Source organism: Chanodichthys erythropterus, chromosome 7, assembly GCF_024489055.1.
Source record: "Chanodichthys erythropterus isolate Z2021 chromosome 7, ASM2448905v1, whole genome shotgun sequence".
NCBI classification, from domain to species: Eukaryota; Metazoa; Chordata; class Actinopteri; order Cypriniformes; family Xenocyprididae; genus Chanodichthys; species Chanodichthys erythropterus.
In genome coordinates, this window is record NC_090227.1 from 7,750,426 (window position 1) to 8,038,783 (window position 288,358).

Consider the following 288,358-nt stretch of genomic DNA (forward strand, 5'->3'; position numbering starts at 1 on the left):
GCCCATCTCGCTCATTAACAACTGATTCTTCCATTCTTTTTACCTTTACTGCTGATGCTGCGACCCTTCTTGTTTGCATGTGTTCCTTCATTTTATGTTTCACATTTAGTTTTTTTTTTTTCTTTAATAACAAATTTGACCATTTTGAGGCTTAAATTTACAAAATGAATGGCTACTGTTTGAATTCTTCCAAAGTGTGCACTTGTGTTTGTTTCGTTAACTGAGTGATTGCGTCATTAGCCTACATTGCCTGATGTCTGAAAATAATAAATACTCACCAAAATTATTTTATATGACAAATAAAGCATTATAGCTCATTTATATTTATTTAATTCACTTTAATTTAAATTTTAAAACAAAAATAAATTGTATGTTTTTTTTTTTTGTTTGTTTTTTTAAATTGTGGTCGGCATATCGCTCCGCATTTACATTTGTGACGGGCCGCAGGTTGAGAACCACTGCTCCACACCCATTCAAACGCTTAACAGTTACTGCAGTGAAGTGTCGCGTCGCGCGACTCACTGGATGTCATGGCAACTGAATCATGGAGGAAAACCCATGTGTTAATATTTCTTCAGTGGAACACAAAATGAAATGTTTTGCTGCATGTCCATGCTGCTCTTTTCCATAGCAAAAGTATATGTTGACCAGAGGATGTCAAGCCCTCGAAAAGGATTAACGAACAAAAATACAGTTAAAGTGGTCAAAATGACCCTGTTATTTTAAACATCTTCTGAAACCTTACAATAGCTTTATGTAAGGAATAGACCAAACTTAACATTCACTGTATATGCTTTCTGTCGTTCCTCACACAAAACTATCATATGACATATGGACAACTTTTATGGTTAAAACTATTTATTTAGTAGATGCAACATAGGATAGGCTATATGCGTGTCTCTTTTTCTTTTTTTTTTTTTTTTTTCTTGCAAAAACTTAACTATACATACAATTCACTGCAGTTTCCAGATATTTTTACTTTATTCCTTTTCACACAAATTATGATTGCTCAGGCAGATTATAGATTAATAGAGACAAATTTTCACACAGTTAACCGCATGAACTGCATGGTGGGGAAAAAAACAAATTTTACATAATAAGTTGTTATTTTGAGATATTAAATCGTTCTTTAAGCATAATATCTCATTATAGTCTATTTACACTTTTAGTACATTATTTTTAATTAAATTAAATGGCTTTTTGATGTGATATGTGATGGGAAAATAGAGAAGAGCAAGCTCAGGAAAAAGGCAGATTCAAACCCACAGCGATTGCGGTAAAAGCCAGGACTGGGAGCTGACACACTACTGCTGCGCCACTGAATACAATGAATTTTGTGCGTCTGTTATTAAACTTATTATATAATAACAAATTATTATGTCGAAATAATGACTTAATATGTCGAAGTAATGAGATATTATGTCGAACTAATGACTTATGTTGAAATAGTGACTTAATATCTCAAAATAATGACTTATGTTGATCTTTTTTATCTTCCCCACCATAAGTTTTCTTCTTTTTTTTCCCCACCATGCAGTTCACAGCTGCCATAACAATACTATTTATTTATTTATTTATTTTTTTATTTTTTTAATGAGGCTAACGATATGGCTTCTCTGACTTGCTCAGCAGCTCACCTGGAACAGCATTGCACTGATGTTGAGCACCCGGGTACGAGTCCCTTGAAACATAAGTCGTGTTTAGAAGCAAGCTAAAATATTATGGTTGCTCCAGAAAATGTGACTTTATCTCATGTTTATCTCTGTTAACACTATCGGCTAGGTTTAGAGAAGGGTTTAGTGTACACTGTAAGAAAGAAAAAAAAGTTGAAAAACATGAAAAGGTACTGGTAATTTTCTTCCAGGACATTATCCATTAAGTTTATGGAAATTTCCTTTAACCCTATAACACAATACAATGCAAAGCTAATTCAAAATACAGGTAAAACACCAGTGAAAATCAATACGGAAAATTCATTCATGTCAACGGAATACATCTGGTTCTTTTTTTTTTTCTTTTTTTTTTTGGACTTTTCTTAAAGAGTAGGTGGTATGTTGTTTTCCTTTTAATGCCATTCAGCAGACATTCATTTCTGAATTGTTGTTATACGTACAACAACCAATGCAATAAAATATTTGCATAAATGTCGCCACAAGCATGATTTTTTTTTTTTTCTTCACTCCATTGAACCTGAGTTGAGTATGTGTGAATGTGTATGAGTTCATATTGTTAGCCATGAGGTGCTGACTTCATCTCTATATGTGTATTTGCTGTTTTCTCAACGGATTTGAGTTGTTTTATCAAGTTTACAAAGAGTGTCTGAATGGCTGGTACAGTTAATTTGTTTTTGCTGAGTCCATTTTTTCTCCATTGATTTTTGATCTGGCCAGGCCGTTGCATGGAGAGATAGTTGTTTAAAGCTGACAGCACTGATTGTTTGTTGCACTGGGCTTGGCCTGCCCTCTCTTTCTTTCTCTCTCTCTCTCTCCCTCTTTCTCACATGCATTCTTGTAGGGCTGCACGATTAATCGCATGCTATTCTCACGCGCATTTCGTCAGTAAAGCCGGTTCCCTGATTATCGCTAAATCGCCATCACCTGCTTTCAAATGAAGCGGCATTTAATAGACAGAGCCGTAGATCACTGAAAAGCCACGCAATATCGCGTTCATATCGCAGATGAATCGCCTGCGATAATGAACGCGATATTGCGTGGCTTGTCTGTGAACTACGGCTCTGTCTATTAAAAGGCGCTCCGTTTAAAAACAGGTGATGGCGATTTAGCGGTAATCAGGGAACCGGCTTTACTGACGAAATGCGCGTGAGAATAGCATGCGATTAATCGTGCAGCCCTACATTCTTGTATATTTCCCCATTCAGTTTCAATCACACTATTAGTCCCATGCATTCGATTTTTATAAATGTGTCGTTGCTACACTACACAAGGACAATCAAGTGTGTTGGTATGCTTTGAAGAGTCTGCCCACTAGATCTCAACCTTTCAATAACATTTAACACTATTTTCACAAGTAGGATTTAATTTAGGGTGAACCTAAAAACTTTTTAAGCACGTTCCATACACACACTCCAGCATGTTTGGCCAACCGTACTAGAAATGTACCCAACCTGCGGTGGTCCAGTTACCCAGGGTCCGGCCACTAACTCAAATGGTATACATCTGTCTGACACCCCCTCTCTTGCTGCAGTGTGATCTCCAGCTCTGATAGCATCAGTCAGTGACCGCGGCTTCAATAAAAGGCACTCTTAAGAGCCTGATAGAGAGGTCTCCGCAGAGGAGCCAGACCTGCGTCAGCATTTCGCTATAATAGCCCAGCTGTCTTCAAACACTCACTACCTGTTAGGACCCGCTATTGTTCTGACTCTCTGCTTTATAAACTTTGACCTAGCTCATTACATACTGCGCTGAGTGTACAAAAAGTCAGTGTTGCTTTAGTAACCCACTTCTGTCCTGCAATGCTTGATACATTTCTGATGTTAATGGGTTGTACTACAACCCACGTGTGTGTGTTCTTATGTGTGCTGAGTACATGCACATACATTTGTTCTTATCCTAATCTTAAAAATTGATAAATCTAGATGATTATAAATGTGCTTAGTTAATTAGCAATTTCAGAAATCATTCAAATATGTTGATTTGGTGATCAGGAAACATTTCTTATTTTTATCAATGTTAAAAACAATCATGCTGCTTCATGTTTCTGTGGATACCATTACACTACCATTCAAAAGTTTGGGGTAAATAAGAAAAATAATGAGGATTTTTTTATGCAGCAAGGACTCATTAAATTGAGCTGAAAAAATACAGTCTCGGATCAGGATAAGACTAATAATATAAAACATTTTTTGGCTTTTTACCGTTTTCATAGTTCAATGTACCCTATTGACATTTCTGTCATTAACACTTCAGGTTTTGTTAATAAGTAAAAAATATAGTTGCCAACATTCGTGAGGTTCATAGCATTGTTTCATAATAAAAGTATTTTTCAAATATTTTGGCTTGCATCTTAAAGTTAGCCAACTTTATATATATTTTATAAAGCACACCTGCATAGTCTGCGTTTTCAGGGTTATATCTGAGTATTCTGTCCCATATGCTGAGTGTTTGTTTTGGATTAAAGTCACACTGATTTAGCTTGATGCAACAGTGTTTTTTCTCTGCTTTGCCTGTTTAAAGTTTAGTCTGTGTCATTTGAAGAGGTCAATGAATTATGCCTTTTTTTTTTTATCTTACTGTAAGTAAAAGGATCGTTCTTCTTATTGAAGGGGACTGCTTGCCATTTAGTTGCATGGGAAATTACAATTCATTACTGTCTGTTATGCATAAAATAATATCCTAATCTGACTTTATTAGATCATAATTCAAATTTCACCCTGATCTTTCTTAGGACATGAGAGGAGAGTATGAATGACTTGCCAGATACAGCTCCCACATTCATCAGTTTCTGGCACTTAACTGAGTGTGGTAATTGGAGGCTAATTTCTACATGGCTATGCTAATGCTGAAATGAATTAGATTGTCAATCACGCATTTTGGATTAGCTTAATGTGGACCCCTAAAGTCACACCGTGTCTTTCACCATGTGCATGTACAATGACACTTGTAATCAGAATGGAACTGGATTACCGTTGCGGTCATTTAAAGCAAATGTAATTCGGTCCTGCCCTATAGACTGATGACCTTGTGTCAGTTGCCACTTTGCTGTATTTTTGAGTATCTCAAGATAGTGTCCAATCAGAAGTAAGAAACACTTGCCCTCTCATGTTTTTGAGCAAGTGGATTTAGAAAATTTTGACAAATCTGTTATCATCTATCTACCCTCAATTAACCATATGATTTATTGAATGAATTATAAACTGAAACAAATGACTGCCTTTATGAATGAGTCATTGAATCATTCCCTCAACCAATTACTTCCAATAACTTTTAGAAATGGCCCACACCGTCACTGCTAGTTCTAATATGATGTTTTTGAATTAGTAACAGAGATTTGGACATGGCAGATCCTGAATATTTGGCGTAAGAAAGTAGTTCTACACACAAAAGAGCGCATGTGTACTGTACGTAGATACCATGGTTGGGCAGATTCATATATGCTATACTGTTAAGAATGTGTTGTTTGTAAAATACTATAATAAACTACTGAATGTTTTTTTATTGACAACACACATTTGAATAATTGTATCTTTATTGAAAATGCATGATGTGAATGTTTTTTATTATTAATTATGTATTTTGATGGCTAATTGACTGTATGATTTTTCTCTGGTTCACAAATAATCAGTAGCTTTGATTTGAACCTGAGAGCAATAATATTTGTAGGGTTTCCTGATGATCAGTAATATGTATAAAAGCTTCAACCAATATCCTTTATTTACCATATCCACAATTATCTAACATCAATGTCGGATAGTTACTCAACCTCAAGTTGTTCCAAACCTGTATGCAATTCTTTATTCTGCTGAGCACAGAAGAAGAAATTCTGAAGAATGTGGGTAACCAAACAGTTGAGGTAGCCATTGACTTCCATATTGTAAAACTCGATAAGCGACGGTAACTCAAACCCCTTTAATGCGCTATTTAGATATCTATGCAATAGAGTCTTTTCATCTACAGTCAAAATGAGACATACTGTATCTGTCAAGCGTTCCCTTCCGAATCTGGCTATTGAGACAAGACTGACTGTCAGGTTCTCTCCACGCATGGCTTCATCATCACTGCGGTTTGGGATAATCACACGTAACCTTGGGTACTTGTGGGTAATTTTAGAAAGGAAGCTTCGGCCAGCTGGCTTTATTAGATCACTGAATTGGTTTCGATTTCCCTGCCATCAGTCAAACATCAACAATTTCATGCTACATTATTAATATGGAAAGGTCCAAATTAAATGTCAAATCCTACTTGGGGTTGGATGCATGTTTGCATTAGATTTTAATGAGTGTGTGTCCATAGAAAATTATTTCACACATACACATTTGGCCTATTCGGCCCCTGGAGACAGAGAATCTATGATTCTGTGCTATCGTGGAGTCTGTCCTACAGCATAAGACATTGAGTAGGTTTTCAATCTATTGATTGTTGCCTGGGGAGTATATCTAAATAAAGTACTAATACTTTAACAATAATTATACATAGAATCACCACATTCTCACCACCTCTTCACGCTCGTTTGGCAGTTTTACAACTAGGTCTATATTGCACCCTGAAATCTGAAATGAAAGTGTGATATCTCAATGTACGTGTTTGGCAGATCGTTAGGGAAGGGTGTTGATCCTTTGCTTGTATAATTAAGGAATTGTGATTTTTGCCACCTTCAAAGTATTATTGCCATATGACATTACTGTTTAAATCATACAAAGTTGTGGAAACCGACTATTTGGGAAACACTTCCTGGTATGAAAACTAAGTTAAAAAAAGGATGGCAAGGACACCAAGTTTTTCTCAGTCCACACCAAGAACTTTGAGAAATCATTTTTACAGCATGGGTTCTCTTGGCCTTGAGATCCAACTCTGATCAAACTTACCTGTCTCTAGCTTTCTATTAATCCTGAAGAGCTAAACTGCAGTGTTTAGAACGCTTGTTTTACAGTGTGTCATCCACCCTGCTGAAAAGTCCAACATAAACCAGCATGAATTCTTTTTCCAGGTTTATGCTCATTAAAGCTGGCAGTGCTGGTCTAGCTGGTGGACCAGCGTAGTCATGCTGTTCTCAAGCAAAACTGTAGCTGCTCCACCAGCGCTCCCACTTCCCATGCTGGGGACCGGCAAACCAGCAATGGTCTCAGCATGCAAAACATACTGTACCGAATGCTGGTAACCAGCAATGCTGGATTTTGTTCATGTAAGTGCAATCCATGTGAATCTGTCAAAGAAGATGAATAAAATTTCTCACATTGCACAGATGGTCTTTCTACTCGTTCTCTGTCAGTGTAGCATTGGACTTGCCAGAATCAGCAGCTGAAGCTGCTGAGGCTGCACCTTTTTTTCTCATATTACTAAAAGATTCCACTTAGTAGCACACTGTAAACCCCCTAATAAGTTTGGCTCAAAAAATTTAAGGTAATCAGTTACATACATTTTTTGAGTTATGATATTCCCAATTTTAAGTAAGCAGAACTAATTTTGAGTTTGTAGTACTCATGCATGTTAATTGCTCCTAACTTTAAGTACTGAGTAGCTTACTAATACATTTTGATAGCAATTAACATAAAAGATTTAGTTAATTAACTTTTTTATTTTGAGTTCATGCAAATCAAATGAGTTATATTTTATTTGTATCTAGTACTACTACGGTTCTTGTTGTTTTAATGTTAGCATTTTCTGCATTTTGTATTGCTAAAATTATTTAGATTTTTGATGTTTTGGTCTTGAGACAAGCATGGCCTTGGTCTTGTTTTGAGTGCCATTAGTTAGACCGCATTTACATTAAATGGTACAAAATTCTTATTTTTTTGTCCTCCCATGTGGCACAGATCGGATATGACCCACGAATGTGTGAGCAGTAAAAAATCACCTGGATTCCGATATTCTCAGATTAGTTTCAGGCCTCATTCATGTGTGGAAATAAATCTGATATGAATCGGATATGTGCATTTGCATCTGTTATGTAAGTGGACAGATCGGATATTTCCCTGTCAATGCGAGTCTCACGTCATTAAAAAAAAGTGACGATGGCGAATAGCGTCAACTAAGGTGAACACCAAACGTGATCACATGACTCATTTAGCAGTGCAATGGAGGATGAAGGTTCAACCCAATGTTTTGCTGACCTTTAAAGATGGTGCAGAAAGTAAAAACTTTGATTTTCATTTAATCTGCGTGCCATTTTTACTTCCTTTTCGGACTAAGCTTTTCCGGGTCAGTGCATCTACCTTGGGTTGTTTCATCGGATATGGGACACTTTTAAAAGAAGATGAAAATTGGATATGGTCATCAAATCTGAATTGGGCATGAAGTATAAATGCTGTTGTTGTTGTTGTTGTTGTTTTTCTGGATTTGGGTCTCATGCAATTGACAGTTTGGTTCTTGGTCTAGATCTCAGCCTCAAGGGTCTTAAAAGGTCTGGGTCTTATGAGATCTAGTAAGATCTGATTATTTAGGGGTTTGGTATTTGCCTGGTGTTGACTCCAACGCTGATTACCAGTATCCATTGCCGATCACTGATGTAATCAGTGTTATGTATGTAATATATGTATTTTACAGTGCATGCAACCATTTCAGTATGCTGGAATAGACGTAGCATAAAAAAAGTTTTTATTCAACAGTATAAATAGCTATTGAAATGCAAATGCAATCAAGGATAGATGGTGACAGTGTATCCGGGCCTGCTGATGATACTCCAAGCCGTAGCACTGTGAGCTTTCATTCAGATTGTGCCATCCATTGGGAACGCTGTCGTTTATTTTGTTGTGCCCCCTGAAGATCCCAGAATTGACGAGATGCTGTTTCATTTAATGTCATTTACAGACACCGTTGAGGAATTCCCAAGATTTGCACATATTAAATTATGGATGCACATGTAAGAATGCTGCCTTTGCACTGAGAAGGGCAAGATAAACCCTAAATATAATCACAAATCATAAACAGATCAAATAAAGGTTCCAGCTGAAAGAAAGAAAGAAAGAAAGAAAGAAAGAAAGAAAGAAAGAAAGAAAGAAAGAAAGAAAGAAAGAAAGAAAGAAAGAAAGAAAGAAAGAAAGAAAGAAAGAAAGAAAGAAAGAAAGAAAGAAAATAATAATAATAATAATAATAATTTTGACTTTTCCCAAGCAAAATTTGAGGTTACGGTGAGGAACTTACAAAGGAAGGGAATGGAGCATTTAAATGCAGAAATGTGCCCATAATTTTATAAAAGCACTTACATCAATTGTTCTGTGAAATCAAGCTATTTGAGCTTGTAAAGCTGTTTAGAACATAAATTTATCAAATGCTTTAGGGTTTATGCCATCACATTGTCATGGCAACAATATATTTAGAATATAATTTAAAATATAATTGGTTATACTGGAACTTTACACAGAAAATGTTAGTAAGTATTTTTTTTTCCACTCTGAAATTCTTTTAAAGGTGCCCTAGAATTAAAAATTGAATTTATCTTGGCATAGTTAAATAACAAGAGTTCAGTACATGGAAAAGACATACATTGAGTTTCAAACCCCATTGTTTCCTACTTCTTATATAAATCTCATTTGTTTAAAAGGCCTCCGGAAAACAGGCGAATCTCAAGATAACAAAGACTGTTACGTAACAGTCGGGGTATACACCCCCAATATTTGCATATGCCAGCCCATGATTGAGGCATTACACAAGGGCAGTTAGTATTACACAAGAGCAGAACGTCTGATGTGCACAGCTGAATAATCAGACTAGGTAAGCAAGCAAGGAAAACAGCGAAAAATGGCAGATGGAGCAATAATAACTGACATGATCCATGATAAAATGATATTTTTAGTGATATGTGTAAACTGTCTTTCTAAATGTTTCATTAGCATGTTGCTAATGTACTGTTAAATGTGGTTAAAGTTACCATCTTTTCTTACTGTATTCTTACTGGAGACAAGAGCCGTTGTTATTTTCATTACTTGCAGTCTGTATAATGCATAAACACAAATTCATTCTTTATAAATCTCTCCAACAGTGTAGTGTTAGCCAGTTAGCCACAGAGCATAGCCTCAAACTCATTCAATATCAAATGTAAACACCCAGATAAATACAATACTCACACAATCCGACACATGCATTCAGTATGCATGACGAACACTTTGTAAGGGTTATATTAGCTGTGTGAACTTTGTTTATGCTGTGATAGAGTCGAGAGCTCGGGAGGGGTGGAGAGCACGTGATTTAAAGGGGCCGCAACCTGAAATCGGCTCGTTTCTAATTATGCCTTAAAATAGGCAGTTAAAAAAATTAATTAAAAAAAAAAATCTATGGGGTATTTTGAGCTGAAACTTCACAGACACATTCAGGGGACACCTTAGACTTATATTACATCTTTTTTAAAAAAGTTCTAGGGCACCTTTAACAGTCTTTATGACCCCATTTACATCCATTTTAAGTTCGTTGTTATTGTTGTTGTTGTTTTCCCCAAAGAAGTGGAAATTATTATTATTATTATTATTTGTTTTTTTTAATTAATGCTAAATGCTGTTGATATAGCTTAACTTGAACATAGAATATTTCATTAAAAATATCTAGCACATTTACACTTTTGTTTATTTGTAAAGACACTGAAACATAAAATATCAGGTTATGAAATAAAGGTTGGTTTTTATTGTATTTGTATTAAAGGTTGTCAATACATTGATATTGTAAGTTTCATTATCCAAATGTACAAAAATAGTAGAAATACCTATGAATACAAATGAGTTCACCCTGCAAAAGATCACTGATGCATGTTATCGCATGTTCATACACATTATTCACTTGAAAGGAAGAGAGTTTGTGTTTGCTTTCGCCATTTTGCTTGCGTAGGCGTGCGGTCTTTCTGATGATAATAACTTGTGTTTGTGATCAAAGCTTAAATTGTTTTGAGAAATTAGAGTAAAGCTGCTGTGCGCTCAACATCAGGGCAAAGATGGAGGCAGCCATCTGTTGCTGCACATCCACACCAATCTTTTCGTCTCATTTGCAGTTTTAGCAATTACATTTATGTGCGCTATAGATAACGTTCCTTTCTTTTTATTTGAGCATCTTTGCATGTGAAATTGAGGCAGCAAAACAGCCTGATTTCCACATCTTACTGAAGTAATACAATTTGTCTTGTTTTGTTCCTCATCCAATTACATATTTTACTGTCAGATTGTCAATGGGGCTCAAAGTACTCAAACCCAGGCACAGTAAACATCTGAGCACCACTCATTCGCTCTATATTGTGGTTTAAATATTAAATACCGGCTAGATGGAATATAGATGTGTGGAGTGCTTTAAGTGATGTATGAAATCATTTCCACCAAGGGCAAAAGAGTCACGGGCCCAGAAACAGAGTTTATTGTACATACATTTTTTAGTCAAGACAAGAATAAAATATTAGCATGCTAAGCACACCAGGCCTGGCTGTGAATGAGCAGCGTATAGAAAGCCAAAGATTCGAGATGTCATTTGGCCACCACATACAGCTGCATAAGCCTCCCAAAAATGCTTTGACAAAGCATGAAGTGCCAACATGGATCTTTCGCTTAGGGATTGATTTGGTTATGTTGATTATGAGCGAAGTAAAACTCTGCTGGAATCAATCTAAGATTTCTCATTTCTAGTTTCACAGTAAATGATTCACAGAACACCTTGTAAAAATGAAATAGATTATTCTGTTTCTGGATTTCGGTCAGTCAGTACAGCAACATGTGTGTCAATTTTTTAGGTTGGTTTTGTGGGCGCTTGACTACTGTTGTCATTATGAAGTGTTGCATTTTGCTTTGAAAAGATCTTACAAAGATGTATATAACAAAAAAAAAAAAAAAAAAAGAATCATCAGAAAGGTTTATATTAAAAAAAAATCTGTCTTTTGGACAGGTAAACCACATATGATACATTTTCATTTGGTAAGATCGGGCCGGTTATGAATTCATATGCATGCTTTGAGGCTCAGGACAAAGGCTGGGTTTAGTGAGATATCAGCCCTGTGAGGGGGGTTTGCATATGATCTATGGATTCCTTTATTCATAATGATACGCCACTGAATAAACGGTCTCCAGTATAATCAGGCTCAGTCAATATAATCTCTCTCAGAAGGTCTTCATTAATCTCGCCTACTATGGCTAATCATGTCCCTGTACTTGAGCTCCCACCAACGTCTCACCTGCTTATGTTTTTTTAATTAATTTGGCACACTGCAGCCCACGGGCGGCTGGCTGAGCGGAAACAAAATGGAGTCCATCAAACCCTCTTTAAGCATGAGTACATGACACCCAAAATTTGGGGGGGGGGGGGGGGGGGGAAAAAAAAAAAAAAAAAAAAAAAAAAAAAATATATATATATATATATATATATATATATATATATATATATATATATATACATATATATATAATATATTATAATATAATATTTTTATTATTATTATTATTTATTTTTTTATTTTTTTGCTTGACAATTAAGTTCATTTGCCCCCATATATATATATATATATATATATATATTAGTGGTGGGCCGTTAACGGCGTTAACGTGCTGCGTTAACGCGAGACTCTTATCGGGCGATAAAAAAAATAATCTATTCTCAAAGTTGGGTTGGGAGCTGGGTCTATTCTACGCAAGCTATGATGACTTTCACCTTGATAGTTTAGCGTGGATGTATACCTAGCCGAACTGACCCTTCTCAAAGACCCGCCCCCCTTATTAGTTACTGTTGCTTTGGTCGACTGGTGCTGTCAGGCCCGTCACGTCACACAGTGATAAATGCATCACGGAGCAAAGAGGACACTGACAAGACAAAGCAGGTAACTTATGATATTTAACAAAGTCCCAGTTTTAAAACTGTAGTTTTTTAAGAAATTCAAACAATAAAACCCGTTTTCTTTAATGTGTCGTGACCATGGTCGTGACAGGTTGCTGTAGCGCCTCAGCTCAAGAGGCTCGTAAACTGATCATCTCTTACTACGAGTCCATTTATAGCATCAAATAAACATGAATGAACATGAGAATCAGTGTTGTTTCAAACGCGGAAAGATGTCAATATACAAAATATAATATACAAAAGTTTAACTCCACTGAGGTTAATCTTCTAACTCCTATCTGCTTTGTCGGACAAAATGGTGGACTACTTTTTAGTCATTTGCTGCGTTCCAATTCGCCTACTTATAGTACTATGCCCTAATATATGTACTCTTTCTGTGAACAAAAAGTACTTACTTTTGAGTGTGTAGCAAAAGACTAGACAAGCTTTGGGACATACTATCACGTCATACAGTTGAGTCTTTGCTCTCTGTCGCATCCAGTCACCGTAAACTTCCCTGTCAATCATCTTACATCCTCCACATTTTATTTAGCTAATTTCCTACCGTATCGGAGAGAAATGCAGCACGTCGATCTGCAGTCGCGAGTCTTTCATGTGGAGAACTCTCCTCATATTAATGCATAAAGATGCATTTAAAACTTAATGGCCAATCAGATCTTTATAAAAGTCCACATTGGTATTTGCAGATGAAAAACGGATCCACACTTCGAAAATCTACCGGAAATAGTAGACCATCCGGGGACTTTTGGCATACTCTTTTCAACATACTATGCTTTGGCACACACTTATTTTAATCTCACATACTATTTAGGATGGATAGTATGGACATTGGGACGCAGGGACAATTTGGGTATCTCACATATTCTGAATGTCTTCGGCAGAATTCAAATGAGCCATTTTAATCTAGATTAATCTAGATTAATTCCAAAATTAATCTAGATTAATCTAGATTAAAAAAAATTAATCTATGCCCACCTCTAATATATATATATATATATATATATATATATATATATATATATATATATATATATATATATATATATATATATATATATATATATTTTTTTTTTTTATTTTTATTTTTATTATTATTATTATTGCTTGACAATTAAGTTCATTTGCCCCCAAATTCCCTTTACTGTAATGCATTTATTTCTTTATTTACTTATTTATTTGGGTTGTATTTAGTTTTTCTTTCTTATTATTCTTTATGAATGTCATCATTATTATATAATGCAGTATGTCTATGCAGGGGCGGACTGGGGCAAAAATTCAGCCCTGGCACTGTAGCCACACCAGCCCACACCAGACTAGGCCTAGGCCTATATTGCAAGTAGCGAAGCGTACAGCAGTCTGTTTACCCTAAATCCCATCCTATCTGCTGATATTTCAGTCATGTAATTTAGTAACAGGCCAGCAAACACGTGTAACCAATTATCAAGAAGCAATGACATTTTAAAATATACAAGGGTTGTATGCTACAACTGTTTAATACAAAAACAAAAAACACTGGAGCACAGAAGTAGCGTGAATTGCGTAGCTGTATTTTCTGTTTTGTTTTTTTTGGTTTTTTTTTTTTCTGACCTCTACGGCACTGTTCTCTGCTGCAACAGCTGAATTTAAACCCTTTGAAAAGAGTTAAAGGTTAATCATTTGGCAGTGTTGGACTTAAGAGCCCTTTTTTTTTTTTTGCTTTCTCAAACCTTTTCTGCACCGCCTTTCCTTTTTTTCTTACTTTTACTGAAATTTACTCGTGTAGCGCTCTCTCTCTGATGATGTGCTTGAGTTTGACTGAGTTTGATTGGCAGGCAATCTAACCAGTCATAACGCCATATCCACATTTATGTCCGACAAAGCAGTTAGATTAACGTCGTGGACTTTAATTTGAAAAATGTGTAGTGTCACGGGCTGCTTGAACTGAGGTGCTACAGCAATCTGTCAAGACACATTAAAGAGCCACAAAACAGTATTTATTGTTTAAATTTCTCTTCTGTTGACGCATTGCCAGTGTCCTCTTTGCTCCATTATATTTTTCACTCTGAGAGAACATGATTTGTGGCGTGAGAGCGGCATGGCATGTCATACATAGCAACAGTAACAAATGGGGGTGGGTCGGTCGGCCCATTTGGGACCGGGCCGGTCGTTGCCGACTGGGCCAAATGCCTTTATTATTAATAATATTATTATAATCATAGTGAAATCGTGATAACAATAAAAACCCGTCCTATGTGCTGTCAGACTGTAAAAGCTATTTATTTATATATATTAAAAATAAAACTGACCAGCCCACATAAAAAAAAAAAATTGTCTTTGAAGTTTAACTGACATAGCCTGACAACATATCATCTGACCGCAGTTCACTGTTGTTCAACTGAAGGTCCCCCATCCTTACTGCGCTCGTTTGACTTGCGCCTGGCGCTGAGGTGAAGTTGGAATGCACGTCTGAAAAGTGTCCCCTTTGTTATGGTTGTAGAGAGTCATTTCTTTTTAAACGCAGCGCTTTACTTGGCGATGTTTTAAAACATATTTTTATTTTTGGTATTTTTTCATTTTTTTTTTTTTTTTATCCCAGCGGTATAAAAATAATTTAGCAAAGGCAGGGATACATAGACTAAAGGGGGGAAATCCCGCCCACCCCCCTACAAATAGCACCCTAGATAGATATATAGATAGATAGATAGATAGATAGATAGATAGATAGATAGATAGATAGATAGATAGATAGATAGATAGATAGATAGATAGATAGATAGATAGATAGATAGATAGATAGATAGCAAACTGTAGCCTATCTATCTATCTATCTATCTATCTATCTATCTATCTATCTATCTATCTATCTATCTATCTATCTATCTAAATATCTATCTATCTATCTATCTATCTATCTATCTATCTATCTATCTATCTATCTATCTATCTATCTATCTATCTATCTATCTATCTATCTATCTATCTATCTATCTATCTATCTATCTATCTATCTATCTATCTATCTTCCGCACAAGATGTTGCACTGATAAGTGAAACTGAATACTGGCGTGTGGGAAATGCTACGAACTGACATGCTAAAGAAGAGGAAAAACCAGAATGGCCTAACTTTTTATAGCCTAAGTTATAACTAATAATAATAATTATAATAATAAATAAATAATAATTTTGTTTCTACGACTAATTAATTCCCTCGTCCCTCCTTAATTTAAAATAGTAATCGGCTTATGTGTCTGTAATTTCAGTAAAATAAGGGAACAAATTATAAATTTGTGGCCATGATCACTCTGTGAAAATATAGGGCAAAACGGTAATGATTTGGGGAAAAGAATCAAGAGATTGCATATTCAGAGGAATACCTCACCAATTATAAGGCTAAGTGTCTGTGACTGTGACCCATTAACATAGTCTGTTATACTGTACAACACGATATACATGTGCTAATACTGTCAAATAAACACAAGGCTTACAAAACATAGTTGGTTATGTCTAATTAAGTGACTGACATGCTCTGAAAAATGAACAGACAAATGCTGAATTAGAAACGGTAAAGTGAGTGGGTCCAATATCATTGGTCTAAAAAAGTGGGTGGGTCTTGTCCCACCCACATACAATGGTTCGGACACCCATGTGTATATATATATATATTACATTTTAATATATTTTAATCACAGATAAAATGGCTGTATTGGCCTTTGGACTGTTAAACGCTATTACCTTTTGACATATCAAAATCTTTAAAATAAAATACCATAAATACTACAAAATACTACAATATATATATATATATATATATATATATATATATATATATATATATATATATATATATATATATATATATATATATATATATATATTTTTTTTTTTTTTTTTATCAGAAAACATTTCAGCTGGTTTAATTAAGATCTTATGTTCCCAATCATGAGCACAGTTTACAAAAAATATTGTAAAAGTGAAATGTAATTATTTTTAATTTGTTTTTCTTCCCCATACATTTCTATTTCAGTATGTTGAGCAGAAATAGGATTTCAAATATAAAGAGACTCATACTATACTTTGTTTTGCTTATATAATTTGAATGGCTTGTTGCACACACAGCCACTCTGTAACCCAGCAGCTGTGCGGCTTCAATTTCTGTTTGTTTTAGCCCTAAAAAGTCAGCTGCTTGTTGGGGTTGTCAGGGGTTATTGCCTTATCAGGTAAAGCTGAATCTTGACAAGTGTTTGCACTTGTCAGCTGCAGCAGCAGAATCAAAAAAAAAAAAAAAAAAAATCATCACAATGGACTGTATTCATTATTGTGAGCCCCACTGTAAACCCTCAGATACCCTTTCAACAACTGTGCCTGTGTCTATTCCTTAAACGGGACCGAAAAGTCATAATTAAATCGTAGAGTATCTTTTTCACCATTGTGACGTTGACTAATGCGTCTTGTCCTTTCAAACCCTATAAACGCATTTGCATTATTAAATTCAACGTGGCTGGCATACATTAAAGTCACTGCATTTTGTGTCTGAAATTTATATCTCCAAGGACGTGATATGAAATGAGAAAGCCGTAGAGAGCAGTCAGGCTTTTCAAAGCCAGCACACTGTGATTACTGAAGAGCATTTCATAACCTTTGAAAAGAAAAGTGGTGGAACAGTTGAGAGAATAGAAGAAAACCTTCGGAAATTTGAAGTTAATAGCTTAAATGGAAAACATTAATAACCCAACTGTTATCACTGAGTGGCCATCATTTTATTCTTAAATCAACCAGTTTCAGCATTTCAGCATGTTCTTTGAGTGGTGATAAAATTAAAAGGGACAAATAATTCTGAGAGGATTTTTTGGACAAAACATTGACATAATATGTTATAAGAAGGAAGATGCAGGGTTCCTGGGTGTGCAGGAATATAAGAATATATAAGACTTATATAAGAATATAGTCTTTTTAACAACTTTTTAAAAGGTTTTATGGTAGGTTTGTGTACTTTTGAAGCTTAAAAGAAGCTAAACCAGCTAAAAACTAGCTAAACCAAGTTATACTTCCAGCACTAATTCCTGAGCAAGCTACATCGAATAAACTGCTCACTTTTGGCTGAATGCACAGACTGAGAACAGTTTCTTAAACTTAATTCAGCACTTTTTGCATTTCTTCATTCATTGTTCTGCAGACTTTTTTTTTTTTTGTGTGTGTGTGTGTGTGTGTGTGTGTGTGTGTGTGTGTGTGTGTGTGTGTGTGTGTGTGTGTGTGTGTGTGTGTGTGTGTGTGTGTGTGTGTGTGTGTGTGTGTGTGTGTGTGTGTGTGTGTGTGTGTCTGTATAAATCCCCAAACACCAACATCTTTGAAGTCTTGACAGTCTGTGTGGTTGCATCATGCTCATTCGGTTTTTTTTTTTTTTTTTTTTTTTTTTTTTTAATGCAGTCTGATACTGTCACCAGCAACATGTGGACACTGTGTATGTCAACAGACAGAAGACCTTGCCATCCCTCTTTCTCTCCATGGCATTTTTTTTTACATACATTTAATCAATTCTTTCATCAAACTTTTGGTTGGTGTGCAAATGCATAGAATATCAACCTATTATATTAACAAAACCTATTTAATGTCTAATTAACTGTGTTTAAGCTGCATTAACAGCTAATTAAGCATTAATCAAAACACATTTTAAATATCAGTAATGTTGTATCTTACCAGTAGTTTGCAATTAAAAGTGATGTAATTGATTGAAGAGTTTTAGGTTACAATTTATTTCAATAGTCCACTTTAGACATTCTACTAATCAGGGCTTAAAAAAAAAAAAATCAGTTCACTCCAAGCAGAATCAGTAATCTGTTCATGCATCCCCTCCGTGTCATTAATGTTCTAAAAACAATAAAACAATAAAAAAAAAAAACACCAGTTAATATAATTATTTATTTTTTGCTTTTTTGCCTATACTTTATACAAGAGCTTGAACTGAACTTGACCTGTAATGCCCCTTTTCACAAGATGTAATATACGTTTCAGCTCAAAATACCCCACAGATCATTTATTATAGCTTGTTAAATTTACCTCTATTTGGGTGTGAGAAAAAACGTGCTGTTTTTGTGTGTGTCCCTTTAAATGCAAATGAGCTGCTGCTCCCAGCCCTCTTTCCAAAAGAGGGTGGAGTTTTACCGCTTCAGTTGCGCAACGACAACAAAGCTGGAGAATCTCACGCAGCCAAAATGACAATTGTCAGTGTTCATCCTTACATTGTTCAAACCAGAGTCGGTCACTGATGAAGAGACTCAGGAAGAAGTTATAACTTTTGGAATGCAACTGGGCGTTTCTGAATGATTAGTGGATACATTTATGTAGTTGCTATGTGGAGTTGATTCAATTGTATTTTGTGCAAAACCTGTATGGAAGCCCACTATATATAGCATACCTGTTTGCCAAACAGAGCCATACATGCTAACTTTTCTGATTGCTATCAAATGCTGTGAATGGTCTGATATCTTTTTTTTTTTTTTTTTTCCAAAATATTGCTCGGACAGAAACGCACCTTTTTTAGCAATCAAGCTTACCAGGGTCAACTTCAAGGCTATCCAAACTAACAAGACTCTCTTCTGTGCTCATCTGTGCAGCCAACCACAGATCAGTTAGCTTGCTTTGCACCGTTTTCGCTTGTGAAAACAAAATGGCGGCGCCGAGGGTGGAAACGTGCAGATTATGGGGCAGAAATATTATAATAAGATCCACTTCCTATGTCACAAGGGAAGTGAAATCTGAGCAGCTCGTTTTTCCACACGCTTGCAGAGAAAGGCTTACCAAAACAAAGTTACTGGGTTGCCCCTTTTCACGTTTTCTGGGTTGGTAGATGCACCGGGGACCTGATCATGTAACGATCAGCCAAATTTGTTGAGTCACAACTTAAACACTGAGAAAGTCAGATTTACATTATATGTCCCCTTTAAACCTCGTAACTCCAGTGGATCCTTAACCCTAACAATGGCAAGACCAGAGAAATCAGAAAATTAATTTATTGCTATTTTCCATCTTCTTAGACCACAAATAATACATTTTTTTAAAAACATGACTTTTATTTTTTTATTTTAATGTTTTAACATCGCCATTTTGGGGGTTATAAATTCATTGAAAAAAAGATTGCTTGTTTGGCAATGCATGTTGCAACATTTTAGCCACATTTTTAAAACATTTATGCTCTCATAACTTAAACTGCAATCAAAAGGTAATACGATAGCTTCACTCGCCTCCATTTAGAATGAAGTGCTGCACACGTTTTAGACATGGTCTCTGCTTTGGTAAATAAAGAACTGGTGGTTTGAATAAGTATAGCAATTTCTTTACTCAAAAGCCATGATTTGTAAAGGCTAATGTGTTATGTAAAGAGAAGAGAGTTGTAGTCTGGTATTTGCCGTCTAGACATGCCAATACAGCCTATGCATAGCACTTCATCTTTTATAATACAGGATTTTGACCAAATGTATTAAACAACAGGAAAAACTAAGCACCCAATCAACATACAATAAACTTTGTAACCTGTAAGTTGATGAAAACATAATGAAATGCATTTATTGCCTCAGATGCAGCCGTTCTAGTGACGGACAAACACAAACCTCCAGCTTTCTTGAACCGGGTCAGAGCCCTGCTAACTATAAGTAACTTTGCAACTTAATGTCAGATAACTCTCATTAATTTGCAACTACGTCAACTAACTCTCATTAAAATATTAGTTGGCTGTTACGTTTTTGCATTTTTATGCACTTTTGCATTTTTATGAGTCCGCATTTTACAACAAAATACCGCTTGACTGTTGGGTAGAAGTTTGGAGCTCGCTTCAGTGCGGGATCGGCAAAAGTGTGCATCGAAGGTACATGTTGACCACCTTTTGAAACCTTAATTGAGACACCCTGTGGTCTCGTGGACTTCACGATCATGCGTACACAGCAGTCAATGTGAGTCCACAAGACCATAAGTGCATATAAAGTGTGCCATTTGGGACAAGGGCCTATGTTTTATGTTTCAGAAATTGCACACTTTACCTGTAGGTGCCATTACTATTTATTGCACAGCAAATGGGGCAAATAGATAAAAACAGAGAAGAATAACAACTCTAAAAAAGTTAAGTATAAACATGGTAGTGAAGCCATCTAATTTCCCCCTGCTGTGAACCTATTTGCACCACTATATACAATTCATAATATAATTAGTCATTATGTAATTGTCATAATTTAATAACTCTTAAGTAGTCATTTTACTTCACAAGAGCATTTTTTTTTTTTTTTTTTTTTTTTTTTGGTTTTATTAATTTTAAAATGTTTTAATGACATGAGGGTGAGTAAATGATGGAAGATTTATTTATTTATTTATTTTTCTGTGTGTGTGCAAACTATACATTTAAATAGCCAGTAGTGGGATTAGAAGTTTCTTTTTCTTGTATGCTGTATATTACATCAGTAAGATTTCACATTGAGCCAATTTTGCAGCTAAGTTTCATTAGATCTTGTTGGACTGGTGAAGGATTTTTGAGTTCTGAGAGCTACAGTTTGTTTTCATAATACATCAAACTCTTTTATTACAAAAGATAAGGGGATGTTTGGATATTTTATGATATGACCCTATAGACAGTATATACAGACAGATGCAGTAAGAAACATGTCAATTGTCACACGTGGAGTATTGCAGTCAATAGGAGAGAGTCAAAAATGTGTTTCTTACAATCTCAAGGATATCTTGAATCCTCAAATTGAACTTGAATCAACCGCATGCATATTCATCAGCAGAATATCATGTATTCCAGCTATGGAGGCACAGCATCTGTCTGTAACTCCCCAAGTAACTTTATTCTTTAATGCGACTGCAAATATATTTTCCAAAGGAAAATGATCAAAAGTAGCAAACGTATTTAGAGAGAAAGTGGGAGAGTTACAAGTTTGTAAAATATTCATACTTGTAGTTATATAAGCAAAAAATATTAATGAATCGAGCAAGACTACACTAAAGAATAAAAGGAAACTGCTTATTATAATTACAATTAGCAATCAGTGGGGATTCAGACATAAAGAGAAAAGTTGTGTCTAACCAGTCAATCAAATCAAATTAAATTATTATTTAATTCAATAATTTACCTCAGACATGATCAAAGCTTTATTAAAATGAAAGCTTTCTTCAACAACAGCAAAAAAAAAAATCTGTTTAGAATGCATGATTTAGTTTATATATATATATATATATATATATATATATATATATATATATATATATATATATATATATATATATATGAGAGAGAGAGAGAGAGAGAGAGAGAGAGAGAGAGTTGTGCTAAAAAGTTTGCATACCCCTTGCCAGTGTGTGTGTTCTCAACTTTAAATTTTCTGTTTCTTCTTCGGACTGGGCAGGTAGTCACATTTACCTAGCGTATTTATTATTAAACATATTTCTTACCTATAAAACCTGTTTATGAAATGCATGATGAAAATGTGCGTAATATATCACAACAAAACAATTTGAATTATTCTGTCTGTACGTTAACTTATAACGTTCCGCCATCTAGCTTTAAAATGAATCACAAGGACTCGACACCCTGGCTCACATGAGTATAATGATAAAATTCCCTTCAAGGGATCAAAAACACAATTTGGAATTTGCCCACAGATGCTATTTCATGAAAGATGTCAACAAAATAATCAATCACATTGTCAGAAATAAAATAAAAGTCAGCTGGTATTATTGGGACCTTGGAAAGACATACGGTACAGTAAAGTTTCCAAAGGCCTTAAAAGATTTTTCTAGTGCTGTTGATAACCACAGACAATTCAACTCATCTCATCTCATTAACAATTAGTCTTCATAATTGGCAGAGTGAGCAGTGGGGTTTAGGATGAGATTTTCAGCTTTTATTTTTGTAAATTCACTTACATGTATTCTTAAGTTAATAAACCTTTATTTGTATCTTACCAGTAATAATTCAGATAACCCTGCTGAAAAATCATCAGCATAACATATGTTTTGCTTGCTGGTGACCAGTAAGGGATGGTGGGTGCTGGTTTGCTGTTCATCAGCATGGGAAGTGGGACCTTTGGAGAACCATGATAATGATAATGCTAACCAGCCTTGACCAATATGGAATTCATACTGAGTTATGCTGGATTTTTCAGCAGGGAAGGTATCTATCTAGAAGCAACACTATGGTTGGTTGGTTGGTTGGTTGGTAGGAGAAGGATCTTGGGGTTATGCATTACTGTCTGTCTTTGCTAACTGATTTAATCAATTTGTGGTCTGAAGTAGTAGCAGTCACATTGTTAATAAAGTTTGCTGTAAACATTGACAATGCAGTGTGGTATCTGAGTTGACTGGCAGTGGGATGTAATCTTTGAGAAGAGTTTTGGCTGTGGACTGACTGACTGTTGTACTCTTAGCAGGAACAGCTTCCACCCATCTAAAAAAAGCTGTCAGCAATCATCAAGACTGTCATGTACCCTTGGCACCTTGGAAGTAATTCACCAGTAGCTGTGAAAAGGAGGTGCAAGTGTCTGAGGAAGTGGCAGTCATTCTAGATTTCCCACATTCACTCTTCAGAAGGCCAGGAATTTTACAGTGTTTGTAAGTCAGCACCATATTGATGTTCCTGAGATACTCTGTTTATGATCTAAACCTCTAACCATGTGTTGGGGGTAACTTGAGTTCCATAATCAGATGACCTTTTTCAAGTAACTGGTAAAGTAACACATAACTTTTTTTTAAGTTACTTTTTCAAATAAGTAACACAAGTTACTTTTTTCACATTTATTGACTGACAGCTCTCCTGTCCCCAATTTGAGATAAATAAAGTACAGAGGTGTTGTGTGCGCTGTGTGAACATGATGGTTATTGTAGTTCTAGACTAAATGTGAACATGCGTTTACTCATCTCACACATGAAAACATTCTGTGTTCCTCAAAATAAATAAAAACAATGAAATGCAATCTCAGAATTCTATGGAAACTGGTAATGATTAAGTATGCATAAATATACTTTATGGATTTAATCTCACTTTAATCTCACGTACAAAATGAATGTTTATAAAAATCAGTAATGATTTCACAGTAAAAAGATATGAGCACCATGACCTGAACGGGGACATTTTTAGAATTATACTAAAAGGCCTTTTACTTGCTAAATGTTTAAACTATCAATCATATTATTACAGAATGTTGTAGATTGTGTGCAACAGGTTTTCAGCAAAGCTTTGCAAATTATCATGCTGATAGTTTAAAGGCCTTTGAAATCAATCAATATATTGTCAAAAATGCCATACAGTAAGCTTTATAAGGATACATTGTTTTAGCACAAACCCCTAAATGTATAAACTTATCAATATCAATTGATTAAATAAAACTAAAAATTGATCACATGTAAATTATTACTGTTATTTTCATTTTTTTTTTTTTTTTTTTTTTTTTTTTTTTTTTAATAATTGGGTAGGGTATATGGGGTAGCCCACCTGTATTTGGTAAGGAAAAAGACTGACATGACATGAGCCCATGACTTCTTCCAAATGTGCTTGAAATATCATCTTATAATGTCATACCATTTCCAATCCAGGGTGCCTGTTCCTCAGGTGAGCACTTGATTTACGTCTCTTTGATGTCTGTGCCAATGAACGTCTGTCTGTGTCAACACAGTTATGTCAGTTACAGCTTGACTGGTTTTCATCCTTGCAGCTTTTTGCATTGATTTGCCAGCCTATGTGTTTCCACAGCTTTCAGTAGTGTTAACTTCGAGATGAGCTTTGGATATAAAACTGCTGTGTACTTTTTTAGATGTCAAAATTAGCTGTCAGTTTAGTTAATTAAGTATATTAAAAACAATGTTAAAATAGTATGATTATTCATACCCCCTGACCAGTAAACAAGCATTTCAAGCTTGAAATATCACACATCATATTTTTATTTTAATTTATTCCTTCAACAACTGTCTTTTTTCTGGGTTAACTTGGCCTCAACAAACAACTGGAAAACAAAGTAATCTAAAGAGTGTGAAACCCGAAGAACATCCAGATTTTGTTTTTAATTAATTAATTATTTAATTAATTAATTATTTTAATATATTGTCACTTCTAGACTGGTGGGTCTTCAAATATTGTCTTTGACAATGGGGTGCCTTGGATTTAAAAAGGTTGAAAATCTCTGGCATAAACCGTAGTGCATGTGTAGACCAAAACAAAAAGAATACTTTATTTAGCAAGGATGCATTAAAATCAAAAGTGGCAGTAAAGTCTTTCTGTAAATATTAATTGAATAATAAAATAAAAATAAACTTTGTCAAATAAATTCTGTTCTATTAAAAAAAAAAAACATTAAAAAACAACTGTTTTCAACATTAATAATAATAATAATAATAATAATTGTGAAATATTAAAACATACATATAAAATATAATTGTTTTGTTGTATTGATAATCATAGGAGGGGGAAAAAAAAACATTACCAAACCCATTAATTATAATAATATGATGTTTTTAATTGGTTCAGTCCTACTTTAAAAATAAATAAATAAATAAATAAATAAATAAATAAATAAATAAATAAATAAATAAATAAATAAATAAATAAATAAATAAAGACCCAGTTTATTGACACTCATATGGCTAAATTCACCAAGCCAGTTTTTGCATTCCTCATTTGAAAGTCATTTTGGATAAAAGTGTCTAATAAATGTAATATAATATAAATTTATTTTACTAACAGGTCCTGTTTATATCAGACTATACTTGTGTTGCTTGAATTCTGTTCTTTATGAATGATTTCTTGTGACAATCATGAATAACACTGAACGTTTGTATCACAACTGACAAAACATTATTTAGTAAACATGTCCAATGAAGGTGCGAATCCTTTTGTCAAATCTTAATTAACCAACAGTTGCTTCGAAATAACTGAAAAAAGTCTGAGATGAGTTGAGATGTTTGCTGCTTCAATCAACCAGCTTACCTGCTTCAATGAGACCTTTCAGCTCAGTTAGTTGTGCCATTTTATTTTCAATGGAAGTGTAAAGGGCAGTTTTCAGTGACTGAAAAGGTTTCTGTTGTTCAGTAGATTATTTAGATCTATTTCTGTCTCCTCAAATCCTTCTCTTTGTGTTTCTCAGTGTGTTCTTGTTCATTGAAATATATTGTGGAAAATACTTTTCAGCTGGTGTTTTCATGTCATGAAAACAAATTCTTGAGCTTTTGTAATGAGGTACTGTAATATACAGCCAGGTGACAAATGAAACTTAAATCTGGAGGTCCAGTAGCTCTATTATGCTGTGGAAGGCATTTTGCTGGCATGGTTTTGGTCCACATGTCCCCTAAAGGGAAGGGTCACTGCAAACCAATGCACAGCTGCTGTGATCATCTTTATCCTATGATGATGAAGCATTTTAATCCTGATGGGAGTGAACAATGCCTTCATCCATAAGGCATAAAAGGTCACTAAATGGTTTGATGAGTATGAAAATGAGGTGAATCATAGGCTATGGCATTTGCAGTCATCAGCTCTCACCCAGTTGAACACCTATGGGAGATTTTGGAACATCTAGCAACTAATTAAGTTAATTGATATAAGGTCTGTAACATGATTAACTATAAAAGGGATGTCTTAGAAAGGCAGAGTCTCTCAGAAGTAAAGATGGGCAGAGCTGTGAAAGAGAGTGTGAAAAGATTGTGGAATACTTTCAAAACAATGTTCCTCAATGTCAAATTGCAAAGGCTTTGCAAACTCACGGTTTCTCAATCAGAACCAATGATTGTTTGGAGCCATAAGCCATGCTTAGTCCCTCCATTACTAGTGATGGCCGATTTCGAAACACTGCTTTATGAAGCTCCGAAGCTTCATGAATCTTTTTGTTTCGAATCAGTGATTCGGAGCGTGTATCAAACTGCCAAAGTCACGTGATTTTAGTGAACGAGGCTTCATTACGTCACCACTGTTTCAAAACAGTTCGAAATTTCAATGGTTCACCGATAGAGGGCGATGATAAAGTGAGCCCATGAATCATGCAGATTCACAGAACTATTGAACAAGTGTCTAGGGCTTTACCCTATGGTATTACCTGATCTCCGATCAGTTTTATACAGTTGTAGATGTTTTAATTATACATTAGAATAATTAAAATTAATAGTGGTAGTTATTAATATCTTATTTGCCTGTTTAGCTTGAGTCATGGAACAGAGAAACAAGCCTTTAAAATTGATAAAAGAACAAATATTATACAGACACTCTATATTTAATCTTATTAGATGATTAGTTAATTCCATTTAATTGATTTTACTTTAAATAAAACTTTTGCAATACATTTGTTAAAGTGTATTTTTAATGCATGTTTGGCCTGAGTTTTGTTGCATTTGAACTGCTCTGACCGCTAGGGGTCAGCGTGGAGACGGGTGTCAGATTGTTTCGAAGCCTCGAATCATTACGGCACATTTGATTCAGCTGCTTCAGTGTTTCATGAAGCCTCGATCTGCCCATCACTATCCATTACGAATCTGACTTCTTCTACTCTTTACACTCATTTTATACCTGAGATTATAGCTCATTGTTGCCCCCTCATGGAGAGTAGTACAATTACACACACACAAAAAAAAAAAAAAAACATGTTAACAGGTTTATAACTGTTACATCATCATCTACAGTGCATAACATCATCAAAAGACTCAGAGAAACTGGAGAAATCTCTGTGCATAAGGGACAAGGCCGAAGACCTTTATTGGATGCCTGTCGTCTTCGGGGCCCTTAGATGACACTGCATCACTCATCGGCATGATTGCGTCAATGACATTACTAAATGGGCCCAGGAATACTTCCAGAAACCACTGTCGGTAAACACAATCCGCCGTGCCATCTGCAGATGCCAACTAAAGCTCTATCATGCAAAAAGGAAGCCATATGTGAACATGGTCCAGAAGTGCCGTCATGTCCTGTGGGCTAAGCCTCATTTAAAATGGACAGTTTCAAAGTAGAAAAGTGTTCTATGGTACAGCATGTGAAAAGTACAGCATGTGGAAGATTGGTACACAAACGGGAAGTCAAAAATCACTTGAAATTTTTACTGAAGGTGTGTGAGAAAAACACAGACTTGGCAGAGTCAGACGGGATTAAAATTGCAAAGTATGTCTGTTAAACCAAATTTTCTCTAACATCCTCCAGGAATGCTAGTCTCGTCCAAATAAGGCTTTTGAGTTATGCCTTTAGCAGTTTGCTATAGTGAAAATGCTTAATTATCTTTTTTTTTTTTTTTTTTTTTTTTTTTCAGTTTCTTCTACATTCCCTCAATACTTACAACAGGAGTGACTATGCTACAATGCCATAAGCTCGCTCTCTGTGCTTAGTTCGTTCAAATCCCTCAGCAAGATTTTTTTTTTTTTTTTGCTCTTTTCCTAGTCATCCCAAAGCAGTTTATTTAGCCCAGACGTCTCTCCATAATTAAAAAAATGTCTTTGACTTCAAAGAATAATTCCACAAATTTAAGCAGAACTTAAAATGTTCAAATAACAAACCACCTCAGAAACAGTAAAACGGAATGTCTTACATAATGCTACATGCAAGTTATTTCCAAAGCTATCCCATGAATATTTAATCATGTACATTTCATATGCTCCGATTTAAAGCTCCCAACATAGTAACATGCCCATGAGATCCTCTTTCACTTGGATGTAAAGAGCTGGATCTGTCTGTCTGGATTTCTCTACTCCTCCCTCTCCCACCCGTCTCTTTCACACAATTCTCGCCGCTTGCCTCTTCGTTCCCGCTCATCTGTCCATCAAGCATTCACCCAGCCATCCATCTGCTCATCTTTCCATCCATCAAATTCACTAACTGCCTATATTTATTTCTATATGTATGGTTTTCTGTTGATTTCTGTGTAGGCAGCTGTCTAGACACCTGTCTTCCATTTTTGGATCAGTTTCCTCTCTCTCTTCTTTAAGCATCTGAAAGCTGAGAGCAACATTTCTTTGCAGGCTTTTCAGCCTGAATGGGAATGCATGCACATTTGAGACTAATATTTTTTTTCTTTTCTATGGAAGAAAAGGAGCCCTCAGTGTAGTTCTCATTCTCCACAGCAGTCAAAACAGTCTCCAGTTTTGAAGGTATATTCTGAAGGCTCAAGACAGCAAAGGTCACATTCTGCAAGTATTAAAAGGGCTGTCTTTAATTAGGACCTCATAAATGTCAGCTCACTTTTTCCTCGAGTGCCTCTCAAATACAGATCCACCTTTTGGGAGGCTTTAATTTCTAGAGGTTACTTCCCCTCTCTCCAGGCGAGACGATCTTTAAATGATTCCGTGCCATGGAAGAATGAAGCATTTAAGTTGTCATTTGTTGGGTTGTCCTCATTACCGAGCGTCGCATCTGTGAGTTCAGTCAGATGGCTTGATGCGCTGGAGCTTAGTCACTTTGTTAAAGTTCTAATTGCCAACAGCAAAAAAGGGAGATTTCAGCAGGTGTATAATGACTCTTTAATTAAGATATTCAATAAGTCCTTCCTCTTTTGGCACCGTTTTAAACACAAATGGGCAATTTAGAATCATTTGTAGCTATTGTAAATCCAGAGCAATGACTGACATGATATAACATAAATATAATTAGCTCTGTGTTTCCACTGGGTGAATAATAATCAAGGGTTTGCTATATAAATTAATTTCTCTCTGTGTGAGTGGCATTTGCAATAGAACAGGTTAACATGTTCGTTCATGGCACAATAATTTGCAACTCTAATTTTCTTATTTTGAGAGAAAAAAAAAATCACTTGTGTATCACATTGAGATTTTACCTTTTTTTTTTATCCTCCAGTGTATTACCATTCAAAAGTTCAGGGTCAATAAGATTTATATATATATATATATATATATATATATATATATATATATATATATATATATATATATATATATATATATATATATATATATATATATATACTTTATACTTTTATTCAGCAAGGATGCATTCAGTAGATCTAAAGCGACAGTAAAGACATTTATGACGTTACAAAATATTTAAAATACATACTTTTATTTTAAACAAAAATGTATCAGTTTCCACAAAAATATTAAACAGCAGAACTATTTTCAACATTATTAATAATAAGAAATGTGTACTGTATATAGACTTGTTTCTGAAGGATCATGTGACACTGAAGACGGAAGTAATGGCTGTGAAAATTCAGCTTTATATCCACAGAGATAAATTACATATATATATATATATATATATATATATATATATATATATATATATATATATATATATATATATATATACATGCCTAAACTTTTGAACGGTAGTGTACTTGTAGTGTACAATAACACAGTGTCAAACTTTTAAAGGGGTCGTGAGTTGAGAAATCAACTTTTCCTTGAGCTTTTGATATATAAGAGGTCATCGTACTATTAGAATATCCTGTAAGTCTCAGAACTGAAAACTTTTTTGTTAGTCAAAAGCCTTTATTGACACCATGCACATTGAACGACTAATCCTGGGATGTGCCTATCATAGACAGGTGAAACCCCGCCTCCGCAGAAGAAATCATTGCCTACTTCAACATTGCAATGTTAGCTCCGTCCACTGGCATGTTAGTGAGATGAGGAGAGGATAACGATATAGGACTAAAAATAACATTACCTTTCAAAGGATCCTTATGCTAGGAATATGGTTAATTTTTTGGTTAACAATGTGAATGTCTCAGTTGAGCTTAATTTATTACTATTTAGTATTTCACTGTGAATTCTTTGGTAAATCAATTGCATTTCGGCGCAGGCTTTGCAAACATACTTTTACAATATGGACTCAGTAATGACAGCATGTAAGTAACTGTGTTTATTTCTAATGCCTGATCTGATATGTAAATGATTCTCAGTAACTGAGTTCTGGACACACGTCAAAACTCCTGTTTTATTCAACGAATGTCTTAGTTATATCGCGTTTGCACTGTTGGTGATGAAGAAAGCATTCATTAGTGTACAGAAATTGAGTTGCAATGATGAGATCTCTGCTTTCATGTGCTCAACAACATGTCTGTGATCGGCTACAATCTTTATTACGGCAACCTTTCATGCCACTGTCTAAATAAAATGCCATAGATCTAAATGTAATGCAGCACTTTTCACAATGTTAACCTTGAGAGCTTTAATAGTAAATACGTACTAAAAGAGAGAGTAATTATTTGGCTATTTCAAATGGAAAGATGTTAGCCAATCACAGCAGCGGGTGTTTACACTGAAGTCTCACACCCCTTAAAACAGAGCGTTCAAATAAGAGGGCTAAAATCAGGGTAGGAAAAATGCCTTTTATTTCTAAATTATGACAATTTTGGATGTAGAAAGCATACTAACTTCATAAGTGCACCCCAGGAAACATTATAAAACAATAAAACAGTGCAGTTCATGACCCCTTTAAAATGACTGGTAATTTTATTTGTACTTGACAGCAGTTTGTTTCGTACGATTAGATGAGTTATTAATGTAAGTCTGATATACGCATCATTGAAGGGTTTGTTCAAATCCTTAACTCTAAACATGAGCAGTAGTAATAGTGATCCTTGCAAGTGCAATATATCTTAGGGCCTGGTATTATGAATCTGAATTGTTAGGTGTAACAGCTCTCTCTGTTTTATTTTCAGAATTTGCTAGAGCCGTTGCCGGGAGCCCCGTGTCATATGCTGCAGTGCTGAGGATGAAAGCAGACAGTTCGTCATCCTCTTCGCTGAGCTCCAGGTTGAGGTTAAGAAACAACTACGGAATGGGATTGCCTAGCCAAGACTGGCCTCCGTTCTCCAGACACAGATTCTCAGCCCTCAGCTCACAGGAGGACTACAGGAGTGAAGGTGAAAATGAGGCTGAATCATACAATCCCATGCCAATTCGCCGACTCTCACGCTGAGCACTTACAAACTCTCTCTGATCTGTGTTCTCGTCACACTGGGGCAAATGAGTTCTGCGTTTACCTCTTACTGACTTCAGAAGTTTGACCTCGTAGAGAGTGGTTCAAATACTAATAGGAGTTGAGCACTGACTTGAATATGCCTTTTCTGTTTAGTGCTTTGGAAAACGTTTCAGTCCAAAAAGCCAGACTTAAAGAGGCCACGTTATGCCCTTTTCATATATATTACTGTAGTTTCAAACAGAAATGAACACTAGAGGCAGTAAAACAGCAAGCACTTTTAATCGTTTTAAAGGTGCCCTAGAATTAAAAATTTAACATATCTTGGCATAGTTAAATAACAAGAGTTCAGTACATGGAAATGACATACAGTGAGTCTCAAACTCCATTGTTTCCTCCTTCTTATATAAATCTCATTTGTTTAAAAGACCTCAGACGAACAGGCGAATCTCAACATAACACCGACTGTTACGTAACAGTTGGGGTGTACGCCCCCAATATTTGCATATGCCAGCTCATGTTGAAGCATTAGACAAGGGCAGGACATCTGGGTGTGCACAGCTGAATAATCAGACTAGGTAAGCAAGCAAGAATAACAGCGAAAAATGGCAGATGGCGCGATAATAACTGACATGATCCATGATAACATGATATTTTTAGTGATATTTGTAAATTGTCTTTCTAAATGTTTCGTTATCATGTTGCTAATGTACTGTTAAATGTGGTTAAAGTTACCATTGTTTCTTACTGTATTCACGGAGACAAGACTGTCGTTATTTTCATTTTTTAAACACTTGCAGTCTGTATAATTCATAAACACAACTTCATTCTTTATAAATCTCTCCAACAGTGTGTAATGTTAGCTTTAGCCACGGAGCACTATCAAACTCATTCAGAATCAAATGTAAACATCCAAATAAATACCATACTTGCGCGATTAGACATGCTGCATGACAAACACTTTGTAAAGAACAATTTTGAGGGTTATATTAGCTGTGTGAACTTTGTTTAGGCACTGTTTAAGGCAAGCTCGAGCTCCGTGGGCGGGGAGCGTGAGCATTTAAAGGGGCCGCAGCCTAAATCGGCTCATATTTAATGATGCCCCAAAATAAGCATTTAAAAAAAAATAAAATAAAAAAAATCTATGGGGTATTTTGAGCTGAATCTTCACAGACACATTCAGGGGACACCTTAGACTTATATTACATCTTTTAAAAAGATGTTCTATGGCATCTTTAACACACATTTATGATTACAAGGTCAGATTATGGATTAATAAAGACTTGTTTTTACGCAGCTCCTTGCACAAAGATGTTATGACCTCAAAACTTTTTTTTTTTTACCATAGTGCTTAATTTGTAAACAAATATATTTTGGAGTTTGCATCACTTACCCAGCTCCAGATGTTCAGTTGTATTAACGTAATAAGCTTGCTTGGTAGCTCAGCTGGTACAGAATTGTACTTGCGATGCATAGAGGTCGGGTACGAATCCCATAAAAGATGAGTCAAGGTAAAGGAGCTCAAATAGTTCAAGCTAAAATGCCATGTTTGCAATTGCGTTTTTATGTCACATTTGCTTTTGTTAACATTATCGGGTAGGTTCAGGAGTTATTGTAGGTGGACGTTATTAAACGTGATGGAGCATTAAGCTTTTAGCGCCACTCACTGGTCATTTCAATTCAGAACAGCGGTGAAACATACAAACTCTAACATAATAAAACATTGCCATATTCACGTTCATATGTTCCGGAAAAAACTAAACATGTTTTTAGCGCCACTTACTGGACATTTCACTTTGAAACTGTCACAGAATGTGAACGATGCAACGTATTTTGCATTTTGCAAAACTGTTGACCCAGGTGCGTTTTTCTAATGAGCCTGGGCTGGCCCTTTTTCAAAGTCTTGGTTTTGATTTCAGGGTCTACTGGAATAGTTTTTCATGTTTCAGGTTGAAAAAAAAACAAACAAAAAAAAAACCACATAATTTTTCACATTTTACATTGTTGGAGCACCTCTCTTCCCAGCCTGTCCATAGCTTTTAGTTCCTGAAGCACAATGTGCTCTGATTGGTTAGCTTGATCGTGTTGTGATTGGTCAACCACTTTGAGTGTGTTTCTGTAATGTCACGCCCCTTACCATGACTGCGAGTTTCAACACACTACTAACACAACTCAACCAGGCCTCATCTCTCTTTTTGTGTGTGTGTGTGTGTGTGTGTGTGTGTGTGTATGCCTTGGGCGGGAATTATTTAATAGTGGGAATATTGTAAATGACATGTCTCTCATTTGAACTTTTATGTTTAGATTGTATTCGGTGTATTTCCTGTCTCTAGCCTTTTGGTTCCCCTCATTACTCCCCTCATCACTTGTACCTGTGTCTTGTTATCTAGTTTTCTCTGTGCACATGAGCCCTATTGCTGTGTTCAAAATCCCCCCCTATACCCTCATTCACTATTCCCTACATTAGTCCACTAATATAGTTCATCGTGAGCTCTGTCATAAACAAGCATATACATAAACCTTAATTAAATAATTTAATTATCAAGTTAAAATAAATTAATACCTGTATGTTATTACGCTGTAGCCACATTGGGAAGTGGATGATTCAGCTGCGGGCGCCATCCTCTGGTCAGACGTGGTAATTAATCTGGCGCGTGACATGACTCTCCCAGTGCATTATGAGTATTTTCTAGCCGTTGAGTGTACATCGGTTGTACACTCGTTATTGCGGTGCATTGTGGGATTGAATGAGTGCACTTGGTAATGTCCACTATGATTTCGGACACCACTACAAATGGCTGTCCCATTAAATAGTGCCCTGTTTTAAGGTTTAAGGGGTGATTTCGGACACAACTTTTTCTGTGTTACTTTGTCAGTTGTTTCTCATATTTCAGTATTCTTGTGTGTTTGTGTATTTTGTTTTCTTGTTCTCCTGCTCGTTGCGTTCCTTGGTTCTTGTTTTGCTTTTATTATTAAATACGCCTGCAATTAGTTCCACACCTCGACCTACCTTCCTTGCCCTCTCCATGTTATAATGACATGTATGTTCCCAGAGGAATACTCAAGACTACCATGCTTACTGATATAGAGAATAACTCCCTTTGTAGTGGAGCTTGTCCTTTGTAATTTTGCAGACCTTTTTCATGCTCAAACAGTAACATTAAACACTCACACACAAAGTGGAAAACATAAAAAAGCATAATTTATCTGCTTTAAATATGCAATACCAATTGAGCTCTGCTGGCACTCAACAGACATAGTTCTTACCTTGCAGTAAAGACCATTGCTAGTCAACAGAATAAGTTGTGTTTTCGGATGCTGACATTGACTCCTGCAGGACTACTTTTGTTAACCAGCTTTACCAGCTGGGTTTTGCTTGTCAAACAGCTAGATCTGCCCCAGACCACCACTAACCAGCAAGGCTTTTAGGATTTGATTTGAGTTGTCAGAGCCTAACAGACACGGGTTGTGTGTTGGAGTCTTGTCTAACATTGAACGTGACCTTGACATCTCACCAATGAATCATGTCTGTTCAGTTAGAGTTGATGGAGACCCCGGCCAGACGGAAATTGAACAGGGATCATTGAAACATCTCAGCGCTTCCCAAACTCCCAGCCTTCCGTCAGCCTGACAACTGATGGATGCTGTTGTCACTGGGAGAAATAAATATTTTCACAAGAGAATGAGAAAGCTGCATTATGAAAGAGACCTTTACAAATAAAATAAGATCTGTCAAGGTTCCTGTTGGTTTGTGGTGTATGAATCTCTTTGTTGTAACCTCAGAAACACATTATTTTGCTGCTGTTTAGGTTATTTGAAGGACATCTGTTAGCATAGTGGGTCAAGTGTTTTTGACACTGAACAAGTTAACCGCTGTGGGAAATTCAGCTAAAGCCATTTTAAGGTGGTTGCTAGGCTTGTTTTACATGGTTGGTTAAACCTGCGCTAGTGTATGGAGTGTGATGTCTGATCCCCGGGTGTCGTGGCACGTCAGCGCCGGGTTGGGGTCTGTGTGATGGCTTATTATTCTGGCTGTTGTTTCCATTAAAGCAAGTGTTAATCACCCTCTCGAGTCGGTGATTCAATGTATCTCATCTACACACTGGCGGTGATAATTAGCTATTCTGACATAGTTAGGGTTTTGACCTGAAATCATTTTGCTTTGACACATTTTTCCCCCAAAAAGTAGTTGTCAAAAGTACAGACTTCGGTACCAAGTCGGTATTGAAATTTAAAAAAAATGTGACGATACCAGTATGTGATGATTTCCCCTTATAGCATTTTAAGAGCTGTTGAGCGGATTCTTAAACAGGGTTTTTCCTTCATTTAAAATAGATTGGCGGCCGCCAAAATTAATTTTTGTCCCACCAAATCTTTATTTGGTCATCTAATGTGATATATGAGATAACTGCTGTACTTTTGATGGCAGCATGGCACACTTTATTTATAAGCTTAAGGCAATTAAAATAGTGTGAATGAAAATGCCTTATTTCTTTGATTAAACATCTAACTTCACTAATGCATTCTTTGCATTAGAATCAAATACACCTCAAAAGACGAAACATTATAGTAATATTAGGTGGAAAGATCACTCCTGGCAACAGGTGCTTATGGGCTAGCTAATATGTTATCTTTTAACTTATGTTATCTATTTATGACATTAATATCATGTTGTTGTTCCAAACCCACTATATAACATCAGTTGAGTGTTTACTTCTGTGATCTGCTGTGGTTCTTTATCAAAGAATGATGCAAAAATATCAATTTATAGTATTCTTAATAGTATTCTATATTCATATTCTTATGAAAATACCTGAGATAGCTTGAAGAATACACATTAACCATATATTTTCACAATCGTGTTCATACAGTTAAATCATTTCTTTCTGCGTGTAATTCAGCTGCAGCGAAAGCTGTATGCCTCTGTCCATATAAGGGATTTCCCGGAACATCATATGTTTTACTTCTTTGAGTCTCACTTGTTGTCTTTCTGCACAAGGGCGCCCTCTAGCTTCAAGTATGAATAGAGCACATTACATGAGTGTGTTTAACGCTCCATAATGCACAAAAAAAAACAAATTATAAATATATATATATATAATAATTGTTTTTCCTCATTAATGTACACACAGCACCCCATATTGACAGAAAAGCCACACACCTGTCTATATAAGACCTTAAAGCTCACAGTGCATGTCAGAGCAAATGAGAATCATGCGGTCAAATGAACTACCTGAAGAGCTCAGAGACAGAATTGTGGCAAGGCACAGATCTGGCCAAGGTTACAAAAAAAAAAAAAATCTGCTGCACTTAAGGTTCCTAAGAGCACAGTGTCCACACATAATCCTTAAATGGAAGACGTTTGGGATGACCAGAACCCTTCCTAGAGCTGGCCGTCCGGCCAAACTGAGCTATCGGGGGAGAAGAGCCTTGGTGAGAGAGGTAAAGAAGAACCCAAAGATCACTGTGGCTGAGCTCCAGAGATGCAGTCGGGAGATGGGAGAAAGTTGTAGAAAGTCAACCATCACTGCAGCCCTCTACCAGTCGGGGCTTTATGGCAGAGTGGCCCAACGGAAGATTCTCTGGTCTGATGAGACCAAGATAGAACTTTTTGGCCTTAATTCTAAGCGGTATGTGTGGAGAAAACCAGGCACTGCTCATCACCTGTCCAATACAGTGCCAACAGTGAAGCATGGTGGTGGCAGCATCATGCTGTGGGGGTGTTTTTCAGCTGCAGGGACAGGACGACTGGTTGCAATCGAGGGAAAGATGAATGCAGCCAAGTACAGGGATATCCTGGATGAAAATCTTCCCCAGAGTGCTCAGGACCTCAGACTGGGCCGAAGGTTTACCTTCCAACAAGACAATGACCCTAAGCACACAGCTAAAATAATGAAGGAGTGGCTTCACAACAACTCTGTGACTGTTCTTGAATGGCCCAGCCAGAGCCCTGACTTAAACCCAATTGAGCATCTCTGGAGACACCTAAAAATGGCTGTCCACCAATGTTTACCATCCAACCTGACAGAACTGGAGAGGACCTGCAAGGAGGAATGGCAGAGGATCCCCAAATCCAGGTGTGAAAAACTTGTTGCATCTTTCCCAAAAAGACTCATGGCTGTAATGGATCAAAAGGGTGCTTCTACTAAATACTGAGCAAAGGGTCTGAATACTTAGGACCATGAGATATTTCAGTTTTTCTTTTTTAATAAATCTGCAAAAATGTCAACAATTCTGTGTTTTTCTGTCAATATGGGATGCTGTGTGTACATTAATGAGGAAAAAAATTAACTTAAATGATTTTAGCAAATGGCTGCAATATAACAAAGAATGAACAATTTTAAGGGGGTATGAATACTTTGCGTACCCACTTTATATATATATATATATATATATATTTATATATATATATATATTTTTTTTTTTTTTTTTTTTTTTGAGTAAAAATAGAAAAAGTAATAATAATCCTCTGTAAAGAAATTTGAAATGAGCACAGTTATGGACTGAAAGCCCTGATGTATAGAGTTTAGTAAGGAACTTTGATGAGAAGTGTACAGTTTGTCCCTCAGTGGAGTTTTTATTTTTTTATTTTGCATACCTTGTGACAAAAATTCTGAAATTACTGTCACTATAAGATATTTAATATAAGATAAATGGGAATCTTCAACCTTTCTAATGATGTGTAGTTTGTATAAATTTAGTATAAATTGTGTACTCTGTGTGTGGATGACCATGTTCGTCAGCCACCACTGGGTCTTCATTTCTGAGTCAGGAAAAACCCTGTTAAACACCTCTGATTGGCCATTGTGTTCACATGATCAACAGATATGATTGTGATTGGATCAAATCTTCAAAAACATTTTGTAAATAGACATCTTTGATGCTCTTCATTGAGCACTTACTCAGATACACACGGGAGTGTTTGAAAGCAGGCGTCTATCAGCGGATCCTAATATGTCCACTGATCAATGGATCCGCTGATAGATGGATCCCCTGATAGACACCTGCTTTCAAACGCTTCCATGTGTATCTGTGTAAGTGCTCGGTGAAGAGCGTCAAAGATCCACTGAACAGCACTCAAAATGCTAGGGGGAAATGTTGGTAAAATGTTTTAAATTTCAGTACCGACTCGGTACTGAAGTCAGTACGTTTGACAACACTACCCAGAAGAATCACTTTTGACAAAACTACCCACAAGAATCACCCAGAAGAATCACTTTTTTGCATTACCAGCCCATAGATTATCAGATTCAAAGTCACCAAACAGCTGAAGACGTTATAGAGTTTGTGTAATACTCAGTTACTGAGAAGTGAGTTCGTGGTTCAGTAGGAACAGATGAAGTAGTATGATCAGGGTCAGATCGGGGTCACAGGAACTGTCTCATTCGAGATGATGCACTCAGTACCGCCAACTTCTCCGGATCACCACACTCCAACAGTTTAGGGGTCACCCAGGAGACGACAGGGGAGCCGGAACAGAGCCGTCACATAAATGAGGTATGTGCCTCTTCCTTCGCACACTGTGAGGATGCAGTAATTGTCAGCAAGATGTCTCCTCTCTGTGTAACCCGCGCTCTTCAGGTTGTCGTTGAATTGTAATGCTGAAAAGCTCACGGGGGGTACGTAGGGCTGCTGCTTTCCCGGTGAGGCTGACGGATCACAGAGTGCCTCTCAGATGACTGATTTCTCTGACATTATCAAGCTGCTAAATCATAAAACACTCACCGTTGCCCCATACTGAGACTACAAGCTGCCTTAGACAAGCTGCACAGCACCGCAGACAGATAGATACAACATCCTCTTCACATACTCTACATTACCTCTCAGCTGGTACTATTTAAAACTCACAACTTTTGTTCACTGCTTAAATTTGAAGTTGCTAATACACAGCTTAGTGTGATCCCACAGCTGATACAAAAGCGGCCTCACAAAAGTTTAAAGATGAATATTATGAAAGCATATAAAAGTCATGAAAGTGTGTGGGCAGCAGTAATTATTCATTCCTACATCTAACACACTTTTTTTCTCATCTATGGAGTGCAGAATAAATAACAGCCTACTGTACAGTAATTTAAATACCTGTATGTTTTTTTTGTTTTTTTTCTTGACATACTTTGTGCTTTAGATGTTTTATATTAGTCCCCAGTACTATATTTGTAAGTGCAGAAAATAACACTGTTGATATGCATAAATGGCTTTTGATAATGATAAATTGTGATTAATCAGTCAAGTGGGTTTGCAAATCTTCTTGAATAGAAAAGAGGAGTTGGCAGTCAGATCATTTTCTCAAAAAATAACTAATTGAATTAGCCAAAGTGATTCCAGAGCCAACAACTCATTCATTGGCTACGTTTAGTTGCACCAATTTTCACCAATCCAAATGAATTGAATCCGATTGCAGATCTGCATATCCATTTATACAGGTGCTGGTCATATAATTAGAATATCATCAAAAAGTTGATTTATTTCACTAATTCCATTCAAAAAGTGAAACTTGTATATTATATTCATTCATTCCACACAGACTGATATATTTCAAATGTTTATTTATTTTAATTTTGATGATTATAACTGACAACTAAGGAAAATCCCAAATTCAGTATCTCAGAAAATTAGAATACTGTGAAAAGGTTCAATATTGAAGACACCTGGTGCCACACTCTAATCAGCTAATTAACTCAAAACACCTGCAAAGGCCTTTAAATGGTCTCTCAGTCTAGTTCTGTAGACTACACAATCATGGGGAAGACTGCTGACTTGACAGTTGTCCAAAAGACGACCATTGACACATTGCACAAGGAGGGCAAGACACAAAAGGTCATTGCAAAAGAGGCTGGCTGTTCACAGAGCTCTGTGTCCAAGCACATTAATAGAGAGGCGAAGGAAAGGAAAAGATGTGGTAGAAAAAAATTGTGTAACAAAACCCATTCAAAAATGTGGGGGAGATTCACAAAGAGTGGACTGCAGCTGGAGTCAGTGCTTCAAGAACCACTACGCACAGGCTTATGCAAGACAAGGGTTTCAGCTGTCGCATCCCTTGTGTCAAGCCACTCTTGAACAACAGACATCATCAGAAGCGTCTAAAGACAAAAAGGACTGAACTGCTGCCCAGTGGTCCAAAGTTATGTTCTCTGATGAAAGTAAATTTTGCATTTCCTTTAGAAATCAGGGTCCCAGAGTCTGGAGGAAGAGAGGTGAGGCACACAATCCACGTTGCTTGAGGTCCAGTGTAAAGTTTCCACAGTCAGTGATGGTTTGGGGTGCCATGTCAACTGCTGGTGTTTGTCCACTGTGTTTTCTGAGGCCCAAGGTCAAAGTAGCCGTATACCAGGAAGTTTTAGAGCACTTCATGCTTCCTGCTGCTGACCAACTTTATGGAGATGCAGATTTCATTTTCCAACAGGACTTGGCACCTGCACACAGTGCCAAAGCTACCAGTACCTGGTTTAAGGACCATGGTATCCCTGTTCTTAATTGGCCAGCAAACTCGCCTGACCTTAACCCCATAGAAAATCTATGGGGTATTGTGAAGAGGAAGATGCGATATGCCAGACCCAACAATGCAGAAGAGCTGAAGGCCACTATCAGAGCAACCTGGGCTCTCATAACACCTGAGCAGTGCCACAGACTGATCGACTCCATGCCACGCCGCATTGCTACATTAATTCAGGCAAAAGGAGCTCCAACTAAGTATTGAGTGCTGTACGTGCTCATACTTTTCATGTTCATACTTTTCAGTTGGCCAAGATTTCTAAAAATCTTTTCTTTGTATTGGTCTTAAGTAATATTCTAATTTTCTGAGATACTGAATTTGGGATTTTCCTCAGTTGTCAGTTATAATCATCAAAATGAAAAGAGTAAACATTTGAAATATATCAGATGCAAAAGCATCAAATATCGGCAATATTAAGAGAATTTGGTGTTTCCAATTAATTTAGGCCTGTTACATTCTTCTAGTTTATTATTATTACTATTAGGTTAGGCTTCATTTATTATTAAATTAATATTATAATAAATTTGCCCTGCAATAAATTCATAGTGTATCACCGCATAACTGATGTGCTGTGAGGATAATAAAATATTAGGCTGTTAGCTATCTTTGAAAATGTTTTAAACACTTTCGGATCGATTAAGGTGTTTATGTGACGTTTTTCAATCCGATTGAGCTGTCAATCCAATTACAAATGGATTATTTGGGTGCATGTAAGCGTAGCCATTGACTGAATCGATGGAAGTTCTTGAATGAGTTAATGAGTGAACAACTCACGGAGTTAGTCAAAACGATTCTTGAGTAAACTCACCTAACTTAGTGAGTCAACTACATGCTGAATTAGTCAAAACGATTTTCAAGTAAACAATGCTAAATTGGTTGAAGCAGTTTTTGCGTCAAGAACTTGAATTCACTCATTGAATCGATTGGAGTATTTGACTATTATTCTCAGGTATGGTGAGTAGGGACAATGTCTAGAGAACAATCGGCCACTGTCAATCACTCAGCAATCAATACAATCCATGCTTGGATTGTTCAAATTGATTGACCAAATTGACAGTTCTTGCATTTACAATGTGCCATAGAATAGGAGCGTACAAATCTGAGAGCACTGGAAGATCATCTGCTCATTGACCATAATTGTATTACTTTTTACTTATTTTATGTAATTATGCTTTTTTTCTGATTTATTGTAGCATTTACACAAGCAGTTAGTTCTTATGCTCAGTAAAACACTTGTTTGGAGAAGTTTTGGGACTCTTTTATTGCTACCATGATTCCAAACACCATAACTTTTGATTGCTTTGAGATGTCAACACAACATTTTACTCAAATACAGTTGACATGATTGTGAAGAAAACCTGCTGTTTTGTCATGCCATTTAGGCATGAAATCACTCTCCATAACTGTATCTGTCTTTCACTTGGGTATAAACATTGGGTAAAACTCTGCCCATCAGACAGGCACCAGTATTTAGCCCAGTGTGAAGAGTGTGTATTTAGCCCTTTTGCCGCTGAGTTCAAATTGCTTATTTGCCAAACCCCTGTCACTGTCCTCACATAAACTGTCAGGACCTGGTTTTCTTCCTGTTCTCAGATACCACACCACAGTATGCTCATTATAATTACAGTGTGGGCCAGTGGAGAAACCTTGTTTGAGGTGATACCTGAACAGGCTTTACCTGCTCAAACCGAGCTGAACAATAGAAGAGAGTGAACCGCGGCACTTTACTATAATTGCTTTTCAACTGTTAGACATATACAAAGGCTCCATGATGTGCACTCAAACATGTCATAGCCTATCTGTGAAATTGTGTACTGCCATGAGCACTCCCTGTTTAATAGTGAGAGAAGAACGGTTGATTAAACTCTCAAAGGCGTTCACTAGGCAGGAAATCTGACGCCTTAGGCGAGGTTTTTCTCGCTTGAAGAAATGGCCCTTGTTATTGAGGATTTTGTTTAATTCGAAAGGATGCTTTTGATGGTTGGTAATCCCTGTGTCACACAGCCAACAAGGAGGTTTCCTGCCTCCTACTGCCTTGTCCCCTCCCAAACACACTTATTTTTGACTAATGGGGGAATAAAAACACTGTGAAGTGTGCGGTCTCCCCTGCCTATTTATTTTAAAGAAAGAGCTAACCCAAAAATTAAAGCTCTGTCATCATTGTTCCAAACCTATGGGAAAAAAACAAAAAACAAAACAAAAAAAAAATCAAATTTGTACTAAGGCTTTTTTAAGCACCAAAAATCAAAAACGCACAAAAAAAAATGACTACACAAGATATATTACAAATCTTCTGAAGCCATGTGTTTTTTGTAAGAAACAAAGTCATACAGGTTTGAAAAGAATGGTTGATTAAAGAGGATGTATTATTCTTTTTTTTTTTTTTTTACATTTTCAACTTTCTTTTGTGTGTAATGTTGCTGTTTGAGCTTTGCGTTTTCCTCCTTGAAAATACACACCACAATATCCCTCATTTAATTACCTTTTTTTTAAAAAAAAAAAAGAGACCTGGTTGAGTTGCATTAGTATTGTTTTGAAACTCACAATTATGGTAATGAGCGTGAAATTTCTGAAACGCTCGAAGCGATTGAACAATCACAACACACTGGTCCATCTGACCAATCAGAGCACATTGAGCATTTTGGAAGGAAGGGCTTCATAGTGACAGTAATTAAAAGTTACAGACAGACTGGAAAGAGAGGTGCTGTAATAGTGTAAAATATGTGAAAAAAAGTGTTTTTTGAACATTCAAGCATGAAAACCTATTCTAGTAGACCCCAAAAACAAAATCAAGACTTTATAAAAGAGGATCATATGGTCTCTTTAAATGATGATTGTATTTTTATTTTCTGTGAACTGTCCCTTTAAGAATGTGATGTTAAAGAACGAGTCTGTTAACTTTGATGGGTGAAACTACAGTAGGAAGTTATTTGATGCTTCTGTCCAACAAAAAATTACGTTATAGTTTTTTCCAAAACATTTCAGGAGAGAGATCACCAGTCCTGTCCTCAGGCTCTGCTGTTCCTCTGATTTATGTATAATTCCAAAGAGTGTTTTATTTCCCACTGGAGACTGAGTCTGCTGACAGGAGACTGCACAGATTACTGTTTCCTCTCTTCCCGAGGAACAAAGGCCTTTTCCAGCCACTTGATAATTTCTAAATGGTGAGAAATATCATGCAGTCTCAGCTCCCAAAACTAGGTTAAAGGCCTGTATTTCTGTTATATGGTGGAGTTGAGCTAGTAACAAAAATGTTTTTTTAGACATGGTAGTAATGTGGTATTTTTTGAAGTACATGAATGCCTTTCTGTGTCATTGTGTATATCAAGTAGTATTATAATGTGATAGACTGTAAATAATGATATGATCAAGTCATGGCAACATATGTTTTTACATTACTTTAACCAATTTTAACTTCATGTTTAGTTATACAAGATTCAATTAGACAAGATAAAGAGCTGAACTGACTTCTCAGCAGCGACTAAACATAACGTATAAATTGAATTAGGTACAAGGACTGTAAGGGGCTTTTTATTTCTTTTTATATGTTTATGATGATTATTCAATACAGCTGGCATACGTGAAACCGTCCATAAGAGATGTACTTAAATTAATTGGAGCTGTTTTACACTTCACAAACTCATCTGAGCTGTAAATATGAATGTTTACACAGACATACAGATAAGGCATAAATCCTATTGACACAGATTCATATATATAGTATTTCTTCTCTTGTAATTGTATCACCAAAATGTCTTCTTTAAAATTTCCTGCGATTGTTAAACCCTGCAAAATTGCTGAAGCAGTTATGAAATGTAGTTACACTAGCAGTAAAAAGCAGTCTGTAGCAGTAAAAAACATTGTGCCTGAGGGCTGGCATATACACAGAGAGACTGAATCCATTGTGCCGGGTGATGGCTTGTATCGTCAGAGAAAGGGCAAGATATATATGAACACGGATGGTGAGAGGGTAATGCAGCAGTGAGGTACAATATGTTGCTAGAATGGCAAAGACTGATATGCTGCAACACTTTGACCTATCAACAAGGGTGTTGTGACGAGCAGGGCGGGCGAGAGCCGTGAGGGAACGGCGCGAGGCCGGTGACGCGAGTGATAATGAGTGTCACCTGCGAGGCGTGCCGGCCTCGAGTCTCTCACGGAGGAGCTCCGGGAGCATAAAAGGAGGAGCGACATCAGTGAAGGACGAGAGAGGACCAGGCCTGGACTTTATTTTATGTTTTATTATGTTTGTGTGGCCGGCAGACGTCCGTGAGGGTCTGCCGGCATTACTTTCGTTTTGTTATTTGTTTATTTTGGAATTAAACTTTGTTTGAACGTCCGCCGGTTCCCTCCTTCTTCCCATATTTACGAACTTCGTTACAGGTGTATAACCACTTCACATCACAAAATGTGATCAATGTGTTGCTATGTGTATGTAAACTACCTATAGTTTGGGGGGACAAAATGCGAGTGAAATATTATTGTTATTATGTTTTTGTTCACTTAAGTTAGTAGATATGACATCCAAAGTATGCAAGGTAGTAGTAGATCTCTTTTATTGAATGCAAAAGGTTTTAATTATATTTCGCTACATATAAAAGTATTTTAAAGATTTTGAAGAGTCAAAAGGTCATTCGGTTTAACTGTCCAAAGGCCAATACAGTAATTTCATTTGTGATTAAAGTATTTTAAAATGTAATATATATATATATATATATATTATTCTGGCATGTTCTTATAACATCATGTATTAACATAATGCAAATGGTGTTAAAATGATGTGTAGAAGTCATTACTTTGTTATGAGAAAGAATGTCCGGAAAAATTTATTTCATTAATGTATTTCGTTGTAACCAATGGGACCATTTTGGATCAAGTCATGCGGCCAATATCATGTGACAGGATGTGACATCATTCAGACACCTGCAAAGGACATAATGGTCGTGAAGCAAAGTAACTAACTCTCTTAACTTTTTGAAAAAATTCATGTTTTCACTTGCTCATACACATGTCCCGAAACATTAGGTCATTCGGTATAACCGCTGTAAAACATGGAAAATGTTGTAATATTTTAAAAACTTGTACTAAATATATAATGTTTAATTGTCCTTTTGCTAGCTAGCTAGATATCAGCCTGTTAGCATTGTTTGAAAAGATTGTTATTCGGTATATCCAAAATTTTGGTTAAACCGAATGACTTTTTTTTAACAAATTTCATCCATCCTGAAAAAAATGACAAAAGCAGTGTTAATTGATTTTAAAAACTACATAACCTGATTTGTTAACACTTAATAAAACTTCAAAATGAATTATATCTCCATTATGTTTTTTTTTTTTTTTTTTTTACACTTTTAAAACCCTTATTTGTCAATGACCCAATTACATACAGTTCATTTACATCCCATTCAGATCTTGGTTAAATGTTGAATAGCAAATAACATGCTATCATGACTATCAAAAGACTCAATCAACTCAATCATATTAAGTTCAGCTTACAATGAAATTTTGTTCACACAACTTTTTTCTACTAAGTACAATGAATTTTCATTATTATTTGAGTGGAACAAACTCTTTTCATTTAATTAATTTCACTGTTCAGTTTTACAGTGTTTTACAGTGTACACAGCAGAGTGCGATGCACTGTGTTTTGACATAACAGAAACAGAACTCTTTTTTTTAATAATTTAAAAAACGTACCGACCTAGCCTGACTTCGTCATACTCATATTCTAGATAGAATGTGAGTCTGATACTGCTCCATTGCACTTGAATTATGGGGCGTGTCTTAACCAAACCAGTAAAAAAACAAAAACAAAAAAAAACTCTGCACTCAATTGGATAGACCTACAACCAATCAGAGCAACGCAGTAAGTGACGTATGTTGAACTTGTACTTAAACTTTTGCCGAATCCCGTTGGAAGGACGGCAAACACTTCTTTCCCATCGACAAATGCCTTGATTGCGGTTCTTTGTTCGTCTTTTAAAATGAATGCGCTGTCGATTTCTTTTATTACAGACGTGATAGCGGAATCTAAACATCTTACTTCTCCAGCTGCAGTCATCGTTGGTGAAAACCAATTCAACCCAAGTGCTCTTTGATGACGTGGGTGGTTACGTAACCGCAGATAGCCTGTCCATCATCGATTAAAGCCCGCCCTGGCAATTTGATTGGCTCTGCCTTCTGGGAGCCGAGCATAATTACTCCACAATGGATCGAGTCCAGACCGAACTTCCCGTCCAAAAAATGTTGTGGGCGGGGTTCGGGCTGGCACCCAGGCTAGTACTGACCCCAAACTTTGAATGTAAATGCAAGTGTATATATAATTAATATTGATGTGTGTCTGTATGTGTGTGTGTGCCTTCATGTCAGACATGACTTCATCTATAGCATGACAAAAACATGTCGCTTTGTAACCATGCAAAAATCCCTTATTATAATGTCAGAGACATTTGAGTTTCTCTGTCAGAGAATGATCCCCAAATACACAAAGCTTGTCCAAGCTACACAGATCTGTAAATAATTCAAAGAGACGGAGAATGACTGGTGACTAGAGGTGTTGAGGAGACGGAAGCGAGCCAGGGAGCATATGGGCCGAGTGGGAGTGTTTGTGCGGGGGAGCGCTCTTTAATCTCAGAGGCCCACAGTCAGCCGAGAGGCAGCCAGAGGACAGAGTGTTAGAGTGAATCAAGTACTGCTTTACATAAAGATGCTCCATTGTTGTCAGCACAGATGCACTGCAAACACAGCTGATTACCAAATTGGTTGAATTCAATTTTGCACTTAGCAGCATGGACTAAATGAGAGTCTCTTCTCTCACAATGTTGAGGGTTTGTCTTGAAGGTAGATGTGAAATCATATTCGCTTGTTTGAAGACACTTGCATGTTGGATGTTTTTTAACATTTTACAGAAAAATTATGTTTTGTCCTGTAAACTCTAATATAACTTTAGTATAGTTTTATTTCATTGTATGGTAAGGTAACTTACAGTTAACATGTTTTTACTGTAGCATGTTTGTATTCCTTTACTGTTAAAATGACGTTTATTACAGTGTATTGTTATTGCTCATATTTAGATATGTGTGTAATTGAAGACATCATACTGCAACTTAGACATCATTTACGTAGAAGAGTATTGTGAGAAAGAGATAGACAGAGCGAGATTATTACCTGCATTCATATTTATCATTTTTCTTCAGGTCAGTCTTATGTTCATAATAAAAAATCTGTTTAAATGTCCGATGTAATATCTTGTCCTTTTAACAGTTAAGGGGTTTTCCCGTGACTGACAGCACTAGTCAAAGCATTTGTCAGTTGCGTCTTGTTCCGTGTTCAGAACAATTCAGACTTTTCAAAATAAAAGTCTTCACTACTGACTGACACACTCATAAAGACAGTCTTTGCCGCCATCTGATGGCGTGAAAATGTAACTTCTGTTGCTGTTCACAGTCAGGGACTATTTTTTCCGGTGGAAGGAAGGCTTTTAGAAAAAGTTTACTTCATGAAAGTTGCACTGATACATATGTCTGGCTTAAATATTGGTATTGTGTGGTAACCGTTTTATAAAAGCAATAAGGTACTCGAGGCTGGTGCTTTGTCGTGAATAATATTGCCGTATCGCTTCGCGTTGTGCCTAACAACGCCCTTCAGCGTGACACAGCACAGCCTCTTGTTGCTTACATATAACATCAAAAGTTATTTTCTTGGACTTTTACCTGGATTGTATGTTGTTAACACTGAATTCAATTCCTTCTCTGATGTCCTCCCCTCTTGTAGGGATGTGACACTTTTCTGGGCAACACGGAAACAGACTGTGATGTATAAGAAATGTGTTTTTTGTCCTGGCAATGATGCAGGTTGTACTGGAGACCTTCAACAGTTCTGGGAAGCGTCTGGCTACACAGATCATAGATATGAGGCTGGTGTGCTGACACCCGGGCAGAGACCTGCTCGAGACAGTGACGATGTTGCAGCCTGTACACACTGGGATTTATTATGCATGCAGCACAGAGCATAAATAATAGAGCCAGAGCTTAGATAGCTCACTCCCAAGCCGCTGCAAATGACTAGGTTATGCGTGAACTCTGCGCCCACAGGTCCTTCATCTCTTCTCTCTCCCTGTTGTCTAATTCTGTTCCTGCACAAAAAACATTTGCCAGATTTAGCCATCGCATAGCGGATGTCGAACAGGGGGTGGAGAGATGTTCATGCAGCCCTGATAATTTCATGAGCAACATTATCCTTACAAAAAAGTATTGTGGCGGTACCCTGGTACAATGATGGCATAAGATGGAACGAACATGATGCTTTGATATACCATGAATGATATTCATATGCATGTAGCATAGCATTTACAAAACAATTCCACAGACCTAGCATGGCCAAAACATCATTATCAAAACAACATTATCTTGGTAAATGTCCAAAACATTGTGATGATGGATATGTGCAAAAAATATGGTAGAGCCAAGGTATGTGTAACAAACATGGTGTTACCATGCTATGTCCAATTGATTTCCCATGGAAAATGCATTAGCATGACACATATTGAAGAAAAAAAAAAAGTGGTATTAGCATGATACACATCCAAAAAACAGCAATATTGTATTAGCATGGTACATATCCAAAAAGCATGTAATTAATGTGGTTCATGTACAAAAAATCAGCACATGTCCAAAAAAAACATGGTATTAATATGATACATGTTAAAAAAAAAAAATTATATATATATATATATATTAAAAACAACAACAAACAAACATGGTATTAGTATGGCACATATCTAAAATTGTTTTAGCATGAAACATTTCCCAAAAAAAAAAAAAAAAAAAAATGGTATTATGGTTTATGTCCAAAGAAATTATATTATCATAGTACATATCCAAAATGGCATTAACATGGTACATTGTATTAAAACATGGTGTTAGCATAAAAAAAAAACAGTATCATACATATGCAAAAACAGGGTATTAGCATGGTACATGCCCAAAAGATGCTATTAAGATAATGTCCAAAAATGGTTTTAGCATGGAACATATATATATCATATTAGCATGATATAGGCCTAAATCCAAAAAGCACACATTGTACATGTCCCAAAAAAAGTTAATTTGTTTGTTATACAATTTGAGATTTAAGATTGGTCCCACTGTTCAGCATAAAGTCACTGAGCACCGACGGAGTAGATCTCCTGAGTGTTTCTAATTGGAAGGACTCTTGGTTATTCTACTGAGATATGTTATCGAGTTCACCCTGGGGGCTGAATATATGAGACAGTTAACAGGATTCCTAATGTAGACCGTCTGCTGTGTATATCCAACTGGTAGAATGAGCTAAAACTGTTTTGCATTGTTAAAACATCATTTTGTATGTGACTTACATAACCTATATAAGGAAGCTTGATTCCCCCATGGAATTAAAAATAAATAAATAAAATAAAATAAAATAAAATATTAAAATAAAATAAAATAAAATAAAATAAATTAAAAGGTATTTGTGACTTTTTATCTCACAATTCTGACTGTGAGATATAAACTTGCAATTGTGAGTTATAAAGTCTGAATTTTAGTATATAAAGTCAACAATTGCAAGAAATAAAGTCAAAATTGTGATATATAAACAATCTTTAAACAAGACTTTATAGCACACAATTTTGGTTTTATATTATAACTCGCAATTGCGAGTTTATATCATGCTATTCTGAGAAAAAAAAAAGTCAGAATAGTGAGATAAAGTTCCAATTACCTTTTTTATTCAGTGGTGGAAACAAACTTATATACCTATATTTAGACTACATATCAAATTCATTTCCCTACATGTGTGTCATATAAATGTGTAGTACCCAACACAACTATGGCATTATTTCCATTGAGAAGCATAGATTTTTATTTATTAATTTAATTTTATTTTATTTTATTTTATTTTATTTTATTTTATTTATTTATTTATTTTCATTTAATGGTATGTCAATTAATAAATTATGGCGTACGCAAATTGATTGCTGTAAATGTGTGTATGGCATATTTTAGTTTGTATGTGTTTATGTACTTTTTGTTGTGTACTTGTATGTACTTCACTAGCGCAGTTACTTTGTTTGCACGGTTTCCGTGGTAACCGCTGCACGCTGCTGTTCCATCAGCGCCCTCTGCTGTCAGAGAGTGAACGCGCACTTTCATTCAGCTCGTCTCCTTCACTGGTTCCTCCATGTGCTTTTCGCGCACGTTGGGATTGTTTACATCGGAGCGCGTGTCCTTTTGACGCAGAATACAGCGGTGTTGAGCATTTTATATGATTGATGGGTAAAGTATTCTTAATTGCCTTATAAAAAATTAATCATTGGTAATAAATTATTATTTACGGTATTCTGAAGTGCCGACGATTGCAATATCGTGCATATTCATTATCACGATTTATCGCATTACCGAATATCGGCACAAGTCTACTAGTGTATAAGACAGCAGGTTTGTGTGACAAGACTACATTTCCCATCATTCTATGTGATAACACAATCATGATAAAACACAGATTAAAGCATCATTTACACCCATAATTACTCACTCTTTTCCCTTCTTCAATTTGTTCTACTAGCTCTAAAGAAGCCTTCTGTCTTTGTCTGGAAGTAAAAAAGAGAGAAAGAAATATGAACTTGCCCAGCAAGTTGTTATGATTATACGGCTGCAATTTTATATTGAGTTAATACAATTTCTGAACTCATAAGTTGGAACTTCCCAGGAGGACTTGAAGGCAGCATAAGTGTCTTTCTCAAGGGTACAGTAGTGATAGCTCATGCATCACTGCTTGCAATGTTTGCACCCACAACCTAGACTACTCACATATCTTGTCCTTGTACTACTTATGTCAAAACAAATACTTTTTTGTGCGAATAAATAATAATATGTCTGTCAAAAATAACATTCATTTATTTGAATAATATTTCTGTTTAATCGTTAAACATATGTCACAAAGCAATCGTTGGCTTTGGGTAGCCTTACAGGTTATGATCATGCTATCTGGGTTCTGCTCTGTGGAAAGCATGTAGGCCATTTGAAAGCAGGTGATGGCGATTTAGCGGTAATCAGGGAACCTGCTTTACTGACGAATTGCGCGTGACAAAAGCATTAGATATATCGCCCAGCCCTAGTGTTCACATAGAGTGACTTCACAGACAGCGTGCCAGTGCCGAATTGAGTTCTCTTTTGAGTCTTATTGCGCTTGATCAAATAAAAACACACAATTATAAAATTCCTGTTTTCGACGAGTATCATTGTTAGTGTGGTTAAAAGTACCAACCGCGATACCAAGTCGGTACTGAAATTTTATAAATATGACACTGAACGCTGTTGAGCGGATTCGTAAACACCTCTGATTGGCCTTTGTGTTCACATGCTCAGATATGTCTGTGATTGGCTAAAATGATCAACACTTCAAAAACATCAGTGACGCTCTTTACTGAGCACTTACACAGATACACACAAGCGTCTACTAGCGGACTGGTCTGTTGATAGACGCCTGCTTTCAAAATGCTCCCGTGCGTTGAACATTGTAGCCAATCACAGACATACCTGATGAGTGTGTGAACACAAAGGCCAATCAGAGGTGTTTTTACGAATCTGCTTAACAGTGTTCAAATTGTCATATTTTTAAAATTTCAGTACTGACTTGATATCATGGTTGGTACTTTTGACAACACTAAATGAGTTTAACTAATTTTACTTACAGTGAGTCTTAAATTAACAAAGATTTGGGGGAAAAAAATATATGTGTGTCAGACCGATGTCATGTATATTATTATCATCATTATTATGTCAGATTAATTTTGTTTATATGCATGCAATAAAACCACGTTTTTGCCTTTCTTCTTTCATCTGACCGCAGAGAGTGAGGAGTTTGGTCCAGTGTTCATTCAAGAGCCAGATGATGCAATCTTCTCCCTGGATACAGATGATAAGAAAGTGATAATGAATTGTGAAGCCAGAGGAAACCCTGTTCCGACCTACAGGTACGGTTTACTAATTTCATTAACATGGATAAGGTTATATTAAATGGATAATAAATGACATTTAATTTCTCTGGAGCTTTACTGTGAATCCTTATTATCCTGTCTGAGTGGCATTTCTGTTAGACTAATGCTAATGATGCAAATGTTGGACTTTCCTCTGTGGATTCCTAATCAGAACTGATATAATGTGCTAGAATCAAAATATGACTCACTAAACTGTACGCTCCTGTGATTCAATGTGTGCTACAGTCTCACGAAAGTTCTAACCTTTGGGAAACGGTCAGCAATTCATCAGTGTATCTGTTTCCCGCCTGGAGGATTCGCTGAACGTCTATAAGCATAAATAAATACGGGTGTTTGTGAGGTTGAATAATCCACTCGGTACGACTGAGTTCTCAGACACTGATGTGGTTTTGAGTTCTCGGTCGTAATTTAGATCGATATTACTGCCTAAGTTATAAAGACACATCAGAATCTATACTAACAAGCTCTTCAGTAGTTATAATGTGATGTCTATATTCCATCAAATCCTAATAATAATAATAATAAAATACAAAAAATGTGTCCAAAAGGGGACAAAATAATCATTGGAATATTTAACTTAATGACTAACGCTTATAATATAGTTTGTAAAGAAAAAAGTTGCATTAAATTACAAAATAAGTGCTAAAGTGGAATCATTTTCACTAATGGTCTTCGATTAGTTACCTCAGTGTATAAATCTTTATTTAATTGTTTATCCCTCAGAATCCAATAATTTATCTTTTTTTTTTCTTTTTCTAATTGAGTCATTGCTTTTGCAGCTGGCTGATCAATGGAACGAATGTGGACGCAGAAGCAGATTTCCGCTACAGTTTGATTGATGGGAACTTAATAATAAACAATGCAAGTGAGGCCATTGATTATGGAAGATACCAGTGCAGAGCTGAAAACAGCATTGGCATCATCCTGAGTCGAGATGCCCTCCTGCAGTTTGCCTGTGAGTAACTGAACACATTTTGAATGCTGATATTTAGTGTTATTTTAGTATCAATGAGAAACTACACTGCCCAGCCAGAAAAAAAAAAAAAAAAAATTTGGATTTTAATTTGCAGATACTTAAGAATCTATTAATGGATCATTATTCAGTGATTATTATGTTTCTAGCATGTTATATATTTGGCAATGGTTCTTTTAACCCTTGTATAGCTTTTCATTCCTTAAACAACCATGTAGAAAGACACATCATGGCCATATTCCAGGATGACAATGTCAAGATTCACCAGGGTTAAAATTGTGAAAGAATGGTTCAGAGAGCACGGAGAATCATTTTCACACATGATTTGGCACCTCTGAGTCCAGACCTTAATTTCATTGAAAGTCTTTGGGATGTGCTGGAATAGACTTTAGAGAGTGTTCACCTCTTGCATTGTCAATACAAGATCTTGACTAAAAAATTGATGCATCTCTTGATGGAAATAACATCACAACATATATTTTCATTGAGAGGTGCATCATTTTTTGGTCAAGATCTTGTATTGACAATGCAAAAGGTGAGCACTCTGTAAGGTCTACTCCAGCACATCCCAAAAACTTACACTGAGGTTTAGGTCAGTGCCAGTTCATGTGTGAAAATGATTCTTCATGCTCCCTCCCGACAATTTTTTTCACAATTTGAGCCTGATAAATCTTAACATTGTCATCTGGAATATGGCTATGATGCATCTTAATACATGGTTGTTTAGGAAATGAAAAGCTACACACTCCATATTGTAGGGTTAAAAGAACCGTTGTCAAACATATAACATGCTTGAAAAATAATAATCACTGTAATAATGATCCATCCATAGACTTTTAAAGGGATACTCCACCGTTTTTTCATATTAAACTATGTTATTCCCTTAACTAAGACGAGTTGATACATACCTCTCTCGTCTCAGTGCATGCACTAAATCGCTCTGTCTTGCGGCGAAACTTTGTTAGCACTTAGCTTAGTCCAGTTCATTCAATAGGGGCCAAGCAGAGAAGCTACCAAACACCTCCACGTTTTCCCTATTTAAATACAGTTACTCGAGTAGTGTAACTCGACCTAGGACGGTGACACAAAACAAAACGTTGCGCTTTTCTAAGCGTGTAAAATGGATACTTTGACTTGGCACAGTAATCCTCCTCCCATCCTGCCGCTCCCTCTCCTCCTCTCTCTCATTTCCGTCAATAGAACCAACGTGACTTTTACAGGAGAGGGAGCGGGGGCCGGTTAGAGGACTTTTCACGAGTGAAGATATTACTGCGCCAAGTCAAAGTGCTCCCGAGCACTTGCTATGGTATTCCGCCATACAATATAGTTATCCATTTTACACGCTTAGAAAAGCGCAACGTTTTGTTTTGTGTCACCGTCCTAGGTCGAGTTACACTACTCGAGTAACTGTATTTAAATAGGGAAAACGTGGAGGTGTTTGGTAGCTTCTCTGCTTGGCCCCTATTGAATGAACTGGGCTAAGCTAAGTGCTAACAAAGTTTCGCCGCAAGCAATTTAGTGCACGCAATGAGACGAGAGAGGTATGTATCAACTCGTCTTAGTTAAGGGAATAACATAGTTTAATATGAAAAAACGGTGGAGTATCCCTTTAAGTATTTGCCTGTTTTAGTCATTTTAGTACATCATGTTAAATAAAAATGAGAAATGTTTATATTTTATATTACATTTAATTTCAGTTAACTTATTCAAGTAATGCTGTTTTAATGGTTTTAGTTTTAACTAATAGCCCTGCAGAAATTAGTTGGGTTGATTTAAATGGAGCCACCACTTTCCTTCTATTTGATTCTGCATTGATCTGGTGTGCATTTACTGTACAACAGTGTAACTCAATTGGTAACCACCATAGTATGAGGCATCACTGTGGAAACATTGGGAATTAGAGTAAAAAGTTTATTTGATTTCTTATTTCTATATTTTTTATTGATATTATGCCCAGCTGGCATACCCAAATGCCCACCCTAAGACTGCCTCCTACTAATGCTACTGATTAAAAGTAAATGCAATTAAAGGTATTCCCCTGATGCTTTGCTCCTTTCCTTAAAATGTAGCCCCAAAGTTGTCTCCATCACATGGAAAAGTGCCCTTAACGCTTTGCTTCACAAAACAAGAGCAAAAACGCATTTCCTTCCCTAGTAATCCCTTGGCTTCCCTCCAAAATATCATCACAAGCCACGGAAGCATGCAGCATAGAGCTAGAGGCGCAATTGCTTGCTGGAAAACACATTGTTAGTTTTGCTTACAGTTTCCCCAAGAGCGATGGCCATAATAGCCTTATTGGTGTACCCGACGGGATTGTGTACTTCACTATTCACTGCCCATGCTGTTTTTTTTTTTTTTTGTAGAAAAACGAACACTTAGTGTATATGTGATGTAGCATTCTTACGGGCAGTAAATGTATTACAGCTGTGGTTAGGAAGCCTGTTTTTCGCTTCCCAAACTGTAGTATTGAAGAGGTGTTCGCTCGTGTTCTCTCGCCTACATGAAGAATGGATTCTGCCTTGCATTTTCTGCTCTCCTTCCATCAAAAAGAACACTGCAAACAAGATCCTAAAGTCATCCGGTCTTTTCTTTGAGTCTCTATATTAGATGCCAACCCACATGAACACACTGTTCTGTTCGTTTTTTTTTCTTTTTCTGTCGTCCTTGTCCATCACCTGGCTGTAACCTTGCTCCGCTCATTGTGTGCCCATTCTGAAGGCCTGTCGGAGAGACAAAAGAAAGCTCTTGGCAGCAGACATTGGGATGCAGAGCTTTTCCCAGGCCTCCACATAACAAATGGCCACCATTCATCACCCTGTTGGACACCCAAGGATCTTTCACTCTTATTGGCAGGGGGCGATCTCATGAGTCTGACATGGTGCTGCGTCCATGCGCAATGAGGTTACGATAAAATGCATTAACCATTATTGCACCTTGCCACCAAAGCCAATTTGAAACGCTGTTCACAACCTATTTTACTTCCACTTGCTGATGTATTAGAGAGTGAAACAGGACATTCAATGAGGAAAGGGGTGGGACTTGATTTTCTCAAAGCTCAAAGATTTGGTGTTTCCCGAACCCATAGTTCCAACAAACATTCGCAAACAGCATTGCAAAGTTTTATGGTTAGAACTACAGTGCTCAACCTGTTATTAGAAGCATAGTTTCTTCTTAGTATAACATGTAGGGTTAAAAAGATCATGCTTTGAGCAAAATAAGCAAACATGCAGTGCACTGGAAACATCTGGAAATAAAGAAAAACAACTGAGATCAAAATATCAAGGTATTCCTCAGATACTGTTCATTATTTACAGCAATTATCTGACATTAAAGGATTGGTTCACCCAAAAATGTAAATTACCCCATGATTTACTCAACCCCAAGCCATCCTAGGTGTATATGACTTTCTTCTTTCAGGATGAGATTTGAATCCCCAAAAAGTGTACCCATCCATCATAAAAGATATCCGCACGGTTCCGGTGGGTTAATAAAGGCCTTTTGAAGCAAAACAATGTATTTGTGTAAGAAAAATATCCATATTTAAAACTTTAAAAACTAAAATAACTAGACAGCGTATGCATCGATTTACGGCGAAAGAGTGAATTCTGACCCGAAGCATGATGTATTGACATTGAAGCGCAGAAGAGAGAGCAAAACAAAACACCCCTTGTTTACACTTCACGCGTGTGCGGCGCATTATGGCTCCGGCAAGGTTTTGTTCCGTCCTCTACATGGTGTCAACCAGAAGCATTTCAGAATCGAAGTGGATGGATTTGCAAGACCACTAAATTTGTCTGTCCGGCGTTGTTTTCCTTGATTTTTCACGTTTTTAATGGCTACATGGTTACATTTTGTCTGGTTTAACCCTTAAATGCATGACTGTTTCGCCAATCATTCTTACATATTCGGGTCTTTATCGACCCGGAACTATATCTAACATGGAAGGATCTCTACCTGTCGCGATAATATAAAACTCCTCTGATATTAGAGTAACAATTACAGAAGAATAAAATAAAGCATATTTTGTTACCTTTTGTTACCAGTGTTGTCACCACTGTCCTCGTCAGAGCTCATTTCGCCGTACATTCAGCAAATAATAGGCTAGTTTTATGTTTCAGGTCACGAATATAAGCCCATTCGCTATTTCAAACGTATTCTCAAAACTATTTAATTTTAAACATCTTCAAAATCAATATTTCCATCACTAACAGCTTTACCAGATCCATCCAGTAACAGTTACAGTCCTATTTCATTGTGTTCAGTACTTACTCTGCAGTAAATCACTGAGCCATTTCATGTTGTTATTATTATTTTGTTTTCTGTCTGAATGAGTCGTCCCTTCAGCATTGTGTATCAGACATTGCCACCTTGTGGAATAAAGGTGAATTGCACTTATTCCATCATCTAAGATTCAATTATTGTTGTGCAGAAAAATATATGTACACTTATACACACCTCGGGTCGTTTGCGACCCTATACAATTTTTACAAAAAATGAATACAAAAATAGGCATCCTTTTATAATTTTATGATTTTTTTTCTTGTTATATTCTTTATAATGAATTGATTGAGGAATACCAAGAAGGTTGATGTCTAACTTTAAAAAATGAATGAGGAGGAGGGTAGTGAATGATGTCCCGGGTCACAAAAGACCCGAGGTATGCATTTAAGGGTTAATTGTGCTATGCCATACTTTATTTTGCTGCAGCCTACAGACGAAGTCCAGTTATGGATGACAAGGACAAAAAATTTCAAGTTTTTCAACTTCAAATCTCTTGTCATGAATTTCTGGCCTCTTAGTGATGTGAAATATGAGCAGGAGTCTTCACAGGGTGATTATTTTGACTTTATTTTGTATTTGAGCTGCACAGCTTGGACGCTGCATCGGTCAAAAATAGACTTGGCGGCTATCTTCAGCGAAGCAGCGTGGCGTACTGCTTCTGGGACGCTTCTGGTGGCACGGCTGGTGCAAACACAAGCATTGACTTGAGTGGCCACGGTAGCCACGTCGCAGCCGTAACACGCTGCAGACGCATGCAGTGTGGATAAGGGGACACTGGTCGTGAATTAGAAGTCTAAAATGAGAATTTTTAAAGAGAAATTTTGAAGGATGTCGATATAAGAGAAGAGGGGCTTGAGTTTGCTGACCAGCCCTATTTGTTTAAATAGCGAGAGGCATCAAAGCTTTCGTAAGTAAGTCGTCGTGCATATGACCGTCTGCCAGAAACTAGTTTTTTTTTTTAGTTTTTGAAGTTTTAAATATGGATATTTTTCTTCAACAAACGCATCGTTTGATGGATGGTTGCACTTTTTTGGGCTTCAAAATCTCATCCTCTATTCACTGCCATTATAAAGCTTGGAAGAGCGAGGACATTATTTAATGTAACTCTGATTGTATTCATCTGAAAGAAGAAAGTCATATACACCTAGGATGGCTTGAGGGTGAGTAAATCATGGGGTAATTTTCATTTTTGGGTGAACTATCACCCAAACTTTAAGTCAATCTTGAAACGATAAATTGGCAAGTCATCACTCACAACCTGCATGACGTCAAGAGTCCTAACCAACATGTTGTGAATGACAGATGTGTAACACTTTCAGGAAGCTAGCTAGTTTAGTTAGCCAGTTAGTTTTTTCAGCGATGCAGCATACCATTGTAGTTAAGTAGCAGGTTACGTGCTTGTTTGGGAAACACATCCCTGATCAGGATTCACTCTAATTCTTTTAGACTTTCTTTTAGATATTCAAGAACAGGGCAATCTGAAGTGCACTTAAAAGCCGCAAGAGCTGATTTCTGCTGGCAGCTACTGCTGTGCAATTTTAAAATGATTAAAGGCAATGATTCCCTGTGTGGAGTGCATCGGTTGAGGTCTCGGTTCATGAAATGCAAACAGCTCTACTGGCCAGCCAGCAGTAGGGGAACATTTAGCTTGGATCTCTTTGTTTGCTTTCTTTGATTGAGGAAGCCGGGCATGAGTTTCCCAGAGATGGTCAACTCGGCCGTTTGGAGAGGGGCCTAGTCTTTGAGCCTGGCCACTGATGTCAAAGCCCTCCCTTGGTAAGAGACCTCTCACAACTCTTGCCAGGGAAACCGGTTGGTGTGCACAGACTATCCACAGCTCCCCTGGAGATTCAGAAATGTATTTTTCTATAAAAAAGAGGGAGAGAAAGAAAACCACTAGTCTGTATTCCTTTCACAGTTTGTGTTGTGCCCCCAAAGCATTCCCTGTTGGGCCTTTTTTCTGTCTCTTTGTTTTGAGAAGCAGAACTCCCTGGTTCAAGCTAGTTACCAGACCACGCTTTGAAGGCTGCAGGCAGAAGGAGTGTCTCTGATCTCACTCGCTTCTGAGATCCAACCCTCTCACAGCAGACCCCTCCAAAGTGGAAGGATGTGGCTTAGGTATCGTGGCTTGAAAGAACAAGCCTGTGGATATGTACATAGGGCGGTTCTGTTCAGAACTCCACTCTGTTTGACCACAGAAAGCAGGGCCATCAGGAACTGGATTCTCTGAACTAAAAAAAGTGCCTAAATTTGAGGGAGTTAGGCCTATGCTTTCTGTTTAAAGGCTCCGATGCATTAAAGGTGCATGAGCACCTCATGAGCACCATTCTGAATCCTACAGTAAAATCACACTAGGTATCATGAACTTGTGGATTTGAGGGGGTTGCCGCAAGTCCACAAAGTTGTAAGAACACATAAAGCCATTTGGAACAAATGTTTTTTATGATACAACTAACCAGAGATGGAACGTTATGAAAATTTCATGTCACAGTTAGAGTTGCAGAATTAGAGTGATTACAGTAATGTTCAAAAAAAGTTTTGACCATTTATATATATATATATATATATATATATATATATATATATATATATATATATATATATATATATATATATATATATAATATATATAGCTATGGAAAAAATTAAGAGACCACTTAACATTGATTTCTTAACTTGGAGTGGTCTCTTAATTTTTTCCATAGCTGTATATATATATATATATATATATATATATATATATATATATATATATATATATATATATATATATATATATATATATATATATATATATATATATATATATATATAATGGTGAACCTCATGTTTAAATCATTTTTAATTAAAAATAATTATTGATTTTAAGTATTTGATCTGCTCTCTGAATAATTCTAGATACCTTATTATCCGAATTTATATTTTTAGAATGCATCTTAGATTATTTTACAAAATTGTGCATAAAACATAAAACAAATAAAATGAATAAAATAGTGGATAAAAATTTGGTCAGATTTTCTTATTGGTTTGAACAAAAAATGGCAGACAGGCTGAATGAAAATGAAAACTTCATGCCCATAAATTTATTAACAGGCGATGATGTCTCATGTTTTGATTTTAGTTGACTTAAATAACTTGACCTCAGAGCAGAAATGAACGAGCATTTCCTGTAAACCTAATCAGGCACATACTGTAGTAGTGCTGTTAACTTTGCCTAAAAATACATTCAGTCCCATTCATTAAATGCTTCACTAAACTGCGTGTGGCACAGTTGTGCATATTTAGACATTTCTGATGGAAAATCAGCTTTGAATCACTAATGGCTTTAAATTGGTAGGTTGGATAAAGGAAAAAAAAAAAAAACATGTTCAGGACAATAAATGGGCAGAATTTTATTTTTCTGTATATATATTTTCCCCTTATTTAATGGAACAGAACAGGACCTTGAGTTTATTTATAAACATTTTTTTTTTCTTTTTTTAACCCTGACCATTTACTAAATCTGAGTCTATTTTGAAAATATGGCCAAATTTACATGCACTTTTACTGAGGTTATATCTATTTGGTCATGAAAATCCCAAGTGTACATGTCATTCAAGATACATCTGAGACTTTGCTTAAGCTTTTATCACAGTATACAGTACATACATTATCACGGTATTGAGTTACATTATACAAATAATGTACATTCATTTACATTAACTTTTTTTTTGTCAAATAACAAAAAGAACATATTAAACAATAATACATTTTTCAAGTACCAGAGAACACAAGTATAAAGAACAATCATAAAGAATCAGAACATTTTCAACCATATTTATTTATTTATTTTTATTTATTTTTATTTTATTTTTTTTTTCTGGGCTGGCATGTTTTAGTCCAAATAAAAATGTGAAAATGTGCATGTGTAAAAAAACTTTGAAAATAAATATTAAATCTAAATATTAAATATCTAAATATTAAAGTATTTAAGTAGTTTGTGTTATTTTATAAAAAATAATATGCTCTAAAAATTGAAACCTTTCATATAATAACGTTTCTAGAATTATTCACAATAGCAATACAGTGTATGTTAATCACCACAATATACTTGAATACCAGCACATGTCTGTGTCTTCTATTGTGTTTGGTTTGAGATGCAAGATATGAGTCGGCCAAGTGCAAATGCATCTGATACCAGGACAAAAAGATCCATACTCAGACTCTGGCCCTGAAAACTTGCTGTTCTCAAATGGAGCCGGAGAGTGGGTGGTAGAGAAATGCTGCCACTGTCCCATTGAGCAATCTAATAACATTGCACTATATTGCTCTTTATATCTAAATATATAAAACTATGCACGCAAGAGAAACCCAGTGTGCGAGAGAGTGAGTGATTCAACGGTTTCAGTTTCTGATTTATCTCTGAAAAGGACAGATGAGATTACTGGCAGTTTATGCAAGCTGCCAGTTCATTAGAATCGCATAGCAGCATTCTGACAACATTTGTTCCTCAAATCTATGGAAACACATGGCCGGTTCACAATAGGCTCCAGTTCGCCTGGCCGAGAACAGGCTCTGGCTCCAGAAGGCGAACCATTTTGTACTTGTACATAAACATTACCCCTCGAAACTACATCAGTAGGTGGAGGTTTGTGAGGTCACTTACTGTTTTCAGTTTTTTTATTTGCATATCACACATGAAGACTAGACTTTATGGCCACTTGAACCACTTGAATGGCAGTCCAAGCAATGATGACGCATGAAGCTTAAATACCTCTTAAAAAGGTCATGTATTGTCTTAGACTGGCACACAATTATTGAAATGAGTGCATCAGTTCTTGCAGATTCTTATCTTATCTCCCATCCTGCCTTATAGTTGAGAACAGATGAATATCGATTTACCCTACAAAGGTCTCATTTTACCATGCAAGATGAAGGGTCAGGAAAATACGAGATGAAAAAGAAGAAAGAAACCCAGTCAACAGATTTTTATCTTCTATCAAAGGGGTCCATTATCTTTATGTGGCCCTTTTTTTATGACACTCATCACGAGAATCCATTGCATAGTAGTTTTTGACAGTCCTGTAAACGATGCCAATTTCAGCAGGACTGACTGCCCTCATAATTTACCACCCGTTACATTAGAGAGCACATGTCGTTACATGTCACCCCACTTTCATGTTTCATGACCCTGGGTGTCTAAAGATATGTCATTTATCACATCTTTTCCTTTGACCATGTAGGAACAACAAAAGAAAATCTATTTTTCCATTTAGACTACAGTGGAGAGCATTGATTAGTTATAATTCATATGTCTACAGTAAATTGACGAGGGCCAGGGATAACACGCTGATATGGAGAACAAGAAGGCGGTAGTGACAGCGCCTGATAAATCAATAATCTGCTCTGTTACAATGGGATTCCCAGCCTCTCCATCCCAGCTCTCTCATGACAGTTTGTTGGAGGAGATCACTTTTCCAAGGCCATACATTACACAGTTCATACCAATCCTTCTTTCCTGCCATGGAGCCGGGGAGAACCGACAGACGTTTGCTGCATTCCAACAGCACGGCCTGTCAGCCGCCCGATTCACATAAATAAGATATAAAATATTGAATTGTTCTCTCTTAAACTTTATTTCTTTCTTTCTCCAGTTCCAGAGAGGTATCTTGTCTTTTTGCACCAGATGCTTTCGTTTCTCATGGAAAAAAGAAACTTTGATCTTATTCATTTTCATTTTGCGCAGCCTCCTGTAGGTTCGAGCATTTAACACAGGTGTTGTGTCTGTTGATGGCTCTTTGTGCTTTTGCTGCAATGGAGCGGTGCAAGAAATCCCTGTTGATCACAAACAAACCGGAATTGAGGTCGACCGATAATGGATTTTGATATTGATAACTAAGGTGGAAAATCGTTTAATTGGCTGGTAGATTCTAAAATCATTGACAGGAATGAAAATATTCAACTCAATTAAACTTAGTGCTGAACTTTGACTTAAGAATTTTTTTTAAATAAATAAAATCAAATAAAAACGGATTATTTTCTTTTGTTGTATTGTCCTATGAAATATAAACATTATGTGAAGTAAGGCAGAGGAAAAAAGGATAAAAATAATAAAATCAACTCAACACTACAATTAAAGGATTTTACAAGAAAATACTATTTCAGGCTTTCTACTTCAAAATTCCATGTTTAATTCAGTGTGTTACTTGGTGTTTCTTTGCAATTGCTTGCTAGCAATTAGTTACTACTCTGTAAAAAATTATTTTCATGATTTATCATATTTTTTTTTCTTTTGTCAAATCAGCTTAGATAATTCATGTAGACTTCATATTTTGAGTTTCTGTTGATTAAACCAATCGCCTTAAATGTATTAACTCAAATGTTTAATTTCAATTAACTCCATTTATAGGCTGTATTATACACATGCCCTCATTTGAGCATTATGCCATGTTCACATTTTACATGTGTTTATATTTTACCTCGCTATTGCTTTTCGTTTGCGCATAAGAACTTTAAATTGTTTATTTTGTAAGAACAGAAAAAGAAAAAAAGAGTTCATTTATTTATTTAGTTTAGATATTTTTGTGCTTGAACACATTTAATTGATATGGAAGCTTGTTTCTGCCATGGAATAAAAACGTTTTTGTTTTTTTGTTTTCTAACAACTGATTTTTTATCACATAGCGAGTTTATATCTTGCATTTCTGATTGAATTTGTCACAATTGTAAGTATATAACACTTTGTTTTCAGAATTGTGAGATATAAACTCACAATTGTGAGAAAAAGCTCAGGATTGCGAGTCAAGAACACGCAATTGTGAGAAATAAAGTCAGAACTGTGAGAAATAAATTTGTGATTATGAGAAAAAGTCAGAATTGTGAACTCGGAACTGTGAGAAATAAAGAATTTTGAAGTTATAAAGAATTTTATAGCTTACAATTCTGATAAAGTCAGAATTGCAAACTCGTAATTGACCATTCGCAAAGGCCACACATCATGTTCTCATGCAGTGAAAAATAGATTGCGGCGCAAAGAGGACACTGACAATGTGTCGATAGACAAGACAGAGGTTACTTTTGATATGAAACAAAGTCTCAAATTTCAAATTTTGTCATTTTTAAAGAAATTTAAACAATAAATACCATTTTGTGGCTCTTTAATATGTCGTGACAGATCGCCTCAGTTCAAGCGGCTCGTGAACCAATCATCTCTTCCTACTAGATCATTCATAGCATCAAATAAACACAATTAAACATCATAAGGAATGTTGTTTCAATCGCGGAAAGACGTCAGTACACACCATTTTTCAAGTTAAAATGCACCTACAAAATGGCAGATTCTGCATTATGTTTGGTTAGATCGCCTGTCAATCAAACTCCTGGCGAAAGGTCAATTGCAAGTTATCAAGTGCGAAAATTACCTCGAAATTGGAAAGAAATAAAAGTCGGAATTTTGAGGTAGTCACAGTAATTTTATTTTATTCCATAGTGAAAGCTCCATAGATTGGTGATTTGTGCTGCAGTGACACTTTGAAGGCAAGAAAAAGTAATCACAGCTGTCAGGCTTTTTACAAATGAAGAACTTTAGTGAACAAAAATTAGCGGTCTGTGCATAGAAGTGAAAAAGACCAATTAATTATTTTGAAAGACTCATTCTAATACACTGGGATACCACTAACAGCTCACTTGCACTTGAGAGCACTCTCGAAAGCCATGCAGTGCATGCAATGTGGCAGATTAACAACTTCTCAGTAATGGGGAGTGTTAAACATTACAGTTTAAAGGTTGGCTTATCTTCTGCAGGTCGGCTGTATTCATGCAGGAGTGTTTTGGTGAATCAAAAGAATGGCAGACTATGAGTTAATGTTCAAAGACGCTATGTGACCAATTGATGGAACACAGTGGCCAAACACAAGCTGTTCGACATAAATGGCAAAATAAAATAAAAAAAAAAACAGACTGCATTCAACAAAGTATGTTCCGCTTCCTTGCGATGCTAGCAGAAATGTTGAATGTCTGTTATTATGCAAGTCTGAACGTGTCTATTGATGTCAATTTTCATGGTTACACATTGTAATGATGAATAAAAATGCATGCAGCTTCACAATAATTTCTGAGCCAGCATATGTGTTAGCAGCATTGTTAAATAATTTACTTTTCTTTCTTTATTTTCATATTTCACAAAAGAAACTTCAATCTGGCAGTGAATAAATGACATGAAATAACATGCACGGTTGAATCATACAGCTAAAATCTAAGGGAAAGTGAATGGGATAAAATATGATTTAATATTTAAAGGCTGAAAATTAAATCAAATTAAATCCAAACACATTAACTATGCTTACAAGTGCACCGATAATGTGATTATTTCTCATAATCAGAGTAAAATCTTAATCCCAGTAAGATGTTTACATGACACAAGCAAAACAGTTTACGTGCAATTTTCATTACTTATTTGCTAATAAGGATGGTTCTGCCACACTCAGATAGGCATACAGTAAGCATGTTACCGATCATTGTTTTAATCCACTCGCATCAAATTCAAAATACATTTTTTACGGACATACTGGATATTATCCGGCACCGTGATGAACGTAGCAATGCCATGTTTACCTATGTTGTGTCTTGTTCTTTGTGCCGTCTGGATGAAGATACAGAGCAGAGACTGCGCAGCGAGTTGTGTTGACAGTAGTTAGCGATTTGGTGAGGAGAAAATTACTGAATAATATCACAGAGTTCATTTATGAAGTTGTGTAAACAAAACACGGCATACGTCTGAGCACATTACAATCGGTGTACACCTCCTAGTAATGTGATTATGGTGGTTACTATGATTAAAAGCCTAATCGCATTCATTTGATCGAAGTATTGTGTAGGTAAAGTTAAAGGTAAAGTTTAATCGCAATATTGCCAAAATCCCATTATAATCGCATTATGAGGGTGCATGTAAACACACTCAATGTATTCAAACACTTAATGTTTCCTATTAGGGCAGAAAGTCAGGGTGACCGAGCAGTTGTTATTTTTTGGTCCTACTTCAACTACTTTTGTCAAAAATAAAAGGTAACACTTTATTATACATGTTACATGCAATTACTATAATAATAACTATAAACTAGAATGCACATTTCCTGAAGAAAATGTGAATGGTGCTTGCAGTGGCAAAACTCGGCACTCTTGATTAGCATTATGCTAACATAATTACCGTCCTGCTAGGATGTTTTTCGCAAGATGATTAGCATGTTTGCTAACATAATGATAACATGGTTAGCATTTTGCTAGCATGAAGCTAACACCATTAACATACTGCTAGCATGTTTTTAGCAATATGCAAAGATGAGTAGCATTTTGCTAGCATTATAATAGCATCATGCTAGCATGAATACCATGTTTGCTAGCATGTTTTTAGCAAAATGCTAACATGATTAGCATGTTTGCTAGCTTTATGCTAACCAAAGACTATAGAATAGCACAAGACATGTCACTCATATTGTTTTGAATGGGAGAAAGTGTAACGCGCAATATGGCGGAATAAGTCCCGCCTTCTAAATAAGAGCCAATCGCCGACTGGTAAAGTCATCGCGTCACTGCAGCAGCCGTTAGAAGCACCGGTTTCTATAGAAACAGTCAGACGCGCGCCTCTGAAACATGGCAGAAGAGACGCGCATTTAGGTCTGCGCATGCACATTAGCTTGATCCTGCCTAAAAAATACAGTTTTTTGTCATGATTCGAGTGTTTGGATAAAACATTTATAAGACAGCTGTTGTCAGATTTCATTGGTGATTTCAAATATGAAATGTAATCGTAAGGTTGGCGAACAGTTTTGGAGAATTTGATGTTTCCCCATTCAAAGAGATAGGGTATGATGCCCAGGATGCCCGAGAGGCATTTCAAAGATGGCCGCCGAGTGAAATGACTTGTCTTGAAGGGACTTTTACTAACATGATTAGCATGTTGCTAGCATCATGCTAGCATGATTACCATGTTGCTAGCATGTTTTTAGAATGATGGTAATACGATTAGCATGCTACTAGCATGATACTAACACATTTTTACTTGTTTGTGTCATAAAACCTAAGCTAATTGGTTTTAGCATGTAGCTATTCACTGCTAGCATGTGTAACATTTTGCAAGTACAGCTTGCTAGCATGAGTCAAAAAAGCCAACCCCAATGTCTCTAAGATGTTCTTGCTAAATGGTTGCTAGGGTACTCTGTTTGGTTGCTAGGGAGTGCCTTGGAAGCTGCCAATGACGATACTCCAAAGGCTACTTGCCAATAGAAACCAACCCCCATGTCTGTACGATGCTCTGATGCAGAGATATAGGTCTTGCAAAGGGTACTAGGGTACTGTGTTTGGTTGCTAGGGAATGGCTTGGCAGCTACCAATGATGATACTGTGATTTGTGATTGGCCATTTTCTGCCCCGAGTCAAATGAGGCCACCCTCATGTTTCTATGACACTTCTATCCAAAGATATTCATTTGATCTATGGAGCTTGTTACTAAGGTGCACTATATGGTTGCTAGGGCGTGGCTTGATAGCTTCACAGGGATCCTGAGAGACTGATTGGTTGCCTGAGTAAAATGAGCCCACCCGCTTGTCTCTATGACGTTTGATCCAAAGTTATGACTTGTCAAAATTTGTCCCAATGTTAAGTCTATGGGATTTTTTCAGCTACTTTTTCATCCACTGAGCAAACATCGTACACCAGATCGCTTATAAAAGTCATAGCACACCATTCCTTAATAATCTGGATGATTTGACACCTCATTCGTGGGTCTATAACAAATGGTGCGGGACAAGTTGCACGCCGAAATTTTGTGTGGAAGAAGAATAATAAGAAGAAGTATTATTTAGGATAACAACAATGATGCTTCGCCTTTGGCAAGCACCATTAATTGTGCATAATTGCATGTAGCTGTCCCTAAACCAAACCAAATTCTAACTCTATAGTAAGTACATGTAATAAAGTGTAATAAAGACACATTAAAATAAACAAAATAAAAATAAGTTAATAAATGTCAGGTACAATGTACTGGTTCAAATTATATTACTGCCATTGAGGTGTAATATGAGTGATGTTAGGGACAGGTTTGGTGGTATGGGTCGGTTTGAGGGTGGGTTAAGGGGTAAAAGAAGGGTCAACAGTTTAAATATAGATGTAATTACAAATTAATTATAGCCGTAATTACATGCAGGTATATTTTTAAATGTAATAACATGTATGTACACAATAAGTGTATGGTCCATGTTTTGTTTGGTTGAAATCATCAGGACTTTTTTAGTGTTTGATTTAAGTATATTCAATAATTAAAATTTAATTAAAAAAAATAAAATTAAATAAAATTTCAGCAGTATTTCCCAATATTTATTTTTATAATGATTTAGTAGTTTTGTAGTGACCTTGAGTTTTATTGACATCCAACAATTTCCGAATACATTTTACTATCTGTAATATTAAGTTATCTAAGGTATCTCAGTTATTTGTTCATTTTATCATCTGCCCACGTGAAAAGTCTTGGTCGTGAAATCAGAAGATTCATTTGAAGTTAATGACCTTCGTTTGGCACCTTGTCCGCTTTGCCATGTCTGCCATGTAAAGCACTGATAAAGTGTAATATTTGCTGCAGTATTTGTGAAACCTTTACTCTTTACTCTTTAATCTTTACTCTTTCCATTAATGCATTTCTTTCGCTCTCTCTCATTGTCATTGGGTTTCTTGTTGACCTTTGAGCTTTATTCTGCAATGCTGTACACATCTATATATTATGGTAGGGCACATGCTTTTCAAATCATACGTTCCACCGAGAATATAGCGGTCTGTCAGATGTTATAACAAACAGGGGCAAAGATCAGCTTTTGTTCAGTGTAAGTGATTTTCCGCATTGTTGTGTCATGTTAACCCATTTTAAGGCCTTCAGTGAGGACAGACCTGCTGCATTCGCCTTTATACTCAAACGTTAAATATGACTTTTGTTTTCAGAGCTGATTAGTAGAGGGTAGATGAGTAGATAGGGTTGTGAATGTAGTTTTATGTTTGCATAAATTATGTTGTTTGGTATGCAGAAATCAACCTCGGCTGGTAGTTTCTTATGGGCCCCCGACGTCTGACATTGATGCTGTGTGAAATTAAAACTGTCTTGTTTCAGTCTGAAAGGGGCTAATCAACACCACCCACGACTGGGGCTGATGAAACGTCTTGTCTCCTGTCCCACAAGCTTATGTCTTCTGTTCTGTCTCAACCCACAATGAAAAAAAAAAAAAAGATTAATTACCCTCCCTAAGCTTGCTGGAACTCTTTCACATAGTGCATACAATTAAATGCAAAAATAAATGAACAGCCATTCTTAGCCAAATTTGCCACTGCTCTTAGGAAGAAATCATGACAAGTGAAATCTCTATATTATCTAAGTTGTTTCTCCTATTCATCAGTGAGAGAATGGAGAATGATAATTTTGCTTGTCAACATAGGTTCAAAATTGACCTGTTTTCTGTTTTTACCCTTCTGAAAAAGAGTTTAAATATACATGAAGATGTACTAAAGTCCTACTTTTTTGGGCCAAAAAGTGCTATTGAGTTTAACTAATTGCATTTAATATTAATTTAAATTGTAATACATTTCCCTTTCGATTGTATTGAATGTGTAATTGCAGTGTGTGTGTGGATGTGTGTGTGTGTATATATATATATTTATTTTTATTTTTATTTTTTCACTCTTTGTTATATTGTGGCCATTTGCTAAAATCATTTAAGTTCATTTTTTTTCCCTCATTAATGTACACACAGCACCCCATATTGACAGAAAAACACAGAATTGTTGACATTTTTGCAGATTTATTAAAAAAGAAAAACTGAAATATCACATGGTCCTAAGTATTCAGACCCTTTGCTCAGTATTTAGTAGAAGCAACCTTTTGATCCATTACAGCCATGAGTCTTTTTGGGAAAGATGCAACAAGTTTTTCACACCTGGGTTTGGGGATCCTCTGCCATTCTTCTTTGCAGATCCTCTCCAGTTCTGTCAGGTTGGATGTAAACGTTGGTGGACAGCCATTTTTAGGTCTCTCCAGAGATGCTCAATTGGGTTTAAGTCAGGGCTCTGGCTGGGCCATTCAAGAACAGTCACAGAGTTGTTGTGAAGCCACTCCTTCATTATTTTAGCTATGTGCTTAGGGTCATTGTCTTGTTGGAAGATAAATCTTCGGCCCAGTCTGAGGTCCTGAGCACTCTGGAGAAGGTTTTCGTCCAGGATATCCCTGTACTTGGCCGCATTCATCTTTCCCTCGATTGCAACCAGTCGTCCTGTCCCTGCAGCTGAAAAACACCCCCACAGCATGATGCTGCCACCACCATGCTTCACTGTTGGCACTGTATTGGACAGGTGATGAGCAGTGCCTGGTTTTCTCCACACATACCGCTTAGAATTAAGGCCAAAAAGTTCTATACTGGTCTCATCAGACCAGAGAATCTTATTTCTCACCATCTTGGCAAACTCCATGCGGGCTTTCATGTGTCTTGCACTGAGGAGAGACTTCCGTCGGGCCACTCTTCCATAAAGCCCCAACTGGTGGAGGGCTGCAGTGATGGTTGACTTTCTAGAACTTTCTCCCATCTCCCGACTGCATCCCTGGAGCTCAGCCACAGTGATCTTTGGGTTCTTCTTTACCTCTCTCACCAAGGCTCTTCTCCCCTGATAGCTCAGTTTGGCCGGACGGCCAGCTCTAGGAATCAAACACAGCTGGACTCAAATGAAGGTGTAGAACCATCTCAAGGATGATCAGAAGAAATGGACAGCACCTGAGTTAAATATGAGTGTCACAGCAAAGGGTCTGAATACTTAGGACCATGTGATATTTCAGTTTTTCTTTTTTAATAAATCTGCAAAAATGTCAACAATTCTGTGTTTTTCTGTCAATATGGGGTGCTGTGTGTACATTAATGAGGATGTCATGTAGCGTGTTGTAGAGCAGCCAGGGAAGTAGAAGCACACAAGTTTTTACTAACGCCAGCCATGATTTATTTTATACTCCTTTCACCAGCAGGTGCAGCCAACCAAAATACACACAAAAAAAAAATAAAAAATAAACAAATAAATTCAACACAAATACAAAAGAAAATGCTGGGAGCAGCAAAACCAGACACTAACATTTTTTTGTAATACAAAAATGAACATCTCACATCAGACAAACATGTTCCCGTACTCGCATCGTTCACCCTCTTCCCAAACTTACACAGAGCATGGATTAACTAGACCAGTTTCCCGCCACGCTAATGGGTCAAACCATCGTTACAGGGAAAGATTTCACAAGTAACGCTTCACTCCAGATTCATTAAATAACACATACATAAGCAATTTCTTACCTTTCAATAACAATACCGGCCAGCAAAAACATACAAATACAAAAGAAAAATCTAGCACATCAATCATAGTATTCACACATCTCTCCCCACTTTAGAAAATTGTATAACCACTCAAGAGTAATTGGAGAAATTCACTTCCCAAATACAAGACCAGCCAGGAAATTAGAAATGCAAGACTATGACATGTAAATACAATAAACATATGCAAACCCATGTCAAAACATAACTAAATAAATAAATAATAATACAGTGAACTAATGTTCACGTGATGATGACCTATGCATTCATCATCACAGAGGAAAAAAATGAACTTAAATGATTTTAGCAAATGGCTGCAATATAACAAAGAGTGAAAAATTGAAGGGGGTCTGAATACTTTCCGTACCCACTGTATATATAAAATAGTTTTTTGTTGTTGTTGTTTGTTTGTTTGTTTTTTTGTTTACTGGAATCTAGTTAGTTTCAATTAACAAAAACTGTTTATCACTTGCTTTTGTTCTCAGGAGCCTGGAAATGTTATTATTTAGTTCCATGCATGAATGTGGCTGCTAAGCCAAATTAGGTGTCATTCCAGTCGAAGTCTGCTTGTGCTATTATATTTGTTGATATGTCAGCACAGCAATGCTTAACTGGGACACTTATTGATTTGCTGACCTTCGTAAATGCTGCTAATGTTCCATTTCCATTTGCACCTTGTTACTGAGAGTTTTGAGAAGTGGAAGTTCATATGTGTAAGCTCAAACTGAGCCAAAATGACCTTTACAACAGTGTAATCTAGAATTTAAGAGTTGAATTTCAGCAGATTTAAGAGCCGCAGGGCTGAGAATGTGTCCTTGAATGCTCATACTGTATGTAAATCTGAAGCTAAGGAATTTTTTTTTTTTTTTTTTTTTTTTTTTCGTAAGTTCTCTGCACTGTGTGCATATAAATTAATCTTGTTTCCATTGAAGTGTACAGATAGGCTGGAATAGTTGATGCTCTCACTGTACACTTTTTTTTTTTTTTTTTTTTTAAATGGAAGTGAGATCTCTTTAATGTCCCATTTTTTTTTCTCCTAGATGGCTTTGAGATTAAATTGAGATGGTTGCTTGAGTCCCATGCTTCTTGAATGTTTCTCCTGAGAAAAGATCCTGTTTTCTCACATTTCTTCTCTAGTTTCAGAATTTCAGAAGAGATCTCAACAATGTCTCAAACTGTTCTTGTCCAAAAAAATAAAAAAATAAAATGTGCAATCAAATGTGAAATCTCTTTCTTAATTTCTTTCTTTTTTTCATTTCCGTATTCATTTCCCCAGACAGACGTCTTGACAGGGACCTGTCCTTTTTTTTTTTTTTCAGCAAACGTCATTTGGGGTCAAAAAGTATGGAAGAGGATTAGGGCCAAGCAATTATTAAAAAATAAAACCATCTTGAGATTAAAGTTGTTAAATTTCCAGAAAAAACTTCGTTAAATTTCAAGGAAAAAGTCGAGATAAAATTTTGAGAATAAAGTTATTAAATTACGAGAAAAAAGTTGTTAGATTATGAGAAAAAATTCGTTAAATGATGAGAAAAAAAGTCGTTAAATTTTGAGGAAAAATAGTCGAGATAAAATGTTGAGAATAAAGTCATTAAATTATGAGAAAAAGTCGTTAAAAACGTTATGAGACTTGAACGACATTTTTCTCATAATTTAACAAATTTTGATCTCGTAATTTAATGACTTTATTCACAAGTTTTTTTCTCGTAATTTAACGAGTTTATTCTCAACATTTTATTTAGACTTTTTTATCAAAATTTAACGAGTTTTTTCTCGAAATTTAACAACTTTAATCTTGAGATGGTTTTATTTTTTTTATTATTGCTTGACCCTAATCCTCTTCCGTAAAAAAGTCCCTGAATAACTTACAAGGATTTAATAAAGTTCTCAAAATGTTAGCCCAAAAACATTAGTTGTACAGTGTTAAAGTTTGTAAATGCTATTTACACTAAATGAAAATAGCAATAGATTTCTATTTACACCATGTAAATGTTTCAGTTCTTTGCAATAAGAATAAATAGTAATTAGATGCTATCTATACTTTATATTGGCAGATATTAGTTGCACCTCAGTATTTTTGTACATTAACAGTATACAATAATATCATAGAGTGTAAATGATTATATTTATTAAAATTATTAAATGGATGCTGCCGTATTGAATGAATAAAAACCCTCCCTACACCTTCCCCTAACCCTACCCAATAAACACTTTTAATATTATTAAATACTTGTTCGCAGTTTATTTCCACTTTTAGAACATTATTGTCATTTTTATTGAAAATAAATGCGAGCTCGGCAAACCGTGGATCCGAACCCGCGTCGATTTCGTTAAAAGCCAGGTTTGCGCCAAACTTGACACTCCGTTTTTGTTCCGCCCGGAAACATTTCAGCATCCGTCTGATGTTCGTCAGTATGTAATATTGACCAACATTTGAAATGGGTACTGCAGTCCAAATTCAAAATATTGGAGAAGGTTTTTCCCAAGCGGCAACCTCCCCCTGTATCTCGTGAAGCCAATACGGAAGTGAATTAAACTGCAATTCATCGACTGGCCGCTAGGGACAGGCTGCAGAAGTGAGCAGAATCTCATTGACCATCATGTTAAATTAGCCAAGCTTACAGCAGAAAAAAACATGTTTACATTCTGGTTCATATTGTTGTTTTGGTCTATACTGCGAATTTTGCCCTTCATGACAACTCTGAGGGGGGTGAATTTTTTTATAGCTCATTTGTTTAAATTATATTAAGCCTTAAAGTTCTGCATAATTAAGGGCGTGGTCACTTGAGTGACAGGTATGCCGCTGCTGTCTGTGAGCCGTCATGTTACCTCAGCAGCTCATTTCAGCCACTGAATTTGGCATCTCAGCCGTATTTGTGCCTTTTTTTCTGGATTATTTTATACAATATATGGCTTGCTGCATACTCGAGACAGATGTCAGTCTGTGTACATGTGCTCCCATGCGGAACACACGTTGTTGGATCGTCGTGGCATTGGCTAAAAGTGTTGTTCCTGAGATTTACTAAAATGACAGTACCAGGAGGATATACAACTCTGACATCACTGCTTGGATATAACTAAAACTGCTGCACTATTTTGAAAAATTATACATTGTGCTCATTAGTTTGAGAGAACATTTGAGAGATATACATCTGGTACATTATATATATATATATATATATATATATATATATATATATATATATATATATAATATATATTTTACCCAAGTGCCACGGATTGGATTCATCTCGCAATCTCTTTTTCATTAAGGTATGAAATCCCATTTGATTTGTGTTATTTGCACACCCCTGGTGTTGGAGCATCTATAACGTTATCGTAAAAAAAGCACCGCAGATTGACAGTAATCCTTTAGTACTTTCTAATGATATTGTTATCTTTATTAATATTTTAGATAGTATCTAAGATAGATAGCTAGAGCGGGCGTGGGCTCCAACTTCGTCCCGCCTCTTTGCCCATTTTCAGTTATCCATGAGTGACGTGCGGTCACGTGCAGCTAAGATGGCCGCGGCCTCATTTACGCGTCAAAACTGCTGTTCAGAAATCTATGGGTGATGTCACGGACACTACGTCCATATTTTTTTACAGTCTATGGTTTTTCCTCCCAAACCCTCCTCCTCAGACTCGATGCTCACACGGGTTTGGGTCTGGCAGGTTTCATGCCAGATTGAGGACACACAACAGGAGCGAGAGCACAATTGACAATGGAAGGCAACAAGCCTTCCAAGTTGATGAGTTGATTTATCTCCCATTCATGGTGCTTTTTACATGGATGCCGAGGCTTTTTAGGTCAGGTAGAATCTGGATCTCTGACCTAGCTTGTTTGCTGGCCTCCGTGGCTACAATATGCATTGTTTTCCGCCAACTAGGTAAATTGGCAGTGGGCAGGATCACACTGTCCAAAACAAAAAACAGACATTCCAACATGAAACACACATGTCAAAGTTGAATTAACCGCTGTAGCATAGTTTTTTAAGAGAAACAAGTATGTGAACTTGATATGTTTCCTAAAACTCTGGAAACATATTATGGAATTGTTGTGATTTAGTACAGTCAAAATTACATACAGCACCTTTTAAACATTACTAATTACTTGTTTCAGGCCAATCAGAGAACATTCAACATGATTGTTCCTATACTGTCTGCATAATGATCAAATGGACTGTTCACGTAATGTTTTCTCTAACGTTCTCATAACATTTATCTTTAATAACATTCTCAAAATCTTAGCACAATAAAATGATTTATGGAACTAAAATAAAAAATTGACTGTTCACTTAATGTTTTCTCTAATGTTCACATAACCAATAACACATTCTTTAAATGTTTAAAAAACTGGATGTTTTGACTATTCAGAGCACATTTAGAAATGAATGGTAATGTTAGCAAAATGTTCTTAGAGCATATTTTTTATAAGTTAGGTACTTAAGGTAATGTAACTGATATTTACAGCAACCTCTGAACAATGATAATGTTGTTCTTATCCAAATTTGTAATTACTTCACAATACTCTGATAGCACTACATCCCCCACCTCTATTCTCGCTGAAAAGGGCAGTCAGCCAGTGGCATGGTGATGTGCTGAGAGTTTGCAGATTAATTATGGTAATTTATGCAAATGCAATTTGTTTCAACAGATTAACTGTAGTAGCTCCACCTGTCCAGAGCGCTGCTACATGTGGAAACCTTCACCTCAGCATTCCAACTCAAATTACATTTTAAAAATACCATCCGACGACTGTCCTCAGACATGGCTTGAAACTGTAATGATTGCTCTGCTTTTTGTGAACTAAAATGATTTCCCACGTCTCTTCGGTATTTTAAAAGTATTCACAAGATTGAAGGCTTCGAGCAAGGTTACCTGTTTTAATTACCACTTGGCCGATGTGTCCGGAGGGAAACAGGAAGTGAGATTTAAGTGGCAGGTTTGGGGTGTAGAGCAGGTTAAAGTGAAATCTCACACGGAGGTCACACCTCAGGTGACAGATACTAAATCTAGCCGAGCCGCGAGCGCTTATCCGATTTTCAGGCACTCATATGCAATCTCTGACCCTTAATCTGCAGGTTAACAGCTGCCTCTGTGCCACCGTGTGTCACTCTGTCACTGGCTAAAACCACGCCTGTGTGTGTGTGTGTGTGTGTTTGCAGATCTCGGGGCGTTCAGCGGACGGACTAGAGGAGCCGTTTCAGTGAGGGAAGGCCAGGGGGTTGTGCTAATGTGTGCCCCCCCTCCTCATTCGCCAGGTGGGTATGCTCTCTCTCTGCTCTCTCTGTCTCCCTCTCTATACACTGTTGAAAAGAGCAGCATAAAGGTCACCAGCATGCATTTTGTTTGTTGTTTTTTGATGCTGGCTGCATATGAAAAACAATCTTATATACAAGAATCTTATGAGATGGATATTACAAGTCATATAGATTTATCTTCTATGCCAGTAGTAGATTTGTTCTGCCATATTTCATAGCTCTGCTCTGTAACATTTATCAGTGAACATAAAAGAAGCTCAACCGTACTTGATTGACGCGCAAGAACAAACCTCATTCTTGTGGAAGTTCAAACGTGCCGCGTAACACATGAGAACGAACCTCATTGGTTCTCATGATTGAGCTTCTGTTTGCCATATTTGATGTGGGAGTTGTCAGTGATGATGGTCAATTTTACCTTTCTTGATTACAATCCACCATCAAAATGACAAGCCTAATTATCCCAGCTGCTGTGAAAAGTGGCTACAAATGACCGCCACCTGCAGCATCAAGGACTCCATCTTTATGTATACACACGTGACATAATGTGGCAAAGGCAAACTCATTTTTCCTGTGGAAACCAACCAGTACCACTCAAATTAAAAAAATAAATAAATAAAAAGAACACATTGCTACAAGCTTACCGTTGTAAATCGGGCTAAAGTAAGGTGGACTGCAGCTTTAAAGAGTCTATGAGTTAAGTTCAAGCTAGACTAGCCACAAACCAGCCTGGACTATTGCTGAACTAAATTAGTCTTTTCAATAGTTTAATCTCACCTTTCTCACTTCAATCGTTTTTCAGTCCCTGCTTGTCTTGTTCCAGTTCCTGTAATTGCAGGTTAAATGAAGTTGAACGCAGGAGGACAAAGATAATGGGAAGAGAAGGATACAGACAGGGCAGTTGAACTAGCACTATCAGATGAAAGGCTTGTGGTGAGATGTCCATTTTTAGAACATTTAGTGCTCCTAGAAACCCAGAGTAACCTCATACAGCTTCCTATCTTCCTGTCTGCCCAGTCCTCAACAAAGCAAACCGTTTTTAAAGGGATAGTTCAGCCAGAAATGAATAGTCTCGGCTTGTTCTAAATCTGTATGCTATTGAAGCTAAAAAATAAGCTAAAAAATGAAGCTAAAATGAAAAATAAAAAAGGTAATTGCGACTTTTTATCTCTCAATTTTTTCTCAGAATTGTGAGATGGAAACTCACAATTGCGAGTTATAAACTCACAATTGCGAGAACAAAGTCAAAATTGCAAGTTTATATCTCACAATTCTGACTTTATTACACAATTCTGACTTTATATCATGCAATACTGACTTTATAACTAGCAAATACGAGTTTAAATCTCGCAATTCTGACTTTTTCAGAATTGTGAGATATAAACTCCCAATTGTGTGTTATAATGTCCAATTGTGAGGGGAAAAAGACTGATGTTTTAACTCAGAATTGCGAGATTATATCACAATTCTGACTTTATAACATGCAATTGTGAGTTATAAAGTCAGAATTGTGATATAAACTCGCAATTCCAAATAAAAACGTCAGAATTGCGTGTTATAAAGTCAGAATTGTGTGATATAAAGTCAGAATTGTGAGTTATAAAGTCAGAATTGTGTGATATAAAGTCAGAATTGTGAGTTATAAAGTCAAAATTGCAAGTTTATATCTCAAAATTCTGACTTTATAACACAATTCTGACTATATCATGCAATTCTGACTTTTTCTCAGAATTGTGAGATATAAACTCCCAATTGCGTGTTATAATGTCCAATTGTGAGGGAAAAAGACTGACGTTTTTAATCAGAATTGTGAGTTTATATCACAATTCTGACTTTATAACATGCAATTGTGAGTTATAAAGTCAGAATTGTGATATAAACTCACAATTCCGAGTAAAAACATCAGAATTGCGTGGTATAAAGTCAGAATTGTGTAATATAAAGTCAGAATTGTGTGATATAAAGTCAGAATTGTGAGTTATAAAGTCAGAATTGTGTGTTATAAAGTCAGAATTGTGTGATATAAAGACAGAATTGTGTGATATAGTCAGAATTGTGAGTTATAAAGTCAGAATTGTGTGTTATAAAGTCAGAATTGTGTGATATAAAGTCAGAATTGTGTGTTATAAAGTCAGAATTGTGTGTTATAAAGTCAGAATTGTGTGATATAAAGTCAGAATTGTGTGATATAAAGTCAGAATTGTAAGTTATAAAGTCAGAATTGTGTGATATAAAGTCAGAATTGTGTGTTATAAAGTCAGAATTGTGTGATATAAAGTCAGAATTGTGTGATATAAAGTCAGAATTGTAAGTTATAAAGTCAGAATTGTGTGTTATAAAGTCAGAATTTTGTGATATAAAGTCAGAATTGTAAGTTATAAAGTCAGAATTGTGTGATATAAAGTCAGAATTGTAAGTTATAAAGTCAGAATTGTGTGATATAAAGTCAGAATTGTGTGATATAAAGTCAGAATTGTGTGTTATAAAGTCAGAATTGTGTGATATAAAGTCAGAATTGTAAGTTATAAAGTCAGAATTGTGTGATATAAAGTCAGAATTGTGTGATATAAAGTCAGAATTGTGTGATATAAAGTCAGAATTGTAAGTTATAAAGTCAGAATTGTGTGATATAAAGTCAGAATTGTAAGTTATAAAGTCAGAATTGTGTGTTATAAAGTCAGAATTGTGTGATATAAAGTCAGAATTGTGTGATATAAAGTCAGAATTGTATGATATAAAGTCAGAATTGTGAGTTATAAAGTCAGAATTGTGTGATATAAAGTCAGAATTGTGAGTTATAAAGTCAGAATTGTGTGATATAAAGTCAGAATTGTGTGATATAAAGTCAGAATTGTGTGATATAAAGTCAGAATTGTGTGATATGAAGTCAGAATTGTGTGATATAAAGTCAGAATTGTATGATATAAAGTCAGAATTGTGAGTTATAAAGTCAGAATTGTCTGATATAAAGTCAGAATTGTATGATATAAAGTCAGAATTGTGAGTTATAAAGTCAGAATTGTGTGATATAAAGTCAGAATTGTGTGATATAAAGTCAGAATTGTGTTATATAAAGTCAGAATTGTGTGATATAAAGTCAGAATTGTATGATATAAAGTCAGAATTGTGAGTTATAAAGTCAGAATTGTGTGATATAAAGTCAGAATTGTGTGTTATAAAGTCAGAATTGTGTGATATAAAGTCAGAATTGTGTGATATAAAGTCAGAATTGTGTGATATAAAGTCAGAATTGTGAGTTATAAAGTAAGAATTGTGTGATATAAAGTCAGAATTGTGTGATATAAAGTCAGAATTGTGTGATATAAAGTCAGAATTGTGTGATATAAAGTCAGAATTGTGTGATATAAAGTCAGAATTGTGTGATATAAAGTCAGAATTGTGTGATATAAAGTCAGAATTGTGTGATATAAAGTCAGAATTGTGAGTTATAAAGTCAGAATTGTGTGATATAAAGTCTGAATTGTGTGATATAAAGTCAGAATTGTGTGATATAAAGTCAGAATTGTGAGTTATAAAGTCAGAATTGTGTGATATAAAGTCAGAATTGTGTGATATAAAGTCAGAATTGTGTGATATAAAGTCAGAATTGTGTGATATAAAGTCAGAATTATGTGATATAAAGTCAGAATTGTGTGATATAAAGTCAGAATTGTGTGATATAAAGTCAGAATTGTGTGATATAAAGTCAGAATTGTGTGATATAAAGTCAGAATTGTGAGTTATAAAGTCAGAATTGTGTGATATAAAGTCAGAATTGTGTGATATAAAGTCAGAATTGTGTGATATAAAGTCAGAATTGTGTGATATAAAGTCAGAATTGTGAGTTATAAAGTAAGAATTGTGTGATATAAAGTCAGAATTGTGTGATATAAAGTCAGAATTGTGTGATATAAAGTCAGAATTGTGAGTTATAAAGTCAGAATTTTGTGATATAAAGTCAGAATTGTGTGATATAAAGTCAGAATTGTGTGATATAAAGTCAGAATTGTGAGTTATAAAGTCAGAATTATGTGATATAAAGTCAGAATTGTGAGTTATAAAGTCAGAATTGTGTGATATAAAGTCAGAATTCTGTGATATAAAGTCAGAATTGTGTGATATAAAGTCAGAATTCTGTGATATAAAGTCAGAATTGTGTGTTATAAAGTAAGAATTGCACGATAACTCGCAACTGCGAGAAAAAAAAACAGAACTGCGACTTTATATCTCGCAATTCTGACTCTTCACGAATTTTCTCTACAGTTCATGGTAACTAAGGGACGTCAAGTTCAAAAAAAGGATGATATTGCACTAAAATATGACTTTTCATAACCCTTTCATAACAGAAACAGAGATCTCATCCTCTTTCCATTAGAGGACAACTGAGCAGTGAGATTTGAGACAGGCCACTAAAACGCTCCCCCATGCTGCCAGTGTCTGCGTGAAATAATTGTCTGAGTGCGATTCCTTTTCATTTCTAATGATCCGGTAAATTTGAGCCTTGATGCTGATGCTTGTCTGGAAACACTACATCGACCAGTTAGAGACGGATAGGTTGACACAAAAGGACCGATATGGAACAGGAAGCCTAGTCAGTTATGATACAAATCAATCTGGCAAAGTCTCTTTATGTTATTCACTGTCCTGAACAGAACAAACAGCATTGTAGTACGGGGTTTGGACGGATGCATCAACAGTGTTCCTTCACAAAATCAATCACACTTTACATTTGAGAGTTGCAGAGTAATAAAATAATGGCTTATGATTATCCGGTGACGCGTTAAGTAGAGCCGGGCAGAACTGTCGATGATATCCACCGAACGTATTATATCCAATAAGGAAAGGGGTTGGAGCAGATAAGGATTAAGCCGAAGGTGGCGGTGTCAGCACAGGCCGGGATTTATTTAGCTCAGAGTGGAGTTTTTGGTGAATTTACACCTGCGTTAATACTGCTGAAGCTCTTTCTCGGCTCCTTATCGTGGTGTAAACAGTAATGGTCATGCTCATGCCTGTATGGCGCAATAATGACCTCTGTCTGTTTGAAATCGCACATCTGGACATGGTCCAATGTGGTTTGGCAAGATGAGATAGTCAAGTTGCCAAAAGCATTTTGAAGTTACATCAGACTGCTTTACTGCGGGGAATAAATGGACCCAGATTGTGTGTGACCAATTTTAAATTAATATATTTATGTGACCCTGGACCACAAAACCAGTCACAAGTTGCACAGGTATATTTGTATTAATAGCCAACAATACATTGTATAGGTCAAATTTATTGATTTTTTTTTATGCCAAAAAATCATCACAATATTAAGTAAAGATCAGGAGCGAAGGCTACTGTATTTGAGCTACTGTAGCTCAAATTGCTCAGGAGGTTAATGCTGGTTCTGACAGAAAGGTGTCAGAAAAACAGTGCATTGCAGTTTGTTGCTTATGGGGCTGCAAAGTGCCAACAGTGGGCATGTGAGCATCAGAACTGGACCATGGAGCAATGGAAGAAGGTGGAATCACGAATCACGTTTTCTTTTACATCACGTGGATGGCTGGATGTGTTGCGTCGCTTACCTGGGGAACACATGGCACCAGGATGCACTATGGGAAGAAGGCAAGCCGGAGGAGGCTGTGCGATGTGATATATATATATATATATATATATATATATATATATATATATATATATATATATATATATATATATATATATATATATATATATATATATATATATATATATATATATATATATATATATATATATATATATATATATATATATATATATATATATATATATATATATATATATATATATATATATATATATATATATATATATATATATATATATATATATATATATATATATATATATATCACATCGCATATATATATATATATATATATATATATATATATATATATATATATATATATTCCTCCAGCTCCTGCAGAATCATCAGTTTTCAAGCATTTTTGCATATTTGAACCCTTTCCAGCAGTGGCTGTATGATTTTGAGATTCATCTTTTCACACTATTAAACACAACTATTAAAAAAGGTTCAAACATTCACTGATGCTTCAGAAGGAAACACGATGCATTAAGAGCTGAGGGGTGAAAACTTTTGAATTCAAATATCAAGATAAATTGTACTTAATTTTTCTGCAAGTATCTTCTGTTGGTTCTGAAGGGCAGTACTAAATGAAAAACAATGATATTTAAACAAAATAAGACAAATTGTGACATCTTCATCCTGTTCAAAAGTTTTCACCCTCCGACTCTTAATGCATCGTGTTTCCTTCTGGAGCATCAGTGAATGTTTGAACCTTTTTTAATAGTTGTGTTTGAGTCCCTCAATTGTCCTCAGTATGAAAACACAGATCTCAAAATCCTACAGTCACTGCTGGAAAGGGTTCAAATGTGCAAAAATGCTTGAAAACTGATGAATCTGCAGGAGCTGGAGGATTTTTCTGAAGAAAAGAGCTCAGTTTAACTGCTCAGAACAAACAAGAGACTCATGAACAACCATCACAAAACATAAACAGTTGTGGATCATCAGGTAACCACACACAGTATTGAGAATCAATGGTTCACATACTTATGAATGGGGTTATTTTAATAAATTCAGCTATTGTTTTGTCTTCTGAAGTAAATGCAAACATCTTTTATGTCAAATATCTTACTCAGGACAGTACTAAACAAAAAATAACATGCATTTTTTATTATCCCTCTTATTTTATTAAAATAATTCTCATTTTCACAGATTCTGCAAGGGGTTCACATACTTTTTCATGCAAAGATATAATTTCAGTCCAGTGTGTCCAAACTTTTTACTGCTACAATATGTCTGTTGTGGCACATCATTTCCCGGCCTTCAAGAGTGAACATAGGAGGTATAGCCATAGCATTGTACCAGTTGCAAACTCCAGGAAAGAAAAAAGAAACCGAGCAACCAATTTACTTGAGACAAGGCTGTTTTTAGTCGATCGATTTTCTGTAATTGTTTGGCTAGCAAGGAAAGCTGATATGAAGAAAATTAACATCATTCATTGGCTACCAGGTCAGAGAATGATTTGTCTTTAAATGTCAATACTAATTTTCCATCAGGGTTAGAGCTGCAAACCTTCTGAGTGGCAGTGAGCTTTAAGAATCTGATTAGATCAAAATACAATAATATAAGCAAGCATTTAGCAATAGCAAGCAATTTATTGTGAAATATAATGTAAATGCTTTATGCTCTGATCAAAATTTTGGACTGAATAGATGTTCCTCTGAACTGAAATGCTTGACATTCATTTTGCAGATAAATTGTGCATATACATGGATTTTTTTTTTTTTTTTTTAATGAAACTAACATCCAATATAATATACTATTTAATAACTGTCTGGAACATAGACCGTAGGACCTGTGAGAACATCATGTGGTAATAAGCTGGAACTATTAACAGCTCTTTGAATATGATACGTGTGGAATGAGAAGAACTGCAGGGAATTTATTTTAAGACTCGTAGGATGGTTTTGAGGTTAATTTGTCTTTCATTTGTCTGAATTGCTCGTAGGAGGTTTCATCTATATTAATATGGGTATTGACATTAAAGCTGAAAGTAAATGAAAATAAATTGAGATCACTGAGATGTAAACAGGATATTACTCTCAATATGATCACTTTTGCTTTACCACTCAAAGTGTAGAGGAGGCGTTGTTGGTTCCTGACCTTGATGAATGTGTGGAGCGTTGTTCACACAAAAAATAAAATTGACTGTATACTCTTATCTTTGCTCGATGTAACTTCTTCTGGAAATTTCCGACAGTATGTGGTCGGAAAGCATATTTATGATGAAATGTGATATGCGATTTTGGCTGGAATAAAATAAACACACTGGCCAAATTCTTTTTCGCATTCTGACTGTTATAACAGAGACACCGGAGGCAGGAATAAAAGCAGTTAAGATGTTTATTGAGCAAACAGCAGGGCAAAACGGGTGGTGAATGAAGTGGTGGAAGATCTCAGAGGTGGAATGAGAGATAATACTGTCCTTGTTGTTGTTGCAGATGAATGAAGAGGGAGACGCTGGAGAAGGCAGATGGAAACACTCACACACACTGGTAGGTAGGCACACGAGGAGACTGGAGACAATGGAGACGAAGGAGATGATGAGGCTGGGTAAGTATCGCCTTGGGAGTCCTTGAGGTAAGTTTACAACTGGTGTAACACAAACGAGACCGGACAGTGAGTGTGTGTGAGTGTGGGGTTTAAGTGCTGGTGTTGATGACTGATGTGATGAGCTTCAGGTGGCGGTGATTAGTACGCTGGTGATTGGGTGCGCGGGTACTGAAGTGAGGTGGAACCTGACGTGTCTGTGACAGTACCCCCCCTCCCACGGCCCGCTCCTGAGGGCCGAGGACCCCGACGTCGTGGTGGTCGACCTCGAGGTCGTGGGGCAGGCCTGTCTGGGTGGTTGGTGTGGAAAGCCTGTAACAGAGCAGGATCAAGGATATCATTCTTGGGGACCCATGAGCGTTCTTCGGGGCCGTAGCCTTCCCAGTCCACCAGGTATTCCAAGAGACCACCACGGCGCCGGGAGTCCAGGATCTCTCGTACCACGTAAGCAGTTCCATCGTCCAGGATGAGTGGAAGGGGGGGCTCGACGGCTGCCACGTCAGGTTCTGTGGAGGGAAGAACAGAAGGGTGGTGAGGTTTTAATAGTGACACGTGGAAGGTGGGATGAATTCTTTTGTACTGTGCAGGGAGTTGTAACCGGTAGGTGACGGGGTTGATCTGTCGCAGGATGGTGAATGGGCCAATGAAGCGGGGACTCAGCTTCTTGCAGGGCAGGCGCATCCTGATGTCCCTGGTGGACAGCCAGACCTTCTGCCCCGGTTGGTAGGTTGGAGCGTGGGAGCGCCGAAGGTCGGCTGTCATCTTGCGCCTGCGCAGGGCTCTCTGCAACTGGTGGTGAGCTGAGTCCCATACCCTCTCGCTCTCCCGAAACCAGTAGTCGACGGCAGGAACGTTGGAGGGTTCCCCGTTCCAGGGGAACAGTGGGGGTTGGAAACCGAGTACGCATTGGAAAGGTGTTAATCCAGTGGTGGCTTGACGGAGGGAGTTCTGGGCGTACTCGGCCCAACCCAGGTACTGGTTCCAGGAGTTCTGGTGGCCGTGACAGAAGGTACGCAGGAAGCGGCCGATCTCCTGGATCTTCCGTTCCGTCTGCCCGTTCGACTGAGGATGGTATCCAGACGATAGGCTGACGGTCACACCCAGGAGCGAGAAGAAAGCCTTCCAGACTCGGGAGATAAATTGAGGTCCTCTATCAGAGACAATGTCCTCGGGGATTCCATAATGACGGAAGACATGGTTGAACATTAACTCGGCTGTGGTCATGGCTGTGGGTAGACCCTCCAGGGGAATGAGGCGGCAGGCCTTGGAGAAACGGTCTACGACGACTAGAATGCATGTGTTACCCTCAGACTCTGGGAGGTCGGTGACGAAGTCGACCCCCAGGTGTGACCAGGGCCTCTCAGGAACGGGCAGAGGATGGAGCTTGCCGGTGGGAAGATGGCGTGGGCTCTTGGAGATGGCGCACTCCCTGCAGCCCTGCACGTACCTTCTGACGTCGTTGGCCATGTTTGGCCACCAGAAGCGCTGTTTGAGCAGCGAGAGGGTCTCATTGACCCCCGGGTGACCAGTGCCAAGTGAAGAGTGAACGGAGTGCAGGAGTGGAGTGCGTCGTGTCCGGGTGATGTAACGCAAGCCCTGGGGGCAACCCGGCGGAGTTCGTGAGGAGGCATTGGAGGAGGGGAGTGTCTCTTCTGACCACTCGATGGGGCTCATAAATATGGATTCGGGCAGGATGGTGTCGGGGTTTTCGTTCTTTTCCTCGGGTGCATGGAGACGTGAGAGAGCGTCAGCTTTGAGATTTTTGGAGCCTGGACGGTAGGATATTGTAAAGTTGAATCTTGAAAAGAACATCGCCCATCTGGCTTGGCGAGGGTTGAGTCGTTTGGCAGCCTTTAGGTACTCGAGGTTTTTGTGGTCAGTGAGTACCTGGAACGGATGGTTAGCTCCCTCCAACCAATGCCTCCACTCTTCAAGGGCGAGCTTGACAGCCAGGAGTTCCCGGTCCCCGATGTCGTAATTGACCTCCGCCGGGTTGAGCTTGCGGGAGAAGAAGGCACATGGATGGAGCCTACTTGGATTCCCCTGCTGCTGTGATAGGACCGCTCCCACTCCGGTGGTGGAGGCGTCCACCTCAACGACGAATGGCAGGTCTGGATTGGGGTGGACGAGGAGGGGAGCGGTGGTGAAGGCTTTCTTGAGGTGTTCAAAAGCTTCGTTGGCAGGTTGGGACCAGGACAGAGACTTGGGCTGATGACGGAGTAGGTTGGTGAGTGGACTGACGATGGTGCTGTAGTTCTTGATGAAACGGCGGTAAAAGTTGGAGAAACCTAGGAAGCGTTGGAGTTCTTTTATGGTGCTTGGGGTTGGCCAGTTCTGGATGGCGGACACCTTCCCCTCGTCCATCCGGATGCCACTGTGATCTATCACGTATCCCAGGAAGTGGACAGAGGGCTGATGGAATGAGCACTTCTCTGCTTTCAGGAATAGATGGAACTGCCGTAAGCGTTGGAGGACCTCCGCAACGTGGTGGCGATGTTCGGCCAGGCTCCGGGAGTAAATAAGGATGTCATCTATATACACTAGGACGGACTTGTGGAGAAACTCCCGGAGCACCTCATGGATGAAGTCCTGGAATACGGAGGGGCGTTGACCAGGCCATACGGCATAACGAGGTACTCGTAGTGGCCGGTGGGCGTGACGAAGGCGGTCTTCCACTCGTCCCCCTCGCGTATCCGGATGAGGTTATACGCGCTGCGGAGGTCCAGCTTCGTGAACACAGTGGCACCACGGAGGTGTTCCAGGGCCGCTGGGACGAGGGGAAGTGGGTACCTGAACTTGACGGTTATCTTGTTTAAGGAGCGGTAATCGATGCAGGGCCGCAAGCCTCCGTCCTTCTTGGCCACAAAGAAGAAGCTTGAAGCAGCAGGGGAAGTAGACGGGCGGATGTATCCTTGGTTTAGGGCCTCTTTGATATATTCCTCCATGGCCTTCTCCTCCGGTACTGATAGGGGGTATATGCGTCCCCTAGGCACTGGTTCACCCGGCAACAGATCGATGGCGCAGTCCCATGGCCGGTGTGGAGGAAGCTTGGAGGCGCGTTGCGGGCAGAAGACGTCACTGAAGTGGGCATAATCGGGTGGAATGTCGACGGAGCGCTTATCCACAGGACTTTCGATGGAGGTTGCGTTAATGGAGATGTCTTTGGAGAGAGGAGATCTTGGAGTAGGAAGGTCTGGGAAGCAGCTGTAGAAGCAGTGGTCGCCCCACTTCAGGACTTCGCCCGTGCGCCAGGAGATGGTGGGGTTGTGTTGTTCCAACCATGGACGCCCTAGAACCACGTCAGCGGTGGATTCCTCCAGAACCAGCAGATGGATGTTCTCAGTGTGGAAGATACCCACTTGCAGCTGAAGTGGTCCAGTCATCCGTCGGATCATTCTTCGGCTCAGGGGTTTGCCCGTGATGGAGTGGACCTTGTAAACCTTCGGAGAAGGCGAGGTCTTGAGCCCGAGGTGTCGACAGAGGGCGCCGGAGATGAAATTTCCTGCTGACCCTGAATCGAGGAGCGCCACCACTGAAATAGAAGCATCAGCAGCAGTAAGGTTTACTACAGTAGTGAGTGGTTTCATTTTTTGGATTGAGGGAATGATGGCACTCACCACGGGTCGAGGAGGACGAATTGGGCATGTGGAGATTACATGCCCAGGGGAACCACAATATAGACATAGATTCAGGGTCAGCCGTCTCTGTCTTTCTGTAGAAGATAAGCGGGAGTTATCCACTTGCATTGGTTCACTTGCTGGTTCTGGGGAGCTGACGGGTTCGAACCGACGGAGGAGTGTGGTGGTTGGTGGCTGGCTCTGGTGCTCTAGGAGGCACGACTGCATACGAGAACCCACGCGGATGGCGAGTTGGATGAAGCGTTCGAGTCCTAGGGAGTCCTCGTATGCAGCGAGATGCAACCGCACGTTGGGCTCCAGCCCTTGTCGAAAGGTGGTGATGAGGGCTTGTTCGTTCCAACCACTGGTTGCGGCTAGCGTTCGAAACTGCAAGGCATAATCATTAACACTCTTATTTCCTTGTTTAAGGTTGTACAATTTCTCACCAGTAGACGAGTCGGTCAGGGGTTTTCCGAAGACTTCTCTGAAGTGAGAGACGAATGCAGGGTATGATTTAACGACAGAGCTTCTTTGAGTCCAGAGAGAATCCGCCCATAGAAGGGCCTTACCTTGCAGTTGTGATATTATAAACGCTATTTTAGCCGTGTCGGTGGGGTAGAGGTGCGGTTGCATCTCCAGAACCAACTCACACTGCAGAAGGAATCCGCTGCATTCCTCCGCCGATCCAGAGTAGGGCGCCGGTTTGGCCATGGGACTGGCGGTGAAGACTGGAGAAGCAGCCGTGGCGGTGGATGCGGAAGCGGCAGCAGCGGTGGGTGCTGGTGATGGTGATGGTGGTTGTGAGGTGAGTGCTCGACGTAAAACGTCCACGAGCTCCTGAAAGGGGTCCTGATGGCTCATGCTGATGCTTAGCTGTTACGTTCCGGTCTTCTGTTATAACAGAGACACCGGAGGCAGGAATAAAAGCAGTTAAGATGTTTATTGAGCAAACAGCAGGGCAAAACGGGTGGTGAATGAAGTGGTGGAAGATCTCAGAGGTGGAATGAGAGATAATACTGTCCTTGTTGTTGTTGCAGATGAATGAAGAGGGAGACGCTGGAGAAGGCAGATGGAAACACTCACACACACTGGTAGGTAGGCACACGAGGAGACTGGAGACAATGGAGACGAAGGAGATGATGAGGCTGGGTAAGTATCGCCTTGGGAGTCCTTGAGGTAAGTTTACAACTGGTGTAACACAAACGAGACCGGACAGTGAGTGTGTGTGAGTGTGGGGTTTAAGTGCTGGTGTTGATGACTGATGTGATGAGCTTCAGGTGGCGGTGATTAGTACGCTGGTGATTGGGTGCGCGGGTACTGAAGTGAGGTGGAACCTGACGTGTCTGTGACACTGACAAAGACAGCAAGCGTTTATACAGCTATTAAAAACAAAAGAAGTGCAAATGAAGCTTATTATGTGTGTAACTGATTTATCTGTGTATGTGGAATAGATAATTATGGGAAATCTAGTTTTGTCGCACAAGAACGTCGCCTCATAAACAGGCAAAATTAATTGAATTTTCTGGCAAGCTTGATCACTGTTCAATACACTAACAGTACACAAACTGCTCACAGTCAATTTTATAGTCAACATTGACAATGAAAACTTAATTATGATCAATACCAGTAAGCATTCACAATGATTATTTAAAAGTCACACTCTTGGAAAGTTGAAGCTTAAAGGGAAAGTTCACTCACACTCATGCCATCCCCTATGTATATAACTTTCTTACTTCAGACAAACAGAAATAACGATTTTTAGGAATATAATCTATATCTCTCGACCTGTTTACACCTGCTATTAGTTTTGGTCGATGGGGTCCAGGGGCGGTACTAGGGGTGGGCTAAGGGAGCTGGAGCCCCGAATGTTTTTCCAAAAGCCCTGAATCTTTCAAGTGTACTTGGCTCATGCGATCAGATGGTGATCAAAATAAAAGCTCAATGATTTATCTTTTGAAAGTGTAGAAAATAGTACAAAAGTACTGTGATTTCCCTATACTGTTGTGTAAAGTAACTACTTATAAAAATTCTCATTTATTTATTTATTTATTTACAGTGCATTTGTTACAATATATGGATATTACTGTCATATGACTAATTATATAGACCTAAATCATTATTATATCATTGTAATAATTGTTTGGAATCCTAAAACACTATATCACAACTAAAAAGATGTTTGAACCCTCTTTCATGTCCAGGTACAATGCTGTTTCTTTGGTCAATTTTTCCTAGAGGAGGTACACCCAACATAGTTTTACAAATTCCAGTGGGAAATAATGTACTTTTTTATCAACTTTTCTCAAGCATACTACAACAAAGCTCCTTTCATGTCAGTAAAGCTGTTAACAGAAAATTAAAATGACATTGGACAAAATGGATTGGGCTAAGCCCCGAATGTTTACAATGTCTGGCTCCACCCCTGATGGGGTCACAAGTAGATGAGGGAGACACATTCCCGTTTACACCCCAACTTTTAATCTGACTCTTTTGTTGACTTTCAACCACTTCTGTCCTGATTTCTTTGAGGAGAGGGTCTATGGGTGGGTAAATGTATGGGCTTTTTCAGATCTTTCAATCTGATGGATGAAATAAGCTCACACAATTTATATACAAATGTGAAAGTAGACGATGGAAAAACATACTGAGAGCAGCAGCTTTCTCTACTGCTCTGACTATGAAATAAATGTGTGTTAGAAATCAGGTATGAGATCATGTCATATGTATTACCTCTGGAAGTGGTCGAAAGTGGACAAGCTCAGAATATTTTAGATCCCGTTTACACCTGTATTTAGCATTGGACACTTGTGATCCGACCAACCAAAACGTATCTTATTACCAGGTGCACAGGGCCTGTGAGTCCATATATTGCAAGTGAATGGCCGCTGCTCGGTTGACGCTTAGAAAACCACACACACTAATATTTTAAACTCTTTTAACTATAAATCAATACTTCCAGTCTACTGTCATATGAACGCTTCAGAAGACATTGATTCATTCGGTGGGGTCATATGGATTACCGTCACAATCGCTGTGTGTGGTTTTACAAGCGTCAACCGAGTGACACCCATTTACTTGCATTATATGGACTCACTCAGATTGATTATTTTCCTAAACATCTTTGTTTGTGTTTGTCTAAAGAAAGAAAGAAAGTCACAGGGATTTTATTTATTTATTTATTTATGGTTTATTTGATAGGGACAGATAACACCAACATAGATCATTATAGCAAAACAATATGATGTCTGTATCACAGTGTATATAGCCGTAGCTAATTTGCAACACCTGTCCCTAGAAGGGCTTTTAACAGTCATAAATAAATAAATAAATTTTAAAAAAAGAAACAACAGTAAATACAATAAAATATCCAGAAACCAGTTCATGCAATAATATAATGCTCAAATAATAAAACTCTTTATCTTCCAAGCATACACATTATAGTTACAGTATTAAAAATGAGTACAGTTCTGGTTTGTCTTTAACCAAGTCTTAAGTCTGGAAGAAAACATTTTAAAGTCAGGGATAGTTTTAATGTCAGATGGTAATAAGTTCCAGAGCTTAGAGCTCCTAACAGAGAAGGCTGTCTGGCCAAAGCTAGTCCTGCAGTATGGAATTTTACAGTCGTGGTATGTAGTGCTTCTCGTGACTCTACTGCTGTTCTGTCTCTCAACAAATTTACTTAAAGGTGGCCTAGATCGTTTTTTTAAAAGATGTAATATAAGTCTAAGGTGTCCCCTGAATGTGTCTGTGAAATGTCAGCTCAAAATAGATCCCATAGATTTTTTTTTATTTATTTTTATAACTACCTATTTTGGGGCATCATTATAAATGAGCCGATTCAGGGTACGCGGCCCCTTTAAATCTGGTGCTCCACGCCCCAAGAGCTCGCACTTGCCTTAAACAACATAAAAAAAAAAAAAAAACAATATTCAAATCCGTCAGTTACAACCCCCCCAATATTTCGAAATGAAAATCACAGTAGATCTATACTAACATATGTATAATTTATTTATTTTGTAACAATAATTTTGTTTCTAATCGAATATGAGTTTGTCATAATAAATTAGTCAAAAAAAAAATGCCCCCCTTCCATTGAACCGATTGGTAACGCCCAACCAATGCGCGTCGCATTTTCACCAAAACAACGCGAGTGGAGCTCTAATGTTTGAATGAGAGAGAGAGAGCGGGTAGCACCAAAAAATGAAGAGAACCGTTGCCCAGCCGACTATATTAAACTTATGTTCAAAGAGGGACGTTAAAAAGAATAAAGCATGTACTGAGAAGGAGGTATGAAAACATTGTAATAGCTAAGTACACTCCACATATATTTTAACTAGCTAATCCATTGCAATTAAGCCATAACTATCAGTGCAACTGTAACCAGTTAAACAGCTGTCTGTTTTGTTACTTCATTTTTAAATAGTATCTTATCAATAACAAAAGTATTCACATTGGAATGTAATTTCTAATTCATTTAAAACAATTAAGATTCCTTTGTATTGTTTTTGAAATTTTCTTTATATGTTTATCAAATTTAAGTTGAGAATCTAGGACCAATCCAAGATATTTAAATTCTGTAACAGAGTGATTTTTTTTTTTCATTTTGTAAATTAATATTGAAATTTCCTTTTAAATCGTGTTTCCTAATAGAAAAACACATAGAAACTGTTTTTGACAAATTTAAAACTAACTGAATTTTAATGAGCCATTGTTGGATGTGAGACATACAAACAGACAATGCCTCTGCAGCCTGTTCAGGTGACGTAGCAGAGGTATAAAGAACTGCGTCATCCGCATAAAGCTGACAACTGGCCCCTGAGCAGCGCAGAGGTAAGTAATTTATAAAGAGACTGAACAGCAAAGGTCCAAGTATAGAGCCTTGTGGAATGCCCATTTTGATATTTGAAAATGCAGATATGTCTTGATCTATTTTAACACCCTGTGCTCTAGACTGGAGGTAAGAAGTAAACCACTCAACTGCCTCAGCAGAGAAATTAAAACCTAACATTTTAGATAAAAGTAAACTATGATTGACCGTATCAAAGGCCTTTTTAAGGTCAATAAAGACAGCTCCCACCACCTTGCCCTTATCCTTTTTAACATTTTCAATTAAACAACAGTTTGCCATTTCAGTTAAGTACCCTGGTCTGAATCCAAACTGCTGTGGCTCTGGCTTCTAAGTAGTCAATCAATTGTGCTGCTACAACTTTTTCGATAACTTTAGATAAAACTGGTAAAATTGATACAGGACGATAGGTACACACAGAGTCCTGACTTCCTGTTTTGAATACTGGGATGATTACTGCTTTTTTCCAAGAACTAGGGAATGTACAGGTTATTATGGATAGAATAACAAGATGTGACAAGAACATCTCTATATTTTTTAAGAAAACAACTATTCATATTATAAATGTCAGATTTGGAATTTTAAAGTTTATTTCTTGAATCTCTTTAATACAAAAACAATCTGCTGAAACAATTCTCGCAGAAGAAATTTGACTATCTACAGGTTGAAAGCTTTGTGTCAATTCTTCAACTGATTGTAAAAAAATATATGAATTAAATTCATTTGCCATAGTGGCACTAGTTATTGTATTGCCATTGATGATAAGTTCTGTGATCCTTTTATGTTTATTAGATTTGTTAGTCATATTATGTAGATGCTTCCATAGTAAATTACTGTTACCATTAGCAATTAGTTGAGTGTAATATGTAGCTTTTGCTTTGCGCAGCTCAAGTACAACTTTATTTCATAGGCTTTTATAATTCAAAAGATCACTATTAAGTTTTGAACGTAATGATATTTTAGAGCCAAATCTCGCTTTTTCATAAGTTTATGTATTTCATTATTAATCCAAGGTACAGTTGATTTTTCTTGTCTTGATTTTATTTGCTTTGTAAATGTATGTGTTAATCCTGTAATAGCTGTTGTCATGACATTACAGCACTCCTCTACATCATCTAGAGCCGTAATCTGTTCCCAGTTTATGTTATGAAATTCCCTTTCAAATTGTACAATTTTAGATTTTGGAATAATGCATTTTATTTTTTCACTGTCAGGTTGACCAAAACACTGCAAGCATTTTCTAGTCAATTTCCTAACAGTCAGGGTCATGTTATGGTCCGAAAGTCCTGTAATAAGATTATAAGTCCGTGTTATACGTTCAGGCTTGTTAGTAAATGTGAGGTCAATAAAGGTCTTAGTCTGTCTAGTTATCCTTGTAGGTCCTACAATCATTAGTTGATAGTTGAATTTTGTAAAAGATGCTTTTAAGTTTTTGTTTTTGTCTCTCTATAAGAGTCTAATTGTTTCACTACATGGCTTAATTCATCATAAAAAGTACTATGAGAAGATGGATTATAGAGGACAACAATATTAAAATACATAGTAGGTGATAAAGCTACATGCAAGGCTAGACATTCTAAGGGGGTGTTCAATTTAATTACATTACACTTAAATTTGTCTTTGATGTATATTAATACTCCTCCCCTCTTACCAATGTTTCTGTCCTTTCTAAAGCATTGATACCCAGCAATATTTAATATGGTAGTTGGTATATTACAGTGAAGCCAGGATTCTGTCAAACAGAGGTAATCTAATTTCAAGTTCAAAAGAAGTGCAGAGACCTGATATCGTCTGGAATGGCTTGAGGTTGAGTAAATGATGAGAGAATTTTCATTCTTGGGTGAACTATCCCTTTAAAGCTTATTTATATCATCCCATCATGACTTGGCAGCAAAAGTGTAGGTGACCAACTCAGTTGTGCATTTAAAGGGGACCTATTATGCAAAATTCACTTTTGCCTGGTGTAGGCATGTGACGGTATCAAATTTTCATGTTGCGATTAATTGATGAAGCTTTTATCACGGTATACGGTATTATCGCGATATTAAAATAAGTTGCAAAACCATTTTTGTCATAGTTTAACAGGTTTAAGAACTCTTTTTGTAATAAAACAAAAACAACTCTGACTGAAATTTTTAAACAGATTAAAATGCAAAAGAATTAGGCTATAAAGAACAACAGATAACACTTTACTCTATTTAATGCATTAACTAAGATTGAGCAATAGCTACATTTGTTACAGAAAGTGTTTTATTTTTGTTAATGTTAGTTTAGAAACACAACTGATCATTGTTAGTTTTATCTCAGGGCCATTAAATAAGTTATTTTGATTTTAGTAATGTTATTAAACAGTAACTAAGAAATTAACATTAATTAATAATAATTAATACTTTATAAGTATTTTTATTGTCAGTTTAGTGATAATGAATTAACATGTTAACTAATGAAGCTGTATGTTTTCAAAGTTTTACTGAACAATAACAAATAATCAGAACATTTCTAATCATTAGGGCATGTTGTAGTCCAGATTAAAATATAAAAATGTTTAGGTTTGAAAATAAATATCCTTTTAAGTCGTTTTTAAGTATTCAGTATTTGGTGCTGTGATGAACAACACTGAGATTACCAAAAAATGAATGAAATTACTTTGTTTGCACGGTTTCTGTGGTAACCGCTGCACGCTGCTGTTCCATCAGCGCCCTCTGCTGTCAGAGAGTGAACGCGCACTTTCATTCAGCTCGTCTCCTTCACTGGTTCCGCCATGTGCTTCTCGTGCACGTTGGGATTGTTTACATCGGAGCGCGTGTCCTTTTGACGCAGAATACAGCGGTGTTGTGCATTTTATACGATTGAAGGGTAAAGTATTCTTAATTGCCATTAAAAAATTAATAATTGGTAATAAATTATTATTTACGGTATTCTGAAGTGCCGAAGATTACAATATCGCGCATATTCATTATCACGATTTATCGCATTACCGAATATCGGCATAAGTCTAGCCTGGTGTTTGGACATACATGTGTGTTGGCAGTGTGTGTACACAACCACCCTATAATGATAAAAATCCACCCACTCCTTTTTTTTTTTTTTATCCCCATAAATCATAAGCAGTGTCTCAGAACAAGCCGTTTCCAGATCCCTGGCAGTGTGAGGTCACAAAAGCCACAGGCTCCGCCCACAGTGTTGACTGACACTGACGTTTGAACATAGACCCGCCCTGAGCGAGTTCACGGCGAGTCCTCCGTTGCTGCACTGTCTCCCAAGCGTTGTAGGTGTTCTGTAGATGGATGGATTAATCCACATAGCTCTCTTCATTTACTACCTAAATCTGAGCTGCTGAAAACGAGTTGGTTTTCTAGGAAAATGCTCCCTCAGTTCTGTCGAAATTAGTTTATGTCTGCGCGAATCATTTCACTCAGTGAACGAATTTCAATACAAAGGAACAATACAAAACAGAGACTGTGCTGAAATGTGCTACTCAAGGATATACAAGAAAAACTGTTTGTGATCCAGCTTAGTCTCCAGAGTGATACTATACGGCTGTAATGAAGGTGAGGGCACTTTATTACAGTTCATCTGAGTTTATTTACGGGTATAAAGTTTATTAAGCACCACCCGAAAGGCATAAGGTCTTTATATATTTGTTTACTGTTAGTTTTAACGAGAGTTTCTGTGTAATTCGCAATGTTTGTTGGTGATAATACAAGGATAAGAGAGAGAGAGTTTATGGATAATATTTTAATGCACATTTGCAGTGTTTTATTAAGCTCTTACAGTGATTTTCTAGTGTGAAAACAGACGCTTCATCTTTTGTGTTAAGTAAGTTACAATAAACATCATAAAACTCATCTGTATAGTTTTGGCCATCATTCGGACGGTACAACAGGCCTGTACTAATATAGTAGACTAAAAACAAGAAGACAGTATAAGTTATAGCCGTAACTGAACTAAACTATACCTGTTCTATCTCCATGCAGCATATATTCGCACAGTTTCTGACATTATAGCGCGTCCTGACTGACTCCTGTCACCAGAGAATCAGCTGGTGAAGCTCCGCCCTCTTAGGCTGAGCGCAGCAGCTCATTTGCATTTAAAGGGACCGCGCGAAAGGTTCGTTTTTGCTCAACCACTAAAAGTAGCAATTTTAACATGCTATAAAAAATTATCTGTGGGGTATTTTGAGCCAAAACTTCACATACACACTCTGGGAACATCAGAGACTAATTTTACATCTTGTTAAATAGGGCATAATAGGTCCCCTTTAAGTATGAACATTCATTCTATTCCAATACAGTGACTCTTTGGGGCCATTTACATGACACCAATTTCAACTAAAAGGGGCCAGAATGTGCAAAACTTAAAAAAAAAAAAAACGGTTTTCAAAGAGCACATTTTTGAAAACAATACCATTATTGTTTCCATGTAAACTACAGAAACGCAAATTTGTGAAACCTGTGAAGTCATGTGCATACGTATTATGTGTTCAGTCTATAGGCGCAAAGTTTTTCTCTAAAAAGTGACGTCGCCAACCACTGGCCTGGCATGATACAAGTTTTTAATCATTTTTCGCGGATCCATGTGAACGGGGATCGTTATGACTGTCTGTACGCAAAAAAACGCAAATTAAAAACTTTTCCATTTTTAGTACATTGTTGTCATATAAACATACCCTTTGACAATAACTTCATCTTTCCTCAGTTGCTGACAGTCGTAACTCTTTGTGTAAACCTAGGGCATGAGCTCAAAAACCAGTATCACAAGCCTCAGGCACTGAGGCCGTCAGCTAGAAATATTGTGATTTATATTGTTTGGCGCTTTATGAGAACGCCTTTCATGAGAGTCCTTTTGAATTTTATTTATGAGATAAATATTCATTGTTTACTCAGGTGACATTAGCGCTTGTGTATGAAAAATTGAACTGGAATCTCTTTAAAGAGTGGCAATCCTTCAGTGATTAATCAGCGGGAGCACGGCACCTGTATTTACTATGCAAAAGAAATCAATGGTCTATGAAATTCATACTTTAATTATTTGGTGAATAAATTGGTCTTGGGGAAATTCATTTGGACCATGAGGAAGTTTGTCTCTCTCTCTTTCTTTTCTCCTTTTCCACTGCGAGAAAGTCTGTGTGACTGCGATATAGCGACATAAGGCAAACAGCATGAGATCAGAGAAGTAATCCGCTCTCTCATATCTCCTGGATTTATATGGCATAATATGACTGCTTCAGAGTTACAGAAAAACACACATAATTTTGTTCTGTTGACAGCCTGTCTTTTGTCATTTGGTTTCTAGCTCAATGTGACATGATAAAGAATACTTCATTCCTCTGCATATCTATGCAGAATAAGAAATGTGCCCGAGTACTCGGAAGTGACAGTAATGATTGATCACAAACGTGCAATGATTGTGTGTCTTGACTTTTGTTTCGCAACTTCAGAACCACAATCTTTAATAATCTCATAATCTTAATCTTTAATATAGTGATTAGATACAGAGATATTGTGGGTGATGCATTCAAATGATGTAATATAATGGAAGAGAAAGCAAGGTCTTTAGGCAGTTTTTCATTTTAGTTTAACAGTCTGTGAAATTACAAACTTTAAAAAGAAAATTGTATGTTGAAATTTAACAAAAAAACAAACAAAAAAAATCCTGTTTTTAATTATCAGCTGTTTACACAAAATTATGGTAACAGGGTTGACATTTTAAAAATCACCCCCTACTGACTAATAAGATGAAAAGTTTGCTTCAAAATAATAAGATGAAGAGTTTGCTTTGTGGAATATGATAATAACATCAACATGACAGCATTTATTATTATTATTATTATTATTATTATTATTTATAGAACAAAAAAATATGGTGGTAACAGGGTTGACATAACCTTTGGGCACAACTTCAATACTTTTTTTTTTCAATACTTTTTAATTAATTATGTCAACTTATATATATATATATATATATATATATATATATATATATATATATATATATATATATATATATATATATATATATATATATATATATATATATATTTCTGAAGGATCATGACATTAGACTGAAGTTATGGCTGCTGTAAATTCAGCTTTCCCATCACAAGAATAAATTACATTTTAAAATATATTAAAATAGAAAATTATTCTTTTAAATTGTAATATTTCACAATTTTTACTGTATTTTTTAACAAATAAGAGACTTGGGTACCTCTAACACTGCTGGGTAGGATAAAAAAAAATAGTGTGGAAGAGATGTGTTTTCCAATTTATTGTGTTGAACCTGGTGTGGACACAAGGTTACTTACCTCATTATAATGCAGTTCAGTATAGTATGCAAACACAAAACCATATCTTTGTACATTTTTCGAACATGCAAGTTATGATTACCCTGAACCCTGTAGTCGAGAGCACTGAATTAATCCATATCACCTACACATCAGCTCCCAGACTCCCTCTCCTATGAGCCCTCGCTCTGACAAGGTCAGCGCACTACAATGCAGATTTAGACAGGAATTTCCTTAGGGACATGTGCGCTGTTCTTTCAGCTCATCTGCTTGCTCTCCTTCTTGCCCCAGCAGAGATCATCTACAGCTGGGTGTTCAATGAGCTCCCCTCGTTCGTGGCAGAGGACAGCCGGCGATTCATCTCGCAAGAAACGGGAAATCTGTATATCTCCAAGGTGCAGCCCTCGGACGTGGGCAGCTACGTGTGCCAAGTGAAGAACACTGTGACCAACGCCAGGGTCCTGAGCCCACCGACGCCCCTGACTCTCAAAACAGATGGTGAGATATTACACGCGATTCACACACACACACATGTTTGTTTTTGTGAATTGTGGGGACTTTCCATAGACTTCAATGCATTTTACACTGAACAAACTGTACATTCTATCCCCCTACCCTGCCCCTACCCCTAAACCTAACCCTCACAGGAAACTGTGCAAACTTTTACTTTTTCACAAAAACTCATTCTATATGATTTATAAACCCATTTACATTGTGGGGACCGCTGGCTGGTCCCCACGATGTAGGTGAACTCAGGTTTATATTACATCATGGGGACATTTGGTCCCCACAATGTAATATAAACAAAAGCACACACACACACACACACACACACACACACACACACACACACACACACACACACACACACACACACACACACACACACACACACACACACACACACACACACACACACACACACACACACACACACACATGCCTGCTCCCTAAACCCCCTTCACCTGCACAGCAGAACTAGGCTGGATGCCAAGCGGCCTCTCTAGGTGAACAAAATTGATGAATCAATACCATGACATGAAGTCTCTTTGCTAATAAATTAAATTGAGACATTATTTTACCATTTTAGCCCATGCCTTCAAAGAAAAAAAAAAAAAATGACTGTGCAGCTTCAGCTGGCACAAGGGGTGATATAAATGAAAACATAGGTCAGAATATTTTAAAGATTTTGTGAGATAGCACTATATATTATAACATATAGTACACATTTTACATGTAACCCAGTGATCTAGTATTCAGATGTGCTGTTACTTTTCAGGTGCAATCAGGTGTATAATTTTGGCCTTGTGCATAATAAAATAGGGGGTAAAATCAATGGACTTATATTGAAGTTTGGATCCGAGTCATATTCACAGACTATCATGGAAACTTGGGCTGGGCTGTTTTGATTTTAACCACCTATTACACTGTTGCAACTGCATAGCAGTGTGCTAGCTAAAAGTCCATAAATATTATTTAACTTTATTACTTTTGACTTTATTTTTTAAAATAACTTCGATTAAAAACAAATTTAGATGTAAATACTGAAAATACTGTTTCTGTATTTTCTACCTCAACATGCCATGTTTAATTCAATGTGTTATGTGGCATTTCTTTGTCATTATGTGTGACATTTACATTGTATATATGGTAACACTTTAGTTTAGGGTCCAATTCTCACTATTTACTAGTTGCGTTTTAGCGTGCATTTTACTATGATATTGGCTGTTTATTAAGAACATATTAATGCCTTATTCTGCATGACCATATTCTACATCCCTTAATCCTACCCAATACCTAAACTTAAAGGTGCAATAGGCGATTCTCTACAGAAACATTTTTTTTTTGTTATTCTGGTTGAAAGTCTCCTCATATCCTGATAGCAATCACTATGTTAAATGGTCTAAATGTTTTTTGTTTTTTTTTAAATGCATATCTTCTGTGTAAGTTGTAAGACCATAAAATGTTCATTCAATCATTTTATTTGGTCCGAATGAAATAATACCTGCCTGTCAACATATACCCTCACGCACCCTGTTCATGCAGACATCATATATCATCAGTTCATTTCATGCTATGCCGAGTTTATGTAGACCAGAGGTGTCCAAACTCGGTCCTCAAGGGTTGCTGTCCTGCAGCGTTTAGCTCCAACCAGCTCTAAAACACCTGCCTGGATGTTTCTTTGGGCAAATTCCAAACGGAAGGGAAATGGAGACTTTGGAGGGAGCAGAGCACTTGTGTGCCATTATGTCGCCGTTTGGAATAAACTTGGCAAAGGGAGCAATGAAAGACATGTAATTTCCTCATTATCTTCACTGGGATGTTCCCATGACAATGCAGCACGGTGTCAGCTGATTAGAAAATTGGAGAAAATTACAGAAAATTTCTTGTTATTGCTGTTAACATAGCTTCTGCAAATAAAGATACATTTTTATATACATTTTTAAAATATGTGTTATATGCCTATGTATGTGTGAGTATTTCTCTGTTCTCAACTTTAAAACTTGCTGTCTCATCTTTAGACACTGCATTACTTAACACATTTCTACCATATGAAACGTATTTAAACATAAAATGACAAAAATGTGTGAAATATGTCACCAAAAAAACAAAACAACATGAATTGCTTTGTTTGTAAGTTAACTCAAACTCTCCCGCCATCTGGCTTTAAAATGAATCACAAGTATTCGCTAGGTCACATGACATAAATAATAAAAAGACTTCCTAGAAGTGATCATCGCATATAGCCTTCACTAACAGCATTGTGGAAGGGCCCTTCGTGAAGGGGTTCACTTGTTCACTTTCATTTGGAACACTCCTACAAATGGTGTCCCCTTCTCGAAGTGCCCTTCAAGGGAGCAAAATGTCATTTGGAATTTGCCCTAGTTAGATCTTGATTAGCTGGTTTAGATGTGTTTAATTGTGGCTGGAGCTAAACTCTGCAGGACAACGGCCCTCCAGGACCGAGTTTGGACACCCCTGATGTAGACAGACGTTAGTCACGGAGCACCGCAAACAAACAACAGCCACATTTTACAGTTCCTACCTAATTAAAACAACAAGCTTACGTTGCATTCACACCATAACTACCGTGATTAAGAGTTGGCAACCTGTGATGTTCTAACCAAAGCTGTTCACATCCTTAGACTAAGAATTATGTGTTTATCAACACTGAAATTAATCTGCAGCAGTCAGGTTTACGTTCATTATTATTGTAATGCTATGTGCTTTGAGACATGAGGTAGTTTAATGCTGTCTCTTGTGATGCTTTGCCTTCATGCATTTTGGAGGAGGTGTGGCTTTGGAGATGCTCCGAAGGAAGGGTGGGATGTTATGATTTGAAAGCTAGCTTGCTAATGCTAGCTTTTCCGAAAATGTCCTATTGCACCTTTAACAACTACTATTAATAAGCAGCAATTAGGAGTTTATTAAAGCAAAAGTCATAGTTGTTAGTTAGTTAATAGTGAGGTTAATAGTGAGAATATATACAGTAAAATTTGTTTCAAAGTAAATTTTATACCAAATCATGTTCAGTGTACAGACAGACAGCATAGTAAAGATGCTAAATGTGCTGAGGCACAAGACAGCTGGACTTGTGAGATTTTTTTTGAAGCTCTGGATCACAATCCAGGAAAAAGTCCATCAATATCTCAGAAGGCTACAAATAATGAATGTGCCTGCAAATCAGGCTTGAAAGGAAATGTGGCAGTTTTTCAGCTGTTTGACAAGCCGGGTCAGTTGTCTACATTAATGCTTTAATGCCATGTGAAGCCGATTTAATGAGATGCCTGACTTATATATGTAGTTTATGTGTCTCATTCTCTGTTCTTCATTCTCGTTGCACGAAGGGCCTTTAGGGCCAAACGAAAGTGTCATGAATTCCAAACATCCACATTAAACAGAGAGCATGAGTGCTTTATCTTTTGCTTCAGAGCACTTTTTCCACAGACAATGCGTTCTGGTGAAACTGGCCATAGGGGAAATCATTTTCCAGCATAAAATTAACCGAATCAATGGTCCTCTTCCAGAATGGGCTGTAGCTGAGCTTTAATAGCAGATTCCCATGGGCCAAGCATGGGAGCCAAACACCCGACTGTCACTTCAGGCATTTTTCCATACCACACAGATCACCTGCCGTCGGTACACGTCAATGTCAGCCGCCCTGGAAACGCAATCCCAGAGCAGCCAGGCTAAAAGGACTACAGTGCCCTGAAAGCTTGTTTTTGCCTACGTTGCTTAATGTTGCACGTCCTTTGTGAGGGCGCCACGTCCCCTTCGGCATGCTCTTCGGCATTTGCATAACCTTGTTGTTGAGAAACGCTCCTCGGAGACATAACGCATCTAAGCGCATTAGCATACTAAATTGGATTTGCGCCTCTCGTTAGCACAGATTGCAAATGCAAGTAGCGTCACATTCTCCAGTCGCACTTGGAAGTGAAAGAAAGAGCAGAGACGGGTAGCTAAAGGCTAGAGAGGAAAAGAAAAGTCTCGAGAGATTTCTCAGAACCACAGGTGGTAGAGGCAGGATGAATTGCTTTGTGGCAGCTGCATTTGACAATTACCGTACAGTCAGGGTCTCGTAGAAGGCTGTGTGGAATGAGAGCCGGTTCAGCGAGAGGTTAGTCACCCGTAACACAAGCACGGATGATGGGAATCTTTATTCATTCCACGCCTGACGTACGCAGTGTTCGCTTGGCAGGCGTTGTGTGGGAAGCATCATGCGTTCGGCAGTTAAACGACTCGGCGGGCTGCGCCTAAAAGCCTGAAAATGATTTTGGCACCCGCGGCCAAGCTCAAACTGCCACACTTTCAACCGTTCTTCCAGTCCTCTGAAAGCTTACCAATCCACGGCCCGTAATTTGTGCTCTCTGCTGTGACAGGATGATAATTAACTGCACGAGAGGCTCCGTGCCGGAATGCGCAGGTGAAGCGCTTCACCTATGTCCTTCCCTTGGCTAAGACGCTCTTAATCAAAACTGCCCAACTGCATCTGCGCTCGACTGCACCTTCAGGGCAAGTCATGCATCTTCCCCACCCACTCCCTTTTGGAGAAACAGCAAAGGCAGCGGAGGCCTTCTGTACTTATGTGATGAATCGCACCTTAATAGATGCGACTCAGATGGAACAATAACTCTCACAGAGCTGGAGAGCCCACAAAACACTCGGTGGTGCTGGGATTACTCGTCCTTCCCGCTTGGCCTTGGACATTGAACGGGGCAGCATTTTTAAGTAGAGGGTCAAGCATTTCTGAGGCCTTCATCATTGTCATTCATTTATAGGAGAGACACATTTCAGTGTCCTTGGATTCGAAGAGCAAAAGTACAATTGTTGAGCTACAAATGTTGGGTCACGTTTTAAATAAGATTTTAAATGTCAACAAGAGTCTTGAAAAATGCATACTGATAGTGTTGATGTTTCATTTTCTAATAATGTCATGTGTACATGCTTTTCTAATCACAAAATGCATGCATGTTGTGCAAAATCCTTGTCTTGTTTTCAATCATGACTACTATGTTTACTGTGCCAGTGGATCTCAACCTTTTTGATTTAGGCCCCCAAACCTGAAAACTGATCAAATATTTTATAGCTTGGCAAAACTAGAAAGACGTATATTTGTTATAAAATAAACAAATAATAATAAATATCTTGAATTTTAGTTGTTTTAGCTTTTTTTTCCAACATGAACATATGAAAATATGTGTGTATTTTTACGTAAAGTGTGGTTCTACCACACATACATTTACTTACATTTTCATACACACAAAAATGTACAATATTGACATATTTATAACGTAAAAAACTTGACGTAACAGACAGTAGAACACCTGATTCTATTTATTTTATTTTTTTAAATTAACATATTTCATCCAGTAAAGTAAATTCAAAAAAATATACCTCAATAGCATAAAAAACAATCATGTACACTAACCTTCACATAAATCCGTAAGTATACCAGACTACATAAAAAAATACTATTACAAAAATTATTATTCAAAATATAAATGCACAACATTATCCAAAAACAGCCAAATTATATCAAACATCATAATGATTGTAAGGAATAAATACAACAAAATAGAAATACAAAACCACGAAAAATTTCCCAAACATGTTCTCTGTTTTGTCTTATTTAAGACAAAACAGATGACTTATTTAAGACAAAACAGATGACTCAAGATGACTTAAATTATTTTAAGTCATCTTGAGGCCCCCTTAGAAGCTTTTTAAGGCCCCATAGTGGGCCCTTGCCCCCTGGTTGATAAACCACTGCTGTATGTCGATGGAATGCCCAGAAATTAGAGTTTGCTGTAAAAATGGACCCTTCACCAGGAGTTTGATTGACAAACGATCTAACCAATCATAACCCCGAATCCGCCATTTTGTCTGACAAAGCAGTCAGGAGTTAGAAGATTAACCTCGGTGGACTTGAACTTGAAAAATGTTGTGTGTTTATGTCTTTCTGCGTTTGAAACAACATTCCTTCTCATGTTCATTCATGTTTATTTGGTGCTATAAATTAACTAGTAGGAAGAGATGATCGGTTCACGAGCCGCTTGAGCTGACGCAATACAGCGATCTGTCACAACACATAAAAGAGCCACAAAACAGTTTTTATTGTTCGAATTTCTTAACAAATTACACAACTTGAAAGCTGGGACTTTGTTTAATATCATAAGTAACCTGCTCTGTCTTGTCTGTCGACATGTTGTCAGTGTCCTCTTTGCTCCGCAATTTATTTTTCACTGTGTGTGGCATGACAGTGCCATGGCTTGTCGGACAAAGCAACAGTAACTAAGGGGGGCGTGTCTTTGCGAAGGGATGATTGATGAACAGAAATGAATAAACAGGTATTCCACTTTAGAATACAGCATCTCATTAGCTAAACACCTAATGTCAATCTTGATCACTATTGCCAAGTTCTTATATCAAGTAGATATGGCAGAATAATATATATTGTACATTTAAAGAATATAGTCCTTTATTCTTGTTTTTTTGTGAAAGAGTCAAGACAAGTACGTCTGTTTCTATTATTTTTCTATCTCAGACAAGCTGTCAGTGTCCATATGAGGGTAACACAAACATCTAGTGGTTTAGTAAGGGTCTAAACACATTATGTGGATTTTATATAAATGCCGTTGTCACTAGATGATATTTTCCTTGAGTTAATTTAGTTGTAGAATTCAGTTGTCACTCTTGTAAATAACCGTACATGATGTGATTGAGTGCTCAAAATGTGACTGGTGTAGCACTGTGGCAGTCATATTTAAATAAAGCCAGTGTCATTCTTTTTTAAACAGACCTCTTTTCTATGCAAATTAGGCTTAGTATAGCCACAAGTCACAAATGTTGCACTTAGGCTATGTTCAGACTGCCAGCAAAAATCGGATTTTTTGCATGCCCAGGGGTGCGTTTCCCAAACAACGATGTAACTCGCTGCTGAACTACCATAGTGCGATGCATCGTTGAACAAATCAACTAGCTAGTCACGACTGTTTCCCGAAACCCTATTGTCGCAAACTTGTCGGTCAACCACGTTGGTGAATGACGTCACGCAGGTGGTGGAGTAATAACTAAATTTAAATGAATCAGTTTGAGATTGATTTAATGCTAGCATTTCTGCTATAAATTACGGACATGGCATTAGATGACTAATTCTCATTTTCCTCAGTTATTTTGCTTTTATTTGCAGATTGAATCAAATGTTTCTGACGTACTAGAGCACGTACGCACATGTGCACTCTTCAAAAACGGTGCTTTAGCTCTCTTGACAAACTAAAATATATAAATGACATTTGTATATATATTCGAAATAAAAGATATACATTGTACTTAATGTCAGCTTGCTTATTTTGCTCAAGATACGATTTATTAAATCCACATGCCATAAAAACAAGAAACTATGCTTCTAACCACAGCTTGAGAGCTGTCGTTCCAACCACACAAGTCTGGGATGCAGTTTGCAAATGTTCTTTTGAACTATGCTTTCGGGAAACACCAAATCGCTGAACTATGTAAGTAACGACGGAACTTGCGATGTTAGTTGGCTAACGATGCTTTTGGGAAACGCACCCCAAGTCGGTTTTTGAAAGTCTGGACACGAAAATAAACACAAAATCAGATTTTTTTATTTTTTATTTTTTATTTATTTATTTTTTTTTTTATCTGATTCAAACCACGTTTGGAGGTGGTTTGAAATGCGGTTCCAATCAGAGTTTTACAGATGCATCTCAGTCTGGATACTCTGGCTGCTCAAATCAAATTTCAAATAGTTTTTTGTGTCACGATGATAATGTCAAAACTGATGATGGAAATGCCGGAAGCATTCATACGGTATTTAAACGAAATGTTCAAAGATTTTGGCAGTGTATAATAGTATAATAGTTAAGTTGCTGCAGGTAAATTATTGTTTTTGGCATTAAAAAGTTTGAAAACCCCTGCATTAGATTATTTACCAGTACACCATATACATGTTCTAGAAGCTCTATCCACATTAAGCAAGAAATCAGCATGACCTTAAATAACGGGCATTTCCCTCAAACTGCTGTTTCATTTCACATCATGATGTCACAGTTAACATTTATTGGGCCTTCAGGAATACCTTTTTAAAAAGGTCTTATGAGTTATGCCTCAGTGATGTGCTCAGACATTGAGTGGACATGTGCTAAGCATGTATATAAATGCTTCAATAGGTGCACTGTGGACTGCAGAATGAATCGTCACATGACACATCTCATAATTGTGATTTTAATGGGAAGTGAAATGATGTGATGACTCACATGATCATACATTCTAACCTTTCTTCAGTTACAAATGACGAGGGCCCTAACAGTCATTTGTTTCCAACACTGTCCACTTCTGTCTTGAAGGAGTTTTTTACTCACCCTCATGTTGTTGCAAACCCAAATTACTTTCAATATTTTATGGAACATAAAAATTTATCAGAATGTTCACACTGCTCTTTTCCATAAAATAAAAGTAAATGGTAGCCAGGGGCTGTCAAGCTTCAAAAACACCTAAATTCATCATAAAAGTAGCCTCTGTTATTCATGCACTATTCAAGTCTATTGCATGGCTTCAGGTGACTTAGAATACATAACGGAAAATATGTATGAACCACTTTTTGGCAACTTTATGCCACCTTTTGGCCAGTTTTCATTTTGATATGGAAAAGAGCAGTGTGAACATACCCATTTATAGACCTGTTTTATTAGGGGGGAAACTACATGAGAGTGAGTAAATGATGAAAACTTGATTTGCACCAGAATTAATCAGCATTTTTCAACAAATCGGCTGAGTGAATTATTCATAGAGACAATAGCTTGTTTTGTTCCTTAATGAATCAGTGTCATTCAGCATCAGAGTCAGATATCCCCTCTCCTTCTGCTATATAATAAAAACTGTGACAGATGAGTCTCTGAAGTGTGAAACATTCAACGATTATTTATATTCACACTACTTATTCTACAAAATGGCATAGAATAATGCATAAGTAAACACATTGGGAAACACATGTTGAAAACCTGAATGAATTAGCATTTTTGAACGAATTTATTGAATGGATGATTCAAAGGATTCACTTATTGGTTTTCACATACCAATGTAACCTGCAGAAAGATTCTCTGAAATATCCCCATGACTGATACACAGACTGACAAAGAGTTAAGAAATAGTGAAGGCTGCTTTTAAATGGTCATCAATGAAGAATGATGCGTTTTGCCCACAGAATGCTGTAGGCACAGCATCTACCAGGCCATCAGGGACTAACTGCCAAAACTAACCAGCCAATCTCTGACCCCTCGCCTACAGCTGTAATCTACAGCACATTTATAGCCTATTTTATGATAGCAGTTTTTTTCCCCAAACAACTTTTCAATTTCAATCTCAATCTCCTTACTTGTTACACATTTATGATTCCAAAGCAATCCCATGTATATAATGAATTTGCAATATTTCATTGGTTTATGCCGCAATGCATTTTCTGCGTATCCTATTTAGCGTCTAGAAGGGCTGAAATTGATATGACTGAATTCTAGGCCAGCTGTGCTGAAACAAATACGTGAGACCTTTTTGTGTTGCGATGCCTATTTTCAAATCACAATTTAATCCATTTATTAACATGGAATGAGGTAGTTTTGTGCAATGCAATTTTCCCTTTCTTTTGTTGTGCCATACAGAACAATCACCTGATGAAAGTCTGGGTATCCATCAGATGTTTAAAGCTTTTACATCCAACTGCTAATGAAAAACCCATTATCCCAATGCTGGGCTTCACATCTATTTTCTAATGACTAAACCAAAGCAAACGTGCAAATTGAAAGCTAAATGAGAGAGATTTACATACCTCCATGAGAAACCCTACATGGTGGTGCAAAAACTGTTTAGTTTGGGGATAGTTTGACAAAAAGTGTATTTTTTTTTCATGAGTAAGTCATTGAATCATTTATTCAACTCAGTTTATTCAACATTTATTCTTTTAACAACACTTATTCATTCAGGAATGAAAACCGACTAGCATTATGAGACTGTCATTGGATCATTCATACAACAGATTCATTAAAAAAAAAAAAGCCTGATTAATTCAGGTATGAATGAATAATGAATAATGTGACCTGTCTTTATAAGTGAGTCATTGAATTATTTATTCAACTAATTCATTTAGTAATGCTGATTCCTCTAGGCACGAAACAAGTGACTCTCTTTATGATTGAATCATGTGAATCATTTATTCAACTGATTTGTTCAAAAAAACTGATTCATTTAGGCACAAAACAAATAACGCAAATGCTGATTCAGGAAGTTTTGGACATCTTTTGAACTAGCAATAGCAGATCATGTATCCTGTAAAGTCTTTGGAACACTCCTTGGATTTTCTTACACTTTTATAAACTTGTAGACTGGAATGTTGTAAAAAATAATGAGTGCATGAGTGTGTAATGGTTCCGTATCAGCACAGTTGTGATATATCGCCATAACACATGCTTGCTTGTGTGATATTGCTTTAATATAGTAGATGATTTGCTATGGCCAGTTTTGTTTTGTTTTGTTTTGTTTTGTTTTGTTTTGTTTTGTTTTGTTTTGTTTTGTTTTGTTTTGTTTTGTTTTGTTTTGTTTTGTTTTGTTTTGTTTTGTTTTGTTTTGTTTGCAGGGGTCTTAAAAACATCAAAACAGCATTAAATGGATCTTGTTTCTGAACTGGATCCCTTTTTTCATAGTCTTTGGCATTCACTGAAGGTGGTCGAAACATGTTCTAGATTATGGCACAATTGCAATATTTGTTATATTCTTCAAAGTGCTAAAAGGAAAGAAATACTTTCTCATGTAAAATTCATACACCAGTTTCCCATTTAATAAGACTGATAATGATAATTAGGCCCCTGAATGGGAGTGTTTCCTTTCGTAATTGCAGACTTACTCAATGCCAGCTGACATATCTCTCAGCAAATGGATATAGATGGGCCCTCACAACATCCGCCTGAATAAACAAAGGATCTGTGCCCTCCGGCTATGACTGCAGAAGTGAAATGCAGCCATTCAAGATTCCACTGCATTCCACGGAATTCTGCTCATCAATTAGGCTCCAGCATGGTGCTCTATTTTGAGGACAAATTCTCTCGCCCCGTTTCCCAGTGGCCTCTGTAGTGTACTTGCAAAATAATTTAGTTTAGCAGCTTGTCATGCGAGCTACTGTGGAGAATTCCCTCTCTTTGTCACTGGCAGCTACTGGGTTTGCCTTACCGTGGCACCTGTTTGCTGTGATCCCTCGAGCTTTGTTGTGCTGAATTGTAAATCCAGGAGATTGTTTACTGTTGTACAATAGATGAAATTTATGAATGCATTATGAATCATGCTCATCCTTTAACCCTATAAAGCCTGACATATGAAATAATAGTCAGATTTTCAATAGTCAGATAATAGTCAGATAGATATATAATAGTCAATTTTTTTTTTATAAGATATATATAATTATGGCTCTTATATGATATAGGAGAATATGGAGTTCATTATTGAGGAGGAAAAAAAAAACATTTATTTTTATTCAGAGGCCCGAACTGAGCAAAAGTATTATTATTTGCTAAATATTTGGTGCAGTTGCTGATATTTATACAGCCAAAAATAAGATAAAATTCTAATAGCTTATGTAATTTAAATCTATGAGATTTCTATAATAGTACAGTAGACTATTTACATAAAATAAATATTTTGTTGTCAATCTATATTTGCCAATAACATTTCTTAGTAAGATGATATTTAAATGCTTAGTCTTATGTTCAAATATCTGTAGTTTTTATTGTGGGGAACAAAATATATAATGCAATGCAATAAAATGATGATTAAGAGACGAACAAATAAATGTTCCTCAAAAGCCTGATGTATTATAATTGATAGTCATGTTTTAACATTTTTCCTAAGAATCATGTATGAATAATCAGGATTTATTTTTTTTTTTTTGTTCTTTTCAGTCCAGAAAGTGTTGAACTATTACTACCGATATAAAATGTGAAGAGTTTGGTTCCAAAACGCTATAAATCTCTGAGTTTTTGGTTTCAGAACAGCTGAATTGAGTTAGTTCAATCGACTCTGAGTAGGTTGACTCGGAGTTAAGCACGTGCACCACGACTATGAAAAGCCATTATCAATGGAGCTCCAATACCACGATTCGCCATGGCAACAGCACGTGACAAAATGACGTCAATGCAAGTTTAATTCTTTTCACTGTTATAATATCAAAGGTGAAAACTAGCAGAACGGTAAGTTATTGAACAAATATTAATTTTCATGGTATCCCACATGCAAAAAAAGAAAAAGAAAAAAAATAATAATTTAAGTGAATTTTTTTATTTTGCAAATTATGTTCTATTTATCATGTAGGCTAAAAGTAGCAGTTCTCTGCTATAAGTGTAAATAGTAATTAGATGCTATTTATATCTTATAGTGGCAGATACATACTATTTGCACCTCAGTGTTGTTGTACATTAACAGGATGCAATAATAACAGAGTGTAAATTATTTTATCATTATTAAACACTCGTTAGGCAATTTACTTCCACTTTTAGAACATTTTCTAAAAAGAAAACAAGACTAAATATCTTATATCATTGTTTTAAATAGAAAATCCATCTTGATTTAAGAATATTTAGATATTTGTACTTGAAATAGGACAAAAAATACTCAGTAAGAAAAGCATTTTTGCAGCGTGAATGAATGAATGAACTATTTACACATCACTTGCACTTTAAAAAGTGAGAGGAGACCGAAAGAAACTCTGAAGAAAACCTGCTTTTGACCAGGTTAGGTTCACAGAGTAATTTACCATGGTAACTGACTCTGAGTTACCTCTTTTTCAGAAACGGTCTTGACTTACCCTGCTTTCTCAGGTTTGACATACCTGCCATTATGAAACGGAAAACCCAGAGTTTCCCTCATTTCAGAGTTAACATACTCAGAGTTTTCACTTAACCTCTTTTCTGAAACGGGCCCCAGGTGTATTCAGAGCGCCGCCATTACTGTTTACAATGCGTGGAATGGTGCACTGTGATTGGTTGAGCGGATGTATCATATTCTGCAGAGAAGGGAGATTGGCGTTTGTCGCAGTTTGGAAAGAAAGGGAGAAAACATGACAGAATACCACAGCGGATATCGCATTTTGAGTCAAATTAAAATTTGACTTTTCAATACCGACCAGATACAATACAGATTTTGGTGGAAACTCATTAAAAAAAATAAAAAAAAATAAATGGTGCTTATTGCGTTTTGGAACCATACTCTTCATGTATTCTTACATTTACTTTTACAGCAAAAAGACACATATATACCATGACCTTAAAGGAGATATTTTTTTAGAAAAGTCTAAAAAAAAAAGAAAAAAGCTGTGCGTGGGCAGAAGGAATATTGAAGATTGTGTACAACACGTTTTTTAGCAGTTTTGATCAAGCTGATAACCCACCCCACCCCCCTCTCCTTTTTTTCTTTTTCTTTTTTTTTTTTGCGTATCAAATATGATACTGCAGGCTTTAAAGGGTTTAAAATGCATATTTCTATAGCACATAATTATGATTTTAGCCCATATATCTTGATAGTTATGAATACTGTATGAGGATGAACTTTCATTTAACATTTAGAGTGGCCCTTAAAAAATATCAGGATGCTTAAGACATACTTCATTGAGTTGCAGACCTTAGATATCTTAAATCTTAAATGTCTTGAACTTAAATACCAAAATCATATACATCATAATCATATAAATATCAGAAGATGCATGTGAGGTTATTATATTATATTATATTATATTATATTATATTATATTATATTATATTATATTATATTATATTATATTATATTATATTATATTATATTATATTATATTATATTATATTATATTATATTATATCATATCATATATCATATATCATATCATAATATCATATATCATAATATAATATATAATATAATATAATATAATATAATATAATATAATATAATATAATATAATATAATATAATATAATATAATATAATATAATATTATCCATATATATGTATTTGATATTTTGTAATCTAATGCAAAGACATCCGTTTAAGTCTGGCTAATAAGTCCAAGGATCTTTTGGTGCTGCTGTATGTGCAGTTGTCACATTTATAAAATGTCTTGGGCTGTTGCACTATTGATTGTGAGGTCAATGTTCTAGAGCAGCTGCTCTGGATATTTCAGGCGATAGAGTTCATGTGAGCAATGCAATCCATCATATAATAGCACCTCAGGCCTCTGCTAAACCTACAAAGTACCTACATGAACCGAAAGAAAAAATAAAACATAGGCCGAGTGCAGAGGAAGCACAAGCTTCCTGTCACAAGCTTTTATTAATGAGTTCAGGCTTCCAAAAAGCAACCGGGAAGATGCCAAGGTGGAATTTCATGTGAGAGGGGCAAAAGTTGTGAGTAATGTGCTGATCCAACACCTACAAACTGAGATATTTAGAGGTGTGCTGCCCCGTAGAATTTTATGTTGCAGAGCTAACTGATTGCAGTATAAAATCACTCAGTAGCACTTTATTTTAATAGTCCACCTTCTGAGATTCTGCTAAGTAACTTTGCAACTACCAGTCATTAGAATATCGGTAGACTGGCTGCTTAATGTCTGCTAATGCTTTATTTTGAATGTCCACCAAAAGACTTTCTACTCACTATAAGTAACTTTGCTAATAGATGTCAACATCAACTTCTACAAATTCTACTAACCCTAACCCCAACCTAACAGTCTACTAATACTCTTGAGAGTTAGCTGACAGTTACTTATAATTAGTAGAATGTCTAAAGTGGCTTTACTCTCCACAACACTGCTGTAGTTATCAGATGGGCTTCTTTTGTAATTTTGTCTGGCTACAATAAGACGGAGGGTGGAGTTAGTAAATAGCCTCTGTCAACAAGGCAGACTATTTGCACTTAGTGCAAAAAGCCAGATGTAAGTGCAGCCAGGACACACTGTAAATTTTCTGTAGTATCGATACATTGATACTGCAGTGTGTTGTAATTCATATACATTACATGTTACATTTTATTTTCAGAATTTCATATATTTTTGTTGATTTGTAATTAGAAGTATTTCGGTAACACTTTATTTTAGGGTCTATTAACTAGTTGCTCATTAGCATGCATATTACTAGAATATTGGCTATTTATTAGTACTTATTAAGCACATATTAATGCCTTATTCTACATGATCTTATTCTACATTCTTAATCCTATCCCATAACTAAACTCAACAACTACCTTAATAACTACTAATAAGCAGTAAATTAGGAGTCTATTGAGGGGAAAGTTGTAGTTAATAGTTTATTTGTGTTCCCTATAATAAAGTGTTACCAGTATTTGTAACCCTGTTGATACAAAAACTTAAAAAGCTTCCCTGCAGTTTTCGACACAATAAAAGCTTGAGTGTTCAGTTCTTGCAAATGACAATATTTCATTAAGATAAGATATATTAAGACATAAATATTGCAATTTTACTATTGAAGTGTAAAGTAAAATAATTTACTTATGATTTTTAATGCAACATGGTCATCCGCCATGTTGTCATGTAACCTACACTTGCATTTCTTACCTATCATCCACCTCATGGGATACCTCGTGGGATAGTAAATGCATCAAATGCATAATACTATACTTTTACTATAGTGCATGCTTTGTAAAATAATACATTTGGGTGTTTGCATCATATAACTTGCTCCTTATTTATGGGTTTTCTGACATACTGTAGTAAACTTGATCGGTAGCTTACATGCTATAGCATTACACTTGTGATGCGGTCACGATAAAAGAGATTAAACACAAAGCTAAAATGGCATGGAAAATGTGTTTTTATCTCATATTTACTTTTGTTAATAACACTATTGGTTAGGTTTAGAGTAATGTTTAGAATGCGACAGAGCATTAAGATTTTAACACCACTTACCAGATATTTAATTTCGGAACATCTGCAATACATACAACAACCATTGAAATTATGTTTTTGATGAAACTGAACAACATAATACAAACCCGATTCCAAAAAAGTTGGGACACTGTAAAAATTGTGAATAAAAACAGAATTCAATGATGTGGAAGTTTCAAATTTCAATATTTTATTCAGAATACAACATAGATGACATATCAAATGTTTAAACTGAGAAAATGTATCATTTTAAGGGAAAAATTTAAATTCCATGGCATCAACACATCTCAAAAAAGTTGGGACAAGGCCATGTTTACCACTGTGTGGCATCCCCTTTTCTTTTTATAATGGTATGCAAACGTCTGGGGACTGAGGAGACAAGTTGCTCAAGTTTAGGAATAGGAATGTTGTCCCATTCTTGTCTAATACAGGCTTCTAGTTGCTCAACTGTCTTAGGTCTTCTTTGTCGCATCTTCCTCTTTATGATGCGCCAAATGTTTTCTATGGGTGAAAGATCTGGACTGCAGGCTGGCCATTTCAATACCCGGATCCTTCTTCTACGCAGCCATGATGTTGTAATTGATGCAGTATGTGGTCTGGCATTGTCATGTTGGAAAATGCAAGGTCTTCCCTGAAAGAGACGACGTCTGGATGGGAGCATATGTTGTTCTAGAACTTGGATATACCTTTCAGCATTGATGGTGCCTTTCCAGATGTGTAAGCTGCCCATGCCACACGCACTCATGCAACCCCATACCATCAGAGATGCAGGCTTCTGAACTGAGCGCTGATAACAACTTGGGTTGTCCTTGTCCTCTTTAGTCCGGAAGACATGGCGTCCCATTTTTCCAAAAAGAACTTCAAATTTTGATTTGTCTGACCACAGAACAGTTTTCCACTTTGCCACAGTCCATTTTAAATGAGCCTTGGCCCAGAGAAAACGCCTGCGCTTCTGGATCATGTTTAGATATGGCTTCTTTTTTGACCTATAGAGTTTCAGCAGGCAATGGCGAATGGCACGGTGGATTGTGTTCACCAAAAATGTTTTCGGGAAGTATTCCTGAGCCCATGTTGTGATTTCCATTACAGTAGCATTCCTGTATGTGATGCAGTGCCATCTAAGGGCCCGAAGATCATGGGTATCCAGTATGGTTTTCCGGCCTGGTTGGTTTTCTTTGGATGATATTATGCACTGTAGATGATGATAACTTCAAACTCTTTGCAATTTTTCTCTGAGAAACTCCTTTCTGATATTGCTCCACAATTTTTTGCCACAGCATTGGGGGAATTGGTGATCCTCTGCCCATCTTGACTTCTGAGAGACACTGCCACTCTGAGAGGCTCTTTTTATACCCACTCATGTTGCCAATTGACCTAATAAGTTGCAAATTGGTCCTCCAGCTGTTCCTTATATGTACATTTAACTTTTCCGGCCTCTTATTACTACCTGTTGAAATCCAAAAAGAGCCAATATTTGGCATGACATTTCAAATTGTCTCACTTTCAACATTTGATATATTATCTATATTCTACTGTGAATAAAATATAAGTTTATGAGATTTGTAAATTATTGCATTCCTTTTTTTTTATTCACAATTTGTACAGTGTCCCAACTTTTTTGGAATTGGTTTGTATGATTCTGCATATTTTGTCGGTACTACTGGCATACACACTGTTTTGCACACTGAAGTATCACATGCAGTAAAAATCTGACATAAGTTAGCAAGATGGCTAACATTCCTTATATGAGCTCTAGGTTATTGAATTTTAAGGTAATGGTTTTAGCTGGATGCTAACGCTTACATGCAAACACAAACAGGTTCCTGCATTTTTCAAAACATTATGCTGCCACAGAGAATTACGGTAAAATGTAACCTGTCACCTCATAAACCAGCTAAATGAGTCATATTTTCTGGTAAACTTTATTGCTATACTTCATCAGCAGTAAACCAAGAAGCTAACTTGTAGAGTAAACACTGACAATGAAAACCTGATAATGAATGCCAATTAGTTTCCGTCATGACTGAAACACCCTGAACTTGGAAAGTCAGAGCCTGCGTCCCAGTATGCATACTATCCATCCTAAATAATATGTTACATTAGTAATTTTCAGTACTATTTAGGGCAGATAGGGTGGATAGTGTGCACATTGGGATGCAGGGAGATTTTTCCCACTGGGGTTTAGAACAAAAGTATGTACTTTTCCATCGCAAGCAAAGTGTACACTTTTTGTAGTGTGTCATTTAAATATGTGCATCAAGACTTCTAAATGCTTAGCTCCCATTTAGTGTTGTGACATCATATATGGTGTAGTCTATATGTAGACTTAACTTTGTGTATCTTTTTTTTATTTTTCTTCTTTTTTTTTTTAGGTGTGATGGGGGAGTATGAGCCCAAAATTGAAGCGCATTTTCCCCAGACGGTGCTGGCAGCCAAAGGCGTCACAGTGAGGCTGGAGTGCTTTGCCCTTGGGAAGTAAGTACACTGGCATAATCCCCCACCCCCACCCAAACTGCTTCCCGACGTGTGCCACCTGAAGGTGCCTTTCTGTTGCACAAAGACAGAACATTCACCGCCGCCCCCTTGAAACACCTCTTTTGCTGTTGCAATCATTAATAATCATAATTACGACCAATTTAACCAGTCAAACCACTTTCTTTTCAGAGTAGAGAGCAGAATGCGTCCTCCAGAGAAGAGATGGGATAGCTATTTTTACTCAGCTTTGCTGTTAAATGAGCTCTCCAGAAGTATTGAACTCTGCGCCATAACTGATATAGTGGCAATTTCACTGTGATTGGTGTAGAAACAGCGCCAGGATTCGGCCCCTGGGAGCTGTATATTGTCGTAATAGTTTGAACGTGCGGCAGAGGTTGCAGGCCAGGGGTCATGAGGGAGGAGAGCGATTTGAGAGTCTGTACATGCCATTGTTTGGAGGATGCTTTTAATATCTGCTCTTTTCACATATGGTCAAGGATTGCACTGTGAGAAATGAAAGTGTCCAATATAGGCCTACAGCCGGAAGGCAGAAAAGCACTCTGACATTCAGTCAGAGCAGCGCATTGCCTGTAAATGATGGACTGAGGAGGCTTTTCCCCATACATACTTAAGATGTACCTTGCCATGGCCAGTGTTTTACTGAGCAGAAATATCTGGCATAACTTGGGGTTGTTTTTAGCTAAAAGCAAATATATGAGTGCTACTGTATATAAAGCTGGCTATCTGACATGCTAACCTTATATTCCTTTAAAATGATTTGGTAACACGCTATAAAGCATTAGTTAAGCATTAGGAAATAGTTAATTAATCATTTATAAAGCATAAATAGACATTAATAAGCAGTTTATAAATACACCTATCAATGCTTTGTTCTTGATTTATAAGCATATAATGTGTTTAATATTTGTATGTTCATACTTTATTAATGATCAATTTATCATTTTTAAATTATGCATTACTTTATTTACAAACCAGTTATTTAGGAGTTGTCAGTGGTTCATAAGATCATTTATAAAGTGTAAGTAAATGATTAATAAACAATTTAAATGTACATGTATGCATCTTATTATTTAGACATATAGTAATAGTTGCTCAGTGTGTTAATAAATGCTTTATTAACACATATTCCTACTGTAATTCATGATTAATTCAGGTTGTTATAAAACATTTTGTAGTGTTCAGTTAACTATTTTTGCGAGCTCATCTAAAGTGAGGACTATTGATGCCTTGTAAAGCTTTTAATAAAGGGGGAAAAAATTAAACTCTACAACGGGTAACTTGATTAAAAATTAAAAAAAAAAATAAACCTCTGCTATTTCACAGAAAATAAAAGAAAACATAAATGTGCAGTAAAATGAAACTAAGCCTATATGCAATCTGATATAAAAATAAATTTCTGTAAAGTGTAAACATTGCTTAATAAAAAATTACCAGTGCCAGCAGGAGTGTCAAAATACAACAAATAATGTTTTTATAAAACAATGATAATGTAATAAAATATTTCACAATATCAAAACGACCTCAGAACAGCAGTGCAGAATATACCTGAGCCTTTAAATCTCTTTTGCAAAGCTTTACGTGGCATAAATAGTCCTCACTTTAGATGAGCTCACAAAAATAGTTAGCTGACAACTTCTAAATGTTTTATAACTACCTTAATTAATCACGAATTACAGTAGGAATATGTATTAATAAAGCATTTATTACCACACTGAGTAACTATTACTATATGTCTAAATAATAAGATGCATAAATGTATGTTTAAATAGTAATTTACTTACATTTCCTAAATGATCTTATGAACCACTGACAACTCTGGTTTGTAAATAATGTAATACTTCAGATTTAGATATGATAAATTGATCATTCATAAAGTATGAAAATACAGTTATTAAACACATTATAGATATGCTTATAAATCAAGAACAAAACATTTATAGGTGTATTTATAAACTGCTTATTGATGTCTATTAATGCTTTATAAATGATGAATTGATAGTTTACTAATGCTTAACTAATGCTTCATAGTGTGCAGTTTTTATAAGGTGTTGCCAACACCTTTTTTTTTTTCTGCAATTAAATAAGAAAATAAAACAGATATTGAGATACTACTTAGATATTGTAGAGATAGATGCACACATCAACCCAGGAAAATATCAACCCAAGAGATATTTAATTTGATAAAAAAGATAGTACTAGGCACACTTTTCAAGCTAAACATTTCACATAAGGAAATCAGTTTCTTAGATGTAAAATGAAACAATAGGTTTTTGATTCTTTCTTGTCTTGACGTGTCACATTATTCCCTTTCCCCCATTACTTGCTGTTCTGTTTTGACTGTCTTATAAACAATAAAAAGGCTGAAATTAAAAATATATCATTATATAATGTAAAGAGAAGTTACATGATTTATTAGCACTTAATTCTTTAACACAAATTATTAATTAATTTATTCAATCATTCATTCATTCACTCACTCACTCACTCACTCACTCACTCACTCACCCATTCACTCACTCACTCACTCACTCACTCACTCACTCACTCACTCACTCATCTACTCTCTCATTAATTCACTCATTGCTTCAGTCATTCACTCATTCAGAAATTCACTCACTCATTTATTCACTCATTTGATATTTTGTTTATTAATTTTAGCTTTGTGTTTATTTTCTGCTTTATTTTTATTCATCATTGTCAGGTTACATTCAGTAGCACTTTCTTTGGGATCCTCAGATTGGAGCTTAACAGAACCGATATGGCATTTTGCATAAATGGAATGCATTTCTGCATTTTAAATACATAATCCAGTGTCATCGTGCTGTAATTCTGTTTGCGTTTGTTATTTGTAATGAATAATTCAAATGCAAAGCCTATCAAGCGCAAACACCTTCTAAGCCAAACTGCTCTAAGGGCCCAATAATTGTTTACAGTGTCTTCAAGGACCCCTTTGTGAGGAAATGCCGTTTACAATTAATTATCCACATTAGAATAATAAGTCATTACTTAAACCTAGACATTAATCTATGTATTCTTGGTGGCTTCTCTCTCTCAGTACAATTAAACTTTACAGACTCTTAACTCGCTGCTCAGCGAATGAAGAAATCACTGAGATCTCACCAATGGTCTTTTCCTTCACTCGCAGCTCATTTAGGTCTGATAGTGAATCCTTCAGTGAACTTTAGGCCTTGTCTACCTTACCCACAAATAAAATATTTATCAGTGCATGTTATTAGAAAATGCCACTCTTTATAATGAACCAAACTGAACTAAGAATTACTTTTAGCCTCACGCTGTCAGTCAGTATGTATGACAACCTAAGAGTCAGGGCGACTGAGGGCTTGACATTGTGTGCGGGGAAAAGGCTAGAGCGTATATTGTCAATAGCGCGGGCGGTCTGCCCGAAATGTCTGCAGGGATGCTTTTCAGAGGCGGCATTGTACCGTACACTTTCAAAGGCAAACTGCCAGCTTATAATGGTGAATGGGTCTGGTGCCGAAAATGTTACCGGGGCTACAAAAGGGGCCGCTTTCATGCATGCTGGCATTTTGTTGAAGGTACTGTATAACCTTTCTGGAAGGTTCTCACATCACTTAAGAAATAATGGTCACATATTTTGTTATGAAATCTTCTATTCAAATGATTTGCTCTCTAACATTTTCAGGGTTATGCAAACAATATGATTAGTAATATACTTCAATTTTTAGTCATAAGAATTTATTGGAGTGTAATTTTGGCACGTTTTAGTTGGAAAATAATAATTACATTATTTCAAATTATTTAATTTATTTTAAGGTTAGGTTTTTGTATACTCTACCATTCAAAGTTTGGGGTCAGTAAGTCATACAACATTGTGGAGATAATAAATATTAACCATATAAAGCATACTGTATCATCTTTGATACAGGCTTTCAGGGAATGGTTATTTGTACATCTCTCAATCATTACTGCTGTATGATGTTATTCACATATTATCAAATATTATCCACACCTACCAATGCACTTGATCTCTAAAGTGACACTTTAAGATTCAATCACTGCAGACAAAACGTTTGTTCTACAACCCTGCAAGTTTTATCACAGACCCATCATGATTTAAACTGACAGGTCAGAAACTTTATCCTGTGTGGATAAATGTCCTTGTACAATTTAAGCGGATGTAGAGGGACAGAAGGACTCAGAAATGTGACGTTTTTATCGTTGGGCCTGTGGATGATTGATGTCGGTGCTGGGGTTTTCCTCGGCGTCACATTTCCATCGTTGGAAAGCTGTGAAATGGAGCTGTCACTATGTAGCAGTGCTGATTGTGTCTGATAGAGCGGGTTATCTACGCGCGGGCGGCACACCTAGGAGGTCATATCACACGCCCGCTGCAGCCACAAATAGGGATGGATGGCAGTGTACAAATACTGCTTATCTGCACAGCTATCTAGACGTTTATTGTGTTACCCAGTACACAGCCACTTACAGAGTGCTGCCATATCAGATTGTCCTGTTCGTACTTTCAAAAAAGACCACGTTATCAGCTCTACAAATTAGCGCAGATACACGTTTTGGCCAGAGATAAAAGAATTGCTTTTAGAAAGTGCTTTTTTAAGATGAAGTAAATACTTTTTGCACTGCTAGCATTGCCAGACGCAAAAGTTGGGTTTCGTAAGGTTGTTATGTGATGATTTATGCCTCAAGTCACATTGATTTCAACTTTTTTTTTTTTTTTTTTTTTTTTATAAATTGTGTGTAAAAGCCAAAAAGCCAAGGAAATACTCTACTTCCTGAAGAGCTCATCAACCATTCAGAGATGTTGCTGTTTCCTTTCAAACCTTGCCAATACATTGGAATTGTTTGCGACTCAGCAGTGATGTCCACTCCCATGTAGTATTGCGAATGAATCAAATCACTTCCGCTACAGTGTAAATTATACTACTTTAATATTTAGGGGGGAAAAAAGTATATAATATATATAATAATAATAATAATAATATATAATATTATATATATATATATATATATATATATATATATATATATACAGTACAGTGCTAAAGTCTTAGGCACGTCAGTATTTTCACCCCCCAAAAAAGATTTTAAGCCAGTTATTTTTATCTTTTGCTGTAGTGTGTCAATAGGAAATATCCGTTCACATTTACAAACATTCATTTTGCCATTAATTGTAATAATCCAGTGAGATTTTTGAATACACAAGGAGTCTGACAACAGCCGGTGCTCCACATAGAGATCTGATCTCACCATCATCGAATCCGTCTGTGATTACATGAAGAAACAGATGAAACTGAGACAAACTAAATCGAGGAGAACTGTGGCCGTGTCTCTAAGATGCTTGAAGAAACCTGCCTGCAAAGATACGGTACTGTGAAGAGTATTTTGTGTGAAACAATAGTTTGTGTGACCAACCTTTGCATTTAAAACAGCTCTTGTCCAGGTACACTTGGGCATAATTTTTCAGGTAGCTTTGGAGGCAGGTTTCTTAAAATCTCTTGGAGACACGGCCACAGTTATTCCGGATTTGATTTGTCTCAGTTTCTTATGTTTCTTCATGTAATCACAGACGGATTCGATGATGGTGAGATCAGATCTCTGTGTGGAGCACCGACTGTTATCAGTCTTATTGTATATTCAAAAATCTCACTGGATTATTACAATTAATGGCAAAATGAATGTTTGGAAATGTGAACGGATATTTCCTATTGACACACTACAGCAAAATATATAAATAACTGGCTTAAAACATTTTTTGGGGATGAAAATACTGACGTGCCTAAGACTTTTGCACAGTACTGTGTACAGGATATATATATATATATATATATATATATATATATATATATATATATATATATATATATATATATATATATATATATATATATATATACTTTATTGATATAAAGATGATAATAATTTGTAGTGTAACCCACCACAAGTGGGTGAATAACTGGCCACAGGCTGTAGTAAGAATGTATTGCTTGTACAAGCTTTTATTCACAATAATAAATACCAAATTTTGTATAAAAACAATTAGATGTTTAAAACACGAGTACACATCATTCAGCAAGGAGAAAGAAACAAAAACAAAACAAATTTATGACAAACCACAGGGCTCCAATCAGGGCACAACTATACGTGTGTAGGAAAATATAGCCACTACTTGCAATGCACACTCCAAATGCAGTACAAAAATCCACGGCACTCAAAAGGATAAATAAATCACCAGGAACCACAGAAGAATGCCCACCACCTCACCAGTGCCAGTCACACCCTTGGAGGAGACCCTGCAGCTGCCATGGAAGATGAAAAACTAAAAAGAAAAAGAAAACAGTATCAATTGAAAGCATACAATAATATAAATACACAACATCCAAAGAAAAATGAGGGTAATTCACCAAAATAGAAGAAATCAAATAGTAACAATAGTCGTGCTAGTCCTTTAAATTAACTGGATTAAAGAAAAAAAAGGAATACATCAACCACACGGTTCTTCTTTAAAAGGAACCTAATTCGCTCTCACTCATTCAACACTCTGAAGGCTGCATCACCAAGCCAATCACCATCAACACACAAGGACTTCTTGATAAAACAAATACATACGACTGCCTTATGCCCCACGTTCAAAAATCACATAAAGGTGACCTGATGCAAGTTCACGCTTATTTCCGAGTGAATGAATGAAACGAGGACGCGCAGTACTTTCGTGCGTCTATTTATAGCACGCCAACTACGTAATGACACAATTCTTAAAATTGTCCCAAAGACTATTGGGAGTTGTAGTCCCCAACCCATACGTCAACCGGTTACAGTAGCATAAACACACATTTTTAAGTTGATTACTCCAAAAAAAAAAAAAGTTGTTCCAACTACCAGAGTTTTAGCCCTGGAACCAATTAGGCTAATTTTATCTATTTCAGTTTAAAACAACAGGTATCATAGCACATGCTAGCATATGGAAGTAAATTAATGCCAAATGTTTTTGAAATAAAAAGCTTGTTGAATTGCTCTAACTGAAAAAAAATATGCATTACATTAGCTGTACTTGCATTTAGATGCACTGTATTTTTAAGGCTTGCATTTTTATGGGATGAAATTCAACACAGTCGTATATTTAAGCTGTGAATATTTCAATTAAAAATATTTCACACACATTTTCATTATCAAAAATTAAATAATTCATATTCACATTTCAAATTTCACTTCCAAGATATTTATTCTGTTTAAAAATACAACCTATAAAATTCGACTAGCAATTTTCAGTCCATTTTATTTCACTTTACAAATTCGCTTCCACAAATTCAGTGGCTCAAATTCGGCAGAAAATTCAACATTTCACATCCGGGAACTGCAGGAAGAGCAGTAGAGTGCCGATGCATCATCTCTATCTGCTGTTAGTCTTCTTCACCAGCAGGTGCCGCTAGCGGCTGTTTAGGAAGACCAAAGCAACGCTAGTAAGTCATTCATTCATAAAAACGGATTTACAGAATTAGAGCAAGCGGTAAGTGAATGTGTGATGATTATCAGGGCCAGTATAAATGCAGAAAAGCTGATAAAGACAGAAAAGCTGCATTTATGTTTAATTCAGTGTCTTTACGCTTACTTTCCCTGTGTAGCTACAGTTTTCTCTACAGTGAACAAGATAACGTTATTGCCCGATGCTGGTGTACAGATCAAACGTTAAATCTGAGATAGACATATATTTCTCTCTGTTGTTTAGTTTCCTTAACTTTGTATCGCAGCGCTGTGTTGTAATACTAGGGCTTCCCTCATCCGTCATAGCTGCCATCAGGACATATAAACTCTTAACACAGCTTAATGGACTCGTACAGTGATATAAAAGACCAAACTCGCACCTCATTTGTGATGTAGGTTAGACTATATAGGCTCCAAGAAAGCAGATACTGACATAAAGTTGATTTGACGCTGAACGTTTGATTATGATATTCGCAAATTTAGGGACCGTCTCTAAAGTTACGACATTCTGTATTCACGTTTCTACCTTCTACCAAACTCTTGTAGACACACATGCACATATACATATTCAAACACACCCCACTCAAAGTACATGCATATATACTATTTCTTTTTTTTTTTTTTTACACGTTCATCACACAATTTTTTTTTTACTTTGTTCATTTTTTATTTTACCTGATCATAGATTATCCTGCTTATACAAATAAATTAAATTAAATTTAGAAATAAAATTAACTAAGTAGAACTAATTGTGTGATGAATGTGTAAAAAAAAGAAAAAGTATATGTGCATGTACTTTGAGTTGAGTGTGTTTGAATATGTGTGTGTGTGTGTGTGTGTGTGTGTGTGTGTGTGTGTGTGTGTGTGTGTGTGTGTGTGTGTGAGAGAGAGAGAGAGAGAGAGAGAGAGAGAGAGAGAAGGGTGCATCACTCTTCGACCTGGCACCTATAGATGAACACTTCACAGGTAGTTTTGGTGATTGTAAATCATTCTCATCAAATGCTATTGAGCTTTAAATTATGGCATTTTTTTGTATGATCCAATACAGTAGTGAAATACATAGCAATCTTTACATATTACTTGACAGTTTATTTGGAAACACTTTACAGTAAGGTTCATAATGTATTAACTAATGTGAACTATCCATGAGCAACACATTTGTTGTTGTATTTGTTAATCTTTGTTAACGTTAATAAAAATACAGCAGTTCATTGTTCATGTTACTTCACTGTGCATTAACTAAAGTTGACAAATACAACTCTTGATTTTAATAATGTATTAGTAAATGCTGGAATTAACTTTAACAAAGATTAGTAAGTGCTGTAGAAGTGCAGTTCATTGTTCGTTCATATCAACTATTTAATATAAAGTGTTACCTTTTATTTTAATAAACATCAAAAATCTAAAAGGTTTGCATTATACCTGACAGCTAGATAAACACTTTAGAGTTGGTTTTGTGACTAAGTCATTCTCTTTAAATGCTATTGAAGGTAGAAACGTGAATACATAATGTTGTAACTTTAGAGACAGTCCCTAAATTTGCGAATATCATAATCAAACGTTCAGCGTCAAATCAACTTAATGCCAGTATCTGCTTTCTTGGAGCCTATATAGTCTAACCTACATCACAAATGAGGTGCGAGTTTGGTCTTTTATATCACTGTACGAGTCCATTAAGCTGTGTTAAGAGTTTATATGTCCTGATGGCAGCTATGACGGATGAGGGAAGCCCTAGTATTACAACACAGCGCTGCGATATAAAGTTAAGGAAACTAAACAACAGAGAGAAATATATGTCTATCTCAGATTTAACGTTTGATCTATACACCAGCATCGGGCAATAACGTTATCTTGTTCACTGGAGAGAAAGCTGTAGCTACACTGGGAAAGTAAGCGTAAATACACTGAATTAAACATAAATGCAGCTTTTCTGTCTTTATCAGCTTTTCTGCATTTATACTGGCCCTGATAATCATCACACATTCACTTACCGCTTGCTCCATTTCTGTAAATCTGTTTTTATGAATGAATGATGACTTACTAGCCGTGATCTCGTCTTAAACAGCCGCTAGCGGCACCTGCTGGTGAAGAAGACTAACAGCAGATAGAGATGATGCATCGGCACTCTACTGCTCTTCCTGCAGTTCCCGGATGTGAAATGTTGAATTTTCTGCCGAATTTGAGCCACTGAATTTGTGGAAGCGAATTTGTAAAGCGAAATAAAATGGACTGAAAATTGCTAGTTGAATTTTATAGGTTGTATTTTTAAACATGAATGAATATTTTGGAAGTGAAATCTAAAAGGTGAATATGAATTATTGAATTTTTAATAATGAAAATGTGTGTGAAATATTTTTAATTGAAATATTCACAGCTTAAATATACGACCATGTTGAATTTCAGCCCATAAAAATGCAAGCCTTAAAAATACAGTGCATCTAAATGCAAGTACAGCTAATGTAATGCATATTTTTTTCAAATAGTGCAATTCAACAAGCTTTTTATTTCAAAAACATTTGGCATTATTTTACTTCCATACTAGCATAACTTATTTAACATGTATATTTAATGAACAAGTAAAATATTACTTGACACTGGCATTAGCGCAGTTAATGCTTATAGAGTCTATGTTCATGTATCTACTCTTCAGCACAATGGTAACCACAAAAACTTCAACATTACAGATACTCTTAAATGTCAAACATATCCGCATTAAATGATTAGTTCACTTTCATATGAAAATTACCCCAAGCTTTACACACCCTCAAGCCAACCTAGGTGTATATGACTTTCTTGTTTCTGACGAAGACAATCTGAGAAATATTAATAAATATCTTGATGCATCCAAGCTTTATAACGGCACTATGCGTTACCAAACAAGCATGAGCTGAAGAAAGTGTCTCCATCCACATCTATCCTTCATAAACATATTCCACACGGCTCCAGAGGGTTAATAAAGGCCTTCTGAAGCGAAGTGATGCATTTGTGTAGAAAAAAAAATATCCATATTTAACAAGTTATGAAGTAAAATATCTAGCTTCTGCCAGACCGCCTTCCATATTCGAATTACGCAAAAAACAGAACTGCCGTCGCGTTAGTTACATAAGTTGCATAGGGAATATGTAAGGCGGTCTGGTGGAAGCTAGATATTTTACTTATAATATAAGATTGCTTCGCTTCAGAAGGCCTTTATCAACCCTCTGGAGCCGTGTGGAATATGTTTATGATGGATGGATGTGGATGAAGACACTTTACTTAGCTCATACTCATTTGGTATGCTTATGAGCTGAAGAAAGTGACCTTCAGAAAGCCTTTATTACCCCAAGATTTACTCAAGCCATCCTAGGTTTATATCACTTTCTTGTTTCTGACGAACACAATCGTAGATTGTTGCTAGATTGTTGTTAGATTGTAGCTTTATAAATGTGTATTTCTACGATTGTGTTCATCAGAAACAAGAAAGTCATATACACCTATGATGGATTGAGGGTGAGTAAAGCTTGGGCTAATTTTCATATAAAAGTGAACTAATCCTTTAAACACTAACAGGTCTTTACCTTCACAAAAACACAAATAAATTAACACTTAATTTCAACATTTATTCTCCTTATCCAGTCCCTATGCAAAGCATGCTGTGAACTAGAAATCCACTGCCTAATTTTTGACATTATCAAGACAATTTAATTAAGTTACTACAACCTATGTTTTTTTTTTTTTAGAAATTTGAGTTTAAATTACAGATGCTATTAAGTTAATGTAAACATTATTATGTCAACAGAACTAAAAAAAAAATAATAATGTTTGCAACTTAAAATGTTTAATTAATACAATAAATTAGAATTTTTAACTTGCAACCATGCAATTATTTAAGTTACAAATTCATATGAAATTGCCACCTCATATTTTTCTGTGAGATCAGGTTGTGAATTGTACCTTTTTTCTGAGTTTCAAAAACTGTTTTGCTTTAAATCAAAGGTTGTAATGTTGTGATTCATCTCAAACCTTAGAACTCTTTGGCACTCACTGGCTTAGAACTTCTTTTTTTTTTTCCCAGTGTAGAAATGAAAACTACAAATACCAACCAAGGCCACAAAAAATAAAATAAATAAATAAATAAATAAAAAATAAATAAATAAATAAAAATAGCTTCCACTGTTGCACTCTATTGCAAAAATAATACCTGACAGGTTTTCAAAAAGGTTTTCTGAACACTCCCCCCATCTGCAGTTGGACAGAGAAAGATTAGTCCTGTCATTAATTCATGCTATTGATTGAGCCAATATTTCTAAGTTGGTTTGGTTGAGATTCTCAAACAAACTTGCTTTTATACAAACAGTTTTTACATCGTGTTTTCTGCATATTGAGCTAGGATAGGAGAAACTATTTCAGTATCAAAAAAAAAGACATTTTCCTCTTTAGATATTTGTTATATTTTTTTATGTTCTCACAGCCCTGTCCCTACTATCACCTGGAGAAAGATGAGTGGGAACATCCCCAAAAAAGCCCGTCTGCGCAAATCACAGGCTGTTCTTGAGATCCCCAACATCCAGCTAGAGGATTCTGGGAGTTATGAGTGTAAAGCTGAGAACACCAGAGGAGGCACCGCCTTCAGAGGACATCTCCAGGTCTACAGTGAGTACAGCTCTGCTTCTAAAAAAAAAAAAAAAAAAAAACACTGCAATAAAATCATTAACAATGAAAGTTCTTTATGGTTTATGTTTGCAATATAATAAGAGAAATAAAATGAGCAGGATTGTTGTAATCGCACATTTGTAAAAGAATCTGCTAAATGAATAGATTTAAATGAGCAAGAAGGGGATTGTGGTGAAAACCAAGGATTGTCCTACAGACATGAATGATTCCTCAAATCATGTGGCTTGTTTAGGAGAGATGTGTTTATGCTTTCTGATTGTGAGTGGAATAATGATTTATGCCTGGTGGATGAAAAACTGCAAGGACTTACGTTGAAGAAGGGACCTTGTAACACAATCTCATGTCAATTTGTAGCTATTTTACATTTTGACGAATTGGTGGATAATTGAATGAATTCGTACAATCTCATGTGTACGTTTTTTGTACGACCTACTTACGCCCCAGTGATGGGTATGTTTAGGGGTGGACCTTCATGCTAACTTTTTTCTAAAAATTTTCGTTTAATTTACATTGTGCGAATTCATGCGAAATCGCCACTTTGTTACATAGTTAGGTTTTCCCATGAAATCAGGTTGGACCTTAACCATATCTAGAGATGAGCATATGATGGAAACTTGAGGGTTTTACTTCTATTGTAACTTTCATCCACATCCAATGCTCTTGCAACTGCCAAGAACACCCTAGTTTTGTGTGTATGAGCACTGCTCGTATTGTCTCCTGTAAATGTAAAAATCTGATTTTATAAGCATTATTTGTAAAAAAAAAAGGGTTTGAAGTAATGTGCCGCAGTAGTGTGGGAACAGGATCCGTTGGGTCCTTTCCTGATTAGATTCCTTCATAAATTATTCCTCTGGGCATACTCTCTCTGTCTCTTTGGCATAATTCTGACTGGCCTTTATGACAGAAGGTATAAATTTAAGCAAAGTTGGCCAGCTTACATTTTTGTCAAAGTTTTGCAGGGACAAAATGGCTCCGTCCTCAGAAGACTTTTGTCCAATTAAATTTTAGGGGCTATTTTATGATTATTCTTGCTTGCGTAGCTGAAAATGCTATAGTTTTTGACCCACATATTTCCCCTGACCCACTGTAGCTTTGATGGGTCCCTAATACGGGGATCTGGGACCTCCATTCATCTTTCCCAGACTCCTCTCTCCTTATCCGTTCAATAGGGTTTGTGACTTAGATGAAGTGTGCTATGTCATAAAAGTAAGTGTATCAGCGGGCCACAAGATGAATGCAGTGTCCTAGTGATTTTATGAAAACCTGGTTTTAAGAGGTTTATGACTGTCACTGGGATCTATGATTCATCACACAGTCTGGATGAACAAAGCATGACAAAACAACAGCTGTTTGTCTTATCCGTCGCAACAATGTCCAAATATACTTTTATTGTGTTCTCTACGTTGTCAGTAGTTCAGTACCAGTGTGTGATGAACAGTCCTGCCACTCTTCATGAATCTTAAAGTATTTCAAAGGAGAACTGTTAAGGCACGTTCACACCGAGAACAATAACTATAATGATAACTGTAATGTTTTAATAGTCATTCTAATTCTATGAGAATAGTAGATCCACACCAGAGCTATAACGATAATGACACAGAGGAACAATGTTGTTGTGAGAACTTTTGGAACAATTTTTCTAAGGTAAGTTTGTCAGAGCCAACCTGCAGATTTTGGGCAGTCAGATTATAGTTTATGATGGCCACAGACTTTAGCTTCAGATTATGCTTGCATCCAGTTTTAGGATATCAAACGTGTGATATTTTGAATTGATTTCAGAATACATACTGTATTGTTTTCATTTGTCATATGTCTCCTAGAAACAAAATGCATGTCTCTCTGTGAGTTTTCTGTATTCGGAACGACTTGAAAGTCAGCAAATGTTTAAATTTAAGATTTTAAGATTTTAGTCTTTTAGTCTGTTTGACCATATTTACTATTGTAATACATGTCCCTTATCTTATCATGAACAAATTATCAGTAGATTTTATTCCAATGAAAAAAAAAAAAGTTTGCCTTCGTAATCTTTTGTTAAAATGTAACAACTTGGCCATTGGAAAAAACGTCTCGGGTTACAGATGTAACCCTGGTTCCCTGAGTAGGGAACGAGACGCTGCGTGACAACGCATTGGGAACCTTCTGCGTGATGTCGTCACTGAAGCACTCATGTATCTAACCAATCGCGTAGCGAGACGTCAGAGACGGGTGACGTCACGGACCAGGAAACTATAAAGCACACCCGGATGCAGAGCACGGTAGCTTCTGGATAAGTCTGAAGCAAGCACTCACAAGTGTGCAGGGGTACGGCAAGAGACGCAGCGTCTCGTTCCCTACTCATCTGTAACCCGAGACGTTCCCTTTCGTGGGAACTATCGACGCTGCGTGACAACGCATTGGGAACGCAATCCCAACTGAGCCGTAGCTCAAACACTTGTCAAAGTTATCTTGACAACCCGGAGGACCCTAGGGTGGAGCCGATATCAAAGTTATAATACTTAATAAATGTGTGCTGGTATGACCATCCAGCTGCATCACATATATCACCCATGGAAACTCCTGACATCAAAGCTTTTGATGCCGCCATACCCCTAGTTGAATGGGTGCGAACATTCAAAGGAGAAGGCTGTCCGGCCGCTTCATAGGCAAGTGAGATGGCCTCGACCACCCACTTGCTCATTCTCTGCTTCGATGCTGGGCCGCCTTTTTTTAGGGGACCAATAACAGACAAACAATTGATCTGACTTACGCCACAGGGCAGCTCTGTGGACATAAGCATCCAAAGCCCTTACTGGGCACAGCAGATTACATTTTTCCTGATCCGCAGATTCAAATGGAGGAGGATAGAAGGCCTGAAGCACAATGGGGCCTGGGACATTGGTAGGGACCTTTGGGACATAACCCGGTCTAGGATACGGGAATGCTTTCACCATTCCCGGAGCAAATTCAAGAAAAGAAGGAGCAACAGAAAGTGCTTGTAAGTCTCCTATCCGCTTCAGAGAAGTGATAGCCAAAAAAAGAATTGTTTTAAGAGTGAGGAACCTCTCAGGAACCTCCTCTAGTGGTTCAAAGGGAGCCTCAGCTAACCCCTGTAAGACCACGGCCAAGTCCCAGGCCGGAACCCTTGTGCGCACTGGAGGCCTCAACCTCAATGTGCCACGGAGGAAGCATGTGACGAGGGGGTCTCGACCTACCGAGATATTCCCCTCAAGAGGAGCATGTTATGCTGAAATTGCTGCAATGTAAACCTTCAAGGTTGAGTGAGATAGGCCCTCCGAGAATTTTTCCTGGAGGAATTTTAGCACACAGCTAATAGAAGAAAGGACAGGGTCCGTATTATTGTTTCTACACCAGGTAGAAAACAAATTCCATTTGTAGGCATGCAACTTCCTCGTGGCGGCAGCATGGGTCCCTGGGACAGGAATCAAGGCTTTTTCCACATGACCCGAGCACGAAGGCATCGCTGCGTGACTTCGATCATGCGAAAAGGGTTTCCCCTCAGGGAAAACCCCTTGGTCCTGTGCCACCACTGTAAGGGTCTCATGTGCAGAAGGCCAATAGTAATCACGTTGGACGCAGCTGCCATCAGACCCAACAGTCTCTGAAACTGTTTTAAAGTGAGAGTGGTTCGAAGGGAGCCTCAGCTAACCCTTGTAATACCACAGCCAGGTCCCAGGCTGGCCTCAACCTCAGTGTGCCACAGAGGAAGCGAGTAACGAGGGGGTCTCGACCCACCGAGAAGCCACCCTCAAGAGAAGCATGAAAGGCTGAGATAGCCGCAACGTAAACCTTCAAGCTGATAGGAGGGTGGACAGAGTCCATATTATTCTGTCTGCACCAAGCAGAAAATAAATTCCGTTTATAGGAATAAAGCTTCCTCGTGGCGGGAGCTCTGGAGTTAAGGATGGTCTCCACAACCTCAGTTGGAAGACCAGCATCTATGAGCCTGGCCCCCTCAGAGGCTAGGCCCATAGCTTCCACAGTTCTGGGCGGGGATGTATTATCGAGCCGCCCGCTTGCGACAGAAGGTCCTGTCTAAGGGAAAGCTCCATTGGGGAGCCGTCTAGTAAGGACACTAGGTCCGAGAACCATACTCTGGTTGGCCAGAAGGGGGCTACCAGTATTAGGCTGACCCCTTCCCGGTGTACTTTCTCCAGAACTCCCGGGAGCAAGGTGATCGGGGGAAATGCATACAGACTTAGCTTCGGCCACGTCTGTACCATGGTATCCAGACCCAGAGGTGCTGGATGTGTTCGGGAGTACCAGAGTGGTCACTGGGTTGACTCTCCCAAAGCAAATAGGTCGACTTCCGCTCGACCGAAATTTTTCCATAGGAGATCCACCACTTCTGGGTGGAGTCTCCACTCCCCGGGCCTCGGCCCCTGCCTCGACAGGGCGTCTGCTCCCTTTATACCCCAGGATGAAAGCTGGCTTCAGAGAGAGCAGCTTCCCTAGGGACCATCGGAGGATCCGACGGGCCAAGTAGTAAAGTTGGCAAGACCGCAGACCCCCCTGATGGTTTATATATAAGACCACTGCCGTGTTGTCCGTGCGGACCAACACGTGATGGCCTCTCTGGTCTGGGAGAAAGTGTTTTAATGCTAGAAACACCACCATCATCTCCAACCGATTTATGTGCCGGCCTGGTATGCAGAAAGGCTTTCACCATACCAGGTGCAAACTGCTGACAGCGCTTTTAAATCACCAATTCTCTTCAAAGAAGAGACGGCCAGGAGAAAGATAGTTTTAGGTGTCAAGAACTTGTCTGACACCTTCCAGGACCTCCCATAGACCCTGAGCTGAGCGACCACTCATGATCGCCCCCCAGCCCGTGAGGGAGGCATCTGTCGTAAGCATTACATGACGACCAGAAATCCCCAGCACGGGTACCTGGGACAGGAACCAGGGATCTTTCCACATGGCCAGAGCACGAAGGCATTGCCGCGCGACTTTTGATCATGCGAAAAGGATTTCCCCTCGGAGAAAATCCCCTGGTCCTGAGTCACCACTGTAAGAGTCATATGTGCAGAAGGCCAAAAAGGTATGACGTTGGACGCAGCTGCCATAAGACCCAACAGTTTCTGGAACTGTTTTACAGTGAGTGACTGGCCTAACTTCACCCCTTTCACGGCTGCGAGAATGGAACTCACACGAGCAGGAAACAAATGTGCCTGCATCATGGTGGAGTCCCAAACTACACCTAGATAAGTGGTAGTCTGAGCCGGAACTAGCACACTCTTTTTTTTTTTTTTTTTTTTGGCATTGAGCCTCAGCCCGAGCCTTTTCATGTGGTACAGAGCAGCATCCATTTTGATATATTCGGTAGAAGTTTCCATTCTACCATAAAATCTACTAAGGGAACCAGTCTCTCGAGACTGACCTCTGGTGTTTTTGAGCACTCGATTCAACGTTCTGGAGCGGCGCACCAGCAGAAAACAGACGAATCAAGTCATAACCGGCTCTCCTCGGAGAGTCGGTGGAGACCGTTGTGCCCTGACGCACACTGGGTGGCAGGGTTAGCATAACGGCCCCCTGAGGGCGCCAAAGGGGGACGGGTGTCAGATATTCTAACACAGGACCCCCTCCGGAGGGGGCTGCCCTCATGGATCCTGGCCCACAGATGTCAGGACCTCTTTGAAGCCTTCTTGGTGGTAATAACAGTCCGCAGATCTGTCCTACTTCACAAGGACTTCCGCTGTGTCACCTGTCCCGGTCCCCAAGCTTTCTGCGGGGGAGCAAGGGTGGTGACACCCTTTTCCTTTAAATTCCTCAGAATTGAATGTATTCAATATTTAATTTAATCCTTAAATTAAATGCAGCCCAAAACAGTCAAAAATGACAGGCTGAATATATTAGAATACAAAGAGAATTATAGCTCGTAATAGTTTGCAAGGTATTATAGGGAAAGAGAGAAAGGGAAACTCCCGTCTGCTCAGTTCCCTCCAGATATATATATTATGTATAAACATTATATACAATATATACTACGTGCACGCAATCTATGCGCAGCCTTGGCAAACGCAAGATCCGAGCGAGCCGTATATTTTTTGTTGCACACTTAATCTACGCGCTGCCTCGGCAAACGCGAGATTCGAGCTATATATTCCTTATTGCAGGCTTAATCCACGCGCTGCCTCGGCAAACGCGAGATCTAAGCCTCGTGTTAGACTTTTATTCCCTCGAGAATAAAGCCAACAGGAGTGGAGATAAAAACTCCCGCTAGTTCATTTCCGCTCCGGGACATTTTTATGAATGAACCGTCAGCTGCTTTATTTTTGAACTGACGTGCATGCTCCACTCCCTAACACGATGTGTGTGAGGTGGCGAGTCCTCAGATCGATATCACAATATCCACCTCCTCAGAGCTGGCATGTGAAATACCGGTGCCTCAACCCGGGGAAGAAACCGCAGAGCGTGCTTCCACCTGGGAGACGGCACTAAACCTGGCAGGTAAGGGCAGAGAAAGGGCAACGCCCGTCTCTAACCCCTCTGTCAGATCCATTTGTGAACCCCACAAATGGCTTCTTTTCCGCGATCCGCGGGGAACACTGGAACACAGTATTCTGAGAGCGAGTTTCTTTTTTTTTTTTTTTTATAGTGCACACAGACGGCTCCCTCGAGAGCTGCCCAGGCTTACTCAACTCCCATTCAACTGCTGTTTCTCGCCATAATACGTGTCTTTTTTATATATATATATATATATATATATATATATATATATGGATTGGTGTGAGATACTCTTGTCCTCAGACAAAGATATCGTGACTTGTTTATATGAAATAAGACAAACAACACCAAATAAGACACACGATAACATAGAGCGCTTGCTGAAGACACAGAAGCTACCGTGCTCTGCATCCGGGTGTGCTTTATAGTTTCCTGGTCCGTGACGTCACCCGTCTCTGACGTCTCGCTACGCGATTGGTTAGATACATGAGTGCTTCAGTGACGACATCACGCAGAAGGTTCCCAATGCGTTGTCACGCAGCGTCGATAGTTCCCACGAAAGGGAACTTCCCTTTCATGTGACATCACCTGGGCTGTAAAATAGTGCTAACCAATATAGCCATATAGCTAATTAGGCATCATTTTAGCAAAGCATACAGAACCCAAGAGGCAAAATGCTGATGCTTTTTGGGTAACAGCCACTAGGTGGCGCTTTGGTAGCGCGGCAGCCATTTTTGGATGAAAATGCCAACTGGACAATAGAATCCATCACATCTTGCGCACCCCAAATCGGCAAATCTCACAGCCAAATCAGAAACGCAATAGAAAATTTCTTAAATTCAGTACATTTTATGACACCTACAGTAAATGTTGTATTGTCTTAGCCTATATATGTTTTATGTTATCAGTTGTGGAATCCAACCATTAACGTACACATATAAGGTAACGTAGTTAGCCTACTTCATTGAGTATTTCCATTTTATGCAACTTTACATATTTACTATTAATAGTAAATTAATAAATTAATAATTAATACATTTAAGATCATCATGTTTGTAGCATGATCCAGGGGATTAAATGTGCCGTAGAACGTCTTTTCAAAAGATGTAATATAAGTCTAAGGTGTCCCCTGAATGTGTCTGTGAAGTTTCAGCTCAAAATACCCCATAGCTTTTTTTAATTAATTTTTTTAGCTGCCTATTTTGGGGCATCATTAACTATGCACTGATTCAGGCTGCGGCCCCTTTAAATATCTCGCTCCCTGCCCTCCTGAGCTCTCACTTGGGTAAAGTTGGTTTTATATTCGCACATTCAGACTTCTGATAAATTCAGACTTTCCAATAAATGTGCAATAAATTAATGTTTGCGAATTTTAAGCAGCAACATGATATTGACAACCAACGATTGTCAACTTACAACATTTTTCGCAGTCGATCAAAATAGGCAAGTATTGTTTTAATGGCATATTTACTTGTGAATGTCCACTGAATGTCCAATGTAGTGTGATTAACAAGGCTATTGAATACGGATGTCCGAATGTGCGAATATGAAACCAACTTTACCCAAGTCGAGCTCTCGACTATAAGTGCAGTTATACAGTGCATAAACAAAGTTCACACAGCTAATGTAACCCTCAAATGGATATTACAAGATGTTCATCATTCATGCTGCTTGCATGCATCGATTCCTGTGAGTATAGTATTTATTTGGATGTTTACATTTGATTCTGTGTGAGTTTGAGGCTATATGCTCTGTGGCTAACGGGCTAATGCTACACTGAGATTTACAAAGAATGAAGTTGTGTTTATGAATTATACAGACTTGCAAGTGTTTAAACCTAGTAATAATAGTAAATTACTCCACTAGGTCTGAAATATATACATTTTAATCCCCTGGATCACTCTACAATAATGACCTTTTAGAACATGATGCATTGTGGTGTCTGTTATCCCGTAGCTCCCATTTTTGGACACAGTGGCTGTGTTTTTTTGTTTACATAACTTTAACAGGCATTAATATAAGACAACACTGCAAAAGTTGTTTTATTCTGTTATATATTTATTGTCCAACATTCCCAAATTTTTAATTTAATTTCATATGTTGGTATTAATTCAGTGTTTATAATGCTAATACTTGAACTTCGAATAATTTTAACCCAAACTGACTGGGTTTCTAGAGAGCAAATGTTTTGTGAAAAAAGTGGAAGACTTAAACACAAAGTGTGTAAAATAAACTGTTAAAAGGATTTGATGATCACTGATAGTATTTTATTCTGTGTTGTCATCATTTAGCTTTAATGTACTACTTTTCTTTTTTTTTTTTTTTCTTTCTTTTTTTTTTTTTTTAACAAAGCAGCTGATATTGCCATAGAAACTAGCGGACTGCCGAGTCACTTTCACCCCAAAATGGAGGAAGTGAAGGGATGCTACTGGGCGCTGGTGTTGCAATGGAACATTCTATTGAGTTTCACTTCTTGTCAGTATAAGTTCTTTGATTTTAGGCTTGGTTCTGGATGGTTCATACAGACCCTTAATGGAAACTGAAACGCAAAAAAAAAAAAAAAAAAAAAAAAACTGGCCATTCAGAAATTATGACATCACAACCATGAGTAAAATTAACATATGACCACCCGCATCATCACCTGTTAGGTATTGAGCTTGTCTGTCATGATGAATGACATTCGGAATTACTGGTATGTGGGGATCAGCAGGAAAAGTCCTTTGGTGCAAGAAACTTTGACTATATTGGTGAAAGAAAAATGTTACAAAAATTCAGTATATTTCACTGTACACTGTTTGTGTCACGATTCCTGTCACTTCCCGGACTCCAATTCCCATAATCCTCCCTGCCATTCACCTGCACACACTCCACACTAATCACTAATCACCACACCCAGCTTCAGCACATTTACCGGACTATAAAAGACTCTCATTCACCACGCATCATTGCGAAGTCTTGTTTCACCTTGTGTACAACTCTGAGCGTTATTAGCCTGTCTGTCTGTCTGTCTGTCTGTCTGCCTGCCTGTCTGTCTGTCTGCCTGCCTGTCTGTCTGTCTGCCACTGATCCTCTCTGTTATCCGTTACGATTCTCTGCTGCATACCTTTGGCCTGTATATTGTTACCTGGACTGTGAATGATATCTGCCTGCCTTGACTTCTGCCTGTACTGTGACCACGATTCTGCCTGTCCCTTGCTGTTCCTGTCTGCCCCTGTTTTGACCTGGACTGTATGACTACGCTCTTATCTAATAAAAGCTGCATTTGGATGCGAACCTGTTTCCCGCTTCGTTACAGTTTGCTATTAAAAATCATTTTATAATAATTTTCTTTTTTTTTTTACTTTTACTTTTTTTTTTTTTTTTTTCTTTTGACCAATCCACTGTCAAACTTCAAAATGCTCTTGGATGAAGGTGCACAGCTACTGCCTGCCTTACCTGCAAACTGTATTCCAGACACACGTCTACTCATACAATTTGCATACACCCAATTCAGTCTGCAAGCCCTTTTTTCTTGACAGAGTGATTGAAGGCTTGCCTTCAGCGAGGTTTTCTCTCAGAGCGGGTTAGCCGTCTGTCGCAGCTCGTGTGAATATGTCACCACGGATCGGTATGTGACCTGGGTGCGCAATGAGTCAGAACCCATTGACGGGCAAGGGTGTGCATCCTCCTCGAGGCTGCGGCCTGCCGTTATTGTCCCGCCTGTGGATCTGGAGTGAGGAATGGTGGTGTGGATGGAGGAAGGCAGTAAGTTTTATCACCATGTCCAAGAGCTGTAACTCAAGGAGCCCATGTCTTTGCCAGAGGTTACCTGCACCTTTTCTCTATCACTTTCTCTATTTCGCTCAACTTCGAGAAAATGGACACAACATGATTTGTAAATTATACAAAGCAGCTAGATACCTCACTGAGAGTAAGATGACCTGCTGCCATGTGTTGGCGAATTTTTTTAATTTATTTATTCATTTTTAATCGCTACTGAACGAATTCTGGGCGAATTTACTGACTCGTCCACTAATTTAGTTCACTTGAGGGATTGAAAGAAAACTAGTAAACATGCTCTGTCATGGAAACAATGTATAAACCTTAATTAAACAATTTAATAATCAATTAAAAAGCATTTTATACCTGTGTGATATTACGCTGTAGCCACAATGGACCAGCGGTTTGGAAAATGGATGAATTGAAGATTCGGCTGAGAGTGCCATCCTCTGGTCAGATGCAGGAATTGACATATGCAACCTTCGAATGCGACCTCTGGAGGATTCAGCCTTCAAAATGAGACACAGCTAGAGTGTTTTTTTTGTTTTTTTTTAGCATGTTAGCATATGATTACTACTTTAATGTAAGTTTATGAGATTATTTCTATAACCACAAGGTCTAAATCTTAAGTGATTGCTTCAAAAAGTAATGATACATATCTCCTTAAAAAGCCACTTGATTTGAGGTACAGTATCAATCACATTGTCAATTCATGTACATTCATAGCATAACCCAAAATATTGTTACATTTCACACTAAAAATTATAATTTAGAATTAGGGATTTCTTCCATAAATAATTAATATGCTTCCAGATATGTGGTTTCATAGTTTTAATGACTATTATTATTCTAAAATATGGAAAATAAAAATGTTAAGGAATAAGTAAGTGTGTTTAAACTTTTGACTGGTAGTTTATTTTTGCTCAAATGAAATGCAAAGTCTTTTCCGTGCATGCTGGGTACTAAAGGTCCACTGCTTTCAGAACTTTGCTGCTCATCATTCCTAATGAAAACACTCCCCACTGTTCCTCTCATACATATTCATTCTGCAAAAGGACAATGCGACACAGGCTACCTACAAACTGCAGCTGCGTTTCATGTTAACAAAGTTTTATAGTGTAGGAACAGTTGGAGCAACAGTTGGATATTAGGACTTTTTTTATTAAACATAAAAGTCAGTTCACAAATGTATTATCAATTATAACATTTTAGCAGCCGGGGAGCATTTTATGTTATGATTTAGTTATCTGTATTGGTTTCTAGCAGGTAAGGAGACATTTTGTATAGGCAGAGTGCTTCACAAAGTACAGAGAAAAGCTCAGAAAAAGTTACCTACTAGGTCACAGTTCATTTTCAATGAGAAGGGTCGGTGGTGACCGTGATTTCACCAAGTGCATCATGTTCCTGGACCAATATCTTTGTTGATCCTGGAACAACATTCCAATCAACCAACCAGTTTACAGTCTGTGTCAAGTTTAGGCTTACAACCAATGTTAGGAGCTTCTACTTCAGTGTCATTCAACATTTCTCTCTGATTTTAGATATAACTTATGGGTAGGGGTAGGGATAGGGGTAGGGCAACATTTTCAGACAGGCATGTTGTTCCAGGATCAACAAAATAGTTTGGCTAAATTGGCTATGCCAGGAAAAACAAGTTAATATTTTTTTATGTATTGTCAAATATACTTTTGAATTACTTATTTTTTGTTAAACATCAATGTTGGAAATTTCAGCAGGACAAGTACAAATCTAAAGGGGAAAAACTGCTTATTGTAAAGCCCTGATCTTGCATATGTTCCTCGTCTTCTCCGTTTTCCTGGCACAGCTCTGCCGCAGTGGATCAGCATGATAAATGACACTCAACTGGACAGCGGAGAGCAGCTCCATTGGGAGTGTCGAGCCACAGGAAAGCCCAGACCCACGTATCGCTGGCTGCGCAACGGAGAACCACTCAGCACACAGGTACACACACACACACACACACACAGAGACAGCTAAATCATAGGAAAGAGACATCTCTGAGATCTGTTTAATTTTTCAATTGTTTCTCAAATGGAAACTTTTGCTTAAGGCCAGAAACATACCTTACACAAGCACTCACAAATGCTTGGCCAACACATTGTGTGCATGTGGTTCCGTTGAACATATTTACACACACTCTTGCATTGCATAGACTACCGGTCAAAAGTTTGGAATAAGTAAGATTTTTGTTTTAATGTTTTAGAAAGAAGTCTCTTCTGCTCACCAATGCTGCATTTATTTGATCAAAAAAAAAAAAAACAAGTAAAAACAGTAATACTGTGAAATATCATTACAATTTAAAATAACTGTTTTCTATATTAATATATTTAAATTTCTTCCTGTTTTTGAAAAGCTTACGTTACTCCAGTCTTCAGTGTCACATGATCCTTCAGATATCATTCTCATATGCTGATTTGTTGCTCAAGAAACATTTTATTATCAATGTTGAAAACAGTTGTGCTGTTTAAAATTTTTTTAATACACTACCATTCAAGATTTTGGGGTAAGTATGTTTAAAATAATAATAATAATAATACTTGTATTCAACATGGATGCATTAAAATACATTTATAATGTTACAAAAGATATCTATTTCAAATAAATTCTGTTCTTTTGATATTTCTATACATCAAAGTATCCTTTGATGTATAGAAATAAACTGCAAAAAGAGCAAAAACTGTTTTCAACATTGATTATAAGTCTAGTCAAATTGTATTTATATAGCACAAATTTAACACAACTGTAGTTGATTCAAAGTGCTTTACAGTAAATCAGAAATTAAAATACGAAAGGAGGGAATAAATTGAGATAAAAGTCAAATATCAAACTCAATCAAACAAATTGTATATATATATAATATAATATACATGCACAGCATCACTTGAATGCTAAAGAGTAAAAATAAGTCTTTAAATTGGTTTTATTTTTAAAAACATCCAGTGATGGAGAAGCCCTGATACTCAAAGGTAGACTATTCCAGAGCTTTGGGGTGGCTACAGAAAAATCTCAATCACCCTTTGATTTGCAACGAGACTGAGGGACAGATAAAAGTAACTGATCACAAGATCTCAATGACCTAACAGCTGTGTATGGCTTAATAAGATCAGAAATATAATCCAAGGGGCCAAGATGTGCAATGCTTTGTATGAGAAAAGAAGGATCTTAAAGTCGGCTCTAAATTTTATGGGGAGCCAATGCAATAAGGCAAGGACAGGGGAGATATGATCCCTTTTTCTAGTTCCTGTCAGCAATCTGGCTGCCGAGTTCTGAACCATCTGTAACCGAGACAGTGTAGATTGAGGTAGGCCAACATAAAAAGAGTTGCAGTAGTCCAGTCGAGAAGAAATTAGTGCATGGATCACAATTTCAAGGTCTTTACTAGAAAGAAAGTGTTTCACTTTTGCACTTTTTTTAAGTTGAATAAAGCTACTCTTTACAACTGCATTTATGTGCTTGTCAAACTGGAAAAAGAGTCAAAATAGACACCAAGATTTTTTGCATGCGAGTTGTTGGTAGCAGCAGGACCGTTTTATTCGGTTTTATTTTCATTCAGTTGCAGTGAGTTTTTTGTCATCCAGGTCTTCATTGAGGCATGAGAAGAGATGATCTAATGAAAAGTCATTTCCTTGTTTGATAACAACCATTATTAATAATTTATCACCAATAATAGCTGATAGTAATTGAGCACTAAATCAGAATATTAGAATAATTTCTGAAAGATCATTTGACTCTGAAGACTAGGGCTGGGACAATGCATTGATTCTCGATTGGCAATACAATGAATTGGATCGATCCTGATATTTTCTTTCTCGAATCGATTCTGAGCTTAGTTTGAACAGCAGATGGCGCTCTAGGCTAGTTTTTAACCACACACTCAAATGCTCATGAAGAAGACTGCTGGAGAGCACTCGAGTCATGTAAGTGGTTAAATATACCTGTACCTTGGATCAGCATGCTTTTAGCGAGATTAATGTAAACAGCCCACTGCGAACACCCTTGTAATTCACTTCAAACTTTTCCAACTTTATGAATGATTATTTTAGGTTTAAGTGTTGTGTGTAAAGGAACTGGAAGCAAGCAGTGAACTGTTGTTTCTAAAGCACATAGTGCCATCTGCTGCTAAAAACTAAGCTCAGAATCGATTCGAGAGAGGATTGCGATACATTGGAAAATATCAGAATCGCTCCAGATTCTTTGTATTGCAAATCGAGAATCGATGTATTGTCCCAGCCCTACTGAAAACTGAAGTTACGGCTGCTGAAAATTCAGCTTTGCCATCACAGCAATAGATAGAAAACAGTTATTTTAAAATGTAATAATATTTAAAGATATTATTGTATTTATCAAATAAATTCAGCCTTGGTAAGCAGAAGAGACTTTTTCAAAATCATTACAAATTCTGAATTATTTTGACCGCCAATGTAGGTAAACACTCACACATTTTATTTTATTTATTTATTTATTTTTTTTAAAGCTCCTTGCTCAAAATCACACAACTTATCTCTGTATCCACTCCACACCACTCACATACTCCAGCCTGGAACGCTGGGAGCACAGACAAGCGAATTAATACAAACTGTGAATCTTCCCAGTGCTGTTGGACTGTTATAATAGCACTCTTGGAATGCTGCTCAATTAGATTTGAGAACCAGAACTATCTGTTGTTTAATGCATTATATCACTAAGTGGTTCTATAATGACAACTCACTTGTGACTTATGAAGGTCTCATGCTGGAGTCACTTTGGCAGATACTGTATGTAATTGACAATAAGTGTGCTTTGAGGAGCAGCCTGACAGGTGAACACACGGTTCTAAAGCGATTCTTGTCTCCCCACAGAGCAGAGTGGAAATGGTGAATGGGGAGCTTATCATTCACAGACTACAACAGGCTGATTCTGGAATGTACCAGTGCATCGCCGAGAACAAATATGGAGCCATCTACTCCAGCGCAGAGCTCAAAATACTGGGTAAATGTTTATACCTATTTCTAGCAGCTCATTATTTCAGGTTAGAATATAAACTGTATCCCAGTTGTGTACTTATGCACTTTTATGCCATTTTTAGTATAAGTAGTATGAGTAGCGTTCACACTGAATTTCCAAAAAGAAAAAGTACACTTCAAATACCTATGATGCACTTATTTAACTGACAAAATGTGTGTAATGATGGATAAATCATGCTCTTATCTGTCACAGCTTGCCTTTCACAATCATTATGTAGCGAAGTGGGAGGGGCATCAGACGCCGATGTCCGATGACACAATAACCTTATAAAATTCATTCACTAGATGGTTGGGAAATAATATGGAGTAGAGCTGGTGATGATTTAATTGAGTAAAAAATGGACTATTATTATTATTACTACTACTACTACTACTATTTTTCTCACCCACAAGGCCTTTTTTACATGAGCAGAAAATTGTTGTTGCAGACTAAGAAAGTTTTGCTTATTTGATTCAGGAATGCAAATTTGTCACCTTTCTAGAAAAATTTTATTTAAAAAAATTGTAATTTGTAAGATTAATAAATTCATAAAGCTTTGGAATGACTTGAGGGAGAGTCCCTTTAAGGTTTTCCTTGAAAATCTTTATGGTTTAACTCAGTGGTTCACAGCCTAATGCTATTATAATGCTATTAGCAGTTAATATTATGAATATTATGATACCTGGACAATTACATTTAAACAACTACATTTAGCAAAATGCTACTCACCATTAATGTTGTCGGAAGCTGGCCAATTTGGCGGAGTCACAGCACAATGTAGTGTGACTGTAGGTTGCAAAGATGTGTGAAAATGGGCATTTGCATATGTATGTTGATCCAAATATGGAAAGCACTTTTGAACAAAATCTACCCATAATAACCCATGGGTAAAACTGATAACCCATGGTTTAATAATTAATGGTTTCATTTCATTTTTTATGATTTAATAAAACAAAATTTAATAAAATAAATGTAATAACATAAGTATAGTAATATTAATTTAAAGGATTAGTTCACCCAAACATGAAAATTATCTAATAATTTACTCACCCTTAAGCCATCTTAGGTGTTTATGAGGTGTATATTTTTTCTTTCTGCCAAACAAAATTGGAGTTATATTAAAAAATATCCTGGCTCATCGTAGCTTTAAATTGGCAGTGATTGGAGGATGAGTTTTTGAAGTCCAAAAAAGTGCATCCATAGATCATAAAATCATGTAAGACAAATATCATCATTTAAAACTTTATGAAGTAAAATAATGAGCTTCTGGCACTCATTTGACATATGTCCAAAAAGTGTTAAAGGTGCCCTCGGATGAAAAATTAAATTTATCTTGGCATAGTCAAATGACAAGAGTTCAGTACATGGAAATGACATACAGTGAGTCTCAAACACCATTTTTTCCTCCTTCTTGTATAAATCTCATTTTTGTAAAAGACCTCCGAAGAACAGGCGAATCTCAACATAACACCGACTGTTGTGTAACAGTCGGGGTGTACGCCCCCAATATTGGCATATAATATAAGCACACTTGCAGTCTGTATAATTCATAAACACAACTTCATTCTTTATAAATCTCTCCAACAGCGTAGCATTAGCCGTTAGCCACGGAGCACCATCAAACTCAAGCAGAATCAAATGTAAACAATATAACAGTATACAATACTCACATAATCTGACGCATGCATGACGAACACTTTGTAAAGATCCATTTGAGGGTTATATTAGCTGTGTGAACTTTGTTTAGGCACTGTTCAAGGCAAGCACGAGCTCCGTGGGCGTGGAGCAGGAGAATTAAAGGGCCAGTAGCCCTGAATCGGCTCATTTATAATGATGCCCCAAAATAGGCAGTTAAAAAAATGAATAAAAAAAAAATCTATGGGGTATTTTGAGCTGAAACTTCACAGACACATTCAGGAGACACCTTAGACTTATATTACATCTTTTTTAAAAAAGTTCTAGGGCACCTTTAACTTCCGCAATGTAGTACACGATGTACTACACGCTATAACGTAGGACATAACGAAGTACGTCAAGGCATTTTGTACTATGTCGCGGAAGTTAACACTTTTTGGATGTAAGTCTGAATCATGGAATAATTTTCATTTTTGGGTGAACTATCCCTTTAATGGGTTTCATGAAGTGAAGAAAGTATTTTTTTTCCTTATTAAAAATATGCCCCCAGTTTCACAGACAAGGCTTACGCTAGTCCCAGACTAAAATGCATGTTTGAGCTGTTTAAACTGAAAGCAACTTGTATTGACATCTAAAAATATATCAGTGCCATTGTTTTGTCTGAAGATGCACAGCAGTAAAGTTTTTTTTTTTCTTTTTTTCTTCTTCTTCTTCTCTCTAGGGTACATTTATAAAAGCTACTTAAATGCCCTAATTGAACTATAAAGCCTAATCCTTAATCCTGGTCTGTGAAACCAGCCCATAGTGTTTAAAAAACACTATATAGAGTCTAGAATGAGGTTTCCACATATCCTCATGTCGACTATAAATTTATATTATACTCTCAAAACTTCTAGGGGTTCCCATCTTTGTCGCTTTTTCACCCCTGATGCATTTGCATCCCTGTTGAATATTCCTTCTGTCACATATAGTGGTGGTAACCAACGCGTGTGAAGAAGGCCATCTATATAAACAGTCTTTAATAAACAAACAGAACACACAAGAGAATTCCAGGAGCGTAAACGCTAATCCACACATTAAACAAAGACTTGAACCGACAAGGGACAATTCAAACTCAGGGCTATAGCCTAAATACATGGCAACTAAAAAGGGTTAATCAAGAAACCGAAATCAAGAACAAAACTAAACATAACTCTGACACCTTCAAGATATTAAGGCCAGTATCATATTACTAACAAAGACATTTTTATATATTTGTACTTATTTCCTAATCATGAAAAGTGGCCGGCACACATGGTGAAAGCAGTTAAAAGCAGATGCAAGTATAAGTAAAAGTAATGGGTATATTGAGTAGAGTTTAGTCTGGGTGAACAATGTTAAAAAGACCATTTAACCCCACAGGTAAAGCTTGCCACTCTCTTTCTCTCTGTGAGCGTTGAGCATACTGGCTATTGACAGGTGACTTTCAATCACACACAATGAATAATCCTGAAGTCATTGCAGAATGACAACGAAGACAAAACAAGGCCAAGAAGCAATCAATTGCTACTTTCTTTGAACTGAAAAAGTCTGTTTCAGAGACTGAAAAGTCTGCTGGCAGCCCATTTGAGGAAGAAAGAAACCGGTGATATCGAGATAGGTGTCCACAAGGATTGGCTAAACTGAAGACTGCACAGACAAAGCTGTCACAAACAGCCCCGCACTATGACAGAGGAAGGCCGGCAAGAGGAAAAAAGAGAAAAAGAATGGGGTTGAGGAGAAAAAAAAAGTTATGTTGGATCAGTTTTAGCTTGTTTGTCAGTCTCGGTGCAATCAGAACAAGAAATGTTAGAGTCGTTTATGAAAATGCCAGGGCTCTCCCTGTCTGGATGCTCAGGACGAAACAAAGGAGAGATGCAGACTGGGATTGCGTGTTTACTGGAGACACCCTCATTTTCTCCCTGTCAGCTTTGATTGTCCCACACATTCCAAGATGCATGCAGTCGTCTTTTCGTCACTTTCCTGGGGGTCATTTTCATTTACATTCCTCATTATGCTCTTTTGTTTGTCCACAGAGCTCTCATCATTCTAAGACAAGATGAACACAAACAAATGACTCTTTCTTTTGACAGCATTCATGTTTGATTTATTGTTGAAGCCTAATGACTCAATGTAGGAGAAAAAGAAAAATATATTAATGTTCAATGCTCAGTGTAGGAGATACGTATACATAAATCACTGCATTTCAGCTTAAAAGGGTTAGTTCACCCAAAAATGAAAATTCTGTCAATTATTACTTACCCTAATGCCGTTTCATACCCATAAGACCTTCATTAATCTTCAGAACACAAATTAAGATATTTTAGTTGAAATCCGTGAGGCCTTCACAATGACATTTCCTCTCTCAAGATCCATAAAGGTACTAAAAACATATTTAAATCAGTTCATGTGAGTACAGTGGTTCAATATTGATATTATAAAGCGGTATTTTTGGTGCGCCAATGTAATATTTTATATTTTTGGTGTGCCAAAAATGTGATGAAAAAAGTGATGGCCGATTTCAAAACATTGCTTCAGGAAGCATCGGAGCACAAATGAATCAGCGTATCGAATCATGATTTGGATCGCTTGTCAAACTGCCAGTGGCTGAATTTGATACACTGATTCATTTACTGAAGGTGAGTAATAAATGAGGGAATTTTCATTTTTGGGTGAACTAACCCTTTAATTACTCACTCTCATGTCGTTCCACACCCGTAAGACCTTCGTTCATCTTTGGAACACAAATTAAGATATTTTTGATAAAATCCGATGACTCAGTGAGGCCTGCATTGCCGGCAAGATATTTAACAATTTCAGATGTCCAGAAAGCTACTAAAGATGTATTTAAAACAGTTCATGTGACTACAGTGGTTCAACCTTAATGTTATGAAGCAACGAGAATACTTTTTGTGCAGCAAAAAAAACTAAATAATTACTTTATTCAACAATATGTAGTGATGGGAGATTTCAAAACACTGCTTCATGAACTGCTTTGTTTCAATTCAGTGGTTCGGAGCAGTGTTAATTTTGGCAGCCATTTTTGATTTAGTCTTAGTCTTTATCTTCAGACGAAAATGCTCTTTAGTCTAAGTCACATTTTAGTCATTCATATTTTAATCTAGTTTTAGTCTTAGTCATTACTTTTAGTCAAACTACGGTTACCAACATTAATTTTGATAGCTATTTTATATGTAGTCTTTAGACAAAATAGTCATAATTACTTACTAAATAATTACTTTATTCAACAATATGTAGTGATGGGAGATTTCAAAACACTGCTTCATGAACTGCTTTGTTTCAATTCAGTGGTTCGGAGCAGTGTTAATTTTGGCAGCCATTTTTGATTTAGTCTTAGTCTTTATCTTCAGACGAAAATGCTCTTTAGTCTAAGTCACATTTTAGTCATTCATATTTTAATCTAGTTTTAGTCTTAGTCATTACTTTTAGTCAAACTACGGTTACCAACATTAATTTTGATAGCTATTTTATATGTAGTCTTTAGACAAAATAGTCATTATAATTTTTTCTCTTTAGACCAATTCATTTAAGCTCATGAAAAATATGAATCAAGCAAGGTAAGAGACTGTACTGACATTGCACTCTTAGCAGTGGCACTTGTGCAATTGTACATATCCTCTTTCAGTGGTTCTCAAACTTTCTAGAGTGTCGCACATCCTTCTGTGTACCCTCTCTTTTCCACTTAGACTGCAGTTACACATTTCCATTAAGGGACAATATTTGCCTTCTTAAATCGATTTTTCTAGTGTATTTTTTTACCTTTATAAATACCCTTGGCCTTGTAAAATAAATAATGCCTTAATGATAAAACGAAGTGATACTTTTAAATCTTACATTAAAACCGCCAGTAGGTGGTGGTTAGTCACTGTTTTTATGTGTGAATCACCGAGTCATTCATTCTTTCAGTATCAAAGCAAGCGGCTGAATTTATGAATGAATCATTGAATCATTGACGATTCAAGGGTATGTTTTTGTCTCGAAGAGAGTTTTAATCTTAAATCTACATGCAGTCTGTGTCTATATTTGTTCTTCATTCTAATAAGTGCTAAATCCCCACTTTCACAAAGGTAACATTAGCCTATATTGTCGAGAACATACTAATGTAGCGCTAGCCTGGGTGCCAGCCCGAACCCCGCCCACAACATTTTTTGGACGGGAAGTTCGGTCTGGACTCGATCCATTGTGGAGTAATTATGCTCGGCTCCCTGAAGGCCGAGCCAATCAAATTGCCAGGGCGGGCTTTAATCGATGATGGACAGCCTATCTGCGGTTACGTAACCACCCACGTCATCAAAGAGCGCTTGGGTTGAATTGGTTTTCACCAACGATGACTGCAACTGGAGAAGTAAGATGTTTAGATTCCGCTATCACGTCTGTAATAAAAGAAATCGACAGCGCATTAATTTTAAAAGACGAACAAAGAACCGCAAACAAGGCATTTGTCGATGGGAAAGATGTGTTTGCCGTCCTTCCAACGGGATTCGGCAAAAGTTTAAGTACAAGTTCAACATACGTCACTTACTGCGTTGCTCTGATTGGTTGTAGGTCTATCCAATTGAGTGCAGAGTTTTTTTTTTACTGGTTCGGTTAAGACACGCCCCATAATTCAAGTGCAATGGAGCAGTATCAGACTCACATTCTGTCTAGAATATGAGTATGACGAAGTCAGGCTAATGTAGCGCGATGCTGGCTTGTGTTTAGACCGCGAAAGATTAGGTAATCTGATCGAATATCGTGTATATACAACATTTTACATTTTAAGGTGGAGTGGAATAAAATGAGCGGCACTTTTCGCATACGCCAGTTTGAGAACCACTGCTGGATATCAGCCTGCACTTTGGTCCCAGATTTAATCAGTAAACGAGCAGCGCAATATAGACACTTTAATTTAAGTAGAAAATCTCAAATTAAGAGCGCTGAACTCCAGCTTACTTGTGTTTTCAGATCATCCGCGCTTCAGTGTAGAGACGGCTTGTGTGTGGGGTTGCCAGATTGCAAAGATTAAGTATAATGTGTTCTTTTAACAGAAAAGCTCTGATAGTGGGATTAAATTCTGGGAATCTGGCAACCGTAAGCGTGGCCGCTCGTAAAGACAGTCTGTAATGTTTTGTCTCCTTTATTCGACAAAAACAAAAAGTAATTTCAAAGAGTGATTTTGGTCAAGTGTTTAGTCTTTTAGCCACATTTCAGTCTCGTCTTTTTTTTGTCAAATTAACACTGGTTCGGAGCATGTATCAAACTGCCAAAGTCACATGATTTCAGTAAACAAGGCTTTGCTACATCTTAAGTGTTTCGAAATTTCAGTGGTTCATGTGACTTTTGATATCAGTTTGATACATGCTCCGAACCACTGATTCGAAACAAAAGATCCGTAAAGCTTCAAATGTCTCTGTCTTTAGTAGCTTTCTGGGCATCTGAAAGTGTAAATTATCTTGCTGGCAATGGAGGCCTCAATGAGCCGTCAGATTTTATCAAAAATATCTCAATTTGTGTTCTGAAGATGAACAAAGGTCTTACGGGTGTGGAACAACATGAGGGTGAGTACTTAATGACAGAATTTTCATTTTTGGGTGAACTAACCCTTTAAAAAAAAGGTTAAACATACAGAAAAAAACATGGGTGAAATGCGTATTTGTCACAGATGTTTCTGGTGTTATTGCCACATGGGGACAATTGGTAAAAAAAATGAACAATATTAAATGCTAGACTTAGAACATGCAATTTTCAGAGAGAATGTGACTCACTGAATATCCCCCCTCAATGGTCCATTTCCCTCCTGTCGCAAAGTGCTTGTTTAGTTCTCTGGAGTGACAGTCAGAAGGAATGCTTTTTTTTTTTGGGTGTATTTGTGACAAATCCTCCTGTTACTCAGCGCCTATGGGGAGAGCTGTCGTCCATGACTTAGTCTATTCTCTGTTATAAATGTGAGCACATATTGCAGTGACATATTACACGGCTAACAGCAGCCTTCATTCAGATGAGCCATAGCTGCAGGCTGACTCGGGTGCCGCCATATCCGCATGCGTGCCATTGCCATGCCGCTCGTACCCTCGAGGCCAGTGGAGTGGGCGGCCCAGAGTGAACCGTGGGACGTCGAGTATGAAAGACCTCTTAGTATTCACAATGAGAGATGCATGTCAAAACTCCCACTTAAAATCATACACTAAGACTGTCTTAAATGTATGTCACACACAGAGTATGCACACATATATTTGTTACCACAAAGACATGCACATGCCCCACTCCTGGCTTAAGAAAGTCATTCATTGGTCCAGACTCTCTCAGCATGTTCTGAGGGTGGTGGATTGTGGGGCCCTTTGGCAATTCCAGAGATTAAAATGTCATCTTTTCTAATGTCACCCGTAAAAAACATGGTGCAACCTTTGACTAAACACTCCTGACGAGGCCTGTCAGCATGTAGCTACAGGCCCCAGAAGGCTCCAGCAGCTCTGCAGACATCATCACTTTTAGCCCATATGTGTTTAGCTCTGCTCACTAGAAAACCATCACACAATGTTCTCCCCAGCCACTGGAGTACATGTCCTTGAAAAGCTCAGGCCTCTAATGCAGTCTCTTCAAACATGAGCATCAGTATGCAGGATTGACCATCTCATAAGTCATGGGATATAGTGCTGCAGATATTTTTGTAGGCCAACAAATGAGTTAGCATTGTAGCGCTTTTGGTTCCATCGTCCTTAAAGGATTAGTTCACTTTCATATGAAAATTAGCCCAAGCATTACTCACCCTCAAGCCATCATAGGTGTATATGACTTTCTTCTTTCTGATGAACACAAACAGAGATATATTAATAAATATCCTGACGCATCCGAGCTTTATAATGGCAGTGAGCGGGATCAAAGCGTATGAGCTGAAGAAAGTGCTTCCATCTACATTCATCCATCATAAACTTACTCCACATGGCTCCGGGGGGTTAATTAAGGCCTTCTGATGTGAAGTGATGCATTTGTGTAAAAAAAAATCCATATTGAAGTAAAATATCTAGCCTTCTGTATTCTACTTATGAAGAAAGTGTAAAACTCTCATAGTTCAAAAAACTTACGCTACGTCCTACGCCTTCCCTATTTAACTTACGAAAAAACTTAACTGACGCGACACCATTTATTTTTGATCAAAGTGCATACTACATATACAAACTTTCACTGTCAAAGTGCGCACAATTGTAGAAATACACGTTTACCTCAGATTTCATTAGATAGAATTTATATAACATGTACACAGAGTTTCATAATTACAGAGGTCATAAAATGTAGTTTGCTAGGGGGGTTTGGGTGCATGCTCCCCCGAGAAAATTTAGATTTCCTTGGTGTACATATGTGCATTTTTAAGACGTTTAGACCAACAAATTGGATAACAACAGCTTTAATCGCATGTTTGGCAATTTCATTTTCAAACGACAGTCATTGCTCGTAGTATTGCGCTTTATTTAAACTATAATAAAGTAATTATGCAGCACGCGCCGGCGCATTTGCGCATGCAATTCTTGAGTGCGCTCCACGAGCACAGTATAATGACTGATTTGACAGTCGTGTTAATTTTTAGTGAGTTTTACCGACATAGCCTGACAACATCTCATCTGACCGCAGTTCACTGTTGTTCAAGTGAAGCTCCCTCGTCATCACCTGCACCTTTTCCGCGCTTGTTTGACTTGCGCCAGGCACTGAGGTGAAGTCGGAATGCGTCTCTGAAAAGTGTCCCGTTTGTTGTGTTGTAAAGAGACAGTTCTATATAAACGCAGCGTTTTATTTGGCGATGTTTTAAAAAAACTATTTTTATTTTTGGTATTTTATATGCTCTGTTGGTGGTTTGTGAAGTAGCATCACCCGGGAGGGATATTTTTTTTTTTTTTATCCCCACCAGGGATAAAAATAATTCAGCAGAGGCAGGGATACATAGACCAGACCATAAACCATTTATACATTAATTTTAAACAATAAAACGTTTTGTAATAACCTAAAGTAAATTACCCCTACATATTGTTTTGTTTGATTGTGTAATTTGCTTTTTGAATCGTGGAAAAACCGTTATTTCTATTCTAAAAAAATATTATCCAGAGTCATGACCATTTGGATTACACTCATGCTGATATTGTACTATTTGATGATCAGTAGTGGTTCGCTAAATATAATAATTCAATAAGCTTTCAGGCTACAATAAGCACTTAACTTTAAATAACTTTAAAAATATATATTAAATAGATAATAAAAATATCTAGATAGCTGGCTGACTAAAGTAGGCTAAGTTTGAAAATGATAGAATTTGTACATGGAGTTATTATATAAAAAGATACTTAATTTCTTTACAATTTATAGGTGTTATTATAACAGTCAGTTATGTAAGTTTTATGATTAATAGCTTCTAGCAACATTAAATCCAGGAGAGAAGACAGTTCTAAAGAAAAAGCATGTTTGATTTACATATAACAAAGTTTGAGCGCACACAGCCACACACGCAATATCTGCGCGAGAGCGTATAACGCCACGGAAACTGTCTCAAATTAACTATAATGACGAGAAGAAAGCTGTGTGCGCTGCAGTCAGAAGTTCTTGATTCTCTAATGACTTTTATTGGTTAAAACGAATGGAGAGTTAGGAGCCCGAGCACCCACCGGATTTCACTGCATTGAGATGCGCGTCCTGGAAACGGGAAGCCTCGGGTGCCGCTTCACATCGTCACCGCATAATAACGAACTCTCACACGCAAAGATAATAACAGCAGAGGCTACGTGCAACACGTGAAATAATCAAACCAATAAGTCTAAAAACAGCTGTTGCATTTTACCGTGCAGCATATGCATCAGTGTAACAAATAAACATAAAAATCGCTCAGAAATCTGGGGCTACGCCACTGCTTTATGTATTCTCATTCTCTCTTTCTCTCTTAATATGTTGAGTGCACGCAGATAGATTTTAATAATCAATTTAAATATTATGTAAAAAAAATAAAAACGCCATTAATTAGCGCCCTCTCAATGTACGCACAGTGCGTACAGCCGTACAGCTGGAGACGCCACTGGTTCTGGATGATCCGCTTGTTCTTCTACATTTCTACACTACATCTGACTTGGGCTCTACTTGATAAGGCAAAACTAACGTTCAGGTTTTTATACCTGAGAAGCTGAAACTTGTGGTTATGGTAAGGGCCGTGACATTTCCAAAACACTCTGTTGACCAATCACAACACAATGGTCCAGCCAACCATTCAGAGCACAGAAGGAGGGGGTTCATAGAGACCGTATATGGAGTGTTACAGAGCATTACAGACAGATAGACAGACAGAGAAGAGCTGTAACAATGTAAATTTAGCAAAGTTTAAAGTTCAAGGAAGGAGGAGGCGGGAACTGGCGAACATTCAACATAAAGTTTTAATCATACAATAAACAAATAACAAATGAAAGTAAAGCTGCAGGATAACTGCTTCATATAAACATAATAAAACACAACACAAAGTCCAGGCTAGTGTTGTCAACAGTACCGACTTTGATACCAAGTTGATAATGAAATTTTAAAAATTTGATAACTTTTGACACTAGTCCAGGCCTGGTCCTCTCTCATCCTTCATTGTGATTGCTCCTCCTTTTATCCTTCTGAAGCTCACTCCATTCCCATGGCTCTCAGCCCCTGTTTGCCACAGTAAAATATGTGAAAAATAATGTTTTTTGAACATTTAAGCATGAAAACTGAAAAAGTTGTGGGAGGCTTAAAGGGTTAGTTCACCCAAAAATGAAAATTCTGTCATTTATTACTTACCCTCATGCCGTTCCACACCCGTAAGACCTTCATCAGAACACAAATTAAGATATTTTAGTTGAAATCCGATGGCTCCGTGAGGCCTTCATATGGAGTAATGTCACTTCCTCTGTCAAGATCCATAAAGGTACTAAAAACATATTTAAATCGGTTCATGTGAGTACAGTGGTTCAATATTAATATTATAAAGCGACGAGAATATTTTTGGAGCGCCAAAAAAACAAAATAACAACTTATTTAGTGATGGCCGATTTCAAAACACTGCTTCAGGAAGATTCGGAGCATAAATGAATCAGTGTATCGAATCATGATTCAGATCGTGTGTCAAACTGCCAACGGCTGAAATCACGTGACTTTGGCGCTCCGAACAGCAGATTCGATACACTGATTCATCTGTGCTCTGATGCTTCCTGAAGCAGTGTTTTGAAATCGGCCATCACTAAATAAGTCGTTACTTAGTTTTTTTTGGCGCTCCAAAAATATTCTTGTCGCTTTATAATATTAATATTGAACCACTGTACTCATATGAACTGATTTAAATATGTTTTTAGTACCTTTATGGATCTTGAGAGAGGAAGTGTCCATTGCTCCCTATGGAGGCCTCACGGAGCCATCGGATTTCAACAAAAATATCTTAATTTGTGTTCTGAAGATTAACAAAGGTCTTATGGGTGTGGAACGGCATGAGGGTGAGTAATAAATGACAGAATTTTCTTTTCTGGGTGAACTAACCCTTTCATGTTGGTGATGTTAAAGAAAAGTGACTCTGGTGTTGTTAGTTTTTTCTTATGCCGATTGAATTTAGTAATTGAAATTCAAAAAAAGTTGTATTCATAACTGAAGATTATCATAATGAACAAATCATAAACTTAAGTTGATCAAAAGCTTTTTTTCTGCAATAATCTGAAAGCCAATGGGAAGATTGTAATGTTTTTTTTTTTTTGTTTTTGTTTTTTTTTTTAGGGATTCAGGTTGATGTTATATATATTTTGTTAAAATTATTATCATTTAACAGATTCTACAAGGTGCATGCAAATGCAAGACCATGAGTCTACTTGTTTGCATCATCTTTGCAAGAATCTCCCCACAGACAGATTAGACATTTAACAGTAATTATCTTCAAATGCGCTTGTCGTGGTCTGAATTATTTTTTTTATCATTTAGCCTGGAAATGTTTTACTTCTAGTAGACCGTCACTCATAACAATGAAGCTACTAATTATGAACCCATCATACACAACGACAGCAATGCCATCATTACAATCATTCCAGAAACCTTTATCTCCCTTTAGAGTCTCACAAATCCCCTGTCTCTGAAAGCAGACCTTTTATTATTTTTATTCTTAAAAAAACACTCATTTGTTCATCTCCTACTGCTCTTGTGGGCTCAGTACTTCCACGAATTGTACAAAGAGGCAAGATAAATGGTGTCACATGTGAATATTTACAAAAGCATGCGCATGTCATTAGTTAGCAATTGAACAGTGCCAACATAATTACATTGTTGAGTAAGTGTGTGAACAAATTAGATTGTAGTTTATAAGCTTTATTTCTTATAGGAATTTAAAAAGTCAGCTTAATCTTGTTTTAAACCATTATGGATTACTTCCTCTATGGAACACAACAGTTTTTTTTTTTTTTTCCTCTTTTTTAAATAATGAAAATGAATGATGACTGAATAACAACAACTAACAAAGCACAGTAAGGGTACGTTTACACAACAGTGTTGTACTAAAAATGGAAATGTTTTTCCTTTTCCATTTTCCATGTGCAGACGGCAGCATTGTCAAAACAGTCCTTGTTCTCACAGATCTGCAAAAATGACTAAAAATGCTGTATTATGCATGCCAGGCCAGTAGTTGGCGATATCACTTTGTAAAGAAACACTACACTCCTACAGAGTAAACACGTAATACACATGCTCATGACGTCACCATTTTCATAAATTCGCATTTTTGTATTTTAGACAATAATGGTATCGTTTTCAAAAACTTGCACTTTGAAAGCAGTTTTCAAAAGTTTGCATTTTCAGGCCCCCAAAATACCGTTGTTGTGTAAATGAATGGCCAAAATGCATAAAAAGTGTTCTGTTTTTAGTTGAAAACTGTCGTATTGCATGGAAAAGAATGACCTGAACCTTCATCAAAATTTCTCTTTTTGTGTTGGATGCAAGAAAGAAATTCATAAGAGTTGATGGCATGATTTTTCTTTTTCATTAAACAAATCATTTAAAGTAGATATGTGTTTGTTTTTAAACAGCATCAGCTCCCGTGTTCAGCACCAGCCCTGTCCGGCTCATCGCGACCGTTGGGAAAGACGTGTCTCTGGAGTGCCGGCCACGTGCCTCACCAAAACCCAAAATCTCTTGGAGAAAGAACGATAGGAGAGTCCAGCCCAGCCGAAGGTGAGTCTGAGACCCAGCTGAAGCGAAGTAAGCTCTGTGACTGTACATGTTTTGCATGAAAGTGAGATAATTATCAGGATTCGGGATGAAGCAGTGGCAGTCCACTCCTAAGGGTCTGTGTTTTTAATTGATTCCAATTAAATATGCCCATAAACATGCATACATTTACATGAATCTGTGTGCACATGGGCTTTAATCAATGTTCTTGTCCAATGATTACCGGTCTCATGCTGGGTTCAGCTCTGCTGAGGTGCGATTTGATGACAGGTTTGTTTGCACTCTCAGAGCAATTAGGCTAGTTTGCTATGCAAGGTTGCATTGTGATTGATGTCGTGTTGATTTCCTGTTATAAGTCATGTATATCAAAAGTTTGTGATCAGTGGGTTTTTTTTAAGAGTAGTTTTAATAGTAATTTTTAGTATTGATGCATTAAATTAATCAATAGTATCAGTAAAGAAGTTTATATTTTTACAAAAAATATATATATTTAAAGCTGCAGTCAGTAAGTTTCCCTATTTGTCGCCATCTATGTTTGAAACCTGCGATTAGGGCTGGGTATCGTTCAAAAATTTTCGATACCGAGACGATACCGATACCTTGACTTCGATACCGATACCGATACCTAAACGATACCTTTTTCGATACCAATTTTATAAAATCTGTTTAAACAAGATTACATAACCTCAAAAAAAAATATTTGTTTTTTTTCAGACTCAAAGACTCATCTCCTGAGCCACTGCGGGGAATAAAAAAAGCATAAATTAACTAAATTTACCCAACACAATAAATCAGTGCAAATAGTTTTAATAAAGTTTAGTTTTCAATGCAAAAATTCAGTATGTGAGGCTCTTTTTAAATCACTCAGCAATTGTTCTTCTTCAAAAAATGTATTATTATTAACAAGATCAAAGCGGAAGTAAGAGTGATGCAAGTTCGTTGAAATAAGAGTTCTGTGTCTTTATTAAAAACAACACATTAATGATTCATCTCTCATCCACCCGCAATTAATTTGAATGTTATTTTTTTATTACTTGGCCCGACCCGCAGATTATCCGCAGTATCAGGAGGACGCTGATACCCCTTTTTCAGCAGAATTGTTCGTGTTCTGAAGCCAGAGGCAGAGCCTGTGCTCGTGCAGGCGAACGAGCCTGTCACGAACCGGTCGCGTGTTTCCATAGACTTGAGGGACGAACGCTGATGTAAAGCTGCTGTGTGTTGTACCTGTCCATAACTAGTTTAAAAAACATTGCGCGTTCCGCTGTTTCTGCAGGCAGTGCGACACTTTTGTTTTCTGTTAACAGTATTATCTGTAGTGAACTGGCTGCTCACATAAACAGCCGTTTCTCACCCGTCCATTCGGAGATAAACTGAAAACGAAACCGTCTCTCTCGGGCGTATAGTTTTATATATTTAGATATAAATATTAATGTAGCGGAACGTTACTTGCTCCTCAACGAGACAGCGAAAGCATTTCTCCACCCCTCTACTCGGCTCTATTCTGAAGTACCGAAATTTGGTACCGAATGACAAGACACTTTTCGATACTCGATAGTATCGAGGCAGTTCGATCGGTACCTAAAAAGTATCGAGTTCGGTACCCAGCCCTACTTGCGATTGCAGTTATTTGCGGAATTGTCATCTTTACGTGGGTTGTGCACGGCTCCTCAACGCGGATGAATCTAATGTTTGCTGTCAGTCACCCCATCGGTGTGAATACTGTACTTCGGGATCACAGATTCTACATCTTGGAAGTATGACCAAAATAAGATTTTTTACCGGAAAATGTAATCTGAAAATGTAACATGTCTGCCTCTTTTGTTCTGACCAACTGAGAAAATAAGCATTACAATAGATCGTGCTGCCAATGGTGATTAAATCTAACGATCGCTTAGCTTGTCAAACCGTGCAAATTATTATTTACTTTGTTCTCAAATTGTTTATGTTAACAACATCAGTAGAACTGTAGATTTCAATTTCTGTAGCCACTCCGCAGTCCGAAGTCTTTTGCTTTTGACTATGGGTGAATCTCCAGGTGTCACTGATGATTGTCATTTAGACCTTTCTGGATTAATATCCACCATCAAAATTATAAGTTTAAATATTCCAGCTGCTGTGAGAAAAGACTCTAAATGATCCGCCGCCTTTAGCATCCTCCATATGCCATATAGCCTACTAGCTGGGACTCCTTCTTTATGTAAACAGATGTGATGTAATGACCCAAAGACATACGGCTGCATGCTTGAATTTCCCGCGGAAACCCACCAGTACCACACAAATGGAAAACAGATTTACATGCTTACCATTGTGAATCGGGCTAAGGTAAGGAGATTTGAACACTTTTGAACACTGGCAGGTTATGTACTTGTTCAAAAAATAAGTTATAAAAAAGTTACGGACTGCAGCTTTAAATACAAAAATTAGAAAGTATGCATCTGACGTCACAGTAGGCTGGAGTCACTGCGGTTACATCTACTGAGTGACAAAAAGACTGAGTGGCAGCATTGGTGTTCATTGTGATGCTGCAAAAATCACACAAAAACACATCCAAAATGGAAAAGAGCTTTGCAAAAAGAAATTGAAACTATCTTTTTACAGACTGCCGAAAGCTACAGAAAAAATAAATAAATAAATGGATCGCTGTTATTCGCAGAAACAACTGGAATACAGGCAGCAAACATTGATTTACAGTTACCATTTTGTGTCAGACATGTTGAATTTGGGGGTAAAGTCATACCCTAGATTATATATTGTATTGATAACTCGTCAATTAAATATTTACCATCTAATATTCTGTGTATTTAATTGATTGCTGAATTTTATGAAACATCACATTAAGGAGATGTGAGTGTTTTGTCCATTTGTATAGTCTAAGAAGTTGTGGACGTGAAAGGAAGATATTTTAAAACATACACATTAGAACAGACTGGGGGGTTAAATGCAACCACTCGGAGTTGGTTAATTTATGACATACTGCTTTATTCATCTGTTAAGGTCTTGTACATGTAATCTCATTAGAATTAAAATATAGCTTGTTTCAACCATAATATTGTAGACCCTGTTGGCTGATAGTGTATCTGCTGTAGCCATTCAATTATGCATAATCTTAAATCAGCATGAGGAAAATGAGCACCAGCCCATGTACAAGCTCTTGATGGAGAAGACGTGTCACTCATAATGAGTGACAGATCTGAAATTATTGGCTCCCGTTGAGCGCTGTCGGCAACAAGTCTGTGAAAGGGCTGCTGTTTAATAACAGAGATTCTCTGCCACAGACACGTCTAGACACAAGGGCCTATTCATCTGAAAGAATTAATAATATTAATATTATTTTCATGGTGTCACTGGTTGTGCTGTGATGATTTATGAAATAAGCTGAATAGGAAACTTGGATGATTTTGTACATGCAGCAGAAGAAAAACAAACACTGTGTACATATTGTATTAGTACACTCTTAAAAATAAAAAGGTTCCAAAAGGGGGTTTTGTAGTGATTCCATAGAACCTTTCAGTGAACAGTTCTTAAAGGTGCAGTAAGCGAAACACTGTTGAAACACTGCAGAAACACTGTTGATCATTGCTCTGCCCCAAATGCACAAACACGTAATGCAAGTGGTTGCCTCTTTATCATAGCTGAAGTGAAACAAAATAATGCTTAGTGAAAAATAAAGTGAAGATAATGAACATCAAGGAAGAACAAAAAAATAACATAAGGTATACAAGCAGTAGTTCATTGTTAGTCGATAGCAGCACATCAGCTTCAGACAAAAAAATTACACTCAAAACTGACCTGTTACTGCAGCTAACATTACAACAACAGCATATCTTGGTTTTGTGCAAACAATCTCCTACTTGCTTACTCTCTCACCTCCCCCATCATGAGTGTATATACACCCTACCGCTGATTGGCTGTGTGTTGTGGGTCCGATCTCGGTCTGATCCACTTTCAACAGCATTTCTCAGAAATCACATCTTTAAAAGAAACATTTTTTTTTCTCAGTGAGAAGGATATTGGAAGAAGCTTTTTCATAAATAAAGTTCCCATTCAGTCGGTCACGTTCGACGTACGTCGGACAGACCGACGAATAGGAATCTCACTAGAGAGGCCAATCTACTTTGAATGTAACTAAAACGAGCCAATGCACATTGGCATGCAATCATATGCATCAGCTGCTCGCCTCGCAGCGCGGGTATATAATGAGCAGCAGGTGCGTTGCATCTTCAGCTTTTCGCTTCGGAGCCGAACAGTGTTTGTTCCTGTTCTCTTCAAGCGAGTGTCTGCTAGAAGACGAGTCAAGCTTTTTTGGTTGAATTTCTCTTTTTTTTCCGAGTGCGGGCGAACAGCACAGCAGCGGGGTCGAAGTCCTCTCTTTTTCTGTTTTTGTTTCGTTTGCCGTTTTTGGGCAAATAGCTGTTTGACAGCTTCAGAAGGCTGTTCTCACGGCCGGTACGGTGCGCTTTTGTGCGCTGAAAAGAGAGAGAGAGAGCACACGACAGGCTGCACACAATCCCTGTCTGTGTTGCGGCCGTTCCCCTGCGTGCTTCAGCACTTTTAAAAAAAGTAAAGTCCCTGAAAGAGCTTACACAAGTAGATTAGCGTCTTTTTAAAGATGACATCCTACATGTGTTTCTGGATGTGGTCGTTCCTGTCCTCACTGACGGCCACGATCACTGTTTCACATGTCTGGGCGCGTGCTGAAACGATGTTCGTGGGTGTTTCAGGTTTTCGTATGAGAACATGATCACGTCGACACGCCGGTCGTGACTCTTCTTTCTCCGGGAAGCTTGAGTCCCCTCTGTTGTTGGCCAGCTGCCGCTTGTGTGTAAAAGCAAAGCCGCGGGTTTGCCCGACACTCTGGGAGACCGTGGAGATCAACGAGAGCAAACCTCTCGCTCCTCTGCGTGTCTTGTGCCATCGATCCGCGGGTTGCAGCACTGGTTGTCACGGCAACCCAGCGCTCGCTCGGCGCTCTAGATGTGCGGTTCCCTTGCATAATCTCCATTGTAGCGCCCTCTCTGGTGCACCAGAAGAGGTCTACTTTGCTGATATGGCTTGTGTGACATGAGGTTGAGGGGTTCCTTCTGGGAACCAACCACCTAGGGCCCCTACCTCTCTAGCGCATTGCAAGCTGTGCAGTTTCTTGATTGGATTGCTGGTCCTTCTCATAGGGGAACCTAGCATTTCATTCAGAGCTCCAGCTGAGGGACAGACGTCGATTGCAGCATCGGAGAGAGTGCTGTTATGCTCTGGAAATGAGGGTGACGCTGCCCACTGTAATGGTGTGTGCTTATGCTGACTCAGATTCGGAGTTTACAGCCATGCTTTCCTGGGTCTTCCAGATGTGCATGGAAAGCTTGGCAGTATGGGGGTATATTGGTGCCATAAATATAGAATGCCAAAAGTGCCAAAATCTGCATAAGTTTTTCCTCTCTCACTAACCTCTTGGATGGGGTGGCTGTACACAGACCACACCCACCCTGCATGTGAGGCCAAGGCACTCTTTTTAGTTCTGTGCTGGGTGACTAACCATGACTAACCGTGATCAAAGGCACGGCGCAGGCCCTCAGCCAGACGATGTCCACCTCAGTGGTCCAGAAGTGCCCCCTGGCTTACCTTGTGAGGTGCGAGAGGTTGTCAAGCTAAATGCTTTCTCAATGCTCCCATCTTACGAGGTGGCCTTTTCGGTGACACTGTCGAGGACTGAGCCCAGCGGTTCTCCTCAGTTAGTAGCGGATCGGGGAGTTTCCCATGACAAACCATTGAGTTCCTCTTGGGCCGCCCCTCAGTCTGCTCGTCGCCAAGGGTGTCGTCCCCTGCAAGAAACTCCGGCCCAGCAGGCTCTGCTGTGTCCATTGCAGGGAGATGACGCCTCCCGTCTCTGCAGCTGTTTAAGTGGTTGGTGAGAATCACCCCTGAGACAGGCGACCCAGAGATGGGTGGGGCTGCTCTTCCACCCGAGGAGGGCCGGGTGGTAAATCCTTTTATTGGGTTTGTTTCTGTTCCACCACTGACCCAAGAGGCAGCGGTACCCAAATTTAAAAGAGCAGTTCCTCCATTTCCAGGTCTGAAGAGGGTTTGGAGAGCAGTGGGAGGAGAAAAACCTCACCACTCTCATCCCCCTCTTCTGTCGCCAGCGGACAGCAGCGGGCAGCCAAAGCCTTGACTGCTCCCTCTGTCCATCCGTGGAACCAGGTAAGTGTTGCCTAGCACACTGTGATGCCGCTTTGGACCGCCTCACAAAGAGAGCCCCCCGAGCCGCGTCCCTGTGTTCCACCTCGCTGCCCTGCTGCGGGTACGCCGGTGGTCCTTTTGGTCCCACTTGTACGTCTCTGCGAGCCTGGTTAGCGCTCCCCAGTCCGTCTCGCTGGCTCTTTCGGACCATCAGGCTCGGCTATGCGATTCAGTTTGCCCGGCATCCCCCCAAGTTCAGGGACGTCCTCTTCACTACAGTGAAAGATGTCGTTGCCCCTGTCTTGCGTGCGGAGATCGCAGTCCTACTGGCGGAGGACGTGATTGAGCCGGTCCCTCCAGCCGATTTGTTCTACAGCCCCTACTTCATTGTTCCCAAGAAAAGCGGTGGGTTATGACCGATCTTGGACCTGTGAGTTTTGAATCGGAGCCTCCACAAGCTACCGTTCAAAATGCTCACACAGAATCGCATTTTCGAGTGCATCCGTCCCCGAGATTGGTTTGCAGCGATCGACCTGAAGGACGCGTACTTACACATTTCAATTCTTCCGCGACACAGGCTATTCCTGAGATTCGCGTTCGAAAGTTGAGCATATCAGTACAGAGTCCTACCCTTCGGGCTGGCCCTGTCTCCCCATGTCTTCACGAAAGTCATGGAGGGAGCCCTCGTTCCCATGAAAGAACAGTATGTTCGCATTCTCAACTATCTAGACGACTGGCTCATTCTAGCACAGTCTCGGGATCGGTTGTGCGAACACAGGGACTTGGTGCTCAGTCACCTCAGCCAGTTGGGTCTTCAGGTCAACTGGGAAAAGAGCAAACTCCCCTGTGCAGAGGATCTCTTTTCTCGGTATGGAGCTGGATTCGGTCGAACAGATAGCACGCCTCACAGAGAAACGTGCTCAGTCGGTGTTGAACTGCCTGAATACGTTCAATGGCAGGACAGCAGTCCAACTGAAATTCTTTCAGAGGCTCCTGGGGCATATGGCGGCCGCGGCGGCAGTAACCCCGCTCGGTCTGCTTCATATGAGACTGCTTCAACACTGGCTTCACGGCCGAGTCCCGAGATGGGCGTGGCAACGCGGCACGTTCCGGGTGCCAATCACTCAGGAGTGCCAAGCCTTCATGTAGCACAGCCCTACAGGGTTAGTCCATATGTACTTCTCCACATAACTCCTTCGGGGAAGGATGTGGCTTCCGCAGCGTTCCTTTCCCAGCGAAAGGGTATGCTTTCCCAGCGTTATCCAATAGTCTCACTGAATGGGTTTTGGGGAACAGCAGTGATCGACTCTCTCTGTGTTAGCCCTGTCCCACCATCCTCAGACAAGGGGGTTCAGGTGGCTTACAACAGAGCGCTGGAAGGGGGCAGCTCCTGTGGCGCTTTGGTAGGTATTTCTATTCGTCTGTCTGTCCGACATACGTCGAACGTGACCGACTGAATGGGAACGTCTCGGTTACAAAAGTAACCCTCGTTCCCTGAAGGAGGGAACGGAGACGTATGTTCCGTCGCCACAGTCGCTGTACCCCGCTGATGCTGCCGCCTATCCGGTTCGGCTCCTCAGCGAAAACCTGAAGATGCAACGCACCTGCTGCTCATTATATACCCGCCCTGCGAGGCGAGCAGCTAATTGTATGCCAATGTGCATTGGCTCGTTTTAGTTACACTCGAAGTAGATTGGCCTCTCTTGCTAGTGAAGCTGACAGGACTGAAGACCCCTAAGGCGGAGCTGAAGACCACCATTGTGGAGCCGGTGGGGCTGAAGACCATGGAGGAACTGAAACAGAGAGAACTGAGAGTTTATTGACTGGCTCATTGGCACTGAGAGTTCCAAAACTACCTCCTTAGCCAGGGCGGAGCCGGCAGAGCAGGGAGCCAGGATATAATCGAAAGAGCAGGTGGCCAGAAAGGCAGAGCTAAAGACTGCAAAAGTGGAGCAGGGGGAACTGAAGGCCCCAGAGCAGAGCTGACAGGACTGAAGACCCCCAAGGCAGAGCTGAAGACCACCAAGGTGAAGCAGGTGTGGCTGAAGACCACCAGGGTGGAGCAGAAGGTGCAGAAGAACAGCAGCATAAAGCAGGTGGAGCTCAAGTCTGTGGTGAGGCCGGTGGGGCTGAAGACCATGGTGGAACTAAAACAGAGCACAGAGAGTTTATTGACTGGCTCATTGGCCACAACAGGGAGCGCTGAGAGTTCCAAAACTGCCTCCTTAGCCAGGGCAGAGCAAAGAGCCAGTATGAAATCTAAAGAGCAGGTGGCCAGCAAGGCAGAGCTAGAGACTGACACGGTGGAGCAGGGGGAACTGAAGGCCCCAGGGCAGAGCTGACAGGACTGAAGACCCCCAAGGCGTAGCTGAAGATCACCAAGGTGGAGTAGACGAGGCTGAAGACCACCAAGGCAGAGCAGAAAGTGCAGAAGAACACCAGGACAAAGCAGGCAGAGCTGAAGTCCGTGGTGGAGCCGGTGGGGCTGAAGACCATGGTGGAACTGAAACAGAGAGCACAGAGTTTATTGAATGGCTCATTGGCCACAACAGGAAGCACAGAGAGTTCCAAAACTACCTCCTTAGCTGAGACAGGACAGGCAGAGAGTTCAGAGATGGCCTCCATGAAGAAGCTGTAGACGTGTGTGGAGCCCAAACACACAATATGGTGGTTGTCATCACATGTAAAACAGTTGACAGTGAGAAGACCTCCAGAACCACTGGACTTGATAACAGTGGACTTGGAAGCACTGAGACCACCAGACTTGATATCACTAATACTGTCTTGGAATGTTGACCACTTGCTCCGACATCAGTGGAGTAGCCGCCACACTGGATGCCAGACTTGTCCATGAGATGGATCTAGTGGCCGGGGTCGTCCTGGCTGGTGAGTTCCATGGTGGACCAAGCTCCGCTGCGATCCATTTGGGTTGGTTGTTCTGTAAAGTGCTGTGAGCACAGAAAACCAGGGAGAACAGGATCTATGTGCAAGGTGTACGTTTATTAACCAAACTTAAGAATAAAGCAAAGAAACATGGAAACAAGGTAAACAGAGGAAACAGAGGAAGACAGGAGAAACGGGAACTGAACTCGACAGCACACAAGATCCATGAGAGGACAACAACCGACAATGCACACAGAAAACACAGGGGTAAATATACACTGAGGGTAACAAGATAATGAGACACACCTGGGAACAATCAGGAACTAATCACCAGGAAAAACCAAAACAATCTACAAACATGCCACTCGGGATAGGAAGTAACATAAAAGTCCAAGGACAAACATGAAGAACATATGACACCACTGATGTTTAAGGTTCTTCATGGAACCATATGGCAATAAAGAACCTTTATTTTTAAGAGCGTATTAGCCATATTAGCAAGTGACAAAATCACAAAGATTGATTGGACTCACAGCCTTCGATCTCAACAACAAGAGATATTAGATGTGTCCCCCATTTTAAAGGTTGATAAACCTTTAGAAATATTTACAAACCCTATATTTATTTTGCTATGTTAAAGGGATACTTTACCCAAAAATTAACATTCTGTTATCATTTACTCACAGTCACATTATGTACATTTAACCCTGATGACACTATGAACTCTTCCTTCAGCTATGCATAATATGTTTAGTTGCATTATTTTCAATTTGTTTTATCTTCTCTTCAGTGAAGATACCTTCATGACCCCATCAGGATAGAGCTGCAACCCACCAGTTTTAGATGTTTAAATCTGATAGACTCTCTCTCTTTTCACACTTTTGAGTGTTGTCATCCTGCGAATTCACACCTTGCTTGCTTTGAATGCCATGTGCCTCTGGCACCAAATGTGTGCTAATTTACTCATGCCAAGACTGTAATGAAACCCGAAACCGTTATGAAGCATGTGTCTCTGAAGAGATTTTCAGTGTTTTAACATATTCCTATTATAGTTTCCGCAGATTATCTTTCTAAAGGATATGCATGTTCAAAGTCAATGCTGACATTTGCAATGCATAATTTTGTGCTAATTTGTAACCTTTACATGATCACTGATTTTCATAATAAGATGCAAATTCACAAATGATCTTAACCCTATAAAGCCTACAGTATCAGATTTGATACACGTTTCTAAGACCTCTAAATGATCAACATGATCAAAACTTTGTTGAAAAACTTTTTTTAAACTTTTTTTTATTTTTTTGTCTGAAATGTTTATACTGTTTTAGCAAGTAAAAGGCCTTTTAGTATAATTCTAAAATGGTCAACCTGTATTTTTTCTGTGAAATCTTTAGTAATTTTTATAATGCAAATGTGATAATATTTTAAGATTTCAAGATGAACACACTGGAATGAAGCTTTTTTTTTTTTTTTTTTTTTTTTTTTTTTGAAAAATCATGTTAAAATGTGAGTAATTAATATAATACATCAGGCTTTTGATGAATATTTATTTGTTCATCTCTCAATCATCATTGTATTGCATTGCACTATATGTTTTGGCCCCCACAATATAACTACAGAGCTTTGATCATATAACTAAGCATTTAAATATCATCTTGCTAAGACATTTTATTGGTAGATATAGATTGAAAACTGATATTTATTTTATTTGAGTAGTCTGCTCTGCTGTTATTTAGTTCTTATTGATTAATATTATAAGCTATCAGAATTTCATCTTACTCTTCTGGCCATATAAATATCAGCAACTGCAACAAATTACATATTTTTGCTCCCTTTGGGCCTCTGAATAAAATTGAGGTGTTTTTTTTTTTTTGTTTTCCTTGAGTATGAGCTCCATATTCATTTAAATCACACTATATGAGCAATAATCAGCATGATATATCAAATCGGTGCTCAACAAAATAGAAATATGCTAACTTTTTATGTTTTTTATGATTTTTGATTTTTTTTTTTATGTCATGATGTCTTTCTTGTGTTCCCCTGTCTTTAGGACTTATAAGTTGAAGTGTTTTCTGTTCCTATTGTTTCTGTGTTCTCTTCCTGTGTTTAGTTTGTTTGCTTTGTCCCTTGTTAGTTTCTATTGTTACCATGATTAATTCTCACCTGTTGTTTCTTAGCCCTCGTTTCCCTTTGTATTTATCACATCTATGGTAACTCAGGTAACCCTGGGAACGAGCATTGCGTCAGTTCGATGATGCTTATGTTGAATACTCAGTTTTCTCTGAATCATGAAGCCTGATTGGCTGTGTTACTGTGTGAACAAATGGCATTTCAGCGTGGGTTGACTGCCTATATAAGTCATGCAGAAATGCCATATTGTCAGAATCTTTCAACTGAGGAGCAGCTAGCATGACTCGCTGGGAAGCGTAGTAGCAAGATAAGTAACCATAAACGTTTCCTTTAGATACGGTTCACTTGCATTGCATCAGTTTGCTGACGCTTATGAGAAACTTAATCTAATAGCACCATGCTACAAGCCCAGAATGGAAGCTGCTCTGTGAGCCGACAGCTTAGGGGCGCTCGTTTGAGGGCTCCATTATCACCCGCATAAGGAGAGGCTCAGACTGCTGTTGGAGCCTGACTACATAGTACATAAGCATTTAGACTGACAACACCTGTGCTTGGAGAGCAGGGATGTCCAGGTTGTGAAATCTGATGAAAGTGGACGGCGAGGACCAGCTGGCTGCCGATACAGATATCTGCGATAGAGATTCCGCTCGACCACGCCCAAGAGGAGGTCATACCTCTAGTGGAGTGGGCCCTAACCCATAACAGACTTGTAAGCCAGCGCTGTCGTATCCACAATCCATCTGGATATCCTTTGCTTCAAATCTGGCAGCCCTTTAGTGCGGCCTCCGAAGCCGAAACAGCTGCTCTGATTGCCAAAATCGGCTAGAGCTCTCAGTATACACTCTAAGGGCCCTCACGAGACAGAATGGATGAGGCGTCTGCTGATTTTCCGCAATCGGAAAAGCTGACAGTGCTATCACCTGCATTCTGTATGGGGTGGAAAGCACGTTTGGCCCATAAAGAAACTTGACGACCAGGTGATTCACCATGAGGAACATCATGTATACTTTGAGTGTGGAGGGGGGCGCTCCCACCATCCAACATCTCCTGCAGAAACATGAGAACTGGCAAAATCTTGCATTTAGCAGCGTCTATTTTCCTAGCTAATCACCAGCTTGAAAAACAGACCATTTCTGGGCATAGAGGTGCCTTGTGGAAGGGGCCCTCGCCTCCAAGATCGTTCTCATAACCTCCTGGGGAAGGCCTGACCGCTCCCGTCGAGGGGCCAAACAGACCGCTCCCATCGAGGGGCCAAACATGCAGGTTCCACAACTTTGGCTGGGGGTGCCAAGTTGCCCCCCCCCCCCCCCATCTGTGAGAGAGAAGGTCTCTCTTCAGCCGTATGGGCCACAGAGCTGCTGACAGTAGCTGGATCAATTTTGGGAACCAAGAATTCTGCCAGCACAAGGCACCCCAGCTCCTCTTGGAGGCATCCGCCACAACCACTTTCCTCCTGGAAACCAAGCCCAGCATTATCCCGACCTGGTAAAAGTGGGGTGATTTCCAAGGGACCAAGGCTTTGACGCAGCAGGACTTAACCCTTTCCTCCTCCATCCTGAGGCATCAGGACTGCTTTGGCTGCACAGGGTCCAGGTCTAGCTTGGGGCGAGTCCCTTGGCGCTTCAGAAATGGGCAGCATTTGGCCAGGCAGAGGCATGGCCTGACTTCAGGTTCCGCTTTCAGCTGGGACTGGACAGGCGCTGAGGCTGGTCTTCCATGACGAGGCTTGTTGCAACAGCGAGAAGAGCGGGTAGAGGCTTCAGTATTCTTCGGAACAGCGAGAAATTATCTTGGTGCTGAAGGAGAAAGATTCTGACAATATGGCGTTTCTGCATGACTTATATTGGCAGACAACCTTCAAATTTTGGTGGGCTTAAATGCAATTTGTCTGTGCAGTTTCACAGACGTGAACCAATAACCCTAAATAAAAATAAAACTGAGTTTTCCCTATAAGCCTCAGCAAACTGATGCAATGTGAGTGAACCATATCGAAATGGAACCCTGTGTTTCAGTTTTGTTTTGTTGATCACCATTTCTGCTACGAGTGTCTAGTTATGAGTTCTAGTAATGTTGCTGCTCTTCTGCCTTTGTGGATTATGTTCCTGACTCATTCGTGTGGATTATACTTTTGTGCTCGATTGGACCATCTGTGTTTGTGTTTCTAACAAAGAAGTGTTTGCATGTGGATTCTCTCTCCGCTTCGTCTCTGCCTCAACAGTACAGGGTTAAGCCATTGTATTGCCTTTCATTAAGCAATTCATTCATTTTAGGGAAAAAACAAGGTCACTGAGACCTAACTTTGTCTCTCTACAAGTTGCAAAGCCTTTGAAGAGAAACAGCAATATACACCCTCACTTAATAATAAAAATGATGCCCTACACACATACAAATACATTTGAACACACCTCAACTAACAGGTATTCGAGACCTCGAGTCCCCAATTCACCACATATTTATCACAGGCCGTGCTAGGTTGCAAGTGGACGTTGCAAAATTATTTACGGCTTTTCTGCTGACTGTGGTGCTATTGCAAAGCAGGCAATTTATTCTGAGAAATAGCCACTGGGATTTGCGCTCTTTTCAAATTGTCCTGCAAAATGGCTTCGCCAGCCCAACAGCCCCAGACCAGTCATAACACACAACCGCACGTGCGCACAGGCCTCGGCTCAGACCACAGAGCAACGCTAAAAATGTCCACACGCAGCACAAAGCCAGCTCTCACCTTGACACCCTTCCTCACTTCCTGCTGCTTATCAAGCCATAGTTCCATTCTCTCAAATCAATAATTTACAAGTAATGGTGAAACCAGCATTCAGATGCTGTTTGCCCTTCCAGCAGCCAACTTCCACAATAAAACATACAGTAGAGTCAGAACAAAGTGTTCTTGAGGTCAGCAGTGTGGTTTGCCAGATGCCGTTTGTATAGAATCGTTCATAAAGTGGTGCGCATCACATTTGAAATGATGTTGTCTGCCGTGTGATAGATGTTTGTTTATACACAGTGACTACTGATAGATGGGAGAAATGAACAGCCCAAGAATGCTCCGTTCTTCAGGTAACAAGGTGATGAATGGACTTTGAGCTTGCGTGATCTGATATATTGTGCTGCAAATTCGAGCAATTTATTGTATTTTCTTTTTTTGTGACATGGCAAGGGCAGATATAGCTCTTTCTTTTTATCTTTGTTTTTCTTTTCTTTTTTTTTGGAAGGCCATTTTACAGAAAGAGTGTAATTGATCCAAAGATTTTGTCTAAATCTATTAATTTATTCAGAAATAAAATCATAATGCAATTCATAAATACAATGAGTTGAATACACCTCTTGAATAATAATTATTTTGATATGAAGCGAAAAATGTCTGGTTGAAACAAAATGTAGGAAAAACATCATTAAAAGGATGGCACTCATTAAAAGATAACCTAATGCAGTTTGGTATAATTATGTTTTAGAAAAATGAAGAGTTAATTTGCAAAAAACAGATAACTCTTTATTGTGCATTCCAAGTAATATCAATCAAACTGCAGTCAGGTTGTATTGATTAAGTAATAATAACTCCGAAAAAAACAGATAACTTACAAAATTAAAGTTCATTGACAGCATGTTTTTTATATATATTAAAAGTTAGTTTTTTAGCAGAAGCAGATAACTCCCATATTTCATGTTTCAGAGTTAAACAGAACCAAGTAATTGCTTTGTAATTGCATTTAAAACACTCAAACACACGTGTGCACACAAATGCACACACACTAACAGATCGGCACACATTCACACACACACACGCATGTGCGCGTGTGCGCACACACATACAAAAACAAAAAAGGACAACCAAGGGTTTAGCATGTAATACGTGTAAAGTGTACAAGGACTTGCAGGAGTCAAAATTATAAATACTCAATCACTTTTAGTCAGCTTTGACGAACATCCCCTCAGCTAGTGCATCTTTTTGAAGTGACTAGAAGCTTTGTCACTTCAAAAGCCTTAACCTGAATGCTGAGCGCTGATTCGCTGAAACTGATTTATCGGTTTCTGCACACCAACGAAAAAGGCGCTTGTCGGTTTCTGCTGTAAAACGTGAACTAGCAATGCCTTGACAGTGAACAAAAAAACTATTTTCTGCCAAATGCATTTGGATACAGAACGTGCTATATGTGGAGAATAACGCACTGCAGTCAGTTCTTTTTTTTTTTTTTTTTTTTGGTGTTTATCTGTTTTTGCAAATAAACACTTCAAATTTAACCAGAGAAGCAGTTTTTTTTTTTTTTTTTTTTTTTTGTGGCATGGCATGATTAGTTCAGTTTGTGAAATGTTTGTAAATATAAATATATTTAATTAATAATTCACAAAATTTAAAAAGTGCTTTTTATCTTAAAATATATATATTTTTAACTTTTTGAAAATAACAATGATACTCATATGTATTCAAACTAAAGATAATTTAAGATAATTTAATAAGAAAGTTTACTTGATGCTCACACACATGACATTAAATTATAACTTTAAAATGTTTAAAAAAAAAAAAACTTTCTCAGGCCTTCTCATTAAAAAAAAAAAGCTGTTGGAAGGTTGGGTCATTAAGAAAAAAAATTTTCTAATTAGTACCAGATTAGGGTTGTTTGGCTAACAGAATAATAACTGAACCCTAAAGGTTTAATTCAGAAGTGCTATATAAAACGTTTTTAATATTAGTTACGATTTTTATTATTCTGATCATTCATCTACGGCGGCCCAGTAGTGCACAACACAACAAAATTTAAAAAAACAAGCATAAGCTCACAACGCAGCAGAAACAAGCCACAACACAACAAAATCGAGCCGCAATACAACGGAAATGCTCCCGACCACTAGGGTGCTCTCATTGCTCGGTAAAGATAGTTTTCCTTGCCAATATTCTATAGAGTCGGCAGTGATATCAATATCATGATTAGTTTTAATAGTATGTAACCACTGTATATCGAAAATCACCTACGTGCACAATAGCTTCATATTTATACCTGTGAACGCGCTACTACAGCGCATGATGAAGGGAACGTCTGCCAATTCCACCGAGTGGTTATAACGTATAATTTGTATTCATTAAAAATACTTTTAACATTTTAAAACAGATATGTTCAAAAAGAAAAGGGTGGGAATAAAGAAACCTAAACTCTAGCATGATGTAGGTTCAATGTAAGTTTAGGGGGTTATTTCTCCCATTTTATCATCCTCCAGATTGAAATATGTCAGGCTGCTTATAAAAGTAATAACATAGTTAGTTTGTGATATCATTCATGTCTAAAGCACAAACTGTGTGGGATGAGTTATGTGCTGAAGTGTAGAGCCTCTTCAAATCCCTACCCTTAAAAAATAAGCAGTAGTGATTCTCGCTTAGGAAGCTCCACAAGTGCTAATAAGATTTTAAATAATCAGCACTACCACCATTATGAAAAGAAATTTAATGAAATGGTGGATGAGCTAAAGTTTAACGTAGAAGATCTAAGAGAGAATCGTATTTGTTGTTTGGATTACTCGGTAACACTTTATATTGATGGTCCCTTTTGAACATACTATTAGTAACTACGTGTCAACTAACTCTCATTAGAGTATAAGTAGACTGTCTGTGATGGTAACCCCCAGAGACATTGGACTGACTATAAGTAAGTTTGCAACTACCCGCCGCTTATTCTAACCCTAACCCTACCAGTCTACTAATACTCTACTAACACACCAATGAGAGTTAGTAGGTACAATGCTAGTTAAAGTCAACAGAATGTGTTAAAGGGACCATCAAAATAAAGTGAAACCAATTGCTCTAACAGCACACTGCATTGTTGAATGATAAAGGAGACGTTCTTTTTCCACTCCAACTGAGTAGTTAAAATGGATTTTCAGTCAGATGATCGTTGAAATGAGCGAATTGAATTTTACAGACGTATTTGACTGGACACGGGTGACTTTAGCGAAAGGATTTTCTGACATTAGCTGTATCCAAGGAAGACGTCTCTAGATGAAGAGAAGCTCAATTGTGAGAGGAGCAGGGGTGGGATCGAAGCTGCCCTACGTTTATCTGACATTGACAGCTGTGTGGAGTTAATGAAGGTTTGTAATTAACATGGATTTCCGCTAATGTTCAAGGGTTTTGTATTCCAAATTAAAAGTATTAATCCCATTAGTTCGAAAGTATGGGCAGCCACTCTCAAAACCCTGCGGTCAATCCTTCAGTAACATTGGCAAAGAAGCCATAGTCAGGGAAATGGAAAATCGGTCCATTGTAAACAAGCCTGTGATTATGTTCCATGATATTTTCCTCTGTGTTTATCCAACCGTTTCTGTACAGCATACGAATGTTTCGGCTGTATTTTACAAAGATGTTCCTCCCCTTATATTGTTGTTTGTCTGTTGTGTTTTGTTTTGTTTTATGTTTATCGGTAGGTGTAATTTGTACAATTTCTATATGTATACCACTCGTTCTTGCAAAAAAAAAAAAAAAAAAAAGGTTTCTCCTGAGTAGGGTGAGTTCTTTGCATCGACTGGCCTAATATATATTTTAGGTGGCTCTAAGGGGACATTTCATTTTTACTACCTTCGTCACCAAGGCTCATTTACATGCTTATACCCACCGGTCTCCATTGCACGTCCTTTCTGCCGTCCTTGTCGAATGTGGGTTCTCGCTTTCTCCTACTTGAAGGAATGTCTCTTAGCCAATGTCTCCTTATGAATTTTCCATGTACAGGTTACACTTTGTCACGCCTTTGTGAGTTTCTGTCTGCCAATTCTCATTAGCATCTGCTGGATCAGAGTGCTAATGCTGTAAATATGAAAGCCAAACATCATGAGACAAATTAATGGTGAAGAAATTAGACTGATGACTCCCTTTCGTCTAGACTGTTAGTTTTAGGCAGAAATTGAATTTTAATAAAATGATTGCTTTGTGAATATTCATTGTCACACATCTGCCAATCAAAGCACAGGAAAAAAAAAAATACTGGAATATAAATGGGAAAACCATTCTTCTCCACATAGCTTGGCTATCGGAGTATGGTTATGGTTAGGATTAGGGGGTAGAGTTGGTTTTGGGGTAATGGTTTGGGTTACATTTAGTTAACAGTGTAACAAAAGTTGTTAATTAATATTAAATTATACAAATAGTGAGAATAAATCTGAAAAGGTTTATAGAGCTATCAAAAGTTGGGGTGCCACTGTGAATTGAAAGTGAACTGAGACCCAATCACAACTAAACTGGGCCAAAAATAGATGTGAGTCCACTTTCAATTTCAGGAACAGTGTGAATGCAGTGAATTCACTGGTAACACTTTACAATAATGTTTATTAGTTAACATTAGTTAACTACATTAGTTGAGACAAACTAATAATAAACTGCACTTCTACAGCATTTATTAATCTTTGTTAATGTTAATTTCAACATTCACTAATACATTATTAATATCAACTGTTGTATTTGTTAACATTAGTTAACGCATTGTGAACTAACAATGAACTGCTGTATTTTTATTAACTAATATTAACAAAGATGAACAAATACAGTAACAAATGTATTGCTCATGGCTAGTTCATGTTAGTTAATACATTAACTAATGTTAACAAATGAATTTATTTGTAAAGTGTTACCAATTAACCTTTTCATCTACTTAAAAAGGAGTTTGATTTTTAAGAAAAGTCCTGAAGTATGGAAAAGTTTGATGATTGAGTAAGATGATAACTTTTTTTTTTTTTCACTTTGACACTTGGGATGATGGCTTTTTGAGATCTATAATAAAACTGAGACCCTGTTGCCCATATGCTGGAGTCCTCAAGTAGTTTCTTTAGAGGGAGACTCTAAAGATTTTTCTCTCCATTGTGTTTCCCTGGACCCCAGACAAGAAATGACTTCTCCCTTTGTCTGTAGTTAATTCATTATATGAGGGCAGCACAGAGGTGCTCTCTGAAACTGCTCTCAGAACAGTGAATGAGAGTGAGTGATAAGATAAAAGCAAGACTCTAGTTATCTCTGTTAAATTTAATTTGCCTTCCTGCTCTCTCTTGGTTTCAGAAAGAATGAAATGTCATTAGGAGTATATCTCATCTTGACTTCCACTCAAATTAACAGTATTCCGATTAAGGCCGTTTGACGTGCCATATACTTGGGTGAGCATATTAATCATCAGGGCATTCTGTCCTTACCAACACCAGCTATTTCTCTTTAAGACCCGCCTGTGACTAAAACATAAGCTAAAGGATATAAATGGATTTTAGCCGTACTTTTACATCATCTAATTGTTATAATTAACGGCCCTTTCATTGCTTTGAACAGTTAATTGGCTAATGTCTTTTGATAGCCATCAACGTACTAATCCTCAGATAATATCAGCCAATTAACATTTTAAATGACTCTATTGACAACACTATCTTTCAATCTAGATGTTAAAATAACAATGAAGGACAAGACTTGTTCATAGAGTGTAAGTAGGTCTATATATCAGTTCATTTCAGGTTCAGACATTTTGTATCCTTTTTTTTTTTTTTTTTGCATAACCGGAACATGATGTATACTTTATTTGTATGATATGTTTGTGTTCCTCATGACATATTTACAATTACATTCAGAACTTCAGAATACCAAATAAAATGTAAAATCTCAAATTCTCACCTAGTCAAGTTAAGTCACCTTTATTTATATAGCGCTTTTTACAATGCAGATTGTGTCAAAGCAGCTTTACATTGATAACTGGTACATAATTTGGCTGCACAGCAGCTCTTAAATAATAGTGTCAATGCAGGCAGATCAGAAGCACTGTTGAATAAATGTCAAGAATACTATTGAATATCAAATGTCTAGTGTCCCCAACTAAGCCAAAGGCGACAGCGGCAAGGAACCCAAACTCCATCAGGTGACATCAGGTGGCAAACAAGTGGTAAATAGGTGTTAAAATGGAGGAAAAAACTATCACTATAGTTCACTATCTTGCACTATGATCATTTAAACTTAGTTGTTTGTCACACCTCTGAGGAGTCCTGGCCAATCAGACATTGTCCTGTTTAAAGAGGGCCTTCCTCTGCCCCCAATAAAACATAAGTGTTAAATCCTGTTTGTGCTTCAGCAGAGAGTGCCATTTTAACATAATTTCTATTAAATGGAATACAATACATTTTAAACAGATTTAATTCAAGTCAGGATATAGGAAAGGGGGAAAGAATCAAATTAAGTCCAAATAAGGCATACTTTCAGCCATTCAGTCAAGAGTTAACACATTTACATGAGTTGTGAGTGTTCTAAAGCCTAACTGTTTACAGGTAGTACTTGTGGACACATAATGCAAAATGTATGTAGTTAAAAGATGTTTGATAAGTCCGTTAAAATTGTTGGAACAATTTTGAAGCAGTTTTATTTGTTCAGCAGTCTCTTTGGCTTTCCTGTGAAGTAAGGAAACAAAAGGGTCTGCATTGTCTCTCTGTTTCTTTGCTCTGATGATCAAAGAAACTTTGTCTTCTTGGGTGACCCTTTGGTATGTCGCTTCTGCTATCAGGAAGCATGTGTCGTAAAAGTAATCAGCCTGGCTTTATCTGCAGACGGGCCGGAGCCGGAACCTCAATTCTGAATTAGAATTATGTTTTGAAAGAATCATCTGAATGATTCATTTGTCTGGTTCGTCCACAGTTGCTACAAATATATATATATATATATATATATATATATATATATATATATATATATATATATATATATATATATATATATATATATATAATGTATATATATGAGCAATATCACACAAGTAGCCGTGCGATATGGCTGTATATCAGCACGCTGTGATTCATCCGGAAATTCAGCCATATCGCATGGCTACGAGTTTATACAACAGTTCGACGGCACGAGTGTGTAAATAAATAAGAACAACAACGGAGTGTCTTTAAAACCCTATTTTGTGCAGCACTACTTCCTTCCGCCACGGATTCAAATCTCAGGTTGTCAGTTGGACCAAACATCCGTTACTAATTCTAAAATGTCACTTCAGAAGTAGTAACGAAGGAACGTTTCAAAACTCAAGTTGTCAGTTGAATCAAGCCTCCGTTACTAACTCTAAAACGTCACTTTAGAACTAGTAACGAAGGAACGTTGAGTCGCTTCATTGAAACACATTGAATTTTGTACAGTATTAGAGAGAGAGAGAGAGAGAGAGAGAGAGAATAGGCTATTACCTGTGTCTGGTATATTGCATGACATTCATTCTTCAAGTCGATGTCCATAATATTATATCCTTTATACAAGTCCGTTTGAATGTCGGCTGAGGAAAGCGATCTTTGTCTTTTTTACTGCTTTGGGAATTTTCCATAGCATCCATTACTACACCACAGCGCTAAAACAACTTCCTTTTGCAAAAGTTCCTTTCAATTTAAAACTCTCTTGTGACTCCCTGACTAATTCTCCTGTAAAGTGTTGCCGCCATCTAATGGCGTATTAATGTAATGTTCACTCAATCCATATTACTTAATGGACATATTTATATAAAATAATATTTATTGATTGTTTATAAATCACTCAATGGCCTAGGACCTCAATACATTGCAGATATGTTCATAGAATATAAACCTAACAGATCACTCAGATCATCAGGATCAAGTCACTTAGAAATACCAAGGGTTCACTCAAAGCAAGGAGAGTCTGCTTTTAGCTGTTATGCCAGCCACAGCTGGAACCAGCTTCCAGAAGAGATCAGATGTGCTCCAACAGTAGCCACATTCAAATCCAGAGGAATACCCCTTTTCCACCAAGGCAGTTTGAGTGCTGGTTCGGAGCCAGAGCTTAGTTTCAAATCAGTTCTTTGTCTTTCGACACACAAAGCACCAGCTCCGAACCAGAAAAAGTGGTTCATAAGTAGCACCAAAACATTGCTGGGCTAGAAGTAAGAAGCGCTTGCATCAGGGGCTGGGTTACCGTGACCAACAAGAAACTTGTGACCGCCATTTTTGAAATAGTAGCTAATCGAGCTAATAGCAGCTCAGTTATTATCTCCGTCTATATACAAATTACGGCGAGCCGTGTTTGGATGCCGATGTAGGTTCACATAGCCATGAGCATCAACAGTAGTGAAACATCCGAGATTGTTGATTGAAGGCTTGATCGAGATGCATCGGAGCAGCGCGGACCGATTCAGCGGGTGCCACAGATCCGCGGGATCGTTTGTAGAGCATACGACTCCTTGTGCTTTTGGATCGTTCTCGCAGAGCTTTGATGTCATGCGCAGATCGCTATGCGAGAAGCCGATGCATCTCGAACAAGTTGGGTGTGTTTGGCGCTGCAGCGCTAGCTTTGCTGTGAAATATGAGATGTATACAGTGATGTAAGACCTGGCTCTGTGTTGGCTCTCAAGCCCGTGGAAAGGCAAACCAGTTCTTAGAAGGCTCGTCAGTCGAACCAACTCCGAACTGGCACTAGCACTAGCTCTGAACTAGCACCCGGTTCGTGCTGGTGGAAAGTGGGTATTAGAGCCGCTCTGATGGATAGATCCGTTCAGATCCGCTCTGACGGACAACAAAAAACTCCCTGAAACTTCCTAACTCTTCCATCCAGATAGCGAAATTCTCTGTTTTTACTGTTATTTCCATTTCTTATGCGTTCCATTTTTATTATGTATTTGGTTATTCTTTATGTAAAGCACTTTGAATTACCATTGTGTATGAAATGTGCTATACAAATAAAATTGCCTTGCCTTGATTAGTTTTTCTAACCATAACTTTTATTTTAGGCTAATTTGTGTATTTCACCTTAAAGAAACGGTTAAATATTTTCTCTGGCAAATGAATTCTCCATTTTTTACAGGATCATACTGCTTCGGAACAACACCCTTCGCATCATTAACTCCAGCCGCTCGGATGAGGGAAGCTACATGTGCCGCGCGGAAAACCAGTTTGGATCAGCAGAGTTGATTACCATGCTTCTGGTGAAAGGTAAGAGACCCTCATCAGCCCCCACCCCATCAGCCTAACCTCAGCCCGTGGTTAACCACAAGAGCAAACACATCGCCGCCTGACTGAGCCGGATGGAAGAATAGTTCATTTCAGCTTATCAGGCGTGAAGATGTTTGTTTTGCCCACTCAAGAATCTATTCACAGGAGAATTTACTGTCTCCTAGGACAGCTATTGTTGAGGAGGATGTTCTTCACCAAGAAAACAAATAATAACTTGAGGCATGGGACAGATTGTCTTGATTTTATCACTGTTGGCATTTGAGAGTATTTGTTGAAGGGAACCCTAGAGATACAAAGTTATGTTATGGGCAGAATCACTATTTCATAATGCATTGTAAGGCTGTTTAGTGAGTCTGTGGTAGATCAATCTCAAAGATAACAGACAATGTAAAATGTATAACGTGTGATCACATTAGTGAAATTCTATGGGCTAAAAAAGGTCCATTGTCCATGGTCAGTAGCATAAGTTTCTGTGCACCATTATCGTTATAGTTTTGGTGTGGATTCTGCTTTTCTTTTATATTTAGAACAATTATGAGAACTATAGAGTCTTTATCATCTCTTACCTATTGTTAGAGTCCCTCAATTGTCCTCAGTGTGAAAAGATGGTTTTCGCAGGACCTGAAGGATTTCTTTCTGAAGAACCTTGGGCAGTTTAACTGCTCAGGACAAACAAGGGACTCATGAACAACAATCACAAAAAATCTTTCATGTAAAATATCTTATTCAGGACATTACTAAATAAAAAATAGCATCCATTTTGTTTGATCCATATTATTTTGTTAAAATAATTAACATTTTGCAGATTCTGCAAGGGGTTTATAAACTTTTGAGCATGACTATATGTAGGAATGATTTTAAAAACAGTTCACAAAAATGTGTTTAAAAAAGGCACATGCAGTGTCAGTATGTTTAACTGTTTGTCTTCTGTTTGTCAAGGTCTGAAATACTGGAGGATGAACTTGTCTTTCTCAAAAGTCAATTTTGAATTTCACTGTAGTTTAATGATTCCAGTCACTCGTTCCACAGATGTTGTGGTGTTTAGTGACTGAGTTGAAAGTTTATGGCATGATGTTCTTATGTATCATATAATAGTTCTTTTGTTCTGATGACCAAATGATGTTCATGTTTCAGAGCCCATGCGGGTGGAGTTGAGCCCCATCCGGGTGGAGGTGACGGTGGGAGAGAGTGTGGTGCTCAGCTGTAAAGTCACTCATGACCCCTCGCTGGACGTGTCCTTCCTCTGGCTGCTCAACAACCAACCGCTTAACACCCAGCAGGAGGGAAGTCACTTTGAGTACATTCAAACAGTAAGTGAATTCACCTCAGTGTACTTGTGCTGATGCTATAGGTGAAATATAGATAATGAACTGGCTGTGCGTCTGTTTGGTGGTCATCTGGTTGATATTGTTTGGTGTTTTGTTGATTAATATTACTTAAACGGTGTTATTGTTGCAAGAATGATTACTGATTTATTGGTGCATGGTCTTTTGGTATCAGTCAGTATTAGTAGTTTGTAAATTATTGGCATGGATCTGATTTGGCCAAAGAAGCTAACACCCAACCCATCCCCCCCCCCCCCCCCCCCTATATGTAAATATATATTTTAAATGTATTAGGCTGGTTTTAGAAGAAGATAATATCTAAAAATTCTGGCAATTGCAACTACAGGCTCATTGGGACAAAATACCTTGTAAACATCAAAATGTTTCAGTTTACAAATCATGTACATGGTAAAAGTTGCTCTGAGTTCATTTCAAAGTATTGTATAAGGGATATACACACATAAGTCTTCATTAATTGATAATCTGCCCCTAATCATAATTCGTGTGAAGAAGGAATGAAAGTTGTTGCAGTTTTACTGCCACTACTGGTCATTTTAGCTGGAAATGGCAGTGAATTGTAGGCATAGGTATGTTTTTGCACATTTTAAAAAGTGTAGGTAAAGGTACATTTTTCTTATCAGCTTATGTTGGATATTTTGATTGTATATTAACTGTAAATATTAGCATTTTGTTATTATATTGGAAATAGGAAATAATAAGAGCTTTTTTTCAGCTGAAACTAAACTTTTTTATCATCATTGAAATATTAGTTTTATATCAACATCTCTCAGTATCAGCATTCTGATTTGAACTTAGTTTGGTTGATATTGGCAGCTAATAATATTAGTTATTACCAATTCAAACAGTAAATCACCAATATATATGGTATATCAGTATTAATTAACATTTTTTAAATTATTGGCATCAGGGATGGTGCAGTATACCGGTATTGACGGTAATTAATACTACACGTATAATAATACTGTAAATAATCTAGTGCCGATAACTATCTGGTTGACATTCCAACATGGCGACAAACTTTCTCTCTGCCTCTCTACACTCATATTTTAAATGTGATTAACTGGCCAAAAAAGAATAAACACAAAATAAAAAAAGTTAAAGATGAATTTTTGGTAACACTTTAGTATAGGGAACACTTAGAAACTATTAACTACTTACTAATTACTTACTTTTCAATAAACTCCTAATGTACTGCTTATTAATAGTTAGTAAGGTAGTTGTTGAGTTTAGGTGTTGGGTAGGATTGTACATAGAATAAGGTCATGCAGAATAAGGCATTAATATGTGCTTAATAAGTACTAATAAATAGCCAATATTCTATTATTTGGACATATGCATGCTAAAAAGCAACTATAGTTAAAAGACCCTAAAATAAAGTGTTACCATTTTTTTTAAACATTTTTTCAAGTATTTAACTGCTCGTATGGTTTTTGAAAACAGTATCGTAATAACTCTATCTTCAATCTGTTGCTCCTGAACAGATGGAGTCACAGTTACTTATTTTAGAGATGCCACATTGCACCAAATCCTGCTTTAACGGGAGTGAGAATCAATCCAGTGAAAGGTCAGCCAGGACCGTATGTCATCATGATGAAAGACCCGCTGTGAATCACACCATCATGTTTATCAGAGTCTCAGAGGAGCAGCAGCTCCACACACTCTCCGCCCTTCCTGCAGGATTGAGAACACTCCCTGATTACAGCACATCAACAGGCATTCTGCCGCCACAAAATCATCCAATGACGGGATTTCACATGCACATGCTTTTGATTGCTTTGCATTTATTTTAACCACATTTACTGGTTGTACTTTGCAGTGCACACAAATAAACAATGTGAGTAAGCAGCTGATAAAAAAAAAATAAAAATAAAAAATAGGCAAAAATAGTGGATTGTATGCAGTACTGGTAAAAAGTTTGGAATAATTAAATATGTTTTTGCTCACCAAAGCTGCATTTATTTGAACAAAATTACAGTAAAAACAGCAATATTTTTAAGTTTAATGAAATGTATCCCTGTGATGGCAAAGCAGAATTTTTAACAGCCATTACTCCAGTCTTCAGTCACATGATCCTTCAGAAATCATTCTAATATGCTGATTTGGTTATTATCAGTTATTATTGGTGCTCAGTTATTAATAATGGTTCTTCTTATTATTAACGTTACAAATAGTTTTTGATGCTTAATGTATGTATGTTTCAGGATTCTTTTATTAATATTAGAATTTTCAAAAGAACAGCATTTGTTTGTAATTGAAAACTTTTGTAACATTGTCTCTGCTGTCACTTTTGATCAATTTACTGTGCTCTTGCTGAATAAAGGTATTGATTTTTTTTTTATTCTTTGCATTTATTCTTTGCAGACTTTTGCATGGTATTATATCATGCTTTAAGCAGCAACATTTTCAACATTGATAATAATAAGAAATGATTTCTGAATGATCATGTGACACTGAAGACTGGTGTAATGATGCTGAAAATTCAGCTTTGCCATCACAGGAATAAATAAAATTCTTAAAATATATTTCAATAGAAAACAATTCTTTATATTGCAAGGTTATTTCACAAATACTGTTTTTACTGTATTTTTAAACAAATAAATACAGCCTTGGTGAGCATAAGACACTTTTTCTTAAAAATGTTACCAGTACTGTATATATTATTTCTGTTGTGACACAGTCAGAAGACAGTCCAAAAAATGACCATTTGAGGTCGTTTTTTTCTGGCACCATATTACGACCTGTACTTAGGGTTTTAAAGTCATGCGCCCTCTAGCTGGCGTAAAAATAATGACAGTGTCGTGTTACGTCTGTCGTCATGAAATGGCGTACACTGTAAAAAAAAATCCCTGTAAAATTTACGGTAAAAAAACGGCAGCTGTGGTTGCCAGAACTTTACCGTAAAAAATACAGTAGCAACGTAAAAAAAAAAATCTGTTAAATTTACGGTAAAATAAGGTATTTCATTAACTGATATCTGTTTTGTACCTTTATAATACACTGATAGTCACCAAACACAGTGGTGATAAAAGTCACATGATGAATCAAAGTTCATCACAAGCAGCTTTTCCACAAGCTGAGAAGCACAATACTAATATATAGAAGGTGCACACAGTGTCATTCACACACACACTAAACACCATCATGGTAACATGCATGAAATTTTAAAAATGCAATAAACATTAATTTAACAACATTAGATGTAACATAAAACCCTAATGTACATAACTGATTAGAAAAAAAATGAGAAAAACTAAGAAGAAACAGAGTTATTTCAACAAAAATATGTCAAATGTGAAGTGTCACGCAGGGAATTGTGGGAATGTCAATTTACAGTTTTTCACTGTAAATTTTACAATGAATTGTTATTTTTCACTTCCAAAAACTGTGAATTTAATTTTACATTAATTGGCATTAATTGGCATTGGCATTTTACCATAAAATTTCATTAAATGTACCGTTAGATCTATTACAGTTATTCACCGTATATAGTACGGAAACTTTCTGTAAACCAATTGACGGTTTTTCACCGCAGCATTTTTACAGTCTTTTACTGTTAAAATCACGGTCATTTTTTACAGTGTATGACCTTCATTGCCAATCAAAATGCCTGTTCATTTAAATGCAGTTTGTGGACTTTTTACATGGTCCCTCACCCACCACTTGTCCTATTTCCATTTAGCATTTTTTTATGAAAGACTACACCTACCCCAACCCTAAACCTACCCTTAGTGATTTATCATGATCACATGATCACAAGATTGCTTATTGTTGTATATTGCAATGCTCTGCCAATTGAGCTATGCAAACCCCAAAATATGACACAGATAAAAGGGAACAGTGCATTAAAATGAAAGTGTCCTGTTGTCGATAGGGGCGCCACTTTAGCAAACGCACCTATGGGTCGTATTTCAGGGAAGTGACAATATGGGCATATTGGTTGGAGAACATGTCGGTCAGAAATAGTTCTAAAAATGATGTCATTGTTTATAGGTCTTCCAACTCTATATTTTCAAATGGCGTTGTCATTGGGTTGTCAAACACATTAATAGATTATTAGGATTCTGGACAGCTAGTCAACCATTCCTAGAGAACATTCAGCAATTTGATTGGCTAGCTCTGACAATAACATAAACTACTTGTTTTTACGTCTCCATCATGAAGTCACCTCATCTCATGCATGCATTCATGTAACACCTATTACACATGATCACTCCTCAGCTCCAGCTACAGCTGACACAATTAAGTTCAAACCGTCTTGTGTCCTCTCAGTATCAGATTATAGGCATATTAATGTCTTCCTTCTGACTGACAACATCATTTGGTTCCCTTCACAGCAGCACTGAGCACCAAACTGTCACTGCTGAACATTCACTGTGATCTGATGTGGGAAGATACACGAGCCTGGGTTTTAGAGGTTTTATATTCGATTAGCCCACAATGGGTTTAATTGCTAATTGGCACAGCAGCTAACTGGGGGTTTGGGTTGTTTAGTGAATAATTCATGTAAAATTAGCTGATTAAATCGTCCATTTATTGTTCCTTTTTGCACTAAATTAGCCGGTGCTTTCATCCAAATCAACATGCAAATGAGATTAAAAGATTTTTAATTCTACTTGATAATTTTCAAATTCAGATGGCAATTCTTTATCCTGTTTATTACCTCAATTCAAATACAGGAATTGTACTGAAAATAAACTCAACCTTTACACAACCTTTACTGCTGTATAAAGTTCCAAATGTCCTCTGAACTTGGATTAAACTAGTAGAGATTGATTGATTTTTTTTTTTTTTAATAGGTTAAAGTGCTCATGAATGAGTTGTATAGAAGGACTCAACTGATGTTCATTCCACCATCGAGGTGCATTAACAGATCTATTCGCATTAGTCATATAAACTGAATTATTTATTTTTGCATGTTGTTCTCATGTTGCCTTTAGCTTAATGAATACTTAATGAGACACTTATACCATAGAATCTTCTCATGAACCCCAGAAAATGTCTGTTCAGCAAACACACCCGGAGTAGGCACAGTTTACTAGAATATTCATAGCACATTTTCATTTGAAAAAGAGAGTATAATGTTAAAAAGAGAGAGAGTTTGTGAATAGTGGAGGTTATTGTCTACTCTTGCTTTTTTTCTTAATCATTAGACAGAACCAGAAAGAAAAAGAGATGTATTTTCTTTTAATGCAGTAGGCATTTTTTGTGAATTCAGTACATTCTGGTGTCCCATTATTTCTTGCTTAGAGGCATAAATCTCATGTTATTTTGTTGTACAAACTTTTAAACATGTTTTATAGACTCTAATGAGAGTTAGTTGACATGTAAGTGCAACATTACTTATAATACACAGAATATCTAAAAGGGAACATCAAGATAAAGTGTAACCTGGCATTATACACTGTATTTCAATAATCCTTTTTAGACATTATACTAACTATAAGTAACTTTGCAACTACATGTCAACTAACTCCCATTAAAGTATTAGTAGACTTTTTAGGTTAGTGTTATGGTTAGACACATTAACCTGCAATTGTCCAGATCACTAGTTCTTGAATATTGTTTTATGTGGTCATAAAATGCATTGTAATTACTTGAGTATTATCTAGTCACTTATGGTCTAATGGACTAATGGTCTAAATCACTACTAGTTCTTGAAGAGTGACTACAGTAGGTAACACTTATTATAGGGATGTAATTAGGGATGCATTTTATGACCACGTTCAGAATAAAGGTCAGAAATTGTCATGTGTTTTTCCGTATTCTTCATCCTAAAAATTCTTCACAGAAACCTTGCACACTTAGTCCAATGCATATTAAAGGTGCCCTAGAATCAGAATTTGAATTTATCTCGGCATAGTTGAATAACAAGAGTTCAGTACATGGAAAAGACATACATTGGGTTTCAAACCCCATTGTTTCCTCCTCCTTATGTAAAACTCATTTGTTTAAAAGACTTCCGGAAAACACTCGGATCTCAACATAACACCGACTGTTACGTAACAGTCGGGACCATTAATATGTATGACCCCAATATTTGCATAATGCCAGCCCATTCGACGCATTAGACAAGGAAAGGCAGTATTAACGGCTGGATCTGTGCACAGACAAGGTAAGCAAGCAAGAACAACAGCGAAAAATGGCAGATGGAGCAATAATAACTGACATGATCCATGATATCATGATATTTTTAGTGATATTTGTAAATTGTCTTTCTAAATGTTTCATTAGCATGTTGCTAATATACTGTTAAATGAGGTTAAAGTTACCATCATTTCTTACTGTATTCACGGAGACGAGAGTCGTTGCTATTTTCATTTTTAAACACTTGCAGTCTGTATAATTCATAAACCGACTTCATTCTTTATAAATCTCTCCAACAGTGTGTAATGTTAGCTTTAGCCACAGAGCACAGCCTCAAACTCACACAGAATCAAACGTAACCATCTAAATAAATACTTTACTCACATAATTCGAAGCATGCATACAGCATGCACGACGAACATCTTGTAAAGATCCATTTGAGGGTTATATTAGCTGTGTGAACTTTGTTTATGCGATGTATATATAGTCGAGAGCTCGTGTGGCAGAGGAAGTGCATCTCTTAAAGGGGCCGTGCTGAAAAAATCAGTGCATAGTTAATTATGCCCCAAAATAGGCAGTTAAAAAAATTAATTAAAAAAAAAATCTATGGGGTATTTTGAGCTGAAACTTCACAGACACATTCAGGGGACACCTAGGACTTATATTACATCTTGTAAAAAAAACAATCTAGGGCACCTTTAATTAATCTGTTGTGGGAAAAAATGAGCAAAACAATACAAAATGAAGTCTTCAAGCAGTGTTTTGTTGTCCTCTCCCTTCTTAAAAAGAGAAAAAGAAAGAGGAAACATCCTAGTCTCAGCCTCAGATGTCTGATGCATATGGCACACTTAACTGGAAACACTTCAGGAGTTTTGAAGTTGTCATCTGGTTGATTGAATTTCTACAGGATGTCCGGGAGACATGTGTGTTGCGTTCTTTAATGCCGTGATTCCAAACACAGGAAGAAGAACACTGTTGTGTTTACAGCTGTGACAATGAAAGCTTACCAAGATCAGCTAAACGCTGGATTGTCAAATGTATGTAAAATTTGCAGCTCCATTGTTGCAGTAAACTTGCACAACTTTATTGAATTAATATTTTATTAGATGTACGCCAGTCTGTTATTGTAGGCACATCAACTTTGCATGACGCGGAACAAAAACTGTCGATTGTGTTGCATGTCAGTCAAACATCCTGTTAGGTGGTCCTTGGCTAACGAGTCCAGACCTTCTGCCGCCAGTCTGAAGGTTTGGCTACGCGAGACTAGGTCCATCTAATCCTGAGATTGTGTAGAGAGGAAGGAGAGTTCCACCTCCTCATCAAGGAGCTGTGGGATTATCCCAAGCGATACTTCAAGATGTCAGTGGCTCAGTTTGATGCTTTGCTAGCGATACTGGAGCCACATATTTAAAAAAAAAAAAAAGCACCAATATATATGTATTCCACACTTTGTTTGTCATACAGTGCTTTGTGCTGCGAGACTAAGTGGATGAACTTGTCAGACGCCATTCTGGATTTTGGTGTTTGCTTGTACGGTGGCTCTGAATTGTCAAAACACCTCTCAAAATGCTTGATACGGATGTGGAAAACACAGAGGATTGAACCAGATCTGAATTTTTTTATGACTTTTGAATTTGTTTCGGGCTCAGTGTGCAAAGACCTTAAAAAGACACAATTGCTCATGTTTCAGACTAGGGGTGTCACAATATACCAGTATTGACGATAACTGTGATATTCAAAGCATGAAATATCGATATCGTGTTAATTTAGGGTGTGACGATTATACCGGTATTGGCGATAACCACGATATTTAAAATGAATAGGATGCTTATGATATCATGACTGGTAAATACTCCAGCGCCAGTACCTGGTTGAGCTCTCAGGTGGCAGTTTTGCACCTTAACGCTGACGCCTGTCAAACAAGAAGAAGACGCAGAGTGAGAGGCTCTGTTCACACACCTGAAAAAAGTAAATAAGCTCGACAGTATGGGAGTTTTTCGGCTCCTTAGAAAGCCCAATCCGCAGGTGATTATTTTAAGTACCGCGTTTTCTTTATTCGTCTTACTCAGCGTGATGTAGATATGCATGCAGTTATTTGCCCTCAAAATTCAAGATACACGGGCATTTTTTGCCCCAACATTTTTTTTGTCATTATATCATATTATATGATGTAGTTGTTTTACAATATCACACGAGCAAAAGTGCAGTTTTCCCCAAATCAGCACAAATGCAATGTTCCTTCAACTTGTTAAATGAACAATGCGAGTTAACTTACATTTAAGATACAGCTGTTAATATTGTTTGTTTTTTTCTTTATTTCGTCAAAGAAATTTCAAAATGATGAACAGCAGAACAGAACCCCCATGCAACAGAAATGTTTCTCACGGTGCGTTCACACTTGTCATGTTTGGTTAGATTAAAATGAACCCTGGTGCGATTGCTCGGTTAGTGCGGTTCATTTGAACATATGTGAACGCTGCCATCCGAACCCTGGTGCGCACCAAACAATCGGACCGAGACCGCTGAAAAGATGTGGTTCGAATGATATATGAACGCAACACGGATCAAAGACATGTAAACGAACCAAAAACAGGAAGACGAGACCCTAAAAAGGACAGAATCCTCACGCATGTCGGTTTTTCTCGTAACAGTCACAAGTTTGCCCATGACAGGCATCAGACGCGCGTCTTCACGCAACAGATTGTTTGTGTGTGTGACGGATGGATTCCCGCCGGTGTTTTGACTACTTTACACATTTTATAAGCTCTTCACGAGTTCCCAGCTGGCCAAAATACCATCACATGCAGGCTACGCACACACAACGAGCGCATTTACCTCAGAAAACAGCATTGTTTTGGATGTTCGGTAAGTTCCGTCTCAAAATAGGCAATACGTCATAAAATCCAACCAATCACGTTGTGAATGTATCCCTATGCCTTAAGGTTCGGTATCTTTTGGTTCAGTGATAAAATTGCCAATGTGAACGCTAACCGGACCAGGACTAAATGTTTTTTTTTCTTCTTTGGTCCGGACCAAATGAACCAAACGAACCGAACTACAAGTGTGAACGCACCCTTACTGACTGAATCCGTGTTTAGAACGAATGAATCTGAGCTTCGTTCCTGAATGAATCAGTCATTTGAACAAATCGGTTAGGTTGACTCACTCACTCATTAAGATAATGACTTGCTGCCACCTACTGGCAGTTTAAATTAGTTTCATATTTAAGGGACATTAAAAAGTTAATATTAGAAAAATTCATTTAAATATTAAATTAAATTTATGTAGACAAATTGTAAATGCTGTTTAAATATATTAATGTCACTTCTCATTCTGTGTCACCTCTGTATTACAAAGATGGATTTTGTTGATAATGATTTCATTTGATTGGAAACAGCCATAATGTATAGGCTACTATGCTAGTATTATTTTTTATTTCTTCGGGTCTTAAAAAAAACTTAAATTTGACTTTAAAAATGTGCAGCAACCCTGAAAAAGAAAAACTAAATAAAGTAAAAATTATTTAGACTGCTAAATTCCCCCCCCCCCCCCAAGGATTCTATAAATATCGCGATATATCTATACCGTGATATTTTTTGGCCACAATAACCGTGGTGTGAAAAATCCAATATCGTGACAGCCCTATTTCAGACACAGGTTAATGTTGTGATTAGTAATTATTTGGTAATACTTTATAATTTGTCATAGTTAATTATAAGTTCTTAATGATGTCAATGATCAATCATTATTGATTTCCTAATGTTGGACTATCTTCATCCTAAATGTACTGTTTCTTATTAGTTAACACTATAGCTGAAGTGTTTATGTAGTACTACTCATCAAGTTTTGTTTTCTGTATGCCAAATAAAACCATTTTATCCAGAATATTCCTCACAGGCAACACATATTCTTTGAGATAGTACATGGCAGACAGTGGTGCAGCACCCAGCTGTCTGATTCATGTGCTGTAATTTTAATCAGCCCCTGTACTAAAGAGCTGCCTGTAGACCTTGAATTATTCGCAGTCTCGCCTGGGGCGTTTCTCATTTCCAGAGAAGAGCAGATTGAGAAAAGTAATGGCGCGCGTGCTCTTAAACCGAACACGAATCTCTTAATCCACACAAGCCAATAGAGGCTATAGCAGCAGCCCATTGCTCAGGTGTCAAGCACTGCATGGAGGTCTATTCCTCTCTTTATCTCACTCCTCTGTTTCCCTTTGCTTTCTATTTTTTCCTCCATTCAGCAGTCCTCCACAGCAGACCTGATGATCAGAAGCATCCTCCTGAAGCATGCTGGGAAATATGGCTGCCGTGCTCAGACGAGTGCGGACAGTGTACTTGCAGAAGCAGAGCTGCTAGTAAGAGGTGAGTAGACTAGTGAAGAAAGAAATGTGCCTTTTATAAATTGCAGTTCATTATGAAAATTGATTACAGCATCTTTACAAACAACATGAAATCAAATTGACCCTGTTGACTTTCTGAATAAATTTTCCCTGTTTTTATTGTGCATGATTCATGATTTATCACTCTGCATTTTTTCAAAAGAAACAGGTGTTTGTTTGCAGAATATTTTATACTCCAATTCTGAAATAGTTTCTTTGCTGGGTTGTTTCAACCCAAGTTTGGGTCAAAAATGGACAAACCCAACCACTGGGTTACATTTTTAAATACATTTTTTTAACCCAACGGTTGGGTTTGTCCATATTTGACCCAAATTTGGGTTGAAACAACCCAGCATTTTTTAGAGTGTAGCTAATTATTTCATAGGAAATACTGAAGGGTGGGTCTTTTATACACAATGATTTGATTGAACTGTTTAATAGTTTATGTAATATATAAAATGTGCAATATTCACATAACCTTGGTTATTTTAGCATATATGTCAAAAAATATGTTAAGGACAAATGACAAAGTGACATTAAGGACAACTTTTATTGATAAATGAAATGAAAAACAAAATTGCATTAGATAAACTAAATTTGTTTTCATATATATATATATATATATATATATATATATATATATATATATATATATATATATATATATATATATATATATATATATATATATATATATATATAAAATGTAACAATTTTCTCCACTTCTAATATAATGTTTTAAAAATCAAGATCATATGGTTGGTGAAAAATGATATACACTCACCAGCCACTTTATTAGGTACACCTTGCTACAATCAGGTTAGACCCCCTTTTTCTTTCAGAACTGCCTTAATTCTTCATAGCATAGATTCAACAAGGAGCTGGAAACATTCCTCAGAGATTTTGATTCATATTGACATGAAAGCATCACGCAGTTTCTGCAGATTTGTCGGCTGAACATTCATGGTGTGAATCTCCTGTTCCACCACGTCCCAAAGGTGCTCTATTGGATTGAGATCTGGTGACTGTGGAGGCCATTTGAGTATAGTGAACTCATTGTCATGTTCAGGAAACCAGTTTGAGATGATTTGAGCTTTATGACATGGCGCGTTATCCTGCTGGAAGTAGCCATTAGAAGATTGGTAGACTGTGGTCATAGATATGGTCAGCAGCAATACTCAGGTAGGCTGTGGCATTTATACAATGCTCAATTGGTCCTAAGGAGCCTAAAGTGTGCCAAGAAAATTTCCCCCACACCATTACATCACCACCACCCTGAACCATTGATTCAATGCAGAATGGATCCATACTTTTGTGTCGTTTACGCCAAATTCTGACTCTGCCTGAATGTCGCAACAGTAATCGAGACTCAACACACCAACGTTTTTCCAATCTTCTATTGGGTTATTTTGGTGAGCCCGTGCAAATTGTAGCCTCAGGTTTCTGTTCCCAGCTGACAGGAGTGGCACCCAATGTGGTCTTCTGCTGCTGTAGTCCATCTGCTTCAAGGTTCGACTTCAAGGTGCTTTCAGAGATGCTTTTCTGTAGATCTTGTTTAGTTATTTGACTTACTGTTGCCTTTCCATCAGCTCGAACCAGTTAGGCCATTCTCCTCTGACCTCTGGCATTAACAAGGTATTTTGAATATGAATATTTTCTCTTTTTCAGATCATTCTCCGTAAACCCTAGACATGATTGTGTGTGAAAATCCCAGTAGATCAGCAGTTTCTGAAATACTCAGATCAGCCCATCTGCCACCAACAACCATGCCACATTTGAAGTCACTTAAATCACCTTTCTTCCCCATTCTGATGCTCATTTTGAACTTCAGCAGATCATCATGACCATGTCTACATGCCTAAATGCATTGAGTTGCTGCCATGCGATTGGCTGATTATATATTTGCGCTAACAAACAGTTGAACAGGTGTACCTAATAAAGTGGCCAGTGAGTGTGTATATATAAAAAAAAAACATTACTCCCTACTTTTCTCTATCAGTCAAATCCAGATAAATAAAAATTAACTATATTGTTTCCTAAAATAATTTTTTAGATTGTAAGAAATTAAGGTTGATTCCAACCACTGGGTAAATATGCCAAATATAATGTTTATAACTGTATGTTAAAACTGACTAGAAATCGAAAATCAATTGATTATTATACAAATAAAAAAGCTTTCATGGTCTTTCAGTGAAAATGTACAAATTTTCTCTCTCTAAAACTGGTATTCAACCAGCGGGCCTCAGCAAACTTTCAAGGGGGCCACATGATGTCTTGATTATTTAATTAACATCTTACAAGAACGTGCAGCTTCATATTTAATTAACAGCTTGGTAATTAACAATGATCACAGCGATGACTACTAGATGCTATTCCTGCGCAAAATCTCACTTCCTTCTCTCCCCACAGCTATTTGATGTGTACAATTCCTTCGTAAACAAACAGTTATTAGCCTATCCGTGCTTTAAACGTTGTTGGCCTAAAAGACATTTGCTGTCTGCCCTACTGGACCTTCAGCCACGTGTGTTCATGATGCTAGCCGCTTCGCATCCTCATGTGAACTGCTTCCTCTTAGACAAGAAAACCCTTTTGTGGTCTACATCAAGACGTAAAACAGAAACCCGTAATGCTGCTGCCATGGTGTCGTGCCATGCATATTAATATCCTCAAATGCAAAGGCACCATTCAGTCCAACCTTTTAACACATCCCCTTTTCAAACCGCACAGAACACTGACTTTCACTGGCCGAAGCAGCTGTCAGCCTCTCTGTTACAACTCTTTCCTCTTGAGCCAGTCGCTGTTTCTGCTCACACAGATTACATTTACTGAGGAGGCTGAGGAGCACATATAAAAACATAGAAATAAAAACGTTTCACCATTCAACCATGCCTAAGAGGACTGGTGCACATCCCATAATAGACAGAAAGAGGAAAGAGAGCAGGTTTTTAATCAGTTTGGAATCCTTGCCGAGAGATATGTGTCATCCAAGATCCTTCCATGGAATTTGCAAGTTCACTTGTTTGTTTGATTGGAGATTGAATGGTGTTTGAACTCCACATGTATACACATGTACAGTGTTTCTCATCATTTGTGTGAGTTAATTAAGACTAACATGTTTACATTTAGGGCGTGTTCACACTTGGCAGGTTTGGTTTGATTAAAACGAACTCTGGTGCAATTGTTCTGTTCTCTTGAATAAATTGAATGCTGCCATCCGAACCTTGGTGGCCCCTGAACGGAATCCGGGACCTCTCAGTTTTGTACCTGTTTGTGCGGATCCAGTATCTTTCGTCAGAAGAGGTGTTATGGACAGAATATTGGTTCTGATGACAGAAAGGGAAAGATTAGTGACACAAATGGTCACAGTAAGGATACTATCATGTTATTTTTTGCCCTCTCTGCCATAAAAATGTTTTTTACATTATACCCAGTATTTGATATTCTTTATTTTGCCTGTAAGCTCCACAACTTTGTAAGTGTGGATTTGAGTACATGGCATTCTTTTAAGCACTTGTTCTGTATACATTCCAGGACCTGTGGCTGCTGTGCCCTTTGTGTTCTGGCACCTTCCAATTTACAAATTGAGCACTGGGTACAGGTGTCGGAAATGCCGTCGCCTTGCAGCAAATCTTCACTTGTATGTGTGATGGAAGAATTCTTTTTGCTGTTTTGACTCCTTTATACAATTTATATAAGCTTTTTGTGAGTTCTCGGCTGGTAATAATTCCATCATATGTATATATGTATGGTAGCGCATTTAACCCAGCACCCAGTGTTGTTTTGAATGTTCAGTAAGTTTTGTTGCAAAATATACGTCATAATAGCTGATTAAAAGCAGGACTAAATGTATACTTTTCTTTTTTGGTCTGGTCCAAAAGAGCCAAGACAGCCGAACTACAAGTGTGAACACACTGTAATTGACACACCGTTCTTCACTGTTGTCACTCCTCCTTTTATCCTTCTGGAGCTCCTCCATGAACTCGAGGCTGGTATGGCACACAAGTGACACTCATTAGCACTCGCATCAGCTCCGTTCCCATGGCTCTCGACCGCGCCCTGCTTGCCACATTCCCCCATCACCCCTCGCAGGCCGGGGGATACCGTCTAGACTGCGCTCTACTAACCCAAGTCACAGCGGCAGCAGCACCTGGGGTTAAGGACAGATGAGGCAAGAGAAAAGGAGACAGAAGAATGAAGAGAGACAGAGATGAAAGAGAAGAAAATAAAAAAATCTTGTTTCGGTTCCCTGACACACTGCCACTTGGTCCTCAACCAGCCAGGAGGCTCCCACTCGTGATGGCATGCGATGTTACTGGTGGACGGCTTGATACTCCTCTGCCTCCTGACGGATGGCATGGCTCCTTTGGTTTTGGACAGCCAGCAGCTCCTCCCCCGTTCCTTGCTCCTCCCCTATCATGGCGCATGGCATCAGGCTCAGCAAACAGCGGCGACTCTTCTGCTAACTCTTGGATCGCAGTCACCCCTCCTCAATCCAGGAGTACGCCAGCAAGCTCTCCGTCCCACCTGTTGCTCAATCGCTTGAGCATGACCACCTCAGGCGGCCACTGGCGGTCTCCGCTACTTCATGCTTCCCAACCTCCTCAGCACCGTGATCCCCCCTTTTAGCAGCGAGGGCTCTCCGACTGCATGTCCCTCCTTCCTCCCAGATTTCAGCACCAATGTAATGAGGTTTAATGTCTCAGGGAATGAGGAGGCGGGAACCAGTGAACGTTCAACAAACTTTAATCATAAATAAACAAACAACCAAAATGAAAGTAAAGCGGCAGCCTCTCACAAAACACAAAACAACAACAAAGTCCAGGTCTGGTCCTCCCTCGTCCTTCAATGTCGTCGCTCCTCCTTTTATCCTCCTGAAGCTCCTCTGTGAGAAATTCAAGGCCGTTAGCATTCGCGTCACCAGCTTTGCTCCGTTCTCACAGCTCTCGGCCCCACCCTGCTTGCCACATCTACATTAATCATCATTTCATCATTTTAAAACACTCTCCGTCCACACAAACGATTCTCATCCACACAGAAACATCAGAAAATGCTTCATCTTACTGTGCATACGTAAAACTAGGGCTGCGCGATATATCGCACGATATGAAAAATAACATTGAACTTGAACGTGATTATCGCTTAAACTCGATTCTTAGTGCGATTATGAAATCGCAAAGGCTGTGATTACTTTTTTATGCGCAGCTTGTCAATGAAGTATGGCTCCAAATGCTAATCCATCTGAAAGCACTGCGAGTTTGAGTCGCTTGTAATGTACATTTGAAAAAGCAACACGCGTCAAACTTCTTTTCAGACATGAGAAGCATTTATTAACATCTTGCCCAACAAAAGACAACATTTAATAACATGTTTTTACTCCAAACTCACTTCATAACGACAGCTGATTATCCTTCTGTGAGATGATGTGGCTTCTTACACAGAATAAGGCAGTTGTGTGTTTATTAGTCATGTTTAATCAATCAAAGTGTTTCAATGTTCTGTTTATTCAGCTACAGCTATATGATGCATGTTATCTTCTTCTGCTGCAGGGCAAATTTTGAGTTTCTGCGCAAGAGCGCCCTCTGGCTTTCAGATGGAGAAGCATTTACTACTGATCACAGAGCCGTAAAGCTCTGAAAAGCCACGCATTAAATAATCGCAGCCTTTGCCATGTCGGGTGCAATTTTATCGCGATAAATCGTGCAGCCCTACGTAAAACATATTAAAATCTCACTGAGATGATACAGACACCAGACATAAGAAAGTTTTCACATTATTCTACTGGCACGATCATTTAATTAACCAAATATCTCAGCACTTTCTGGTATGTCCAGGTTGCACTCAGTTGCCATTTCATGCATGGTCTAAAACACAATTTCCCTCATGTTTTGCTGAAGGACAGTAATTGCAAGTAAATTTTCAGCTTTGCAGAAATGTAATATGAAGATTGTACAAAATAAAACAATTATATTTAGCAACACTGTATTAACCATAGTAAGTCATCAGTTTTGAATACCTCCATTTTCACAGTCCACAGAGCAATGCGAAAATGGTGTTTTAAATTGATCCACGTTGGATCCATCATCTACAAAAAGCTCTCAGGACAAAAACGCTGTCTCAATGGACGGAAGGCCAAAACAGAGAGAAAAAGATGTATTTTTAAATGGTGGATAATCAAAAGGAAGAAGGCTAGATATTATTGTTAAACACTAGAAGACTTAATCAAAAGGGAAAAATCTCTTAAACGTATCTTTTATTTTAGTGTGACTGACTCAGTGGTGGCATTTTTTTCTAGGCCCTCCTGGACCTCCTGGTGTGGTGATTGTAGAAGAGATCACGGATACCACAGCGACGTTGTCATGGAGCCACGGTGTTGACAACCACAGTCCAATTACCACCTACAATGTACAGGCACGTAGCCCTGTCTCTCTGGGCTGGCAAACAGTGAAAACCGGTAATCATTTCCATACATGTTAATGTCAAAGTGTATGTTGTGTGTGTTTTTGAGTGATGCAAATGACCCGAGCAATTCAAATCACAATCAAATGCTATTGGAATAACCTAATCTCATTAGGTTGCATATAAAAGTTTGAGTTTTAATGGTCAGTGACTCTTCAAATACTTGAGTACTTCTATATTTCTTTTTATATAAGATCTCACTCAAAATCTTTGGTTTTCAGCATATGACTGCTAACAGTGTCTCTGAATGCAGACTCAAGCTCTGGGAGTTGACTTTTCCTCCCATCTGTTTGTAAGGATGTGTGGATAGAGCCCAGTGGGCCTCTATTAAATGTCTGTTGTGCTTTTTTAAATGTCACAGGCTGAAATCTAATGGCAAATTAATTTGAAGGTCAGTAGTAGGTTACCTTTCAGAAACACTTTATAAGTATACAGTAATAAAGTACTAACAAATCATTTATAAACTATTAGTTATAGTATATCTAAATTGTATTCTCTATATTGTTAAAGGTGCCCTAGATTCAAAAATTGAATTTACCTTGAATGAGTTGAATAACAAGAGTTCAGTACATGGAAATGACATACAGTGAGTCTCCATTGTTTCCTCCTTCTTATATAAATCTAATTTGTTTAAAAGACCTCCGAAGAACAGGCGAATCTCAACATAACACTGACTGTTACGTAACAGTCGGGGTGTACGCCCAAATATTTGCATATGCCAGCCCATGATGTTCCCAACATTATAAAAGGCATTAGACAAGGGCAGTCAGTTAACGTCTGGAGCTGCACACAGCCGAATCATCAGACTAGGTAAGCAAGTACAACAGCGAAAAATAGCAGATGGAGCAATAATAACTGACATAATCCATGATAGCATGATATTTTTAGTGATATTTGTAAAATGTCTTTCTAAAAGTTTCGTTAGCATGTTGCTAATGTACTGTTAAATGAGGTTAAAGTTACCATTGTTTCTTACTGTATTCACAGAGACAAGAGCCGTCGCTATTTTCATTTTTTAAACACTTGCAGTCTGTATAATGCATAAACACAACTTCATTCTTTATAAATCTCTCCAACAGTGTAGCAATAGCCGTTAGCCACGGAGGACAGCCTCAAATTCACTCAGAATAAAACTTTTAACATCCAAATAAATACTTTACTCACATAATTCGAAGCATGCATGCAGCATGCATGACGAAAGATCCATTTGAGGGTTATATTAGCTGTGTGAACTTTGTAAATGCGCTGTAATATAGTCGACAGCTCGTGTGGCAGGAAGCACGCGTCTTAAAGGGGCGGCGCCGAGTGTAAATCAGTGCATTGTTAATGATGCCCCAAAATAGGCAGTTAAAAAAATTTATTTAAAAAAATCTATGGGGTATTTTTTTTAGCTGAAACTTCACAGACACATTCAGGAGACACCTTAGACTTATATTACATCTTGTGAAAGAACGTTCTTGGGCACCTTTAATACATTATGTACAAATATTGAGTTCAGTAACGCTTTTTTTAAGGGTCCATAATCATGTGGTAATTAAGCAATACCACACCAGTAGTTAATAATGAACTGAATATATAGTAAAGGAATATTATGTATTATTTATGCAGTAGTTAAGCATGAACACACCAGAAATTGTCTTTAGTAGTACTGTATTACTTAGCGATAATTACTGGCTTATTCTAGTGAATAAACTTGAACATCACTCAATGAGTGCCATACAAATCAATAATTATACTTTCCACTTTAGATAAATACTTCAAAAGCATTTAATGCACAGCTAGCCATGGATTATCCTTACATATTATTTTAATTACAGAGACAATGAACAAATAACTTGTCTATTAATGTATTAACAATGTAGAGACTACTGTTCATTATGAATTAACTATAAACTAATTGTTATAAAGTGTTACCTAACTTTCCCATCAGTGGGAACTGGTTCATATTTCATCCCAAAACCAAAAGAAAAACAATTACACAATGAACATGAATAACACAACATCTTTCTACAAAATGTTTTAGAAAATCTAGAGATATTCGTGACATGCTTTTTAAGTTCACCCAATTATTCAGCTCTTTTTTAGTAATTTGTCAGATAATGTGTTACATAAATAAGACCCTCGCTATATTTTTCCATCACTATCAGGAGTTAAATGGTTTTATTTTGGGTACCTTGACTATAATACTGCTTGTAATTATCTGCTATTATCCAAAGACAACAGCTTTTTATGTCATCTGTTCAAACATTAGCAGTCCAACTTTGGATAATAGCAAAGTTTTATGGACTTTTGTTTGTCTTGATATGGATGAATTGTTCTTTTCAGAATGAACATTCCACATGGATGAAAGTAGGAGAGATAAGGCACAATTAGTGTGCACACAATGCTTTATATGCTGAACCTATTCAGATTAGAACAAGGAGGCAGAGATGAAAATGTTTACTTTGGAGTGTTTAAACACTGTTAGCAGCACTTCATGTTCTTTACTGTGCCTTCCTCTAGAAATAGAGTAGGCTTAAAGGGGCGTTCATGCTGACAAAGTATCCAGAAGTCATTCATTTCCAATAAGCGATTTGAGACCCTTGGGGATGAAACAAACTAGCAGAGTTTTAACATACTACTTTACATTCACTCAATTCACATTTAAGTATATTCTTTTAATGTTTTTCGGACACTTGATTGCATGTCAACTGCAATTCAATTAAAATGTATGAAGTTTACATTTATATTAAATCCAATAAGATGAACTTTAAAGTGTATTTTTGACCCACTTAAGTAAGACTTAAGTACATCTCTGTATGTAATTTCATAATTACTTGTATTGTCTTTGGTTAAAGTGTACTTCCAAACTGGTAAATTGCATGTTGTTTTGATGGATGGATGGATGGATGGATGGATGGATGGATGGATGGATGGATGGATGGATGGATGGATGGATGGATGGATGGATGGATGGATGGATGGATGGAAGCTTAAATAGCAAAATAGTATGTAAATAATAGTATACACTACAGAAAAGCAACCTTATGACAGTTTTTAAGCAAATTTCCTGTCATTGGTCAGACAAACATATAGACCCACCCCAAACTTGCCACACTGGTTGCTGTGTTGCACCTGTCGGGATTCTCATACACACAAAATTTTAAAAAGTGATCTTTTAAAAGCCCAAGAGCTAGTGGCAATACGAATGTAAAGTTTTTTGTTTGTTTGTTTGTTTGTTTTTTTGTTTTGTTTTTGTTTTTACATGCCAGTAAAGCACACTAAAACTGAAAATGAAAAACTCAGAGGAATTCAAAGGAAATCGAGGCATGTGTGGTCAAAGAAGGAGAGAAAAAGGAAAAAGAAAAAACCTGAAGGAAGAAAGTATAGAGAGGGTGAAGTAGAGAAACAGTGAGATAAGACAGGGTAAGCCGGAGGGGGGAAAGAGAGAAATTTTGTGGAAAGCATCTGGGAATTTATCATCTCGCTGTCTCACGCCTGGAGCAGGGCTCTGGTCCCACAGGTTATGTACAGCCGTTAACTGTAGACAGAAGTTAGCCCAGAGGTTTGGTCTTCAGCCAAGTGTGTGTCTGGACTGAAATGAGTGTAGAATGAGGAGTGTCCTCTGGGCGAACACAATCTTGTGTCTGGTGTCTCTTGCGTATTGACTTCAGCAAACCGTGAGTGAAATCAACATTACAATTTCACTTTACTAGTAGCAATGGAAACATTTCTCAGTCTCTTATTCAAAGCTCAATTCCTCAGAGAAACAGAAGCCGAGAAGCACGGGGTACATTCTTGTGAAAAGAAGTACGCTTTATTATACTTTTAAAATGATTATTACGTAAAAAAAAATACTTTAAAAGAAAATACTGAATGGTTACAGACACAAAGTTGCATGTTAATTGCAATTAAATTTATACTAAATGCAGTTAGCTGACCTTTAGAGTGCTTTTATTGATCCACTTAAGTACATCTTTATATATCATTTCATAATTCTATTGAATTGTCTTTTAAATATGGTTAAAGTTTACTGCCAAAAGTAGAGACAATCATTACGGGCTTTCGCGCTGGAGGAACCTTTTCATAGTTCCTATAACTATTGGCTAAACTACCCGGATTTTGCAATGTTCGCACCGCAGGAACTAGGAATGATTTTAGTTCTAGGAACTCCTTTTTGGGGACCTAATTAGCTCCTGCTTCAGAGTAGGGTCTAAACCAGCTCTATAGGAACTATCAGTGACGTAAGTGTACGTTGATTGGTCAAACGCATAATATATTATCTGCACATATTTTTTGAAGTACACTACAAGTGTACAGTCAATATAACTAAGCTTCTTTTTTACAAAGGCATGACCATCAATCTTAAATTTGAGTTTTTAGAAAGACAGTTGATGCATCTGTGACAGGTACTGCTGTTGGAATTGTTCTTTGTATTAGAAGTGTTCCTTGTTATTGTAGAAGTGTAAAGTTTTATGCTTCTGTGGTCTTTAAAAAAATCCAGTATTGATTTTTAGGTTGTTCAAAAATCGATCAATGATGTTACAAAACTAGATGTTGGCTCCATTCCACAGCTTAGTGAGCTGCCTACATAAGCAGCATTTAAAGCATCATAGACATGCTCCCATTGCAAAGGCTGCTTCAAAACACAGGCAGCATGATTTTTATTCTGTTTAAATAATGAGCATGGCATGTGTTCTGAGAGGAGAAGGCAGTCTCAGAATGCATTGCATTGTGACATAAACAGAGAAAACAGACGGATAGAATGTTCCAAAAGCAAGTGAAATGTTCATTATAAATGTACTTTAAATTACATTCTTTACATTAATTAAAATTCCAGTACTAGTAGTAAAAAATATTATTTTAGTCAATATTTGTCAATATTATATGTCACAGGCAAAAACTGACTAAAATAATTTTGTAGTATTGGAATACTTAAAGTTTTATTTTAGTATTATTATCCAAGATGTTTATGTAAGGTTTTTAAGGAAAACATTCCAGGATTTTTCTTCATATGACTTCAACGGCTACCAACGGATTGAAGGTCCAAATTACAGTTTCAGTGCAGCTTCAAAGGGCTCTACACGATCCCAGACGAGGAATAAGGGTCTAACGATAACTTATTTAGTGATTGGCCGATTTCAAAACACTGCTTCAGGAAGCTTCAGAGCACAGATGAATCAGTGTGTCGAATCTTCTGTTCGGAGCACCAAAGTCACGTGATTTCAGCCGTTGGCAGTTTGACACGCGATCTGAATCATGATTCGATACACTGATTCTTTGTGCTCCGAATCTTCCTGAAGCAGTGTTTTGAAATCAACCATCACTAAATAAGTCATTATTTAGTTTTTTTGGCGCTCCAAAAATATTCTCGTCACTTTATAATATTAATATTGAACCACTGTACTCACATGAACCGATTTAAATATGTTTTTAGTATGGATCTTGACAGAGGAAATGTCCATTGCTCCCTATGGAGGCCTCACAGAGCTATTGGATTTCAACTAAAATATCTTAATTTGTGTTCTGAAGATTAACGAAGGTCTTACGGGTGTGGAACGGCATGAGGGTGAGTAATTAATGACAGAATTTTCATTTTTGGGTGAACTAACCCTTTAAGATGTCGGAAGATTTTGAAGTTGAAGGAGAAAATGAGATTGAGTTTTTCGCCTTTTGAAGCTGCATTAAAACTGCAATTTGGACCTTCAACCCGTTGGTAGGCGTTGAAGTATGGAAAAAAATCCCGGAATGTTTTCCTCAAAAACCATAATTTCTTTTCAACTGAAAAAAGAAAGACATAAACATCTTGGATGACATGGGGGTGAGTAAATTATCAGGAAATTTCAATTCTGAAGTTAACTAATCCTTTAAAAATCAGCTGTCTATGTAGAAAGTAGAAAACAAAGCAGTTTACTAGTTTTTGGAAAAGAGTTGTTGCTCTGCATGATTAACATGGTACATTTAAAAAAAATAATAATAATAATAATTAAAATCAAATCAATCAATCAATAAACATGGTAATTCCATGACACTTTTCTGTTAGTATTTGAGTGAATCTAAACCTTCCTTGTTTTTTTCCCCCCCAAAATCACAAGACAAAATAAGAAATTAACAAAAGTAAGCCTATATATACTGTATATAGCATATTTTGCATTGTGACATTTTTCGATTATTCTTCTTAATTGAAATTAAAAACCCTTTCTCTCCAATTCTCAGTAGTCTAAATTAATGTAAAAAGTCTCAGGCTTACATAGGCCTATTGGCAGCGTTTCTTGTAGCTGCACTTGTTAATTGTCATGAAATTGTTGCATTGTCACATGTACTTCACAATTGTACTTTGTCTGTGCATGTAGCTCAAGCATACTGTATGTATCAGTCCAAAAGCCTGCAGTCTGCAAGGATTTAGTCACAGTAGATGCTTTGTGTTGGCTTGTGTTTTAAGCTGTATTGATTCCTCACATGTTTTGGTACCTCTCCGTTTTGCTCTACGTCCCCCTCAGATCCAGACCCAGTGACAGGAAGCATGGAGTCCGCCATGGCAGTGGAGCTCAACCCCTGGGTGGAGTACGAGTTTCGGGTGGTGGCCACGAACGGCATCGGCACAGGCGACCCGAGCACCCCCTCCAGAGTGGTCCGCACTAAGGAAGCAGGTATCTGTCATTGGTTCACTCACCCGTGAATGTCACTGAGCTAAACGTCCTCCAACAGAACAGAAATCTAAATAAACAAACTGTTTTCTCTCAAGTCTCGTTTATCCTCCACTCGAGGGATCGTGTAGCTGCGTGTTGTGACACATTTTTACGACCGCCGTCACCCGTCTGAATATCCAGGGTGACCCTGGTTCTATTTTAATTGGAGGAGAAGTGGAAAATAAGCCGCTTACATGAATTTAAACAAGTTTTTGTGTTTTGAGCTGAAGCAGAAAGGCACTTGTGCCCTCAGGCAAAGAGGCTGCAGAATTCTCTATTTACGGAGAACAAAACCCTCGCTTCAACACACTTTGCTTCAAAAACATTCAGCAGGCCTGTTCGATTACGCAGCAACAAAATGTCCCAATACATGAATATAATGCTGTTCTTTTATCATTGTTTAAAGCCAATTTAATTATTGCAGTTGTCATCATATGCATATTGCAGTTGTCATATCATGTCATATGCACTTCATAGCATATGTTTAGTTTTTTCTTAAAGGAATAGTTCTGTCATTATTCACTCATCCTCATTTTGTGCTCATATGCCCATATGCTTTCTTTTTTTTTTCTTTTGGAGCCTAAAACAAGAAATTTGAAGCACTTTTCCATACAATAACAGTTCATAGTTGTTACAGCCAGAGACTAAAATTAGCACTCATGTGCGAGTAAAAATTGGAGTATATGAAACTGTGTCAGTCACCATATGGTATCTCAATGTTATGAGAATATGAACACGAACAAACATTAAAGGGTTAGTTCACCCAAAAAAGAAAATTCTGTCATTTATTACTTACCCTCATGCCGTTCCACACCCGTAAGACCTTCATTAATCTTCAGAACACAAATTAAGATATTTTAGTTGAAATCCGATGGCTCGGTGAGGCCTGCATAGGGAGCAATGACATTTCCTCTCTCAAGATTCATAAAGGTACTAAAAATATATTTAAATTGGTTCATGTGAGTACAGTTGTTCAATATTAATATTATAAAGTGACAAGAATATTTTTGGTGCAACAAAAAAACAAAATAACGACTTATAAAGTGATGGTCGATTTCAAAACACTGCTTCAGGAAGCTTCGGAGCACAATGAATCAGCGTATCGAATCTGCTGTTCGGAGCGCCAAAGTCACGTGATTTCAGCCGTTGGCAGTTTGATCTGAATCATGATTCGATACACTGATTCATTGTGCTCCAATGCTTCCTGAAGCAGTGTTTTGAAATCGGCCATCACTAAATAAGTCGTTATTTTGTTTTTTTTGGCGCACCAAAAATATTCTAGTCGCTTTATAATATTACTATTGAACCACTGTAATCACATGAACTGATTTAGCCATCGGATTTCAACAAAAATATCTTAATTTGTGTTCTGAAGATTAATGAAGGTCTTACGGGTCTGGAACGGCATGAGGGTAAGTAATAAATGACAGATTTTCTTTTTTGGGTGAACTAACCCTTTAACGACGCTCTGTATAGTTGATGGGTCAGTGGTGCATCATCTCAAAAATGTAAGCCTTTCCAATTTAAATATTCAAGCACTAGAACACGTGAAAGGCCCAGAAAGCCACGTCTCAGAAGGCGCACAAATACTAAGTTGAGTTCTCTTTCATGCCTTCCTGTGCTTGAATGGACAAATTCACACAGAATTATGTCAAAAAATGCAGAGTATCCTAGTAAACATAGTCCTTTATGTCTTCTGTTGAGAAAGAAAACGCATGATCGCTGCGTGCATTTGCTCTTAAAGTGACAGCATCATAATAACCCTGCTGCTGTCTGTTAACTAAATAACAAAGGGGGTCACTGCTGTTGAACTTTAAAAAGGATATGAAGACTATGTAGTGTTATTTATTTGATTAGCCTACTTTATTCAATTTCTGCACCTAAAAACTACAGTAAGACCTGCCTTTGTTGCATTATATTTATTTGTAATATTGCTTGTAATTTGATTATTTGTTCTTTTTTTTATTACTGACTGTTTACTTGTCTTTAAAAATGTAGGCTATTAAAATTATATTAGTTATTATATTAGCTAGTAGTTTTAGCCAAAGTCTCGAAATTGGAATATATTTTCACTAGTATCTAAAATATTTGTCATAACTGCCTGTATTTGTTTCTTGGCTGGTAAAAATAGTTTTGTCCGGTACACAAGTCACCATTCCATTGGCAGGTGTGGCGAAAAGTTACAGCCATTGAGCTTCAAAAAGTACAAAACAACTCCAAAAAGCAGTATAAAAGTGATCCATGATAGCATAGTTTTTTGAGAACAGGGAGTACATGGGTTCGGGCCAAAATACCGAGCTCGGAGCCCTCTCCTCGGACAGCACGCCAAATACGCATACTATGCATACTATTTACTATCTGATTATTTGTAAGTGTGAACTCGTGAATTATATTTAAAAACATCATAGAATAGTGCATAAGTATGCGAATTGGGACATACCTCATGGGTATGTTTGCACGAGCTGTGCAAATTAGCATGTCTTCATATCACTTTAGATTGCTTAAAATCAAGCAGTTTTACAGTATCAAACATGAAAAACAAGTGTTAGTGCCTCTTTTTTTTTTTTTACAAGCACAACTTCATTTTGTACCATAAAGCGGCTATCCAGTGTGTTTATGTTTTCACCCACGGAGCTCTTACCTCGACAAACTGAAACACACGAAATGAGTCAAAGTCGCGTTCGGCGGAGCTTCAGCGCACACCTCCTGTTACGTTATCATCACAGACCAATGGCAGTACGAAGGTGTTTTGCAGCCGAAGCGAACTTTTCCTGAAAGTTCGCTTTGGCAAGCCGTTTCGAACTTCCAAAAAGAACACAAAACGAACTTCGTTTTGGCCTGGTTTTGTTCGAAATTACGTCACATCAGTTCGTTTTTCGATTTCGTTTGAAGTATACCTGTGCCTTAAGTCTTTATTAATCCATAATCTGCCCCTGAAATCATAATTTGTGTTGAAAGGAATAAAAGTTGTTGGTGTTCTATTGCCACTAGTGTTCATTTCAGATGGAAACTGCAGTGAATTGTATGTGCAGCCTAGATATGTTTTTCCGATGTGCCTTTGGAATTCGCATTTGTTTAAATGAGTATAAATAAGAAATATGTCATTCTAAAATAATTATAACTATTCCTGTGCAGTTTTTTTCCTGTCTTTATTTATCTTTTTGTTTGTTTGTGTGAATCAAGCTGTCAGATGTGTTTTGTGAGTTACACCTATAGAGTTAATCTTCTTCATGTTTCAAAACAGCCAAGCATTAATGAATCATTCGTAGTCATTAAGAAGCAGTGATTCACTCACATTTTTACATACAGGTTTTAGCTAATAGAAAGTTTAAATATAATGCATTATTACATTGCAGTATTTCTGTATCTGCAGTTCCGTCGGTAGCCCCTGCCAACGTGAGAGGTGGGAATGGCCGCAGGCATGAGCTGGTCATATCCTGGGAGGTAGGTTTGCACTCAGCATGCACAATGGACTCCCTACTGTGAACTTTTGCTATGCTAATGAATATGGCATAAAAGACTTGCAGTTCCTGGCCAAATAGATTCACGCAGCTAATTGACTTGAGCGTTCGTAATTATATCCGGCCATAATTGCCACCATTGCCTATTGAAGGATTGCTACACTTACAGTCCCCTATAAGAACAGATGAATAACTATATGCTGAATGGAATTGTATGCTTTGTGGCATTGCTGCTGGTCTGGAAGAAAAAAAGGATGCAAATTTAGTCCAGATCTGCTAGACATTTCTAATATTTTTTTCAAATTATTAACATAGGAAAACTGAGTAAATCCATATCCATTTATGCATATTTGTGCTGGTTTTAGATTGAGGGCATATCACATAGCCTCTTCACAGCCTGATCAATGTTTATATGTCTGTAAAGCTTAAATTAAATCTGTTCATCATATAAAACGATTGAGTCTCTTCAGAAAGTTTTGACTAAACCACTCAAATCATATGGATTAGTTTTACAGTCTCTTTATGAACTTTTTGAAGCATCAAAGTGGTATTTGTGTAGCTCTCAGCTCTCAGATTTCATCATAAAGATCTTCATTTGTGTTCCGAAGATGAAAGAAAGTCTTACAGGTTTGAAACGCCATGAGGGTGAGTAATTAATGACAGAATTTTTATTTTTGAGTAAACTATTCCTTTAAGCCTTTTGCATTAGCAGCTCCTGAAATACACCAACTGCTTTCCATTAAAGAGCCTGTGAAATCAACATCATAATTTAGTGTTTGCTCAGCCATATTTAATAGCTTTGAGGCCATATTGCCTACTTTGACATTTAGCAGATTTATTACATTTTTATTATATTATGTTTTATGTTTTTATTAGGGCTGGGAATTTAACATGTCAATTAGATTAATTGATTATGGGAAAAAAATAACACGTTAAAAAATGTAACGCATTTAACACACATGCCCCGCCCCCAGACCTACACAGGACATCTGACATTTCATACAGTTGACTGATGATGAATATGATGCAGGGCAACAACTCACTGCATGATATAGTCTATAAAATGCAATTGGAATGTCCATAAAAATCAAGATATGAAAGAGGAAAGGCGATAGATTTGATCCCTTTGAAGTGTATGACAACACCAGTAAGATCATAACTTTCACTGCTTTCGCACTTTGGCAGAGATGGACACTCTCAGTGCTTTTCATATCACAACTATTCAGTGCTTTCAACCACATAAAGTTTATTTTAATTTCAAGACATTTAAATAGACATTAATTCAACATTTTTTTCCGTGGGTGCTCAGAGCTTATATAGCCTATAATTAATTATGGGCTATAGTTAAAGGGATAGTTCAGTGTTTATCTGCATCCAAGATGTAGGTGACTTAGTTTCTTCAGTAGAACACAAATGATGACTTTTAACTCCAACCGTTGCAGTCTGTCAGTCAAATAATGGGAGTGAATCGGAACTCGAACAATAAGAGTCGGAAAAGTGTGCATAGACTAATCCAAATTAAACCATGCGGCTCGTGACGACACATTGATGTCCTAAGACACAAAACGATCGGTTTGTGCGAGAAACCGAACATTATTTATATAATTTTTTACCTCTAATACACCATAATGTCCAACTGCATTCAGCACTCGCTTAGTGAGGTCTGATCACGCTCTGACAATGGAAGTGATGTCTAGCACTCATTGAAGTATATATATAAAAATCATCATTTGTGTTCTACTGAAGAAACAAAGTCACCTACATCTTAGATGTGCTGGGGGTAAGTAGATAAACATCAAATTTTCATTTTTGGGTGAACTATCCCTTTAATAATAAAGGAAAAACGAAATTAAAGTGATACATCTGTCATACAGCGCTATTGTGCCTGCATGACGCGTTGCCCGCCACATTAATAATAAATGTGCAGATGTTGCGAATTAATTTAATAAACTTTTTAACATAGCTTTCTTGGTCGCCTTAAGTGAATTACTGTCTTTATAAAAATGATTTATAAAACATCAGTTGACCTTATGTTTACTTTCAATTTCATAGATATAGTTCACCCAAAAATTACAATTTAGTCATCATGATCCAGAAGTTTGTGTAAACAATTCTATGTTAAATTAAATAAAATATTTCTTTCTGAATCTACTTTTGTAATGTCTGTTTGATGCTTTACACAATAATGATTTCAAAAGGTCTTTTGGGGGTAATTTCTCAGCCAAATTTGATGTATTTTTTGATTAAATTTGTGCTTAATTAATCTCCACATCATGTAACTAATTAGATTCAAAATTTTAATCGCTTCCCAGCCCTAATTTATATCCTTCAATGCAAATTTAAACTGTAAAATATTTGTATTTAATTGTAAATAACATGCAGTTAGGTGCTGCAAAACATTACATTCAGTTTGCATTTAAGTATATTTAAAAGCTATTATATTTTACTACATTTTTTTCAAGGGACTAGTAGGTTAGCAAATAATATAATAGTATTATGAAGTTGTCCATAACTGGTAATCTACCCCATTGCCAAAACTTTGGATTCGCACTTCATTCCTGTACGTGCAAACTGAGTGACACATCCATGCCCTGTTCCAGTTTTGACGTCATTAACACCAAAACATTGGATCTCGCATGTGTTGTAACCTAATATGACACGCCAGTCATTTTCCAATATGTGGAATGGAGGATGACATTTAAAAGCTACAGCATATCCAATGGATTCATAAGACATGGAATATAGTATACAAATCATATGAATGTACTGTTGTTTTGTCCTTTTGGGAGCTTGACAGTCGTTGTCGTTGAGGAAACTGTTTAAAAAATTTAAAGTTTAGTCACACAAGAGAGATTAAAATGATCATTAACCTTGAATACTCAAAATGCTATTCCCCTGAAATGGATGTTTTTTGGAACATCTGTTTGTTATCTGAGATTTTCCAACGCTGCAGAAACATCCATTCAGTTTTTCTTACCATGTAAAGAGGATACTAGCATGGAGTGTCACCTTTTTTCTGTGCACTGCTGTGAGGGATAGTATTGTGCATATAAACACGTTTTTAAAAAGAAGGTTTCTAAATGAGGCCATTTAAAGGTGAGATTAACTGGGGAATTGTGGAACAGATGTACGCTGAAGTGACGGTTATTCTTGCAGTTATTAAATACTCAGGCCCCAACTGTCACCAGGCAAATAACTTTCATATTAGGAGAACTGTACCTTAGTGAGAAATTAAAGATGATAAGGCTCATTCCAGATGCAATGGAATATTTTTACCATGATGACTTCCTGAGTTTATAACCCTTTGAGGAAGTTATTACTGTAACTACAGAATAATCGTAGTTTTAATTTTACTTTGGCGATGACAGTTCAATTATATGCCTCCACTCTGCTCACAACATGCAGAATATGTCTATACACTAGAAACATTGCTTAGAGCTCTAAACACATTTTAAATCTAATGTTTGCTTTACAAGGGGACTATTTTAAATGCACAGGAGAATTCTCAAGCATTAATTCTTTACTGCTGGATCATATTAAGCAGCATATTAACAGGTATCCTGAAAGGGGCTTCAGGTGCTATTTTGAGACGTCATACATCATATTAAATTACATATCATTTAGCAGACTCTTTTAAGCCAAAACGATTTGCAGTGCATTAATTGGACTGTCCCCCCGGAGCCCAAGTGCCTTACTCAAGGACATAATGGTTACTGAGCAGCTTTATGAAATTAGTAATACTTAAGTTCTCAAGTCTGTCTCCCATACCTGGAATTGAACCTTTTCTAGCACAGACCCTGTACATTAACCATTGCTTACATTCCTCATTATTTGTTAAAACCTTAAGCCTGTTGACAAAGTGTTAATACCTTTCAAAGCAACCACACGTTCGACATTAACACTTGCCAAGCACCAAATGCAAGTAAAAATCTGCGTTGACGCTGAAATATGACGCTGTATTACTCGCCAGTTAAGTTCAATTTTCAATTTACGTTTATTGGTCGAAAACAATGCGTGGTTGTGAGAATACAACATGTTATGTAATCGCAAAGGCTACAATGTATTATATATGTTTTATATATGATCCAGTGTTTTCAGTGTCTCGGAGCGGTTCGGTTTGCTGTAAATGTTGCTCCATATTAATTCAATTTCTGCAAGTGTTGTGAGTTTGGGTCAGTTATAACATGCATTTCAAAATGAGACAAGTGCCATTCATCTTCCCAAATTTGCAGTCAGAATCATTTATAAATGTATTGCCAATAAAATAAAAGCTTTAAGATTTCCCTGTGGTTTTCCACCAAAATAAAAGCTCTGGTTTGAAAGAGAAAGCTGGGTACACACTGTATGATTTATAATAGTCATTTACAATTTTTTGTCAGGCTGTACGAACATAAGTCATGTCACACTGTGGGTTCTCAGTTGTTATTGTCAGACTGTATGTCAGTCAAGACGCGTTAAAAATGGACATCATCATTTACATCATCAATCTGTGACGCGGTCAGTGATGTGATCTGCATTTACATACAGGATATAAATGGTGGCTACACTCTAAAAAATGCTGGGTTGTTTCAACCCAATTTTGGGTCAAATATGGACAAACCCAACTGTTGGGTTAAAAAAATTAATTTAGAGATTTAACCCAATGGTTGGGTTTGTCCATATTTGACCCAAAATTGGGTTGAAACAACGCAGCATTTTTTAGAGTGTAGCATCTCTAGCTTTAATTTGGTTTGTTGCTGTCTCACTATCAGGTTCTGTGTATGGAGTTAATATTGTACCATAATTAAACAAACAAATCCAGCATTTTGCAAACAAACATGATCTGCTTTGCAAACAATCAGAAAGTTATTTGCAAATACAAAGGTCAGTTTGAGCGAAAACACAGATGAGTAACAAATATATGTATTGTGTTTTACAAATATAAATAGATGAGTCTACATCATGTTTCACAAATAAATACAAACCATCCTACAAATGAAAAAATACCAAATCTAGTGTATACAAACGCACACCTGTCTGTTACGATTGTAAGACACTTGCCTTTTTATGAGATCTCTCGGCTTGATTTTCTCACAAATGCAGTTGAGCAACTTCCAAAACAGAAGATGGCGCTTTGTTATGGGTCAATTTACACTTTTCTCCAGAGAGAAGCCCTGAAATATGCGTTTATAATAATAATAATAATAATAATAAACTTTGTTTTATAGCGCCTTTAAAAGTTGCATCTCAAAGCGCTTTACAAGAACATACAAATACAATACAATGGAATAGGGGAAATAAAAGCTAGAAACATGCATCAAAACACATTTCAAGACATATATAGGTATATATAAAACAAAACAATCACATATAGGAAATAAGTTTACAAGGAGTGTACAGCTCACAAAAATGAGTGGTGAACAGGTGAGTTGGGCGTTTCTTAATACGAAGTATATATAGTATATATATATATATATAGTACAGTCCAAAAGTTTGGAATCACTAAGATTTTTAAGGTTTTTAAAAGAAGTTTTGTCTGCTCACCAAGGCTACATTTATTTAATTAAAAATACAGTAAAAACAGTAATATTGTGAAATATTATTACAATTTAAAATAACTGTGTACTATTTAAATATATTTGACAAAGTAATTTATTCCTGTGATGCAAAACTGAATTTTCAGCATCGTTACTCCAGTCTTCGGTGTCACATGATCCTTCAGAAATCATTCTAATATGCTGATCTGCTGCTCAATAAACATTTATGATTATTTTCAATGTTGAAAACAGTTGTGTACTTTTTTTTTCAGGATTAGTTTATGAATAGAAAGTTCAAAAGAACAGCATTTATCTGAAATACAAAGCTTCTGTAGCATTATACACTACCGTTCAAAAATTTGGGGTCAGTAAGAATTTTTATTTTTATTTTTTTGAAAAGAAATGAAAGAAATGAATACTTTTATTCAGCAAGGATGGCAGTAAAGACATTTATAATGTTACAAAAGATTAGATTTCAGATAAACAATGTTCTTTTGAACTTTCTATTCATCAAATAATCCTGAAAAAAAATATTGTACACAAATATTTTGTACAATTGTACACATTAAATGTTTATTGAGCAGCAGATCAGCATATTAGAATGATTTCTGAAGGATCATGTGACACTGAAGACTGGAGTAACGATGCTGAAAATTCAGCTCTGCCATCACAGGAATAAATTACTTTGTGAAATATATTCAAATAGAAAACAGTTATTTTAAATTGTAATAATATTTCACAATATTACTGTTTTTACTGTATTTTTAATTAAATAAATGTAGCCTTGGTGAGCAGACGAAACTTCTTTTAAAAACATTAAAAATCTTAGTGGTTCCAAACTTTTGGACTGTACTGTATATATATATATATATATATATATATATATATATATATATATATATATATATATATATATATATATATATATATATATATATATATATATATATATATATATATATATATATATATATATATATATATATATATATATATATATATATATATATATGTCTTGAAATGTGTTTTGATGCGTGTTTCTATCTTTTATTTCCTCTATTCCATTGTATTTGTATGTTCTTGTAAAGCGCTTTGAGGTGCAACTTTTAAAGGTGCTATAAAACAAAGTTTATTATTATTATAAACGCATATTTCAAGTCTTCTCTCTGGAGAAAAGTGTAAATTTACCCATTACAAAGCGCCATCTGCATTTGTGAGAAAATCTGCCTGAAAATCAAGACGAGAGATCTCATAAAAAGGCAAGTGTCTTACAATCGTAACAGACAGGTGTGATGGTCTCGGTCCGGTTCGTTTTTTAGGGGTCGGAGATCGTTTGGAGTGTTCACATATGGGCCAAAAATCACATGAACCGCACTCAGACCCCTGAGTTTTTTTTTTCATCTTGGCTTTATTTTAGCTAAATAAATAATGACATGTTGTGATATGTCTTGTGTTGTTGTTCATCTGAGGTTTTTTTAAGACGCACTAGATGATTTTTTATTATGTCCTGATACGGAAAACCATGGAATTCAATAGGGTGTCCTAAATTTTTCACATGACTGTATGCTGAACAGGAAATTCGTCACAGCTGTTAGTAAATACTGTTGTCAATCCCAGAAAACAGATTGTGTGTACATAGCCTGTTTAACTGTTTTAGCTTCACCCTGTTTATCTGCGCCCCGATTAACCACTTTAGAAGCACTGAATTGGCTCTGCATCTCCAATCAATATTAGTGTATTTGAGAAGATGCTGTGCCTGCTTTGGCATTCGTGGCACGTGAACCGGCCGCTGCCTCTGGAATCATCTTTGGGTGGTTGTGGGATACCAAGGCGGCTGGGCCGAGCACTGCTTATTAAACAGGATGAATGACTAAACAGCTCGCCCCGTCTGCTCATTAGTGTCTGCAGAGAGAGAAAAAGTATTACGGGCACCAGGAGCAATAGACTGGACCATTACAGTTGCCCTACTTCCTATTCGATGCCTGCCGCAGCATGCCATGCATGCCAATATCAGACCGCCTTCAGACTTCATTTGCACCGTGGGTGCCACTCCTTCGCCCAACAGCCTTTTTAGATGCATGTTCCACTTCATTTTGTAGCAGAACTGATTTTTCCTTTTTTTAAAACAGCCATTTATTGGTCGCCCCATGCAGAAAAGCTCAGCCAGCACCAATAATGTTGGTTCAAGGGTTGTTAATTCAATTCCTAGAAACAGCAGAGTGAGTTAATTACACAGCCATAGCACTAAAAGCGTGTGCTAAAGTGTTTAATGGGAAGGTACAGCCTATTCTCTCCCATCATCCGTCTGCATCTTACTTTAGGTGCTGCAGCCAAGGGACGTGATAATTTCAGAAGCGGGTGGAAATCAGTCAAAATTTGGCATGACGGACAGATTCGCTGCCAAAAAGAGAGGAGAGTACAGGTGTTTGTCAATTATTAAAATTGCCTAAGATTTAATTCCGCCGGCTTACATTTTAATTAAATTTCTATCTCCCTTAATAGATTGCATTCCATTCTATTAAATGCCTAGCAGGTGTCGCAGACAGACTCTGATATCTCGTCCTCAGAAAAACATCAAGCAAGTGTCAAGCCTCTTTTGAAAAAAGCAGCGAGGAAATTGTCAGCAGCTGGACTGGCAAAATCAACTCATGTGACCAGCAGACTGTATGCAGCCTTCCAGATCAAGAATAATTTGGATGTTTCAGCATAGCAAAATGCTAAACCACATTGCGAATACTCACCGCAATAAGCAAAAGGACTGCTAGAAAATAAAAAGACATCAGGGAATGTAATTTCAGTCTTTAGTAATGCCTACTGTGTGTAAGCAATCTTAAAGAATTAAGACTTTATAATAAGGTTTTATTTGTTAACATTAATGTATTAACTAACATGTAACAATGAGCAATACATTTGTTACAGTATTAATTAATCTTTGTTAATGTTAGTTAAAAAAATCCAGCTGTTCATTGTTTGTTCACAGTGCATTAACAAACACATTATTTGATTTCCATAATGTATTAGTAAATGCTGACATTAACATTAAGTATTGTTCATTCTTAGTTCATGTTAACTAAAGTATTTAACTAATGTTAACTAATGAAACCTTAATGTAAAGTGTTACCGAATTATTTTTATTCAGGCTTTTATTCCTCGTCATAGTTACTAGTTATATCCCACAATTCTGACTTTATTCCTCGCAAATCCGAGTTTATAACTCACATTTCTGACTTTTTTTCTCTCAATCCGAGTTTATATCTCGTAATTCTGAGTTTATAGCTAAACTACAAACTGTGAGGGAAAAAAAAAGTCAGAATTGTGCATTATAAACTCAGAATTGCAAGGAATAAAGTCAGAATTAACTCTTTGCAAAGACCCGCCCTCCTTAGTTACTGTTGCTTTGTCCGACAAGCCATGGCGCTGTCACGCCACACACCATGTTCTCACAGAGCGAAAAATACATCACAGAGCAAAGAGGACACTGACATTGTGTCGACAGACAAGACAGAGCAGGCTATTTTTGGTATGTAACAAAGTCTCAGTTTTCAAATGTTGTCATTTTTTAAGAAATTCAAACAATAAATATTATTTTGTGACTCTTTAATGTGTCGTGACAGTCGCTGTAGCGCCTCAGTTCAAACGGCATGTGAACCAATCATCTCTTCTAAACATGAATTAACATTAGAAGGTATGCTGTTTCAATCGCAGAAAGAAAATTTTTTAAGTTCAAATCTACCGCCGTTTGTTTGTCGGACAAAATGGCAGATTCAGCGTCATAATTTGGTCAGTCAAACTCCTGGCAAAGGGTGAATGGCGAGATTTAAATGGTTACAACTGTGACTAAAAATATACATTTCCAAGAGTAATGTACTCAGTCAGTGAATCGCTCACAAGTGATTCCCCCCTACTCAACCTTCCAGTTTCTCAACCTAAAGTTCAGTTTTTCCTCACATTATGTTGCCGTATGACTTTAGAAGGGTTGTGTGGACTACTTTTATTATACAAACATCTGTGCGTAATGGCAAAAAACCAACATGTCCTCCAACCAATACGCCTATATAAGTTGTTTGTCACTTCCTTAAAATACGACGTTTACTAAAGTTGCGCCCCTATCGACAACAGGACACTTTTTTTTTTAATGCATTGTACCGTGCGTCATATTTTGGGTTTCGCGTAGCTGAATTGGCAGAGCATTGCAATATATAAAAATATGCAATCATGTGACCATGTGATCGTGGGTTCAATCCCAGGGAGTGCATGTGATCATAAAGTGTATATGCACTATAAATCACTAAGGGTAGGTTTAGGGGTGGGGTGGTTGTAGTCGTTAATTTTAAAAAAATAAAATAGTTTTGCTAAATGGAAATTGGACAAATGGTGTAAAAAGTCCACAAATTGCATTTAAATGAACACGCATTTTGATTGGTAATGACAGTCATACATCATTTCATGACGACAGACGTAACACGACACTGTCATTATTTTTATGCCAGCTAGAGGGTGCAAGACTTTAAAACGTAAACATAGGTTGTAATAAGGTGCTTGAAAAATGACCTATAGGGCCGGCTTTTTTTGGAGGACAGTCTGCAAAAAACTTGTTGGCAGTGGAGTTAGATGTGTTTCTTCCAATGTATAGTACCTATATATATATATATATATATATATATATATAGGTACTATACATTGGAAGAAATTTTTAAACAGTGAAGAGTTGAAAGTCTTCAACCTAGAGCAGAGCTTGAAAATTTGCCATTCACTATCACCAGGTGATTTCTAGAGTGACATCAATTGCACTGAATTAATTGATATTTGACTCATTATTTGCAAAATGTCGTCACCCACACACTTTATTTACTCAAGGACTTGAACCAAGCCCTATGAAAAGACATTGATATGGTTCACAGAACAATGGCAAGCTCTCGCTGTATGCTGGGTCTTCGATATGTTGGATTAGCACATCTTTAATTGATGTGTTCAGGCTCACCATCAAGCGCTTGACATTCACAAGTGATCTGTTTCATTACAACTGAAAATCTCAGAATTCATTTGGGACTCTCTGACATTTTGATGTAATTCTGTGCCATTTAGTGTTGCTTCTTTCTCAGAACCGACATAACAAAGGATGTAATTTAACTGGAAAAATATGGAGATGGAAATAATTTATTGGATACACATTTAAAGCCTCTGTGTGTTTTTGAAGCTGTTTGGTGAAAAAAATAGCTTTTTTGCTCAGCAAAATGAGCAGCTTGTAAAATTAGCCTGTGCTGTAAACCATCACATAAAAGGCAAGTTGTTAGCTTCTTTCAATAATATATAATTAACTGAACTAGCTGCATATGATAATTAGCTTAAACCTAATCTGGCTTTTATTTTTTTTAAAACTGTGTATGATTTCTAGTGATATTTGTAAATTGTCTTTCTAAATGTTTCGTTAGCATGTTGCTAATGTACTGTTAAATGAGCTTAAAGTTACCATCTTTTATTACTGTATTCACGGAGACAAGAGCCGTTGCTATTTTCATTTTTAAACAATTGCAGTCTGTATAATTCATAAACACAACTTCATTCTTAATAAATCTCTCCAACAGTGTAGCATTAGCCGTTAGCCACGGAGCACAGCCTCAAACTCATTCAGAATCAAATGTAAACATCCAAATAAATACAATACTTACATGATTAGACATGCTGCATGACGAACACTTTGTAAAGATCCATTTTGAGGGTTATATTAGCTGTGTGAACTTTGTTTATGCTGTGATATTAGGAGATTACTGAGATTACTGTCCCTCCATTGAAAGTTCATTCATTCAAAACTGTGACGGTTCAAAATAAAGCTCAAAAGTGCTTGCTTGATGTGCGAGAACCAATGAGGTGTATTATTGTGCATCAAGCTAGTACTGTTTATCTTCCATTTACAATGCTCCAAAGCTCCAAATATGTGCATTGATCAATGTTAATAAGGTGCAGAAATAGATTTCTGAAAAAAAAAAACATTGAAAGTGGATTGGACCACAACAAACTTTTATCCAATCATCTGTAGGGGGCGTATACTCATGATGGGGGAGGAGAGAGAGTGAGCAAGAGGGAGATTTGAAGACTGTAGAAAGAGCATGGCTGAAAGACATTACAAAAAAGAAAAGGTCAGAGGAATATATCAGGCCAGAGCTTTATGACCTGCGTTAATATAAGAAAAGCTTCCCAATGCTGGAGAGACCGAAGCAGGAAGCCTGAAAACGGAGGCAGAGGGTACATTTATTTACATACAAACCTTTATTTGCTTAGCTTATGCTATAAAGAAACACCCACTCTTGCATTGCGTATTTGTGCTTTTTAGGGGCGGAGCAATGTAGGGAGGGGTGTGTTTGTTTGTTAATATTTGAAATCAACACAGTGTTCAACAATATTTCTCAGAAATCGCTTACTGCACCTTTAATTCTGTTCATCATATAAATCAATTGTGTTTCTTCATAAGACTTAAACTGCTCAATTCATATGGATTACTTCTCTTTATTCATTTTTTTTTAGGTGACAGTTTTTATTAAAATATCTTAATTTTTGTTTGTAAGATGAAGGAAAGTCTTATGAGTTAGGTATGGAAGCCCGTTTCCGCCACTAAAAAAAAAAAAAAAAACGCCACTTAAAAAAAAAAAAAAAAAAGCCACTAAAAAAAAAAAAAAAAGATTAATTGCGACTTTTTATCTCAGAATTGCGAGTTATAAAGTCAGAATTCTGAGATATAAAGTCGCAATTGCGTGATATAAAGTCAGAATTCTGAGATATAAAGTCGCAATTGCGTGATATAAAGTCAGAATTCTGAGATATAAAGTCGCAATTGCGAGTTATAAAGTCAGAATTCTGAGATATAAAGTCGCAATTGCGAGTTATAAAGTCAGAATTCTGAGATATAAAGTCGCAATTGCGAGTTATAAAGTCAGAATTCTGAGATATAAAGTCGCAATTGCGAGTTATAAAGTCAGAATTCTGAGATAAAAAGTCGCAATTGCGAGTTATAAAGTCAGAATTCTGAGATAAAAAGTCGCAATTGCGAGTTATAAAGTCAGAATTCTGAGATATAAAGTCGCAATTGCGAGTTATAAAGTCAGAATTCTGAGATAAAAAGTCGCAATTGCGAGTTATAAAGTCAGAATTCTGAGATAAAAAGTCGCAATTGCGAGTTATAAAGTCAGAATTCTGAGATATAAAGTCGCAATTGCGTGATATAAAGTCAGAATTCTGACTTTATTTCTCGCAATTGCGACTTTATATCTCAGAATTCTGACTTTTTCTCACTACTGTGAAACGTTATTTCTCACAGTTCTTACTTTGCTTGCGTTTCCTTTCATTGCGACTGACCATCAGGATTACTGCTTTGTTATTATTATACATTAAATAGAGGACATCATAAAGGATTATTTCTAGCGCCGATTTACCAATAAAGAAATATTGAATTTACTGGAGGAGACACATATAGATTAGTCTCCGGACATATGCATTACGCAGGAATATGCATATAGAATGTTTCCACGGTAACCTTGTACACAGCGTTTCAAGGAGAAAAAACAGCTTTTACTGCCATCTAGTGGGCTTAATACTAAAACAACCAATACCTATCATGTTTCATTAACTTTGCAACTCAAGGGTAGAAATAGAATCATGCAATTCTGCAAATTACAGTCGAGGTATTTGGACAATAAAAGTTGTTTTTAACAGAATGGATACACTAATGAATTTTACACGATAATAACAATATCATAATAATCATAAGAAGAAGAAGAATCAGCTGTGGCGGAGGCGCAATAAATCAGACAAAGCTGAAGTGGCACATTTTAATACATCCAACAGCTTCAGACTTCACTGCAGCACGTCTATCATTGGATGCGCTGTTACAGACAGAGATACTGACCATCAGTTAATTGCGAGAAAAAAAGTCAGAATTCTGACTTTTTATCACGCAATTGCGACTTTATATCTCAGAATTCTGACTTTTTATCACGCAATTGCGACTTTATATCTCAGAATTCTGACTTTTTATCACGCAATTGCGACTTTATATCTCAGAATTCTGACTTTATAACTCGCAATTCTGAGATAAAAAGTCGCAATTAATCTTTTTTTTTTTTTTTTTTTTTTTTAGTGGCTTTTTTTTTTTTTTTTTTTAAGTGGCGTTTTTTTTTTTTTTTTAGTGGCGGAAACGGGCTTCCATAGTTAGGAATGACATAAGAATGAGAAAATTACTTTTTGGCTTAAATGCAAAGTTCTGTCATGAAATTCTAGATGGCGCAGGCTAATAGGTCCTTTAACTCAACCTGCTCATAATCACATTATCTATAAGACACAGCTGATTGGTTCCTGCTGTATCAGTAGCCTATGAGCTTGCATGCTCAACCTTCAAAATACTTTGGTAGCATTGCCTTAGCAGTACAGCGCTTCAGAAACCCTCCACCCTCCCCAGCTCCACCTGTATAGATCTACTATGGGTAATTTATGTACACTATATTGTACAGCAGCAGCATGTCTTACTTGCTCACATCAGCGTGTATTGGCAGTAGCAAGTCCTGTACGTGCTCTACAGCAGCAACAGCAATAAAAGCAGCCACAGCGTAGCAGATCTATTCTGCCAAACCAAACATATCAACATTGTCATACCCATTAGCATGCCAAACACTCCGAGAGTTGTCATGACATAACTGCTGTTCTGAGAGTTGTCATGAAAGAATGTAGATAGGCTCAATTTTGATGTTGACTTTTTAAGATAATATGCATTTAACATTCAGTTCCCTCGGTACAGTTCATTGGGTACATGATTGAATTTTAAACTTGAATTTAGTTGAATTTTACTTAACTAGCACCAGCAGAGCAAACAAAAATGATGCAAAACTTGCCAAGGATGTCAGCATCTAAGCTGACCTGGAAGAAGCAAATTTTTACACATTACCCATTACCCAGACTACATCTTCAGGGCTGATAATTCCCAGCCAAAAGTATTCATAAATTACCTGCTGCACGACAGTTTACCCTGCCCTCATTTCTCAGAGCTCAGCTGGCTGTGTATTATTAGGATCATTTTCCAATTTCCGATCCCATTGCAGAGACTTTTTTTTTTTTTTTTTTACCTAAGCAAACACAGATATTTTGAGTGATATTTTCAGAATGAGTGTAAACAATGTTATTTTTAAACATGAAAACTTTGTGAAAAATGATTCCAGGGCTCATATTAATGTTTGTAATGCCTTGCCTTGCCTTTTTCCCTTCTCAGCCCGTCTCAGAAGAATTCCAAAATGGAGAAGGTTTTGGCTACATCGTGGCGTTCCGGGCCAATGGCACACGTGGATGGAAAGAGAAAATGGTGACCTCAGCAGACTCCACCACCTATAAATACAGAGACGAGACCTTCCCTCCTCTCACCCCGTTTGAGGTGCGGGTGGGGGTGTATAACAACAAAGGAGACGGGCCCTTCAGCGGGGTGGTTACTGTGTTCTCTGCAGAAGGAGGTGAGGGTCAGATGTGTACCCTGATTGATGGGATTTATTGCTGTCTTATATAACTTCAATAATGTGCAGCTCAACAGTACAGATGGAGTTTCTCGAATTTTTGAACTACATCACACAACAGCTAATCCAGGGCTGTGGACGGATGTACTGTGTGATATTGTGTCCATATTTTGAGGTACTGGTACTACCGTATAGCAGTGAAGTCAAAATGCAAAATCCAAAATAAAGTACATACAATGAGAGCAGGCATTAAATACCCATGTGAAAAAGAAGCATACTTTAGTATACCAAATCTTTTCTTTAATTAGTATTAAAGGTGGCCTAGATTCAAAAATTGAATACTTGGCATAGATAAATAACAAGAGTTCAGTACATGGAAATGACATACAGTGAGTCTCAAACTCCATTGTTTCCTCCTTCTTATATAAATCTCATTTGTTTAAAAGACCGAAGAAGAATAGACGAATCTCAACATAACACCGACTGTTACGTAACAGTCGGGGTAATTAATATGTACGCCCCCAATATTTGCATATGCCAGCCCATGTTCAAGGCATTACACAAGGGCAGCCAGTATTAACGTCTGGATCTGTGCACAGCTGAATCAACAAACTAGGTAAGCAAGCAAGAACAATAGCGAAAAATGGCAGATGGAGCAATAATAACTGACATGATCCATGATATCATGATATTTTTAGTGATATTTGTAAATTGTCTTTCTAAATGTTTCGTTAGCATGTTGCTACTGTACTGTTAAATGTGGTTAAAGTTACCATCATTTCTTACTGTATTCACGGAGACAAGAGCCGTTGCTATTTTCATTTTTAAACACTTGCAGTCTGTATAATTCATAAACACAACTTCATTCTTTATAAATCTCTTCAACAGTGTAGCATGAGCCGTTAGCCACGGAGCACTATCAAACTCATTCAGAATCAATGTAAACATCAAAGTAAACACTGTACTTATGCGATTAGATTTTATGTTGTTTAAGGCAAGCGCAAGCTCTTGGGGCGTGGAGCATCAGATTTAAAGGGCCACACACCCTGAATCGGCTTATTTATAATGATGCCCCAAAATAGGCAGTTAAAAAAATGAATTAAAAAAATATATGGGATATTTTGAGCTGAACCTTCACAGACACATTCAGGGGACACCTTAGACTTATATTACATCTTTTAAAAAAAAGTTCTAGGGCACCTTTAAAAGAATATACTTGCAAACTAAATGTAATATTTTTGGATATTTAATTGCATGCTATTTTCTGTTAAATGAAAATGCATTATAGTTTCAATTTATATCAAGTGCTTTTCCCATTCAAGTAGGACTTAAGTACATCTTTACATATCATTTCATAATTATTAATTTGGTCTTTGAAATACAGCTAAAGTGTACTGTCTAATGTTCTGACAAGCATATATGTTAATTTAATTTCTAGTGAAACTTGTATGTATTATATTTAAATATATTTGTAATTACACATTTGGAATAAAGTTGCAATTCCGTTCATTTAAAATATACTAACTTTAAATGTAATATCAAATAACACATTGTTAAAAATTATAAGTGTACTTCTTTGAAGTTCTGTACTTTCATGTACTTTAAATTGAAACTTTTAATTTGACATTATTGCAAAGACATTATTAATTAAGTGTGTTAAAAATTTAAATTAAAGTGCCTTTTATTTAATTAATGTTATATTATCTGCAAGTACGTTTTATAAACAAATATATACTTTTAAGATTTGAACTACTTAAAGGGTTACTTCAGGATTTAGCATTAAGCATTGTATTAGTAGAATACCACTAGTATTTTCGAATTAGCGTGCTTTCCCCCTTCATACCAGCCCGAGATCAGATTTATGCATTTTTATTCTGTAAAAAAAAGCCTCCGATGACGCAAAAATCGTCATTTTGCATCATCGGAGGCTTTTTTGGCCAGAGGCTTAAAACTACAGCCAGTAATAGCAGGTAGTTCCGCATTTTTTCACCACGCCCATAAATATGCGCGTTTTAGGTTACTCACGGACATAGATCAAAGATTTTATCAAAAGTGGGTGTCAATTATATTTTTAAGCTTACAGTAATTAACTTTATTTTGTCTGCACTACATCAGTGGTTCATCTCGCAAATTTATCGGTCTCTGCAGTCATCTCAACCAATACAGCAACAGGCTTTTGTGGTAACGTTAGCATAAATAGATAAATAGAGTAACTCAGTTTTACAGAACAGAGGCTTTACTTTGATAAGAGTCAACTTATATGCAACTTATATGTAATTGTCTATCTAACGTTACTTTGCTAAGTTTGCAGTTTTACTGCTAAATTCAACACTACATATAGGCTACTGTGTTATCAGTCTAGTATCAGCAAGTCTTACCTCTAGGCGAATACGCTTAGTACCAGATGGCCCAGGCTGTTTGTCCTCTGGGAAAGTGAATATCGATGGTATCGCAGTGTCCTTCAGAATGGTTCTCTTCATTGCAAGGATATTTGGTTCGTAGTCCTCGTGCTTGAAATGGAGACTACATATTCTGCGGTTTTTTAGGTTTTCTATAACGGTGTCATCTCCAAACTTCGGGTGTTTGATGGCCAGCAGCCACTGTTTACATCACTCCAAATCTTTAACTTAATCGGAAAATGATGGAAACTTACTTGTCCTTTCCTGGTTTTGGGTGTACATCCAGGTACAAAGCAATTTAGCACCATTTCGCTGTAATTGTATGAACTAACTCACGATTTATAGAATTAATATGTAACAAAGCAAGCCTAGTTGTTTGAATTTTCCTGGTAATGCCGCCTGTAACCGATAGGCGTGGTTTGGGCGTGGCCTCGCAAGGGCAGCAAAACAAGTGCATTCTGGGAGTTGTTGTCTTTCATCCACATTAGTCAAAAATAATTTTTCTGCCTTTTCTCAGTCTAGAAAGCTCCAAATTCAAAAATAATTTCACATTTCTACTACATAAATGACCAATTTTAAATACACATTCATCTTTCCAGGGGTGAAGTACATTCAGTACACTTAAGCACACAAAAAGTATTCATAAAATAAAAGTACAGTAAATTGTGACCAGCTTTCAAGCTCCAAGAAAACAAACAAATATAAAAGTAGGTCTTGCATTCTATAGTGTTTTTCTTTTGTGTCCACCACTTCAACGGGATTATCAAGTGAGTTGAACTTCAAGATGAGTCAAGAGGAACTGGATCAATTTTCATTAAAAAGATCTAATTCAAGATAACGATTAAAATTGGTCAAGAAGTGATAGGAGGGATATCAAGAGTTTCAGAAGATCGTTTTTGAAGTTGCACTTGACAGTGTCAATGACAACATTTTTGTGAGAACTATCCCTTTAAAGGTGGGGTAAGTAATTTTTCAACAACTGCCTGGAAGTTAGTCGGGCCGACATGACGTTCGAGGAGACAGAAAGAGCAAGAGGGAGATTTGAAGGAATCAGAAAGAGAGATGCAGAAAGAGAGAGGAGACAATACAAAAGAGCTCAAAAGAATATCACTGGAATGAAGGTTTATGACTGGGCAAGCACTTTAGGACCCGCATTAATATTAGAAAAGCTTTCCAGGGCTGGAGAGAGCTAAGCGGGAAGACCTGAAAACAGACACAGAGCAGGGTGGTTAGGATTGGAGGGTGAATTTCGGAGGCGGAGCAATGAAGAGAGGGTTGTGTTTGTTTAGGTTGATTTCAAATATCAACAATGTCCAACATCGTTTTGAAAAATGGCTTACCCCACCTTTAATTTACTTAATCTCAGTTAGAATAGAATAGAATGTCTTTATTGTCATTGTACAAGTACAACAAAATTGAAATGCAACCCTTTGGGTAAAAAGTTGTGGGTTTTATGACCAAAAAATAACTTTTGAGAACTTTTATGACCTTTAAAAAAACATTCACTGCCCACACAGAAATTATCAAGCTGATTTGATGGTAACCGTGCAAGCGTTTCCTGTGACTGCTGCTAATATGATGGATGTTCTGTGTCTCTGTCACCTCTCAGTCTCTCAGCAGGATTCTCCCTCACAATCACAGGGCTTCACAACTTACCATTTACATTCGCTTAAACTCTTTGCTCTGACTATTAACACATAAGAGATACTGATGAAATGTACCCCAAACACTTCAAGCAGGCTTATAGATTGATTTAGTATGTGTTTTATGTGTTATTTGCTGAGGAATCTGAAGTGTACTGGTTTTAAATGCAGAACCCAGGGAGCCTCCTTCAGAAGTGCAGGCGTTCGCCATCTCCTCCTCCGAAATCAAAGTAATGTGGAAGCCACCCATTCCTGGCCCTGGAAGACCCCAAGGCTACGAGGTTAGATATTAGATATTTTGAATTTTCATCAGCCATTACAAGATCCTTCAGAAATCATTATAATATGCTGATTTGGTGCTCAAGAAACATGTCTTATTATTATCAATGTTAAAAGCAGTTTTGTGGAATCCATGATACATTTTTTTTTTAGGATTTTCTTAATGAATAGAAAGTTCAAAAGAACAGCGTTTATTGAAATAGAAATAGTTTATTGTAACTTTTGCGCATCCTTGCTAAATAAAAGTATTCATTTCTTTTAAAAATAAATCTTACTGAGCCCAAACAGTAGTCTAGAACAATCTAATCAAATACAGGCCATGGCTGGATTTCCCGATAACGTTGTATCTGGTTTATATATATATATATATATATATATATATATATATATATATATATACCAGTTGTTTACTTTATTTTACCCTTGCATTGCAAACATGCAGAGACGGACCAAAAATTGAAGATCCAATAGAGTTACAAGGTTTAATTACAAGTTCTTTTTAATATTTTTCATTGCTTAAATACTTGCAAAACACACAGACAGACATAAAGGGTGACCAATAGTAATGATTTATGAAAGAAAAAATAAACACAAAATATGGAGATACAAGGTTTCCATCCAAGAGTGACGGTGTGTAGTCAGAAGACAAAAAGGCAGCTCACTAGGTTTTAGCTCACTTTTCTTCATCATTGTCTTCGCAACAGACAACTGTTGTTCTTTCTGAATGAAGGAAATTATTCTATGCAGTGAAATTACACAGTTGAGAAAGATTATCGTATTTCATCGCCGGGAGATATTACATGCTCGCCTATTATGCTCTTCATGCAAAATGTATGACAGTTATTTAAATCAAATGACACAATATTACATCAAATTGGCGACTCTCATTCTCTCATTTATTGAGGCAACTCGGTCTCATTTTCTTTATCTCTACAAAAATCTTGAATGAATGAATAGCAGAAAGTGAAGCAAATTGCTTTGTTGGAAACAGGTGAGCTTTTGGAAAGACGTGGAGCAGGAGGAGATGGGGAAGAAAAAGAGGACGGCAGGGAATGAGACGACCATGCTGCTGTCGGGGCTGGAGGGAAACACACAGTATCTGGTCTCTGTGAAGGGGTTCAACAGTGTCGGCCAAGGACCAGCCAGCTCAGCCATCAAGATCAGCACTAAGAAAAATGGTGCGTTCCATACGAGCAATACCTATGTGAACATAATAAACTGTAAAATTAATAAAATAGTCAATGACAAATAAGATTTCCCAAGATTAATCAATAAAAATGCAAGCTCTTGAAATGTACTCTTTATATTCCTGTTGGTTTAATATGATTTTTGAAAAAACTTTACCATTTTGTATGAAGTAAATAATGAAATAATAATAATAATAATAATAAAAATGTAAGATAATTGCCAAACTACTTCTTTTTTTTTAATAATTTCATTATTTTAATGAGGCTTTTTTCCTTCATTATTTCATAATGGTTGTGACATACTGAAATTTTTTACTATAAGCCTCCAAGAAAATATTTATATAACCTTAATTCAGATATTAAAACACATGTTAATCATAGAACAGGTGTTTTCAGGTTATTGCTTATATAGCTATATGTATACAGTATATGTATAGAGTCATGCAGTGAGATTTTTGTAGGCCAACCGGATAATGGAAGTTAGCATCACTCCGATTCCCTCGACAAAAACCCAGTAGGATTTGTCCATTGGCTTTTGTATTATTGCAGAAAACGAGCTCAGTGACCAAAAAAACTTTATGATTCTTACACATTATGTTCATCATGATGAGCTTCACAAATGAACACAACTTTCATGAATTTTGAAGCCTAAATTCAATCGCCAGAAATAAAAAGCTTACCGTAGGCTATTAACAAACGGCACCACAGTTGCAAGACTTCAGCGACACATCAATTAAGCTTCCAACAACTCGTTTAGTCTTTAATTAAAACATTAGAAATGTTGGAATAGTTTGCAAGAGCGTGATTATAAACACATAGAGGCTGTAAAAGTGGAGTGACATCCTTTGTAGTCCCATTTAGCCACTTGTTAGCAACCGCCTTTTTCAAGACAAGTAAATGCTTTTCTTAAAGCAGTCATATAATGCCCCTTTTTGAAGATGTAATATAAGACTCAAAATACCCCACAGAACATTTATCATAGCTTTTCAAATTTGCCCCATTTGGGTGTGAGCAAAAACACCATTTAAATGCAAATGAGCTGCTGGCCGCTTTCCAGAGGAGGGCGGAGCTTTAACAGCTCGTGCTTCGGTTGCTCAACAACAACAAAGCTGGAGAATCTCACGCAGCCAAAATGACAATTGTCAGTAACGGTGTTCAGCCTTACATTGTTCAAACTGGAGTTCGGACACTGATGGAGAGACTCAGGAAGAAGTTACAACTTAGAATACATCTGGACGTTTCTGAATGGTTAGTGGATAAATTCATGTAGTTGCTGTGGAGGTGATTCAACTCATCGACTATCATGTGGCGTCATGTTAATCTTTTGTGCGTTGAATTGATTCTGGGTTTTGACCTACAAAAAAGCATCATCACTGCACCACTCTATTGGCTATCTGATGTGATTGTGTCATGTCACACAGCAGTTTCACATTCATTGTGAACAGACAGTTTAATTGTTGCTGGAAACCTGGTGAACTGTGATGTGTTTGCTCACTATGTTCCACAACATAGTGCTGTCTAGAAAGATGTATGAATAGAAATGGACCTTGAGAGAAGGATTATCCTTTGTATATTCCAATTAATATGTGATCTTTGCTCATTTCAGACCTTAAATGAGCTTTTTATCTTACTTTTGTTATCTCTCTCACTCTCTCTTTTCAGCCCCAAGTCTACCTCCAGGCAACTTGATGTGGATTCAGGAGGGGAACAATGTTTCTTTATCCTGGGATCCGGTGAAAGCAAGGGACAATGAGTCAGAAGTCATTGGGTACAAGGTTGGTATTGCACAGAAACTGTGAATGTCAAGTGAAACTCAGTGCCACTGCACATTTTTTTTTAATGTTTCCCCCAATTGCAGGTATTATTGCGTCAGGAGGGACGAGGCCACAGCCAAGTCATGAGGACACCAAACTCAGCCGTTGTCCTGGCGCTACCCGAGGGGGGAACATACATCATCGAGGTGCGCGCAGTCAGTGAAGGAGGTGAAGGAGCCGCTAGCGCTCAGGTCAGAGTGCTCACCTCCTCAGGTAAGCAATGGCTAGGGTCACATTCACAGTGTGGTCTTTCGGATTTGAGGATGTGTACGTATGGCAGTAGGCTTGACTGCTTTCGCTAATTCCTCTTTAATTACCTTTCCTACACATACCTACACAGTCGATTCAATTTTCCTCCATCCGAAAAGGAAAGAGAAGTTTACCAATGTTATGCTACCAGGACTAGTGGGCTATTGTAGAGCAAATACTGTTAAATTAGTTTTTGGTTTCTTATTAACAAGATTTTTTTTTTTTTTCTGCTTAACTGATGTTACATTACATACATTTCTAATTTACCTCTTTTTCATTTTACTTCCAGGAGTGCGTGCAAAGAGTGGGCAGCTCTCTGTCCATAATCTGCCTCCAGTCTTGGCATGGACTGCTCTTTTCCTCTCATTAATGGTGCCTTCTTTTCCCTTGTGAGGCTACTGAGTCATGTACTGCTCCTTTAAACCTTCCCTCCACCTCCCTCCTAACGACCACTCCCACCCATCCCTGTATGAAGGGGATGGGCTCTCCCTCCTCCACACAGACTGCCTGCTTTGGCCTGTACCATCATCAGGACCTAATGGCCAGCCAAAGGGAAGCGCTTCTACTCCAAGGATCAAGAAATGCCTCCAATTACAGACAACTCCATTGTTTTTATTTTCTGGGCGTATTTGTTTCCTTTCCAGATCTTCGTTTGGGGTATCATTGTAGTATTGTGCTGTACAAAGTGCGGAGACGGTTGTTTAAAATCTTCATGAAGTTGTAAGAGACTCTTTTTTTTTTTAGGGACTGCCGCCCGGAACAGCTCTCAAAGTCACTGAGGCCGCCCATTGCTCTGTGCCACTGTGGCTTCCCTTGTTACATTGCATCCATTTGACCCTTTGGCTGCCTGAGAAGCAAATGCAGAGTAAGCTCAGTAGAAATAAGTGCATTGTTTTCTTATTCACAACTGGAGAGTGTGGAGACAACAAAGAAAAAAACAAAAACATTTTTATAGTGCCGAAAATCTTACTATTTCCAGACTTGCTTTTTGTACATTGTGTTACCTTTAGAGAAACAAAAAAATGTGGAACAGTGGTGTGTTTCGGTCGGCTGCGTCCAAGTTTTTGAATTTCTTTTCATTTTTGTTGCGTTTGGTGGGTTTTAAGAACTAGCAAGGTTGCTGGGCAACAGGGGGACTGAAGAAACGAACCAGAGATAAAGGGTTTGGACTCAACTTGTAATGCCCGAACACTTATGTAGACAAAGACTAAGGCTGATCTGTAAAAGTTGAAATAAATGTGATGTATATTTTTAAAAGGCCTCTGGTGTGTGTGTTCTAGGTGAAGGCGCCGGTTGAATTGATTATGATCGATTCGCTGTATCAACAAAGTTTGTTGGGCACAGAATTGAATTTCAAAAGGATTATTTTGCTCAAGAATGATTCTCTCCTCCCGGGATTTAATGGTAAGTGTTTAGATAAGTGACTCAAACGGCCTCTTTACACCTGCCGTGAACATGTGTTTGCAGTAATTGGATCACAGTAAGCAATTGACCACATTAAAGTCAGATGTAAATGTACTCCAAATTCATTGCGATCACTGAAACAGGGATGGATTCTGACTACTGCAGAGGTTATGCTACAAATTATCACTATTCATCACTTTGATAGATTTTCCATCATGATCTGTTTTTGAAATATTGAGCATTTAAGGTGACATTAATATCACTAGAGCTTCTCTTTGAGTCACCAAGCGCTGTGTTGTGGGTTCTTGCCTCTGTATTTTTATTCTGCTCTTCAAATGCTAAGAAGAGACGAGACGCCACGCTCTTTCGATCTGGTCACCCGAGTTAATGATCGATATCCCATGAATTATTCCACTGGGCCACTCTTTGAATCTCACCCCCAAATACTCCCTCACTCTTTCTGAATTTTTTCCCATTTTCCTCCCTTCTCAACCCTATTAGCATACCCTATTTACTGTGGGAATGTTTCTATAGCAGGGAAACACAATAGACTAGATGAAAAAAATGATAGGAGCAGATCCATCACTGTTTTTAGTATTCTGCAAATGAGAGAACATTTTAGGTTCACACAACCTATATCAACTATATCCTGTAACACTGGAAATGAAATGAAAGTGTTACTTGTGAAAAAGTAGACTTTGGTATACTTTTTAAAGAGGTACTTAAATAATAATTAATTTTTTTTTTTGGGGAACTTAAGTACTTATTTATATGTAATTTCATAATTACTTTTAGTGTGGTTAAATTATACTGCCAGATGTACTGACAAGAATTGATGGTAAATTAAAATATACTTTGTAATTTCTATTGAAACCTGTATTTCATGTATTGACATTTCAACTCAGTACCTTTAAAATAGATTAACTTTAAATGAAATATAACACAAAGTTAAAACTATAATCATGTACTTTATATGTGCTTTAGTATGTCAGTCAACACATCAAAAAAGTGTACTTCTTTAAAGCACAACAAAACATTTAAAAATTATGTCAAATTAAAAGTTTTACTTTAAAGTTTATTACAAAGTGCAAAAGTGTACTTAAGTTTATTAAAGGTGCTGTATGCGATTTCTCAAATTCGTTGTTGAACACTGTTGATATTTGAAATCAACCCAAACAACCCCACCGAGTATGAGCTCTCTTCTGAACAAAAGTGGGCGTTTCTGTACACTCAAAAAATGATTTTGATGCTTTTCACTATATTTAAACAATTTATTTTGATTCAACACCATTGTATCAGGTTTCTGGTTTAAATGTGATTGATTCATGTTAAATTGACTTGAAACGATTACTCTTTGACTTAACTTGATGTTTTCATATTGAAATAACATGTTTCAATCAAGTAAACCCAACCAGGACTCAATCAAACAGGATTTTCACTTCCCATCATGCTTTGCAAAGGGGCTGAACTAGGAGTGTACATGTTGAAATAAAGTGTTATTTTAAGCAGTTTTTAGGAAGATAAGGAAATGGAAAGACTTTTTAATGTTTACTGTTCTATTATGTTGGTATTTAAAAGTTTTTGTTAATGAATAGTTTAAGGGTTACCATCATGGTGAATTGTTGCACTTGTGCTTGGGTTGAGGACCTGCTAACAAACTTTCAAATTACTTTAATAAGAAAGTAATCACTGTGGTAGTGTTCTGGGTTGTATTTCCCAAAAGCATTGTAAGCCTATGTTGATTGTAAAATCATTGCCACCAATGGACTTATAATCAATTTAGGCTTTACAATGTTTTTGGTTAAGGCAATTTAGGATGAATCCAATATCACATCTAGATTTCTAACACAGAACATCACAAAAGTTATGTAAATCACAAAATTAAACAAGAAGAATTAATTGTAAAAAATCAATGCATATGAAAAAAATTATTTTTTTATTTATTTATTGCTTTTTTATTTATTTTATTTTAAATAAACACAGTTGATTCTAGTTAATTTAACATGGTTGATTCTATTGGATTTTACTTGTCTCAATCATGTGGAACCACTGTCCATGATTTAATTGAGTAAGTTGGACATAACTATTTTACATAGATTTTTCCTTAGTCAGTTGTTTTGCCCAACCAACATTAAATTGGAATAACAGAATTACATAATGCTGAAATAAAGCAACTTAATCATGTAGAAATCCTTTCCATGATTTTTTTATATTCGTTCAAAGAGTTATTTTTTGAGTGTATTTGTGGGTGTTTTCAAACTGGTGGGTGTTTATATATCATGCAATGAAAATTATCCCCTTCAACCACTCTGCTCCGAGACGGTCTCGAACCCCGACCCGATCGCTGCTGGCACACGAGGCGGATGCACTACCAATGACACTGCAAAACTCTCACCATCTGGCCACTGTTACACACGCAATGCGGGAGGATGTCTGTTTATCACAGTTGACGCGCAACAAAATGCTTCACGAAAAATGAAGCGCAGTTGATGAACGAATGACAAGGAAGCACAAAAAATGAACGTACAGTACACACGAGTAAATACAAACAAGAGTTTGTTGTTAATCGCCAACAGCACAGCAACTCCAGACAATCAAAACCCAGTGTTACTCGCATAAGAAGCGGGATGAAAGCAGCCTTCACGCCTGTTTTCAGGCCTTCCTGCTTAGCTCTCTCCAGCGCTAGAAAGCTTTTCTAATGACTCCTAAAGCAGTCATAATCCTTTGTTCCAATGATATTCTTTTGAGCTGTTTTATATTGTGTCTCGTCTCTCGTTCTGCAGTTTTTTTTTTCTTATTTTCAAATCTCCCTCTTGCTCGTTCTTTCTCCTTGACCGTCATGCACCCCCTGATGCTGATTGGTTAACTTCCAAACAGTGTATTTGAAATAATAGTTCACCTTTAAGAAACAGTGTACTTTAAGTAGAGATGGTTCACCCAAAAAGTTTAAATTCTCTCATCATTTACTCACCCTCTACACTTTTCTTTGTATGAATGTATACATTTCTTTCTTCTGCTGAACACAAAAGAAGATATTTTGAAGAATATGGATAACCAAACAGTTGATGAGCCCCACTGACTTGCATAGTATTTTCTACCCATACTATGGAAGTCAATGGGGCCCATCAAATGTTTGGTTACCAAAAATGTTCGGTAACACTTTAGATTACAGCCCGGAAAGTACTGCGTAATTACAACAAATTTACAGCGTAACTTTCAATAAATTATAGTGTAACTATAAAGTAAGTATGTGTAAGTATAGGGGAACAATATGTAAAGTATTGGGAATAAAGGGGTAACAACCAAAATAACAAATTATTTATACTGTAAATATTTATAACTTAGGGGTATGTTTGACATATAACTAAGGGGTAAGTATGACATTACGGGCCGTAAATTAAAGTGGAGCTTGTTACACTCTTATTTCATGTAGTTACAGGGTAAGTAATTAATAATAAATAAATAAATAAATAAAAAACGCAAACAGTCATATCACTTGGAAAACTTTATTTGAAAAACAACTTATTTCAAAACTTATTTCAGATTTAAAGTTACAACACTTCTTATTCGTTTCTCTTGCTTAGCTACCTCCTCCTCCTCTTGTTCCTCTTTTTCTTTCTTTCCACTGATGAATCTTAAGAGGGAATCCCATTTGCTCTTCTGTATTATAAGAAAATATAGTACACCCAGAAATGTGCTCACCGTTTACTCATCTTTTACTCTCATGCCATTTGACATGTATACGACTTTCCTTCCTTTTATACGATGAACACAAAAAGGATTTTAGGAAAAAAATAAATCATCTGAGAAAGCTTTATAATGCAACCTCACGTGTTCCTAAAAGTCGAAACATCAAACAGCACAAACAGTAATAACTACAGTAATCCATACGACCCTAACGGATGAATCAATGTCTTCTGAAGAGAAACGATACGTATTTGTAAGAAAAATACCAAATATTTGAATATTTTTAAAACTTTCGACCAACTGTCTTCGAGGGTTGAGAGTTCATGCTTGACGTAACTTGAAGCGTGACGTAGGCGTCCCGAGAAACTCACGCAGATGTTGGATGCCATCAGTTTTTTTTTTTAGTAATGCTCACAACAAAATGCACAGAATAACAGATAATGAGAATGAGAAACAAACAAGACAGAATAGCAGAGACGGCAGTTCTCGCGTGAGTTTCACACAAATCTCCCGCGAGAACACCATGAAAGCTTCACGTTGCTCATTAATATGCTTCGTCAAACACAAAGTCGACTCTCATGCAGGCGCTGGTGACAGTTGGTCGGAAGCGAAAAGATGAATAGCCTAAACCATGAATTTCTGGGTGTACTGTATTTTCTTATAGTACAGAATAGCAATGGGATTCCGTCTTAAGATTCATCAGCTGAGAAACAAGAGCAGGTGGAAGCCAAGCAAGAAATAACAACAACCAAAAAACGGACAAAACTTGTTACTTTCTGTCAGGAAAGTAACTCTTTAGAGTTTGAAATGAAAAGTTGATTTAAAAAAATTAATATTAAGTGTTGTAGACCTGTTTTTAATAAGGTTGTTTTTCAAATAAAGGTTTCAGAGTCAGTGATATCAGATTGTTTGCGTTTTATTAATTACTTACCCTGTAACTACATGAAATAAGAGGGTAACAAGCTCCATTTTAATTTACGGCCCGTAATGTCATACTTACCCTGTAACTACATGAAATAAGAGGGTAACAAGCACCGCTTTAATTTACGGCCCGTAATGTCATACTTAACCTGTAACTACATGAAATAAGAGGGTAACAAGCTCCACTTTAATTTACGGCCCGTAATGTCATATTTACCCTGTAACTACATTAAATAAGAGGGTAACAAGCTCCACTTTAATTTACGGCCCGCAATGTCATACTTACCCTGTAACTACATGAAACAAAAGCATATTTCTCCATGTATTAAAAAATATTGCAATAGTTCTTTCTACTTGCCTTGAAATAACTTAATCAGTGCACTTTCTCACTAAATTGCTCCCAAGCGTAAGATTGTTGTCTATCATAACAGTGTAAGTACCCCTTAGTTATAAAATATTTACAGTATAAATAATTTGTTATCTTCCTGGTTGTTACCCCTTTATTCCCAATACTTTACATATTGTTCCCCTATATTTACACATACTTACTGTATAGTTACACTATAATTATTGAAAGTTACGCTGTAAATTTGTTGTAATTACGCAGTACTTTCCGGGCTGTAATCTAAAGCGTTACCAAATGTTCTATTCAGCAGAAGAAAGAAATTCATACAGGTTTGGAACAACTTGAGGGTGAGTAAATGATGACAGAATTTTCATTTTTGGGTGAACTACCCCTTCAAGTGGCCTTTTGTTTCAATAATATTGTTATCTGCAGTTTTATTCTACAAGTGCACACTCATTACAGATAAGCACACTTCTTTTTCACAAGGGGTTACCCATCTAAAAATATCCAGAGACAATCTGAATACAAAATACATGTAAATGCTAGGTATAAATCAGTCAATTGGCCTGTAGTGTCCTGCGATAACTTGACAGTTTATTTGACCTCCTGAAGTGAGATTCCAAATAAAATTATGTATTCTCAGTCCAAAGGGCACTGGAAATGGCATCAGAACAAGTATACAGCACTGTACAAATTGATACATCACAGAATTTGAATTGTGACATTTATCCATCAGTCATGGTGAACCACATCAGTACACTACTTAGTTGTTACACAAGTATAATATGTCGTCATGCTAGAAACCTCTGCATAACAAAAGTTCACACAGCTAATATAACCCTCAAAATGGATCTTTACAAAGTGTTCGTCATGCAGCATGTCTAATCGCAAAAGTATTGTATTTATTTGGATATTTACATTTGATTCTGAATGAGTTTGATAGTGCTCCGTGGCTAAAGCTAACATTACACACTGTTGGAGAGATTTATAAAGAATGAAGTTGTGTTTATGAATTATACAGACTGCAAGTGTTTAAAAATGAAAATAGCGACGGCTCTTGTCTCCGTGAATACAGTAAGAAACAATGGTAACTTTAACCAATTTTAACAATACATTAGCAACATGCTAACGAAACATTTAGAAAGACAATTTACAAACATCACTAAAAATATCATATCATGGATCATGTCAGTTATTATTGCTCCATCTGCCATTTTTCACTATTGTTCTTGCTTGCTTACCTAGTCTGATGATTCAGCTGTGCACAGATCCAGACGTTAATACTGGCTGCCCTTGTGTAATGCCTTGAACATGGGCTGGCATATGCAAATATTGGGGTCATACATATTAATGATCCCGACTGTTACGTAACAGTCGGTATTATGTTGAGATTCGCCTGTTCTTTGGAGGTCTTTTTAAAAATGAGACTTATATAAGAAGGAGGAAACAATGGAGTTTGAGACTCACTGTATGTCATTTCCATGTACTGAACTCTTGTTATTCAACTATGCCGAGGTAAATTCAATTGTCAATTCGTTGTTTATTCAGATAATCAGTTGAGTTCTGTTTTAGTTGGTCCCTCTCATGTGCCCCATGCAAAGCATCTCATTGAATTCCTGGTGGATTCAACAAGGTTCACCACTGGGATCCCTGGGGGTTGCCGAATCAGTGTGGATTGTTTTCAGGTCCTGTCTGTTTTTTCTTGAAGCTTTTAAAACATGTTCATCTCCTGGGGTTGTCAGTCAAAATGCATTTTCCAAAGATCTCACTCACCCTTGTGACTTTCCACTTTCCTTTAATTAGAGAAAAAAGCTGGATGAAGCCTGCGGGACATGTCCTCATATCCATACTGCTGGCATGGCAGGCTTTATGGATCCCAAAGGTGAAATTTAGGTGCAAAACAGCACCACCTATAAATAGTATAGAGCACAAAAAGTGCTACTATACATACACACGGTGTAATCCAACTGGTCAGTGCAAGACAGAACAATGCCATTTATGCATGCATTAGCTGCTAATTTGGATATTTCTATGCATAACCGTGATTTATCCGTGTTTGTGAGTGGGCCTGTTTTGAACCATGAATTTTGCAGTGTTTTTATCTCTTGCTGAACAACATCGGGTGCTTCTACATGGACGCTAATGTGGCAACCTTTAATTATTCATGCAACACCTGTCTATGTCAGTGCATCTGATTTATGGTAATGGATTATCTACCCCGCAAAGAGGGCCGCATGCTTCCGAGAGCCCAGAGATGTGGTGTCAGCAATTAGAACACACTCTCCCAGCAGGCATGTGAAGCATAGATAGTTTGGGAGCGAGGGGAAAGTGAGAGCTAAGCCATGGTGGGATGCTCTTCAGCCACTCATCAGAGCCTGGCATCTGAAGCAGATGTTATATGAATAGGACTAATGCTCTCAAAGAGCTTTTAACAGTCAGCAGGTTACAGACATTTCGATGCTTTTTTGTGTGTTGGGATGGACTTTGGGTTGCTCAAGTGGTTTTTGAAAATTCATGAACATGCTGTCATTATTAACTCACCCTCATGTTTCTGAACACAAAAGGAGATGCTTTTTAGAATGTCTATGCTGCTCCTTTCTATACAGTTGTGATTTATACTGCCAGGTTCTAAAAGGACAAAAAACTTTAAAGGGGTGGTTGATTATGAATTCACTTTTTTAACTTTAGTTAATGTTGGTGTTTGAGCATAAAAAACATCTGCAAAGTTATGATGCTCAAAGTTAATTGCAAAGGGAGATATATATTTTTACAGAAATCGCTTTTTAAGTGACATCACAAACCCCAAAATTTACATAAACCCTGCCTCCGGGAACACGCAACAAAGGGGGTGAGGCCATGTTGGGCTGCTTTAGAGAAGAGGAAGAGTTGTTGTAATAGAGTGTTGTTGCCATGCCGTCATTTTACGCCTAACCGCTTCACAAACGAGTTTCAAATCAATGCTGGATTTGCACAAAAGATTAACATGACGGCACATGCTAGTCGATGAGTTGAATCAACTCCACAGCAACTACATAAATCTATCCACTAACAATTCAGAAACGTCGAGATGCGTTCTTCCCGAGTCTTTCCATCAGTGTCCAATTTGAACAATGTAAGGCTACCATTACTGACAATCGTCATTTTGGCTGCTTGAGATTCTCCAGCTTTGTTGTTGTTGAGCAACCGAAGCGTGAATTGTTAAAGCTCTGTCCCCTTCTTATTTGCATTTAAAGGGACACATCCAAAATTGGCGTGTTTTTGCTCACACCCAAATGGGAGCAAATTTGACAAGCTTTAATAAATGATCTGTGGGGTATTTTGAGCTGAAACTTCACAGACACATACTGGGGACACCAGATACTTATACTACATCTTGTGAAAAGCAGCATAATAGGTCCCCTTTAATAAAACAATCCATGCCTTATATTCCAAATCATCAGAAGTTGTACAATAACTTTGTGCAAGGAACAGACAAAAGTTAAGTCATCAATCACTGGAAATCTGCCCTTTTACCATATACAGTATCTTGAATATACTTGGCCAAGTCTAAAGGCCTCAGCTGTGTCTGAAAGATTATTGTTGCCTCGCTGCCTTAACAGCCAATGACTTTGCAGCGAGTCCTGATTTTGCTGAGTTAGACACGTTTCCAGGTCAACATATTTTGTTGATCCTGGAACAACATTCCTGTCCAAAAATATATGCAGGGAAATTATAGGTGAATAACACTGAATAAGCACCTAAGCCTGGATGTAATCCTAAACTTGATACAAACTGTAAACTTCTTCCCTCTAATCTGATTGGTTGATTGGAATGTTGTTCCAGGATCAACAAAGATGTTGATCCAGGGGTGCATTTCCCTTACAACAACGTTACTCGCTGCTTCACTACCATAGTATGATGCAACGTTGAACAAATCAACTAGCTAGTCACGACTATTGTATTGTACGTATTGTAGCAAACCTGTTGTTCGGCCACATCGGTCAATGATGTCATGCAGGTGGTGAGTAATAACTTCTTTAAATTAATCTGTTTGAGATCAAATTAATGCTAGATTTTTTATATATAAATTACAGACATGGCATCTGAGGACTAATTCTCATTTTTATCAATTATTTTGCTTTATTTCCAGATTCAATCATAGGCTCGTTTTTACATACTAGAGCACGTACGCACATGCGCACTCTTCAAAAACGGTGCATAAAATCTGAAAAACTAAAATATGTAAATGATATCTGTATATATTTGAAATAAATGATATACATTGTTAGCTTGCTTATTTTGCTCAAGATAATTTATTAAGTCCACATGTCATAAATATAAGAAACTATGCTTCAAACCACAGCTCGAGAACTGCCGTTCCAACCACACAAGTTTGCAATGCCGAACTTGCTTTGTTAGTTGGCTAACAATGATTTGGGGAAACACACCCCAGGAACATTACACTTGGTGAAATCAGGTTCTGTGACTTTCGCAGACAACATGTGAGCATGAAGATTCCTCACGAAACTGATTTCCGGAGAGACTTCAAAGGCAGTGTAATGGTTAAATGTATCTAAAACAAAATAGAGGAAGCTATGTTGATCCACCTAAGTGAATATTTAATAACTACAATAGTAATTTATCTCTAGAAATTTAATCATAAGTGGAAAAAGTAGATAAAACATGTACATTACACCCAAACAGACCACCAACTGCAACTTTCAGACACCATATTTATTTTTAGCTCAACTGCCAAGGAATGGAACGCACATGATTGTGGGATATCTTAGGTAACAATGGATACATCTCTTCTGCCTTCAATAATTGATCAGGTGAAGGTATCTCAGGATGTAACACCATCAGTGGATTCAGATGTGCCTTGTTGCCTTCCTACCTCTGTATGCTGTCTGTGAATTTTTCAGCTTTTGGACACAATCCTCATTTTTTAACTGAATGCAGGTGTAAATTAGATTTGTGAGCTCCAGCAGAAGGGAAGAATCATCTTTTTCTTGTTTTCTCAAGACATTCAAAAGAATGCTTCATTAATAGTGTTGAGTCTTAATGAAATGTACGAGTTTCTAAACATGTAATTGTGTGTTATTTGGAGACCTCAACCCTACTGAATAACTTTATGGAATCTAATTTAAATTGTGCTTCTAATGTAATTGAACTTTCAATATTTCTCAGTCAGCTTTAACTAATTGTTGTTAATTAATTATGTCTAGTGATTTTATCATTTAAAAGCTCAGCTGGTACATAAAACGGGGTTACTACAGGGGGATGTTAAAGTCAACATGAATCATTTGGTAACACTTTAGTGTAGGGAACATATATCCATTGTACTATGACTTCACCCTTAATAAACCCCTAATTTAGTGGTTATTAATAGATAGTAAGGTTGTTGCTAAGTTTAAGTATTGGGTAGGATTAAGAATGTAGAATAAGGTCATGTAGTATAAGGCATTAATATGTGCTTAACTACTAATAAACAGCCAATATTCTAGTAATATGCAAGCTAATAAGCAACTAGTTAAAAGACCCTAAAATAAATTGTTACCAATCATTTGATGTTATTCTAACTGAAATGTCATATTCAGTGAGAGAAAATGTAGGGTGGGACCTTATTGTATACATTAAGAATTGATTGAACAGAATTAGGCTAATCTGACAAAAGTTTGCTAAGGCAAGCCACTAGCTAACATATGCTAACATGAAAACTTACATATTTTGTGCATATTTATGTACATTCATGAACATTACTTAAAAACCAGAATAATCTATTAGCAAAAAAAAATTAAAAATAAGCTCAATTTTAATTTCTTGTTGACACCTATAATATTTGTAACCCAAGTTCCAAAATAATGTCTACAGAAATGTGCATCTTCTGATGAGGACTCTGTAACTCAAACTAGAGAATTTGAGCAACAAACTAATTGCAGGCAGAAGATGGTATGGTGCTTGAGCTATGAATTAATCTGGCATTTGAATATGCAAATTTAATCAGGGTATGGCAATCAAGTTTTCTTTTGTTTTCCAGACAACTACAGTGACTTTGTTCTGTTTGTGACCTCCTTCCATGAGCGGTTTGGAAGGGAGCATCCGCTGTACTCCAATCCTCGGACAGCATGGGGTTTGAATAATACTGATGCGTTCTATGGGAGAAAAGAGGCACTGATGCAAAGCAATCTAATTATCCAGTCATCAGGCAGGCCAGCAGGTGGCCAGGCCTCTGAGCTTTAGAGAGATAGGGAGATGTTGAATGACGTTCTTACTGCATTAGCAGTGTACTCATGCTCAAACATATGACATATGGGATGTGTATCAAAACCTAGAGGGCTCCCTACCTACCAAGTTACCTTTTTTTTAGGGGAACCACAGGCATATTTTTGATAAAAAGGCTATCTCGAATTGTAGGTAGCAAAGTTATGATACCTTCCATCTTACAAAATAACACAGATCACATATATGCATAAAATGTACATACAGTGGGTACGGAAAGTATTCATACCGCCTTAAATTTTTCACTCTTTGTTATATTGCAGCCATTTGCTAAAATTATTTTAGTTCATTTTTTTCCTCATTAATGTACACACAGCACCCCATATTGACAGAAAAACACATAATTGTTGACATTTTTGCAGATTTATTAAAAAAGAAAAACTGAAATATCACATGGTCCTAAGTATTCAGACCCTTTGCTCGGTATTTAGTAGAAGCACCCATTTGATCTAATACAGCCATGAGTCTTTTTGGGAAAGATGCAACAAGTTTTTCACACCTAGATTTGGGGATCCTCTGCCATTCCTCCTTGCAGATCCTCTTCAGTTCTGTCAGGTTGGATGTAAACGTTGGTGGACAGCCATTTTTAGGTCTCTCCAGAGATGCTCAATTGGGTTTAAGTCAGGGCTCTGGCTGGGCCATTCAAGAAAAGTCACAGAGTTGTTGTGAAGCCACTCCTTCGTTATTTTAGCTGTGTGCTTAGGGTCATTGTCTTGTTGGAAGATAAACCTTCAGCCCAGTCTGAGGTCCTGAGCACTCTGGAGAAGGTTTTCGTCCAGGATATCCCTGTACTTGGCCGCATTCATCTTTCCCTCGATTGCAACCAGTCGTCCTGTCCCTGCAGCTGAAAAACACCCCCACAGCATGATGCTGCCACCACCATGCTCTAGGAAGGGATCTGGTCGTCCCAAACGTCTTCCATTTATGGATTATGGAGGCCACTGTGCTCTTAGGAACCTTAAGTGCAGCAGAATGTTTTTTGTAACCTTGGCCAGATCTGTGCCTTGCCACAATTCTGTCTCTGAGCTCTTCAGGCAGTTCATTTGACCTCATGATTCACATTTGCTCTGACATGCACTGTGAGCTGTAAGGTCTTATATAGACAGGTGTGTGGCTTTCCTAATCAAGTCCGAATCAGTATAATCAAACACAGCTGGACTCAAATGAAGGTGTAGAACCATCTCAAGGATGATCAGAAGAATGACAGCACCTGAGTTAAATATATGAGAGTCACAGCAAAGGGTCTGAATACTTAGGACCATGTGATATTTCAGTTTTTCTTTTTTAATAATTCTGCAAAAATGTAAACAATTCTGTGTTTTTCTGTCAATATGGGGTGCTGTGTGTACATTAATGAAGAAAAAAAATGAACTTAATTTTAGCAAATGGCTGCAATATAACAAAGAGTGAAAAATTTAAGGGGGTCTGAATACTTTCTGTATCCACTGTATATTTGCATTGTACACAATTATCTTTGAAAATGTTCCTTAAAAAAAGTACTCTGGTGGTACTATGTTACAGCAATGGTAATCCTATGGTATTGACCTCATTGTACTATAGCAAAAAAAGGTATATTTATATATTGTCCTTGTCACAAACTACCAATCTTTCATTTGAAAGCCATATTTCTAGCACCTGTAAAACCGCATTCTTCCATCTTAAAAATATATCTAAAGTATGACATATGCTCTCAATGACAAATGCGAAACAGTTCATGCGTTCATGACCTCAAGGCTAGATTACTGTAACGCTCTACTGGGTGGTTGTTCCACTACAAACGTTATGGACCACAAACTACAGCTGGTCCATAAGGCAGCAGCTAGAGTTCTTACTAGAACCAGGAAGTATGACCATATTAGCCTGGTTCTGTCAAGACTGCATTGGCTCCCTATTAAACATCATATAGATTTTAAAAATCTTACTACTTACTTACAAAGCACTAAATGGTTTAGCTCCCCAGTACCTGAGCGAGCTCTTAATGTAGTCCTTCATGTCTATTGTGATCTCAGAATTCTAGACAGTTGATAATACTTAGAACAGTGGTTCCCTAACTTTTTAGCTTGGAGTACCCCCTGAAGGGATTACCATCCTTCCACGTACCCCCTCTCTTCCACTTCGACTGCAGTCACACCTTACCATTAAGGGACAATATTTGGCCCCTAAATTGATTTTCCAGTGCATTTTTTTACCTTTCTGAATAGCTTTATAAAATAAATACTGTTTTAAATAAAAAATGTTCAATAGAGAAATATGCAGTGATAAGTAAAACTTTTAAATATTAAACTAAAACCGCCAGTAGGTGGTAGCATGTCACGGTTTTTATGAGTGAGTCATATAGTCATTCATTCAGTAACGAAGCAAGTGGCTGTGAATGAATCATTGAATCATTGGCTCTCCCGATTCGTTCAAAGCCGCATAATTGTTTGCGAAACACAGACGTGTGTTGTAGTTCTGCTGTGGTTTTCGTTAGAACTATTATTTCATTGCAAAATAGAGTAAATACTGACAGTACTGTGTTTAAAATTTACATTTTATTTTTTTACATGTTGTATAATAATGTCACGTTTGCAGTCATGTGGATATATTTGGGAACAATGCATTCTTTCTCGTTATCATCATACAAGAACTCACACAAGGTATGTTTTTGTATCAGAGAAGTTTTGAGTCTTAAATCGAAATTAATCCATTATCTGTGTCTATATTTGCTCTTCATGCGAGTAAGTGCTGAATCCCCACTTTTACAAAGGTGCATTGTCGAGAACGACAGTAATTTAGTGCGATTTAAGGCAGCAGATTCTGCATGCAATCTATCATATGCATGCTGCTTGTGTGGATAGAGTCATTTTTGACTACAAAAGATGAGGTCATTTGAATAAATGTACTGGATTTACTACATTTTGGCAGTTAGAAATACATGCTCGATTTTAATATTATTTTAAGGTAGAATTAAATGAACTACTCAGCAATTTGTTCGAGTACCCCCTTTTGTCACCTCACGTACCCCCAGGGGTACGCGTACCCCAGTTTGGGAGCCACTGACCTAGAATATCAAAATCAACCGCAGGCGGTAGATCCTTTTCCTATTTAGCACCTAAACTTTGGAACTTCCTATCTTCCTATCGTTGTTCGGGAAGCAGACACACTCTGACAGTTTAAAATCTGTTTAAACTTAAATACACATAACACATTATCTATTTCTATAATTCAGTTCATGTAAATTGTTAGGCTGCATAGATTAGGTCAGCCGGAACCGGGAACACTTCCCATAACACCTGATGAAGAATGGCATCTAAGCTATTATTAGTCTCTCTCTGTTTATCCCGAGGTTTGCCACAGCCTGCCAGATCCAGGCCGTATCCAGATGAGATGAAGAACCTGCATCTAGACATGATGATAGCGCAGCCCTGATGTTTCAACTAAACTATCCCCTGCAAAGGCCTCCTTCTCTTTCCTTTCCCTATGTATAGATAAAACATTATCAAAATTATTCCAGTTGGCATAGATCCACGTACACAACTAATTTTTCTGTATTATGCGGACCAGACAAGTAATTTGGCAAATATCACTTCTTTAAAAAGATCAAGCTTCTGCGCACATACACACTCAAACATGCAAACTGACCAAACATGTAAATGAACGGCAAGAATGTATTAAAGGTGCCGTAGAACGTCTTTTTAAAAGATGTAATATAAGTCTAAGGTGTCCCCTGAACTTGTCTCTGAAGTTTCAGCTCAAAATACCCCATATCTTTTTTTTTTTTTTTATAAATTTTTTTAACTGCCTATTTTGGGGCATCATTAACTATGAGCCAATTTAGGCTGTGGCCCCTTTAAATGCTCACGTAAGCATAAACAAAGTTCACACAGCTAATATAACCCTTAAAATGGATCTATACAAAGTGTTCGTCATGCAGCATGTCTAATCGCGTAAGTACAGTGTTTATTTTGATGTTTACATTTGATTCTGAACGAGTTTGATAGTGCTCCGTGGCTAACGGCTAATGCTACACCGTTGGAGAGATTCATAAAGAATGAAGTTGTGTTTATGAATTATACAGACTGTGAGTGTTTTATACTGAAAATAGCGACAGCTCTTGCCTCCGTGAATACAGTAAGAAACGATGGTAACTTTAACCACATTTAACAGTACATTAGCAACATGCTAACAAAACATTTAGAAAGACAATTTACAAATATCACTAAAAATATCATGTTATCATGTCAGTTATTATTGCTCCATTTGCCATTTTTCGCTCTTGTTCTTGCTTGCTTACCTAGTCTGATGATTCAGCTGTGCACAGATCCAGACGTTAATACTGGCTGCCCTTGTGTAATGCCTCGATCATGGGCTGGCATATGCAAATATTGGGGGCGTACACCCCGACTGTTACGTAACAGTCGGTGTTATGTTGAGATTCGCCTGTTCTTCGGAGGTCTTTTAAACAAATGAGATTTATATAAGAAGGAGGAAACAATGGAGTTTGAGACTCACTGTATGTCATTTCCATGTACTGAATAGTATCCACAGATATATCCTAATAGAGGCCATAACATTACATAACATTGACAAGACCCGACAACACTGAATTGAAACAAGGGAACTAAGGGGTTGGTTACACGACACCGTTTTCAACTAAAATCAGATTTTTTTTTTTATGTGTTTTGGCCGTTCATTTACCTGACAGTGGCGTTTTGTTGGCCTGAAACGCAAACTTTTGAAACGGGTTTCAAAGTGGAAGTTTTTGAAAACGTTATCATCTCTGTGTAAACTGCAAAAACGTGAATCTGTGATGGCATGCACATGCATATTACATGTTTAGTCTATCAAAGTGAAAATAAGGTGTTTTCTGTGAATGTGCGAGATTTACGATTTATTACCCGATATGGGTGGATAGGCATGCGTGAGGCGAGTGCTCTGGCGCATAGTCTTTCTTTACAAAGAGACATCGCCAACTACTTGTCTGGCATGCGTAGTACAGCGTTTTTGTCATTTGTGTGGATCCATGTGAACAGGGATAGTTTGAAAACGTTGTCATCTGTACAAAGAAAAAAACGTTTCCGTTTTTAGTACATTTTTGTCAATTAAACGTACCCTAAAAAAGCATGTAAATGAGGATAATTAAAGACACACACCTGAACTGAATAATGAACTCCATGAAGTTACCAGACTTTGAGTTAGTTAACTCGCTGTCTGTTTTGAGACACAGCCATTGCAATTATTCAAACAGCGAGTAGCCTAACTTCAGGTATTTGGTCACCATTCCAACTGTTCAACATTTGGTCTTGAATGAAATAAACAAAGTTTAGCTTTAAAATCCCCCTCAGAATCCACATGGGGTAACATGTCCAATCTGTCTTTGTCATGAAAGATTTATATTTGAATAGACCCTTCTAATGAGAATTATCAGCAGGGAAGTCCACACTGAATATGTAAATACATGGGAACAATTTAACATGTGTGGCTAATGTCTGCTGGGTTTTAGGGAGCGATTTCAGTCGCCAAATAACATGTGCCCATCTGCCTGGTGCTAAAGTTCCGTTCTGCCATTCTTTGTGCGAAGAGCAACTTTCTGGGAGCATCTCCATTAGTCCTTATTGGATGGCTTGATAAAAGTCTTTTTAATGCATTCTAGAGTTCAGGAGACTCCACTGGCTTGTTTCTGCTTTTGTGGTAAATGGGAAGACATTAACATTCTTATGTGTTTGTGTTTAGTTGAGTGCTTTTCTCACAATCCCTTCAAAAAATAAGCGACTAATGTTATCCCGCAGAACAATATGCTCTTGTGCAGAATGGAAGTAGATTAAAACATTTAGCCCATGTCTATTAGCGTCATTTATATATTAGTATAAAGAATGCTTTAAGAAGCTATATGCATTTGAATTTAGAGTCTCTGTCTACTGGGAATTATGGAGCCGCTAAAGACAGGTTAAAAAAAAAAAAAGATGAAAATTCATTAAATTATATTTTAATGCCTTTGTTTTCCTCCTGAGAACATTTGCGTATGCTCACAAACCTTTTGCGTTCCTTTGAGAAACTTTGCATTTGATTGCAAAACGTTTGTGATGGAAAAATATGAAGTGGGAGGAAAAACTATATTACAGTGCTTAAGCAAGTGAACGCAAAGTTCCAATACTTTTGCGAGAGAACGGAAATATTTTGCGAGAGAACGCAAAGTTTCTCAAGGGAACGCGATACTTTTGCAAAAGAATGCTTAAGTTTTATGAGCAAACACAAAAGCTGAATGACTATCATAAATGACTAGCATTTTTCCTCCCATTTCAGATGTTTTCCATCACCATGTCCCTTTAGAGGCTCTCCCCTCTAAATTATAAATTGCATCTGTCATGTGCTCATATGTTATTAAAATGAAAACAGAAGAAACACGTTCAACCAAATGAATGAATACAGTAACAACAGTAAGCAGACTGTAGCTTAGGGAAACAAACAATCGGAATTGAAAGTGTGTTTGTTGCTTCTGTCCATGGTACATGCTATGTATAAAAAGTGACAAGCCCTTTGATATGTCCCACCCGACTTCCTGTTTCAATGGGAAATACAACCACACACAGCACTTCTCATGACAATTTACAAGGACTTTTAACACTGACCAAATTATCGGGCCAACATTAAAAGGAATTCACCAGTTTACTTTCATAATGTAATGTATTTCAGTATATTCAATGAGGATAAAAAAAAGCAAGGAGGGACTTGATTTTATCCACCAGGAACTTCCTATTTGACTTTTAGTTATTATTATTCAACAGCCCACAAGGCCTGTCCATCACCTTCCATTGAGAACAAAACAGGTAGCCCCACCCTAAACTCATGCCACTGGTTGAGACAGAATTTGATATAGTAAACCACTCAGAAAAACACAGCAATGTTTTGAAGAGTTGTAATCGAGACCAGGGGCACAAATAATTATGGTAGTTGAACAAACTCAGGGTTATCTTATTAGTCTGAGTTGGCAAAACCAAACAGGCTTTGTTGGTACCATAATCATCATCTTTCTTTTTCTGTCAACTCAGGCTTTGATTCTGAATTCATCAATAGCAATGGAGCGCATACATGTGAAACTGACATTGGGAGCGAAGTCAATCATGTCTTGAAACATAGAGAAACTGCAATTCACTTCTCGCGAGAGAATCAGTACGATTCACTTCTCTCTTCTGCCGAAGATTAAGAGATCATTGCTTTATTGTGTCAGAGGTGTGTCACTTTAACTCACAGCTGATTAGTCCAATCACTTACCCAGAACATAACTTTCCACAGAGAAGGTTACCCATGGAGCATACACTGTAAACCCAAACAGCTTAACTAACTTTACTCAAAATGCACCAACAAGTTTAACTAACTATTACTTTTGAGTTCATTCAACATCTATCAGAGATTTAAGTTAACACTAAATAGTTTTTACAACTCCCCTAAAGTTAAGGGTTCAGGATACTTGACAAAAATAGATTCAAATATTTTAATGTCAAACATACACCCTCTAGTGGTGGCTTTTTTACCAAAATGTGCACTCAGACGCTTTCCCTCCACACAGATACCCAGACGTTCGCAGGGCAGCTGGATTCGACAGCAGGTCAATTCAAGTCCAAATACCTGCATTTTTATTTCGATAGCTACAAAAACATGCAAGTATTCAGCTATGTGTAATAATGTTGCAGACTGGTCTAATTGGTATCGACTACACTCACATCATTCACCCACAGGTTAGATTATAAACTTTGAGTTGCATTAAATTAAGATGAACAAAACACTAAACATTGTTTTTATTTAAATTAATGTTTATTTATTAAAAAAAAAATAGAAAAACTAGCTAGCTAGTTACTGATAATATTTAAGTTTGCAAACTTACAAAAATAGAGGCAATCAGTTGCCTCAAATTTTTTGAGTTACAAGAACTTATCCGGGTTTGCAATGTATGGGATGATCAGCCTAGCTACTTTTAAGGTGCCTGAAACCCAGGGTTGGCACAAACTAGACTGAAACATACCTGGCTAGCCTAAGTAGGTTAAGCCAGAATCAAGAACCAGATCCAAATGTTCCCAAGTCCATGACAAGGCCAAGGCAGTGAAAAAAATATGTTCAATATTGTACAACAATACTGCTCTGTAAGTCAACCTACCAACGGCTTACTTAATTGTCTCTGCACGTTACACGGTAAAAAGAGAAAGTATTTTAATGCCAAAAAATATATTTACACTTTTAAAGCACGCTAATCTTTTTCAGGGTAAATTTGAATTTGCACTCTCTTGTTTTCTTGCCTTTTCTGCATTATAAAAAGACAGCATTATTTTGCAGATACCAGCTTCATTAATTCACCATTTGTGAGTTTCTAGGCTGATTTGGAGGAAAAAAAGTGTGTTTTCTGTGATCTCTGGGAGATGATGAAGGGGAAGTGAATGACAAGATTCATCCCCTATGACTTCAGAATGTGCACAAGGCTTTGCAGTACATCCCTTTGCCTTTTACATCATCATTGTTTTCTCTAACGTGAAGACAGACAGTCAAGTCTTTGTATGCTTGTGTTGTCTGATTTGAGTGATCCTCTGGGCTGGCGATGGAGACAGTTTAAGCTCCTTATCAGCATCAGGACAATATGAAAGACAATTGTAAACACTGTACAGCAGCCCCAAACACTCTTTGGTACCCTCCACACATTCTTTCTCCTGTTACGCTCCAGAACAAATCGGATGGATTACAGGCGATATGCTGCATGGATCTAACCTGACTTTGATTGGAGATCATCCAGCAGGCTGCTGCTAATGAGGCTGCGGAATTGAAGGTTTTCACAATGCTGAAATCTCTGTTGTATATGTTCAGAGATCTATTTAGGACTATAAAGGAGCAGCATTTAGGATTTCGCAACGGGCTGTTCTGTATCCCCAATAAAATCTCTTCCTTGATGTAAGCCAGAAAAGATTTCTTTACTGCCTAAGAAGCAATCATTGTAACACCTGAAATGCAAATTGATTTGATTGGGTCAAGCTCTGATTCAAAACCAAAATAACTGTCTCCTGCCTACATAGACAGTCAGTCTCTTAAGGAAGCATCTTAAGTTAAATGGCACCTCGAAATTGACTTATTTGGATCACTGAACAGGGAACTCCAACAAAAGTAGAGTTACTTAAAGGATTAGTTCACTTTTAAATAAACTTTAGCTGAAAATTTACTCACCCCCATGTCATCCAATATGTCCATGTCCTTCTTTCTTCAGTCGAAAAGAAATTAAGGATTTTGATGAAAACATTCCAGGATTTTTCTCCTTATAATAGGCTTCAATGGGCACCAGACGGTTCAAGGTCCAAATGTTTCAGTGCAGCTTCAAACGGCTTTAAACGATACCAGATGAATAAGGGTCTTATCTAGCGAAATGATCGGTCATTTTAAATAAAATTTAAGTTTTATAAGCACAAATGCTCACCTTGCTCTGTTCTCGGATGCGCATTTGTGACGTCACGTAATACGCAATTACGTTGAAAAGGTCACGCTTGACATAGGCGGAAGTATCAAGTCACTGTTTACAACTTGAACGTGCAAATACTAAGTCAAATGCCGTTTACAAAAAAAGGCAAAACAACAATGTCGGACGAGGAGAAGATGAGTTTTTCACCCGGCCCTACCTATTTGAACCGGAATACACAGAGGAAGAAATTAGGCAGATGGAAGAGACTGCTGCGGCGACACACACCTCTCCAGCATTGGGCAGACGTGGAAGTGCACATGTGGCAAATGCCAACCATTGCCAACAGAGGAAGAATCTCAATGCTGCCACGACTGGACCATTTCAATCCCGCCATTAAGGTGCGGTCACATTGCACTGACTTCCATTCAAACGTATGCGTATGCGTCAGACCAAAAACGCAAGCTCGTGTGAAAAATTTTGCATTTCCCTGCGTTCCAAAGTTCAAATTTGGTGAACTCTGACCTGCGAATTCGCATCACGTGAAGATCGATTCGTCACGGCATGACCTCTTGGCTGAATTAAAAGAATTATATTTTTGCAGTAAAGTCGAGTACGTTCTGTATTTTTACATTTTAAATGTATTACTTTAAGACGCTGTAGACTGTGACGTCATATCACGACCGTTACAGCATCCGAAAAAATTTCGCACGTTCAAAGTCTAGTGTGACCGCGGCTTTAGAATCAGTCGGTGAGTATATATTGCCCATAACACATTGCGCTGTGGACGAGGATTCGATTAGAACTACAAATACGAATAAAAAGTGTTTAAAACTACAAACATGACGGACGTGCGAGGTACGACGGTTTAGATAAAGGGGCTTGAATGATTAATAAGCAGTGTCTAACCTGACAAAAAGATATTTATTAAATGTTATCCACATTATATTTCATCTGCAACAGCATTGTGAACTTTTATAACGATGTGTTTGGTCATTAACTTTTAAATGCATCATTATGCAAAGATGAGGAGAGTTCTCTGTATGAAAGACCCATGACTGGCAGATCAACGTGCGACTACATTTCTCTCCGAAACGGTAGGAAAATAAATGTAATTCAATGTGGAGGATTTTAACTGTGACAAGATGATTGACAGGGTAGTTTAAACAGTTACAGGTTGAGTAACTAAGCAACAGAACGTCAGTTAAAGACGCAGTTATGACGAGGTAGTATGTCCAAAACTTGCATACTCTTCTACTACACACTCAAAAGTATGTACTTTTTCTTTACAAAAACAGTATATACTTTTAAGACGTAGTATAAGTAGGCGAATTGGGACGCAGCACCTGTTTCCATCTCGCTGCATTACCGGACAAAATGGATTTCCACCGTTACTAAGCAACAGCGTCGCACACCGGACGCGAAGCTGAGCACCGCGCCACGTCTTTAAAATTCGAACGCATTGTTTTCTATGAGTGTATGCACACCGGCGGCGACATTCAGCGCCTGTCCGCGGTGCCCAGCTACGACTCAAAATCTTGCCGCGCCACAGAGCGCCATGTACATTGTTTTACATTTATTATATTTCTCTCAAATCGTCATTATTGTACATACTGACTTCACCCTGTGCTGCAAGATACATTAGTTTTACACTTTAACAGCTTGAATAAAGTCTAAAAATGTATAATAAACGTAGCCTTTTCTTTCATTTTGCTCTGTTGTGCCATTTTCCATGTACACTAACCTCAGTGCGAAATATTAAAGCATATGTAACGTTTCCCTGTTGATGTAAAACACTCCCATTGTGCAGCTCTTCTATCAGGAGTCGAGTCAAAATTGAGCTCACGCGTATATAATGTGCGCGACCCCCTTTAGAGGTGTTTTTGTTCTGATGGAGAAGGGTATGACAGTCTGATGGCACTGACAACACAGGATGGAAGAACCATTGGTTGTTTTACCTTTTTTTGTAAACGCGTTTGACTTACCGTGTGTCTCAGTCAGCTCCCTAGTTCAGTAGTCATGGCACTGATCGTACTTGGTTACTAACGTAACCTCGGTTCCCTGAGATACGGAACGAGTACTGCGTATGGGGAAAGGTCTCCTTTTTCCCCGTTACTGAAGCCTTTTTCAATAACGCAGTGTAACTGCATCGTCATTGGTTCACTCATAGACAAGTTGTTGAACCAATGACGGCACGGCATAGCCGCTCGGCCTATGACGACAAAGCCCGCGAATATTCCCGCCGAAATGGGCGGGGTAGCTATATAAGCAGGCGCATCGCCATAGGATTTCAGGTCATTCGACTGAAGCGACGACACTGAAGCCGCAGCCTCGTGGCACGGCATGTAACGCAGTACTCGTTCCGTATCTCAGGGAACCGAGGTTACGTTAGTAACCGAGTACGTTCCCTTTCGATACTTCACTCGTACTGCGTATGGGGAACGAATTCAACCGCGCCGTGCCACGGCAGGGAACGACTGGACTTGTCTTGGACACCGCGAGGGAACCAGAGGACAAGTGAGAAGGCTGGAGCCGTCGAACCCTTGTTACACTACCAAAAGGGGAGTTAACTCCCAGAGTGGCATGAAGCGGAGCTCAATAGAGGCCGCTGGATCATACCGAGATGACCGAGCTTGTAAGGTCGGGACATCCAAATGATAAAATCTGACAAAAGTGGACGGCGAGGACCAGCCGGCTGCCTCACAGATGTCTTTAATCAAAACTCCACTAGACCAGGCCCAAGAGGAAGCCATTCCTCTAGTGGAGTGGGCTCTAACTCCTATGGGGCAGTTGAGGCCCATAGAGGAGTAACAAAGAGTGATAGCATCGACTATCCGACACGCAAGACGTTGCTTTGAGACTGAAGACCCTTTGGTGCAGCCACCATAGCAGATAAAGAGCTGATCGGATTGCCGGAAAGGCTGTGATCGCTCAGCGTAGTTCCTTAATGCCCTGACGGGGCAGAGCAATTCCAGCTCTCGCTTGTCCGACGAGGGAGGAAGCACTGAGAGGGAAATGACCCGTGCTCTGAATGGAGTCAAGACCACCTTAGGGACGTAGCCATGCCTAGGTTTCAAAACGACTTTGGAGTCGTTGGGCCCGAACTCATGGCATGCAGGGCTCACGGAGAGGGCCTGCAAGTCACCAACTCGCTTAACCGATGCTAGTGCAAGTAGCAGAGCGGTTTTGAGCGTCAGGGGCCTGAGGTCAGCTGAACGCAGTGGCTCAAAGGGAGGCCCTTTAAGAGCTCTGAGGACCAAAGAGAGGTCCCAGGTGGGAACAGTGAGAGGACGAGGAGGATTTAATCGCCTAGAACCTCTCAAGAAACGCACCAGGAGGTTGTTTCGTCCCACTGACTGGCCAGCAATAGGAGCGTAAAACGCTGCAATGGCTGCTACGTAAACTTTGAGCGTTGAAGGTGTGCGACCCAGACTCAAATGCTCCTGGAGAAAAGACAGTATCGGAGATACGTCACACTCCACTGGGTCTATGTTGCGTGTAGAACACCAGTCAACAAAGACCGACCATTTCTGGGCGTAGAGGCGTCTCGTGGACGGAGCTCTCGCCTGAGAAATGGTATTCAGCACGTCCCTGGGGAGGTTAGCAGGCTCCCGTCGAGGGACCAGAGGTGCAGAGCCCAGAGTTCTGGCTGGGGATGCCAAATCGTCCTGTTCGCCTGAGAGAGGAGGTCCCGTCTCAGGGGGATCGGCCACGGGGCTTTCGTGGAAAGCCTGAACAGCTCTGAGGACCAAACTTTGCTCCTCTAGAGCAGGGCCACCAGGAGGACTCTGTGCTTGTCTTCCCTGATTCATCTGATGATCTGCAAGATCAGAGCAATCGGGAGAAAAGCGTAAAGGAGGGTGCTGGGCCAGATGTGAGCCAGCACAATGTCCTCCTTCGAGAAATAAATTGGGCAGTGAGAGTTGTCTTCTGAGGCGAAGAGGTCTACCTCTGCCTTCCCGAAGAACTCCCAGATCGTCCAGAACCGTCTGGGGGTGGAGCATCCACTCGTCTGAGGGGACATTGCTCCGGGATAGCATATCTGCTCCTAAGTTTGTTCTCCCGGTTGTGTGAGTCACTCTGAGCGACTGAAACCTTGGTAATGCCCATTCCAGAAGACGCTTCACCAGAGCGCATAAGCGGCTGGACGAAAGACCACCCTGGTGATTTATGTATGACACCATTGTCATGCTGTCCGACTGGACTTAAGACGTTGCGTCCCGTCAGGTGTGTCTAAAAGGCGCGAAGGGCTCGAATCACTGCCAACATCGAGGCAGTTGATGTGCAGATGGCTTCTTCATGAGACTACGAGCCGAAGGCCGGTCTGCCCTTGCAAAGAGCACCCCAACCTGTGTTGGGTGCATCTGTTGAGAGCACCGTTCTTCTGAACACCGCCTATAGGGGTACACCTTGACTGAACCATACAGGGTTCATCCAGGGTTTCAGAGCTGTCTAACAGGCCTGATTGACCCCGAAACGCAGGCGGCCGTGCCGCCAGGCGTGAGGAGGGACCCGGAACTTCAACCAGTATTGCAAAGGCCGCATCCGTAAGAAGGCCGAGCTGCAGAACCGGGAAGGCGGAAGCCATCAGCCCTAGCATCCTCTGGAAGTACTTCAGAGGGAGGGCTCTGTTCCTGACCAATGCCGCGAGCTGCTGAATGGCCAGAGCGTGCTCTGGCGATACTGCAGCCGTCATACGGGCTGAGTCGAAGACTGCACCCAGGAACATTATACGTTAGCTGGGGAGCAGTGAGCTCTTGCCAAAGTTGACCCTGAGACCCAGACACTCCATGTGGCTGAGTAGCACGGATCTGTGATGCTCCAGCTCAGCTCGTGACTGGGCTAGGATGAGCCAGTCGTCGAGAAAATTGAGAACCCGGATTCCCAACTGTCTCAGTGGGGAAAGCGCCACGTTCATGCACTTGGTAAAAGTGCGAGGAGCTAGGGACAGCCCGAATGGAAGGACCATATATTGGCAAGCCACGCCTTCGAATGCGAATCTCAAGAATCGCCTGAGATGGGGGGCTATCTGGATGTGAAAGTATGCGTTTTTCAGGTCCAGCAAGCAGAACCAGTCCCCGGGGCAAACCTGCGCGATGATCTGTTTCAGCGTTAACATCTTGAACTTCCATCTCATGAGGGAAAGGTTCAGGAGTCTGAGGTCTAAGATGGATCTAAGACCACCATCACTCTAGGGAATGAGGAAGTAATGGCTGTAAATCGCTCTCTGAGGGGAGACCATTTCTATAGGCCCCTTCTCGAACAGAGACATCACTTCGGCTCGGAGGACGTGAGCGTCGTCCGTGTTTACTGAAGTGGGAAGCACTCCGCAAAAACGCAGGGGTCTGCGAGCAAACTGGAGCGAGTAGCCTTGAGATATTATCCCCAGAACCCACTTGATACTCCGGGGATGGCCTGCCAGGCCCGCGTGACAAGGGGTTGAATGGTGCCGGTTGGCGGGCCGCTGGAAGGGGGGCCTGCATACCGGCTAGTTTTTAGAAATGCTCATGCATCCTCATGAACGTGGCTTGCGGGGTGAAACCGGCAAACGACACGCTGAGAAACTCAGTAAACAGATATATGCTTCTTGGAAAAATAGACATGTGTCCCACCTGAGTCAGGGGAGAGCATCAAGATATATTCCACAGAGCGGTGTCGGAAGTGAGACCGCTCTACCTCAATGAACATGGCTTGCAGGGCAGAGCCAGCAAGTCACATGAACAGAGGTCCAGCATAATGAGCATGTTAGTTCCACCAACGAAGAGTGATATGAAGTCGTCGCTGAAGGAGAGAGAACTGAAATCCTATGGCGACGCGCCTGCTTATATAGCTACCCCGCCCATTTCGGCGGGAATATTCGCGGGCCTTGTCGCCATAGGCCAAGCGGCTATGCCGCGCCGTCATTGGTTCAACAACTTGTCTATGAGTGAACCAATGACGATGCAGTTACACTGCGTTATTGAAAAAGGCTTCAGTAACGGGGAAAAAGGAGACCTTTTCCCCATACGCAGTACGAGTGAAGTATCGAAAGGGAACAGGGAATCAGCCACATTCACCTTCATGATATAATTATTCACGACCTATGGAAGTAGGGAGCTGATTGAGACGCAGGGTTAGTATTTGCACGTTCAAGTTGTAAACACTGACTTGGTACTTCCGCCTATGTCAAGAGTGACCTTTTTAACGTAATTGCGTATTACGTGACGTCACGAACACGCATCCCAGAACAGAGCAAGGCGAGCATTTGTGCTTAAACTTAAACTTTTTTTTTTTTTTTTTTTAAATGACCGCTCATTTTGCTAGATAAGACCCTTATTCATCGTCTGGTATCGTTTAAAGCCCTTTGAAGCTGCACTGAAACTGTCATTTGGACCTTGAACCGTCTGGTGCCCATTGAAACCCATTATAAGGAGAAAAATCCTGGAATGTCTTCATCAAAAACCTTAATTTCTTTTCAACTGAAGAAAGGAGGACATGGACATCTTGGATGACATAGGGGTGAGTAAATTATCAGCAAAAGTTTATTTAAAAGTGAACTAATCCTTTAAGGCTAGGTCCACACAAAGCATGAGCTTACCCTATCCAATCTTTTTTTTCCCCTCGTCTCAAGAAATATCCACACGAAACCACTGAAACGACTCAAAATGATGTAATATACATGACAGACCATTATGTGGCGCTGTAACTCTGCCACAGAGATACACTTAAAGCAGCGAATAAGACTTGGAGCATGCGCATAAACCTTGCACGCTGTATACAAACTATAGTCAAGCTTAAAAACAACGCTTTATTTTGGCTCCGTAGCTTCTGCAGCACGAACACAATCATCTAGAGTCTGCTATTGCTGTTGTTGTTGCTGTTTTGTGCTGTTAGCGGCGTCTGACTAGGGTCAGAAAAAATTGTTATAACCCTGTTGAAAAAAACTGCATACTTGCAATTGCAGGCTGAAGTGCACCAGCTTAAACCAGCTCATGACCAGCTAAGGACCAATTAAGGACTAGCTTAAAACCAGCTGTCATGCTTCAAAACATACCTAATCAGCATTTGCTGTTTTTTTCTTTTTTCTTCTTCTTTTTTTTTCCAACAAGGAAGGCAGCATAATATTTCTGTCAACATTATGGAATGTACTGTCTAGATAGGAAGCCCACTAGGTTTTGGAACAGACCATGGTGCCTTCGTTAGGTTGAGGCCAACATTCACTCAGCAAGACTGAAATGAATCAAATGTGTTCCTTGATAACAAATCTGTGTTTGTGAACTACAGAAGGAAGGAAATTACAATCTCTGTGCTTTCTTGCCACTTTGCCCTGCTCTGGGTCAGGTCACAGGGCTTAGTGCTAGTTTCACACTAGAGTGAGCCTGAAAAGCACCTGGAAATTATTATGTGCTATCAATCCTAGTCCTGTCTCCACAGTGCCTTCAAGGTGAAGCTTGTCTCTATCAGGATGTGATGAATGACTTTATCTGCTCAACTGGCCATTTAAAAAAATATATTTTTAAGACCATCACACAGGGGCCTGAGAGCCTGCTTCCATTCTTCACCCAGTCATCCTGTGTGTGAGAGGTGGTCATAGTGTTAATGTGGGTTACATGTGCATGCGCTCTCATGTGTGCATGTTGTTTAATTGTTGTAGAAGTACTTTTTATTGATTTATTGAATAAGTAGGGGATAACTTTGCAGTTTCTCAAGGGGGCCATACTTTAGCTTTGTAGCTTTATACAATGTCTGAAGGGTAACCTAAAAGGGTTAGTTCACCCAAAAATGAAAATTCTGTCATTACACACTCACCCTCATTCCACACCCGTACGACCTTCGTTCATCTTTGGAACACAAAGAGAGATATTTTTGATAAAAGCCGATGGCTCAGTGGGGCCTGCATTGCCTGCAAGATAATTAACACTTTCAGATGCCCAGAAAGCTACTAAAGACATATTTAAAACAGTTCGTGTGACTACAGTGGTTGAACCTTAATGTTATGAAGCAACGAGAATACTTTTTGTGCAGCAAACAAACAAAATAACGACTTTATTCAACAATATATAGTGATGGGTGATTTCAAAACACTGCTTCACGAAGCTTCGAAGTTTTACAAATCTTTTGTTTCGAATCAGTGGTTCGGAGCGTGTATCAAATTGCCAAAGTCACGTGATTTCAGTAAACGAGGCTTCGTTACATCATAAGAGTTTAAAAATTTCAGTGGTTCACCACCGGGGGGCATGACTTTGGCAGTTTGATACACGCTCCGAACCACTGATTTGAAATGGAATAAACTGAATTTTAAAATACATTTAAAAAGATACTAAAAAGATTTGATTTATTTTTTATTATATTTTTGTATCAAATAAATACAAAACTTTTGATTGGTATAGCATTTTTTTTATATGTAATTATTATTAGTGAGTTTTAAATGACTTTTGCTTATGGCAATGACCATTACGGCCTCTTTAGACAATGATAAACTAAACATTCCAAACTTCTCCTGCAAAACTAAAACAGAAAATGCTTGTTCTCTACTTGGACTGAATGAATATATCAAATGAAGCCACTTTGAAAGAAATACTTTCTATGTCTGCTCAGTACATTTAACATAGACTGTATATGAACCGTCTTTCTTTCGAAACCATCTCTGTCCCTAATGGCTGCAGCACTCAGAAGAGCACAGATTTTCTCCTCTGGTTAAAGTGCATGCGAGTTCATGTAACCTGTTACTTTAGTGCAAATGTGTGTGGTTAGCAAATGTAGTCAGTTAAATGAGGGAGTGTAGAGGTTTATCACCTGGTGTAAATGAGAATCAGTTTCAAAGGAAATCCGATTCAGATTTAATGATGTGTGAGCTTGGAAGGAGCATGGCCTGCTGCTGCTGGCTGAAAACGGATTGATTAATGAAAACATCCTATCTGTTCAAAAGAGGAATTATGTCAAAAAAGTACTGAGACTTAATAGCCTTAAGTCTGGAATGCACTACATGACTTTTGACACAGTTTTCAGTCTGGAGGAGTCAGAGTTTGTTGCCGAAAGTGAAAGTGAATTGTGGATTGGCATTTACCATCTGCCCTGTGGAGGAAGACGTCACCAGTGCCACTCTGGACCCAGAACACAGCCAGCCTCCTCCTACGCCCTTCACGGAAGAAACACTAGGATCCACCCCAGTCACCAAGCACAAGCCTGCCACACGAGGTGTAAAGAGTTCCTGAAAACCATACTTGAGTAAAAGTATAGAGTCTACAAGTTACAAGTCTCCAGTTCCAATATGACTTGAGTAAAAGTCTTAGAGTATCTGATTTTAACAGTATTGAAGTATTTTGCTCACACTGAATGTTGGTTCAGAGATGCACTAGTCCTCGACACCTAAGAGACATGCCAGTGAAAATAAGAAGCAATTGATTTGTAAGATGAGAAATTATGTTTATTTTCTAAAAACAAAATAAAACTGAACACCTCAATACTGCTATAAATCAAGGTTGACGCAACAGCCTCTTAAACGTCTACAAACTCTCAATTCTAAGTTAAGCTCAACTCAAAAAGGCCATAAATAAACCAATAACCTTCAAAAAGGTCTTGGCAATGTAGCAGAAAAATAAAATAATGTTAAGCAAAATTAAATAGTCAAAGTCTACTTGCACTGGATGTGCTGGTTTCTGCCTCATCATCAGCTGCAGTCATTACCTCATCTCCTAAATCAAACACACATTCAGCAACTACCTGCCCCGCCCACTCTCCCGCTGCTGAGGGTGAGTTGTACTAAGCCTCTGTGAATTGTTATGAGGAAATGGACAAGGTTATTCCCATCTCTGCTTGTTCAACCCAGCTCCAAAGTCTCCTACCTCCCCAATGGTACCACCCAGGGTCTCTCTCCCATCTCACCAAGCCAGTCTTTCAGCCCCACTGGCATTTCTGCTGCACGGATGCTCCTTGGGTCTTCCTTGGATCCCATCTCTACCTCGGCACATCATCCAGTCAGCTCTGCCTTGGCTCCTTCCTCCCTCCCTCAGCTCCACCTGGGACTATCGTCCTTACAGCTCCACGGGCTCTCTCATTCCTCTGGCTCTCCAGATCCACATTCTCCTCCAGAGCCCCCAACATCCCTCCTCTTTTGGACTTGGTTAGTCAGTTATAGCGCGAGGATGCGCCTTCCTGGAGGGGGGTGTTATGTCAGGAGTATGTTAATTTGTGTTTTGTTTTCATTTTCATTCTGTTCTCTGTTCCAGTTTGCCCAAGTTCTGTTTCCTAGTTAGTTTCCATAGATACTCAGTTTCACATGTTCCAAGTTCCATTTATTACTCTGTTTATTTACGCTCTTAAATGTCTCCAGTTCATTGTGTCGTCAATGTTGTACGTGGTTGTTATTTATGTATTTCACCCTGTGTTCTTTTGAGTGTTCAGTGTTGGATATTATTAAAGACTGTTTCTGTTCTATGCTTCATCATCGTGCGATCATTACTGCAACCCTTTTGTGACAATGTCATCCAGACTTGCCTTGCGCTGTGACTTACTTTTTTTTTTTTCTGTGGAACATAAAGGAAATGTCTGGGTTTTTTTTTTTTTTTTACTCACAAAAGAGACTTATACAGGTTTTCAGCATTTCATTTATTTTCATGCTATAGTGTGAATGCCTTTGATTTGATTAAACACTGAAGTGAGACTAAAGTTTATTGATTTTTTTTTCCTTTTTTTTTTTCTTTGATTTGTTTGAAACATTCAACATCTCTAGAAGGGGAAAAAACAACATCTCATGGGTAAAGAGTCACTGACGCATTCAAAAACGTACACACAGTTTTTGAATTATGGAATTCACACCTCACTATGCAAAAATGCTTCCTCTCAGTCATTTAGAGTTTTGTGGTTAAATTTAATGGGAGCTGGAAAATACAAACATCCTCTAAAGGAGTAAAAATGGGACTCAATAGATTGCTGCCGGATGTTAGTTTTGTATGAGAAAAAGATATTAGTCCATAAAGGATAACAGATTTCCTGAATTACCCTCCTGGAACCAGTAATATTGTGTTACTTTTAACGTCTTCTCTTTCTTGAACTTTCTTAGCTAATAATAAAAGACCAGAAGTTCAGAAAATAAGATCATTAATAAATTGAAACCTCTCTGTAATTTTATGCAAATGTGGTCAGTATCATTACATAATGTTAATAGGCAAAGATCCCTGACTGAGACTTTAATTACTGCAGTGATATTAGATAGAGCAGCTTCACACAGGATATTTCAGAAGGTTGAAATTTCAGTTATTTGGGCTGTAAAATTATACGGTGCAGAATATTTACATAGCGGTAAATTTTGCACCTGATGATCTTGCATATGAATGCATAAATTTTTTTAAAGACCCCATAAAATTGCTAGACAAGTATTATTTTCTTTCTTGCTATTGAAACTGGATATTAGATAAGCTCATCTCTGTAGGTCACATTCGGGAACCATAATTCTCATTCCAGAGAGCGATTGGACAAAAATGTGTACATGCCCCAGAGTACAAGATGAGTCATCAATGCTTTGGTTGCTTTTTTCAAGAAGAGAATTTTTAAATGTGCATACCTACTTAAGATTACTTTCGTCAACTTTATATTATATAGATTATTGACTATTAACAGTGCTTATAAATAGTCTACACACCCCTTTTTGTGACGTAAAAATTGAAACAAAGACAAATCATATCAGAACTTTTGCACCTTTAATGTAAAAATTACAACCTATGCAATGCCACCGATGTTCTTTGTAGAAGCATGCAACCCATTTGCCCATCACTCTTGTAGAAGCATGCAGCCAAGAAAAATCACTTCAGTTGAAGACAGGTGTGTACTATTTCACATGAACTTGACTGGTTAGTTCTGAACACAGCCACAATCCCAGTTATAAAAGGGTGTGCACACTTATGCAGTTAGGTTATGTTACGTTGTGTCATTTTTATCTTTTTCTCTCTCTCTCTGAAATGTGTCACTAGTATTAAACGGCTTTGCAAAAGTTATAATTTTTAAATTACATGTGCAAAGGTTCTGATATGATTCATCTTTATTTCATTTTTTACATCACAAAAACCTGTGGACTTTTTATATCCACTGTAGATTACCTCAAAGCTAACTGACACATCAATTTTGATTTAATTTGCAGTTTTCATTTGATTTTGAGAACATTTGAAAAGCCATTCAATTACCTGTGGTATAAGTTGATGATTTGAAAGGTTCTCTTGGTCTGTCAAATTCTGAAAATAATCCACACAATGCAGTGAATCACAATGAAGCAATCTGATATGATGCTGTAGTTTTATTCAGTGAGATGGACAATAGCATGAGATGGCACTCATGTTGAACAGCACCACTGGCTAGAGGTTTCCATAGATACAAATCAAGACTTTGGCATCATCTTTGCACATGAGACAAGACAGCAGTGAGAAAAGAAGAGATGCGAATAATATGGAAATGTGCAGAGCTGGGGGAAAAAAGAACACAGGAGATTAAGATGTTGAAGATTCCAACACAAAGCAAATGCCAAGACATTAAAAACATACCTTAAATAATGAATTAATTGCAGGTGATGTCTGGACCCCATTCAACAAACATCCAAGCATGTGAAATCCCTTGTAGAGGAGGCGGACTGTATTATTTCACCAGCTTTGGGAAAGAAGCCTATAAAAAAAGCTGTTTCAGTGTTTTTTGTTAAATTTCAATCTCATTTTCTTCATCCTCCAATTGGAGAGTTCATTTAGATATTGCTGCTTAAAGGATATATTGATAAGCCAAAATATTATGACCAGTCACAGGTGAAGCAAATACGGTTGATCATATCCTAACAAGGCCACATATTAAGGTCTGGATAGATTAGAAGGTAATAAGCATGTTGGATGCAGGAGAAATGGGCAATAGTGAAGATCTGAGCAACTTTAACAAGGGCCAAATTGTTATAGCAAGGCGGCTGGGTCAGAGTGTCTCTGAAACAACAAGGCTTGTGGGTCAGCAGTGGTGAGAATTTACCAACAGAGGTCCAAGGAGGGACAAACCACAAACCAGGGACAGGGTGTTGGGTGCCCATGGCTCATCGATGCACCAGGGTCTGGTACGTGCCAAAAGAAGGTCTACTGTGACACAAAATTTTAAAGATGGTTATGGGAGGAATGTGTCAACACAGTGCCTCACATTCTGCTGCGTATGGGGCAATGTAACCGCAGACCAATCAGAGTGCCTATGATGAACCTGTCCACCGTTTGAAAGCACCTAAAAATGGGCATGTGAGCATCAGAACTGGACCTTGGAGCAGTGGGAAAAGGTTGCCTGGTCTAAGGAGTCCTGTTTTCTTTATATCATGTGGACAGCTGTGTACTCTTGGACCATTTACCTAGGGAAGTGATGGCACCAGGATGCACTGTGGGACAATGACAAGCCAGTGCAGGGAGTGTGATGCACTGGACAATGTTCTGCTAGGAAACCTTGTTCATTTGGACATAAATTTGACACCTACCTAAACGTTGTTGCAGACCAGGTACACCCCTTCATGACAATGGTGTTCCCTGGTGGCAGTGGCCTCTTACAGCAGGATAATGCACCTTGCAACACTGCACACATTGTTCAGGAATGGTTTGAGGAACATGATGAAGAGTTCAAGGTGTTGCCCTGGCCCCCAAATTCATAATCCAATTGAGCATTTGTGGGATGTGCTGGACCAACAAGTTCGATTCACAGTGGCTCCACTTCACAACCTACAGGACTTGAAGGATCTGCTGTTGGCGTCTGGTGCCTGATACCACAGCACACCTTCAGGTGTCAGGTAGAGTCCATGCCTCGGCGGGTCGGCGCCGTTTTGGCAGCACACGGAGGATCGACAGCATATTAGGCAGGTGGTCATAATATTTTGCCTCATCTTTGTTTATATTTCCATGGATTCTCAAGAGTTTACTGTGAAACAAACTCTATGCAAAGTGGAATCTAATAAAATAATAATAAAATAATCCCATAGATTCATCTATAATATTGTCTGCATTTGTAAGTCATAAGGAGATTGATTTATGATTAAATTCTGGGGCTTAAAAAGATCATCCAATTGGCCTTCATTGCTCCTCACAGAGGCATGGTAAACCAAGCTTGAAGCTGTTAGTAATTTCTGTCTTTTCAAGCAGAAACCCCATCATCTGGTTCAGAAGAAGGTCTTCGCAGCCCAAGAGATAAATTGTCATTCTGAGAGTTTCTTGAAAGGCTAACTTGGAGGCTAGCCGATTGCAGCCTCTAATCTGGGTTTAATATTGGCAAACAAAAGCCCAACTTTAGATATTCAGGCAGAAACATGCCCTACAAGTCTCCAGTCACAGCCTTTCTCTGTATCCTCTGCTCTGGCTTTCAGCTCCAGGCCCTGTGGTTTACGGTTCAAAGCATGGATTTAGAGTTCTCAATGGTGGCACAGCATTGACAGGCTTGTTTACATGACTAAAGTAGTAATCGTTCGATACAGCGGTTCTCTTGTTTTGCCCAATGGCAAATTACTCTCAAAGCTCCTGCCTGTGGAGGACCAGACAACAGCTCACACTTGTATAAAACAGTTAACGTAAACTAGAAGAACAATGTGATGATGTGTTTTCTGCCATGCTGTAGAAAAGGCCTCGGCTGACATTAAAAACAATTCAAGGACCTTGTAATAAACAGCTTTTACTTGCAGTTACATCATGTTAAGACAAGCATTGAGAAATGTATTGTGTAGAGAGTTTTTAATTGGGTTTCATTTTGATGGTGCTAATAAGCCTGATTATATTTAGAGTTATTTTTTTCATCTTATGAAGAAAATGTGATGTCTATGACACCTCACCAACACAATGCTAGGATGCTATGAGCGATTGCCCTGGTGTTACTGTGTGGGAGCAAAATCAAGTCCCACCTAAAATTTTTCTTGTTCAAGAAGCCATTTCACTCAGATATACAGATACTTTTCACAATAGGGAAGAAAAGACTATCGCAACTTCTGTTTTATGCTGGCTTTAGGGTAAATAACTGTAAAATGTCCAGTAAATGAAAATGTTCATTTATATGAAGACTAAACTGTATGCATTGCGTTGTGGATAATTTCTGTGACTTATTCATTCTAATAACTTACTTTTTACAACTGTAAATATTTTAATATTTGATATTTAATATTCAAATCTATGCCAAATATGAGCAATAGTAATAGTGATGCTTGCTTTAGCACTAAATACATCACGGCATGTCACTGCAGACAAAGACTTCCAGAACCAAAGCCAGAATTATTGTTAAGTATGATTTTACTCTAATAAAATGGTTTTAGATGCTAACTCTGTTGACCTGTAATATTTTGAAAGGTGCAGTTGGGGTTAATTATCATCATGTTCTGAATTTATTGTGAAGACTAGTGCCATAATTTAATATTTTATAAGTGTTGCTTATAAACTTGGCATTTGAGATTGACCTTATCTGAGCCACTGTTGTATCGTAACCAGTACATCACACTAGGTAATTGTTAAATGATTATCACAATGTTGTTTGCTTTTGACAAAAACAATCACAAGGCAATTAACAAAGAAAGTTATTTTCAGCTCTTCCATTTTCACTGAAGCCCAAATGGAATTGAGTTAATTAAGCAAAAACTGAGCAATATTAGATAATTGCTCCCAGTAACTCTAAAAATAATTAAATTAGGTTAAGCCACACATGTAATAACTGGAAAATTTGGGTCGTGAACCATAAGCGTTTCACGTAGTTTATAAACAGGGGTTCTTTTACTTATTTTTATATGTTTGAGAATATCTTATCTTGTATGGCTACAGAATGATTTTTAAGACTTTTATCTTGCCAGCCAATAGCCTACTGTAAGAACATAAAGGGCCAAAACACAGGCAAAACACTTTAACTTGGGGTATTTTATTCCCGACTGTGACCAAAGGGACACAGCATTAAAAATAACTTTGGCTTTTGGGGTTGGAGTTGTGTTAGGTTACAGAACAGACAAAAAAAAAAAATTTAAATAAAAATAAAATAAGAATTGGTTTCCACCCTCCAAGTTAGAACAATCAGTATGGCATTTAACGACAACAAAAATACAAATACAACGGTAGTGGCCCTTACACGCGTGAAATTAAAACATAATTGCACATGTAGGCAATATGCATCATTCAAACTATCACTGAATTTTCACAGTATTAGCTTCATCACAGATCTTGAATTTGAAACACAAATAATTCAACACAAATCAAGGTTACATGAGTTTCAAAATATTTGTATAAAATGTATTTTATTCAAATGTATTAAAATGAAAAATGTATATTTCAATATAAAATGATAATAACTCAACCTGGATTACTGAACAGATCTCAGAAGGCCTATTCACTGTTATTTCTCTCCTCTGAATTTAAGCATTACTGAACTATTACACAATAAACAGTTTTCCCAACCTTATGCACAATATACTTTTCATAACATATTATATTATGAAATAGGCAAATACAACATTTACGCTCTTGATTCATGATTCATCAATTAACTTGAGGCACCAACAAACTCTCCACGTGAGCTCGCAATCAATCCTCATCAATTGTTGCAAATCACAAAATCGCCTCAAGACTCCCCGATGGAGTATTACTCCAATAAAAGTGAATATTGAATCACCTTTTAGGCGTTTTATTGAGGTTATATCACTTATATCTCCCACACACACACAAGCAATGTCGCACATTCGAGTAGGCGCTACTTCCCAAGTACAGCTCACTGCAGGGCATTAATGATTGATGGGCGAGGCCATGAACAGAGTGACCACGTCAGAGTGTGGGTAGGGTTTAGGGGGTGGGGTTGGGCGAAGGGGATAATTTTCATCAATAGTTCAATAACTAATCACTTATAAATGACTTTGAATTAAGTAAACATTCATAAAAGGTTTGCATATCACTTAATAATTTATGAGTCATGTTTTGTGAATGATTAGTGCATTATTAACTAATAAGTTATAAATAACTCATAACAACATTATAATAAAGTGTTTCTCATTATTTTAGCAAATCTGTTTGGTGCTGCTAATGCTGAAATGTATAGTTTTGGAATCATTAGTGGCACCAAACAGAATTGTGATATGTTTGTTTGTTTGTTTGTTTGTTTGTTTGAGTGACAACGTTTTTAATGTAAGATCCATAATACCTGGAGAAAGTCCTCTGTTAGCACATTGAATCTTGAGCCCAACACTGTCACATTTCATACAAAAATACTGGCTAAACCAATGTGTGAGTCCTGGGGTGTTTCTAACCTTTCATAAGTACTGGAGTACAAGCTTCCATCAGGTCAGATATTGTGAATTAAACTAAATCGCAAAAATGTCAGACCTTTTTTGCCAAGTCATTTGATTAATTACATCAAAAAGGGATTTATTCACAAATCTGGCTAATTTTGTTTCTAAAAAGCTAAGAAAATATACAACTTGATTGCTGAAATATTGTGTTAGTACGGAAGAGTATTAGGGCCAAGCAATAATAAAAAAATAAAACCATCTCGAGATTAAAGTTGTTAAATTTCGAGAAAAAAGTCAAAATAAAATGTTGAGAATAAACATTAAATTATGAGGAAAAAGTCGTTAAATTTCGAGAAAAAAAGTCAAGCTAAAATGTTGAGAATAAAGTCATTAAATTACGAGAAAAAAGTAGTTAAATTACGAGAACAAATTCGTTAAATTATGAGAAAAATGTCGTTAAATTTAGAGAAAAAAGTCTAAATAAAATGTTGAGAATATAGTTATTAAATTACGAGAAAAAAGTCGTTAAATTACGAGAATAAATTTGTTAAATTATGAGAAAAATGTTAAATTTCGAGTAAAAAAGTCAGACTAAAATGTTGAGAATAAAGTCATTAAATTACGAGAAAAAAGTCGTTAAATTACGGGAACAAATTTGTTAAATGACAAATTTGTTCTCATAATTTAACGACTTTTTTCTCGTCTGGTCTCATAGGAGAGACGTACCCGTGGGCACGTTTTCGCGAGACACAAAATTACGTACCGACGAGTACGTCTCGCTGCAGTTTCCGACAGAAACGAACGCTAGAGGCCGGTAAAACGTCGATAAGCGATTTTGCATGTTTTCACACACGGTTTCGATGACAGCCGGGGTTGGATTATCAATTCGTAAAGACTTGTTTTGGCCTCTCCTCGTGCAACATCATTTTATGACTTCAAAACGCATCTGACCAGAGTGCCCGATTTGTAAACGAACGTACTTTGGACTTTCCGACTCTATGCGTTTCGCTTTTTTTGGCCGTAACCAAGCTTGCTCGGTTGCTCAGCCGATACGGAGTTGGACTTACGGCGAGAAGCCGACTCGCCCTGAAAGGCGACTGACGGCAAAAAAAGAAAGATTTCAAAGAGAGATCTAAACGAGCTGAAAAACAGATGCTTCTTACGTCACGTTTGCTTTTGTTAACACTATCGGGTAGGTTTAGGCGTAGTGTCGGTGGGAAGTTATTTTAAAACACAACGGAGCGCAAATGTCAAATCGAGAACCGCGGCAATTTGTCTAAAAACCAACGTCATAAAACGTACCGCATTCACCCTATTATCTGCTCCGGCCAGAAAAAAAAAAAAAAACACACTTTTAGCGCCGCTCAGTGGACATTTCAGAGCGAAACTGCAGCGGTATGTACTCATTGGTACGTATTTCGTGACTCGCGAAAACGTGCCCACAGATACGTTTTCGTCATGAGACCAGGTTGACATTTATCTCGACTTTTTTCTCGAAATTTAATGAGTTTTTTCTCAAAATTTCACAACTTTAATCTCAAGATGGTTTTATTTATTTTTTTTATTGCTTGGCCCTAATACTCTTCTGTATGTTAGGGATCTTCAGGACAGTATTTAGTAATCTCCATCGACAGAAAACATTTTTCAGTAATATTTTACTGGGGCACAGTGGGATTTAATTGGGCCTCTTGCCCCAGTAGCGATGCCACCTGGTGTGACTATTTGTTATTTTGACCAATAGTAGGCAGTGTTTGAAATGTAAAAACAGTTACTAATTTTTCCAACTCCGTTTGAAGTAGTGCACTAGCAATGCATAAATTAAAATCAGTTATAAGTAATAAATAGAAGAGATAGAGTGTAGATACTCTTCATTTGTCAGTCATCTATGTCTTTAATCTCTTTGAAAAAGGCTTTACATTCACATTTTCAACTCAAAAAAAATCTGGAGAGTTTAAAATCTGAGGGCTTATCTTATCTCATGCTTGCCCTGTCTCATTGCAGCTACCCACTTTGAAGGACCGAACAAACCTAATGACCTTAAAGCGAATATTGCTGCATAACACTATTCACAGCCTCAGTCTCCATCCTAAACCAACTCAGTTCAGAAGCCCTGTGTGTTCAGCATTAAGCCCCTGCTGAAACACGCTGCTATGTCTTATATATCACAGTGCAAACTCAATTAATGAGCAGCAGCGCGTCAGCACTCCTTACCAGCACCTCTGAAAGCACAAACTTTGCTGGCCTTCTCTCTTAGGTTTGCTCACAGTATGTGGGTTGTGGCAGTGGAATCTGTCTCTCTCTCTCTCTCTGAACTACAGCTCAGCGAGGGGCTCAAAGTGCTGACTGTACTGGAGGTCCACTGAGCGAGAGGAGGATGTGTAGGGTGATGAAAGATAAGTTTCCCTATCCCACTATGCCTGGTGTGGGCCTTATGGTGCATCTTCAGCTCCCTTCAGAATGGGATGTTTTAATGGTAGTTCTCACTCAGTTGCTGAAATATGGCTTTAGCTGAATCTTATGAACGTTGTTGAGAACACCTTTGTAAGGTATTCACCTCAAAATTAAAAGAAAGTATTTAGTTTAAAGACAAGCCTATTCAGGACTACGAAAATTAAAGAAGTGTAAGTTCACTGATTTTCAACCCGGGTTACACTTGCAATCAGCAGAGGCTCGTTGTGTGGAGCCAGGCAAAAGTATAAAAAAAGGCTTAACCCTACACCCAAACAGGAAGCTTTTGTGACCAATTGTAATGACCATTCGGCACACCCATTCCCTTTCGTGATGACGTACTGGAACAAATCCAATATGTAGTGGATGTGTGATTTTTTCCAAACCAGGTTTAGGGATTAGTATTTGAAGAGTTTGGTTCCAAAACGCAATAACTCCATTTTGATTCATTTGAGTAAAAAGGTGTTTTCTTTACCAAGAAAGTGGCAAGATGAAAAATTATTTGTTATTACCGATTAAAGAGTATCTGCCGCCACCACACGGTTAAATAAACACATTTGCCGAGTACATTGGTATTAAAAACTGCTTTTTAAAAAGCCTTCAATGTTTACAGTGGGTGGAATGGTGCATTGTGATTGGTTGAGCGGATATATTGCATTCTGCAGAAACGCGTTTGTCGCGTTTGGAAAGAAAACATGACAGAATAACACGTTTTGCGTTTTGGAACACGAGTACTAATTAATAGTACTCAGTACTTTTAAGTAATTACAATGTAACTACAGCCAAAGTCCCTTAAAGACAAGTCATTTCACTCGGCGGCCATCTTTGAAATGTCTCTCGGGCATCCTGGGCATCCATGCAGCTCCTATCTCTTTGAATGGGGAAACATCAAATTCTCCAAAGCTGTTTGCCAAGCTTTCGATTAAATTTCATATTTGAAATCACCAATGAAATCTGACAACAACTGTCTTATTTTTTTTTTTTCCAAACTCTCGAATCATGACAAAAAAAAGATTTTTTAGGCTGGATCAAACTAATGCGCATGCGCAGACCTAAATGCGCGTCTCTTATGCCTCATTTCGGAGGCGCGTGTCTGACTGTTTTCTATAGAAACCGAGTGACATGTCTTGTGTTATTCTATAGTCTTTGCTACAGCACAGTAAAATAAAGTGTAACCCTGGATCCTTCACTGGAAACCGAAAATAACTCACTACCGCTAAAATTTACCCTTTGAATTCGTGCACCTGTAACAAGACAACACCATTGTGACTTAGATTTATTTCTTACTCAAACCAGATGGTGTTTGATGCTCAATCTTATCCAGTAGAGTGGTGCAGGGATGACGTGTTTTTGTAGGCCAACTCAGAAAACACATTCTCACTCGAAACATATTGACACTTGGTCAATGCACAGGGTACCCCTTTAACATAAGCTTTCAACGAGAAACCTTTGGCATCATACACAGACATTGCATTTTATGGTGATAAAGAAATTATATATTGGGGGATAATTTTGCCATTATGACATATATGTTGGCTTGTGATTTTTAATTTAATCATCCAGCATAATTTTATTTACATTGTTTTTTTAATTTACACTATTTAGACATTTCAGCACGTAACCTAATGTCACAATGCAAAAAAAAAAACAAAAAAAAAACCACTAAAATAGCCTTCATTTCCTGTATTTCTCAATTTCTTTCTTTTGATTTTGGCATTAAATGTGGCCTGGGCATGTTTTCATGTGTTTCTCCCCAAGAAAGCATGTCAGATTAAAATTATTTCTGTTTAGGAGATACACAGTGTTTGTACACAAAGCAAAGGAAAACTAGAAAGAAAACAAATGCATGGTTCCACCATTGACAGATTTTTGTACTATATTTTTAAATAAAAACCTAAAAAAGATTTCACTGAAATATTTAAATAAATGACTCCATAAATAGGCGGCAGAGGAGGTATCAGCAAAAGGCAAGGCAAACATTCATCTTTAGTACAAAACAACACAGCACATCTCTCTTTGAAATTTGTAAAGCTACTGAGTTGAATTGTTTGGCGTACGGTGGCAAGCCGAGTCTCTGGGGAAGGCTTTGTTATTCTAAAAACACATTTCTGTGGGAAACGGAAACTTTTGAGGTTTCTATGTGGTAAAGTAACTGGCTTTTCTGTAGCAGAAGTGATAAAGGTTTCTAAACACATCTGACGTAATTGTGAGCGTAAAGCTGTCAGCAGAGATAACGGACAAGAGGATATATTGTGAATATGGGCAGCTGTATTCAGTTATGCTTTCATGAGCGCAACATTCAGCGACATCAGCCAAGAGGTTTTACAAGCCTTGGCAAAGATCAACTGCATTATTGTCAGTGATAAGTAGGATCCATTAGCATAACTGAGACTATCACAACTGGGCAACACAGTGTAAAACATGCTAGCTTATTCAAAGTGCACAGACCAATGTGGTAAACCGACCTGCTTAGAAGTGCAGCATCTGTGAACAGATCGTATTGAAAATATATGGAAACAATTACCAAGTTGTTTCATGAAAAATTAATGAGTGCTATATGGGGCTTATTGATTCCACCCTTTATACGGAGAAGGTGCCAACTTCACTGTTTTATTCATGTTTTTAGCTTGTTTGGCTTTACTACTATACCTAACACATACAGTGACAGATCAGCACTTGATCCAGACTGCCGTGATGAGTTGTGAAAAGGCAAAACAGACAACTTTTTGCATGATCAGTAGTGGTTCACTACAAGGTTTTTTTTTTTTTACTAATTAAAGGGATAGACACCCAAAAATGGAAATTATCCCATGATTTCCTTACCCTCAAGCCATGCGAGGTGTATATGACAATCTTCTTTCAGAAGAACAAAATCAGAAATATATTTAAGAATATCCATAGTCCTCCAAGGTTTATAATGGTTGCGAATGGGGGGGAGGCGCATTTTGAAGTGAAAAATAATGCAACCATCTATAAAAAAAAAAATAAGAAAAAGTAATCCATACGACTCCAGTTTGTTAATAGAGGCCTTCTGAAGCAAAGCAATGCGGTTTTGTGCTGGCATTCTAGCACTTTTGCACCCAGGTTCTTCGAATGATTTGAACCCATGAACCATATACGTGACTTTATGTATGTACATGTAACATGAGTCTGCTTAAAGAAGGCCACTAACTCGGAATGTTCTCAGAACATTCTGTCAAGGTTTTCTTAAAGTTATGAACAAACGTTATATAACATTCTATTATGTTACTGGTATAAGTTATCTGGGGCCGTATTTACAAAACATCTTAAGGCTAAAAGTAGCTCCTAATGTGCCGATTTAGAAGAAGCTCTTAAAAATAATGGGCGTGCCATTCCTAAAGTTTTGCTCTAAGAGTATTTCACAAAGCATTTTAGCACTAAAACTAGCTCTTAAATCTGTGAAAAGCTGAGAGCTTACATCACTAAGACCAAATCACAAACAATCCTAAAATGGCTGTTGCTGGCAATCTGCCTCAGCAATCCTCCCAAAGACACTGTACACCATTGAGACAATAGGTGGTGGGTGTGAGCCTTTTCTTTATAAATGCAATAAATATTTTAATGCATAGATTTTAATCTGCGATGACATAACAGGTACAGGCAAAATGTATTGAATGATGGAGAATAAAACATTGTGGTTAAGTTGAAAATAATATCCTAGCATCAGCGCCGATGAGCCAAGTTCAAATTCTGGCTTGTGGACCTTTCTCGATCCCATGCTGTCCGAGGGGAGGCTCTAGGCTTGGAATTTAGCCCAAACCCAGAGTATTCCCCCGTATCCTGGGAACAGGTACCAGCCAAGACAAGAGTGAGGAGTCGGGGTGGCAGAGGGATACAGAAAACTGTCGAGGTGACAAGGTGAGTCGACTGTGTACAGTGTGACTACTCTCGAGCTGATTAGACAGACCAAGTGAATGGGCTCCTCCCAATTTTTGTTTATAAAACATCATTTGTCACTTGAAGGCCCCTGGTCTTGAATAACATTGTCAAAACATAAGCATTAGCATAAATATGCTATTCATACATCGTTAATGGAATGTTTTTCTGAAACATTTTAGTTGGACTTTCATCTAATGCTTTTTAAATGTTACTACTTGTTTCAAAGAACATTCAAAAGTAATGTTCCCAAATATTTGCAGAACTCTGGTTCGGACCAAGGAACTGAACTAAGAATGAAAGCACTCTTACAGTATTCCACATGAATCAAACCTAGACCAGTGGGATGTTTAAGTACAGTATCATTCTGTTTGAACTGCAGCAGGCAATGAGCTACAATGACTTTTCATTTGCATAATTTTTTAATTGCCCCTGTGAGCCACTGTCTTTAACTAGTGTGACTTCTGTCAATAATAAATACAGTCCTTAGCTAAGCTTACAGCAGCGTTCTTCTCTGAAGAACATAGAAAGCAGTTGAGTCAGACTTTACTGTGGCGTCACCTGATTGATGTAAAGAACATTAGGTGGGGGTGTCTGCAATTTAGTTACTTACACCACAATCAATCTGGTTTGCTCCTCCATTAAAAGCTCTGTGTCAGAAAACTACCATATGCACTCTGTGGGCTTGAATGTCCAATGACTACTTCAAACCACTTGCCATGTGGTGAACCCCCTACTGAGGTCTTTACTAGGTCTCTGAGGACATATCGTTTTGAAGATAAATGGCCAATGAAATAGCTAAAGGACTTTTAATGGCAAAGTGACAACATAATCCACACTTGCGCTTTTCATATGGCACAGAGGGAGGTATTTAGCACTCCTTTCCTGTTTAGCTTAGCATTTAAACCCAGTTAGGAAAAACATTTAAGCAATTATAATAGAGTTCATCCAAAACAGAATTTTCAGAATGTTCAGTGATTCAGGCACATATGCAATAAAAAATAACTGCATGTGTTAGGGTCGCCACAATAATAAACTAGTCAGGGTAGACATGGGAATAGACGTACAGTGGAAAAGTATTACAATACTTGGTTCTGATACTTGGTTGGTAACATATACTATATTGTAACTCGTATATGTCATGTAAATATATTTCTATTAATTACACATTTGTAATGATGAAGTCACAATTTAGTTCATTTAAAATATGTTAACATTAAAAGTAATATCAAATAAAACACTAAAATTAAAATGATAATCAAGTACTTTACATGTGCTTTAGTATGTTGATGTAACATTAAAGTACTTCTTTACAGCAAGACAAATGATTATTAAAACAATGATTTAAAATGTACTTTAAAGCAAAATTTTTAATTTGACATTACAAAGTGCATTTTTTAAAAATGTACTTAAGTATGTTAAGAAACAGTCATGAAAGTACTCTTTACATGGCATTTTATTTCATAAATATATATGGTCTGCAAGTAGTTTTTTTTTTTTTTTTTTTTTTTAAATATATAATTTTAAGAATCAAAGTACTCTACAAGTGCACATTCAGTTCAATTAAGCACACTTTTTCACAAGTGAATGGTTCGTTCTGCAGTGGTTTTTTTGGAACTAAACTGCCAAAATTGTGTCTTAAAGGTGCTACAGAGGATGTTTTGTTTTATACATTTTTGCAATATTACTTGAAACTGTCTTTACTAACTGATAAAAGACTATTTATTAGGTGCACTGAAAGGAATAAAATTAATATACATTATCTGTGCACGAGGTAGGGCCTTAAAAACATCAGCCAATCGTTTACGCAATCATCGCGTAAACGATTAGCCCTCTGGCTTGTCAATCACTGCCATGACGTTCCTTGTGAGAGACGTGCGCGGCTGCGCGCTCCAGTAACTTTCCACACTCCACAGGTGCCGCATGCAATGTTTTTGTCAGGAGACAGGAGTAACAACTGCAGATTAGGAGTTACCTGCGGTGAGTCCGACATAATGAATCCACTAACACGACACAGCGAATGCCGGTGGTAAACACTCGTGTTCCAATACGAGTGTTTATGAGTTTTGGGAGGCGTTCCTTCGAAGGAGGGGGGTTGTTCTTACGCATACGCTCATTTCAAAAACTCAGTCTTTGGTTTCTCAGTCGAAGAAAAATCCTCTTTAGCACCTTTAAATGTAAGTTACTCAATAATAACTTCCTGTTTATTGAACACAATTGTTTATTACAGTACTTGGTACTACTGATATTGTAGAAAGACTGGTATTTTTATTTTATTTTATTTTTTTTTGTATCGACTGCTGGTACTTTTGGCGTATGTAGAAGGAGTGCTCTTGCAGCAAATACTTACAAGAGTGTTGGAAGTGCTTAGTGTAATCTGTTCCCATGTGATGAGGGTAATTTTTGCTTTTTGAAAACATTCTTGTCTAGTGTGATTAAAGAAAAACTGTCTGTGATTCATTTTCAGTATCTTAAAATCTGGTAAGCTAAAAAAGGCTCCATCTGTCAAGACAACATGCAATTTGTTTTTTTGTTTTGTTTTTTTTTCAGAGGGATAAAGTACTTTCCTGTCCAAAAGACTCTTTAAAGCTCTCTGTACCTTTACTAACTATCTAATAAACCATATACTGTCTAATAAACCATTATGTTTCTGTTTCCAAACATACCACTTCAATTGAATATGTTAAATGGGTTGTTAAACCATTTCGAGATGATGTACATGGAAAACCTACACTAAAGCTACACTATGTTCCAAAATGTTATTACAGTATTTCACAATTGCTAAAACACTAAACCCCATTCTCTGAACCCAATGCTCAGTGGCCTAAACCCATTTGTCGAATCAGTCACTTTGTAGGCAAAACCTTAAACAAGTTCAGGTAGTTAAGACACTGTTTGCAAATCTCATCCACTCTTTTTGCAAAACTCTACACATTCTTACTCACTAAAACACATTTTGCACTGTGTTGCAAAATGGTAAATGCATGTGGTAAAAGTTAAACGCAACTACAACACAGTTGTCATCCTTTAAACACAATGACTCAAAATTATTCACACTTATTTCTAATGATGTGATCAAATCAACTGTATAAAATATAGGTCAGTTCAGAGTGAACAGGTGACACAGGTGCTGAATGATGATACCAACAATAGATGGAAACAATCTGAAATGTAGGAGGAAGAGTATGTGTAAGAGGATGATGATGAGAAAGAGCAAGGGGTGTGGAGACAAGGCTGTCAAGGCTGGATCCGGCACAGGTTTTTCCCTTTGCCTGGCAAGAGACGACATTGCCTGTGATGTGGAAAATGTCCTCAACAATATTCAATAATATTCAACAATATTATTGATCTGACAGTACTGACATGATAGGATGAGAACTGAACTAAGCTAGCCTAGATGATGACATCACTGATTTATAGAGGAAAATAATTACAGTAATTTACATAATAATTGATGGTCTTTACAATGTCAGTTCAGTGTTGATTCACTTACTTCAGCTGAACAATGACAGTAATTTCTTTTAGAGCTGTACAGCCAAAATGAACCCTCTTTGCATTACTGATTATCATGTACCTATTATCACTGTAAAGCTGCTTTGACTATACTATACTGGACTATACTAGTATCTGTGTAGTATAAATTGCAATTGAAATAAAGGTGACTTGACTAGATTTAGGCCGGACCCAACATGAAGACATGATGCTGAAGCAGAATGAATCTCTCACTGACTCTGAACTGACTTTTTTTTTTTGTGTACTGTATCATGCTTTTCATTTAGAGTTTTCTTTGACCTTTTAGTCATTTGCATTTAGACTGCTGTATGTTTGCAGTATATACGTACTGTATATAGACAATCAGTACTATATAATATTGAATATAATACTGTACTTGCAGTACATACAGTATACTTTAAATTCACATTACTTGTGATTTCTATACATTTTATGTAATGGCAAAATGTGTTTTCTGTAATCTCATGTTCTGGATGTTGTGTTTTCCATTTTTTAATGTAGTGTCTAATGAATAATCTGTAGTGTTTATATATTGCTTAATGTGTGTATGATCTGAAAGCTTTGTTTGATTTTGCCATAAGAGTCAGAGCTTTTGTGAAATTAGTTTGAAGATTGGATTTGTGTTTAATGTTTTGAGAAAATGAGTGATGGTTTCAAGAAATGTGTTTTAGCAATTGTGAAATACTGTAACGGGAGAGTGCAAAAAAAAAAAAAAAAAAAAATTTTCAAACTATGCCTTTACCCAAATACACTTTGATAAACCTGTAATAATGATTTATACTTTAGAGCTGTCAAGAAGAAGGTTTTGCAGGAAATTGCAAACATGTGCCATTTGCCAGAGCATCATGTCATATGTCCGTATGCCCATGTCCATACACAGAGAAAGATAGATCCAACTACACACTGAATGGGAGAAAACAACCATGGGCCATTCAAAATCCCAAATCACTTGGGAAACACTGGTTGTAAAACAAAAACCATGGTAACACTATTTCGATAGACAACTTTAGACATTCTACCAGCTATACATAATTTTGCAACTTTGTGTTACATACCAGTCATTAGAGTATTAGTAGACTGTCTACTTGCACTTTATTTTAATGGTCCCCCAACAGACATTATTCTGACTATAATTAACTTTGCAAGTACATGTCAGCTTTCTACTAACCCTATAACCTAACAGCCTACTAATACTCTAATGAGACTTGGTTGACATACATATATATAATTAACTAAATTAATAATAATAAATAACTATTGATTTTTTACAACGGAATGAATCAATACTGAATTTGCTTAAGCTGGACAATGACAGCAAAATTATTTACCAGTTATCACTGTAAAGCTTTTTTGACACAATCTGCATTGTAAAAAGTGCTATATAAATAAAGGTGACTTGATTTGACTAGCTGCAAATTAATGAGAGTTAGAAAAACTGTCTGCGATTCACTTGCAGTATCTTAAATTGCATATTGTCTTTGTAAGCTTACCAGATTTTTTTTAAGTTACTTATAGTTAGTAGAATGTCTAAAGTGAATGAAAAATGAATGACTAAAAATAAAGTGTAAATGAAATTTGTTCTTCTTGCAATGTTCTTCTGCAAGATGCATGTAGTTTTATTTTTAAATTGCCGGAGCGACAGTTGCATAGTGTAGCTTTAACACATGACAGGAAGCAAATCATGTTTTTGTAGTTTCACCTTTAATTTTTCTCATTCTGTTTTTCAACTCTCCCTTACTCCGAGGGGGGAAATTCAAAAAACAGCACATTTGCATGTTGTATTTCAGTACAAAAACCTGTAAATGAAAAACGGGGCACAGGGCCAAGAGCTGTGGGAACGGAGTCACCTGCGTGTCACGCCAGCCTCGTGTCTCTCACGGAGGAGCTCGGGAAGGATAAAAGGAGGAGTGATGAAAGTGAAGACCAGGCCTTGATTTTACGTTGTGTTTTATGTACATGTTCGTGGTAGTCATCCGTGAGGGGCTGCTGCTTTACTTTAGTTTTGTGTTTGTATATTTTGAATTTAAGTATTGTTGAACATTCGCCAGTTCCCTCCTCCTTCTTCCCTGAACTTTACACTTTGTTGCATTGGTGCCAAAACCCGGGAGGAAGGAGGAACATGCTGTCAACGAGCAATCGCCGCTGTGCCATCAAGCTGAACAGACTCTACCGTGGGGTGGAGTGATTTGCTGGGGGAACGGACTAGCTCACTGCCGTCCACCTGAGCGGAGGAGTCGCCGTCATTTAGCTGAGGCTGGAGCCTGCTGCCGTCTGCCATGATGGGGGAGGGAATGGGGGAATCACTGCCAGCTGCCCGATCACGGAGGAGCCATCGCCGTCCACTAGGCATCGGAGGAGTTAGGGAGAGGGATGTCCAGCGCCACCGCCAGGCATCATGGAGGAGTTCACCCAGCTGGTGGAGGACCAGATGGCAGTGCATTTTGGGAAACGGACCAAGAATTGTTCCTCACTCCCTCTCTCGTCTATGTTTCTCCTAATCATTCTGTCTCCTTTTTTCTCACCTAGTCTGAACTTACCCCCATGTGCTGCAGCCGCCGTGTGCTGAGGGAGTAGAGCACATTCTCAAGGGTACCCACGGCCTGCGAGGGGTGATGGGGGTATTTGGCAAGCGGGGCATGGCTGAGAGTTGGAGAACGGAGAGGCTGGTGGCGTGATTGTTAATGAGCATCATCTGTCTGCCTCTGAGCCTCGTGGCTCTCACGGAGGAGCTCTGGAAGGATAAAACGAGGAGAGACGTCAGTGAAGGACACGAGAATGGTGTGGCGGGCAGATGACGCTCATTAGAAATCATGCCACCAGCCTCAGCTCCGTTCCCACAGCTCTCAACCCCACCCTGCTTGCCACAAAAAGGTTTAACAATAATGGTTCAAGTTGGAGTGATTGTGGCACTACCTGATTTGCATCATTCCTTTAGTAAATCGACTGCTAAAACAACACAGACAGCATGTGCGAGTAAAAAAAACCCTCAGCTTTAGTCTGTGATATCAGAATATCTTTCTCAGGAATTGTTTGCACGATGTCGCCACTGAGAGTTTAATTTCTCCATCTCACCTCGGTGTGCAAGAGATTAAATGCATTTTACTTACAGGGTGCTAGACAGGACAGTAAACTGATGACTTATAAATCTGACCATGAGGAAAAGTCATGATTAAAAAAGTTTGCAGAAGCCTCAACGCTTCAGAATTCCAAGAAAGTGGCCTACGGGGAGCGAGGAGAAGGGGCTAAAGGCGCCTTGTGTAATTCTGCCGCTGATGAAAACTCTTAATGCCATTTCTATCTTATCAAGGTCCCCTCCTCAGCCCCGGCAATAGAGCCATCATCTGAATACTAATGCGTCAGTAAGGGCACGCTAGAGCTCCATTAAAGAGAGAAAAAAAAATTCATCTCACACCTGAGCTGAGGCAAATTCCTCCAGCTCTGAATAGCCAAACTCTCTAGCCAAACTCTGAATTGAGTGCGTGTCTGCAAAGAAAGGGATATAACATAATGCAAGAACATTGAGCAGTGTCAGTGTGGTCAATGTCTTCATTATACAACTCTTTATTTTTCACATGCAAGTTGCAACTCAGAAGGTCTTCGTAAGCCGATATGCATTTCCAATTGAAACAGGTTATGGCCCTGCAATATTTCATTTGATGTGAATCAGAATGATTCGATGAGGGACAGATGTACATCAACAATAGATTGTGCAGTCTTAACATGTTAGGTTACATTCAATTTTTATAACCAATGACTTTGAGTTTTCTGGCAACAATGTACAAACTACCACACATTAAACCTTAAATGCAAGAATGTTTTGCCAATCATTATAACATATTCTGGTCTTTAGAGACCCTGATCTATACCTAACATGCAACAATAGTATAAAACTCTCTTGGCATATTAATAACAATTACAAAAGAATAAAATAAAGCATATTTCGTTACCTTTGTAACTTGGAAGGGTTCGATTTGAGCAGAAGCTTTTTACCATCATCACTGTCACCATCAGAACTAAATTCCTCAGTATATTCAGCATCTGGCTCATATTTGCGATCTCAACCATATTCTAAAATTTAAAATCTAAAATTTGATTGCGTACAGTACTTGCTCTGCAGTAAATTGCTGAGCCATTTCAAGTTTTGCTGATGATACTTGTGCACCATAGAAACAAGCGCACAGCCATCTTTAGAATTTTGTGTTTGAACTGTTTTGCGGTAGCTCGGTATATTTCTATGCCATCGATTTCGAAGAGTAATTAGCAGGTTTAGTGGATTTACTTATTGTAGAGTTAAAGGTGCAATATGTTAGAATCTTGCAGTAAAATATCCAAAAACCACTAGGCCAATGTTATATAATTTGTTCACTTTAGTACTTACAACATCCCAAATGTTTGCAACTATTTGTAAATCGTGAGGAAATT

The 288,358-nt window shown here is 37.6% G+C and overlaps 1 protein-coding gene across 1 annotated transcript; it reads left to right on the top strand.

The window, feature by feature from the left end:
- Positions 1-31,116: 31,116 nt before the first annotated feature.
- Positions 31,117-235,231, top strand: cntn5 (contactin 5). Its single transcript, XM_067388973.1, has 22 exons — positions 31,117-31,282; positions 52,703-52,826; positions 53,630-53,805; positions 77,633-77,728; positions 100,930-101,133; positions 119,436-119,538; positions 131,489-131,670; positions 143,720-143,856; positions 146,754-146,883; positions 160,599-160,743; positions 183,719-183,846; positions 185,002-185,177; positions 195,541-195,661; positions 201,971-202,129; positions 208,614-208,763; positions 212,176-212,246; positions 227,033-227,267; positions 231,481-231,590; positions 232,580-232,766; positions 234,438-234,550; positions 234,634-234,802; positions 235,128-235,231. The coding sequence occupies exons 1-22, from the start codon at positions 31,132-31,134 to the stop codon at positions 235,229-235,231; spliced, it is 3,171 nt and encodes a 1,056-aa protein (XP_067245074.1). The 5' UTR covers positions 31,117-31,131.
- Positions 235,232-288,358: the final 53,127 nt, after the last annotated feature.

Coding starts and splice junctions, on each gene's coding strand:
- cntn5 (XM_067388973.1), top strand. CDS start 31,132: ATGAAAGCAGACAGTTCGTCATCCTCTTCGCTGAGCTCCAGGTTGAGG. Junction 208,764..212,175: donor GGTCCGCACTAAGGAAGCAG/GTATCTGTCATT, acceptor CTGTATCTGCAG/TTCCGTCGGTAGCCCCTGCC. Junction 231,591..232,579: donor GAAGACCCCAAGGCTACGAG/GTTAGATATTAG, acceptor TGTTGGAAACAG/GTGAGCTTTTGGAAAGACGT.